The 288,358-nt window shown below is 38.3% G+C and overlaps 1 protein-coding gene across 3 annotated transcripts; it reads right to left on the bottom strand.

Moving 5' to 3' along the window:
- Positions 1-52,047: 52,047 nt before the first annotated feature.
- On the bottom strand, positions 52,048-223,544 carry LOC131040183 (protein DETOXIFICATION 44, chloroplastic). Of its 3 annotated transcripts, none has more exons than XM_057973039.2 (13): positions 222,878-223,544; positions 222,600-222,718; positions 151,909-152,037; positions 151,583-151,761; positions 150,994-151,129; positions 94,296-94,392; positions 93,823-93,923; positions 83,763-83,926; positions 53,893-53,964; positions 53,600-53,716; positions 53,394-53,489; positions 53,084-53,205; positions 52,048-52,742 (listed from the first exon to the last, which is right to left on the bottom strand). In XM_057973039.2, the coding sequence occupies exons 1-13, from the start codon at positions 223,270-223,272 to the stop codon at positions 52,673-52,675; spliced, it is 1,797 nt and encodes a 598-aa protein (XP_057829022.2). In that variant the 5' UTR covers positions 223,273-223,544; the 3' UTR covers positions 52,048-52,672. The 3 variants fall into 3 exon arrangements, with proteins under 3 accessions (XP_057829022.2, XP_057829021.2, XP_057829023.2); XM_057973038.2 differs by having other exon boundaries at positions 222,600-222,733; positions 222,878-223,541; XM_057973040.2 differs by lacking the exon at positions 52,048-52,742 and having other exon boundaries at positions 53,082-53,205; positions 53,345-53,489; positions 222,600-222,733.
- Between the last annotated feature and the right edge of the window lie 64,814 nt (positions 223,545-288,358).

Consider the following 288,358-nt stretch of genomic DNA (forward strand, 5'->3'; position numbering starts at 1 on the left):
GCTTTTTCTAGCTCTGCAATCATTTCAGTATTCTTGTCCAAGTCTACAGGAGTAGGATTGCCAGATGTTAGATCATAAGGTGTATATCCTTTCTCACTGATCTCCCAAATATCCTTGCCAAGACATCTAAGATGAGTCTCCATTCAGATTTTTCATATCCCATTATTTGTTCCATCAAGCTTAGGGATTTCTCTTTTAAAAATAGTTGTTGGTGGATTTGAAGTATTAGTTGCCATAGGATCTACCTCAAGCGATTAAGCTTCTGCAAAAGAGGACCAAAGCTCTGATACCAATTATTAGGATAACTGGTGGAAAATTGAGAGGGGGGGTGAATCAATTATCAACAGATTATATTAATCAAACCACTTTAAAACCTTTAATCAGAGCACATAAACATTGAATACCAGTATAACAAAAATAGATATTGGTAAGCAATAAAACTTAAGAATGAAATAGAGAATTAACACAATGCAACCATACCACATAACACCATGATTTGTACGTGGAAAACCCGGTAAAGGGAAAAACCATGGTGGGAAGCCTACCCACAATCAGATGATAATTCTGCAGAAAGTATGTGATACAATAAGGGGCCTGCACATGTAGGAAGGCACACTGCCTAGAGTGTACTGCTCATTACAAAGGAGTCTCACTGACTACAAAGAGGCTATAACCACCTCAAGATAATTGGACAATAATCCAAAAGAATGAGTTGCCAGAGATAGCATCTACCATGCTTGATTACAGTCTCGATTAAGCTCAATACCGAAGGCCTTTGACCTTTTACTTAAACCCAATTCGATCACCTATGATCAACCAAATCTCCTTCACATATGATATTTCATTTCATGACCACGAACATATTTTTCCACCACGATCTACAATGAGATCTTACATCAATTTATACAAACCCTAAGACCTAAACCAATTAGGTCGGCCATCTAAAGATATTACAATAAGATCATTACATACATCCATATTACAATGATATGCCATGTCGACATAAGACCAAAACAACATTAACGAATCCATAAATAATCCCAGTAACATGTAGAGAACAAGTTAACATGATATTGGTCTATAACCTAGATAGGTACCAGACCTAATCTGGGTTCACCACGCCAAAGCGATGCCTCCAATCAGTCGAGGCACGATCAAGAATCACCTTCTGCATCCTGAATTCCATCTAGAAGCCGTACCAACACCACTTATACATTCTGTCAAAGATTCTCAATAAAAGCTCTGCCGGTAAAACCTTAAACCCTTACCGATAACACTAGTTCTTCTACTGGTAACCAAAACCTGTCTATTGGTAACCAACCATAACAGCTGGTGTTGACATCAATGACAAAACATCAATGCAACACATAATCAATTCATCCATATTGCCAACAAGTATAAACATAATATTTAATTACTCAGTTAGTAACAAGAATAATAATATCCTCACAATCACAACTCCCAAGAGGGCCAATCATAATAAAGGGTAGGTACATAAATAATAATAAATAACCCAAGAATAAATAAATAAATAAAGAAGATAAATAAATAAACAATAAACAAATAAGCAAAATGGATAATGAATAAGTAAATGTATAGACAAGCATAAATGCTTCAGCTAGTAATTAAACAATAAACAAATGTACACATAGGAATAAATACTCAATCAATAATTAATAAATAAACAAATAATAATTCAATAAATCAAAAGCTCATATAATAAATATTCAATTAAACATTAAACCATAAAATAATAATAATAATATTAAATCATCAAGTAAATACAAATTCATGAATAAACATCAATAAATAATAAATTTCTAATAATAATAATTCACACATTAATATCAAATATTAATGTCTTCCATTATTCTAATTTAATACCAAATAAACTATATAAACCGAATAATTATTAATTAATAAATAATCACAAATTCACAAGGCAACCCGACATAAGGTTGAACAACATACCACATGATGCAAACTAACGACTCAAGCCAAGACACTAATTGACAAGGGTATCAACTTAAGCCTAAAGTATGAGAGGGAAACACGTGCCATCTCCGACAACTTGTCATTGGGATAGGACACACTCAAACCTATGAGACCAAGTGGAGTCGATGTTTGGTAATTGCAATCTTACATCCACCACTAAAACACAATACAACATATGTACGATACATATACATCATAAATGATCAGGCAAGTGATAGAGAATCACAATGCCATATCATTCTCGCAATGAGTGGTATGACATCGTCCCTATCATGAAGACACTAGAAGACAATCACAATCATCATAATAATTATAGAATAGGGTTAGTATAATCAAGATAACATCACAACCTCATAAGCAATATAATCCATACATGAATAGTGAGTGCATAAGCTTGATCAACATATTAGTCTAGGACATAACTTCATCCACATAAATCATAATGAATCCACTAATATCAAAGAGACTATCAGAGAACAAATCTAAAAGTGTTTATCATATTCTCTGGTAAAGGATGAGTCAAGGATGGGAACTACATCCTCCCGCCTAAAACTCGACTTACTCCTGGAAGTCGCAAGCTTAAGATGAAGATGTACATGTTAATCTAAAACTTCTTTTGAGCACAACAAATGATATATTTCCTATAGAACATTTACGAACAATATACATAATCTTCTCACTAGAGGATTCATTAATCATTAGAACATCTTATCTCAAAACATTTCCTAGCTCAAAGTAAGATAATAACAACAAAAGTTTCCTTACTATGCTTCAATTGTTCAAGTGAATGCATCACATAAGAGATAAAACAAGTTACAAAACTCTTACTAGTTACAATAAGAATGCTAAATCATTATAATATCTTCAAGTGAACTTCATTTAACCACATTTTGTAAGATCAAAACTATAATTCATTTCAGCGAGTTAGCATCTATAAGAAAAAATCACAATAACTCACACCATTTCAAGAATGGAAACACTCCTTTAACATCTAATTGCACGCAATTAAGAAGACAAATTTATATTTTACATAATACTTTACACATAGACACATCCTTATATTATTAAAGAAGCCACATGTCATACACCTATATGAGGAAATTTGAATAAACTTCCTTCAAGACCGAATAAGATCAAAATAATCTCACAATTATCCGAAATCTATATCCTATGAAAACAAGATTTACAGTATTCAAACTTTTTGATTTCTACCACACTTCCGCTACGCTACTTTGATACAAACATTCAACGCATACTTCATCCAGTCAAATTGTTCAAAGGCACTCTAATCCATTTATTATGCAAGATATATATACAAAAGCACTCATAACAATTCTCTCGCATTTAACTATTTCACATATTACAAACTTCTCGAATCCAAATGCACTTCTATCTTATATTTTATTTACTCATCTAATACTAATATTATCTAATTGTTTACTATGTCTAGTGCTCTTCTTTGTGGTGTCCTCTCTTGCACACACACTATCAGAGGTTCGAAATGAATATGATAGAGACAATACTTCACACAAAACGAGGGCCCACAATAATCAACATACTAATGATCACAAAAGACAACAACAACAACAACATAAGAGAAAGTCCAAAAGAAAGGGTCATCAAAACCAACATTAGATCACAAAAATTACTAGCAAAATTAGTCAAGAAGCAAAGTGTGACAAGTACCACCACATCAAAAATATATGAAAGAAGAATTACAAAATCCAAAAATCAAATTAACTTCAATGATGCTAGCACAAATCACAAAATAACTCTCAAGGTAAAATAGCTAACTTATCCAAATCTACATCACGAGGTGACCAATTTCAGTCACACCAAAGGGAGTAACCGCTATCAACACCCTGAATGTGTTAGAGAGTGTGTGCTAGACTTTTAAAACCATATATTTATTAGTATATCTATATTAATTTTATCATTTTAATGCAATACAGTCTTTACGAAAGTCTAAGAAAATATTCTTCATGAAAGGAGACATATGCAAGGAGGAAATAAAGTGTTTCATACACACAAGGGATATACTAATGGCATGATTAATATTGAAGATATCATATCTAAAAAATTACCACATTTACTGAGTTACAATAGAAATAGATATCAAAACCTCAACTAATCACTCGATGTTGTACTACAATATTCACCATTTCCGCTTATTGCACAATAAATAGCATACAAATGATAACAATAGTCTACATGATGTCATTGAACAATTTAATCAATCATATATTCACAAAAGTAAATTACTCATAAGAAATGGATCTCATTACTTAATCTCCAAATGAAATTTAATATCAAACTTCGATGACTCCTATCTCCTATGATCATTTCCTTAACACACCATTAACCAAATAATTTACCTATATTACATAAAACTAAAGATCATAGCCTTACTTGCAACCACTTATTTCATTTACATTTAATTTCACATAAATTCAAATACATTCATACATACATTATTCTATTCAACTCATCTCCCATCGGCCCTTAACTATATTCTTTTGTACACTAAATATTTTGAATAATTCAAAGAAAATTGTCATTAAGGAACATATTGCAACGTCATACAATCCATTATCAATCCATCCTACTAGATTTCATTGAGCAAGCACTTCCCTAAAATTTGAACAAGGTAAGGAGGTAGCATCTTTCCTTAATCTATCCATTCAATCAAGCAGTACATTTCATCAAAACCACACAACTCCTTACAAATATAAGACTTTTATCTTACCAAACCATGTAAAGACATAATGATATAATTTCAAATTTTCCTATACTATACATGCAATGCACCAATTTTACTTCATTCAACATGTATACTATAACATGGTCCTTTACCCTACTATTCCGTTAAAATTCCGTCATTATTCATTCAAGAGATATTCTATTTAACTAACTCTTATTTTAAATGAAAATCATTGATGCAATGCATAAATCTCAGTCTTCAAAGAAAATTTAATTCCATCCAAACTTTTCTTTTTAAGGTGTACAAAATCATACTCATCTATGATTATTCAAAAATTTCTATTTAGCATCAATAAACTTCTTAACCACCTTGAATCATATACTCAAATGGAGGGAGAAGAGGGAGAAAAGCATTGTCAAACAATAAATATATGCACACAAGAATTATGCAAGGACAGTTTGGATTTCCTAAATATGCTATATTTATCGTACCATATAGCTATTTACATCATTTTCTAAGTATGCAAATTCAACCTCCCACATGGTCTCCTAACATTACAAATGCAGTTGGAAATCTCAAGTCCTTATCACAAGATATGATTTACTCAAACAATCTTTTCTTAAATGCAGAATCACACAGATATATAAACACCCAATAGTTCTATTTGGTACCCATACTTCACTAGTTAACTTCCTTACATTTTACATAGGAGAATAATTGAAAGAGAAGGGCATCATTAAGCTACTATTTTCTTATAAATAGGTGCATCCCATACAAGTTCTTCAATTTCACATCTTGATCTTAACTAAATCATTCTTATATGCATAATACCAACACTTCATCTTACTATTCATAAGAAAATCAACATAACAAGCCAATTAGTTAAGAGAACACACAATTTTCTCCCATTTTATAGCATAATCATTTATATAGGGAAAACAACCTCTAATATTCAGGTAAGCATGAGAAATTACAAAGCAAGCAAGACCACATAGAATCACATAGACATCACTCACATCTAGGAGGCATGCATAAGAAATGAATACACATATTGCACACAAGTCTGATTAATAGAAAGGATTAAGGAGAAAACACAAATTATAGGCATATAAGATCTCCAAGGTTCCGATGACATTTTCCAACACAAATCTCAAAGAATCAACTCAAGTCAAAGAGAACATTATAGCACACCGCATAATACTAGGAGCAACAACCTTAACCAGAGATCCCAGTGTTTGTAACATGGGCTCTGATACCATATATAATGTCCGCCAAAATACCGAAGAGAAATAAACAAAAATCTAATAACAAAAAGAGAAAAAAAAAATTCTTTAAGGTAACTATCACTTCTATTCTATTTCTAACATTCCATTAATGCAACATTATAGCCAATATTCATCAATGCACCATTAACAATTTACATGAATGCATAAATCAACATGAACATATCCATAGGAACATATTACGCAAGTGGAATGACCATTTAATCATTAACACAATCTCTATATAAACTCATACAATGTAAATCCATTCCCTATGGTATCTCAACGTCCTTACTTGACAAAATCCTAACACATTATATATCCATCTTAGAACATCATGTTCTATTATCCATCTATCCATTTACTTTCTATACAACTATAACAAATCCTTAACACATTTGTATAACTAAGTCACTTAGCATACTCTTTAGATTATTTTAGAAACTACCAAATCAAAACTCCTAATATCCATTTTTTCATTCATCATAGAAGCATCATAGTTTGTATAACCATTCTCTTCTATAGGAGTATATTATTCTTTCAAGTTTCATTACATATCTCTAAGATAACTAACTCATTTACCTAAGTAACATAGTTTATTTCATCTAGATAACTTTCATTTCTTAAACAAGATCTATAACAACAACTACTATTCTTTCAACTTGATTTCCATAAGATTATACATATAGTCCCATCTTACAACTTCAATACAATACAAATGCATACACACTAACTCTTTCTTATCCACATAGAACTCATAATCTAACATTACATAATGAATATCCAATACTTCAATAAATGTACCATAAGAACTTCACCTAACTATTACATCATCCCTTTCTCAATTACATCAGCATCCATATGAAGATACATAACATAAAGGTACATAATCTGTTTTACAAATACAAAGCATCATGATACAATGTTTCTTTTTCCAAGTGCATAGAAATCAGCTCCAAATAATATCCACATAATGAAGATCCAAGAATCCAATCCATGCACGCTAACATCCAAGAAGAATATCCCAATGGAAAAAGGCATCAAGCCACTCGACCATGTGGAACCAATAGGAACCACCCCTCATGCTAGGAGATGACATAAGGTTGCAACTCACACTCAAGACCTAAGCTGACACCTAACAATGATAGGATACAAAATGACTACACAAGACTCCAACATAAGAGTACATCATCAAAATACATCGCATGGCTAAATCAAAGCAATCAACCTCTAGAGGCACAATCAATAAATCAAGGCATATGGATAATGGAAACATGTAGGGAAAGAGTGTCATCACATGCTATCATCACAAATGAAAGGTCCAACCCTCACCCTAATAGACATGTGGAACCATCTCAACCTTGGAGCCATTCGAGGGAGATTAGTTTACTGCTCCAACGGTCTTCCCAAGCTCATCTTGAGCGCGCACAATTCTAGGGCTATGAGGTGGGTCCACAAAACCAATTATTATCTTGTTTAGTGAATTCCTAAATACCCAAACCCACTAATCATTTATTAAGGTTATCACTTGCAACTACAAGAAAAATCTTCATGTGGTTCCATCAAGTCTAGACTCCATCCTAGAGGCCTAATGCTCAAGACCCTAGTCCACACATGCAAGAGCCCACTCTCTCTACCATGGACCAAAACCATAGGGTAGAAAATAACAAGTACATCACAATAACAACTTGAAACTCATCAAGGAAAGAATCCAAAATTCATTACAAATTTGATACAAACTGAATCAAGGATAGCTATAAACATACAAACAAATGTCGTATAACAAGAATCATGTCATAAGATCAAAGCATAATAATGCAACAATAAAGAGATCCTTAAGAGTGATACAACACATAAATAGGGAAAGAATATGAATCCAATGGTACCACATAGTCCTCAACAATGAGGCACAACATAACCTCTCGTTGGAGCTACATTTACTCATCCTCAACAACAAGGGATGCATACATCTTGTTGGAGCAACATTCCATACCTCAATAGACAAGTGCAAAAATACTTTCTAGAGCCCAAATAGGATTCAAATGCATCAAAAAGGAATAGCACAGTACCCAAAATCATTAGAAATGATAGTAGAAAGCCTCTGGAGTCCAAAACCATCAATAAAAGTCAACCAGAAAGTCAAAACCCTAACCAAAAATGTGTTGATTTTTTTTGGTGCTTTTGTCCTACTCTAACGCTATTGACTCCCAGAGTGGCGCTTTTGTACCTGGGTTGCAACTTTTGATAAACGAGAAAAAGAAGCAATCAATCTTGCCCAGATTTGGTCAGGGGCTCAATCAGGGTTTGAAACTGACCCAAAACACATCAACAATCAACATAGAAGAAGAATAGGGAATACACAAGCCCAATAAGGTCATATATCCAATAATTTGACTTCAACTAGCAAATACTTGTACAAGAAAGTGTCGCAGAGACAACCATATCAAACCAAAACACAACAAAAGATCATCGGACAATAAGAGGTCTTGAAATAGGATTCACAAGGAAAATACAAGCCTCCACAACTCAAAAACCATAGAAAATTCACAAGAAGAACATAGCCATAAAATTCACACATCAAAACACCCATTTCCTTCATTGCACAAAATCCAAATTCCATATTCAAGTGCAATCTTTTCTAATTTATTTCTTTTTAATCAAACCAATAATAAATAACTGAAATTACTACCAAAATTTTTCCAAAAACAATCTTTTAGCAGTCACGAAGAAATCAACTCTTTTCAAAGATCAAAATGCAAGAATGGAAACATATCTCCAACCTGGAAGTAGAGTGATGGTAATGCAATCGTAGAAGAGCAAAAACACAAATTAGCAAGCTTTCCAATATCCAATCCAACCAAGCAATTCTCACTCCAAACAATTCGAAAATCCAAAAGTCACAGAAAGATATCCAAAAGCACACATCACAAAAATGCTCACCAAGCCAATAAATAAGATCTCATTCAAAACTATAGAAATATCTACCAATCAAAATATTCCAATAAAATACAATCTATACCAACCCCCCTTCCAAAAATCGAGGTAGGAGTATAAAATAATATTATTTACTTACCCTCAAATCTCAACCAAGAAAATAATAGGGTAGGTATAAACATAATATTTAATTACTCAATTAGTAACAAGAGAATGTAATAATAATATAATAAACAATAATAATAAATTAAAGCCCGAATTTGGTTTATGAAAAATGGGGGGAGGAGCACAGGCGGTGGCATGAGAATAGGCGAGAGGTAAATTTGAAAACACATACCAGAGTAGATTCCAAAACAATCACAAAGGGTGGCCCAGCCTTTGCCATGATTTCGGTGGTGGTTACAGTGTCCAGAAAGGCAATTTTGGTGGTGGCTACAGTGACCAAAGGGGCAAGCACCCTCAAATATTTTGACAACATCTATCCTGGCAGAGTAATCAACTGATCAAAAGGCTTTCCAAGCAAAAGCAACCAGTTTTTTATATTTGTGAAAATATTTGGCCTGATCTTCCTCAAGAGATAGACAAAGCTAAGGGATTCTTCGATAAACTACAAGAGAGATTTGAGGCTGATCTCATTTCTAATAGCTCCCTTAGGGACTTCTCGAGTGGACACACTCCATCCTTCTTATCCTAGCCAAACACCATTCCTCTACATAAGCCTTTTTCTTCATGGACAAATACTATTCCTTTGCATAAACCTAGTTTTCTCTCCTCTCCTAATAATATTCCCCTCCATAATGGTGGGCTCTCTCGTTCTTCAGGTTCCAAGGATAGAACATCCCTCAAGCAAAAAAATTCAAGGAAATCTGAGTTGCAGTCAGGTATGGAAGTTTTTAATCGACCTACACATCAAAACCTAAAAGTCTGGAGGAGGAAACGAATATCAAATGAATCTGCTCAAGGCATGGATGCATCTTCTATTGCTTGTCCTAGCCGACATGCTCCAAACTATTTGATCACTTTACCTGATCATTTACTCCTTCCGCAGATATCACATCTCAAGGATCGTGTGCTCATCGATAAAAACTGGAAGTCTTCTCCCTCTCCCTCTGATTTATTTTCCTGGCAAAATTTTTTTGGAAAGGGATTAAAGAGATCGTTTACATTGATAACGAATCTAATTTCTTTATTGCAATCTTCGAGTCTAAAGAAGACATGGATTTGATCCATAGATTTAAAGGTTGGTTTTGTAAGGGATTTGGACTTTTCACAATCCCATGGATCCCAAACTTTAAGACACTTAGATATTTGCAAGTTTTCCCCTTTCTGGATTTTATTACCTGCATTACCTTTGGAATATAGAGATCTGGAACTAATTGAGATTTTTTCCAATCAACTGGGAATTTTTGTTAAACATGACCTCATTCCCTTCGAATTGAATCATCTCCCATCTCGAGTGTTCTTGCTGCTAGATCTTTCAAAACCACTTCCAGATAGTTTGACAGTTGCTTCCAAGTTTGGTAAATGGAAGAAAACCATTTTTATAGAGGATCCTGAAGCATTAGAATGCCACTCTTAATGTTTAGGTCACTTTAACTCCCAATGTCAAGGATTGACTTTCTCATCTATCAGGGTTTGTGTTGACCACTCCTCTGATCCCTTATTATGGTCAGTGGATAGTCCAGATAAAGAATGTGACCCCAATCTTGAGGTGCGAGTTGAGAATAGAGCTCCCTCCACATCTGCTAGCAAATGGGGAACTCATGCTGCACAAGAAGAGCATATTCTTTTTGCTAAATTTTTGAGGTACATTATCTCATTTTTAATAGCAATATTGCTCTATCTGTTTCCCCTCTCATAAATAAAGACAAATAGTATTTGAACCTCGCTTGGAATTCACCACCTCCTCATCTCCTAATTGATAATGTTAACATTTAAGTAATCAATGCTCAAGTGCAAGAGATTGAGGTTTCTATCCGGCCACCTCTAGAGAGACTCACAAAGAGGAGTTTTGATTTTCCATCTTTACCCTTCTCAAATATGGAGGATTTAATTTGGAGGCTAGTCATTTATAATCAACCTATTTGTTAGGAATAAGGTGTCTCAACCTTGGATAATTCCTATTCTTATTATTTGTTTTGTAAAATGTATTTCTTGCAAATAATGTAATTAAGTGTGAGTGTACATGTCTAGTTGGCATGTTGATGTGTCACTCCACTTGATGTGTCAGCATCTTGAATTGTGTGTAAGGAGATCATGGCTGAAATGGTTATGATGGATTCCTATGACACGTAAGAGCTATTTCTAGGAGATTTCAATGACGAGTGAAGACATGCAAGGCATGTGGCAACTGATAAAGTTGAGTACAGACTATCTTTGGAAGTTGCCCTAAAAAGGAAAGCGCATAAGCATTTTTTAGGGTTACAGACTGTGATACGAAAAGAGTGTACTGTTGGTATGATATCATACTACTAGATTTGTCTTTAAGTGTCGATTGTCTCCTGAAAGAACTTGCATTGCAAGTGTGTTGTAACCGTTGTGTTGAAGATAATACACTGTGCAGGTTTTGGAGTGCTGGGGTTTTTTACCGAAAGGTTTTCCCCAGGGTAAATCATTGTGTAGTTCTCTATTTTCTATATGCATGGTATATGGCTGCAATATCTTTGTTAAAGTAGTTAACGAATCTGAAATTGTAAGGATTTAAAAGAATTTGCATAATACTTTCCTCTAGAGATTAGTGTAGGAAGTTGTTTCCGCACCTGTGTTTCCTTACAAGTGGTATCAGAGCTTGATCAACTTTTGATCCTAGTTGTTGGGTAGGGTTTTTTGAGCTAATCTCAAGTTGAGTGGGAGTTTTTTGTGCAGAGCATTCTGAATCTTATTTGCAGATTGAGATGGCAAGTTCCTCATACAGTAGAATGGAGGTGGAGAAATTTAATGACACTAATTTTGAGTTGTGGAAACTCAAGATGGAAGACATGCTTGAAGACCGCGATCTATGGGAGGCTGCTACACTTGATGTGAGACCTACAGCGATATCTCTAGCAGATTGGGAGATCAAGGATTGGAAGGCTAGGGGTCTCATCAGACTCTGTCTAGCAGATGTCGTTCTTCTGAATGTTCTTGATGAGACTACTGCAGATTCTTTGTGGACATGGCTTGGGTCTGTGTATCAGGCCAAATCTCTGGTGAATAAGTTGTTCCTGAGAAAGAAGTTGTATTCTTTAAGAATGGAGGAAGGTGGATCCGTAACTGATCATCTCAATGCATTCAATTTATTGATTGCACAGTTGGCATCATCTGGTGCCAAGATCGAGGAGGAGGATCGATGTATGACCCTGCTTTGTTCCTTGCCGGATTCGTGGGACCATCTTGTGATGGCTCTCAGAAGTACTATAGTCAGATTTTGTATGGATGATGTGGTGTCTTTGCTGCTATCTGAGGAGATGCGAAGAAAGACTTCGGATTCATCTAAGGAAGCCCTTGCTGTTTGCGGGAGATCCAACGACAAAGGAAAGCAGAATGACAATAAGTCAAAGAAGGGCAGATCCAAATCCCGTGGGATTTCTAAGACTCCTGGAAAGTCCAAGGCAAATGTTGGAACTATGATAAATCTGGGCACTTCCGGAGGGACTGCAAAGAACCAAAGAAGAAGAAGAAAGGCTCAGATTCAGCTTCCGAAAAATCTCAAGAAGATGGAAATGCTTTTATTGCAGCTTTGGCAGCCCATGCATCTGATGATGTGTGGTCGGTAGACTCGGGTGCTTCTTTTCACATGACCTCTCATCGAAACTGGTTCTCAAAATATGAAGAGTTTGATGGTGGAAAGGTGTACTTGGGTGATGATTCTCACCTAAAGATAGTTGGACATGGAAGGGTCACTATCAGATTTCCTGATGGACGAGTAAAGGGAATCAATGGAGTTGTGCACATTTTGGGTTTGGCACGAAACCTATTATCTGTAAGTATGCTGAATGATGTGGGTGTGCAAGTTGTCTTTTCAAAAGATGGATGCAAGATGATGAGAGGTTCTATGGTGCTCGCTAAAGGTACTAGGAGAGGTACTTTATTTCAGCTTGATGCATGCATTGCTCAGTGCAATATTTCTTCTGTTTCAAAGAAGAGAGCGACTATCACTTCATCCCCACCATCTGAATGAGCAGTAAAGAAGACTGTGGCAATGGGTTCTGATGGCAGTGCAGTAAGTGTACCTAAGGGTGCAAACACTTTGGAAGGAAAGCTTCCTGCAGAAAAGACAATGTTGTGGCATATGAGATTTGGCCACATTGGTGAGAAGGGTCTTAGGACCTTGAAAACTAAAAATCTCATCGAGGGGCTAAATGATTGTAATCTCGAATTCAATTTCTATGAACACTGTGTTTATGGTAAGCAAAATCATGTTCAGTTCTACTCCAGTTCTCACAAGTCTTCTAGACTTTTGGATCTTATTCATTCTGATGTATTTGGTCCTGTAAAAGTTCCTTCTATCTCTAGTTTTGTATCTTTTGTATCTTTTATAGATGATTACAGTAGAAGGACTTGGATATATTTCCTGAAAAGTAAGACATAGGTTTTCAGTTGGTTCAAGGAATTTAAGGCTCTCGTGGAGAATCAGACTGGTAAAAGAATCAAGTGTGTGAGAACTGATAATGGTGGTGAGTTTTGTTCCATAGAGTTTGAACAGTTTTGTAAAGAACAAGGAATCGAGAGACATAAGACAACTCCTTACACCCCGCAGCAAAATGGAGTTGCAAAGAGAATGAACAGGACATTGATGGAGAAGGCTAGGAGTATGCTTAGTGGAGCTGGTTTAGAACAAAGGTTTTGGGTCGAAGCTATGGCCACTACCTGCTATCTGGTTAACAGATCTCCTACATTAGCTCTTGTTGGTAAGACACCCATGGAGGTGTGGTCTGGTAAGAAGCCTTCAATAAGACATCTTCGTGTTTTTGGTTGTGAAGCTTATGCACATATTCCAAAGGAGAAAAGATCTAAGTTGGAAATCAAAGCTGTCAAATGTATTTTTATTGGATACAGTGTTGGTGTGAAAGGATACAAGCTTTGGGATCCTGTGACTAGTAAGGTGTTGCATAGTAGAAATGTTATTTTCAGAGAGCTAACATCTTCTCCTATTGTGCTACAACCAGATGAAAAAGAAAAGGAAAAAGATGTTGTTCAGTTTCCTCCTACCCCTGAGAAGACTGAACAGAGAGACCATGTTGGGTCTAATGATGAGGAGAGCTCTAGCAGCTCTGATAGTTCAGAAGAAGAGGAAGAACAACCTCAACCTCAGCCCTTGAGGAGATCCATGAGAGAAAGAAAGCAACCAGAAAGGTTTGGTTATTCTATGTTAGATTCCAGTTGTGCTTTTGCTTTGATTACTAACATTGATGAGCCTAGATCTGTGAAAGAGGCTTTGGGCATGGAAGATGCAGGTTCCTGGATTGAGGCTATGGATGATGAGATGGCTTCATTAGAGAAAAACAAAACTTGGGACCTTGTACCTTTGCTTAAAGGGAGAAAATCTATTGGCTGTAAATGGGTGTTCAAGAAGAAATTTTGTGCAGATGGCAGTGTTGAAAGGTACAAAGCTAGATTGGTTGCAAAGGGGTATTCACAGGTAGAGGGAATAGATTATGGTGAAATATTCTCTCCTGTTGCAAAGTTGACATCCATTAGATTTTTGTTATCTCTTGCTGCATCATATGATTTAGAGATAGAACAGATGGATGTGAAGACAGCTTTCCTTCATGGTGATTTGGAGGAAGAGATTTATATGTCACAGTCTGAGCACTACATTGTTAAAGGTAAAGAATCCTTAGTTTGCAGATTAAAGAAATCTCTATATGGTTTGAAGCAATCTCCTAGGATGTGGTACCTTAAGTTTGATGCCTTTGTGTTGTCAATTGGATTTGTAAGATCGAAATCAGATCATTGTGTTTATTTCAGAGTTGAAAATGATCGCCTTCTTATTGTTGCATTATATGTTGATGATATGTTGTTGTTTGGGAAGGGTAAGGGTATGATTTCTGATTTTAAATATCAGTTGTCAGCATAGTTTGAGATGAAATATCTTGGGGTAGCAAGGTACATCTTGGGTATGGAAATCAGTAGAGACAGGTCTAACAAAAAACTTTGGTTTAGTCAGAGTAAGTATGTGAAGTCTGTGTTGGACAGGTTCAGCATGGCAGATTGTAGACCACTATGTGTTCCCGTTTCAGTGGGAACAAAGTTATCTGTAGATGATTGTCCAAAATATCCTAGTGAGGTGGAGGACATGAGTAGAGTACCTTATGCTAGTGCAGTTGGCAGTCTTATGTATGCTATGGTCTGTACTAGACCAGACATTGCCCAAGCAGTGGGAGTCCTAAGTCGGTTTATGGCTAACCCTGGACGGGTACATTGGGATGCAGTTAAGCGAGTATTAAGATATTTGAGGGGTACATTAGATTACTCCATATGTTACCATGGTAACTCTTCTGGATCTTCGCATTCAGTTTGTATTCATGGGTTTGTGGATTCAGATTGGGCAGGTGATATTAACAACAGGAGATCCACCAGTGCTTATGTGTTCACTATGTTTGGTGGTGCCATCAGTTGGATGAGTAAGCGACAACCTGTGGTTGCTTTGTCCACTACAAAAGCTGAATACATGGCTGCTACTCATGCTTTTAAGGAAGCCATTTGGCTTAGGAGATTGTGTTCTGATGTTGGTGTTGATGCAGAACAGATTACTATTTGGTGTGACAGTTAGAGCGCTATTTGCCTTGCGAAGAATCCAACTTTCCATGCCAGAACGAAGCACATTGATGTGTAGTTTCACTTTGTGAGAGATATGGTGGAAGATGGAAAGGTAAATTTGGAGAAGGTAGATACTGTGAGGAATGTTGCAGATGCATTAATGAAACCAGTGGGCACTGCGAAGTTCAGATGGTGTTCGGAGTCTATGGGCCTTTTGGCCTATAGCGGTTAGTTCCTGTTATGTTCCTATTGCTCTTACAAGGTGTTCGACAAGTGGGAGAATGTTAGGAATAAGGTGTCTCAACCTTGGATAATTCCTATTCTTATTTTTTGTTTTGTAAAATGTATTTCTTGCAAATAATGTAATTAAGTGTGAGTGTACATGTCTAGTTGGCATGTTGATGTGTCACTCCACTTGATGTGTCGGCCTCTTGAATTGTGTGTAAAGGAGATCATGGCTGAAACGGTTATGACGGATTCCTATGACACGTAAGAGCTATTTCTAGGAGATTTCAATGACAAGTGAAGACATGCAAGACATGTGGCAACTGATAAAGTTGAGTACTGTACACTCTTCCTCAATCATGGGGTTCGGGGCATCGCCCCAAAAAAAATTTTAGGGTTCCTATTTTCTTGGAGAATGGTAAAACCCTAATACGGCTATCTTTGGAAGTTTCCCTAAAAAGGAAAGTGCATAAGCATTTTTTAGGGTTACAAACTGTGATACGAAAAGAGTGTATTGTTGGTATGATATCGTACTACTGGATTTGTCTTTAAGTGTTGATTGTCTCCTGAAAGAACTTGCATTGCAAGTGTGTTGTAACCGTTGTGTCGAAGATAATACATTGTGCGGGTTTTGGAGTGCTGGGGTTTTTTACCGAAAGGTTTTCCCTAGAGTAAATCATTGTGTATTTCTCTATTTTCTGTATGCATGGTATATGGCTGTAATATCTTTGTTAAAGTAGTTAACGAATCTGAAATTGTAAGGATTTAAAAGAATTTGCACAATACTTTCCTCTAGAGATTAGTGTAGGAAGCTGTTTCCGCACCTGTGCTTCCTTGCACTATTGACATTATGTCTTTGTTCATGTTAGAAACTCACAATCAGTAGTGTAAACTTCAATGGCACCCTAATTCGGAGATACATGAACCACTAGATAACCTAGAGCAAGTTGTTGATGATTTGCTGAAATATGTAGGTTCTCAACTCTTTGATGACATTGCAAATGAATTCTTATATGAAGAAGATAAAATGGTCTCTCAACATTTTAATTCTCTCCCTCTCATTAGTCAGGATTCACAAAATCCTCCTTTTCCTCATGATCTTGAAGATGATGACAGTATTTCTGCAGTTGATCCCCATAAGCATCATGACTTATCATTTGAATTTTTGCAATCCTTATTCATTTCCCAATCTCTGGCTAGTCAGGGGCAAGTCTCAATCTCTCCAAAACTGAGAGAGAGGAAACCTAATTCAGTGAAAGTAAAAGAGGAAATAGAGGTAGGTATATAAACCACATTAGATGGGAAATTTTCAGTGACTAAGAGGCCAAGGAGGGCATGCTCCTCTCCTTGATCCCAATGAAGATCATCTCATGGAATGTCAAAGGCATAAATGCTTCTGACAAGAGATGTCGAGTTAAGAAACAACTTGATTCATCAGGAGCTAACATTATTATGCTATAAGAAACAAAAATGTCTCTAGATACATTTCAATCAGCAGTTTGTAAATGGCCAAAATGGAAAGAAGCTCATGTTCCAACTATAGGTGGTTTGGGAGGCCTTGTAGTACTATGGAATCCAAAGAGTTTGATAGAAGAAACAGTTAGTGAAGGTAATAATTGGCAAATGATGAACATACAGAGCTTTGATCTTTCATTTAAATTGATAAATATTTATGGCCCCACTCCTACTCATGAAAAAAAAGACTATGGGATATCTTAACAGCTTTTATTTAGCAGACTACAAATTAGAATTTTATTCTAGGTGGGGATTTTAATGCACTTGTTTCTGATCAGGAAAAAATAGGTGGAATTATCCCCCCAGAGAAGACCATTGATGATTTTGTAACCTTCATCTCCGATAACACATTAAAAGATATAGTCCCTAAGAAAGGGTTTTTTACTTGGAAAAACAAGAGGAGAAATTTTGCACAAATAGCGGAGAGATTGGATAGATTTCTTATCTCTCAGCAGTGGATGTTACAGAATTACAAATTTGAAATGGACATTCTACCTCTTATATGCTCAGATCATTTTTCTATTTCCTTTACTATATCCCCATCTTCACCACACTACTTGCATTGTTCATCCTTCAAGTTTGAAAGAATGTGGTTCAGACACCCGCACTTTCTCCCTATTTTGTGCCAATGATCAGTAAGTGCACCCTATCAAAGTGGCTCTAAAATATATCAGTTTTATAAGAAAATGCAGCATGTGAAAGCCCAAATCAAACTATGGAATGTGCACGTGTTTAAAAACATCTTCATTGAGAAACTAGCAGTTGCCAATGAGTTGACTGAAGTTCATGAGCACATTATTCTTCATGGCATGGACACACTTATTTATGATAGGTAAAAATAGTTACAATCAAAGTGGGAGGAGCTCAGCAAAAGAGAGGAAATCTTATGGAGTCAAAACTCTAGAGAGCTTTGGTTGAAAGAAGGAGATAGAAATACCAAGTTTTTTCATGCTTTAGCAAAAGCAAAGAGTGCAATAGCCTCCATCTTTTCAATTAATGATGTTGTCATAGGTAACTTTCTGTCAAATGCTAAGGATATTCAAGAAGAAGGTGTCAAAGTTTTCAAAACCCTCCTAGCTCCCCCACCCTCACAAACTCATCCCATTTGACCATTAATGATCATGATGTCCTTGGAGCCATCCGACATTCTATTTCTCAGCAAGACAATGAGGATCTCATGAAGCCATTCTCATTAGAACAAGTGCAAAAAGTGGTTTTCTCATTAGCTTCAAATAAAGCTCCAGGACCTGATGGATTTACTACGCTTTTCTTTCAAAAGTGTTGGGATGTTATAAATTTTGATTTGCTGGCTGCACTTGAAGAATCAAGAAGGAGTACTTCAGATTTAAAAATGTTTAATGTTACAAACATAGCAATTATCCCTAAAGTTAAGGAACCAAGAACATTTGCAGAATTCATGCCTATTTTATTATGTAATACAATCTATAAAATCCTTACTAAGGCTATCTATTTGAGACTTCAACATTTAATTCCAAAAATTATCTCTCTGGAACAAGGAGGTTCTGTCCCTGGTAGAGAAACGGTTGAAGGGACATTAGTAGCTCATGAAGTTCTTCACTCAATCCATACATCTTAGTTGTCTTCCTTTATTGTTAAGCTTGACATGATGAAAGCTTATGACAAAGTTGATTGGAGCTTTCTTTTGAAAGTACTCCAAAAATTTGGGTTCTCAGAAAGATGGTCCAAATGGGTCAATTCATGTATTTCAGGAGCATCCTTTTTTATCATCATTAATGGGGTGCCAATGGGGTTCTTTTCAGCTACCCAAGGAGTTAAACAAGGAAACACTTTATCTCCCTTCCTCTTCATTATCATGGTTGAAGCACTTAGCAAATTAATCATATCTAATAATTTAAAGGGTAATTTGCAAGGTGTTCACATCCCAAGAACTAATATTTCAGTGACTCATACACTATTTGTAGATGACTCTCTCCTATATGGTAAGTCCTCTATTTCAGAAGCCACTCACATGAAGAAAGATTTGGAAGCTTATACATCAATTTCAAGACAGAAGATAAATGCTCAAAATTCGAAGGTATATATCTTTAATACTAGAAGTGTTGTTAGAAGAAAGATTACAAAAAACCCAGGATTCAAGATAGAGGAGCTACCTTGCACATATTTAGGCATTCATTTCTTCATGGGGCCAAACAGGGATTCCTATTGTAAAAATTTTATTAAAAGGATTAAAGCTAGAGTTTCAGCTTGGAAAGTTCGGTGGCTTTCTCTCTCAGGCCGCATCCTCATAAAAACTGTCCTAACTACCATACCGAATTATTACATATATGTGCTTAAAGCTCCTAAATCATTCATCACTCAAATTGAGAAAATCATTAGAAACTTTCTTTGGAAAGGTAATCTATCACAAGAGAAGAAGATCCCCCTAGTTTCTCTTAGTAACATGGCCATTGAAAAGCAATCGGGAGGGGTAGGTCTTCATGATGTCACTAAGTGCAATAAATCTTTTGGAGGAAAATTGGTGTGGAAAATGTATTCTAAGACCAACACTAAATGGTGCCAAATAATGCAAGCCAAATACTTCGACTCAACCAACCCTATTAGAATTCTCACTATCTCTAACCCTCTGGAAGGGTCTGTTAGGTGGAATTTCATGATGTCCTCTAGGGAAGTCATAACTTCATATATCTCTTGGCAAGTGCATAATGGAGAACCAATACATTTTTGGAATGACTCTTGGAATGGATATATCCCATTATATCAGTTGCAACATTTGCAGGATGTAATTCCAATTGTCATTAGTGCTTGGGGTGATAAATTAATTGATTATGTTAGTGGTGTTGAATTACATTCAAGGAAAGTAATTTGGAAAGATTTTTCAGAGATTCTTGTTGATGACAACCACAAGAGAATAGTGCAACAAGCCTTATCCCAGAGAATAGCTTTCTTATCAAATAAGGAGGATAAAATCATTTGGGATCCATCCAAAGAAGGTAATTACTCAGTTAAGTATGGATACAAGTCTCTACAACACATGGTGAACCAACACCAGAATTAGAGAGCATATTCTTTATGTTGGAATAATATAGTTTTGCCAAAAGAAGGATGTTTTTCTTGGTTGGTTCTGCAAAAAAAATTTCTAACTAGTGAAAAACTTGATAAGTTGCAAATTGCTCAACATTTTTTGTGTGTCTTATGTGGTCAAGAAATTCAAAATGTTGATCATTTATTCCTTCAGTGTTCTTTTTCTTGTCAATGTTAGCTCTTTATTATGAATAAATTGGAACTCTCAATGCCCTTGCCAAGTTCTATCTGGGACTTGTTCCAATCATGGTCAATCCTATTCAAATCTTCCCTTTTTTCTTGCATTTGGCAAATTATCCCAGCGACAATCTTGTGGTCAATTTGGTGGGAGAGGAACAAAAGAATTTTCAGAAAAATTACTTCTTCTATTGAGAAAGTCCTCGAGGGTTTAGAAAAAACTATCTTAGAATCTATAAATACATATGTGTAGAGGTATATCAGTTGTAGCTCGGTTTTCACTTTATGGGATGCAAATATAGTTAAGAAATGGAAGTTGATTTGTATTCCCACTGCTAACTACTCTTCATCTAGCAATCCATCAAAAATTGATAGATCTCGTGTTGTCTAGCATCCTCCTTAGTGTAACTTTGTAAAAATAAATTTTGACGGTTCTTCACGAGGTAACCCAAGTGACTCAGGGGCTGGAGTGTGTATAGAGATCATCATGGTGACCTGAAAGCCTTCAAATCCTCAATCTTTCCCCTAGGAACCAATAACATGGCGGAAGCCCAAGCATTGTTTCTCGGATTGATACTTGATAAGAAGATGGATTTTTTAAAAGTTCATATTGAAGGGGATTCTACTATTATAATTAATGCTTGCAAACTTAGAAAATCCTTCAATTGGCACATTCACTATGTTTTAGCTCAAGTTTGGGACCTATTGGATTCATTCGAGGAAGTCCACTTGTTGCATATGCTTAGAGAAGGGAATAAATTAGCGGACAGGCTAGCAAACTTTGGGTGTGATGGCATAGAGGTTGACTCAACTAAAGATGACTGTGTTTCAATCTGAATCCTCCCCCGGTTAGATGACATCATCAAAGCCAAGTCAAGTACGAGAAAAGGATTTTTAAACCATTAATCATTTAAGCATTATAATATATGCCACCTGAATCTTATTTAAACTTCATAGACTGGAAATCATGCAATTTGCTCTACTTATTTACATATTCTACGGTTGTATGTGTGAGAAGGTACTGTTGGATTAATTGGCAACTAAGAGATGGAAATCTTGGCACACTCAGCACCATTGGCTCGTGCGAAGGCATGGCTTCGACCTTCACACTCTTCCGTAATCGATCTCATACACGATTTTTTTGCTTTCATCGCCTTTGTTATCCAGATATTTATTACACCCATAATCCAATATTCATGTGGTTGTTTCAACATCATAAGTCGATAGTTCTCATCATTTATTACTTGCATCCTATATAGTCTCTGCATTCGATTAAGGGTTCCAAATTAGTGCAGACTTCAGAAAAGATTCGGTTGCATGTGTGGAATGCTTCCTATCGACACAGGGGACATGTAGAGTAACATCATGTTTCTCACTTGCAGAAGAGAACACATGGAGTATATGTCGCGCAAATTCAAAGTCAACATCTCTGTGGAAGAATGGGAGGGTCCATTCACAAATCATATCTTAGATAACCAACTTGGGCAAGTTTTCTTCACTCATAGTTATTAGGTCCGAAAGAGCATCAAATGTTTAATTGGGGAAGAAATCTTGTTTCCCCAAGCAAGGAGGCTCATATTTCCTTCACATTTGGTTTCAATCTTCCTCTTGAATGATCTAGATATGTTACAATCTCTTTCATTATTGGTGATTTTTTGCCTAATAATAAACTCCTTCTTGTAGTCCAAAGTACGACCTTTGGGAGGGTCAAGCACATGTTAGTGGCCTCTTCCCATGTCAATTTCTCCTTAGTCGGCTTGAGTTCCTTTCAATTTATGACAATATTAAAAACACTCTGGAGTTGCATAATTTTACATACATTCAGAGGGCTTTGGACAGACACCACAGAGTTATTGGGCATGAGATGACAAGCATGATTAAGCAGAAGGTGAATGCACTTCTTATCTTACTTAGTGCTCCTCATTTAGATGTCGACGTCCCTCCTCATCAACCTTCAACCACTCAAGTCATTCAATCTTCTCTACCAGATCTCAATTCTTTGTCAGTGATGGTAACAACATAGGGAGATGTTGAATTTGCCTCCACTTCTTAAGAGCCTGTTGTTCGTGTAAGCACTTTGTCCTTCGAGCAGCTAGTTGAGCATGAGATGATTCCAGAAGCAATGGTGGAATAAGATCATCTCTATTCCCTTTTTTTGGATCTCTATGAGTAAATTGATGTTCATTTTGCTACAACTTTTCAAATCTTTGTATGGATTTCAGTGGCCAATTTTGGCAATGTAGTAATTATCGGTCAATAAGTAGCAAGATTAGGTGATAGTAATGTTTTAGATTCCTATGTTGTAATTTGTATTTCTTTCTCGAGCTATAACCAGAGGTTTTCTTGCTGGTTTTTTCCTCCTGGTATGCTCTTTGAACCAGTTTTTGTAACCTTTTAAATATATTAATATATATCAGTGGTTTACCACTTTTGCCAAAAATAAATAAAAAAATAAATTAAAGCCCAATAAAATAAATCAAAGGTATTATAGATAAATGTTCCAATTAAATATAAACCACAAATAATATAAATAAATAAATGAACAATTAAATAATAATATCCTCACAATCACAACTCCCAAGAGGGTCAATCATAATAAGGGGTAGGTACATAAATAATAAAAAATAAATAAATAAATAATCAAAACAATAAATAACCCAACAATAAATAAATAAATAAATAAACAATAAATAAGATAAATAAATGATAAAGAAGATAAATAAATAAACAATAAAGAAGATAAATAAACAATAAACAAATAAGCAAAATAGATAATGAATAAGTAAATGTACGGACAAGCATAAATGCTTCAACCAAGAATTAACCAATAAATAAATGTACAAATAGGCATAAATACTCAACCAATAATTAATAAATAAATAAATAAACAAATAATAATTCAATAAATAAAAAGCTCATATAATAAATATTCAATTAAACATTAGACCATAAAATAATAATATAAAATCATCAAGTAAATACAAAATCATGAAATAAACATCAATAAATAATAAATCTCTAGTAATAATAATTGACACATTAATATCAAATATTAATGCCATCCATTAATTTAATTTAATACCAAATAAACTATATAAATCGATTATTAATTAATAAATAATCACAAATTCACAAGGCAACCCGACATAAGGTTGAACAACATACCACATGACGCGGACCAAGGACTCAAGCCAAGACACTAATTGACAACGATATCAACTTAAGCCTAAAGTATGAGAGGGAAAAACATGCCATCTCCAACAACTTGCCATTGGGATAAGACACGCTCAGACCTGTGAGACCAGGTGGAGTCGATGTCTGGTACCTTCAATCCTACATCCACCACTAAAACACAATACAATGTATGTATGATACATATACATCATAAATGATCAGGCAAGTGATAGAGAATCGCAATGCCATATCATGCTCACAATGAGTGGTATGGCATTTTCCCTATCACAAAGACGCTAGAAGACAAACACAATCATCAACTCAATCATCATCATAATTATGGAATAGGATTAGCATAATCAAGATAACTTCACAACCTCATAAGCAATATAATCCATACATGAATAGTGAGTGCATAAGCCTGATCAACATATTAGTCTAGGACAACTTCATTTACATAAATCATAATGAATCCATTAATATCAAAGAGACTATCAGAGCACAAATCTAAAAGTGTTTATCACATTCTCTTATAAAGGATGAGTCAGGGAGGGGCACTACATGATATTTCTTATGTAGGATCCTTCAGAGTCGAGGAGTGTTGCGAAGAGGATCAATTTTGATGATCCATGAGTAGTTTAGGATGTGATAGGGGAGAGGGACCATTAGTTGTATGGGGTCCAATAGTCGTTATAGCAATTGTGCATATAATATCCAGTCTTTCCACATATTTATACTATATAATGTAAATAAATAATCCACATGTAAATGAAAAAATTGCCAAATGTTGATCAAAATGGACCATTACTTGAACATAAGAGAACCCATAAATGTTATATAAAAAAGGCATAAATACATTAATTAACAAGTGAAATAGATCATTTTTTGTTTCAAGTAAAATATCATAGCTTTCCACTATAAGTGTGTCATTTATAAAATAAGATACTCACTTAAACAAGTATTGTTATCATAGTGTAAAAATATTATTCTTATGTGTACAACTATTGGGGTAGCAACGTATATGCATTGGAGTATTTCATATTAGTAATTTGTCTTATCACAAATATAAAAGGTGAACACAATAAATACCTTGTTTTTCTCCATGAAATGTGAGGGGTTGTCCAAAGATTTAAGTGTTCAACAATTGGTCCCTTTTTGTTCATATAAGTTTTATTTTATATCATAATATGTTGTTTTTGTGTTCAACTATTGGTCCTTTGGTGTTGGATATAAAAGTTAGAGATAACACGCATTTATGATTACTAATAGGTATTTGGTCTATTTAAGTTTCATATAAGTTATATTTTACATAAAAATACGATATTATATTAATTACAAATAATATTTTTTTATTCAACAACAAGGGATTTTTAGATTAAGTTTTGGTTGAATCTTTAAAAAGTCATTTTTTGACACTTCGCACTAGACGTGTAATTTTAATGACTTGCATGATGAATCATGCCTTCAAATCTTAGTTGTAGATAGCTAAGTATCCATATTACATTTCTAAAAATAACGGAGGTCTTATGATATTCCATGTGACGGCTACATGTTGACGAAGTTAGCCCTAACGACTATTGGTCCCTCTCCCCTAGAACATTTTGGGATACTTACATGTCTAGTTGGCATGTATATTTTGTATATGGATATGCATTTTGTTTGAGTTGGTGATATAACTTGTTCCTCATATGCATAGCTTCATTCTTATAAACTTTAATCTTCAATCCAATAATTAGTAATGGTTAAATAATGAACAATAAAATGTTATTTGTATAATCTTGAGACTCGATATCATTTATTCCATCTAAATCTTAAGTGTTAAATTTGGTTGTCTTTGACAGCTTCACCAAATTTAATGACCATATTGGTATTGTTATTAATCATAACATGGATACTTAGTAATGACAAATGAAAAGTAGAAAAGCATCTTCTATAGCAGAATGCAATTTTTTCATAATCCGTTGATTTTATTCAGAAACAATCCCTCATCATTAAAACTACCTCAGCAAGGAGATACTGTGAAGAGGTCCATTTCCACACATTGCCCATTAAATTTAAGACCTGAACATATGAAATCTAAACATAAACTTGTTTTTAATTGTAACTCAGCTACTAAAATATACAAATGTTACCTTCCTTTCTTTTATTATCACGTGCAAAATATCTCCAGCCCCCACTGAACGTAGGCAAATTGTGCTTCATAATGCATTGTACCATCGGTTCCAACATGTCCAGTTAGGCATTCTTACCCTAGGCATGCTCCTATTCCCCCCCCCCCACTTTTTCGAACACTCAGGGCCATACCCTGTCGGCATCGTCCCTTGAGTTCCTTAAGTATGAAAAATTATCAAAATTTTACAGGTTGTATCTCAGAATCCGTGCAACCTATGAATGATACATTTGAATGTACAGGGTCACATGAGGACTGGCTACAATAGCCTGTCTCAGATTTTCAAGATTCATAGTGGTTTTTCGTAGGGCAAAAAATTTTTAATTGATGAAAAAATCATCAGATGCATTCAATGAAAAGTTGCCACAAAGCCAAATTCTCGTTCTTCTCATTGTGGGTGTGAAACGTCACTTCCAACATGTCCAATTAGGAATTATTACCACAAGAATGCTCTTGTTTTTCCCCCCCACTCGGTCGAACACTCAGGGCCATACCCTACCAGTGTCATCCCTTGAGCACTCTAAGTGCGAAAAATTGTCAAAATTTGACAAGTCGTATCTCAGAATCCATGGCACTTCTGATTTATCCATTTAAAACTATAGGGTCACACGAGGGCTCCCCACAATAGCCTAGCTTGGATTTTCAAGATTCAGAGTGGTTTCCATAGGGCAATGATTTTCAGTTGACGAAAAAATCGTCAGATGTATTCAATGAAAAGTTACCACGGAGCCAAATTCTAGTTCTACTCATCGTGGGCATGAACCGTCGGTTCCAACACATCCAATTAGGAATTATTACCCTAGGAATGCTCCTATTTCCCCCACCCTCACACTCGGTAGAACGCTCAGGAACATACCCTATCGGTGTCATCTCTTGAGTGCCCTAAGTGCGAAAAATTGTCAAACTTTGAAAGGTCGTATCTCCAAATCTGTGGCACTTGTGAATGACCTGTTTGAACCTATAGGGTGATGTGAGATCTACCTACAATATCTTGTCTCGGATTTTCAAGATTCGGAGCGGTTTTCGTAGGGCAACGATTTTTCAATTGACAAAAAAATCGTCAAATGCATTAAATCAAAAGTTGTCGCAGAGCCAAATTCTCATTTTTCTCATCGTGGGCATGAATCATCGCTTCCAACATGTTCAATTAGAAATTATTACCCTAGGAATTCTCTTACTTTTCCCCCCCACTCGGTCGAACGCTCAAGGCCATACCCTACTGACGTCGTCTCTTGAGCACCCTAAGTGCAAAAAATTGTCAAAATTTGGAAGGTCATATCTCAAAATTTGTGCCACTTGCAAATGATCTGTTTGAACCTATAGGGTGATGTGAGGGCCGCCTACAATAGCTTGTTTTTTATTTTCAAGATTCAGAGTGGCTTTTGTAGGGCGGTGATTTTTCAGTTGTCAAAACAATCGTCAGATGCATTCAATGAGAGCCAAATTCTCATTCTTCTCGTTGGGGGTACGATTCGTCAGTTTCAACACGTCCGATTAGGCATTCTTACCCTAGGCATGCTCATGTTTTTCCCTCCCACTCATTCGAACGCTCAGGGCCATACCCTACCAACGTCGTCCCTTGAGTGCCTTAAGTGCAAAAAATTGTCAAACTTTGAAAGGTCGTATCTCGAATTCTATGGCACCTGAAAAAGATATGTTTGAACCTACAGGGTGACGTGAGGGCCACCTACAATAGCCTATCTCATAATTTCAAGATTTGGAGCGGTTTTTGTAGGGCAACAATTTTTCAGCTAACAAAAAAATCGTCAAATGCATTCAATGAAAAGTTGTTATGGAGCCAAATTCTCATTCTGGTTGTCGTGGACGCGAATCATAGGTTCCAACATGTCCAGTTAGGCATTCTTACCCCAGGCATGCTCCTATTTTGCCTCCCTACTTGGTCAAATAAGTCTATATTAAATGATAATGAGGATGAAAAGGATAAATATAGACTAGCAAGCCTATATTAAGTTGTAATGAATTTAGGGTAGTAATGATCATGATCATCAATATTTGCATATATTATAGACACATAATTACCATTAGACTTACATGTGACATCCATGAACATACATAAGTGGTCCATACACATAAGATTTGTTAGTCTATGCATCTTTTTCATCATAATCAATACAACTACACCAATGTACTCATGCAAATACATTGTATATCATCAATACAACTAAACCAGTGTACTCGTGTACAAATACATTATATATTATCAATACAACTACACCAATGTGCTCATGTGCAAATAGATTGTATATATTTGTACTCATGTACAAATACATTATATATCATCAATACAACTACACCAATGTGCTCATGTGCAGATACATTGTATATATTTGTACTCATGTACAAATATATTGTATATCGTCATAACAAAGTTACATCAATGTACTCATATACAAATACAACATCCCACTTCATGTGCATATGATATCCTCACATCCTAAGAGCCAATCTTACGAAGAGAAATGTCCACATATAAATAAAGACCAACATAAGCAACGTGAACAACATCAAAAAGACCTACATTTTTAAGAATTGTTAATCTACACATAAAAAATATGATAACAAATGGAGAGGTGGGATTATATATCATGAAGATGGGTCCTTCCGAATTATATCGAGTTTACCCACAACGTTGATGCAAAACTTGTGATGTAATAGTATTGTATATCATCAAAAAGACTTGCATTTTTAAGAATTGTTAATCTAAACATAAAAAAACGCAAACATAAAGGTTTTATGATCATTATTTGAAATGAAATGTGTGATAATAAATGAAGAGGTCGGATTATACATCTTGAATATGCATCCTTACGAATTATATCGAGTGTACCCACTATGTTGATGCAAAAATCGTGATGCAATAGTATTGTTCATCAAAAAGACCCGCATTTTTAAGAATTGTTAATCTACACGTAAAAAAATTGAACATAAAGGTTCTATGATCATTATTTGAAATGAAATGCATGATAAAAAAATTAAGAGATAATAAAGACCTGCTACTCAAGTGTGCCTGAAGGGTCATCTCTTTGCTTAAGAGTATCCAGTATTACTCCATGATCAACACTACTCATTGTCCATAGTTCTTTTGTCTTTGGTCTTTCTTGATGCTTCAACAACTTGACATTTGTAGCTATATTAAGGTGCGAATACATGAGAATGGTTTTGTGTCTCTCATACTCCTCAAATGCAAGTATGTTATTCTTTCTAATCTTGTATGTTTGCAACCAAGTTCCTGCAACAACAACTGAACTTGTAGGATACATGAACCCATCGTCATCTGTCACTGGCTATGTTATCGTGTGCTTTCCATGTACACACCGTTCCAGCCAATAGTTTGATCTCTCTTCATTCCCCTGTGGTGCAACCATTGCAAAACTAAGTCATGGCTATAGAAGATCCGAAAGACGGTCATACTCAACTGAACTTTCCATGTCATCATTTGGTATGGATATTGTTTGAGATAAAGGGGTTAGATATTGTGGAACCCATGTATCCATCCACTCACTTGACTCGTAGTGATCCCAGTCACACTGAACACAACTCTGACAAAAACAAGTGAATTCTTGTGTCCAAATGGTCCATGTACTTGCATCTGAGTTGTGAAATGAATCCATCTTTGAAGAATCTTTAATTGTTTGACAATCCAATTTGTCTCCCACTGTGCCCTCCTCAACCAACCAAAAGAATATGCGCACTACTGAATCAAGTGTCCCTCCTCGTGACATTGTTGAACCACACCAATCAACAATAGAATATGCATTAGAGAATTTTGCACCTAAAATCCTCAATTGATCCTTAACTAGAGCTCTTTTCAAACATGCACCTACTCCATCATGCTCCCCCTCCCATGCCCAGCTTCAAAAAAAAATTGAATATGAGGCACACACCTGTCTACATGCATTCTAATCAACCAATAAAACATACAAGAATTCTTGAATTGACTATGCACTTATCTAACCATAGATATGTCGGTCTATTGTAATACCTTTCACCTACAAGAACTTAAAAAAAAACTCGAAACAATATTGTGCACATACTCGGAGGAGTGAAATATATCATCACTCATATAAAAATGATGCTCCCTAATTATCTTCCTGACCTCTTCTATACTATTAGGGGCGTGCCTATATGTTATGTGAACAAAAATAGCAATCTGAATTGAATTGTAATATTGAGCATGTACCTCATTTTGTGGTTGCAATGTATAGTTTTTTTCCAAAATTGACCACCAATATAACAGTGCCAATCGGGAACACATCTTGAACTGTTAATCCAACCACTGAGACCTATGGGTATGCCTTGCATACTTGTAGAAAATATTTTCCTTGAAATCTAAAATAAAATCAGCAACACTAACTTCTCTAGAGACCAACTCGCATCTAGAACCTTCACCTCCACTCTTCAAAATATATTTAATTGTCTCGTATCTTTTTTTCTCTAACACATGTGTCACCCTTAGGACCCTGTATGACTCCTAACAACACCATATGACCCCTTAGGACACCATATGACCCCTTTCAACATCCTAGTACATGACATGACCCCTTATGACACCATATGACCCCTTAAGACAATATGACATGTCCTAATGGGTCATATGGTGTCCTAAGGGGTCATATAGTGTTCTAACACATGTGTGGGCCCTTAGGACCCCATATGACCCCTAGCGACACCATATGACCCCTAACGACACCATATGACCCCTTTTAACATCCTAGTAGACGACATGACCCCTAATGACACCATATGACTCCTTAGGACAATATGACATATCTTAATGGGGCATATGGTGTCGTTAAGGGTCATATGGTGTCCTAAGGGGTCATATGGTGTTCTAACACATGTGGGGCCCTTAGGACCCCATATGACCCCTAACAACACTATATAACCCCTTAGGAAACCATATGGCCCCTCATGACACCATATGACCCCTTAGGACCATATGATGTCCATATGGTGTCTTGAGGGGTCACATTGTGTCCATATGGTGTCTTGAGGGGTCACATTGTGTTCTAACACACCGCTTAGGACCTAATATGACCACTAACGACACCTTATGACCTCTTAAGACACCATATGACCCCTTTTAACATCTTAGTACACAACATGACCCCTTATGACACCATAGGACCCCTTAGAAAAATATAATGTCATAATGGGTCATATGGTGTTGTTAGGGGTCATATGGTGTTCTAACACGTGTGGGCCCTTAGGACACTACATGACCCCTAATGACACCATATGACCCCTTAAGACACCATATAGCCCCTCGGGACATCTTATGACCCCTTAGGACCATATGATGTCCATATGGGGTCTTGAGGGGTCACATGGTGTTCTAACACATGTGTTGCCCCTTATGACCCCATATGACCCCTAATGACACCATATGTCCATTTAGAACACCATATGACCCTTTTTAACATCCTAGTACACGACATGACCCCTTATGACACCATATGACCCCTTAGGACAATATGATGTCCTAATGGATCTCATGGTGTCATTAGGGGTCATACGGTGTCCTAAGAGGTCATATGGTGTTCTAACACATGTGTGAGAGCTTAGGCCCCCGTATGACCCCTAACGACACCATATGACCCCTTTGAACACCATATAGCCTCTTAGGACACCATATGACCCCTTAAGACCATATGATGTCCATATGGTGTCTTGAGGGGTCACATGGTGTTCTAACACATGTGTCACCCCTTAGGACCCCATATGATCCCTAATGACACCATATGACTTCTTATGACACCATATGACCCCATAGAACAATATGACACTCCTAATGGGTCATATGGTGTCGTTAGGGGTCATATGGTGTTCTAACACATATGTGGGCCCTTAGGACCGTATATGACCCCTAACGACACCATATGACCCCTTAAAAAACTATGATGTCCATATGGTGTCCTGAAGGGTCACATAGTGTTGTAACATGTGATGCCCCTTAGGACCCCATATGACCCCTATCAACACCATATGACCCCTTAGGACACCATATGACCATATGACTCCTTTTAACATCCTAGTACACAACATGACCCCTTATGACACCATATGATCCCTTAGGACAATATGATGTCCTAATGGGTCATATGGTGTCGTTAGGGGTCATATGGTGTTCTAACACATGTGTGGGCCCTTAGAACCCCATATGACCCCTAACGATACCATATGACCCCTTAGGACACCGTATGACCCCTTAAGACACCATATGACCCCTTTTAACATCCTAGTACACAACATGACCACTTAGGACAATATGATGTCCTAATGGATCATATGATGTTGTTAGGGGTCATATGGTGTCCTAAGGGGTCATATGGTGTTATAACATGTGTGTGGGCCCTTAGGACCCCATATGACCCCTAACGACACCATATGACACCTTATGACACCATATGGCCCCTCAGGACACCATATGACCCCTAACGACACCATATGACCCCTTATGACACCATATGGCCCCTCACGACACCATATGACCCCTTAGGACCATATGATGCCCATGTGGTTTCCTGAGGGGTCACATGGTGCTCTAACACATGTGTCACCCCTTAGGACCCTATATGACCCCTAATGACAATATATGACCCCTTAGAACACCATATGACCCCTTTTAACATCCTAGTACATGACATGACCCCTTATGACACCATATGACCCCTTAGGACAATATGACATGTCCTAATGGGTCATATAGTGTCCTTAGGGGTCATATGGTGTCCTAAGGGGTCATATGGTCTTCTAACACATGTGTGGTCCCTTAGGATCCCATATGACCCCTAACGACACCATATGACCCCTTTTAACATCCTAGTACACGACATGACCCCTAATGACACCATATGACCCTTTAGGACAATATGAAATGTCCTAATGGGTCATATGGTGTCGTTAGGGGTCATATAGTGTCCTAAGGGGTCATGTGGTGTTCTAACACATGTGTGGGCCCTTAGGACCCCATATGACCCCTAACGATACCATATGACCTGTTAGGACACCATATGACCCCTTTTAACATCTTAGTACACAACATGACCTCTTATGATACCATATGACCCCTTTTAACATCCTAGTACATGACGTGACCCTTTATGACACCATATGACCCAATAGTACAATATGTCATATCCCTATGATTCATATGGTGTTGTTAGGGGTCATATGGTGTCCTAAGGGGTCATATGGTGTTCTAGCTCATGTGTGGGCCCTTAGAACCCCATATGACCTCTAATGACACCATATGACCCCTTTAGGACACCATATGACCCCATAAGATACCATATGACCCCTAATGACACCATATGACTGCACATGACCCCTTTTAACATCCTAGTACACCACATGACCCCTTATGACACCATATGACCCCTTAGGACAATATGACATGTCGTAATGGGTCATATGGTATCCTAAGGGGTCATATGGTGTTCTAACACATGTGTGGGTCCTTAGGACCCCATATGACTCCTTTTTATCATCCTATTACACGACATGACCCCTTAGGAAAATATGATGCCCTTATGGGTCATATGGTGTCCTAAGGGGTCACATGTTGTTCTAACATGTGTGGGCCCTTAGGATACCATATGACCCTTTACGACACCATATGACCCCTTAGGACACCATATGGTCCCTCAAGACACCATACGACCCCTTAGGACCATATGATGTCCATATGGTGTCTTAAGGGGTTATACAATGTTCTAATACATGGTTTTCCCCTTAGGACCCCATATGACCCCTAACGATACCATGTGACCCCTCGGAACACCATATGACCCCTTACAACACCATATGACCCCTAACAACAATATGATGTCCTAATGGATCATATGGTGTCCTAAGGGGTCATATGGTGTTCTAACACGTGTGTGGCCCCTTAGGACCCCATATGACCCCTAACAACACCATGTGACCCCTTAGGACACCATATGACCCCTTAGTACATCTATAATCCCACTCTCCTAAAGACTCTCTCTCTCCCCCCCTCTCTCTCTAACCCTCTCTCCCTATCCCCTTATCTCCCTAGCCCTCTCTCTCTCTCCCTATCCTAAACAAGGTATCAGATATTTCTCTCCATCTCCCCCCGTTTCTCTCTAAATCCTTTTACCCTTCTCTCCCTATCTCTCCCTCTACCTTACCCTTCTCTTCGTATCTCTCCCTCTCCCTTTCCCCCTCTCCCTATCTAGATTACTTTCCCCTTATCCCTTGCCAACCATCTCTCTCTCTCTCTCTCTCTCTCTCTCTCTCTCTCTCTCTCTCCTAAACAAGGTATCGGATATCGAATATTATCCAATATCTGACATCTTTTATCATTAATATATTAATAAAAATATTAATAATATATCTTAATATATATATTTATATATTATAGTATTAATATATACATTTATATATTATAGTATTAATATATAACATGTATATTATATTAATATATTAATACTATACAATATATAATAACATACTAAATATTATTAATTTTATTCATAATACAAATTATACAAATCGGATATCGGATATCCAATTTTAATCTGATATCTGATTTCTTTGACAAAAATTTGAAATCTTGGTATTTGGCTCAGGATTGCATTGGGATTTTGGCTAGGAAATGCCAAACCTGAAAAATCAACAGAAAAGACATGTTTTTGAGTGTTCCTTGTTTTTCCAGACTTCGCTCTTGTGGATGACGACTTTTTTTTTAGTGGAAATTGATGAAACGAAAAGGGTTTTTCAAGGACATTCTCATCTTTCCAACAATATAAGGTTTTCCTTATTTTGACTTTAATAAATAATTATTATTTATTTTCTAATTGAATTCTGACTAAAGTCTTGATTGATAGGTTGATTGAAAAACATCCATAACTTTCAAACAATGTCACATTTTTTGAATCTGAAACATGCATCACATTAGATGCTTCGCCTACTATAGGATTTTTTTAAAAAATGAATTTCATAAAGTTTAGACCAAGTTAAGGTGGTTAGACGTACGAGTTTTCAATTTCTGAAAAAGTTGTAGTAAAAAAATCATTTTAATTATTTACTTCAAAAAAATTACAAAACAATGTGTCACATCCGAATATGAGTCTACTACTTATATTAAAAATCTTATAAAAAATAATTATGATTTGATTGTAGTTAGGGTGGTCAGACATACACCTACTTCTTATCTTTTTCCTGAAATTTTAGTACTACTGCATTGAAATTTTAAATTTTCATCAAATAGATTTTTTTTTATTTTTTTTCAGAAAATAACTAGTAGCTTAGAAACTACATTCAATTTGCTATAGATTCTCTTACATATTTTTAAAATAATGTTCATAACTTATTCAAATTTTTACGTCAAGTTGCCTAACTCTGTTTTTTCTGAAATTTCATTGCCACTTAAGGGCATGTTTTGGCTCACCATGATCCTGCACATACCCTAATTATCTTTTCTCTTGTTATTATCATCTAATCTCTTATAGTTATCCTCCCTAAAAGTAAATCGAGCAGCATAATGACCAATTCTTCCATAATTGAAATATTTAAAAGGCAGCTTACCTTTATATTTCTTGGATCCTTTCTTCAGTCTTCTCACAAAGTTTTCTTCCATTTCATACATGTCATTGCTTGTTTCAAGTTCATTTTTAATCTTCTTGGTAACTTTGAATGTTGCTCCCTTCTTCTCATTGTGCTTCTCACTAAGCTCTGTAATCTCAAAGGCAGAGAATGATCCTTAAAACTGATCCAGAGTGTATTTATCCATATCATGAATTTCTTCAATGGCATGCTTAGGTTTATAGCAGCTAGGCAATGTCATCATCACTTTTCTCACAACTTCACTTTCTTCTATTTTTCCACCAATACCTCTTATTGCACTTATTCACCCAATGCAAGTAACCTTTGATTTTCTCATCTTCAAACATCCTCAATGTCTCAAATCTATACTTTAGATTCTCCATCTTGACTTGTTTGGTCTTCTCATCTCCTTCATAAATACTACTCAACTTATCCCAAATTCTCTTTGCACTTTTGCATCCATTGATCTTCATAAACTTTGAGTCACTCATAATACTAACAAGTATATTACTTGCCTTGGCATTATTATCGTGATCCTTGATCTCATTCGGAATATTAGGACCACCATTCAGAGCAGTATAGATAGACTTGATAATGTCCCATATTCCAAGTGGTAGAGAATTCAAATGATGTTCCATCAATAGCTTTCAAGCAGCATAGTTTGTGCCATCAAACCTTGGTTTCTTGAAATAGATATCCTACGACATTTCATACCTTCATCAAGTGGTTAATCTTCACTAAGAGGAATCTTTATCTAATAAGAATTGTTGAACACACCACAAGACTGAGAGGGGGGGTGAATCAATCTATATCTTAAAAATATTGGCAGCAACAATGAAGGAAGACTGAGAGGGGGGGGTGAATCAGTCTTCACCGGATTAGCAAACTTAACCACAAATACAGATCTGATAAACTGTAACAATAAGAAAGATAAGAAAATTAATAGCACAACACACAACACCAAGATTTTGACATGGAAAACCCAGTTAAGGGGAAAAACCATGGTGGGAACCTACCCACAGTAAGATGATACTCTGCAGTAGTATGTGAAATATTACAATGGGGAATGCACATGCATTCAGGCACATTGCCCAAAGATCATTTCTCAAATACAATGACCCGAAAGGCTACAACCCTCAAGGAAGTCTCGCTGACTTACAACAAAATTCAAACTACAATCCAGAAGAAATGAACTACAACAATAGCATCTCCAAATGCCTGATTACAGTTCCGGTTAAGCACACTTGTCTATTCAGCAACACCTATCTCTCCTTAATTACAACACTGAAAGATGAATCACTCGATCATACATACACCACTCTCTAATAATGCAGACACAACCTCGATGCCAAAATACATGACAATATCACCTATATATACAATTCATCAACCTTGACAACAAGGTCAGATAAACCCTCAACTCACAATTACAAAATTACATCACATGATACAAAGATTGACTATTGGACCAATATAATGATTTTCATAGCATAACATGGAACTAAATAAAATTCTCAAACACTTAACTCCATCGGAAATCATGCCAAGAACAACCGCAACACGTTACACTACAAGAAATACCGCATAACACAAAAATCATTCTCGGTTCATGAAACCCACCAATAACTTGCACAACAATCAATGCGGATCGCCAAAACAAATAGGACACGAATAGGAAATACCAACAAGCACATTAGAATCATCAGAAATAGCTGCACCAACACCACTTATCAAATCTCCATCGATCAACATCTGAAACTCAAGAACACAACCAATCAGCAACTATCACAAAGAAAGATAACTTGCGGAGCACCAAATCACGAACCATTTTAAATGAAGATACACAAGACCATCCCAAAAAATCTCCCAAAACCTCAGCTCAAGATCTAATCACACCGGAATATACCAGAGGAAATATTGAACTCTGCAAAGCACTAATACAATAACAAATCGAATCATAAGATCTTCCCAATCTGCAATCACTGAAGAAAATCACAGGAATATGTTGTCATCAATGACAACAACATATCCTAGCAGCAAAAATGACCAACAATATCCAACAATCTCCCCCTTTGGCATTGATGACAATATATGAGTGTGAAAAATAATCAATGCAAAGAACGAAGATATTTCCAGCAAACTCCCCCTAAGATCAAGACATATACAAAAGTTTTTCACATGATCTCTCTCCCCCTTTGACAACAATGCCAAAGATCTCAAAACAGACAACCAAAATCTCTCTCCCCCTTAGAATATAAAACACGAATCTCTCCCTCTAAAACACAAACTACTCCACCAGAGGAGCATCATCAACTTACCAATCTGGATAGAAATAGAAGGCTCTAAAATCCACCTGATTGATTCAATTCAATGCATCTAGTTCTCATTAGGAGAGGTAGATACCCCTAACTTGTCTCTCAAACAGACAAATGTATCTGTAGGCAAAGCCTTAGTGAAAATATTAGCTATTTGTTCTTTTGTAGATACATACTCCAGCTTCACCTTCTCTTCACTAACTTGATCTCTCAAGTAATGATATTTGATTGACACATGCTTAGACTTTGAATGTTGCACCGGATTCTTTGGCATGTTAATAGCATTGGAATTATCACAGTATATGACAGTAGGCTCATCATATCTTATATCCTTCAACATTTGCTTCATCCAAACTAATTGAGTGCAGTTACTAGCAGCAACAATGTACTCAGCTTCAACCGTAGATAAGGATACTAAATCTTGTTTCTTACTAGCACATGAAACCACTTTCTTACCCAAAAAGAATGCTCCACCGGTAGTGCTCTTCCAGTCATCAACATCACCAGCCCAATCAGCTTCAGTGTAAGCACATAGCATGAAATCATCATTCCTCTGATACGACAAACCATAATCCACGGTTCCCTTCAAGTATTTGAATATCCTCTTAACAACAGTGACATGACTCTCTTTCAGATCAACTTGATATCTAGTAGCCATGCACACATCATGCATAATGTCTGGCCTAGTCTAAGTAAGATATAACAGTCCACCAACCATAGATCTGTACAAACTCTAATTAGCTTTCAGAGATTCAGTCTTAGACAATTTACAGCTAGTCACCATAGGAGTTCCAACCAGTTTGGAGTCATCTAATCCAAACTTCTTTAGCAATTCCTTCACATACTTAGTTTGAGATATAAATATACCTTTTCCAGTTTGTGAAATTTGCAAACCTAAGAAAAATTTCATCTCACCAATCATAGACATGTCAAATTCTTTTTGCATATCATTGACAAACTTCATGCTCAAGTCATCATCACCTCCAAAGATAATATCATCAACAAAGACTTCAATGATCAAGATGTTATTATTCTCTATCTTAAAGTACATATTATTGTCAGCAACACCTTTATTGAATCCCAACTTCAACAAATATTTGTCTAATCTAGCATACCAATCTCTAAGGCCTTGCTTTAATCCATAAAGAGATTTCTTCAGTTTACATACCATGTCTCCATCATCTGATAATGAAAATCCATCAAGTTGCTCAATATAGAGTTCTTCCTCAAGATCACCATTCAAAAAGAAAGATTTGACATCCATCTGATATACCTTGAAATCTTTATAAGCAACATATGCAAGCAATAATCTAACAGCTTCAAGTCTAGCCACCGGAGCAAAAGTCTCCTCATAGTCAATTCCTTCTTTCTATGAATATCCTTTGCAAACCAAGCTAGCTTTATTTCTGACAACTTCACCGGCTTCATTCAATTTGTTCCTGAATACACATTTAGTACCAATTACATTCTTATTTTTAGGTCTAAGCGCAAGATCCCATGTGTTATCATTTTCAATCTGTTCTAATTCTTCTTCCATAGCTCTCATCCAATTTTCATCTATGCAAGCTTCAACAACATCTTTAGGTTCAACTTTAGAAATCAAACATACTTCTTCAGCAACTAACCTTCTTCTAGTCATCACACCTTTATTCTTATCACCAATAATCTGATTTTCAGAATGATTCAATCTTACATACCTCAGAATCTTCTGATTGTTTCGATTTTCAGTTTCCTGCACCTCTTCACCAACAGTAGCAACATCTGGGTTAACTGTCTCTACCAGATCAGTCTGCTTAGGTTCTTCAATCTGAACATGGGATAAAACAACATGTTTTTCATCATCATATCCACATGCTTTAATCTCTTTTCCAAGGTTCTCATCCCTCTTCACATTTGCACTTCCTACTATCTTTTTCAGCCTTTTGTTGTAGCACCGACAGGCTTTACTCTTTGTAGAGTATTCCAAGAAAATTCCTTCATCACTTCTAGCATCAAACTTTCCTATATCCTCATCTCTCTTGATATAACATTTGCTACCAAATACTCTGAAATATCTCACAGTAGGAACATGACCAAACCATATCTCATAAGGGGTCTTATCGATATCACATTTAATATGAACTTTGTTGAATGTGTAAACAACAGTGCTAATAGCTACTCTCCAATAGTTCTTTGGAACATTTCTCTCAATTAGCATAGTCCTTGCAGCATCCAAAACTGTTATGTTCTTCCTTTCAACAACTCCTTGCAGATAATTGTCTTCTAATCCCATGCTTCTCACAGAATGAATTGAACTCACTAGGACAGGATTCTCTACCTCTGTCAGATATTAGACATTCACCTTCAATCCAGACTCAGTCTCCACCTTTGCTTTGAATATCTTGAACTTGTCCAATTCTTCTGATTTCTCCTTCAAAAAGATAACCCACATCATCCTGGAATAATCATTAATCAGCAACATAAAATATCTATCACCCTGCACACTTCTAACATTTGTAGGTCCACATAGGTCAGTATGCACAAGATCTAGCAATTCATCAAATGTATATTGTTTGCTCTTGAAAGAAATCCTTGTTTGCTTACCTAACTGACATTCTTTACGTACCGGATTAGCAGGATTAACAATCTTAGGAAGATCTCTAACAGCTTGTGTAGAACTTATCTTAATCATTGAATCAAAGTTAACATGACATGTTCTCCTATGCCACAACCAACTTTCATCTATTTGAGTAATCAAACAACTTTTTTCAACAACATTAAAGTGAAAAATGTTACCTTCAATCTTAGTTCCAAATCCAATCTCTATACCGGAGGAATTTAGGATCTTACATTTTCCATTCTTGAATTGTAGATCATAACCTTTATCAACCATCTGTCCAACACTCAAAAGATTATGCTTCAAACCTTCAACATACAAGACATCATCAGTATTATGCTTACCAACAAAATAAATAGAACCTCTACAGTGGATCACATAGGCTTTGTCATCTCCAAATCCTACTATTCCACCATCATATCTTTCCATACTCACAAATATACTTCTATCACTGGTAATATGATGTGAACAACCGCTGTCAATCACCCACTCATCCTTCTCTTCAACTTTAACAGCTAAATCTTTCTCCTCAACAATACAACTAGTGGAATCAACGGGTACAGGTCCATCTTCTTTAATGGCAATAAATACAACTTCATCTCCTTCAGATTCATCATTTGTAACTCCTTCATCAGCAGTATAATAACAGTTCTTCTGATTCCTATACTTTTGGTTAGACTTGTAAGGCTTATCATATTCCTCATGCTTCTCATATCTATCATTCCTATCATGCTTATCAGACTTATCATTCTTGTCATATTTAGCCATTCTCTCTAGACATCTAGAAGAAAAATGTCCTATCTTATTACAAGAGAAACATTTCAAAGGCAATTTTCCATCATACTTACCGGCTCCTTTAGGCAATCTCTGAGAAATCAATGCTTCAAGCTCATCCAACTCTCTTTCTTCCTCTTCCATCTCTCTTCTCTCTCTTTCATATCTGGATATTTTGCACTCATCAGGATCATACTTCTACTTGTCAGATACAGATGTTGATGCTCTAAATGCAGTCTTCACCGAATTAGCAAAATTAACCAAAAATATAGATCTGATAAACTACAACAATAAGAAAGATAAGCAAATTAATATCGCAACACACTGCACCAAAATTTTGACGTGGAAAACCAGGTTAAGGGAAAAACCATAGTGGGAACCTACCCACAGTAAGATGATACTCTGCAGTAGTATGTGAAATATTACAATGTGGAATGCACATGCATTCAGGCACACTACTCAAATACAATGACCCAGAAGGCTACAACCCTCAGGGAAGTCTCATTGACTTACAACAAGATTTGGACTACAATCTGGAAGAAATGAATTGAAAGAATAACATCTCCAAATTCCTGATTACAGTTCCGGTAAAGCACAATTGTTTGCTTAGCAACACCAATCTCTCCTTAATTACAACACTAAAAGATGAATCACTTGATTGCACATACACCACTCTCTAATAATGCAGACACAACCTCAATGCCAAAATACTTGACAATATCACCTATATATACAATTCATCAACCTTGACAGCAAGGTTGGCTAAACCCTCAACTCACAATTACAAAATTACATCACACGATACAAAGATTGACTACTGGACCAATATAATGATTTACATAGCATAACATGGACCTAAATCAAATTCCCAAACACTTAACTCCACCAGAAATCACGCTAAGAACAACCGCAACACGCTACACCATAAGAAATACCGCAAAACACGAAAATCATCACCGATTCATGAAAACCACCAATAAATCGCACAATGATCAATGCGGATCACCAAAACAAATAGGAAACGAATAGGAAACACCAGCAAGCACGTTAGAATCATCAGAAACAACTGCACCAACACCACTTATCAAATCTCCATCAATCAACATCTAAAACTCAACAACACAGCCAATCAACAACTATCACGAAGAAAGATAACTTGCGGAGCGCCAAATCATGAACCATCTGAAAGAAAGATACACAAGACCATCCCAAAAAATCTCCCAAAATCTCAGCTCAAGATCTGATCACACCGGAATATATCGGAGGAAATACTGAACTCTACAAAGCACCAATACAACAAAAACAAAACTGCAAACCAGATCATAAGATCTTCCCAATCTGCAATCACCGGAGAAAATCACATGAATATGTTGACATCAATGACAACAACATATCCTAGCAGCAGTAATGACCAACAATATCCAACAAATACAACTTTTTTATAATCCTTTAAACTTTAAATCACAATTAACTTATTTCTACAATTAGTAAAAAAGAAACCATAAATCACAATGCACACAAGAACACTAGATTTACGTGGAAAACCCAATGAGGGAAAAAACACAGTGAGAACTATCCCACTATATGAAAAACAAGTTACAATATTTTATGCTCAAGACGAAGGAAGCTCATTGCACCTGATAAGACTTACAAAACTAAGGTGCACAACCTTAGGGAAAGATATAAGGGACTTGCATTACTCAAGCACATTGCTCCATGATAAGATACAAAGACTACACAAGCTACCAAAAAGGACTCAATGTCTTGCGATAGGTACCTTAGAGGAGCACCAAGATAAGGATAATATGGAAGGGGACATGGAGAATAATACCCACAAGGAGAATACTCCAAGCATACCCCACCACATGAAGTATAAAGGCAACAACTTGTTTGAAGAAATGAATGCTCCTAATACAGAGAATGATTCACCAAATCTCCATAGACCCTCTTAACAAAGATGAAAATCAAACAAAATGTGACTTTTGTTTCAAACTACCACCTAGATGAAGGCCATTAGAACTTACATTGAGAGCATGGAGAAAAAACTGAACACAACAATAAAGAACAACACGAAGATAATGCACAAAGCGGTCACAATTATTTCTATGTTGCAAGATATGGAGCTAAATAAGAAAGAGATGGCTATTACTAATATCAAGCAATATAATCAAATGTATAAGAAAAATACAGAGGGGGGAAATATATCCCCCTAGTTGTCTTGTGATCTTTATCTATGTTTTTTCTTTTGTTAGTTGTTTCTAAGGGGTGATTTACATGTTGGTAATATGATATATCTAGCATGTGTGAGCTTGTTCTACTATGCTCTGAGGCAATTTTCGCTATGGTTGAGATCTTGATTTCCTACCTTTTTAATTATTAAAAAAAAATGCTTTACAATTCAAAAAACTAGCCTTAAGTTTGTAGATTCCACTAGCTCAAGCTCTACAAATCATTCTTGGTACATCATTAACGAAAGTAGTGATAACACATGAAGTATAATTAAACCCCACAACCATTTATTGATTAGTAACAACATAAATAAAAAGAAATTCTTGGCAAGACTAGGAATATAATGCACATTCTTGAAGAAAACAATTACTCCATCAAGCATACTCATCACCCAAGTACACTCTCTAGAGAAAATCTTATCTAACTCCTTAAACAAAGACTTACTAAAAGACATATGTTTAAGAACCCGCAAGAATTTATATACTGTTGATCCTTGAAACCGACTTTCATCAATTTTCAAAGGGCAGTTTTGGAAGTTCACAAGTGTGGGACTAGATGCGACCTATGAAACAACCTTCGAGATTTTAGAAGTCAGCTCTTCATTTTAAAAAAGGGGGGTTTGGGAAAAGGGAGAAGGAAGACCAACATCCAAACCAAATGCTTTCGAAGGAATGGAAACCTTCAATGAATGCAGAGCTTTTATAGAAGACTACAAGCACTCTGCCAGGGGAACCTATTTTGTAGATCGAGCACAATATGCCACAAACCCTTAATTGTTGGGAAGAGAAAAAGATGGACAAAGTAACTCAAACATAGGTCATAACATTCAAATCCTCTCATGGGAAGCACTGTAATAGACACCCTTGGTCTGATTTTTTTTGTTTTGCTTATTAAGCGTATAAATATGATATTATGACAATGAAATATATTCAATAGTGCACACTGCTAATAGTGGATGTCTGAGATGTTAATATGATGAACTTCACAACAAACTGCATAAATATTAATCTTATTCAAACCGGCTTAATGTATCCATGAACACTTCCTACATATCTAATCATACAAATGAAACATTATAGAATAATCTGATTATACAAATTATGAATCATACCCTTCATACGTTGTCCACAACTTCTATTAATGGAGTACAAGTCTGGATAAACTAAGTGGTAGTGCTTGGAGAAATGGAGGTTCTCCTAAATGACCTTGAGAAATGTCAGGATGAACTCAAGGTAAGAATCCAGTTTGATGGCAGCAGTTTGAATCCAGTTTGTCCAGGCTATGATACATAATGGCATCCAGCCAAATCTTTGCTCCAACACTCTAAATGACCATGATATCCTCTTGGATACTCCACCAGTTCTCTACAATAGCAACCAAGATGAAAGCTAGCGATGACTGTGTGATTGAAGACTCACGTGGGTAGCCAACAATGATACAATCAGCTACCATAATGTCTTGCCCAGCTCTGTATAACACCTGTGATTTTCTTACTCCTAATTAGTCCAAACAAACCAGGTCGATAGGCACAAATGATAAACTTAATCCACAGCTCCTTAATCTCTCATGTTATGACTAGGCCACATTAGACATATGGCTAGGGAAGGTCTATATTAGCAAACTAAATATCCCAATTCCTCCACTACACTCCTACACCCAGTCTGATATGTTTTTCAAACTCTTAAACCAATAACAAGGAACCCTTGGAATGTGAATGTTACTTGATTACTAATGCCAGCTGAATCCCCAGACTGTATCCTTCAACAACGTAGAGATTGTTACTCATGAGGGATTTTGTCCTCACAAACCCTAGCAAAATGATTAGTATAAATAGAAAAGGTATCTTACATTAGTAGTACCTTCTTTTCCAAAAAATTGAAACACAAGTGAGATACTTGGATAATATCTCCAACTGACAATGGGTTTCCGTCCATTGCCTCCAAGCTTGAAGGTTTCCGTCCTCAAACCTATTGAAAGCCAAAGCTCCCAAATTCTCCAAGAGAAAAATAATAAAGCAAGCATGCCAAATGAAGTTCACTAGTTTTCTTTTATATCATTCTCAAGAGGCTCCACTCTCTTTACCAATCCATGTGGAATAAAACATTTCTTCATAAATAAGCCTCACATAAGGACATAAAAGGGCCCCCTTCTAAAACAATGTTACGTAACTAGGCCAAGGGGTACAATTCACTTAAGTTGTAAAGTGACAATATAATAGACTTAAGTAACTAAAAAAACAAAATATATTTTTTTTAACACAATTAAACTTTCACCCAATGGCCAAGAACAACATATTTCACTGCTAGGAAAATAGAGGTCGCCTTATTGCTAAAAATAGACACTTATTAAAAATAGAAACTACTAAAAACAATAAGTGTGCCCAAACACCAAACTGGCCCAATTTGGGATGCATTAAAACTTACTACAAATAGTAAGTGCTAAAAATGACCATTGCTAAAAATAGAAAGTCTCAGACAAGTTTGTCCAAAATCACTCCAGAAGGTGTCGTTCATCTCCATTAATCCATTTGAACTCACTGGTGCATCAAAAAACCCACAAAACCAACACCAACTACACTACGAGAAGACCCTGTAGAAATGGGAACATTACATTACAAGCACTCGTAAAGGCCAAACAAAATTGATATCCCTTGAAACGACAAATCCCTTTACATCTTGCGAAACAAATGCCATCCAAAACCAATTTTCATAAAACTGGAAGAGTGATTACACATGATCCATATTCATAAATGAAGGAAACATAAACTAGACATCTAGGGGAAGAGCACCGGTAGCCGTCATAGCTAACTTCGCGCACCCACAGATCCTAAACGGTACATCGGATTTTGATTTTTTTTTTAGTTGTCTTCGTATGCGACTTAACTACTTATAGCTATTGATTTGGCTTCTGGGTAGTAACGATGCACGTTGTGGAATCAGTTATGCACACAAAGGTCAAAAAGTACACATTTCAAAGTGTCGCCTAATACCCAACTAAAGATGTTCCAATAACCGTCAACTCAAAATCACTAGTACTTGTTGACAAATGTCCCAATAGTGGTGCACAAATGTTCCAATAGTGGTACACAAATGGGACAAATGTTCCAATAATTGTGCACAAATGGGTCAATTAATTACAAAAAATGATTGGCTATTGGTACAAAACAAATTTATTAATGGTGTTTTCACTATGACAGCTATTGGGGGGTCAACATGACAATAAGGTGACGGTCATTGGAACTATGTTATCTATTGGTGCTCTTCCCCTATTAGAAAAATAACCATGCCCCTCTAATTGGCAAAAAAACATCATTTATAATGACAAAGGCGATAGAGGCACAATCTATCAATTTACAAATGACACTAAGGCCATGTTGCAGATCACAATTCATGCAAAATAAAAAAAAGGGAGGGAGACTTGTAATTCTCCTTTGAAAGCTTTTACATTCATAAAAGACCATATCTGAGAGACTCGGTCCCAGAAACTTCGAAAACTTCATAATCTCTTTGATTATTATCGTTTGCGAGCTTTTTATAATTCTCCTTCAAGAGCATTCCCGCTCGGTGAGAAAATTTTTGGGGGTAAGGCCAGGGCAGCGTAGCCAGTTGCTTTTGTGCTGGTGAATTTCGGGTTGTAGATCCATCCTTAATCTTTGGCATGGGGGTATCCGTTCTTTATTCATGATTAGGAGGCTAACCGGCTCCATTATTTCTGCAATTTTCTTGACTTCAAAATATTTTTACTAACTTTTTTGATTCATGCATGCGCATTCTTTTGCTCAGCTGTTTGCATCATTCGCTCTCCATGATTGTCGTAATCCTAACGATTAGGAATCATTACCCACTGAGGTGGAGAAATGGGCTATACACGTGGAAAATTCACCAACTCTTTATGGCCTTCTGGGCGCCTTAAGTGAATCTTCCTCGCGGATGTGACATGTGGCAGGCAGGCGGGGATTCTTGAGGGAAGACCCGCAACATAGTTTGGATTCTCTACAAATGCGACATGTGGCAAGCAAACGGGAACTGGGTTGAAATGAGTCTGAGTTACGAATAGATATAATTGTCTGTCAAGCGCTTATGGGGCTTGCCCTACTCGAAAAGTGAAGGGACGCCGCTAGCTTTGCAAATGAGAATGGGAGTCAGAAGGCCGACTGCTGTAGAAGAATCTACATATACCAAACAATTTTTCTGCAAGAATAAGATGCCAATGCATATATTATAAAACATTTATCAAATTTAATGCATATATCATCAAAGTCTAAATATCAGTTTGGAATATGTTATCTTATTGTTTGGGCTTCTTAACCTTTCCGTCTTAGACAATTCCACCCAAAATGGCCATGATTTTTACTATAATTGCAATACTTTTACTCGGGCTTTTATGATGGCTCAAAAGTATTGTATTTTTTAAATTATTGTTGATGGACAAGTTTAGAACCATGCTTGCCCTTGAATTCAACTTTCTTTGCTTTGTAGATAGAGCAATATCCTCAACAACCATTTGATTAATTATCTTCTTTTCTTATCTCCTCTAAAATAAATATTTCATAGAGATCTAGAAATGATTGTAAATAAATCCCAGCATGATTCTTGCAAGACTTCATAGGACTTTGAAAAAACATTCAAAATTGTGCAAGCAATTTATTGTCAAAAATTTTATTACCACCCTCATACAATTGATTTCTAATATCTCTAATCTTATCAATATAAGAAGAGACACTCTCACCATATATCATTCAAATCAAATTCAAATTTTATTTTTAAATTACATCTTCCTAACTATTATAGCTAACTAATGCAAGCTCTTAAGTTTACCTTGTGGATGTTTTTACAAAGGGTATACCTTTAGCATGCACAAGAAGATGAGATCAAAGATTGATGGATATGACCCTTGCAAGAACACCTACAATTGTGAAGGGCTTTTTGTTTAAACTATCAACCCACTTAAAAATAACTTTGCCCTTCAACATCCTCGTGAAGAAAAACCAATTTGCAAAGCTAGATGTACAATCTTAATTATCAAAATTAAACATTTTGAATGAGGTTTCCATGGCTACCTAGGCAAAAAAAAATAGTGATGATCAAAGTTGATGAAATGATTAACTACTAAATTTGATCAAGGCCTTGAAAATTTTGACACATGCCATTTTGGGCAAAAACATTGTAGATATTTTGTTAGCTTTGAAATTATTGGTAGAAATTCTTGATATGACATCTAGCCAAAAGGTTATCGTCTCAAAGTTGCAGCTAAATTGGCTCCAAAACCGCACGTCAATAATACGAAAAGCCAGCAACATGAAAATTTTCAAAAAATACAGACTGTTGATTGTGATTAGCAAATTTAGTTGCGGCTTTGATTTTTCGATTTTTTTTCGAAAAGTCAATAACACAAGTTTTATAACCCCTTTTTGGAGCCAGTTTATCCTGGTCCCAATAGGGTTTGTTATCTTAAAATAGCAATTCAAATACAATTTTTTGCAAGTTGTTAATTTCTATAGAAAACTTCAGTCAATCACCTCCATATGCCCTCTTGGACAAAACAAAATGATGATATTTTTGGTAGCTCTAAAATGATTAGTAGAAATTCTTGATACAACTACAAGTTAAAAGGCTACGGACCCAACAAGTTTTGTTATCTAATAATAGTAATTCAAACAACATTTCTTTCAAATAATTAACTTCTATTAAAAACTTCCGTCAATCACCTCCAATATTAATCTAATAAAGACCTAACAATGCTCCCATACCAATTGAACAATCTAAAGCTTCATTTAAGTGGAATGTTCTTGTAGGACATTCTTCTAGTTTCTAGATTACAATATTTAAAGGACTCAAAATTGGAACTAGATCTTCAAACAAAAATAATCTACAATCTAAAATGAAAAGAATGACAACAAAATAATATGTTAGAACATCCCTACAATAATTTGCAATAACCATGAAACAAGCTCAAAGATCTTCTTTTATAAGCAAAAGTTGTTTTCCTTCATTCAAAAACCCTACTTCAAAAAATGTGATGAAGTTACAATTTATAGGAAACAAATGAGATGAGGAAGTCCATTCACTCATGACAATAGATAGATTCTCATAAAAAAATTCTAACATGAAAAAAAGCAAGCTGATGAAGTTATCTAATCCTAGAATGTCTAAAACAAAAAAATTGAAACACTAAGCTAACGCTAGAGTGACTTTTATAATGGAGATTGCTTAGAGAATACATGGCTTTGTTAATTATGCATGATGATCAATGTTCCACATGGGCTCATAATGCCACATGGGGAATAAATTGAGAAGATCATGGATTATCTCAATCATGGTTTAAATATTTTACTAGGAGGCAGTTTCCAAGCTAGTGTACAATGCTTCATTACTCTTGAAAATCATTGGTAAGGTTCATTTCAACTCCTCACCTTCCCCACTACAAAGGGCCATCAAATCCTTAATGATGTCATTTAAATTTTGCAATTTTATAGTGCTATCATACCTAAGAATACTCCATGCAAAAAAATTTCTTTCATTTTAGATTGACAATCACATGACAAGTTTCTCATTCATTGCCCCCAACCCTATCATAGACAAATTGTTTGTAAAAGAAGCAAATGATCTCACATCCAATGCAACCATCTTACAAGTATGTGGCAAAGACTTCAAAACGAAGGAGATCAATGTTCATAATCTCCTACAAAATCTTCACTCCAAGGAACTCAAACCACCCAACTTTGCTACAAGTGGAGAGCCTTCACATCCAAGCTGTCATTGTCAAAAAGGATTTGGAGCTTGATGATAAATAAAGTGCCACAATTTTTATGTTTTGACGTTGGAGGTGGATGATCCCCATCTCAACTCTTATGGTTAGGGTTATTTTGCTAGTTATAAAATAGTTCTAAATGTAGTTATGAATGATCTATTTTGCTACTGATATTTTGAGGTTATGAAAGCAAAGTAACTTCTCATTTGTAAAACTATTTTTGGACAGCTAACACTAAGAGCTAAGATTTTTTAAAGTTTCAATCTTGCAGAGAACATTTTGAAAATAGATAAGAACACCTTAAGCTTTTATGCCATTACGAAAAAGTTTTTCTTCATCTTGGTCTTGCAAATTCTCTACATCATTTCAATTAAGATCAATTTGATAAATGTCTGGTGGTTTAAAGCTCACGTCCATCCATAATTCTCTATGCTTTTTTAAATATTATCACATGCAAACTCAACTACTTAAGATGACCTCCATCATGATTCCTTTGAAAGTGTTTTTTATTTTTTGGCTATGCATTAGCGGAAAGGACCCAGTAGTTGTGCACCCTAACTTCGCGCTTCTCAAAATCCTATGTGGAAATTTCAAATCACTCCGATTTTTTAACAACTACTTATTTGGCAAGTCCCCTGCTTATAACTAAGGTTTCAGGGCCACATCATCAAATATGATGCCACATCAGCATGCTTTTAGTCAACGTGTCCAAAACAACCCCCCAAAAAAGTGAGACCAATAGGTGTGCAAAAGGGCCCCAATACTTGTGCAGCTGATGTGGCATCACATGATTGGTTACTTTTCACAACAAATAGTATATTTCATTCAATTATTGGTACTTATCATACAACTATTGGTGCAATGTTGTACAAAAATTGGACATTAAATCAGCAAGTATCACAAGAATTGGAACGCGCTCAACTACTGGGTCCTTTCCCCTAATTTCAGCATATAAATATTTGAAAATTACTAATCTTTCTTTCATGTATATATGTATAAAGTCCATAAATCAAGAATTGTACATTTCTCACATGTTGGTCGAGGGAACGTCCTTTGGAAATAGAGGGACTTAAGTCCTGCATACTACCTCTAATCAATTTGCCTTGTCAAGTCTGAAGTATGACTGGTTAATACATTGATCAGCTTCACCAATAAGAACATTACCTCTTCCATACATTTTCATTAAAAATATATCTCACAACAAATAATTATCAAACATCTTTTACAATTCATAAACGTAATATGAGTTTTATCACAAATGTCCTACCATTGTGTTCGCAAATATTCAGGGTTCTTGATTATCGCCAAAGAGATTATTAGATGCATCCAACCTTTTCCAAAAGAAACAGTTCTCCACAGTTCTCAACGGACCAAACTTTAAGTAAATGAATACTAACATCTCTAAGCTAAAAATTCCAGAAACATCAAACATGTTAACTGCTCAGGTTACCCAGCTTTAGACAATAAGAAACCGATTTACAACCTTGGTTTAAATTTTAACATTAAGATCATTTGTAGTTCCACATATTTAACTGTATCGGGTCAGAAGCATAAGGGTTTTCCCGGGACATTGAATGCGGTAATGGGCATACAAAATGTTCTGCGAGATAGTTGAAAAGTGTGAAAGATACGTATGCCTTGAAATGCACAGTTTTGTTTTCTCCAGTTCTTTTCCACTGGAGTATGAAGGGTCACAAGATTCATAAAGCTTCCTTACAGTCTTCAAAATGATTTAGCAATCGGATATAAAATGATATTTTGCACAGTGTAAACCGAGTACCTGTTTGCATCTTCCATAATTTTAATCATATGGATAACATGTATTTCCAGTGCTCTTTCAAGAAAATGCTCAATGGTAGTTCTTATCTTCTTATTACAAGAATGGTTACAATGGTAGAAATGCTACTAACAAATCAATCGTTGTGAAAAACTACAGAAGCAACAAATTTGTGGCTGTAACGGTGAGTAACCTAAAACATTGCTATAATAAATTTAGAAATAAAGAGACTGCTATGTGTAGATGCACCATGTAAACTAGTTAGAGAAAGACAGAGTCTCATCTGAGTTGCCAAAAAAGGATTGCGTGGCCCTCTTTTTTAAAAGTAAATCAAACCATAAGGTAATTATCCCTCAGCCATTTAAAAAAGTCAATAACTATCCAGGTGAGTGGAGATCTCAAGGAAGACCTTGGACTTTATTTTTTACCATACCACATTTAGCATTACATTATGCAATATACCATCTTTTACAAAGAAAAGAGCTCAGGAGCACCAAAAAAAAACAGAAAAAAATAATTAGACAAAAACTGGACAACCTCTTAGGTGTCAAAAGCTTGATGGGTATGACAGTAAGAATAAAATTGATCAGCACAGAAAACATTCACTCTGCAGAAGCTACCAATCGCAACTCTTTGCTTCAAAATTGAATTTCTTGTGAGCAACTTTTTAAGAAGATCCGTAGTCAATAGTGAACCTCCACATTCTCAAATTCTTGTCTCAGGAACCCCCAAGGTCCATTTTTATCCATCAACCTGAGAAAGCCCACCATGTCCCTTTATTTGTATACATTACTTAACTATGAAATAGCAGCACATTTCTAAGCTACACATATCAAAGACATAATGGAAACGACAGATTTGAAGAGACTGAGAAAAGTCTGAGTAAATTCAATTCACAAAATCTCATACAAAAGGAAGAAATGAAATTCTTTTCTAGATTAGCCAATGCAGCGTGTAGTTTTTCTTTTTCTTCTAAGAAAGTTGTACTCCTAATAAAATTTACCAGTACACAACTTAAGCAGACTATTTTCTGTATTAAAAAAAAGTTGAAAAAATAGTTATATGGTAACACTAATCATTGCAGAGCTTAATACCTCCAAATTCCAGCAACCATGCGCAAAGCCATGAAAAGAGCCAACCCAGACCAAACTCCCGCTATACCCAAATAAGATGGTGCAAACACTAGAAAAGTGGAGGATATAGTTCCAACAATCATCTGCAAAACCATTAATGCTTCAAGAAGTCACTGCTGCAGATATTAAAATTCTCCAGAGTAACGCTCAATCATTAAAAATCTTTAAAACAGAAAGCCAATGTCTAAATAGCTCAAGGAAGATTTAGGTTATTCAGTAAACCTCAAAATATCAGAATTGAGCATTCCACGTGATAGCATTTGCCACTCACCATTGAGTAGGCTGCATATGCAAAATCGGACACACCATAGTGAAGGCCATCAAATATAAATGCAAGTGCATTGATTGGCTGAGATCCTGCAACAAACTGGACAAGAAATTTTTATTTTTAGTTTAGGAGATATAAAAACACCTTAACACCATATACATTTCATGTCCAAGAAGAAAATCAAACACTGAGTTTAAACCACTGCATACCAGAATCCCATATTTTACGACATCCAAGACAGCTGCATCTTTTGTGAATAATTTAGCAAAGGATTCAAAGCCTGCAAATAGGATCACAGCTAAGGCAACGCCAGATGCCAGTCCTTTCTGCATATAACCATAATTCAAATCAGCTGATACATTCAAGTAATACCCAAATAGATTGTTATCCTATCACATTGTGATAATAACACTACCAAAATGTCCCAGCTGTTGTAAACTATTCCACTAATTTAATCCATGAAATTCATTTCCTGGGATCTAAAAAAAATAAATTACTTTACCTGCAAAACACTAAACGTAATTTTTTTGACAAGGTTGTAATCCCCCTCTGTAAATGCCCCAGCAATAAGAGCCTACACGTTACACAGAACAATAACTTGTCAAATAAAGGATCTTTATGCAGAAATTTTCTTATTGACAAGGGAAAATTTGAATACTTTTTGTAATGAACTTGGAGACAGCAGCAACTGGGGATACTATTTCCTTAAATATTGGTAATATTAACAAAAGAAAAATCTTTAAGAATTGAAATATACATCATGACAAATTTTCACCAATTTATAGGAGGCTGGTGCTTGACAAACAAATTTTTGTAGAATGAACATTTGAGAGACCTACACTACTAGACCACAAAAACCCACCACTACGTAGACTCAACACAGGATATATGCCCATCCTAATCATTTATCAAAACGCACTTCCAGAGCTGAAACAAAACCCAACTCAAACATACCAAAAACAACCAGAATGTAGGCCAGACATCAAACCCCAACAAGCTGATTATTATGGGCATTCAAAGACACATATTGCTGAGTTATATCAGACCCAATAATCATCAAAAGACATCAATTTACTGCTCTAAAATTAGAAACAAACTCTGGAACCTGCTATATTACTCTTGCTGATAGTTGAACCGAAACAATAACACCAACACATGGAGGAAATAGCTTATTTTATTGATCTTCTTACGAGCTGTTTTATATTGAATTTCGTGGGGAGATTTTGACAGAGTCCCCCCTTACAAAAGACATAAAATCAGAGTTCACAAATCCTATAACACACCAAAGACTCAAAACACAAACAACTATTAGATGACGATGGAAAAACAAGCCCACTAGCTACAACTAGCAACCCCACTGCACACAAATCTCAACCCTTGAGCTCCCAACTTACAAATCAGAGTCTTTCATATTTTATCCCACCTCCAACTTTTAATAAACATTATATAAGAGGGGTTCCTATGAAAGATGCCGACTACTGAATGTAGCAATCTGACTTAATTTTCTCATTCTGAATTCTTTGGCCACCGGTAGAAAATATTAAATTTGTATGTTTGTTTTGTGGTTTTATGCTTTTTTTGTGTTTTTGCAATGTATATATGCCTTGAAATTTAGATAATGCAATTGGAAGACAATGACAAAACATGAACTAATGACTGAAATTATTTTTCAGATAGACTGATTTTCTAATAGCAATTATCAAAAGCCAATAAATATTGGAATTCATCAAAGATATGCCAAAACTGGCCTACCAGAGGTTCAATGCCTTGCCTGGAGGGTTGCTTTATTAGGTTAAATGAGTCCAGGTGTTGCTATAGGAGCTACCAATGAGTCCTAACTGCTCCAGTGAGTTTTATTCCTCTAAATAATAATTACCAAAAACAAATCTAACATAAATAGACCAAACTGCTACTGTTTCCTTCAAGCCCCCAGGAGACTTCACTGAAAATGGACAATTTTCCACACTGATTCGCTCATATCTCTCTCCAATGACATCATAAGCTTGAAAGAATGATTCCAATCTTTATTCCTACTGCTAACAATGATATTTGCACAAAAAACCCAAAGGTAAACCCTTCAATTTATTTTTTATGAATTCCAGGCAAGTAAGGAAGGTACGGCTGGCCCTGGAATGGTACGATTGGCATTAAAAGTACAATAACTGCTGGAAAATGTTCCCCAATCTATTCTAATCTGCTCAAATGTGCTGTAGATGATCTATTCTTGCTGAAAGTATGAATTTTCCTCCAGTTATTGACCCCAAATGACCTAAAAGACTCCAATCAAGCTTGCTGCTGCAGAGCTCTTCAGGGAAGAAATTGTCAAATATCCAATGAATAATGAATAAAATGCTGCCCCCAATGTCTTTTAAACATTCCTCAAACCCTAATTCGAATTTGGGGTTAGGGTTGTACTTTTGGCATCAAAAAACATGTTAAAATGTTTCTTCTTATTAAAAAATAACTTCCCCTAAGTGGTTTGACCCATTGAGGGTCTAAGTCCTCATTAAAAGTGGCCATATTATTAAGTTATAACCTTTAAGTTATAACTTCTAGGGAAATGTGCCAAGGGGCCATTTTATAATTCATCATTAACTTTTATTAATCTCCTTTTAAATAAAGTTACTTTATAATTTTTCTAATTATAAAAAAAATAACTTTATAATGAATTATTATAAAGTCTATGTAACTTAAGCTCACCAAGGCCAAAAAGTGACTAAGTATAGACTCCTCTTGGTAAAGCCAATCATCCCCTAGCCTCTGTAATTGCTTGCAGAGATGGCTAACAGGCAAAATTATGCAACTGAATGATCACGGGAAAAATGGGGACATTACATCCTAGCTTCAATTGGTATCTAGCATGCACTTTGGCATTTTGTTCATTTTCTGGATTGAGCATTTTATACATTCTCATCCAAAGACAAAAAGCCTTGGCTGTTTTCAAAGATCTTTGAAAATGAAAACCCTCATTCTCTGGCATTGGCAATTTCACATGGGTGTTGCATGGTGTGCTGATTTGAAGTTTTGATGCATATTTTCAAGATTGGGCAATTATATTTGCAAGAAAATTGGGCGATTGGCATTTGGAGAGTCTCATTATAGGATTTTAAGAATTTATTGCAGTTGTTCATCACTATTGTGGGCTAGATCTGGAGCACCATTGTGTGGAGCAGATGATCACATCATTCACAACTCATGCTTGCTGATATATCAATCATTTCTGCAAATTAATTACTAATATTGACACTATAACTGGGGGTGCCTGCCCTAGAACTTATCTATACCTATTTTGGAGGGTTTGGAGGTGCCATACTACCTCATTTATTGCTGATACCATTCCTGTTTGAGGATGATCTGCATTTTTGAGGGTTTGGACACTCAACACATGATGATTCAGATTTTTATAATGCAACTCAAGGTCCTTCCTATCAAAACTATCAATAAGTGATTGGCTGAATTTATCATATAAATTGATCAAACTGTCTCCCTGGATAACCATCCCATGATACCATCACTCATGAGCTGTGCCTTCCAAATGACAGGTAGCAAATTTGATGCTTTTTTTCTCAAACATTGCATTAAGTGAAAAGTATCTATCTAACTTTTGAACCCAATCACAAGCTATATATTTGTTTGATCCATCGTAAGATGGAATGGTCAACTTACCTAGTCTGAGTTGTAGGTTTCTACAAGGCTGATTTGCATTTTGACTTGTGCCATTCTTTTGTTCATTTTTTATTTTTAGATTACAAAAATTAGTAACAAATGTTTCCGCATGAAATGCTAGTCCAAGAGCTCTCTATTCATCGAAGTAAGCTGCAAAGTAGTCTATCTCCTAGTTTTGTTGACCCTGTTCTTCAATTTATACTTCTCTCTACAAAAAAATAGGTTGGATAGGCCTCAACGTGGAACCAATACTTTTGCTATTTGTAACATGTAATGTCCCCTTTTTAGCAGTCATGAGGCGATTTGTTGTTAGCCCGTTTTGCCATGGTCCTAAGGGCTAACCAGGACTTTATAGGGACCGGTGAAGGATTTGGCCCAGGCAATTTCAGTTTCAGGCCAATCAGAGGTGTTTTGACAGGGTTTCTAGATACTTACTATTTATAGTAAGTCAGCTATGACTCAGTGACTAGTAAATTTTGAAGCATTTTTGTTTGTCAGCATTTTGGTGCATTTAATTCACACCAGGTTGGCTAATTCAATGAGCCATCAATATATTGGGCGATTAAATTAAAAGTTTCTAAAGTTAAATTTAAATATTTAACTTTAGTGATTATTTAATGTTGAATCTAATGTTAAAGGGGAAAAATTAGAAGTACCCTTTCTTTGTGGAGACATAAGGGGATAATAATATTTTATTATAACATTCATTTATCCCACATTTGTGGTGTGTTGGAAAGTGTGCCCAAAGGAAGTCATAAATATGAGCATTTAATGTTGAAGGAGTTATCTTGGAGATTGTGCTTTTCTTGGAGTTTGGATTTCTAGAGAAATCTGGAAGGAAAATTATTGGCTTTTGGGGACGTACACCCTCATTAGCAAAATTTCTCACGTTTGTGAAAGATCAAATCTGGGAAATCAAAACCCAAATTGATATTGAATGAGTAAGGGCATTGCTATTTTCAGAAGAGACTGCAAAGACTCAGTTGGAAGGGATGCAAATTTTGTGTTTGTGTAGTCTCAGACTCTCAGTAGTGCCAATGCCTAAAAAAATTTTGTTGATTGAGAGATTTGAAGATGGGACGTTTTTTCAAGGTACAACAACAGCATGATACCCTCAGGATAGCTCCCAGCCAGTCCAAATAACTGTCGTCTACCCAGCATTCAGTCCGCCATTTTCAGTCACAGCTGAGCGATACTTTTGGCACGAGCTGGAGGTTGAAAACTGTCAACAAGGAATGTCGTAGTGAATGCTAATGAATGCCGCCCAGTTTCCCAGCATGGTGATCTGCGATTTGACTAGAATGTGGAATGAGGGAAAAGAAGCGACTGCCTGCCACGAACTTGGGAACTAGCCAGCGACTAAGTATAATCTTTAGCGGCAATTTTAGCAGGATTAATGCTGCTATATATAAACATTTTGGAATGTTAAGTTGTTTCAAGTTAAAAACAAAACGCACCAGGCTCAGCAAAACCACAAGGAAACTCCAAAAAAATCAGTTATTGGCTTTCAAATTCAGGCAGTGTATGGTAACTGTTTGACAAAATTCCTCATAGACTGTTTGGGAGAATTTGCAGCAGAGGGGTAGCCCATTATATAGCAACAGTACCACTTCCTTCACTTATCAGGGTTTGGGAAGGTCTTGAAGTATTTAAATGTTGCATTATAGCTCCAGTTAAACAGTAGCCATAAATTTTGTTATCTATTGTCCCTAACTCATTAATAATAGCATTATATTGAATATCATCATTTTCCTCATCTATTAGAACTCTTTGACATTTATCACCCATTTCTAGTCTTCAATTTCTTCACCCTATTCTTACAATTTTCTTTGTTCCCTCTAATAAAATTGTATTTATCTGTCACTAGACTACATTAAAATCTGTTAAACTATAACCTTGCAAGATAGCAATATGATGCTCGAGTACCACCCTAATGATCTCTATGGTATTTTAAATAGTTTTCAATTTTTTTGTGATTTTTAATGCAGTAATGGAGCAATAGCAAAAACAGATTTTTGATAAGTAAAGCACTTTTAACCAGAGCTATGAACTGGAGGAGGGTTTTGAAAGGGCCCCAAAACCTTGTACAATAAGAATAAGCTAGCCACATGAGACAAAACACAAAACCAAGAGCAACTAAACTAAAGTATCAAAAGAAGAGAGCCCCCAAGGAAACAGCAAGGCCACAACAAAGGAGCAGCCTTGACATGATCACACAGGTTTAAAACCAAACCTTGCCAAAGGATTTTGAAGAGGAGTTCAGAGCTGGTCCATGGGGACCAACCTATCTTTTTCTGAAGAGGAGTCAGTTGCAACCAACTGATACTTAATCACAACATCGGGCTCTCTCATCCTTAAGGGTATATTCCTTTGCTTTCCCCACAAGGCTCACTACCAAAATATCCAAAATCTTCCTTTTATTCCTTATATTGGGTTGCTCTTTAACAACATTCTGGCTCTCTTTCCTGACCAGTGGAGGAATCATGGTGCCATTATTCTGAAAATGTTGATGCTCTTTACAGGCTTGACAAGACAGGAACAAGTGACCAGCTTTATAGCGATGCATGCAAAATTGTGCAGAGGACTTAGAGGGTTTTTTCCTCCCAAACACCATATTTGAAACTAAGTTTTCTAACATTTGGTAGCTTTTATTAGTTTCAACGCAAATACAAAATCTAGCAAATACCAAGCATTTCACAAACCGTGACATTGTCAATAGATAAAAACTTAACAAAAGAATTCACAATACCTTTAAAACCTCTTCATGCTAGAATACCAAAGGGAGCTCTAAGATTCTATCCCATATAAAGACCAAGCCAGCGTTTTCCTTGGTAGCATCAAAACTAGTAGACCACTTGTTTAGAAAAAGGCCAAACTTATCAAGGAACCAATCAAAGATGTAAAAATCTTAATCAGCAATAAACATTTTGGCCAAATTTTTTTAAAAAATCGGCAAATTTATCGAACATTTGAAAATATATAATTTCTTAAAATATTCTAAAAAACACACATATACACTATTTTTATAAATGCTATTTTAGAGTCTATGCTTTGTGACATTTATATTTGTTCAACAAAATGGAGATTATTCTAGCTTTATATAAATTTGAGTTTTTTAAATAATATAAATAATATATCCACAAAATTCTTGAAATAAATAATATTTAATTTAATTTTTCTATTTAAAATTCATTTCATTTAATTTAATTTAAATTTTAAATATTTCAATTTTTATTTATTAATAATTAAATATTCCTAAATATTAAAATTGTAATTTATTAAATGTTAATAGTAAAAAATAAAAGTAAAACAACAAAATTATATTATATTATACTAATTATCTAATATAGTTAATATCGTGCAACTGCAAATTATAGGGCATGAAAACGCTTTTTAAGCGAGACTACAAAACCCCTCTCAAATTTCATCGAACGTGAACATTTCTGCCATCCCAAACCCGACATTTCTTGCGGCGACGGCCTACAAAACATTTCCGGCAAGGTGTAAGGTTAAATCACCAACGGATTTCCCACCCCACGGCCACTATTGACTGTTTCACCGACGGATTTCGAAATCGCTTTTAAAAACACGATTTAAACGCGATTTTATCGCAATCTTCACACATAAAAAGCTCACGATTTTTTTTAAAAATCGCCTACGATTTTAATCGAGATTAAATCATTTGCCCTACTAACTCGCAAAAAACCGCGATTTTGATGGTTTTTTCACAATATTTTCATCTATGGAACCAATGACCTCCATACAGAATTCTTATGCTTTTTGCTAAATATTAGAAGGAAAAAATAAGAAGAATCCATTTGTCATAGCAACCACCTGAATTTGACCAGCCACACACCATCTTTTTAGAACCCAACTTTGAGAAGCATCAATATTTGGATGGTAGCCCAAAAACTACCCAATGAGAGCATTCCCCATACAGAAAGAAGAATAATCAACAACCTCATCAAAGACCTTCAAAGTAATCGAAGAACTAATCATAGCGGAATGAGTCTCACCCAAACAATGGTGAGAAGCATCCAAGGAAGATATGGACAGAAATCCATCCCCCCCTTGAGCTAAAAGGAATGGCCCTAGTCTGCAACTCATCCCCATTTGAGAATCCTGAAATCTGGGGCCGACCAAGAGAAAGCAAAGCCTTGGCAAGTGGAACAAGTGACTACAATAAGGAGCGAAAATCCCTCAACAAAACAACCCACACTTGCACAAGGATTCATTGCAGCCCTAACAATGTGTTCAAAAACACTGACATCAACAGATTGGTCAAAAATTAAACCAGCAAATGAGTTAGAAAACCCTAACACAACCAAAGTAGAAGCCATGAATGTTGACTAGTCAACATCAATATAAGCAAGAACAACCACTATGGGAGACACCATGCTTTCATCAACCAAAGGGAACCTTGAACCAATTAATGGGGTAAGAAGGAAAGCTTTCCATAGCCCCCAAATAGGCACATCACTTTGGGCCACCACAAAACACTCCTTGACAACCACAAGATCATGCCCCTATTCCTTCAAGTGAGATTCTAACAGAAAATCGAGGAGAAGTTTGTCCTCCTCAGCCCAATCATGCATCCAAAAGTCCATGTCTAAACCACCTTCATCTGAAATGCAATCATCATCATCATCATCTTCATTTGTTTCACCATTGCTAGAAACAAGAGCATTTGCGGATGTTGCAAGGGATTTTGCAGTCATTATGGCCATTGTTAAAAATTGGTTTCACAAGCACTACAAGCAAGAAGCCCCGCCATGACACCAAGGTAAGCAACCTCAATTCTTGACATGATAGAGGGCCTCCATAGAAGGTTTGAACCTTGCTTGATGGCACTATAGGCTAGAAGCCCCACCATCACACCATAGGGTCTCCCCTTGCAATAGAAAAAATGTTAAAAAATATAAATAAATATAATTTACATTTTTAACCCCCATTGGGGGAGTTGTCCCAACTTCAATGATCCTTGGCTACTTGCAAACCTCATAAAGTAGGTGGTATAAATTGAATATTGATGGAGCTTTGTGTGAGAATCCAAGCCCATCAGGGACTGGATGCATTCTGAGGAATTATCAAGGTCAAATTCTATTCAAATCTTCAAAACCCCTAGTCAAGGACATTGACAATGAAGCCTAATTTCAAGGTCTCATCCATGGCTTAAAACTGAGTTGACCAATGCAATTGTTGAATCTGGAAATTGAAGGAGATTCTACAATCATGATTAATGTTGTTAGGCGAAAATTTACTCCAATTTGGAGGCTACAAGCTCTGCTAAAGGAGGCTTTGGCTATTTTGGAAGGGATAACTAACAACATAGCCAATTGTGTCTATTGGGAAGCGAATACAGAAGCATACCTTTTGTGTAATCTAGTGGTTGATAGGGTAGCTGTTCAAGAGATGGAACCTTTATGGTTGAGGTGGCAAAGCATGCGCCAAGTCAACTTTCATTAGCAATCTCTTGGGTTCTTTTTTGCTAAGGAAGTACATTAGGAATGTGTGGCTACAAACAATCTAGCCCCGTCACATAATCCAACAAAGGTGTGAGAGCAATCATTTTTCTTCATCCTGTATTAAAATCAAATTTATTTCTCCTCGAGAAGGAACGTCCTTTTCATACATGATCAAGGCTAAGTTCGGCTAGGTGGCTTGGTGTGGGGAATTTTGATATGGGCTCCTGTCATTTCACACGGATAACAAAGTGATTTTAAGGCATGTAAAGCGTTCATATCTTTACAAAGGCACACCCTCCCTCTACAATTACCTCTCTGAGCTGTTTTTTAAGCAATTCCTAGCAAACAGAACATTTGGCTCATTCGACTCATGCCAAATGAGGAAGAGGATGGATTTAAAAGCTCAGGGGTGTAGTGGTGTGGCCATTAGATTTCTTTCGGAAGGCAAGTGAGATCAATAGTGGAAATCGATACTCCAATTCGTCTAATGAGTCCTCGGCATGAAATAGATCTTCTTGGCTCCAGAATAGATCAACAATTGAAAGTGGTCTTCTTGGCTCCAAACAGTTTAATGTTGGAGGCAATAAAGATGGTGTTGGGAGTCATATTCATGGTGGTAGAGGAGCATTATAGAGTCAACACTAATATATCGTCGCAATTAGTAGTGTCCCTTTTGGATCTGGGAGAGGAAGTATGTGGTTTTGTCACTGACACATGAAATGGTGCAGAAAGATTTCTTGAGGGACCTGGCAGCAATAATTGCAACGGCCAGACTAGGTGTTGGCATCCCAAGTCCTTGTGACATCCTTGATTCCTCCATTTTAGAGCAGCTGTGGTTTGGTTCCCATTTCTCTCTATCTTCAAAAACATCACTCTGTTGCAGCACCAAAACAATGCAGCAAAAAGAAAATCATGGATATCAAACCCACCTGAGATGTTGAATGGATGAATGCATTCGCTCGTTTGGTAGCGGGGGAGCAGAATGGTGACCAGCCGAATCCTCTAAATGAGTCATGATACTATTAACTTATATATCATATGTAACAGATTTTTTGTCTTCACCTAAAAATACAATAGATAGAAAGCTATATTGTAATGACCAGCTAACATAGTCTGGTTTTGTCTTGGGACAGATGGTAGTTTGCTTTTTGCTGCTAGATAAATGGTTCTGAATGTATTTCTATACAATATTAAATATAATGAGCAGCTCGGCTGTAGTTTACTGATCAAAAAAAAATAATTTACTTCTTTAAACACTTCTGAAATTAAAAAATTGTCAATAATAAGAATCCTTGTATTAACTAAATATAATCAGCAAAAACCCTTTTAATAATCATAAAATTTGAATGTTAATAACATCACAAAATGTTGAGATCCACTTACATGACGATAAACAACAATGTAATGAAGTCCATAATGATGTGATAGTGGTAGCTCCTTTAATAAATGGTACGGCAGACACTAATATTTAATTCTTCTTAACATTAATTAGATACTCTTTTATATTTCATACGACACTTCACACAAGTGATAATATGAATTATGACAACCAAAAACAAGTAATATGCTTTCATGAATATGTATGGCAGCTTTTTCATTTAATATTAACAACTGAAAATTTGGTACAGCACCCACAATGTATTCATAGCATCTCACCAAAATGTACAGAAATCCCTTTAATAGAAGTATAAACAACAATATTTGGTACAATTGTTACCAACAAGGCACAACTAGGAATAAAAGCTGGTTTGGCTAGAACAAACATAAGATTTGCCACCAATGCACCAAACAAACATAATATACTAAATCACCTTAATTGATATTAAAATAAAATCTTTCAAACTTAATGGCATAATTGATCACCAACTTAAACTAGAAAATTGCAATCTTTCAGCACAAATCTGATTCCTAAATAGTATCACCACAACTAGAAACCGAGAGGGTTTTCATCCTCCAAATTCCTGAAACAAAGGATTTTTGTCCTCAATTGTGGAGATGAACAAAATGCTCAAGCTCTTAAATATGGTTTGATAGCTGTAGCAAGGGACTCTTTCCCTTCCAAAATCTTATTTTATTAATCAACCCTTTTAATTTCAATTTTATTCCCACCTAATTATCTCTAGAGGTGTTCAAAAATACTTTTAAGGAAATATTTCATTAGGCCCACAATAATAAAATAATAAAAATACTTGAGTGTGATGTCCCCACCTGAATTTTGTCCTAAATTAGTAATTCCACAATATAGTTTATCATTTTTTTCAATATATAAGAGTAACTTCATCTAGTCATTCAATAAACTTAGGAATAGGCAAATAAATACATGGATTAATATAATAGCAAATATATTACATAAAATGATAAACATGTCTTTCTACCCATAACCAAACATAGTCTAGTTTGGTAGGAAAGGCTCGTGAGAGTGCCTGTAAACTGCTCATTCCAACTAAGCCCAAGAGCGCACAGCGTCCCAGCATGACAACTCACCTCTTGGCCCTCAAGAGGCAGGAACGTTCCACTATGACAATTCCATCCCTTGGGGTGGCCTACTTAGCTTGGGAGAACCGGTAAACTGCAATTCCCTAACTTACTTCCTCCATTCATTCCTTTGATTGATTACGAGATAAGACGTATACACATATATAAATAATCAAAGTAATTTATTTATAATCTTATCCATAATATGTAGAATTCGTTCTTATATATATATATAAGAACTTATTAATATTATTTCAAGTATATATGTTTATATATCAAGCTATTATAAATCTTGCTAACATCATTATCATATATACTCAATTACCGATTCTTGCCAAAAATGGCCGGGTCCTGAACCTGGTTCATGCTCGGTCCTGGTCCGAGCCTAGTTCAACCTGGGTCCCACCCGGGTCCTGCCCAGCCGCCTGGGCAGGACCCGGGTGGGACCCAGGTCGAACCAAGGGGGACCTGGGTGAACCCAAGCCCATGGGTTCCCAAAAACGAGGCCCACGGGTTAGAAAACAAAGAAAAACAATTAAAAAACAAATTTTTTAATCTTATTTTAACATTTTGAAACTTGAATAAGTTGAAACTTGAAACTTGAATATTATCTTTTTTGCAAATTATGAATATGATATTACATTTATGATTTACCATATATCAATATCAGAATATTTATTGGCATTGGCAATTATGGATTTATGATTTATGATTTATCTGTTATCATTTATGTATCATTGTATGGGAAAGTTACATTGTATGTTTGAACTGTGAACATATATAATTTTGATGTTTGAAGTTTGAACATATATATATATAAAAAAACTAATATATATATATGTGTGTGTGTGTGTGTGTGTGTGTGTGTGTGTGTGTGTGTGTACGGATGAACCCGTACCCGTACCCAAAAAACAAAAAAATTTGCCGAATTCGTGAGTCCGTACCCAAATCCGAACCTGAATCCGAACCGGAACCGGTAACTTAGCATATATATAATCTATTATCCTTATTTTGTACTATATAAATCTATATAAATCTTTTATGTACTATGAATGCATATTTAATTAAGTATGACTGTCATACATATTGCAGTCTATATTAATATTACTATTAAATTCTGCATAATAACATTATTAGGCTTCATATATTAAGCATACATATTAAGCACATCCCCATGCATACCACCAAGAACAAGGATGTTACTGCCTGTAACTTAATAACAGTTCTAATTTGATCTGATCCATGGTGATGTTACTTGATGCTTTGATTCCTTCCCTTTATATCTCTCAATGTGAGGGAGAGGTCACACCTCTTCATCATGTATACCCTTTGGCAAGAGACACACCATTAGCACCGTTTGAAAGACTGCAACTCTTCATTATTTCTGCCCTTTGAAAGGGACACAACCTTTCACTATCAAATCTGTACTTCTTATTTAAATCAGATCTGCACTTCTGATTCCCAAATTATCCCCCTCAAATGAAGTTCTCTTCTCCCTTTTATATCTCATATTTGAGGGAGTCCCAACTTTTCATTTTATGTCTTTTGACTATTCATTAACTTAATTAAATCTTAATTATATTTAATTATATTCTTTATATTTTAATTTAACTTTTTTAACATTTTAATTTTAGTATTTATTATTAAATTCTATTTCAAAGTGGGGACATGTTGTGACCTTTTCACACATCGCCCCATTGCTAACGGGGACCCCCTCTTTGCTAGCTTCCTGCATCGTTAGGTTAGGGTTTTGGCTGCTTAGTGGGCAATTTTGCGTTTTCCGTGCCCAAGTCTTAGAGTTTTGATCATGCCTAGTGCCATCTAGGGTTTTTGAAGTCTTAGGATCAAGTTGCAAAAGATGATATTTTTAATGATCTTAAGTTTTGCTAAGTGTTTGAGCATTTGAACGTTAACGTGTTTTTAAACATGCGCATCAATGATTTTAAAGTGCTAAGATATTCACAGACCTTTTGGAGTTGTTTCTTGCTCCTAAGGTAATATTTAAATTGGTTTCGCACTTTATTCCAACATTTTCCTGGCGTTTCGCTCATATTTTTGGAAAATTAGTCTAAGTCCAGTTAAATTTAAAGTCGCTGAGTGATTTTGAGTGGTTAAAATGTTAAAATCCTAAGGGAAATCCATATTTCAAGGGTTAAAGGGTCAAAATCCATGCTAGAGGTAATTTTCCCCTCACATTCCAGACTACCCAACCCATTCCCCCACTCAAAATCCATACTATACATGGGTTTCCCCTGAAATCCATACTGGCCACTAATTTCCCCCACTGTTTATCCACACCTGGAGCGATTTTCCCCTGGAGATGCTAAAATTTGGCTAAGTGTCAGGATTTATCCAGACACCCATCGAATTTCCCCTGGGAGTGCGGACTGGAGTGCAAGGATAATTCCATGCCTGGGTCGTTTTTCCACCAGGATTTTTGTGACAACTAAATTAGGAATTTTTGTCCGGATTTTTGTCCACACAGGGATCGATTTTCCACTGGGAACATTATGAAGAGTTTTTGAGTCCGGATTTTTGTCCAGACTGAGGTCGAATTTCCACCAGGGAGGTATTTTTTCAAGTTAAGTGATTTTTGAGTGTGGATTTTTGTCCAGACACCCATCGAATTTCCCCTGGGGGTGATTTTTGCAAAATGAGTGCATTTTTGTCTAGATTTTTGTCCAAACTCATATCGATTTTCCCCTGGAGGGTGATTTATGTGCATTTTGATGATTTTGAGCATGGATTTTTATCCAAGCATGGGTCGAATTTCCCCCATGGGGCAAATTTTGACACTTAAGCGATTTTTGAAGGGATTTTTAAATCCCAACCTATAGCGATTTTCCCCTGGAGGCTTTATTTTGGATTTAAATTGGAATATTTTAAATAAAAGCCCCATTTTGATTGCTTTTAAATAATTATTAAATGATTATTTAAAGTTTAAAAGCAAATTTAATAACTTGCAATAATTATTAAATGTTTGAATCTTCTAGAAGCAAGTTAGGGTTTCACCAAGCAAGTATTTATACAAGTGTTTTTTATCCCACATTGCTTGTGTGGTGAAAGTTGGAGGTGAAAGCAAGTATATGAGAGGAACTTCAGCATTATTTTATTATTACTTCTGCCAGGTGTCTCCATGAGAGCGATTTTTTTCAAGTTGGGAGAATTTTTTAGCAAGGCGTTTTTGTGAAGTGTGGGATTGAGGATTCATTTTCCTCCTTTTTTTTCCAGCTTGCTGATTTATTCCTCTTGGCTGCCATTAAAGACCAGTTTCAGATTTTCGATTTTGCTAAGTTTGGCGATTTTTTCCAAATTTAGCATTTTTTGGTGAAAGTTGGCGAATTTGTGTTTGGAGACCTTGGGCGATTTTTCCTCCACCATTGTTGCTTGCTGTTCAGACCTTCATTTCTGCAGATTGCTGCCATTGACAACAATTTTCAGAATTTTGAAAATTTCGATTTTTTGCTAAGGCAAATTTTTGTGTTTGGGGTTTTCAATCCCAACTTGGGCGATTTTTCCAAATTATTGCCATCCTCCATTATTGCAGATCTGAGCTATCCATTGGCATCAATTTTCAAATTTCCATTTTAGCGCTAGACTTGGGAAAATTTCAATTTTGCTTGGAGGCCACATTTTGGTGGATTTTTCATGCATGTTTGTTGGCTGTCATCATTTCCAGCCTGCTAATTCACTTCAGATCTGAGGTTTGCTTCAGATTTTGACCTCCATTAATGGCTGCCATTAATTTTCAGACTTAAGTTTTTATTGCCCAACCAATTCTAACTTAAATATTTAACATTTGGAGACATTTTGTGGAGTTTCTTATGCACTTTTTAGACCATTTTAATGCTGTTGCAGGTCTGAAACTCCATTGTTAGGCGGTTGTCCTCAGAAATTTTCATTTCCAGCCACCTAACCAATTTTGGCGAATTTGCTTGGGGCTGTTTCCTAAGCCATTTTTCATCATTTTTAGGGATTTAAACCACTTTGCAAGGTGTTGGTAAGTCTGAAGTGTTCGATTTTCAGACTTGTCCTCAGAAAACTAATTTTTTACCAGCCATACTTACATTCCGGAAAATGATTGTTTTCATCAATAAAACTGATTTTTATTGATTTTATGCACATTTTGAAGATTACAACATATTTTGAAAGTCTGAATTTTCAGGTTGTCTTCAGAATTTTGACCTCCATTGTTGACTGCGGAAGGTGTCTTCAGACATTCATTGTGTGAAAACACAACCTTTCACACCTTTCCTAAGTCATCATCAATCCGGTATACTCCTTTGCATTCTTTGCTTGCATATTTTCTAAGCGTAAGGAGGTATAAATGAATTTTTATGGAAGGCTTCCATGCCTTAGTGTTGTCACACATTGAACGTAATTGCTAAAATTTACCAAGTATATGGATTATTTTCCTGACTCCATGCTCTAAACTAGCTAAATCTCTAGCAAGTCAGGAATTTTATTACAAGTATTTATTTTTATCCTAGGACTAACTTCCAGTTTCGTACAGGTGCGATGTCGAAGTCAGGATACAAGGAAAGGAAAGAGTTGCTGAAGACGTTGGAGACTGGATTTTATCCAGAGTTCAAGATTTCATCCAGATGGAGAGAGATCACTGATACCAACATGCATTTCCTGGACTTCGACCGGATGCAGCGTCAGATGTTCGGATCCAGAGATCAGGTTCCTTCTTCAGCATATGCGAATATTATGAAGAGTGGCATTTTCCATGCCGCTGGGTTTCCACAATCCATACAGTGCAGTGAGTTGATCTTGGAGTGTGCACGATGTTACAATCCGCTCACAAGAATGATCAAGAGTCCGAAGGGTGTTGTCATCGCCTACCTTGCTGAGGATGCCATTGCTGAGGTATTCGGAATTCCACGCAGTACAGACATGAAGGATGTGACCAAGGAAGATTATGCAGACAGATACACGAAGAAGATGGGTGTATGCAAGAGTTTAATTAATAAAGAATGGATGATTGAACCTAGGAATCATCATTCCAAGGCTCCCAAGACACTTATGTGCGTAGATTTTAAGGAGGAATATAGTGATTTGATATTCCTACTCAACAGAGTGATGGGAATGTCGCAGGGAGCAATATTTCATGGATGGATGTTCTACTTCATCCAGGATTGTCTTAAAGGAACACTAGTGAATTGGTCTAAGATCATAAGCGACAATCTGGATTTTCAGTTGAGGAATGTAGAGCGGTCCAAGTCATTCGCCATGACTTCTTACCTGGTGTACCTGCTTGCATGGTTTGTTTCATACAGAGGATTAATATGCAAAGGTGAAGTCGGGAATGGGCAAGGATAGTTTAAGAGTTATGAATGCTACCCCCAGTTGAGTATGCACAGAATTGAAGACTACAAGAGAGTGAATGATGCATTCACTATGTACATCACACGGATGCTACAGGGCGGAATCCACAGAAGATTGTCCAAGGAGGCAACAGAGTTAATAGAAAAATATGGATCGTGGTATATACAGTTTCCCACTTTCACATACCTTAGGATTCATGGGTTTCAATCTGAACCCTACAGACTTCCTAGGTATCCTACTGACAGAATGATATTGTTGGAAGTGGTAAGACAGCTTCTAGAGTTCGATGTTATCCAGAGAGAGAAGCACAGGATAGGAATAACATTCCCTATTTTAGTTGGGAAGACATCAGAGGTCTGCCAATCCGCCATAGCTGCCAGCACTGCAGGTGAGGAGATTGCATTCTACAGATTTGCCACCTACAAGAAAAGAGAGAGATTCGATCCAAACAAGAAGGCCGGAAGGATCAAAGGAGAGAAGTTCACTCATAAGGTTGACATAGAGGATTATTGGGCTAACTTAATGGACGAACAAGCAGTGAAGAGAAGAATGTGGTCCAGAATGTCAGTGGATTTTATGAGGAAGTGTGGACTTTTTCTCATCCCTGATCAGGTATTAGATGATAGAGATCATACACACCCACATTATGAGAATGAAATGAAGAAGGCAATCCTATTGCCAAATTGGTCAGAGTCAGAAGAGATTGACCTAAATGTATTGATGAGAGAAGTCTTGAATTTCTCCCGCCCATGGGTGGATATGCAGATGAACAGATTAGTTGACATGGGTGTTCCCTTCACTTATGAAAGGATGAAGACGGAAGAGTCTACTTCCGAGGATGATCAGAGGACTATCAGTGATGTCAAGATTCATGCAGACGAAGAGAGTCAAGCTCCCAAGAGAAGGAAGAACATGCCTGGAGAAGTCAAGGCTAGAGGGAAGAAGATTGAGGATGTGAAGAAGAAACAGAAGACTATCATTCCTTCACCCCCTCCCAGTGCCTCATCAATCGAAGTGATTGAAGTAACAGAACAGAATAAGGAGACTCAGCAGTGTTCCAACACAGTGATACTACCAAAGAATACTCAGGAATTTCATGCCACAGCAACATCTGCACCTCCTGATGAGAATGATGACCAGCCGGGATCCCCTACTGTCCTTTTGGAAGTTAGTTTGGGAAATGATGTATATGATTGGACCAGGAATAATCCTGATGATAATGATGAAGTTATCTCGGCACTGAAGGACCTTGATCGAGAAATATGTCTTGATGATGGTATGGAGATGACCGCTATTCCTGAATGGTTGAGGAAGAGTATGGAAAAAAGTAAACAAATGATAGAAGTACAGCCTATTGAGGATATTGATGACTACCTAGCTAGGAGTGCTAAGAAGAAGGAGAACAAGAGAGCGGAGATTTTGTCGCACATAGCTAGAGATAAGACGGGAATGCGGATTGCCCAGATTGCTGTTCCTAGAGCCGGTGTGACAGTGGACACTGCTACTCCCATGGATTTCCAGATCACTTCAGTTGCCCTTGGTCGTCCATCCGCAGGGCAGGAATTTCAGGAGATTGGTGACAACCTCCAAGCAATCAATGCAAAGTTAGACACAGCGATTGCGGAGAATGAAAGGTACAAAGAAGAAAATATTAGACTCAGAGAGTATATTGCAAGGACAAGGCGTGGAGATCCCACCCTTATTTCCCCTATTGCAGTTGACCATGGAATACATTCACACTGCGAGGTAGCGAGAGGTACACACTCAGAGATGGAAAAGTGGATTGAAAGCACAAGAAAGCAGGCAGATGATTTCCTTACTCAATTTGTCCAAGCATATGATAAGACAACAACGCTTGTATTCAGGATCCAGTATTTGGAGGGAGTTTGGGAAGAATTCCGGCCTATCCAAGAGAAGACTATTCCACGCCTCCTGGCATTGAAGAAGGTTCCTAATTCCATTTTGGTCAGCGAGAACATTGTGCACAATAGAGACATATATAATTTCCATGGCTGGTATTGTGCACTAGCTTTGAAGAAATCAGCTTATGAGAACGCCCAATCAAGTTGTATGGAGATGGAAGGATTAATTCAGGACATTCAGATGAAGATCCTTGCCTCGATTGAGGAATTATTGGGTGTTGATGTTAGTAATGCTAGTGGTTTACACTTAGCCGAATTAAGAGACAAGATAAAATTTATGTATTTTTGCCAATTGGACTCTTTGTAGAAGAGTCAGATAGATGACTTGGTCTCTTTGTTGATTCATGTTCATAATTCGCAGAAGCTCATGCCTGAATGAGAGAACACTTTGAAAGCTTGCTCGGATTCATTGGATGTGATTGATTTACAGCAGGATACCTTGCCTAGCATATTTCCATGGAGGAGTTAGATTCAGTTTTGGCTAGATTCTTGGAGTACGCTAAGAGAGAGAGAGATGCAGGGAGGAATCTTCTAGAAGATTCCCTATATGATGACTAGGTATCTTTCTATTGGGCCATATGTTGGTGGCACCATTTTTGATGTAACCCTAATTAGGGCAATTCTAGGGTTTTGTTGGCATGATCTCGGCCGTTGATCTTAGATCAATTTGGGCCATCCATTTTGTAAGAGACTCTATATATGCCCCTTTGTCTCTCATTTGTAAGAGAGAGTTTTTGTAGAATTGTTGGTATATGCTACAGCTATTTGAATCCTAATCATTGTTCAATTGTTGGTGATTTTGCTCTTCAAGTGTTGTATTTGCATTCATGGTTCTCAATTCCTCCAAGTTAGATTAGAATTTAGATTAGAATTTATTTTCATGTATGTTAGATTGAATGAAAGATTTGTTGAGTATATTTGTGTGGAATCCTTAATCCATACCACTAGCCTCTTTCTACTGGTAAGTGCGCCTTGTGTGGTCAATTGGAGTTTGAGTAAGCATAACTTCAACTATTATGCGTCCGTTGACAAGCATCAACTTGGATGGTGTCTTCATTTGATAGTAATAGTTTGAAAATCATTAAGTATACCTTAGATGATTGCACTAAGCTTGTGTCAATACCTGATTGTGAGACCTTGCCTGGTTTGATTCCACTAAATCCATTCATCATTCCCTACATTCTTAGAATTAGAATAGATTTCCTGAACCCTATTCTTTTTTCCCCTTTTTTAATAATAAGTAAATCCAGAGCCCTATTGATAAATCTTAAGTTGTCAGCACACCTATTCCGCATCATTCATGATAATCCAAACATTTGCGTAAGTCCCCAAAGTGAAACACAGCAATTCACATCAACCACTGAACTTACCCACTCGTCAAGACTCGACATGTAGAAACCTTGGAATCATTTTAGTTGATCTCATTCTTAGCATCTGAGGTGATTTTGTTCAAGAGAGGGTAAATTACTTTGGTAATTTATTTTGTATTGTTATGTGTATAAAAAACACATCAACAGGACATCACATTGAGTCATCCTTTCATAACATTATAAAATAAAGTTCTTGGACAACTTAAAATATCATTATTAAATTATTTCCCTAACTTTGACCCTTAGCCTATGGGAAATAAGAAATAGGTTGTATTCTTGAATAATTTAATTCTGAAAATGAGATATGACCAAATTGTCAACACCTACAATGAAGCTTAAAAATATAAGATTCTAAAATCACTCAACTATACCTTCATCACATTAGTCCCCAAAAATACCTCTCCCAACACAATTGCTAACTTCTACCCGATCTCCCTATGTAGCATCTTTAACAAAATCCTCTCAAGTCAATAGCCACTAGGCTGAAAATGGTGCTTCCCACTCTTATCTCACAAGCACAAAGCGTCTTTGTCCTAAACAAAGCAATAACATAAGGCATCATTACTACTCATGAAATCATCCACTCAATTTCCAACACATGATTGAAAAGTACAGTAATAAAACTAGATATTAGTAAAGCATGTGACGAAGTTAATTGGAGATTTATATTGAAGATATTAGAAAATTTTGGTTTCAGTCATTGGAAGAAACTAATTTTGAATGCATTTCCACTGCATGATATTCATTACTGGTGAATTGTGGACCCAGCACTACTTTTAGCTGGGAAACCTTTCTATTAAAAACAGATGTATCCACCTTAGGGATAGTTATGAGTCTTTCCTCTAAATCACAAATGAAAAGTCCATTCACTAAATAGGATAAGAATATACTAAGAATTAAGCGGAAAGCTAACTCTCCCTCCCGTTCATCGCATCTCCAAATTAAACCACTCAATCTCAAATCAAGTAAATACTAAATGGAATTTTCCTCCCATTGGCATGTGGAAAGTGAATTTAGATTATGCCCACAAAGGAAACCTAGGACCTGTTGGTGTGTGTTTTATTACCCACCGAACACAAAATAAAATGTCCAAAGACACTCTATCCTCTCTTGAATAAAATCACCACATATGCTAAGATTGCAAAAAGATCATATGGCGATTCCAAGGTTTCTTTTGTCAGGTCTCGACATGTGGATAAGCTCAATGGGCGTTGTGATATGCTAGTAGTACACAAAGGGACTTGCGCTTGGCTCGTTCAATTCACAATAAAGGTCTAGACAATAAAGCTCTATCGTTTGGATCTTGGATCATGGACTTCAAGAAAACTGAAAAGGAGATAAGGGTTTAGAAGTTCTAATCTATTCCTAAGAATTCAAGAGACGGTATTGACTAGGTGAAATCAATAACCACGCTTTACTTTGCCGTGCTAGGAGAACTACACAAAGTGCTTGCAATCTTCAAGGGGTGTGCTTATGATTTTCACGTCATGAATAACTACCATCAAATCGAACAATATTTATCCAAACCGAAGTTAAGCATCCACAAAGTAAGCTCAGACTAACTTTACACAATGAATAAAAATCATCTGTTCATCAAAAGTATGAGTGGAAGATTCACCATAAATCAATAATTATCAGATCTTGCATTCGTCTAACATACATAGAATAAAATCTAAACTATGATGAGGGATAAGAACCATGCAAACTCCAAAATAAGAGAAGTAATCACCATCAATTCAAACAATGCATTACTTATTACCTTGGCAGTCGTAAACAACAATTTGCTTATCTCAACATGCTTTGCAACATGCTTCCATGTTTTACAAATGAGGGGTGAGCTCAATTTATAGGCTCTTCAATTACAATTCAATGGCCAGGATTGATTTCAAATCAATGGTCGAGATTACAAAATAAAACCCTAATTAGGGTTTGTCACAACTAACTACCCCTCGACCAATGAGAAAATTATACTTGGGGACACCTGTCCTTCTGCTAAATATAAACCAATAATAAAATAGAAAGTTGTTGCATTGTGGAGTGTGCCTTCTAGAAGCTTCCATGGATAAGTCAAGTTCATTGAACCTAGACATGTTGACTTGGAACAATTTGATTGGTTGGAAGATGACGAGGTGCCACCTTAGCGTGTTGGATATCCTCCTTGCTCACTTTGTTTTTCTTCCACATACTTGCCTTAGAATATCTTTCCTTGCTGATGACTCTGTCCTTTGCGCTTACTTCTTCCTAGCTTTGTTCTTGGATTCCTTTCGAGATTTTGATCTCTTTTTCTCACTTGCATTTGAATCTTTGAGGTCTGGAAGTCTCCCCTTGGAGCAAATGTCTGTACTTGAAGTTATTAAAATTTTATTTTTGATTGCTTTGAAATTCCTCCTACTTGAACTGGACTGATGTTATTCCTCTAAATTCTCCAATTTGTGTCAAGAAATTGTCTAAGTATGGAAATTTGTTTGGAATACTCTTCTTGTCACCATCTGATTCTGACTGGGAGATTGTCTTTAATTTTTCAGGAGATGAAATCCTTCAAGAAGTTGCCCTGATTGCTTCAATAAGTTTGGGATTGTAGATGAAATCCCCGAAGAAGTCAGAAATGTTTTCTATATTTTCACTAAGTCTGAGGACTTTTCTTTCTTGATGCCTTGAAATTCTTTCAAGTGCCTTCAATTTGGAGAACTCCTCAGTGCTTTCATTGCAATGGAGGAAATTGGGATTTTCTCTGTGAAGTATTTCCCATACTTAGCCAAATTTTGGCTATTCAATTTCATTTTGTAACACCTTCATGCAGACCTTTCAACACTTAGCCAAGATTTGACTCTTTTGTTGTGGAAAACTCCACACTTAGCCATTTTTATTCTTTCTTTTTTGTTTCCTCTTGGCAAATTCCAACACTTGGGTCCGACTTCAGAAAAAGCATAGATAAAACATCCATTGCCAGGGAGGACTTTAAGGAAAACATGAATTTTTAAATATCTGCTGGGCGGAGTTTGGGATTTTCGTGGATTTTCATTATTTCAGATCAGACCTTGGCAGTTTTGAGGATTTCCTGACTCTTGTAGATCAGACATGGACAATCCTCTAGACACACTTTTCCTAGTCCAAGTCGGACTTAGCACACTTTATGACATGCTTGGATAGGACTTCAAACATTCTTTTCCTTGCTTGGGTAGGACTTTGAAAATTCTTTTCCTTTCTTCAAAAAAATCCACTTGTTGTCTTCGAAAATCTTCCTTCATTGAACTTGGGAGAGAGAATTATTTCAACTTTCAAACTTGAGAAAGAATGAGAATGAAAATGACAAGTTGAAATTGATATAAGGTTGAGAAGTTCAAACTCTTTTGGTATTTTTACATTTTTGGTAGATTCATCGAACTTGGTCCTCTTCTTATCTTTCTCGAAGTGGCAACTCAATCCCTTCAGAAGACTTCAAAAGAAAGTTTCTATTTTGCATTTGGCACCACTTCACACCTTGTCCATGTGTGTTTAGGAAATTTCTTTAAGTGTTGGGCGAATTTTTGAAAAACAATTCTAAGTGTTTAGGCGAATTTCCTCTTAACCTTCCAAACTTGGTTAAACTTTTGCCTAGGTTGGACTTTACCATGTGTTAGCACATTTCATTTATGACCATGGCGGACTTCGGCATATGTTATGCCATTCTCTTGGTACCTTGGGCAGACTTTGTGTGATCTCATCCCATCTATGTTTCATGCTTGGCGGAGTTGCTACCTTGGCAAGACATTCCCACTTCAGCCTTGGCGGACTTGGACATGTCCTACGCCATGTGTTTCTCCATCATGGGCGGATTTTTCTCTTCCTTAAGCCATTTTTGCTAGGGAGGTAGGCGGACTTTAGGATGGCACAAGACATTGTCATCTTCATCATGGCAGACTTGAGAATGGCATAGGACATTGCCATCTCCCTCCATGGCGGACTTTGGCATGGCACAAGACATTGCCATCTCCCCTTTTTTGCTTTTGCCATTAACACTTGGATGATTTTCTTTGATTTTCAACCTTAGAGGTGTCAATTTTCAATTTTGAAAACAGGAAGCCCGCTGCCCTAACTTGACCTTTCCAAAAATAGAAAAAGCAAGGATCCCTAAAATATAGGAAAAAATTTCTAAAAAAAGCCATTTCGGGGATCGTGCCCAAAGTGCCAAAAACAAAACTTCCTAAGAAATAGGAAAAAGCAAAAAAAGAAAACTTTCTAAAAATAGAAAGTTGTCCAATTTGACTCAAATCGATTGCATTTTCGTCCTCCAGGCCTTCTAAGCACTTTGATGGTGTCCAAACACTATTCTAATGACTAACTCCCTGATTGACTTTGATGACCACCTAAAACTCTAACTCCTCATTGTAAAAAGACTGGTGATTAGCAGTTGCAACGCCAAGGCAAAAACCCTAAAAAGAAAAAACAGGGGGTCCCCATTTGCAATGGGGCGATGTGTGAAAAGGTCACAATAGGACCCTCTGGAGTAGGTTGTGTAATTAGGGACTTAAAAGATAATTTGCTAAAAGTTGCATTGAAAAGGTTGAGATCAAACACAGATAATGAATTTGAAGCTGAAAATTTTATTACTTACATTGAATTTTGTTAAATCATGTAACATTGATACCATCTTGATATAAGGCAACTCAATGGTAGTTTTTCTTTGCAAAGATGAAAAACTCTAATCGGCAATAAATCTTTTGGCCAAATTTTTTTTTTAAATCGGGAATCGGCAAAAAATCGAGAAAAAATCAGCAATAAATCGGCTAAATTATCGAACATTTGAAAATAAATAATTTCTTAAAATATTATAAAAAAACACACATATACACTAAATTTATAGAACACAATATAAAACAAAGGTCCTCAAAGGTTTCAATCTTTCAAGGAATCACTTCAAGAACAAAGTACCCCTTGATTTGGCCTATAAGTCTACATTTAATAGCTAAGGTCATCCTTGACACAAGGATGGATTATAAGCTGTAGAAAAGTTGAATCCATGGATTGGTTCTTTTTTCTTTCTCTAAGATTGAATTTTACTATATGATTTTCAAAGTATGTTTGCAAACATTAACAGTTAATGGCAGCATTTCTTCACCATGGTAATAGATCATAGTGATGCAAGAGGAAATGAGTGCACAAGAAATCACAACTTAAGATCTGGCTAGTAATGTCATCAACTATTGTTTATTGTGTTTTCTCTCTGCATGATATTCTGCGTATGGAGTCAGGAGTTTATTTCCGGCTGTTCTGCGTTTGGAGTTTGAATGTCGTCGGTCGTTGGAGGAGTAGTTGGCATGTTTAGGAAAAACAAAATTAATGCAGCCGTCGCTCGCGCGTTTAGGAGGAACGAAAAATGCAATTGTCAAAACTTGAAAAAACCGTATTTCACTTTTCCCGTCGGTTTGAGGGTTGCATCCAAAAAATAAGAAAAACGATTCGCTTTTTTAACACAATTTTTAACATTTAACTCACGATTTTATCGCGATTTTTAACCTGCAAAAATTGCAATTTAAAAAAAAAACCGTTCGTGATTTTTCAGCCAATTAAATCAGCAAGGCAAATGACTCAGGATTAATCGAGATTTGAACGATTTTTACCTGATTTTTTCATCTATGGTTCTTTGCATAAGGAAGAGGAATTTGACGAATTGGAGGATCAACAATAATCTAAATGATGCTTGGGTGATCTTGGATAACCTCTTCTCTTTTATTGTAAATCATAATTATCATTAAGGAAAAATGGTTATCAATTTCCTTTCAAACCAAGGCATTGATATCAATAATGCACTAATCATTAGTAGCAAAGTAAAAGTAGGCCAAACATGTGAGAGATATGGAATAATTAATAAGGAATATTTGGATTACTTAACATCACGAAACAATCATGTGAAGTATTAGTGGCAAGGCTCTTTATATCAAAAGTGATCAATGTTCCCAAGTTGGCGTGGTACCTCTCCCAATGATGCACATTCAAAAGTGTTCCTTAAACGAATATTAATCCATGTGCATTCCTTATCCCATTGACACTAGACATTGCCAAATTACACCCTCTCTACTCTTATGTCATGGAGTGATTATGCAAGTGGGTGGCAATCTTTGGCAGATGAACTTTTTAGGTGAAATGAGGTGAATTTTTTTCTTTCAAGGTGGCAACATATGGGAAGCTATACAAAACATGTTAGGGACAGATTTCATCAAGGATGTTATGCCACATAGAGTTGATACAAACATCCCATCCACTTTTATCACAAATATCTTCTTCATCACTGGTGATAGGGAGCCCATGAAGACTTTGGGCAAATACTGTATCTAAAATAAGTCCAGCAAATAAAGTCATTGACAAAGCTGCCCCCATCAACCCTGACTCTCTTGCATGAACTAGTTTGGAAATCCAAGGGCTAGCTTTTATTGAGACTGCTGGTAGAATTGGGTCAAGGCTAGTTGATCAATAAAGCCACCATCATACAGGAATTCCTCAAAGGCATAACAGGATTCTATATCCCTTCTCTTAATGTAATGGAACTTTATGCTCTAGTAAAGTCTTCACGTCTCCAAGAGCAGTTCAACCTAACCAAGGCTTCCAAGGCCATCAAATTTATGCAGAGGAGGGCAGGCCTAGTAAAAAGAGAATTTGGTTCATATGGAAGTGTCTAAATGTATTTTTTGGTTATCTTGGTCTGACATCGTAGCTCTCTGGAACAATCTGGCACTACAAATCCGTATGGTATAATCTATATAAGGTTAATTTTGTCTGCTAACCTCTATAGATTTAACAAAATCTGTAAAGAAAACTATTCTCAAGGCAAGAACACTCTGCCACTATACCCTATTAATTTATTTTTGTAATTACAAATATGGTATGAATTTTCTACCATTTTGTAAACTGATAAAAAGAATCCTCTACCCATAGTCAAGGCAGGAATCCTAATGAATTATTTTTATATTATTAATAGAACAGAAGAGAGCCCTTGCCCCTCACTTGAATTATAAAAAAAAAAAGTTGCCTACTTTTTATTGGTGAATCCAAGACCAAGTTCAACAAAATTGGTCTGCCAGGTCCATCTGGAGTCCAAATCTCATTACAATGTTCCAAACACAACTCCCTAGTTGACTTTGTAGTTGGAACCAACTTATATAATATACTTTTTTAATCGAATACAATGAAGATATCAAATGCATCTTTGGGAATATTATCATCCATGCCTTTTTGGACGAAATTTTCAGAAAACTGAAAGATAATCTTTATCTTCTCTTGTTATATTCTTTGGAGAGGCTGAACATGCACAGATTATGTCACAAATATGTCACTGTCATAAGGAGAATTCCAAGGTAATCACATAAATAGTACAGCTAACTCAGCCAATCTAGCACCCATGAAGGAACACACACATTTCAAGAAATATATTTCACAGATATAACAAGGAACCTTGAAAAACCTATCAGACAAGCAAGTAAAGATAATGACCAAAAAATTTAAATTAATATTGAAATACTATAGTGAGTAATCTAAGAAAAATATAGCAGGCTTTTCCTGGGCCCTTTGAAATGGAACAAAACTGCTAGCATATACTTTGACAACCAAGGACCATGGGAAAGTAATATGGCAAACAGTATCATTGTAATACTTTTTCTTTGGAAAAGTCAACATAAATTAATTTTTCAGGGAGATCATTCTCCTTTGCAATCATAAGATCTTAAATCTTTTAGATTCGTCTAAGCAAACCATAATATATCTAGAATTAAGGTTTTTTAAAGAAGATGAGACACTCTTTGCAAGTAAGTGCAGAAGCAGGGACACTTGCTGTCAGGTATTTCAGGAGAAGATCTCTCAAAGATGTCAGCCTCGTTTGATTTTTTCATTTTTCGTTGAAACTTGAGGTGATATATGATGCATGGTTTTTATAAAATAATTAGATAGTGCATCACACAGATGGTGGGATCAGAGTTTTGCTTCTTTATTAGTGTATCACACAGTAATTTGGATTAGCGTTTGCCTCTATACCCCTAACACAGTATTTCGGTACAAGTGTCTTAACTGGTAGTAACAAGTGGGGGAAAAGAGAGAGACTGCAAGATTGAAGCGACCGCTATAGAAAGAACAAAAGAAAATAATGAACTTGTATACAAGAGAAAAAATGCATTGACAGCAAGGATCAAGTACCACTATGGTTGGAGTTGTGACAAAAGTTTGAACAAGTTCAACAAGGGATTCGAAAAAAAATGGATGACACTAGGATACTTCAAGAACTGGTAAAGGAAGCCCAAAGGATGAAGAGGGAGATGCAAAATGGCTAACTCAAGCATAAAGATGACAGGTATAAACAGGTATCAAAGCCCATGACTTGAAATTTCAAACTTAAATGCGGCTAAGGAAGCCCATTCTGTAAGTTCCATCATTATGCTAAAAAATTTGTAAGTTTAGGTTTCAGGCCTCATAATTCTGGTTATAATTTTAGGATAAGATATCAATTTGCAGAAGTTGAGAATTTTGGAGGATTGAAGCCATGGCATTATTTGAAACAGGCAGAAAAAGAGGCTTCTGAAGCAATTATTCTGATGCCCAAGACACGATGGAGCAATTATGGTGCATTCAATGTTTACTTAGCAATTTGCAGGTACAAGTATGGTTGGGTGTTTTTGTACAACTTCCAAGCTGATAAATATAATATTCAGACTCTGTTCTGCTAAATAAGCAGAACAAATAAACCTAGATAATTATTCCCCACCTAAAAATTTGCGAAATGCTAAAATGAAAAATAAGCTAAGCATATTATAAACACTACTAAAGTATGTTGAGGCATCATATAATTTTAATTGTAATGTGGGATTGTCACAAGGGGCTTTAATGTATTTTTTTAATTATTAAAATAGGCAAGAAATTTTACTATTGTAATTTACAGATGTGACCCTTTAAGGTTTAGGTGGGAAAGTAGGCCTATTGCTATCTTGAGAATTGTGGATAAGTGGTATATTGACCTTTTTATATGTGTAGAACTTTTTATAAACAGGCTTGATGTCCTTCAGAGAAGATTGTCCTTGGTTGTTCATTTTATTGTATGAAGGTTTTAAGGAAAATCGTAGAGCTTGGGGAGCAAAGCAGCAGCCATTCTCTTAATGGGCAAGAAAAGTAATTTTGATTCACTGCAGTTTGTGATGAACAGCAAAAGAAGCTCCTCCATGAAATTTTAAGCTATCCTTTTATTTTACAAATGTTTTATCTTTTCTCTCCATTCATGTGGTCTCACTGCTGAACTTTCTTCTAAATGTTGACACAAATCCCTATGGAAGGGATCAAGTAACTTGGTGTTGTATTTAATTTTTAAATAATAATGACAAAAAGTTTGTTTGTTTTCACATCTAGTAAATGACTTTTGATTAATTAAATAACATATAAGAGACAATATGTTGATTTATTACTAAGTTGCCGATACAGGTATGTGAATAGGTATGGGGATGGGATATGGGTACGCCAATACGGCCCTTGTGTACTGTGTCTGTGTGTGTGTGTATGTGTGCATGTTTGTGTGTGTGCGTGTGTATGTGTGTGTGCACATAAAAAAATAAAAATTTAAAGAAATATACAGAATTGTAAAACTAAATACATTTGATAGTATGGCACTTCATCATTGATCAATGCCAAATGTCAAAATGGTGGTGATAAAGATAAATATCAAATGCCAATTGATAGTTCAGAATTTCAATATTATATTATTATGTCATATGCCATATATATCAGCTGCCCTTCAAAATGCCAAAATGAGAAAAGAGAGAGTGAAGAGAGCAAAATGACCTTTGTAATGGGCAAAATGATGCTTTTAGGTGCATTTTAGGGTTTTTGGATGCAAAATGGAAAAGTTAAAAATTGTCTTTTTTGTTACTTTTTGGCGTTCAGCACCTTTGGGTACCTGCAGGTACGCCTAGGTATGCACCTTGGATGTACCCAGGCATACCCCCGAGCGAACCCGTACCTGGACACACCCAATAACGGGTGTGGGTGGTGAGTCTTAAATAGAGAGATCATGATGAAAATCCCAAAGATCATAGCTACTTGTTAGACCTGTTTACCCCAAATGCATTGCAAAAGATTGTTCAAGAAGTCTCATATGCTTACGATTAGCATGACAAAATAATTCCTGCTTACCTGCCCAGCAAGTGCCAGTGCATCTGTAAGAAGAGATACTGCCAGCCAAATTTGCAAGCAAATCTGATGGCCAGCCATGAAAACAGGGCCCTGTCGAGCAGCCATCGATGTGCCCAAAGTCATGGTCACAAGTACAGATATTGTCCTTCCTAACAAAAGGCCACCTATCAAAAACCATACACATAAACAGTCATGCTATTGCCACTGAAATGATCATCCATCAAAATTTAAAAGTTGAATCACTTAGTATCAGAATTTGCAAAGACTCAACTCCATGAGATTGATTATTATTTAGGTCCAATTATGACTTTCTTAATACACTCAAGTTCCACACCAAGCTAGAATTTCACCCCAAATTTATGCTTCTTTAAAACATTCTTCTCTCCTACACTTGATATTTTCAGAAGTTTCAAAATAGACAAGAATCATTTATATTGAACATAAGTGAACCCAACATAATGAAAGAGCTTAAACAGCTAGTATGTTGTACATTTCACTTTAGTCCAAACCATTTATACAAACACATCTGAATAAGTAAGGATTTGCTTTGGACGTGGTCACGTGAGGTAAATAGTTCAAAACACAGAGTTAATTTTGGACAGCTGACAACACAAAGAGCTCGCTGTTTACATGAGGCTCAACAGAATTCCCTATAAGCATTATCTTGGTCTTGTCTTGTTCATAAAGGCTTAGAAAAACAATAGCAGTATCTGAAAAAACAGTTCACTGAAACATCTATCGAGACATCAATTTTCTAGCTCAATTTAGAAATTTTCAATCCTTCTCTACAAACTAGCAATTATGGATGTGATAATGTGTTCAAAATTTAATTGTTATGTAATATTGTTAGTATAGAATTGATTTATTAAAACTGTATAATTAGATATTTGACAGTGAGATTGTTAAGTCTTATTTGTTAATAGTTATTTTATCCTAGCAATTTTTTATGTAAAATATCTGAGTAGATAGGAAGGGTTGAGGGAATATCCAGACTAGATAAGAACCTGTCCCAAGATAGAGGACATAATTTATTGCACAAGTATCCTTTCAAGCTGTGAATAAAATAATACAAGTGTATCAAGTATTCAAATTTGTGTAGTCTATTGTTCATATTCTGACCAATTCCTAGATTAAGTATCAGATCACAAGAGTTCCAAGATTGTGTGAGAACTAATGAGAATATTTCTTTTATAATCAATCACGAGGCAGTTCCATATTGCTCTTGCCCCAGTTGATGATATTTGAGTTTGCTAAAATCATATGATTTATTTTAGCATATTGTAGTGTGAGTAGAATTTAGATTTTATACCTAAAGGTAAACTGCTTTATAGAATTTATTGATGTTGTAAATCAAATTACCAAGGAGGAGGAGCACAAATTAGGAAATTTTAAAAGCATGAAGAGCTTGGAAGCTTGGTAATAGGCCCAATGAGATCTCTATTAGTAGCAGCAGTACAAAAGGCACCTAGTGTCCATACAAAAGGTACTATTATCAGCATAAGCATATTAGCTTTATAAATCTGCACAAAAGCATGAGTGGACCATAAGAGCAACCTAAAATAATTTAAATGTGTGAGGCTATTTATTGTCTTTTTTTGCAGATCATGATTATTGTTACAAAGGAAGTGCAGCTATAGAAAAGCATATCACAAGTGTATATTCCTGTGTGATCAGAGCTTGTGCTGAGACCAAAGTTTCGTGACTCGCGGCGAGTCACGCAAGTCACGCGAGTCAGCGGGCTGGGTGACCTCCGCCGGGTTACGGCGACCCTGACCCGGGCCCGGGCGAGTCAGGGGGTGACTCGCCTGTTCCGTGACTCGCGGCGAGTCACGCGAATCAGCGGGCCAGGTGACCTCCGCCAAGTCACGGCGACCCTGACCCGGGCCCGGACGAGTCACAGGGTGTGACTCGCCTGACTCGCCGAGTCAGCGAGTCACCCCCTGACTCGCCGAGTCCGAGGGTCGTGACCCGGCCGGTGCAGCTTGCAAAAAGTGGACGCTAAAACAAAAAAAACATAACACATTTTTATTATGTTTTGTACCATTTGCCTTTGTTATAACCCTAAAAGGGATTGCCATTTAGTTTTATGAGTGGAAGAGAGGAAAAAAGAGAGGAAGAGAGGAAAAAAGAGAGCCATAGTTTTGCAACCAGCTGAGAGGAAGAGGTGAAAAACTTGCACAAATCACATTGGGGCAGCACTACAGTTGCATTGAGAGCATCAAGGAGCTCATTTCAAACACTTGTCAACAAATTTGAAAGAGGTAAGTTTTAATTTTTATTGATTATGTTGGTTTTTTTCTATATTATGGATTTTTTCATTTTTATTTTATTTTATTTTTAACTTCAGCTTTCCAAATCTATATTGCTGCTTGCATACTTCAATGATTCAATCACAATGACATAAATAGAACAATAGCATAGCAAACCCTAGACTTTTTTTTTGAAAAAATTGTATACATGTATTTATAATTTTTTCTAAAAAAAATCTAGGGTTTGCTGATTTTTCTGAATTGTTAATTTCTTTCTTTGAAATTTGAAAATTTTCAAGAAAAAACACAATGCACAAATAGGTCTTTGCTGATTTTTTTTAATTAGTTTAAAATTTTAAATTTAAAACTTTGTCAAACACAATGCTCAAATGGTGATTTGTAAAATTGTCTTATTGCAGCAGCCCTCACGTTCTGAAAACAATTTTTTTTCCTAATGGCTCATCCTAATCCTCCACCTAGGAAACATGGTCAAAAAGATGAGGCATGGAAATACACTGAAAAATTCCCTGGTAGACAGAGAAATCAAACCAAGTGTATGTTTTGTAAGGAAATTAACCATGGGGAGATAAATAGATTAAAATATCATATTGCTGGCATACGTGGTCATGATACTGAGCCTTGTGACAAGGCAACTCCCGAAGCAATCCGTTTTTGTTACGTCCTATTAGAAAACTTTGAAATACATAAGCAAATCAAAAAAAGACAAAGAGAGGAGTTATGTCATATTGGTTCCCCTCCATCCACATCCGCATCCGGCTCCACATCCACAGCTGCATCCATAGGTTGTGTTGGAGAGGGTTCTTCTATGCCTCCCTTTCATTCTAGTGCTTCTGCTAGTGCCAATACTTCTATTCCTACTCCTAGTCACACTTTTGGTCCTAGAGTGCGAAAATCCAAGATAGACAATTTTTTTGTACCACGCACTACTCCTGGCGCACAACCCTCGCTTGAGAGCATGTCTTGGAACAAGGAGGTCCATGATGCAGGAAGAAAAGCAATTTGCAAGTTTTGGTACTCCTGCAACATTCCATTTATTGCAGCCAGGTACTTTTTTATTTGATTGTTTTAAATTAAAATTTAAAATTTTATGGTTTGAATTTGAAAGTTGAAATTGAAATTGAACTTTTCTTATTTAATCTATTTCAATTTGTGACAGGTCTCCTTATTGGCAAGGCATGATTGATGCAGTAACCATTTGTGGGCCGGGGTTTAAAGCCCCTAGTGATACTGAGTTGAGTGGCCCTCTCTTGTTGGAAATGGTGGAAGATATGAAAGTTGACCTAGAGGACCACCGCCAATCTTGGAGCCAGAAGGGTTGCACCATCATGACAGATGGTTGGACTGATAGGAGGAATAGAACACTCCTAAATTTTCTTGTTTCCAGAGGAGGTGATTGATCATTTTACTTCTCTATATGCATTGTGATTGAAATTGAATAATTTACATTCTAATTTATTGATAATTAATTTGTTTTATTTTTAGGATCCACCATGTTTTTGAAGTCCATCGATGCTTCCTCACATGTCAAAAATGCGGCATACTTATGTGAGGCTATTGAGGAAGTTATAGATGAGGTGGGGGAAGAAAATGTGGTGCAAGTGGTGACGGATAATGCAGCAAGTTATGTTGCTGCAAGTAAACTTTAAAAGTTTTCTTTTAAGTTTTAACTTTTGGCTTTTAAACTTTTAAGTTTTTAACGTTTAAATATTAATGGTAAAATTTCACATCTAATTCTTTAACTAATTTAAAATTGTTGCAGGAAAACTTTTGATGGAGAGGCACCCAAAAATCTTTTGGTCTCCATGTGCGGCCCATTGCCTTGACCTCATGCTGGAGGATATAGGTAAGCTTGGATGGGTGAAAGAATGCGTTGAAAGGGCCAAGAATATATTCAAATTTATTTACAATCATGCATTGGTCCTTAGCATTATGAGGCAATACACGGGGGAAAGGGAGTTGGCTCGTCCTGGTATAACAAGATTTGCCTCAAATTTCCTCACATTGAAATCCTTGTTAAAATCAAAGGCATCTTTGAGGCGCATGTTTGTTGGTGAGGAGTGGACTTCCTCATCCTATGCTACGACCACTGCAGGGATGGATGTAGTAGATTGCATTTTTGATGAGCCAGGTTTTTGGATCCCTTGTGCAGAGATCGTGCAGGTAATCTTATAAATTTATAATATTATATGCATATTTTTGTTTTGTTTGCATTGTGCAACTTTGCAATTTTTCTTATTTTCATGCACACTTGTGAGTTAACTATTTTTGTTTAACATTATTTGCAGGTCACTGAGCCCCTAGTAGTTCTCCTACGAGTTGTTGATGGGGAGAAGCCCGCTGTGGGCTACATATATGAGGGCATGGATAGGGCCAAGGAGGCCATTAGATCCATATATGCTGGAGTTGAGGATAAGTATAGGCCCATTTGGGACATAATTGATAGAAGATGGCATAACCAACTTCATAGGCCCATCCATGTAGCAGCTTATTACCTCAATCCATCATTTCGTTTCCGTGCTAATTTCAAAGCGGATGAGGAGGTTCTTAGCAGGCTATATTCAGTAGTACAACGGATGGTCACTGATACCACAACTACACTTCTTGAGATGGATGCATTTAATAATGCATCAGGGGCAATCTTTGCCAGCCAATTGTGCAAAGAGGGTCGGACAAAATTGCAGCCAGGTAGAAAATTCTAGAGTTTATGACATGCATTTTAATTTTTCATTTTATAATCTACCTTTAAAGTTGGAAATGAGATTAATGTTTTTTTCTTTTCCTTATCTCAGATAGATGGTGGCAAATGTTTGGGCCTTCAACCCCAAACCTTCAAAAAATTGCCATCCGCATATTGAGCCAGCCGTGCAGCACTTCTGGATGTGAGCGCAACTGGAGCATGTTGGAGCACATCCACTCGAAGAGGCGAAATAGATTGTCTGTGGAGAGGTTGAATGATCTAGTCTTTGTTCATTACAACCTCCGTCTCAGGACCAGACAGATTTTGGACGATGACTCCTCTCCGATCACTCTAGAAGAAGTCGACCCCGAGTCCGATTGGCTCACTGAGTCCACCGATCCAATCTTCACTGATGAGGACCTTGAGTGGGTTGACCAGGTAGACAAAGAGGCTGAGGCTGTGGCTATGGCAGAGGAGGAGGATAGAGAACAATCAGGCACAGCACCTATGGCTACTCAGACTGGCACATCACAGGCAGAGACTATGGCTACTCAGTCATCCAGGACCTACCTTAGACGCCTTTGTAGGAGGCAGATAGACGAGGCTGAGCCTGAGCCTGAGCCATAGACTTGTTTTTTTTTACACTTTACAGTTAGATATATGTTTGGGAACATTTGAAGTCATGGATTTTATATTATACATTGGACAACATTTATAACTCTATATATCTATGTTTTCTAATTCCTTCAGCTACAATTTACATTTCTACGCATGTGATGGATGTATGTTTATGTATGTGATCAAATTAGCTTCTATTTGATAATGTTATAGTGTCTTTAAGCTTAATTCAATAATGGGTGTATGAAACAAGTTTTAAATCGTTAAAAATCTCTAAATTTCAAGGGTTTTCTTATTTTGCCGAGTCATTGCCAAGTCCGAGCCGAGTCACGAGTCGAGTCAGCCTTGCCGAGTCAGAGCCGAGTCCGAGTCTAGGAACTTTGGCTGAGACTTTGGGATATTGTTTTGGATGATCTTGTGTAGCTTCATTTCAGATGGTTCATGATTTGGTGCTCCACAAGTTATCTTTCTTCATGACGGTTGCTGATTGGTTGTGTTCTTGAGCTTCTAGATGTTGACTGGTGAAGATTTGATACATGGGAGAAGGTGAAGCTGGAGTATGTATCTACAAAGGAACAAATAGCTGATATTTTCACTAAGACTTTGCCTGGAGATACATTTGTCTATCGAAGAGACAAGTTAGGGGCATTCACCCCTCCTGATGAGAACTGGATGCATTGAGTTGCATCGATCCGGTGGATTTCAGAGCTTTATCTTTTATCCGGATTGATGATTTGGTGCTGCTCCTCTGCTGGAGTAGTTTGTGTTTTGGAAAGCGATTTGTGTTTCATATTCAAAGGGGGAGAATGAGTTTGGTTATCTGATTTGAGCTCTTTGGCATTGCTGTCAAAGGGGGAGAATGAGTTTGGTTATCTGATTTGAGCTCTTTGGCATTGTTGTCAAAGGGGGAGAAGATCATGTGAAAAACTGCTTTATCTATCTTGATCTTTGGGGGAGTTTGTTGGTGTTATCTTCTTTCTTTGCATTGATTGTTTTTCACATTTATATGTTGCCATCAATGCCAAAGGGGGAGATTGTTGGATATGGTTGGTCATTGTTGCTCCTAGGATATGTTGTTGCCATTGATGTCAACATATTCCTGTGATTTATTCTGGCGTGATTGGGAAGATTTTTTGATCCGGTTTTGTGGTTTGGTTTTGTTGATCACTGTTTTGCAGATGTTGATATTTCCTCCGATATATTCCGGTGTGATCAGATCTTGTGCTGAGACTTTGGGATATTGTTTTGGATGATCTTGTGTAGCTTCATTTCAGATGGTTCGTGATTTGGTGCTCCAGAAGTTATCTTTCTTCATGACAGTTGCTGATTGGTTGTGTTCTTGAGCTTCTAGACGTTGACCGATGAAGATTTGATAAGTGGTGTTGGTGCAGCTATTCCGGATGATTCTAACGTGCTTGCTGGTGTTTCCTAGTCGTGTCCTATTTGTTTTGGTGATTCGCATTGATCGTTGTGCGAGTTTCTGGTGGTTTCTATCAACCAATATTGATTTGCGTGTTATGCGGTATTTTTGGTGGTGTAGCATGTTGCGGTTGATCTTGGCGTGATTTCCGGTGGATGTGATTGTTTGGGAATTTGATTTAGGACCTTGCTATGCTATATAAACCATTATATTGGTCCGGTGGTCGATCTTTGTATCGTGTGATGTAATTTTGTAATTGAGGGTTGAGGGTTTAGTTGACCTTGTTATCAAGGTTGATGAATTGTATATGTAGGTGAATTATTCATGTAATTTGGGTGTCGGTATTGTGTCTGCATTATCAGAGAGAGGTGTATGTGCAAATAAGTGATTTATCTTTTGGTGTTGAGTTTGAGGTGAGATTTGTGTTGCAGAGCAGACATCTGTGCTTAACTGGAACTGTAATCAGGCATTTGAAGATGCCATTCTTTCAGTTCATTTCTTCCAAATTGTAGTCCGAATCTTATTGTAAGTCAGTGAGACTTCCCTGAGGGTTGTAGCCTTCCGGGCAAACATCTTTTGAGCAGTAAGCTCTAGGCAGTGTGCCTAAATGCATGTGCATTCCCCATTGTAACATTTTTCACATACTACTGCAGAGTATCATCTTACTGTGGGTAGGTTCCCATCGTGGTTTTTCCTTTAACCGGGTTTTCCACGTCAAAATCTTGGTGTTGTGTGTTGTGTGTTGTGTTGTTAATTTGATTATATGTCTATTGCTGTAATTTGGTAGACCTATTATTGTGCTTAAAGTTTTATATTCTAGTGAAGACTGATTCACCCCCCGCTCAGTCTTCCTCCTTGGCTGCTACACAAAGAGATATTTAAAACCCTCAAGAAAAGTTTGCAGCAGCTCACAAAATAGCCCAGCATATAAATGGGTTTCTATTTTTTAATATATAGTTTGCAAAATTTATAAAATGTTAAATATTTGCCTTATAAGTGCCTCCTAGGGATTTAAATCAATATCTTCTGAATGGGTGGATCCTCTTGCATTAAAATTTGTCTGATTGTCCACATCTATGAGGTAGGTAGTGGTGGTGAAATTTTGGTCTAAAGATTTATAGTTTTCCACATTTATATGTTTTATTGTTCCCATAGTGTAATTTTAGGTATTAAACTTTTCTTGGAGAAAGAAAATCAATTGCACAACTTTCTGACTGAGAGGTGGTTTATGTAATGGCCACCCATGTGTTAACTCTTGCCTTGTCCTGATGTTTCTTGATATCAGATTAAAGGTTGTATTCAGTTGATTATTATATGATGTAATTGCAGGATGAATATGTGCCTTGCAAGATTACATGTCCTCATTGGTCATTATGCGTTGCTTCAGCTGTTCCCCATTGTGAGCTGTGATGCTTTGCCTTGAGTGTGCAAGAAATATACAAGTGTTTGACCAATGGAAGAATATGAAGGAGAACAACATGTATTCACTTATGAAGTAAGGAAACTCTTTCTTTTGTATTTTTAAACTTTCACCTACAACCATGCGAATACCAGCATATTGTCACTTTTTTTTTTCAAAAAAACTTGGATTCTATTTTGAGAAGCACATGCCCATGCAGACATCTGCCAACTTGGTGCGCCTTTTACTTGGCGCATGCCTAGATATTGGAGACCCAATTTAATATCCCTCTTTTCACTGTGGTACCCCTAATGAAGCACTATGTGCCCTTGGTCTGTGTGGCCATTGTTTTCATTTTCAAGGTTTCCAAGTTGTGGTCCTCCCTTGGAGAGGCATTGTCCAGGGGTCTAACCGTCTAAGTGACCACTACATATTTTTTTAACTTCTGGCATTGCTTCATGTTGACACACACTTGAGACTTAAGTGGCTGCTTTGACATCTTTTTAAACTTTCTAAACACCCCCTTGTAGAAACATGTGCCTAGGATTGAGTGTTCATTTTTGTATTTTTTGAAAATTTTCAGAAGTCTATATGTGGGTGCACACCAATGGTCTAGGGATCATTTCTGAACAGTTTGAAGTTTTGACATATCTTTGTGTTGAATCACACCATTTTAGTTTAGGAGGCCACCTTTTTTAATTTTTCACTTATTTTGGGCCCCTCTTTAAATAGGCATGCTCCAGGCATTTAAGAAGCTAATTTCAACTTGAACATTTTGGTAGGCTAGTTTTTGGCACACTCCAATATAAAGGGTTGCCAACTTATCATGGCTTAGACCATTTTTTGCCTTTCCTATCACATCCAAACTCCAATTTCCATCTCACCTTATGTGTTGGAAATTATCTTCTATTGGTTATGTAGGGATAAACATTAGAGCTTAGAAACACAATATTCATGAAAATGGGAGGCAAGGATTTGGCAATGAATCACTAGACAAGGAATGGCTTACATTTGACTTGAAAAATAACAATACAAAGAATTTCATATAGGTACAACACATGGTATACATGATAGAACATCTTTCGCTCACATGCATAACTTATTATGCATGCCATGATGTGTACATCTGAGGGGCTCACAACTGAGGTATTACATCAACTGCACTTTTCTTCGGTGGATTGTTTGAGTCAGAAATTGTACGTGTCACATGTTCTTTTTCTAACACATAAAATTTATACAAGCATCAACTTAAACTAGGGTGATTATAACCTAAGTTGTTACACTTCTCAGTAATTCTTAGTTTATCACATCACTTGTTATTATCAACATCTTTGTGTGAAGTTAGTTTGCATTTGGCTTTTTGATAAACATATGACAATTAGCACACACATTAAGTAGGCAAATCAATGTACAGTATTAGTTTGCACCATTTGTATCATGTTTACATTTTCCAACACCAAAGTAGAAAGCAATTTTGGCATTCCATATGTTTTGGAATAAAATCTCATGAAAAAAAAATCAATATGACAGAAAACATATGATCAGGAAGATGGTTCTTCTAAACATTGGTATGGCACTAATCATTACGTATTAGGATAGCCAAGATAACCTTACCCAATCTAATGTCTAAATCAACCAGATCTCTATGAAGCCCACCAAATCAAAAGAATGCTTACCAGATTTCAAGTATCGATCAAACCGAAGTTCCTCCAGCTTGGGAGGTAGAAGTATAACTTGCTTATTCAAGTTCCATAAAAGCACAAACGCAAAAAAATACCTGAAATATTATTAACATTTAAGTTCACGGAATTGTATACCTGAAATATAATAACACTGCATTTCATAAAATCACTAGATATTATGTTGGACAATGCAAGCAAAAGCTTGCAGAAGGGAAAAATGATACCTCGGTGGAAAGCCAATCACTACTTATTAGTTAACTAGTGTGGGAACAAGAATTACTAATGGCAATAAATTTATATTACAACATTGCCAATAAGATACTTTCATGACCTTGATATCAATTTGATCCAATAAATATGACTTTCTCAAAACTTTCTCTTCAAGGACAACTCACATGCTAGAGGAAACAAGCTATAACAAAATACATAGAGACTGTCACATTTGATGATCACAAGTGTTCGCTTACTGTGAGATAACAGTGGCAAGAGCAGCTCCAGTAACACCAAACCTAAGAGTGAAAATGAAAAGAGGAAACAGCAATGCATTCAATATGCTGCTGGCCCCTGCAAAAGTTTTAAAACCACAGCTCAGGAACAAGCTTATGTGCATACACAATTCATTAATTCCAGAATTTATAATATGTAGCCATTATGACAAAGTTGAAACAGTAGTCTGATGAAAGCCAAGATGAATTATAAATCAATGAGTGAGTTTCAAAGTGTACAGAAATCAAGATACCATTTTGATTTATATATAGGATACATGAACAAAATACAGATTAAATGCAAATGCAAGGGGTGCTGATAAGACTATTACACAAGGAACAGATACGAATTTAAATTAGATGGTTTAAATACATAACATAGTAAAAGGAATGAACAGACTTGCCAAATAGCCATCTTGTCTCTGTATCCCACACAAAATGTCAGATATAAGCACCTCACTCTCAATGGCATCCAATTGTTTTCTGTAATGTCCCCTACGGGAACCTTACTCAATTTGCCCTAATTAGGGTTTGGAATGATGTTCAGAACTGAGATTGTTGTATTAGTTCCTTAATCTTGAGCTGGCAATCAGATTAGTAAGACAAAATAAACATAATATTCAACAATTTACACATAGTTTCATGCTCGTGATATTCAATTAATGCCTTTGGAACTCAATTCAATCAATCCATTGCCATTGTGAAGTACCGTGGGAGATCATACAGGCGCCTTTGAGCCAATCCAACAGGTTCAAGGGCATAGAAGTACAACCCTCTTACTTCCTCCTGCTTAACTCTTTGGAGTTCAGGGGTACAGAAGCACATCCATCATTTGACCTCCTGCTTACCCAGATGGACCTTTGGCTACTTGCCCTCCTTATATTGTAATGTCCTGTTTTATGATAATTAAGAATTATGGGACAAATACTTGAATTCCTTACAATTACAATATCTGATTTTGCTATGAACTTATGTAATTGATAATATAAAGACAAATATATGTAAAATGACACTTATCAATGCCACTTGCTGTCTCTGATTTATACAATTAGGAGTACGCTTAAGTGAGCACTAAGTGCAATGATCTCTTAGGATCTCTGCTATGTCAGGTATGGCAATATGAATATGCAATGGGATAAAATATGGTATTGCTTATAGAAATATGTAGTTGCTGTCTCTGAGATAAACTCTTGATATATGCAATGTATGATAGGTAATATCACTTATAGCAATATAGTTGCTGTGTCTGATCCTGATATAATAACTTGCATATGGTTGATGCTGTTTCTGTTATAGGCTTTCTTCCCTTACAATCACTGGTGCTGTCCCTGATTTGTAGTTATGTGCTTGCAACCAATTTATGGGCCTTCGGCCTTGCTCACTATGAGCTCTTCCAAACTGGAATAAGAAATAATATATAAACACAATCAACATGTTGGGAATGATTTCGATTTTCTTATATGATGTGATGAGGTGGTGTTAAGAGACACGTCCTCTGTCTCTTTTAATCGCTCACCCTTGTTCTCTCTAGTCCCGCCTTTTCAATCGGTTATGTGCATAAATAATCATGGTTAAGCATAATCACATCCTTTCATTAGTTAAGGGATATCAATTTATTTTCTGTCTTAATGGTTAAGTTTGATACTTATCCTTAATCCTTCCAAATTGCATATCACTCTATGCTTGGTCAAACATTGTTATTCAAACCGCACCTTCCATAATCGTGTGTATCTTTTTATCGCTTATACCTTAATTGCCATCATATGTAAGGTTCACTCAACACAAAATATGCTGAGAAATTGCTGATCAATTTTTGTCAGTTTCTTCCTTCTACAATCATCGCTTGATTGATATTCCTCATAGACTGGTGTCCCGAAAGCTTTTCTTTAACTCCCACAAACTGCAAGTGTTTACGGCAAATCAAGAAAACATTGTACCCTGCAATAATCATCTTAGAAACTCCGGTCGTATTTGAATACAAATACTCATTGCTGACGATAGAGATATGGGTTATTTATAGTCGAACTTCATGGAATCATTACTTATACAACCCTTCTCTTTGCTGATTGACCATCAATAGTCTTGTCGATTAAAATATGATTGTTATCCATGGATAGTGGTAGTGTGGAGAAGACATTATCATCTTGTGGATACAGTCCTTCAAATCAAATGTACACTATTTGCTGAGTTCTTTGAATTATCCTCTGATCATCTTTTAATACTGAATCTGTTCAGCAGAGAGAATGAAGCTACTGTATCTCCCCTCCACAATATGAATGAATGAATGAAGGAATTTTAATGATGTCCACAAGTCCCAACAGTCTAAGGGACCAAGAACCAAAATTAGCCCATTTTCAAGGTCTTTTCCATGTTGTTTCTTCTATTATGAATCTTGAGTAAGAAACTCGTTGTTTTGTGAAGCCTTGTCTCTTCAAAAAGTTCATTCAAACTGTCCACCTTTAACTCCTCCTCAAACTAACTGCAAATATCCTCATATGCTGCACATTCCTTGATGAAATGCCATTCTGTTTCCACCTCCCTCTTGCTGTGGAAAATGCACGTCCTCTCTTCCCACTCTTCTTTGGGCACCTTCCACCTGCTAGTTTCACATCTCAAATGATGAGATCCAGTCCTCAACTGAGAAAATAAAATTTTGGCCTTTTCGTTGATCGTAGATCTCAAATAAACTTTTTCATCATGTTCCCAAGTATGGTTAAATTCTTTAATATAGTATGTTTTTTTTTTCTGCCTAACTGTTTTGTCCACATGGCATTCCTAAATTTTTCTAATGCCCACTTTTTAATCTCCTCTTTAGTGCTAGGACATTCATGCAGATTTATGTCCCACTTGTTTTGTTTCTTCCATGTCTTCTTCCTACGGCTTAGCTCCTCTTCAACAATCATTTTGGGCCAGTGGTGCTTATCCATATTTTCAATCTTTTTTAAGTAGCATAACAACCGAATTACTGTTGAGGCCTCAATTGGGAACATACCAGCTTCTGCTAAAAGAATCTCATAAGGTATCGTTGATTTGACTTTGAGACTACTAGTGATTAGATGTTTTTGAATTCTTTCTATTTGTCGCCATTTGTGGTTTGACATGCTATTCCCCCAAACTTCACACCCGTAAAGGATAACTAGCACTACTAACAAACCTAAAAGAGTTTTTTTAGTCTTCCAATCCCACAACTCAACTTTCCTACATCTGTTATGAAGAAGGTATAAGGCTCTCCATTATCCTTGGATCCTCTTTGATCTGCATGTCTCCCAGCTAAGCCTATTGTGAAAATAAATTCCTAGGTATTTGTATTCCACCACTACCTCCAAGGGGCTACCCTCGAAAATAAAATTAACTTGTTGCTTCTTCCTTTTCAAAGAAAAAATCATGACTTTGGTTTTGCTAGTATTCACTTGCATCCCAACCTCCTGACAAAAGAGCTCAAGAGCCTTCAAATGTTCTCCAAACCTTGTGCCAATTTTGCAATAAGAATAAGGTCATTAGCATATAAGAGCAACTTCACCACATATCCTGCCAACTGGGTACCTTCTCCATTGGTACTGTTTAACCACTCTTCAAGTTTATCAATATATAAACCGAACAATGTGGGAGATAAAGGACACCCCTATTTGACCCCAATGTCACTACCGAAGCATTCAGACATACCCTCTTTAGTTCTGATTTTGGCTTTAATCTGCTCATAAAGTTTGTGGACAGCAGCTCTAAACTCCTCTAGTACCCCGAGTTCTTCCATTTTGTGCCAAAGCTTATCCCTAGGGATAGTGTCGAAAGCTTTTTTGAAATCAACAAAGCAGCAAAAGGCCTCTCCCCCTTGACTGTCCCAAACGTTTTCAATGAAATGCCTTAAAGTGATGCAGTGGTCAACGATGGAATGTTTAGGCCGGAAACCAGCCTAACCTCTTGCCCTTTTTCCCTCTTTTTCTGCCCATTTGCTGATTCTACGCTCTATCATGCTCCCAAAAAACTTCCCAAAGAGAGGGTTGACCATAATAGTACGGTAGTTAGAAGGGTTATTAATGTCTCCACTTTTGAGAAGAGGAAAGCAGCAAAAGGCCTCTCCCCCTTGACTGTCCCAAACTTTTTCAATGAAGTGCCTTAAAGTTATGCAGTGGTCAACGGTGGAGTGTTTAGGTCGGAAACCAGCCTAACCTCTTGCCCTTTTCCCTCTTTTTCTGCCCATTTGCTGATTCTATGCTCTATCATGCTCCCAAAAAGCTTCCCAAAGAGAGGGTTGACCATAATAGTATGGTAGTTAGAGGGGTTATTAATGCCTCCACTTTTGTGAAGAGGAATGACGACACTAGTTCTCCATTCAACCGGAATGATGTTTTGAGTAACTCCATTAAATATCTTCTTGATATGTGGAGCTACGAGATCCACTCCCCATTTTAAAAATTACGCCTGATTGATCGGGGTTGAACATAATAGAACGTCTGATTGATTAGGATTCTAAAGGAGTTATTCATTACATCTTATTACGTAAATATACAGATTTAGAAATGTATAATCAGACTTAATACAGAAGAGATGACCTTATTAAGATCATATGAAGACAATTTTACACATAATTGTATACTTAATCATAATGTAGATTGTACCACCAAAATTAATATTAATACTTAGATTCCTCATAAAATGATTTGTATATCTCTGTCTAAAGGGTACGTGATTGTTTCCTTGCTGAAAATGTAGATACTTCGATGTCCTTCTTGCCTTGCTTGGAATTGTCCTTTAATACTTCTTCATTGGTGGAGGAGAGTGGTGTCTTTTCCGCATGGTGCCTGTTAGTAATGTAATGACCCTTGGTTTCAACGCATCCTTTCACCATAACTAATCCATCCTTAACTAATGCTAACCAATGCTATCTCATCGAACTAAATATGATTATCAATCACACATTTAGGCACTCACGCCATATTATCGATCAGACACTACTGTCAAATGTCGTCTTCTACATTCCTGTCCCTGAAAATAGATGATGCAATGTTCAATGAAACTCTCATTTCCTAATTAGGTTGTTACGAGGGACTGACAAATAATGTGATCTCTGTAGGAGGCATTACATTTTCCTATGTTATAGATGCCAGACAAATGACTATGGAGGAAGCCAGAGATTGTATAATCCAAATTGGGCATGTGTTCACAAGAGAAGGAGTGAGGTTAAATAAAATGAATGAAGAGTTAAGGAATGGCCTAACAAGAGCTCTCAATAGAAAAGGGAATGTGGAGTTTAAAGTTCTAGTGCTGCCAAAGAAAAACAGGAATCTGTTGCATGAAATCAGTATTTTAAACAAGCCTCTTAAAATGCTTCCTTATTCTCCCAGGACTCTGATGTTGGGTACCTGTTGATGTGTTTTTTAGGCACTTCAAACATAGAATAAAGTATTTTACCCTCTCTTGAACAAAATCACCTTAGATGCTAAATATCTGATCAACTAAGACAATTCCAAGGTTTCTACGGTCAGTTCTTGACATGTGGGTAACTCAATGGTTTGATGTGAATTGTTGTTTTCACTTGGGGACTTACAAAATTGTTCTTAAGCTCTCAAACTTATCATGAATGGAGTAGGCTTCCCAATGATTTCAAATGACTTAGGATTTTACAATTTGAGCTCTCAATCTATTCTAACAAAGATTTTAAATAAAATGCAAAAGGATGAGGGGTTTAGAATCTCTATTCTAATCCTCGAATGCAAGAGATAGTGAATGATTCAATGAAATTCAACTAGGCTAGGTATTGCCATCAAAGAACAACTCTACGCAAGCTTAGTGCAATCATCGAAGTTAGTTTTATAGATGTTAAAATTCATACTAAGCAACATCAACACCATTGATTGGATGCATATCAACAAGCAAGGCACAAATTGAATTTAAGTTCGATTTTAAATTCCAGTTGACCACATAAGGCAAACTCACAATCAGCAAGAAGCTAGTGGTATAGATAAATGCAAAGTTGAACTACTCGCCAAGGCCTGGAAAAAAAACTTGGGAAAAACTCGAGAAAAACTCGGCAGCTTAAAAACACGCTTAAATTTAATTAAAAATGCATTTTTTTTGCAAAATTTAATAAGATGCATCCAATGAGTCAATAAATGAGAACACAAAAGAAACAAGCTGATTCTAGATATATTTAAACGCAAAGTATCTACAAAATCGCATCCTCGTGAGGAATGCTAATGGTTGGAAGCCTGGAAGCAAAATAGTAAATAGTTTTTGTAAAACCAAAAGTAAATACATCATTACAATTAGTAAATTACAACTTCCTCTTCTCAGCTCTAGCAAAAACTGGGAGAGAGGTAAAACTAGAGGGTTTAGTCCTAGAAGTCTGCAGTGGGCATGACTCGTGTGAGGCGCATGATTGTGCCTCCTCGCTCGGTATGGCTGGCTCATCCTCCATCCTGGCTGAAGCTATGTCTCCACCTGCTTCTGGCACTGGCAATGACTCCTCATCCTCATCCTCTTCCTGCTCAATGTCATCCAGCGTGAAACCAAATCCACCCACCTCCTCCTCCATAGCCTGCCTCTCGAAATCAATGATGTCATCCTCGGAAAACAATGGAGGTTGCTCCTATGATATCCAATTACTATAAGGATCTATATCATCCAAGTCAACTGGACCACCTTCTACTTCCTCTACCTTCCTTACGTGCAATCGAAGATTATATTGCACGAAGACAAGGTCATTGAGGCATTTCTGCGCTAACTTGCTCCTCTTCTTCGTGTGGATTGCTTCAAACAAGCTCCAATTGGGCTCACAATTGGATGAACTACAAGGCTGACATAAGACTCTAAGGGTAAATTTTTTGAGATGTGGAGTGTTTCCACCCCAATTTTGGCACCAAGCATCTGCAAAATAAAAAAAATTGAAAAATTAGAAAGCAAAGAGAAAAGAGAACATAATTTATCAATTTGTCAATCACTTTAGATCCCAAAATCCAAATGGAAAATGTTATACCTGGGGTTTGGGTGATTCTTCCTCTCCTAGCCAGCTCTGAAGAGAATAGCTTACCCCTTGCTTCCTCATAATTTTGGATTTCGCTCACAATGAGGTCTCTCTCCTCAACATCGGGTACCATCCTCTCAATGCATGTACTAAGTCCCTCCATAACCTCTCCATTAGGATCTGAGTAAGAACCCCCGAACCTAAAACAAGGGTTGAGGAAGTACCCTGCTGCATGAATGGGTTGGTGGAGCTGATTGTTCCACCTCCTACCAATAATTTCCCAAATGGGATCGAATTTGAGCCTATCCCCCTTGTAGAAAATTTTGATAGACTCATTGGCCCTATCCATAGACTCATTGGCCCTATCCATGGCCTCATAAATATACCCCATTGGGGTTTTATCCCCATCCACCAAGCGGAGAACTCTAACCAGGGGCTCTAACACCTACAATTGAAAAATACAAATTACAAAAAGATTAATTAATGAAGTTACAAATTAGTAATGAGAGACTTGAATCAAGAATAATTAAAAATTAAAGTTTTGAAGTTACCTTCACAATCTCTGCAGCCCTTTGTGCAAATTGGTTGTCGAAGACTATGCATGCGACAGCCTCTCCTTCAGGCTTCTTTGAATATGGTGAGTTTAGCCATGCTCCACTCACAAACATTTGTTTCAAAGAAGTAAATGCAGCAAGAAGGCTTTGCAACGTCAAGAAAATCGTTGCAAACCTTGTGACACCAACTCTCACCAAATCTTTCCCTTCGGTGTGCTCTCTCATCAAATTTAGAACCTGTTGATGTGTTTTTTACGCACATGCGAACACAGAATAAAATACCTAAAGGTACCTTATCCTCTCTTGAATAAAGTCTCCGAATGCTGAAGATGTCGCGAAAAGGATCAATCGGGATGACTTCAAGGTTCTTTGCTGTAGGATCTCTACGTGTGGATAAGCTCTCTGTGGTATGATGTGATTTGCTGGAATCACAAGGGGACTTACACTCAATGACCTGAATGTCTGATTTGCTGGAATCACAAGTCCTACTAACTAACTGGAAGACAAACAAATGGCAAAAGATGCAAGGTTCAGGAAGTCTACTCTACTACCTAGAATGCGAGAAGATGGATGAATGACTAGGTGGATTCCTACTGGGCCGGGTCTCACCTTCAGGCTTGAACAATTCAACACCAACTCAGTGCGATCTTCTAAGGGATGCTTCCAACATGTTTAAATCGTACACCATCTGACAATGATCACCATTCAAGAAAATGCATGAAACAATAGACGTGTAACGACTTATGATTAAGCTCATTTCATTCCAGTTGACCACACAAGGCGTCCTTACAATCAGTAAGAGGCTAGTGGTATGGATTAAACGGATTCCACACAGGTGCATTCAACAATTTCCTTCATTCGATCTAATCATCTACCATCTAGAATTGAAGATTCAACAAGAAACCATGCATATTGCAAGAAACGACACACTTCACCATTACTTCAATGAAAATGGAGTTTGTTTACAATCAAACTCCAATCAATGGCAACAATTTCTTGCCTTGTCCTCCTATTCTACTCTAATTGCTACTCTATCAACTGACTATCCACTATTAGCTAACTATTCCTCCTCTAACTACTCTCTATTAGCCTTTACAAAATGAAGAGTCGGGGCTTATATAGTGCCCACAATACAATTCGATGGCTAAGATCAATTTGAGATCAATGGCCAAGATTCTACAATGAAAACCCTAATTAGGGTTTGTTACAACCATTACATAACATTTAATGCTTGACCAATGATAAAATTGTATTAATTGGACACATGTCTTCTCTGGAATATTCGACCAATGGATAGTTGGGGCAGGTACATCGAAGTTTGTGCCACCTCCCATGAGTTAGGTACATTGAAACTGGACACGCTGAGGTGGACCTATCCGACTGGAGGAGTGATGACTAGGATGCCACCTCGTCTGACACTTGGTTGATGCCAATTTGATGTCGCTGAGAAGCTAGCTTTAATTAACTCTTCTAAAACTATCTGCTTCTTCAACGAACCCTTGCTCTAACTTCTTTTGTCTTTGATGTGCAGGATGATTGATGTACCTCGCCTTGGAACACTGGATTGGAAGAAGTTATTCCTGATGATGCTTGACCGAGGAAGGTCGTCCTTGTCAATGCTAGACTGGAGGAGGTCGCTCTTGTCTTGGCTTGATCTTCTTTGATGATACTGAGCTGGAGGAGATCATCCTTGTCCTAGACTGGATCTTCTTTGATGAGAGCCTGCCGACTTGTAGATACTCCAGCCTTAGGAGTCGCCATCTTCACACCTACACAACATTTCACAATTAGTATTATATCTTGAAGTGTAGAAATTAGACTTAAAAGGAAGATTTAAGATTTTAATTAGGAAACTTCATGATAAATCTAGAGTTATCATTTCCTAATTAACCATGCAATACTTAGACTTTTCTAGAAAATGTCTAAAAATCAAACCTTAAACAAGGGTGTCAAGATGATTTTGCCATACCTCCTCTTGAGTATTAAACTCTAAGAAATGATGTAAAAAACTAGGTTTCGCTAGGCAAAGTGTAGATCAAAAGCCTTCTCTAGGATGAATTGTGCCTCCTCTAGCTTGAAAAGAATAAACTCCACTTCCTTCTAGCTTTCAATACTTGAAAGAAATTCGCTCCAAGCAAGCCAAATTTCGCTCCTCCAATTAGTTCTCCAATTTCGCACTTAAGGAAATGATTGAATGATTTGAAATGTGAAACAAACTCCTCCAATATATAGAGCGCTCACCCCTTTGCTTCCTCTAGGCCGACTTGGCAAAAAGGAGGTAAAAAATAAGTAAAATCTCAAAAAAGGGGGCCGACTTGGCTAATAAAAACAAAATATGGCCTTGAGTGCTTTATTAAAAATTAATTTTAAATGCCTCCAAAATAAATTTCAATTTTCTAAGGCTTAAAATCAATTTATTAAATGTCAAAATGCTTTAATTTAATGCTAATTTAATTTTAATTTTCCAAATGCCTCAAAATTAGCAATTCTGGCGATCAAATCCAATTTGGAGAATATTAATTTTCAAAACAAGGCTTGATTAAACTCCATGATGATTTCGCCCTGGACACTCTCTGAGGGTTAGGAGCGAAGCCTTGAATACTTCACATCTTGACTTGAAAATCTCCTGGAGGGTCAATTGATATCCAGTTAATGTGTTGCACTTCAAATTTGACATTTTGCGTGAGGAAAAATAGGTGGAAATGTCAATTTTGCCCTGGACCCTCAGCAAGGGTTAGGAGCGATTTTTCATTTTCTACTCAAGATTAGCATTTTTCAACGTCCAAAACCTCTTCAAGACATTTCAACTAGGCCTTCTCACTGACTTGCAAACTTAGCATTATCAAATTATGGAGAAAAGGTGTGATTTTGAGGTTTTTCGCCCTAGACCCTCTCTAAGGGTCAGGAGCGATTTTTGCAAACTGGGCTTGATTCTCTATCATTTTTCATTGAAACTTCATTCGTCATTAAGCAACATCCTTCCTTGATCCACTCCATCCAAATTTGCTTCGTTGTCGTAAGGAAAAATGAGGATTTCCAACATTTTCGCTCTGGACCCTCTCTGAGGGTCAGGAGCGATTTTTCATTTTGTGATCAAAATCATCAATTTTCAAAGGCAAAGCATCCTTCATCATGCACTTGGAGGTCTCTTCACCTTAGCCTAACCTTGCCTTAGCACCCTTTTGAAGAAAACATGCAGTTTTTGTGATTTTCGCCCTGGGCCCTCAGCAAGGGTCAGGAGCGACTTTTTGGTTTTAGGCATATTTCTCCATCCTTTGGACTCCAAATTGCTTCTAAGGCATAAAACATCATCTCCTCTTCCTATCCACACAAGGTTTTGTCTCAATTCCTCAAACAAAGGAGAGAATCCTGGAAAATCGCTATGGGCCCTCTCTGAGGGTCACGAGCGATTTTTGTAATTGCCTTCAAAATACTAACTCTCAACAATCTCTTTTCACTTCAAGGCAATTTAAACATCATTTCGAGCTTATGTCTAGACTTGTCTTTTCTCAAACTTGGATGAAAAGTTCCAATATTAGGTTTTTCGCCCTGGGCCCTCTCTGAAGGTCAGGAGAGATTTTTTTGATTTTGGGTTGATTTCCTCTTTTGTTGATCATCCAAATTATATTCAACGGGTAGAACATGCTTTCCCTCATCCCTTCCAATCATAAAAATCATTTTGATCTTGCAAGAATAGTGCACTTTTGAAAATCTCGCTCTGGACCCTCTCTGAGGGTCAGGAGCGATTTTTGCTACCTGGACCAAAATGCTTCACTTTTCATCTCGAAATTTCTTTGCCAAGGAAGATGTCACCTTGCTTCATTCTATGAATAAGTTCTCATGTCCAAGAAAGATCAAAAAATGTGCACATAAAGAAAATCGCTCTGGACCCTCTCTGAGGGTCAGGAGCGACTTTACCTTTCCTGGGCAAAACTCCTTCATCTCATCCTCTTTAATCGAGTCTGGATACTTTATCATGCTCACTTCATCCTCCACCATGCCTTTGACATCTCAAATCGACCAAATAAGGCTAGCAATGACCCCTATAAGATTTTTCGCTCTGGGCCCTCTCTGAGGGTCAGGAGCAATTTTTCTGTTTTCAACAAGGTCCTTCATCATTTCAAGTCAAAACTTCTTTCAGGAGGCAAAAGGAAGTTGCTCTTGTTTCACTCGTGTCCAAAACTTGACTTTTTTCCATGCAAGATGAGAGATATTCAAAATTTCGCCTTGGGCCCTCAGCAAGGGTCAGGAGCGATTTTGCTTTTATTGCCCAAAATTCATCAATTTGCAAGCGTCCAAACCTTTGAATGATGTTCAACCTTCCTTCCAGGAGACCCTGCACATAAAAAATTTAGCCAAAATTAGTGACAAATAGGCTCAAATAAAATTTTCACTCTGGACCCTCAGCAAGGGTCAAGAGCGAATTTCACAATCTAGGCTAAACTGCTCAATCTTCAAGTTTCAAATCACTTCACAAGGCAAGGTAAGATCGTTTTCAAGGCCAGGAAAAAGGTTTCAAGTTCAATCAAGGTGGCAAATGAAGTTTATAATGAATTTCGCTCTGGACCCTCAGCAAGGGTCAGGAGCGAGATTCGCTTTGGACCTCCTGAGAGGGTCAGGAGCGAAATTCGCTTTGGACCCTCAGGAAGGGTCAGGAGCGAAATTTGACTTTTGAACTCTCCGTTAGGATAATTTTATGGAATATAACATTTAAGTATAAGAACAGGATGTTTGAGAGTGGTTTCAGACCTCCAGGAGCTATATTGCAAAATCTAGTTTTTGGAGGATTTTCAGTTTTCAGACTTAGTCAAATTTCAGGATCAGGACATTCCAAACTTAGCCAAATTTCAGGATCAGGACATCAGGATCAGGACATCACTCCAACAGGACCTTCTATCCAGGTGATCCCCTTGGCGACACTCAAAATGCAAAGGCTAACAGACAAAACCCTAAAAGACCTAGAAAACAAACCCTAAAAAGCAAAAAGCAGGGGTCCCCATTTGCAATGGGGCGATGTGTGAATACGTCACAACAGAAACCAAGGGTGATTGTAAATATATTTGGTGATCCTCCTTGCATCTTCCACAACTGGAGTCACCCACTCAAGTTTCCCTATGTCCTCCAAAAGAAGGTCAAGGACATGTGTTGCACAATGTGTCCAAAAAAGAGTGGGGTGCCTCTCTTGGAGGATTCTACCTGCAAAAGAAGTTATTCTTAAGAAAGATGCAACCAAGAAAAACAAAGCCACAACAAATGAAAATATTGCTAAAGGTGATAATTCAAAAGGATTCTATCTGTTGCTACATTATCTGTGATGATTAGCACCACATTCTCTACTCCCGCCTCCATGACAACGTGCTCCAACATTCCAACCAATGTTTCTACATTTTTCACCTTGCTGGAGGTATCAACCGATTTCAAGAACACTACATCTTCCTTGCAAGCAGCCAAAAAATTAATCATGGTGCGGTTCTTGCCATCTGTCCACCCATCAGAAAGAATGGTGCAGCCATATTTTGCCCATTCAATTTTTCTAGCAACTGCATTTGTGAGCAACCTATAAGAACAAAGTGAAATTAGTTTTTAACTTCTTAGTACACAATTTTGATTTAATAAACAAAAAATCTAAAAAACAATTAAAAATGAAATCAAGTGGACTATTTAGTAATTTACTAACCTCCCACTCAAATCCTTGCGAGAAGGGGCGTTGTACCTGTTGTGACCATTTCACACATCGCCCCATTAGAATGGGGACCCCCTCTTCTCGCTTTTTGTTTTGCCTGTTCTTCTCTCTGCTTTTAGGGTTTTGAGTGAGTGAGTGGTCTGTCTGGGCTAGGGCTAAGCCTTAGGGGTTTCTTTTGGATATTTTTCAAGCTGAGTCCAGTCAAATTTTGAAAGTTATTAAGCATCCTTCCGAGGATTGATTATTGAAGTAAGGTGAGTCTGTCAGGAAGGTCAGATAAGTCTCAGGTTAGGTCTAGTCAGGGTTTTTTGGGGTAAAATTCAAATTTTGTCTAAGTGTTAGCATTTTGAAGATGAAATTGTGTATTCTTGCCTAAGTAAATTTTGATGAAATTTCGGAGGCAAGATGATTCCTGAAACAGAGAAAGTGCTCCTGTCCTTCACTGGAGGCCCAGGGCAAATTTCATTCTAAATGCAATTTCTTATTTTGCGAGAGCTTGCTAACTAATTCCTGGCCTTGAAGATGACCTAACTTTGCCTTGTGAAATGTTTGGAGACTTAAATTTTGAATATTTTAGCCAGAAAGGACAAAAGTGCTCCCGTCCCTCTCCAAGGGACCAGGGCGAAAATGTTATTTAATGCATATTTGTCACTAACTTTTCTATTTTGTTTCATGCAGGGTCTCCCTGAGTGATAATTGGACGTGACTTGATACTTTTGAAGATTTTGAAGGCACAAAAATGGTGAATTTTGAAGGTTAAAGGAAAAAGTGCTCCTGTCCCTCACCAAGGGACTAGGGCGAAATTTTGGATTCCCTCATCTTGCAGTGAAAATAGGCCAAGTGTTGGATATGAATGGAAAACAAGTGATTTTCTCCACCCACCTGAAGAGGTTTTAGCTTGGAAAGGTGAAGGATTTTATTTGAATCATCAAAAGTGCTCCTATCCCTCACCAAGGGACCAGGGCGAAATGACTTATTTAAGTCATTCCTGGCCTTGTTTGGTTAAATTGAGACATCAAAGGCATGATGGAGGACGAAATGAACATGATAAAGCATCCAAACTTGATTGAAAACAATGAAATGATGAAGTTTTTGCCTAGAAGGTCAAAAGTGCTCCTGTCCCTCACTGAAGGACTAGAGCGCTTTTCTCTATATGCACAATTTTAGACCTTTTTTTGGACATTAACTCTTATTCGTAGCGTGAAGTAAGATGAAATCTTCCCTAGCAAAGGAATTTCGAGGTGAAAGGTGAGGCAATTTGATCATGGTGACAAAAAGTGCTCCTGTCCCTCACTGAAGGACCAGAGCTTGAATTTCAAATTTGCACTATCTTTGCAAGATCAAGACAATTTTATGATTTGAAGAGACCAAGGAAAACATGATCTATCCATTGAATATAATTTAAGTGGTCCACAAAGGAGTAAATCAACCCAAATGACAAAAAGTGCTCCTGTCCCTCACTGAAGGACCATGGCACTTTTTCAAGTTTCTCCTCTTTGTTTGATATTTTAAGGCAAAACTTGACTTGGATGGGAAGGACGAATGATGTTTTATGCCTTAGACGCAATTGAGAGGTTTAAAGAACAAAGAAGTACGCCAAGATGTAAAAAGTGCTCCTGTCCCTATCCAAGGGTCCAGAGCGATTTTCTAAAAAGTGTAAATCTCTTGCAAAGACAAGGCAAGTTTGTGATTGAAATGAATGGAAGAGGACATGATTAGCCCATTGAAGATAATTTGGGAAGCTAGCAAAGGACGGATAAGCTTGAAGTTGAAAAAGTGCTCCTGTCCCTCACTAAAGGACCAACGCACTTAACATGTTATCTAGCCTTTCTCGCCAATTTTGGACAAATTGAGGCCAAGGTGCAAGTTTGAAAAAGTGTTTAAAATGCCTTGAAGTGGAATTGAGATGCAAGAGTTGCAAATTTTGACGACAATTGGCAAAAGTGCTCCTGTCCCTCACCAAGGGACCAAGGCGCAATTTCCAAATATGACCATTTACCTTGCATTCTGAAATGATATTTTTATTACCAAGGCTCAAGATGGAGTGAAATGTGATATTCTATGCCTGGAGGATAATTTGAAGTTGATATGATCAAGAATTCATGCAATGGACTCAAAAGTGCTCCTGTCCCTCACTGAAGGACCAGGGCGCTTTTTATGAAACGACAATTTCCCTCCGAGATTATGCTAAGGCAAAGTTGTGTGAGATGGGAAGGATCTTCTAAAGCATGGTGAACAAAGGTTTGACTTCAAAAAATTGAGAATCCTAGCCTAAAAATGAAAAAGTGCTCCTGTCCCTCTCCAAGGGACCAAAGCGATTTTCCAAAAGGTGCTCCTGTCCCTCTCCAAGGGACCAAAGCGATTTTCCAAAAGGTGCTCCTGTCCCTCTCCAAGGGACCAGAGCGAAGTTATTGGCATTCTTTATTTTTGCCATATCCCAACGTTGACATCCTTCAAATCGCATGAAATGCCAAAATCGCCAATTTCAAAATATTTAAAAAAAAAAAAAGAATTAATTAAATTGGCATTTAATAAAGGCGCATAGCATTTAATAAATTAATTTTGAGCCTCAAAAAATCGATTTTTTATTATTAAGGCATTTAAAATTAATTTTTATTAAATTAAAATTGAAAATGGGGCGCTTGAGGTATCATTTTTTTATCTATTTTATTAAGTCAGCCTCTTGTTTTTTGCAAATTTATTTATTTTTTGGCCTATTTTGCCAAGTCGGCCTATGGGGAGGTGAAGTGGTGAGCGCCCTATATAATAAGGGTGTTTTGAGCAATTTTAATCATCATTCATTCATTACTTCAAGTGCGATTTGAGGAGCAAGGAAGGAGGTGCGAAATCTGGTCTAGTTGGAGCGAATTATCCTAAGTGTTAGAGGCTTAAGGTGGTGGAGTTGATGCTTGTGAAGACTAAAGGAGGCGCATTTTGCTAAAGGAAGGACTTCGATCTACATTTCGCCCAGCGAATTCTCCTTATTTTTGCATCATTTTTTAGAATTAATTCTCAAGGAGAGCTATGGCGAGATCATCCTGGGTCCATTATTGAAGATTTGAATTTTGCGCTTTGTTTTGAAAATCCTAAGTTTGATGTAGTTAATTAGGAAATGATAACTCAAGATTTATCATGAAGTTTCCTAATTAGTATCTTTTATCTTCCTCGCTTCAAAATATATTACTCATTATGAAATGTTGTGTAGGTGTCAAGATGGCGACCCCAAAGGCAGGAGCATCCACTAGTCGTCCAGCTCTCATGAAGGAAGATCAAAGGAATGAAGAATTGGAGACCAAGATCGTGTCAAAGTGGAGCAACATTGGAGATACCAACTTGGGAAACTTCAGTGTGAAGAAGTTTCGGGAGATCCCTTACATTGGAAAGCCATCACCTGTCGCAAAGAGAATAATTGAAAGTGGCATCATCAAGGCGGCCGGTTTCCCTCCAGCAGTCCAGTGCCATGAACTGATGATCGAATGTGCTCGCCATTATGACCCACAATCAAGATCAATCGTGTCCAAGGAAGGGAACACTTTGGCTTACCTTTCGGAGGAGGCTATAAGTGAAGCTCTCCATCTTCCAGAGCATAAAGATATGATTTACAAAAGCCTAGAAGGAGCCAGGTCGATGTATGAAGATGATCCAGACTCTTGCTTGAGCATCATCAATAAGAGTTGGTTACTCAAAAGTCGTCCTCGCTTGAGCAAGATTCCCAATACACCACATAGGATCGACTTCCAGGAGGAGTACAGAGATTTGATAACTTTGCTCAATCGAGTTACAGGGGCTCCTCAGGCCTTCTATTTTGAGAAGTGGATGTTCTACTTCATCCAAGTGATAGTTCAAGGAAAAGGAACGATTCATTGGGCTAGAATTATTAGCCATTGCTTGGACGTGCAGTTGAGAAGACTAAAGCCTACCAAGTCATTTCACATGAGCTCATACGTCATATATGCCTTGATCAGGAGTTTTGAATATGCAGGACTACCTCACAGAGGAGTGATCGGAAGAGGACCCGGAGAAGTCAAAGTTTGTGATTCTTATGTTCATTTGCATCATCCACCAGGAAGTGACTACAAGTTAGTCAATGATACCTTCACGATGAACATCACTAGGATATTGCAAGGCGGGATTCACAATCGACTATCTCTAGATGCACAAGAGCTTGTAAAGAGGTATGGTGCTTGGTTCATCCAATTTCCAAAGTTTACATATATCAGAGTCCATGGATGTCCTTCACCCCCCTACATGTTGCCGAGGTATCCGACGGACAAGATAGTGCTACTCGAGGTGACTAGGCAGTTGGCAGACTATGCGAAGGCATTCAGACACAGGCATGGAAATGGTGCCCCCGTGCCCATCATATTGGGGAATTCAGTTGAGGTATGTCCTAATGCTCTAGCCTTAGATGATGCAGAGAGGGAGTTGGCCTCATATTCATTCACGTTCTTTGCCTTGAGGGAGAATTTTGATCCTTATGGGTATATAGAGAAGACATATGGTAGAAAGTACAAGCACGAATTTCAGGTAGAAGACTTTTGGATGAATCTCTCAAGTGATTTAGAAGTGAAAAGAAAGATGCATTCCAGATTGCCTTTAGATTTCATCAGAAAATGTAAAGTTTACAGAGTGGCCGATCAAGCTCAGGACAGTGGCAGACATCTCCAGTCATCCTATGATAGAGAAGACAAAGCAGTGAAGATAGATTGGAACGAGCCTGAGATTACAGACTTGAGAGCTTTGATGGCTCCAGTTTTGTCATGTACTCGCAGATGGGTAGATGTACAACATCAAAAGTTAAGAGAACAGAACGTACCAATGACTTATACTTTGGAGGAAAGACCAAAAGAAGGAGGAGCAAGTGCAAGTGAAGACAATTCTCATCCTAGAGGCGCGAAGAGGAAAGAAAGACCTGAGAAAAGGGAACCCTCCAAGAAGAAGCAAGAGGCTAATCGAGATCGCTCATCAGGTACATCATCTCGACATGAGAAAAGGACAAGTCAAGTTGAAGGACAAGAGATGACGGTGCCTGAGGTGGATGAGTCTATGGAGTCAATAGTACAGAATGATAGACCTAAAAAAGGGAAGGCACCTCGGCATTCATCAAGTCGATCTCCCCAAGTCAATGAGCTACATGAAGACAAGAATGATGATGAAGTGACATCTCCTCTCTGGGAAGACGAACCATTGCCTAAAGAAATACAAGTCAGAGAGACAAGATCCGCCATTCCAGATTGGTTGAAGGAGAGATTGACAAGGGTGATTGTGATTGAGGATGAAGATAATGTAATTGACTTAGAGAGCCTTGTAGGAAATTCTCAGGAAGTAACGGAGAAGAAGAAGGCCACCAAGATGTCCAAGATGATCAGAGATGAGACAGGATCCAGGAAGTTGCAGATAGCTACACCAACAGTGGACAAGTATGAAGGTGAAATCCTTGCAGAAGAGTATGATGTAGAAACATTTGAACTTGGTCCACTCACTACTGAGCAGGCACTGGATGAGGCAACCGATTCATTTGAAGTACTTAAAGACAAGCTTAGGGAAGAAATGGAAAAGAATAGAAAGCTTGAGAGAGAGGTCGATGCTTGGAGAGGCTACTTTAGCCATCTCAATCAGCCCTTGGGACGTCAGGATCCAGCAATATCTCCTGTGCAAGCACTTCCCCTTGAATCAGTTGGCGAGGCAGAGAGAGTCAAGAGCTTGGTTCAGCTTATGAGCTCTTGGATTGACAAATCCCACACAGTTGCCGTTGAATTTGCAACAAGAATGATGCAGACAATCCACCGGGCTATCCAGGTCCTTGACATCATCCACAACCTAATGATAACGGTAGCCGCTTTCTCCCACACTAGAGATGTTATCATTCCTGTTCTGCAAGTAATCAGGCAAACACCAAGGAAGATCCTAGCACAAGAAAAGATAATGGATGAAGGAGCTCATAATTTACTCCAGTGGTCAACTCTACTTCAGATGAAGGAGGTTCTTTTTGAGGACATCAGCACCAAATGCAATCAAGTTGAAGGCGTCATCCATCCAATTCAGGACAAGGTGTTTGAGGTGTTATGTACCATTCTTGGCAGGAGGATCGAAGTTGAAACAGATGTGGACCTTCAAGAGTTGGAAGAAAGGGTCAAGGTCATCTTTTGCAAAAATGAGAATGTCATCACGGATGAGCAACGGGATCTAATGTTCGCTACTATGCTCCTGATTGAGAAGATCAAAGAACTCGAACATGGATGGGATGCGGCTCTTCTCAAGGCCTTTGATCAGGTTATCCACTTGGAGGAACGAATGAGGAATCTTCTCGAGATTCCTATTGCTGAGATTGAAGGAATCGTGTCCAGATTCATTGCATATGCTAAGAAAGAGCATTGGAAAGGGAATAAAGTTCTAGAAGAGAGGTTGTTGTAGATGATGTGGCACCTTAATTATCATTGGTCTATGTTTACTAGATTTTTGTGCCAATTAAATATTTGGCTATGCATTTAATATTGTTCAACTAAAAAGGGAACTTTTTGTAATAAACCCTAATTAGGGTTTAGGTGTTAGAATCTCAGCCGTTGATCTTCTTTTGATCTGGGCCGTTCATTGTAATTGAGGATGCTATATATACCCTCACTCATTTTCATTTTGTCATTATGTATTAGAGGAGATATTAGATAGTCAGATAATTAGAAGATTAGAGCTTTTGGAGAGAAGAAAGTTATTTTGTAGCAAGATTGAGCATTGAAGAAAGGATTTCAAACAATTGTTGTCTATTTTGGCTTTGAGATCAATAAAATATTGAAGTTATGGTGTTTTATTGCAATTCTTGTGGCTATCTTCATGGTTGTTTACTTTCTTGAATCATTCTCCGTCGAAGTAGCATTTTAAGTTTGAAGGACTAAGCGTTGGGCTTGATCTTTGGTGAGATTCACGTTCCAAACCACTAGCTTCTTACTGATTGTAAGAACGCCTTGTGTGGCCAACTGGAGATATTTGGATTGCTTGAACCTTCAATCATTATTGAACTATTGATATGTGCCTTCATGGTAGTGTCTATGATTCTTGATGATTTGAAAAATCACTAATCACCTTAGAAGATCGCATCAATTCCAGTCGAGTTGTAATTCCTTGGCAATACTGAAATTGGTAGAATCTTACCAAGTCTAGCCTACATTGAGTCATTCGTAGCATTAGATTAGAATTCATCTCTTGCAAACCCTATCTTTTGATCTTTTTTGAGAACTTGTTAGTTTTTAGGAAATTTTGTTCCTGCAAATCGGAAACGTAAGGCCCCTTGATGAAACAGCATTCACAACGACCACTGGTGCTTATCCACACGTAGAGACCCTACATCGAAGAACCTTGGAGTCATCCTGATTGATCCTTTTTCGCGACATCTTCAGCAATCAGAGGCTTTATTCAAGAGAGGATAAGGTACCCTTGGGTATTTTATTTTGTGTTTGATAGTGTACAAAATACACATCAACAGTACCCCTTTCTTGCAACTGTCATTGCGGTCACCAAATTCAGCCAAAAAGGAATCTCTGCCACATTGAATGAAATGTTGTTGAAGTACCAAAAATTAGCACATGCAATGTCGGTTTTCTCATGTGCCTCCCTATTCCATCTAGTGGCCTTTGGTGCAGGAGCACCTACCTATGAAGGCATGAGCCAGAAGCAATGTAGTAAGACCCTATGGGTCCTTTTTGTAATTCAATGTCCTAGTAGTGTGACAAGTTTGTCCATGTTTGGGTCAAATTGTTAGCTAGGGTCTGGTAGAGCAAATTGAGTCAATAAGGGTCACAATGGTCTAAATTGAGGGATCAAGTGACCATAAGTCTATTTGAGTCATTTTTGATGTTTTAGAATCAAATGTAATCATTTTGGGGGACTATGACAGTCTAGAGTCTAAGTTGGTCGAATTATGCAAGAGTTGTCATATTGTCAATTTGTTGTCATGACAATTTTGCACTTTTTGTAAGTTGTGATTCTCCAACGGTCAATTCCGTTTGAAAAACAGTTGGAGGTTGCGGTCGTTTGGGAAACACCTTTAAAGGCCCCAAACACCAAAGAATGTATGTTGGTTGTGTTGGTTGATTTGGAAAGAAATTGAAGCATCAAGAACTGTTGGAAACTCGGAAAAACCGTCTAATTTTTGTTGATTGCATACTGAAGGTGGATTTGTAGGAATGTTCATGGCATAGATCCTGTAACTAGATTGTTTTACCTTTGTTTTTCTTTCAGTGCGAAGTCTTGAAGTGATCACTGCCCCATTCTACAAGCAAATCTCTACTGGGTAGCCTAAACCCTTAAACCCCTAGGGTTTGATTGCAATAATGGGTTTTGGCCTATCAATCCATAAGTGAACACTTTGTCGTTACTAGAGATGATAGGCCACTGTATTATATGTCAGTACCAAAATCCATTAAGAGGATACAACAGGGCGAAGAGGATGGACAACTAACCCCAGGTCTGATATCACTATGTGATAGACCGGTTTGATGAGTGCAGTGCGTGAGAATTGAGTGGTAGAGCACTAGAAAAGGGTTTGAATGTGGTAGAAGAGTATTTTGGAGGTTTGCATTATATTTCATGGTCAATGGTGGTCACCCATTAGGAGGACCTATTCAGTTTGTGAAAGGCGTTCAGAAAAAAAAGTTTGAAAGCCCTATTAGGTCTGTTAGTGCAACACCGGTTGGAATATCTGCAAGTTGATCCGGCACTAGAAACTGAGATATTGTTTAGAACTCCCAAAAGGGTATCCGAAAACATAATTTGTTTGTCTAGATCCTCAAGGTGTCAAAAGTTATCACCCGATTCCCTCAAAAGGAGGCCTAATAGCAACCGGTTCAGGTTTGTGGGCGAATGAGTCAAGATTGATGTTCCGATAGATCTAAGCCATGAAATCTGGTTTCATTTGTGTTCAAGTGTTGTGAGAACACCCCTCCAAGGATTGTTGTATTGAATTGGTCAAGTGGGCCATTCAAACCCTAAATCCTAGTAGTAGCCCACTCATGTATGCAAAGGTGTGTGTAGTCACAAAAACTTGAGAAGTGTTAGTTGTCTGTAAGTGGACATAGTGGAGCCTTGGGGTTGTCCAAGGTGTTGTTTGGTGTCTCTGAACCATTGCTTGACTTAGTGTTGTGTAAGGATCTTTAAAAACAGGGATTACCAGTTGAGTCTGTGAGCCTTAGAGGTTGGTTGGTTCAAGGTTAACCTCCTTCTGGTCTGTTGCCTCCTCATCAACCTCTAATGATGGTTGTGCTCCAGATGTGTTCCTGGACACAAAATAATCACCTATGGACCTTGATCGTGATGCAACAGTGCCACTGCCAGTGCCAAGTACTCTACTAGAGGAAGCAGAAGCGATGGATGAGGTGGTGGTGGGTTTGCGGATACGTGGGCCATGCCGAGAGCCCACTATGCCCTCAAGTGCTTCTTGTTCTTCTTCAATGTGAATAGAAGCACCTTGAGATTCAGCTATGGCTGATCTCATGGCTAGCTTTGCCCTCTCCCTTTGCAATTTCTTCTCTTCCTCAGCTGCAGGTAGGGCATTCGTTTCTCTTTTTATTTTAGGAGTGGTCCTTATGCATTCTCTAGCATCATGCATGTCTATGCCTGCAAGGTGGTATTTGAGGCGGTTGATGCCTCCATGAAGTGTTTTTTCACACTTTATGCAAATAACTGTCCTAGGTTCCAGTCCCTCATATGCATACCTCCAAGCCCTATCTCTAACACCTTTAGAACGGGTGCCTATATATCCAAATGGGCATGGTTCTAGTGGCCAATCAGAACTTGCCATAATTAATGCTTAGTTAACCTACACATACAAAGTGAAAAAAAAGTTAACATTTTAGTTAACCAATTTAGCAAACTATCTAAATTAGTTGAAAAAAATTTAGACATCATTCAAAGTTTAAAAAGAAAAAGAAACTATTAGGGTTTGATTTTTTTTGGAAAACTATATATTCTTCAAAAAAAATAGTGAAAAAATCAACAAAACTTGTCAAAACTAGTGTTAAATCTTGTTCAAATAACTTAAAAAGATTTTAGACTACTTAGGAATGATTTTTAACTCATCTAGATTCAACAAAAAATAAACAAAATGTTTTAAAAAAGCATAGGGAAAAAATTAAAAAACCAAATTGGGAATTTGATTTTTCTTGAAAAACCACCTCAAATTTACTTGGAATTCGCAAGAATCGCTCAAAATCACCTTCCAAGAGTGTTGGAGTCACTCTTCCCCCTTCTCAGCCAAAAACCCAAGCTAAAAATATGAAATGAAATGCATTTTTGATGTTTTTTTTCTGTTATGCTGGAGCGGCCGAGTTTTTGTCTCGAACTCGGCGAGTTTTTGTCAAAAACTCGGCGAGTTTTTACAACTCGCCGAGTACCCTGCGAGTAGTCCAACTATGGATAAACGAATTTCATTCAAATGCATTCAACAATTTCTTTCATCCAACTAAAAATACTTGAAAACAAATTCTAATCTAAATTTGAGGCATGAGAACCACGGAATGCTTCAAAATATCATAAAATCACCAAACTTCAATGACTAAATTCAAACTTGCAGCATATAGACGATAATTCTCAAAAATCCCTCCCTTACAAATGAGAGGCAAATGGGTTTATATAGTCTCCAATTGCAATGAATGGCCAAGATTCATTTAGAATCAAGGGTCGAGATCATGCCAACATTGCCCTAAATAGGGTTTACATCAAAAAGTGGAATCAAAACATGGGGTCCAATGGGGTGATGCTGTAATGTCCCCTTCTCAGCAGTGATCAGTTCAGTTGGCCGTTAGCCTATCTCAGAGACCCGTAGGCTAGTCAAGAGAAGTAATTAGGGTTCCTATTTTCTAGGAGGATGTTTTGGCAATTTTGGTGGCTTGCATGTTAGAGTTTTATAGTTTTGACTCTAGATTCCTTCTGGGTTTTCAGAAAGCTCTGCAATGATGGTACAAGCGTAGCAATTAGTGGAGTTTGGTAAACTTACTATTTTTAGTAAGTGGGGGCAAGGATAGCTTATTTTTCTAGGTTTTTCTAGGTTTTCTGAGAGTCTCGCGATGGTGTGACATGCAAACGAATCTAAAGACTTTTCCGGACTTACTATTTTTAGTAAATTGCGACGACTACTCAAAATGTGGTTAAAATCACTTTGGAGACACTTACTATTTTTAGCAGTATGCTATTTATAGTAAGTAATATTTTTGGTAGTGCTATTTTTGGTAGGTTTAGCAGTATGCTATTTATAGTAAGTAATATTTTTGGTAGTGCTATTTTTGGTAGGTTTCGGTGATGTAGTTCAGAGGCTATTTCTGGCAGTGCAGTTTTCAATACTTTTAGCCTTTAGCTCACTATGGCAGTTGTTCAGTACATGGGAAAAAGTAGTTTTAATATATTTTAATGTCCCCTTGGCCTAGGCATGTGACTTATGTATTTCTGGTTATGACTTAAGGGGGCGATTTGAGGTGATAAATATTGTTTTTAAGTCAGAAGGTTGGGCATCCATTTTAGAAATATTTCATTAAAGATTATAATCTTTAAAATGTATAAACAATTGTTGATTTTGGCATCCCCTTTCGAGGAATATGTGACTTTAATTAAGTCAAAAATTATATTATCTTGGGCGTCCAAAATGGCATTTCATTTCATATCATTTTGGGGGCAGTTGAATTTGAATTTGACGAGATATTCCTCTATAAATACAGGGCTCTACTCTTCATTTGGGCATCTATGAATATTTTGTCACGAAGTGCTGCCGAATTTTTGCCAGACTTGTGAATCGAAGTTGAGAGCTTCCTAGCTTGTATCAGTTTCGTGCTTGAGAGATAACACCTAGCTGATTGGAGAGACTATTTCTCATCCAGAGGAATAGATTGAGCTCTATTGAGATGGATTTTAGTGAGACTTCTTCAGTTTTCTGATATTTTGGTGTGTTTGTGTGAGCGTCCAGGTTGCTGGTTATTGTGGAGCTAAAAGAGAAATTCAATCATAAGTTTTCGAGAGGGTTTTTGTTGCTTCTGGGTATTCTCTCTATGTTTTCCTTTGGCCTAGTGTAATGTCCCTGCTAATTTTCTGATATGAAATCCTAATACTTTTCACTTCGACATTTCATCAAACACTTACTTGACTGTCATAGTCTAATCTGCTGATCTAAGTTTCAGATTGATATTAGGGACATCTAATGCTAATTCTTCATGCAAGAACATTCACAAATGGAAGTATAATAATATAGAAGTGCTTGGACAGCAACCCAAATGTATCTTGAGACAAATGAAGCTTATAAACAATCATATCTAATTACTGACATTTTGTCAAATAGTTGACATACAACCTCAGTATCCAATTGTATAAGGTGCAGCCCTATATGCTTTGATCCTTATTCATATAATAGCTCAATGAAACAATACAAACTCAAAACACATGGTCTGATAATGATTACTAATTCTCAGATTTTCTGAGGACAAGAGGCACTCACATAACTCGTGCAAACAATCTGAAATTACAGTGAAATAAGGATGCCTCAGGAACCTGATAAATTCGCCCAAGTGAAGCGATGAAGAAGCAAACTACATCCAAGATCAAAGTTCCTCCAACATGCAATATCGAACCATGCCTAGTGCCGTCCCTACTGCTGCCAGTAGTAGGTCTGAGAACCCAGTATAATCTGAAGTATAGCAGTCTAAATACTCCTCCAAAATGATGGGACCTTCCTCCAAATGAAGCGCCTTGCTTGACAAAGGGTCACCAAGCTTTCACATGCACTAAATGCTCAGATCGGAGGTCATGACCCACGAACCTGCCTCAGGTTGGTTTCTTGATATTAATCAAAAGAGATACCCAATCGCCTTCCAAACTGTCCAAAGGGTATCACCTCTTCCTTCTATGAATTTTGGCATCATTACAAGTTAATATCGATGCACATAGGAGAAGATATGAACAAAATCGTGGGAGCCTAGTTCTGCAACCTGTTTGATAACAGCACCCAATATCTTTGATTTGCCTCCAACCAATGATGATAGATATCGCCTAGATGCCCAAATGGAATAGCTGTCAAAGAATGGTTCAAGAATGCACCCTCCAATGCAAGGCGATCTCAGCAATCTGCAAGTCTGAAATACTATTATAATCTGGTATTAAAACTCCTTATGCTCAATGTGAAAGGTTGAATGCTCTCCACTCTCCTCGCAACCCTTCAGAGGGTCTTTCACCTCCTCAGTTATGCTGACCAATAGGGAGGTATCGTTCCCCAAGATCTTTTGCGGACAACTTGTGTCTCCACACTCAACAAGAGATAACATAAACAACCGATGCCCAACATGTGTTTCCCCTCTTCTATTTATTCATTACATAATACGTCACAATCACCTTCTAGAAGATAAGGTTAGGTACACTTTATATTATTTAAATAAACATGATATTTTAATGTACCTTTAATTTATTTATTAAATAAAATTAACACGTCTCCTGATACGTGTTATCTCCTTATAATATCAAAATATCAAATAATAAAGAGATGTGAAGTCACCAATCACCGCCATGTCGACCCCCTAAACAACTCCTTGGCCTACGAGGGTCAAAAATAGGCCAACCTCAACACAAGTGCACGTGCTAAGGAGAAGGAGACATTACATCTAGGCGATCCTTTTTGCAAATTTTCAGATCTTTTAGTGCAGATTTTAATTTTATAGTGAAGTTCTTTGGTACAGGGCACCTAACACTCCAAGTATGAAAGCTTTGTTTTCTTTTAAGTTTGTGTGTTATCTTTGTGATGTAATAATGGACCAACCATTGAGGACTCAGTAGAGCCATGGTTGAGTTGTCCAAGTTTTGGTTTGAAACAATTGTATTCAGGATGCTGACAGCCTGAGAAGTGAGATGCTTAGGTTATTCACAGGTAAAATACTCCAGATGAATGCATTCATGTATTAGGGGTCAATTGAGTTGTGTTGAGGTCTTCCAGGGTGTTTGAGGACCTTCAGGAGTCTTAAAATGCATTAGAATGCAAAATTGCATTCTGGAGCAAAAAGTTGTTAAAAGTTGCTGAGCAACATTTTGCAATTTCTTGCAAAAGTTGCATTTTTGGTTTTAAGCGTGAAACAAGAGCATATAAGCCAAAAATTCACTTCATTGTAAAGGTTGGAGGATTGGAAATGCAAGAGAAAGTTTTTGGTTTGTGAAGCAACCTTGTTTCCACCGGTTTTTGATAGTTTCACTCTTATTTTCATTGTTTGTACGGTCCAGTATGGACTAGATGGTGTAAGTACATTGCAATTCTGAGTATTCATTGTATTTGTCTTCTTTAAGGTTGATTTGCACGTTTCATTGTCCTAAGTTGTAGAGATTACTTCCATTCTTTGCAACTAGGAGCAAAACCCTTGCAAGTAGGGTTTAAGAGCAAGAAAATGGCTCTAACCTAGGCATTCTTTGATGGCACCAATTGAAATCGCTAAGAATGCTAGGTTAGGGTATGTAAATAGCTTTAGAATAGGGTGTGTGGTGTTGCAGGTCCAGGAGGAGGAGAAACAATGAAGCCCTAGGCTCACCGCTGGGAGTAGGTGAGTTAGGACAAAAAGAAAGGTGTGATTTATGAGCACATGAGGATTGGTGCAGGACCAAGTGACACGTGAATGGAAAGCCCTCTGAGTGCCCTTGAAGGTTCCCAAATTGTTTGGAGCAAGAGATTTGACTGGTGAAGAGTTTTAGACCCATCTTGCCAAGTCACTGGTGAGGCCTAAACCCTTCAAAATAGTGCAGCATTGGAAACCCCACTTGTACGGATAACCCAGATGCACTTTTCCAATATTGTCTGTAACTTCCAAAAGGGTACTCAAATCCATGATTTATTTCTAGGCTTGTTTGGGACTTTTGCAAATTAAGACCCTAAACCCGCCTAGGGAGGGCTTATGCAATTAGGCCTATTTAGGTGCTGGTAGAGACCTAGAAAGGTTAGGAAGCCAAGGCGATGGATTTGGTGAGCCTTAAACCTCAAAATGCATTAAAGACACCTGGTAGAAGCATTGGGAAACCATAGGAAATGATTGTGTGTTAAGAGATCCTTGCAAGAGTGGTTGGAGCCCAGGAGAGGAGTGTGTGAGTAACTGAGGTGGCAACCTCAAGTGGTGGAGTTGATTGTACAAAAACCATTGGCTATACCTAGGAGGCAAGTCAAGAAGGTTCAAACCTTGGAGGTCTCATTATCATAACCCCTGCCAAGCGCCATAGGAAGGACTTGAGTAGTTGAAGGGTTGAGTAGGACAAGTCACTCAAGAAGGTGTAGCAAACAAAGCTCCAAGACTCTTTGCATCATTCGCCCTCTCTCCTTGGCCGTATCATGCCTATGTCTGCATTGGGAAGTGTGCAATATATGTTAGGTGATATTTTTTGCTTGTTAGAGGTTTGGGTTTTGGCGTCTCCTCTCTAGCCTTCTTCAAAATTTGATTTCAACCCTATCCGTCGAGTTTGGAGTTATGCGCATTTTAGTGAGTTCTTATGTTGTTGGTCTGTATTTTCCATTTGTTGGTTAAGTATATCAGATTTAGTGTTTGGAGTTTGGGGGGTTGTTTCTTTGGTGGAGAGTCTCTTGAAATCTTGAGAATAACAGTGGACATCATTTGCAGCTGTTGGATAGCAATATCTCTTGATTTAATTCATGTTACTTATTGTAATGCTGATTAGTAGTACTAACAGCAACTTCATTATGAATTGTTCCTTAATGCCCACTGAATAAGTGGAAGAGGTTGGCTTCACCGCCTATCTCTATTTTATATTGTACTCTTGTCCTCCCATTGAATAAGTGGTTAAGTGATAGTTTTGTTATTCCTAGTCCTCCCGCTGAAAAGTGGTTGAGTGATTGTCATTTGCTTAATTCAGTCCTCCCGCTGAACAAGTGGTTGAGTGATTACTTTACTTTCAGAATTTCCTTTCAATGCAAGTTTTTGATTATGCTAACCTTAATAAGTGAACATTGTTGTGTTGAAAATCTGAAAAAAATTAAGGAGGATATTACAGATGCCTAGTCATCAAGTAGGGAATCTTCTAGAAGATTTTGACTTGCATTCCTCTCTCTAGTTACATACTCAACGAATCTAGCTAAGACTGAGTTGAGTTCCTCCATCGTAACACTGGGTAGACCTTCCTGCTGCAAATCGATCACATCCAGGGCAACTGAGCAAGCATCGAAAATGCTTTCCCAATCCGACATAAGCTTCTGCAAGTTGTTGATGTGAATCATGAGAGAACCAAGTCATCTAGCTGATTCTTCCTTATAGATTCCAATTGTTTGAAGTAAATAAACTTCATCTTCTCCTTCAACTCTTCCAAATTCAAACTGTTGGAGGCGTGGACATCTTGCCCCAATAATTCTTCAATAGATGTAAGGATCTTGGATTGTATCTCTTGGATTGTTCCTTCCATCTCCATGCACTCTTGTTTTGCATGATCATACACTAACTTCCTCATGGCCAAAGAACAATACCAACCATGGAAATCATACACATTGCCTTCCCGAACAACTCCCAACTGGATCAATGTGGACATAGGAATTGGCTTCAATACCTTGAGGCGAGGAATAGTCTTTTCTTGCACTGGTTGGAAATCTTCCCAAACTCCTTCCAAGTACTACATCCTGAATATGAGCATCGTTGTCTTATCAAATGCTTGGACAAACTGAGCTAGGAAATCATCCACTTGCCTCGAAACATCTTATATCCATTTTCCAACCTCTTGGTATGTATTCCTCATTGCCTCATGATCAAAGGGGGATCCATGAGCAATAGCAATGAGTGAGACAAAGCTAGGATCCTCGCACCTTAGGGAATTCATCCCTTCAATATACTCCTTGAGTCTCATGTTCCCACTCTCAAGCATCTCTTTCTTCTCAATAGTCTTGCCTAACCGTGCCTCAATTGCCTTGACGATATCATCTAGCTCGTGAAATTCTTGCTTCTTTGTAGTAGGTCCAAGGTCAATTGTGGTAACTTGATAATCCATAGGAGTGATCACATCTCTAGTCTTATCACCTGTTGGGACAGCCACTTGTGCAATGCGCACTCCTGTATCATCTCTAGTAATCCTAGAGAACATCTTCACCTTCTTCTTTTCCTTTTCCTTGCCAACCTTGGCTAGGAAGTCGTCAATATCTTTTGTGGGTTGCACCTCTATCACTTTCTTCTTCTCCATGTTGCTCAACAACCAATCGAGAATTGTAGAAAATTCCATCCCATCTTCAAGGTGTAGATCCTGATCAAGTCCTCTCAAGGCTGAAATAACATCGTCCTCTGTTTCTTTCTCCTTGGTTAAATCCACCACGTCATTGCCCAAATTGACCTCAAGCTAAATTGTGGGAGATCCTGGCTACTCTTCATTATCTTCATGTGGTGTCGATTGTGTTGTAGCAGTTAAATCTTGATCATTCTCCAATAGGATTTTCGTGCTAGAACCCTGTTCAAACTCATCGTCCTTCTTTGTCATATCATTCTCCTTCACGGATGAGGAACTCATGGTAGATTGAGGAGTGTTATACTTATGCTTCTTGTGCCTTGACTCTTGGCTAACAATCTCCTTGCCTTTTGTTTGTGATCCCCCAGGTGTACCTTTCCTTCTTTTCAGAGCCTAAGTCTCCTCATCATTGTGCGTTCTAACATTGCTTATTGTCCTTTCATCATCATTGAGGGAGGACTCCTCATTTCTCATCTTCTCATAGGTGAGGGTAACCTTTAGTTTTCTCAACTCATTAATGTAATTATCTACCCACTCCCTGGAGTAATCATTCACATCTCTCACCAAAATATTCAAATCTACCAACTCAAGTTGCGACCAACTAGGCAACGTGATAGGCTTGTCTTTCTCCTTTGCATATTGCAGATGATTGTGATCCCCATCATCTGGCACCTGAACTGGAATAGAGAAGAAGTTACACTTCTTCATGAAGTCCACTGACATCCGAGACCACATCTTTCTTCTAACTGCAAACTCATCCATGAGATTAGCCCAATAGTCCTCGATGTCAATCCTGTGCATAAACTTCCCTCCCTTAGTCGTTACAATTCTCTGAAATGGATCAAATCGATCCCTGCTTGTATAGATTCCAAGATGAAAGAATTCCAATTCTTCATTAACTGTCTCTGTTGCTGCTGCGGTGGGGCATACCTCCATCATCTTCCCAAGTGTGATAGGAAAAGTAATCCCTTTCTTGTGCTTTGCCTTCTGGATGAAACCATACTCTAGGAGCTGCCTCACTACCTCAAGTAACACCATTTTTCCTGTGAGATACCTAGGAAGCTTCTATGGTTCTGTCGTGAATCCCTGAATCCTTAGGTATGTGAAGGTAGGAAACTGGATATAGCAAGATCCACACTTCTCAATGAGCATCGTTGCCTCCTTAAACAATCGTTTATGTACTTCGCCTTGCAGCAACCTCGTGATGTACATGGTGAAAGCATCGTTCACCCTTCTATAGTGTTCAATCTCATGCAGGTGGAATTGTGGATAGCACTCATATACTTTGTATTGTCCTGGCCTGTTCCCAACTTCGCCCTTACATATAAATCCTTTGTATACAATATGTCTTGCAAGCATGTAGACTAGGTAGGAAGTCATATAGAATGTCTTCGTTTTTTTCTGAATCTCTCAATTGGATGTCTACGTTGTCACTTATAATCTTCATCCAGTTCATCATCACCGTTCCTCCTACTATCTCTTCAATAAAAAAATACATCCATGTCTCAAATAGTGCCCTTTGAGGTCCTCTCATGACTCGGTTGAGTAGAAATATCAAATCAATGTACCCCTCCTTGAAGCCCGAACATAGTGTTGGAAGTGTCAAAATTTGGCTTTTAGGTATGCCCATTTTGTATTTTGAATCCTAGGGTTTAGGGCTTTCGGAGGGTTTTATTTTGCTAAGTTTACTCTTTGTTCTCCCCGGGCCCTCTTATGTTTCGCAGTTGACCGTTGTCTACCGGTTTCCTCGCCTTAAGTCATGATCGGAAGGGGTTCTCTATCGTAGGTTTACCGGCCCCGTGTGTTAGGTTTCTTTGCTCGGCCGGTTACCTAGAGTATTGGTCGCCCAAGGCTCACATAATCTCTCCGCTGACTAGGTCTTAGTCATAAATCTCCCTAGGCAGGCCCCATAGCACAATCACTTTACCCTTCATGAGTTCCCACGTGCTTAAAAGTTTCACTTGAGTCTCGGCTCCAATGTTCCAGCAGTGCAAGATAAACAGATTAAGTAAAATGAATGGGCTATGCTTATCCCGCGAGTATATTCACAGTAGGTCCTGCTTGCACGGGATAAGGCGAAGACATTGCACAAAAGGAAATGTTATCCCGCAGCATATTTGAAACAAGGATTTGGCAACGCGGGATAAAAAATGGTTCAAAGCGAAGAGAAAAGGTTTTATCCCACGCTACCTTCAGGATGCCAAAAGGGCGACGCGGGACAAGAAAAGAGGAAGTAAATGGCGAGAGCAAAAATTATCCTGCAAAGGCTCTTGCCAGTCAGAAGAGGGTCGCGGGATAAGAGAGCAAGCGAAAGAAGGAAGATTTCTCTATCCCGCGCATTGCCGCGGGGATAAGAAAAGGATCGCGAGATAAGAAAGTGTTGAGACGATAAGTTTATCCCGCGTGGATGAATGCAAAGGGAAGAACATTCTCAAGTGGCAAAAGGACAAAGGATTACAAGCAACGTGGGATAAGGGGAAGGATCTACAGGTGTGGCAAAAGCTTATCCCGCGAAGAAGAGCAAGGTTAGTGGCTATGATGCGAGATAAGGGAAAATAAAGCCGATAGAGGCAAAATGAGAAGGGCTTATCCTGCGATAGTAAAGGGGGTGTTCCCAAGTGACGCAGGATAAGAAAACAAAGCATAAACAAGGAAAGCTTATCCCGCAGAGATAGCGAAGGCTATGAGGAGTTGTGTGGGATAACCAAGCACGGAGATTTGAAGGCTTGTGTTATCCCACGTGGTTAGAGTGGCAGAGTAGCATGAAGTTTTCTTAGCCCAAGAGGAATTAAAGGTGGCTGAAAGAGCCATAGGAGGATGCCATGTCATCAGTCAAGGGAGGTCAAAGGGTTATCTCAGCCATTCCTCGCCTAATCAATGGTGGAAATTCAAATTTCAAAGCCAACGACCAACTTCGCTCAACACGAATGAATTAATGGCAGCACCATAAAGAGGGAATTTAGTGGCATTATTCTTCACCTTGCAGCCAAGCAAAATCAGAGCACTTGCAAAGCGAAGAAGAAGAGCAATTTGCAGCGAAACAATGCGTCCTCAAGTGTTTCCAATTGAGTGAAAACCAGTAAGTGAATTTCCAGCCCATTTTTCTGCATTTCAGAAGTTGTTTTAGTTGTGAGTGCGGGGTGTTTTCTGTGAATGCCCTAGGCTCTGTAGGTTTTATATCTGCATTCAATTTCAAAGCACTCTTTATTTTAGAATCCAAAATGGCTTCCCCAGCTAAGGAATCTGCCATCCCCACTGCTGAAAATATCCCCGAGACAGGAGCTAGCTTTGCAACACTAGAAATAACTCATGATGTCCCCATTGACGTAATTGCACCCATGCCAGCGCTAGAAGGTGCCCTTGTAGTAGAACCAAACCCCAAACCTGTCCCACAAACATCCATGGAGGCCGAAGCTAGCTCCCCTCCAAAAGAAAAGGCCACTGAAGCCAAGAAGAGAAGGGCATCCCGGAAAGCTACTGTTGTAACTTCAGATAGTGAGTCTTTCGATGAGCCTGTCGCTGCTCCTAAAACCAAAAAGCCAACCCAGAAGAGGAGGGTTGTTCAAAAGACCTCTGCAGAGGCATCTTCCGCTGATGTGCCTCCTACTGCAGAAAGCATTCCTACTATAGTTTGCCCTCCAGCCACCAAGGATCCAATTGCTTAAGAGCCAAACCCTCAGGAAGAAGTCCCTCACAAGCAACCCAAAGAAACTATTCCTGTGAAGAAACCTACTCCTAAGACTGCTAAAAGGCCTAGACGAGCCTGTGCTAAGGGAGAATCATCTGCTCAAACAGAGCCATCCACAAAGCCTACCACCCCTCTTGCTCTAGCCATGACTGCGGAAGAATTGCAACAAGAGGTAGAGAGGAAGTTAGAGGAGTTCGCACAAAGGCCAACAAGGCAAACTAGAAGCATGCACCAAGATCTTCTTGAACTATTTGAGGGCTCAATAATGCAAGACAATCTCAGGATTGCGTTCAATGACAAAGAGGCAGGGTGCAGGGATGCCCACACAAAGGAGAGGGGGTGGGACATCTTTTATTATTTCTATGGGAACATAAATAAGCATGTTCCAGTGTCTAATCCCTGGGGATTGAACTTGGGGAAGATAGCGGTGCCCAATATGTTTGTAGAACCAATGCTGATCAGAGGATTGGGCAAAAGCATATCACCCACCAAGTCTAACAGTGAGGACTACAGAAGGCTATGTCTTGGTTGACATTTCTCACAAAGCAATTGTAGAGTGCTTTCGTTTAGATGGGTTTTCCCTAAGGGGTATTAACAGGGATAGCTTGCAAAGAGACTATCAATACAAAAGGGACAGATACAGAAAGGATCTCATTCCCCCTTTCATGAGAAGGCTCTTCAAATATTCACAAAATTATGTTTTACCATCAGAGAAGGAGCCCTTCAGACTGGAGTGTTTTGAGCCCTATTTCAATGAGACATACTATGCTTTAGGCTGGCTACTTGGGGTGGACTATGGGTTAACTCAAATGCCCATTGATTTTATGATGCTAGCTATAAATATCCAGCACCCCTCCATTAATGAATTGTATGATTTTGCTACCATAATACAGGACAAAATCCATAAGGGATTGAAAAGGGCAGCGAGGAAGGATGAGAAGTTGGATTTCAGGCACTACTCATTGTTGTGTCATTTAATTCTTTTCCAGAACAGGGCCTATTGAGATACTAAATCAAAAATAAGGGTCAATGACCCACATACCGATTATGAATGGCCGGTGCAAAGATGGACCCAGGTCTGGGATAAAGGGTCCAGGTATGGAGATTATTGCATTTTCTTTGATCATTTTGTTATGAAGGTTTTGTCAAGGCTAGGGGTTGTATTGCCTAGGTTGTCCCGTGTTGACGCGTCTAAAGTCGCGGAACTATGACTTCATCCGGCCAACACAAAATAGAAATGCTAAGAATCATATCCTCTCTTGAGATAAGGAAATCCCTAATGCTGTGTTAATTTGATCAATGGGGATGACCTCAATGTTTCGATTGTCAGGTCTTGACTGCAGGATAGCTTAGTAGTTGATGTGTTTTGCTGGAAACACAAAGGGGACTTACGGTTAGACGGAATTGGTTTCGTACAGGTTCCCTAAAGTTTTACAGTCCTATATCATCTGATTTGCTTCTAATTGATGTCATTTCAGCTTGACTGGAGGGTTTCTTTAATGAAAAAAGAAAAAAAGGAGGGATAAGGATAAAGAGCGAATAAGAACAGCTAACTAATTTTAACTAAGACAGCATATTTCAACACAGACGGAAGTCTTAAAATAACTAGAAATTACTTTGCCAGCTAATTAGCACAACTAGGTAATAACCAGTGCAATCATCTAAGGATTTTGAATTTTCAAGTTATTTAGGTACGAATGATAGACTCTTACACCCATTCATCCAAATCTAATAACCGAACTTAGCACAAAAGGGGCTCAGACTAACCATGCAGAGGAAACAATAATCAACTATTTCCTAATGGTATGAACCAAGATTTTCCATCAAATACATGTATAAATAACTGTTTGAAATTAAATACAATTGCAGAAATATGAAATAAATGGAGAAGAGGACCATGCACTCACAGTAAACAAACACAGCTTTAACATCCATTAAATCTTGTATATATTTCACCAGAGTTTTTGCAACAATCTTTGTTTTCTGCGTATTTTTCTCTCCCTTTTTGCTTGTTTCGGCCTTAAAAGGCTTTTCGCGAGATTATGAAAACGCCCTATCATGCAACTTTCGGGCTGAGGAAGGCTTTTGCCAAATTTCGTGTTTTACTTGCTTTGCCCAATTTCGGGCCTAAAGGCTAAAATGTAAACTCTAAATTTCGATGTTTGCCCATTTTCGGGCTAGGAAGTCTATTTGCAAACTTATAAAGTCTAACGCCTTTCACATTGCTTGCGTTTTTACTTAGTTCGGTGATTTTCGGGACGAAATGGAGGTTTGAAAAGTTCTTTAAAGCTCCGTGATTTAACTTTGCCTGCCCATTTTTGGGCTGAGGGCAACTTTTGCAAACTTTACAATTTTCAACGCCCCTCTTCTAACTTGCGAAATTCGGCCAAGAGAGGCCTTTTGCAAAGTTACGCTTTTCACTTGTTATTTCGGGTTGAAAGTCGTTTTTTTTTTTTAAAGTTGAGTTATAACGCCTTTTCACATTGGCATTCCCAGTTCTTTTGCCGATTTTCGGGCCAAAAGACGTTTCTGAAAAGTTTTTTGAAGTTTAACTTTAACGCCTTTTCACATTGTTTGCGATTTTCGGCCAAAATGGGCCTTTTGAAAAGTTTTCAAACTTAAACGTTTTCATGATGCATTTGCACTTTCGGAGGTAAAGGCGACTTTGCGAGGTTTTGAAGTTCAACGCCTTTTGTGACTTTCACGATTCCCTCATTTGCCTATTTTCGGGGCTACATGGAGTTTTGAAAAGTTTATTTTAAAAGTGAAACGCCCTTTCTATTTGCAATTTCGGGCTAGAAAGCCCTTTTGAAAAGTTTTTAAATTAAGCGCTTTACTCCATTTTCACCTAACTTGCCCATTTCGGGCTGGGAAGATAAAATGAAAAGTTTGACGTTAAAAGCCAACTTCAGCCCTAAAAGCGATTTTGCAAACCCAAGGACAACTGACACTCTTGCCTTTTAAGCCGATTTTCAGGCTTATGCTAAAACTTAGTCTCCCTTGGATTGATTTTAAGCATTCAGATTGCGACTCTCTGCAAATTGACCCCCTGGCCTTGCGACATAAAACTTACAGACGCCCCATCTCCTGATGGTTACACAGCTCACTGCTGACACTCAAACTGGCATATCAGCCCATCAAAATCCTACACCGGGCAAGACGAAGACTGGAAAAGAAACGAGGGGGACCCTATCGGCGACAGGGAGTGTGAGCAATGCACAACACCCCGGAGCATCATTAAGATCATGAGAATAAGGAGTTGCAAGGCTGAAGGGGTAATTTATCCAGAAGGGGCTTTCACCCATAACTTTGGAGGATTTTTCTTCTATGGCAACTGTACAATCATTAGAGTGTATGGGTGTGATCAAGCACCTCATGTTTTGCCAGTTTTTGTTTCTCCCAGGCTGGCATTTATTGAATTCATTTGGCAAATAATGTGGATGGAGAGGGAGCAGATCAAAACAGATAAGAAAGGGAAGCTTCTCCCTAGAGTAACAGTTTTTGGAGAATTCACTATGGGTTGTGATGTCTTGGAAAAGGTGCAAGACATTTTGGTAAAAAATTACAGGTTAAAAGTTGCTCAGGCTAGACATTTTGACCCTGAGGGATGTATTAATGACATTAGGGTAAATAAGCTCAAGGAAAAGGGTTTCTTCCATTGCTATGATCAAAAGGAAGATTTAATTAGAAATGCTTACCCAACTAAGGTTGTCCAAAGAAAGAAGAAATGGGAGCTTCTGAAGAAACTAGAGAGGGAGAGGAAGGAAGAAGACCCCAATTTTGAGGGATTTTTTACAAATTTTCAAAATGATTTTGCAAGAATGTCTTTTATGGTCCGAATGTTTGATGAGATCATAAAGACTGAGATGGACAAAAAAGAGGCGAAGGAAAAGGGGATGAAATTTGAAGAGAGGCCAATTGATACTTCCCTGAAAGTTTTCAAGATGAAGGGAAGCACAGTTGTGATTGAGGATTTGCCTCCAAGAACCTCTTAGCCCGGTACACAAAAGGAAGGACAACCTACTGCTGAGAAGGTCAAGAAGATTGAGAGAGGAAAAGCAAAAATCTTTGATTTTGCTTATGTCCCAAAAGATTTTGATGCTAGTGTGCCACCACTCTCTCCCCCGCGAGATACATTTCATGAAGATGAGGCAGTTGAGGTCCTAAATGAGAGGGACAGGGCTATTATTCCAAGCACAATCCCTGAGGAAGAGGCCAATGATGAGAGAATAATTGCCTCTAAGCAATTTATGGCGGATGACAATTTTGCCAATACTCCTGAATTTAGATCTTTCTGGCTTAGAGAGAAATTGAAAGACTTGTCTGATGATGAAACAAGAAATTTTGATAGAGACAACTTCAAATGCACCCCTGAGGAAGGCAGGGAGATGGTGGCAAAAAGTGACATGCTCTTGGTGCCTGGATGGATCATGAGGCAAAAGGACCCTGCATTTGCTAAAGAGTTTGGAGAACATGGATCGGGGGTCAACATAAGTCTCAAGGCATTTGCTATATGGGCTAGAGTCCCAAGCATACAGAAACCAATGGTCCTACAAGGGGGACAACAAAAGATAGGGGATGCAATAATGACACTGGAAGACTTCACTGCCTTAGAGGCTATTGCTATAACATCTCATGCAGCCAAATTTGCCCAATTAGTTGTAGAGGACCAGGAAGAAAAACATGCAAGGCTTAAAGACATGCATGTGGCTCTCAATGCAAGCCATAACCAGTTGTTCATTGAAAACATTGCATTTAAGGACAAAATTAATAAAATGACTGCAGAATCTTCAAGAGGCATAAGGCCTGAGGAATTGGAAAGAATGAATAAAGAATTGCAGGATGCTAAGGATGAAGCTGAGAAGAAATATTTTGAGATTAGAAAATCTTCAATTTTGCAGATTTCTGATAAAGTTATTGAAAAAGTGAATGAGGTGCATACCTCTTATTCCTTGACGTCACAGCTCCTTAGCCAGCTAGATGAGATTCTTTCATTCCTTCAACCTATCAGGATTACTTGGCTGCCTAAGAGTCAAACTCTAAAGGAAGTTCTTTTGGCGGTCAAGAATGTGACCTCTGCAACCCAAATTGTGGGGACGACATGGAAAAATTATAATCTATTGATTAAGGAGTTGCCTTACATTGAAGAAGAGAAGAAAGCATTGATAGGCATGATTGACTCCTTCCAAGGATTACCAAAGTGGGATATCCCCACTATTTTGACAGGAGAAGGACAGATCAAAGGCCTGGACGAATGGAAGCAGGGTTTCCAAGATGCCATCAATGCAGTTTTGAATTCATTGGCTACAGATCTTGCTCAAAATGATACATATCACAATATCATTGATAAAATCATGGAAGTTGATTTGATGTATCATAGGTTCACCTTAGAAGCCGCAACTGTGCCAGCCCATAGAACAAAAGAAGCAATGAGTAAGCTGCAAGGTTTAAGGGCTTTTGTTTGGCCAGTTGATGAAATTGACGAATTATATAAAAAATATTGTTCTCTAGAAGAGGACCAACCTGAAGAGGAGGACTAGTCTAAGTCTTTCCATTTTTGTTTCTCCTAAAAGTTTTGCACAAGTTGTCCATTTTAGGAGATTGATAAGAACACTCAGTCATCAAGAACCGGTCTCCAAGACACCTGCCACCAAGCGCCAAGCTACACTTTTTGATCCTGACAAGAGCAGATGTAAAGTACCAGTGTAAGGACACTTTTTGCAGATCCGCATCCCCAGCTCCTAGGATAATGCCTTCTCAGCCACCTGCATTTAATGCATCAAAGAAGATTGCATGCAAAAGGACAAGGACAAAAGCCTTAGGGCAAATTGTAGTGCAATAGGATTTTGACAAGTGTCTTCTCTAGCCTGAAGCTTGTTTTTGCTCCCTTGTGTTATTAAAGGGAACTCAGGGCCAAGAAGAAGGATTCCGAAACTTTTGATTTGTATGTACTAAAAAGCTTAAGAGTAATACATAGACAGTTAGTCTTTTGCAGGTTTAATGTACTAAGCAGTTTATCATGAATGTATCAATCTTATTTCAAAGATCAATAAAGAGAACATTCATTGCTTGCTCCTATTTCTTGTGTTATATTGTATGAGTTGAATTGTTGATGACATTTTTAGCTTGTCTTCTCCAATGGAGAATGTGTGTCTACTTGATGGGTTTCATTTCAAGAATATGAATTAAATTTTGTCTTAAGCGCTACAATATTTGTGTAAGAAAGTGTGAGGAGGCCATGGATGCGTTTTCAGTTTAAACATATTAAGCAAGTCTTATATGTTTAACATTGAGTATTAATGCTGATAACATGATGCTATTTATCATTAAGCTTGTTATTTGACTTTGTATTCCCTTAGAATAGGCACTAGTCATATCATCCTTAGTTTCAGGATCAATCAATTCAAATCATCTTTCATTTCTGTTTAGAGTTAGTCTTAGTGTATAATAGTTTAGAGCCAATTTTCAATGCATGTGAGAGTGATATAAGCTAAGGTTCAAGCCAGAATTTGTAGTTTATCCTTCTTTCCTTGGTATATTTTCATTGAAAGCATCTGCTGCATAGTGCAATGTTTGCTTGTAAAAAGCTAAATGTTGTTATATAATTGCAATAGGGATACCTACCTAGGTCCTGCGGAACCTAAAGAGTAGAATATTGCAGCCTTTGTGTTGAATCTTGTTCATTGGCCAAATCCAATCCTATAATTGTTTATGAGTTATTGGTTATTCCTCTAGAATTTAGGATCTGTTGATTTGGGAACCAACACATAGGAGTCTCTCGGGTAACCTAGAGTGGTGACACCTTGTCTCAAGAACCCATTCATTATTGATTACTGTCAAACATGACTCTAATCTTCTTTCAAATTTAGCTTGGGCCTCTTCTGTGGTTCTCTCTTACATATCTTGATATTTAGGGATTCCAAAAGCCTCCCCAATAGACTCCTCAGCTAGGTATACAAGCACCAACCCCTTAAGAGATTTGATTGTCCCGGTTTGTGGATCATAATGCTTCGCACACTCAACTATGAGTTCGTTGCACTGAATTGATGGTGGAAACCTAGCCGTGTGGTAAATTCCACTCTTCATGATATTAGCCGCCAAGGATGATGGAAGGTGATTCTTTGTTCCAAACATTCTCCATCTCATCCTCTTCATATCCCAGTACTCCATGTTGGTATCTCCAATCTTCTTCCATTGGGATGTTATCTGCGACTCCGGATAGTAACCTTCTTGTACAACCTTCAGCTGAGTCTTCTTCGTTGATATCCCCGCTTTAGACATGGCACCTGTACGAAGCTGGAAGTCAATAACATGATAAAATAATATTAACAATTCATTTTCAGAATTACCCTAAGTTCTGATTTTTCAAAATTTTCAAATTTGTGAGCTCAAAACTCAGAAATTTAAACAATATATACTGTGAATTCTGAAAAATGTGTGAATTCCAATCAAGATAAGGCATATCGCCTCTCATAAACCTGAATTTCAGACTCAAAAACAAGTCTGATTGCAATGTATAAGTCTCAAGACACCCTTGCAAACTTAGAAAATGAAGGATTTTGATGTCAAAAACGTTATTCTAGGTCTGATTTTCTGAGTTTGGAGGTCTGAGACACCTCTGCAACTGCAACTTCAATGGATAGGAACACCCTCAATCATGGCCAACCTCCACACATAATGCGATTTTGCCCCAATCAGCTGCAAATCGACATGTTTTGGGCATACACAATGGCTGAAACAATCGCCTTAGTCTGCAAGTAAGAGCTGGTAACAATATTGTGCAAGTGAATGGTGGCTGGAAATAAAGTGTTTCAGACTTTAACCAGCCATGGCACCTCTCCTCTCAACTCTAGCAGCTCCAATGTAGAGGCAACGGATGCCTCAAATAAAATTGCACCCTCTACCTATCAATGGCCATCTCAAATCAGCCCTTCCAGCTCTCCACCTGTCAAATCAGTCACAAAATAATATAATGTAAGGCGCTTGACTGTATGTTTTATTCATGTTTTACATTGTCAAGTCACCACACAGCCAATGTTGGCATAAAAATTTACTCTTACCACCATATAGGAAAATCGATATGCATTAGGATTTCAACACATAGCAATATTTTCACCTTGCTTGATCATTAAATGCACATGTTGGGAAAATCGATGTCAATTGGGACACAATTACCTTAGAAATTTTCACTTAAATTCACCTTCAGCCACTTGGGGAAAATCAAAACCCATTGGGACACATAGTTTTCATTTAAATCTATCCCATTTTGCAAATTAAAACCTTGAGGGGAAAATTGACCCTCATCTGGACACCATAATTCAATCACTTAGCTCATTTTACCTCACAAATCCACTCCATGGGAAAATCAATAGTCATTTGGACACACAAATTTGATCATTTTCATGAAAAATACCCCCTGGTGGAAATTCGCCCTTCATTGGGACTAAACTTCCCATCAAAATCTCATTAAAATCCATCAAAAAATCCTCCAAGGGAAAATCAAACCCCATCAAGACACATAAATCTTGTCATTTTCCTTTATTTTGTCCCCAGTGGAGAATCAACGTCCATCAGGACACATAAATTTGTCCTTCACTTCATTTCATTTCACTCATTTTCCCTCTGGTAGAAAATCAAACCTCATCAAGACACTCAAATTTCGCTCAAACTTGGTCATTTTACCCCTTAGTGGAAAAACGTGGGTCATTGGGACACACATACTTCATACATTTTGCTCTTGTAGGCCTGGTGGAAAAAAGACCTCCATCAAGACAACCTTAGTGGAGATTCTTGATCCATTGGGACCATCCCCAAAAACTCTTGCAAATTCAGTCCATGAGGGGAAAAACGCACCTCATCGGGACTAAGACCATTTTCATCATTAAAATAACTCTTTTTGCTCAAAAATGGAGTGGAAAATCATGCTCCATAGGGACAAAGTCTATTTTCACATTTATTGCTCAATGGAAAAATGCCTCCCATCAGGACAACTCATTTTTATGCCTTAATTTCATGGGGGAAAAACGGCTTCCATTGGGAATGTGATGATTTTCACACTGTAAAAGCCCAAACTTATCAAATTTCATCATTTCATGTAGTGGAAATTCTATTTCCATTGGGAATTTTAACATTTTAGCTAGATTTGAGGGGTGGAAAACAGGAGTCCATCAGGACTTTGTGCATTTTTGACATATTCTACCTCCTAGGAGTGGAAAACCGACTCCTATAGGGACTTTTGACGCACTAGCACAAAATTCACACTACTTTGCAACATTTTGAACACATTACACTCACATTCTAAAGCAAGTCACAACCTCAATACTTAGAAAAACTCAAGATCACCTTGACATTTTAAAACCTTCTAAACACTTTGATCCTATTGACTTCAAAATTCAAAAATTTCACATTGCTCGCACATTGAAGACCTTGAGCATGATCATATCAAAAAATGAGACTCGGACATGAAAGCTCAAAATTGCCAATTTGTCAAAAACCCTAAACTAATGCAAGCGGAAAGCAAGAAAGAGGAGGTCCCCGTTCGCAATGGGGCGATGTGTGAAAAGGTCACAACAGTACCCCACCTGACCCTTTACAAAAAGCCTATTAATAGTTGAAGGAGATGGATCAGGCCTACAAAAGACTTCTCATATCCATGCTCACTCTTTTTAGTCGTTGTGTAAATGAAGTGAATAAAATTCTCATATCACTAATGACTTAATATCAAGAAGGGATGTTGTGAAAGTCTTGGTCCCTTGGCTTGGGAAGGAAATGAAGCACAATGATCTAACAAGGATTAAATAAATCCACCCTTCTACAGATATCTAAGAACTCAATGCAAATTGAAAAGCTTATGGTACAATTAGGGAAATTCGTGTATATTCTGGTGTAGAAAAGGCTTCCCAAGATACAAATGCTGAGGAAGAGGCTCTTGCAAAAGAGGCTCTATCACAAATCCCAAAATATAGGATTGAGTATACCTCCAATCAAAGACAGGTCTAGAGAGAAATTTTGATACAGGTAGAGTCAACAAAAGATCTTGATAAAATGTGACATGAATTCCCAAAAGCAAAACATTGAGACTTTTCCTCATGCCTCATTAGTAAATGAAGATTTGATTGGAATTGTTGGACGAAAGATCAATGTGGAAAGGGTAATGAAAGATTGTAATGTCCCCTTTAGATTTTTTTGGCAATTATATAATTTTATTTTTTTTGTTATGGTTAAAACTTAAGAGAAAACTGAAATAAATACTAAAATAACTAAAAGGTGACTACACCCTCGGCTAGACAATTATCTGATTCAGCGCCCTTTGTATTTTTTGTTTATGGAAATGACGAAAGAACAAACTGAAAGTAAATACTGAACAATATCTGCAAAAACGAAAATAATCAGAGTTTGAGAATAGGGAATTTGTAAACAATTTCAGTGATTGAGTTTAGACTTGGCCAACAATTTTCCACAACTGCAATGTCCCTTTTTAGATATTTTGGGCAATTTGTAAACAATTTCAGTGATTGAGTTTAGACTTAGCCAACAATTTTCCACAACTGCAATGTCCCTTTTTAGATATTTTTGGCAATTACCTAATTTGATTTTATGGTTAAGAGAAAACAGAAATAAACGCTGAAATAACTGAAAGGTAATGAAACCCTAAGATAGACAGTTATATGAACTAGGAAGCTTTGGATTTTTATTTTTATTTTATTTTTTACTCTAGAGTTATCTGTAATATCAAAAATATTATCCCTTGTAATTAATATGACAAATGGCGCTTTTCCTCCATGTCATAGAAGGTCAGGATCCACCATCATGTCCTCTTGTCCACTCAAACCATCCATGTCAGCTCTGGTCGAAGCATTACAAACTCTGCCAGCCTGTCAACTTCGGGGACACAGGCACGGCACGGAGACGTTCGCGCGACGCACTGGCGTCCCGCGAATCTGACAGTCCGCAGGTGGCCATTTGAATGTTACGCCTCTGCATGCGCCCACCGACGTCTGAATTCCTTCTTGGGCCTTTATCTTTCACTTTGAAGGCATTTTGGAAGGATCCTTTGGCAAGTTTGGCAATCTTCTTGCAGATTAAGCTCTTCGAAACCATTTTGGACAGCATTCCATCAACACCACCATTGTTGCAGCATCTCAAGCACACTACACCATCATTTCCAACAACTGTTCGTGAAAGGGGAGTTTCCTTAATCTCTTTCTTTCATTTTGAATACCTTTTTATCAATCTTGTGTTGCATCCTTTCAATTATTTTATCATATTATTATTCCCGTGGCTTCTTGGGTTGTCCGTGGAGGTAGAAACACCAAAACGGGGGTCTGACTTAGGCAAGCTCCAAAACACAACCCCAACATTTTCCCTTCTTGCTTGTATGTAGGTTCACGGGGGTGAGAGAATCATCATTTAGCAGGAGGCTTCAATCGTGGACCGATTGTGAGTGTTTTCATCCTTCTCCCTTCCTTTTGTTTTATTTCAGTCATTTCACATCTCGCAACTTTTAGCTCAGTCCATTCGTTTTCTGTGTTTCATCATATTGCCACGTATTCGGAACTTTCCGTACGCGCTCTGTACTTTGTCCATACAGGACAACAACACGCTGCATTGGTGTCCCAGCTCCGCGCACTTGTCCTCAGGACAAAGGCTTGACAGAGCCGCCTGTGAATCCCGGATCGTGGGCAATTGTCTTGGTTTGTTATTTTATCCCTTGGCTCATCTCAGCGCCAGTTCGCAGAGGTAATCGGAAGGACAATTTGTCCTCAAGGATGCATCATCCTTGACGTGGCAAATTCCCTCCATTACATTTTGGTGAACCCAACGTGAACCAGGACTGTCTTTACTTTCTGTTTCATCTAGTTACATTAATCTTTCCAAATTTTCAAAAGTTAAAAAACATAATTTAAAATTTAAAAAAAAAACACACAAAACAAAACAACAAGAACAAGCATTTGCATCCGATAAAAATTTCTACATTTTCCTTTTGGCATTTGCATCTTACTTAAACCGACTTTATCATTCCAACTTTTCCGTGTCCCTGTGCTATGGTCATGGACGTCGGGTTGCTCGTCTATGAGCTTTACGACTCAGACTGCAACAAGAGCTATGGTTAGGAGGTCTTCCAGGAGGATCTTTCCCCCTGATCGTTACAGTCCTCCTCTACCCGACACGATGAACAAAGATCCTCTCCCTGATCCTAACGAGTTTCTTACTTCCCATACTTTTAGGATCCCTTTCATGGGTGGCTCTTTGGCTGCTAGTTCTCAGAACAATCCCCCAACGAACTTTCTACCACCTTCTCCTCCTATTGTTGACCATGATTCTGTTGTCACTATCGACTTTGACCAAATTCAGTCTTTAGAGGAGAACCTGAGAGACTTCGAAGGGTTTCTTAACCGCGAGAATGTTCTCCCAGAGCGAGGAATGTAGTTAATACCCTGAGGGATATGCTCATCTCGGATAAGAGAGGCCTAGAGATGCTAAGAGCGTTGTCCATGATCGTGAAGAGTCATGTACCCCTAGTAGACGCCTCTCCTCGGGATGGTCAGTCAGATGTTTGTGGTTCCCAGCTGAGTGTCAACATACCTGATTTGTCAGTGCATACTGCATATGGTTGACCCTGGGCCCACTATTCACGATATCAATGCCTCTACTACTCTGCTGGGTTATACGGTCATGTCTAGTGGCTCAACCTTTGCTTCCGCCATGACTCAGATATATACAGTTAGCACTAGCACTACATCTGTCGGTGGCACTGGTCCTTCTGGAGGTTCCGATGGAGGTGGCGGCGGATCTGGTCCACCTCCACCTCCTCCGCCTTCTAATCCTGTCCTTAATACAATCTTGCAAAACATGGGACAATTGCAGTTACAGTTGACGAACTTAGCCTCTGCTTCTGGCCAATCATCTGTCCCTGCGTATTACAGGAAGAGTCCCCTTGACATTACCATCCTGAATACTATCCTTCCGACTGTCGCTAAGTCCCTGAAGTTTGATAGGTTCAATGGCGATGGAGATCCAAATGTGCATATAGATTCCTTCATGACTATGTGTAGTGACTACCATAGTCTGGACTTTGTTTTGCTCAAGCTATTCTCGCGTTCCCTCAAAGGGACAGCATTAGAATGGTATAGTTCTCTGCCTGACCATTCTATCTGTACCTTCGATCAACTTATGGATCTCTTTCTTAAGTGGTTTCAAGCGAACATTGGTAGCAGGGTCACTATCGCTGAACTTGTTCATTGTAAACAAAAGCCCAATGAAAAGATCACCGATTTCATTTCAAGATATCAAGCTATCTCCACCAAGATCCCCTTTGCCCTACCAGATAGTGATTTGTAGAGGATGTTTATCGGCAATCTGCTGTCGACATTGAGGGAGAAACTATTTCTTAACCGATATCAGAACTTCGCTAACATGTGCTCTGCTCTCACCGATTACCAGCACACTGTGTCGCAGTTTGGAGATACTTCTTCGAACCCTCGCGGTGGGTCCTTTGCAGGCACGTCCACAGATGGGTCCTGGAAGAATAAGGTTGTCACTAATGTTGCGATTATTCCTCTAATGGCTGCTGCGCAAGCCACGCAACAAAATAGAGTCTTCACTAAGTTGAATGACTCCTACTTGAGCATAATGCAGCGGTTGTTGAGACAACCTTATTACCCTTCCGGAAATCAAACTGTTGTCTGATAGTCGGCCTTATCTGCATTGGTACGATGGTTCAAAGTTTTGTCATTATCATCGTGTGCTTGGTCATGACACTGACCGATGTTATCATCTTCGACATGTTGTCCAAGACCACATCGACAATGGTGCAATCAAGGTGAATGCACGAAAGCACAAATCAAACAAATCTGTTAACAAAACCAACAGAGACTTGCAGATCTTCACTGATCCCTTCCCTCCACACTCGGCGAATTTCATTTCTGCATCTGAGCCTTCTTCGGATGATGGTCTATATGTGAACATGGTCACCATCACCCCCATTAGCACACCTCCGGCCCAGAAGGGGAAGGTATCTAATTTGTCATTGTCATTTACCCCTCTGGATGCCCCGTATTGCAGAGAGCCTGCTCCCCTTTAGGTCCCTGCCAAGCTGAATAGTCAAACTGTCATAGGTGTGATATTTGACCCATCTAGCAGAGTCGATGTTATCACAGAGGAGACTCTCTTTGTGAATGGTTGGCATAGAGTGGTGTATGATGAATGTCGCACAACTTTGAGGACGCATGATGGGTTCTCTATCTTACCCTTGGGTAGTATCACCTTGACGGTCCTCGTAGGGCCTAAGGCGGTGTCCTCTGTGCTTGTCATCATTCCTAAATCAGACCTCTTCTGAGTTAAGCTCGGCATTCCTTGGTTGATTGCTATGGAAGCAGTCCCCTCGATTGTGCACAAATGTCTCAAGTTTCCCCATGAGGGCACGGTGCATGTCATCCAAGACACTGGATATTGACCCTTGATCACCCGTGGGGAATTTTTGTTGGACCACTTTTGGCTTGCTCCGGTGGGGCCCATACTTCCCCGCGGTGATTTAATGTAGCGCACTTATTATCAGTATAAAACGGGGGAGTCGGACCCTACATCTGTGCAACCTAGTGTTTCATTGCCACCTCCTACATCGACCCCTCATCCATCAATTCCAGTCTTGGAGCGGGTAGTGCCTCATGTCTCCTCATCATCGAGGGCCGAGGCTAAGCCCTCACCCTCAAATAGACCTCTGCGTCCGCCTAGGAGCGCACAACCTCCAGCGGTGTCTACTGATCCTGCGACTACGCCTAGCACAGCCAAGGGAAAGGCACCCACGCTGTTGAAGTCTGCGGCCCGCCCTCCCTTTGAACTCCCGATCATGGCTTACATCCCTCGACCATCTCGCTACAATAAAGGGAAGCACTCTTCTCGTGTTCCATCGTCTCCACTTGCACCTTTCTCACAGCTTGTGCCAGCATCCTCTGTTCCTCCGACCGCTTCTCGAGCGAAACGAGGTAGGGCGCCCGTTGTTGTGAATGTGGTGCCTCTCCAGGATGCACCTCCTGTTTCATCGGTTGGGCCTTCTCCCATCCTTGACACATTTCCGGAGGCCTCTCCTATGCAGAATGATGCTCCTGAGTCCTCTCCGGCTTCAGTTGGTGGTCCTCACTTCCATCGGAATTAGCGTGCGCGTGAGCGTAAACGCTTTCGACGAGCCCGAGCTCGAGAGCACGACGCTGCCTTACAATCCGCTAGTGTGGCTCCGACCCCCAACGCTGTTGTTTCGGAGCCTATTCCCTCAGTTGCTCCTGTCTCTGCACCTATTTCGGTCTCGCTCCCTACTGCTTCAGGGGTTTTCGATCAACCTCCCTCTAAACGGGTGCAAGTTTTCATTGCTCCATCTTTGGAGCCGCCTCTTATCACTTCTTTACCGGACATGCCTCCCTTGTCTCGACCCCTTAACATGTCACATACACAGGTGGTGCTTAGTGCAGCTTTGTCTGCCCCGCCTGCTTCGCCACCGCTCCAGTATCCAAGTTTTCCTGAGGTCCTTCAGCCTGCTACAGTTGATAGGAGGCCTGACACACCTATCTCGTGTAAACGCAAGTTTGAGTAGGGCCCTGTTCAGGAGTTCCGACGGAGCAAGTCTTCGCAGGTATGTTCTTCATCCCTTCCTTTGCCTATCTTAGTGCCTATTGGTTTGCCTGTTTCTATTTGTATGATCAAGAACGCCCCGCCTTCTCCTAAGTTTGTCACTGCCCCTCTTCCAGAGGCCAACAGTCCCATTCTTGTTTCATCCTCTCCAAGCGAGTCACCTGCTTCCTCCACGGAAGCTTGCATGTTCGACTCCTTGGGGGATATCCCGGCCTTGTCTGAGATCTTCACGCAATCGTTGACCCTCGCCTCCTCCGAGCCTGTAGACGAAGACGTTTCTGCTACTTCGTCTCTTGCTCTTGTTGTTGGTGAGGCACCCGGTGCGGCCCTTGCGATAGTCCCTCTCCGAGCTCGTCCCCCTTCTCCCTATGACCTAGATTGGGAGGACGGGGCTCTTCTTGAGGACGATGATCTCCTCCAGTATGATCCCCTCCTCAGGGCTGATCGTTAGGACTTTTATTTTTCATCTACATCTGTTTGCATGTATGCGTGACTGTGTTCCCCCGTGCTTGCTTTATCTGTTTGTTGCCTTCCGCAGGACCCAAGTTACTCCATAGGTACTTGGCTATGGGAGGTTGCCTGTTTTTATCCGTTGTGCTCTCCTGAAGGACCCATGTTACTCCGTAGGTGCTTGGATACAGGGGATTTTCTGTCGTACACATTCCTCTATTTGTCTACCTCCTATTTGTCGTATCTTTCTTTTCGACATTCGAGGATGATGCAAAGCATTGGGGGCATCCTTTCCTTTCTTCCATGTTGACCCGAATTTTTATTTTCTCTGTCTTCATGTGCTCTTCTTCAGATCCAAGAAATTTGGCACTATGACGATACACCCATCTCGCAGTGATACTATATATCCTTTCGACACTGCTATGGCTTTTGATGCCAAACTATCGGATCCCCTTGTCCTCTTGCATTGCATCTTTTGATATTGTGGATATCTCTGTGCCACTTGCTCTTGATGGCATACCACATAAACATCTTGCCATGTTGACATCCCACAACTACTATTCTCCTTAGAATGACATGCCTTCCATGCCTATCATTCTAAGGGTGGGCCATCATATCTGTACTTATCTTTTTAGTATTAACAGTTTCGTACTTGAGACATAGTACCTAGCTGAGTGGTGTATTCTTGTGACATTTTCAGTGCGTATTTTCAGTATTTTGGAGTGTGGTGTGTTTTCTGGAGTTGCTGGTTTGTTGTGGCTGAAGCGAGTTTTCGATCATACCTCCCTGCCTGAGCGACTGGTCATTCTGGGTACTGGCTCAAACCTTTTCTATGCGATTGGCGATATATGTTGTAAGTTTGCAGCCCCTTATTTGGAGTTTTAGATTTTATTTTGCAAATCAAAATTTCTAGCTTAGGCGTGGTTCCTGGGAAGTTCTTTGGGATGCGTGCAAGGTGTTTTCAGGGTGTTTAGTAGCTCTTTTTGGTCTGTTCTTAGTCGTTGCTTGTCTAGTGTTAGTTTGGGAGTGATTTGGGGTGAATTGAAGGAGATTTGAGTGAGATATGAGCAATTTAATGAGTTTATGTGTTGCTGGTTATGCATTTCCAGCCTGCTGACTTTTATATCAGATTCCAAGAAGTAGGTGTTGAATTATTTTGATGATAGTTATCTCATGTGTTCATCATTATACTCCTCTATCTTTCCTCTCTATTGTAAGGTTAAGTAGTAGTACTACTAACCGTTTCTAGATTGTATTCTTCATATCCCGCTGAAAAGTGGAAGAGGCTGGCTTGCTGCCTATATCTGATATTTTGTAACTCAGTCCTCCCACTGCATAAGCGGTTGAGTGATATTGGTTGTAATGATCCTCTCGCTGCATAAGCAGTCGAGTTGAGTTTGTTCAGTGTATTCAGTCCTCCCGCTGAAATATTGCGGTAGAGTGATTTGTGCTTGAAATATTGTTCTCTTGGCTGGTTTACCACCAAGTTCCTTGCTTTCCCGTTGAATAAGCGGAAGGGGCTGGCTTGCCGCCCGTTATTGTATTCAGAAATTCAGCAGATTATCTCTAACGATCCCCTGCTACTGTATGCTCTCACCCTCCCAGTCTGGGCTCTCGGTGATCAAAAAGTGTAGGGTTCCTTCCAGTTGTTTGGATTTCATTATTCTAACCTAATAGGTGATTGGTGTGATTGTGATATTGCTTTAAAAATAAAATAAAAATAGTGGTAATATTACACCTCTCCATAGGTTCTGCTTTGAAATTAAACCAATGCCCATCTGAACTATCATCGCTAGAGTGTGATAAGAGATCATCATCATTGGCTGATTTGGAGACTTCAACATATTATTTACCTTCAATGTGCTCTTCTTTTGATAGTGTATTAGTGATTTCAACTATCTCAACATTTGCATTTGATCCACTGGTGTCATCAAGGAAACTAATAGTCTTAGATGTCCCTTTGGATTGGTCTAAATTTGTACCCAAAGCGGCTATACTGTAGTGTCCCTCATGCACAATCTCATCAACAATAATAGCATGCATGTCTAAGAGGTCATCCCGGGGCTCTATCATACATTCCTCATGTGATAAGACATATTCTTCAAGTTCTTTTCCTGCTATGAACTATTTTCCTTCCTCATGCTCGTCAATTGCCAAGAGAGGTTTCAGCTTCTTCATAAACTGTTTGAAAACACTATTAACCAAATCATATGCAGCTGAAGAAGTAACCTTTTCTTGCTTTAAAACAGCCAATAACATATAGATAAGACAGGCCCGGAGATAGCATCATTTTCGTTAGTAATCAAGGCCGCAATGGTTCTCAAGCAAGTAGAAATAGTTTCTTAATGATCCTCACTGATAGAAGCTATAAAATGATGAAAAATTTGAAGAATACGATCATCACAATCTAAATCAATCAAGAGAACACATGATCTGACCTTAGCCATCAATTCTAAATTCTTAACCCTCTTACCAAAAGAAGGGCCTTTGATATCATCTAACGCATAATAGCTGCCATCTTCCTTATTATTTTATCATTATAGGGGTACTTCAAGACCTTATATTCTCATAATTTCATTGAGACAAGTGGTGACTGCAAATCTCACATCTTCATGTGGATGCCTCATAATCTAGGGCTGGACTAATGCAACCAATGGTCCATCTGTTGCCCATTTCAACACCTCAAAATCTGATTGGTCCAATTTTGCCAAACACAATTCCATTCCTTCCAATGTGGTAAGAAGAACATTCTTTGATTGCTACCAAGACTCAAGCTGTTTTCCCAATGCATAAAGCATAATACTCACACCATTACTTTCAGTGAAAGCTCAAACTTAATAAGTCTGGATGATTTTCTGAAATTTTCTGTTAAAGGACTCTTTTCCCTGTTAGCCATCTTCAATCACTAAAAACAACAATGAATAAACTCACAGGCTGGCAGGTCCTTCTACTCTGATACCACTGTAAGATCCCCTATTGATATGCTATACATTTTTTTTCTTTTTTCCACATAATGACTGACAATGCATTATGAGAACCAATTTATGCACATATTCAATATTTTGTCCCGATTGCTATGCTTCTACCAAACATTTTAATTCTCATAGCAGAATTTGTTAATCAAAAATAACATCAAATGTTTCACATAACAGTCTGCCATAGATTAAAATCAAATTGCAAAGATAGCCATTGCAAAAAATTTGACCTTCCTTAAGCACCAAGAAACAACTTAGACATCTACTACTAACTATTCAATACTCACCAGAAATGGGTCTTCAAATGCCCTACTATTTAAATTCTGCTCTTTCTCCTCATATCTAAAGAAGCTCATGTCAAACTTAAAATAAAAGAATTGACCAATAAAATCAACTTCTTGTTGTGGCTTTCTAAGCGCCTAGCATTGGAGTTACTAAGCACCAAGGAAGGACTGAAATATTTCCCACGATCTGCCCCAACAAGCACACTTCCAGAATATGAAAGAGAGAAGCTAGAGAATACTCCAAATCACTCCACCTTACTTGTCAATATTTCCACGATCTGCCCCAACAAGCACACTTCCAGCATATGAAAGAGAGAAGCTAGAGAATACTCCAAAATATACCTTCACATACGGACCTAAATGGGCTTGCAAGGAAAAACACTCCTACTCGAACTCGAAAACACTTTAATGGAGATCCTCATAAAACGCAGAACTTGGAATGGCTAAGAACCCAAAAGCAAATCGGGTTTTGGGGAGCTCGATGCAAGTAAGAGTCATCTCAATTTTCATTTGCTTAAGATACAACAAATACTTGCCATCGGGTCCTAAACCCCCGATTGCAAGTGCACAAACTAAAAAAAAAGAAAGATAGCTTACTTGTAATTGGGCTTTTGACCCCCGATTACAAGTAAATTATTTTACATTATAAAAACAATGAACCCACTTACTTGTAATCGGGTCCTAGAGACCCAATTGCAAGTAAGTGGATTTTCTTGCAATGCCATCCAAAAGCTCCTATTACTTGCAAAGATCATCTCAAAACCCGAAATTGCACAAAAAGGAGGAAAAAAGTCATCCACAATTGACAAAAAATTGGACAAGGATAGCAAAAACACACACTAGCAATTAGAGACAAACAAATACGAGTTTTAAACCTCGTAAAACATGCCTTAGAGAAGAGAACTACAAATTTTGAGCATATGAAAGAGAGAAGCTAGAGAATACTCAAAAAATTTGAGCATAAGGGTTGTCAAATTTTTGAAAATTCAAAAATTAAGACAACATCTTGCAACCCCTTAAACCTTCAAACTCAAAAATTTGTCTTGAAACAAGAATTCACAAACTTCGCACTTTCAATTGGACCTGTGAAAAAATATTCCACACAACCTATAACTCTGAATGAGCCACACCACATTAACCAGGGAGAATCTCTCACCACCATGGCCAATCTTCCGAGAGGGTTTTCAAACTCAAGGCTAAGATGAACCAAATTCAATCCCACAGAACCACAAGGGTTTCATTAGAGAAAAATGAAATAATTTGCATGATGCAAATGAGCTCCCTGAATCGCTTTATATACTTTTGTTGCCAAACTTTCCAAAAGGTACATTAAAGTTCGCTTTTTAATTAAAAACTCCTTTTTGCTCCAAAAGACCTTGTTTATAAAATAATAAAAATATTTGATAGGCAAGGTCCCATTATTATGCGTCCATGATTTAAAACTTTTTATTTTCTTTCCAATAAGTAATTATACTAAGTGTTGAAATGTGGCGACTGATCAGCAAAGTACTGTACACTCAGCACGTATCCTCGCCGGGGTCTGGGGCCGGGCCCCAGGCAGGGGTTCGGGGGCAGCAGCCCCCGAGAAAAAAAAAATTCACCGTTTTTGTTGATGAAAACCGACATTGTAATAAAACCCTAAAAAAGGCCGACTTTGTTTGTTGCCCTAAAAACGCATGTTATAAGCGGCTGGGATGCTTAAGGCATGGGAAGGTTGATGTACTGTTTTTGCTGGATAATAAGAAAGATTGGACAGCTGTGTATGGTGGACGTAACCCATTCTGGGTGAACCACGTTAAATCTCTGTGTTATCTGTGTCCTGTTTTATTTCTTTATCTTTTGTATTTAAATCTGCATATAATTGTTAGTTCATATTTGCTTCGGATCTGCTTGAAACCCTAACACTAAGGTGCCCATTAAATTATTTTAATTAAATTAAGCAACCTTAGTAAAATAATTAATTAAAGCCAATAATACACTCGAGTTGTGGAAACTACCGAAAAGCATCAGGAATCAAAAACTGACTGCACTGGAATGATCCTGATGATGAATAATGAAAATCAAGCCTGGCCAGGTAACTTACTATAAATAGACGCTCTCCAAGAATCTTGAAGAACCCACCAAAAGTTGAAATTCACTACAGAAAGTGGCATAGTAATCCTCTAGATACTGAGCTCATTGCGAACATTAAAAATCCTCTCAAACAAGGATAACGGTCACCCAAAAACCGAAGCCAGCTACAGTACTGATGCGACTGAAAATGGGGACATTATAGTGTTGGATGCATAGATAGTGTCAGTTTCGCTAGTAACACCCAACACTTTTAGTATAAAAAAGCTAGTGATTGCTTTCATCCCTTCAATAGTTCAGTTCCTCCATTTCCACCATCATTACTTCATTTATTTTTTTCTCTTACTATTATTTAATTATCTAATGTGCTGTTTAGAATCTATGACTAAAGGGTAGTGTAGGACCTAGGTAGCCAAAACACTTTTCAAAAATAAAAGACTTTCATCTCATGATTTCTATAACAATCGGAAAAAGAAAAAGAAAAGAAAAAGCTTTCCTACCACCAAAATTGGATGATTTCATTGTTACAGTAGAATAAATTTTCTATTTTTTTCTTGCTAGAAAAAGTTGTTATAGCTTACAGTTATCATTTATCATTGGTCAATTGTTGTACTGTATTCTCGATTCTGTATTTATTATTAAATTTTGTACATTTTGTGTAAATTGTGGTATATACCCCCAGCACCCCCAAAATTTTGGCAAATTTTGCCATCCCCAGAACCGGTCCCAGCATCCCCCCATCCCAGAAACTCAGAGAAACCCTGTTTAAGATATGACTATAACAATGGGTACACCATATTATTAGGTCAATCTGAACAAGGGATTAGAGATTGCCACTCAAGCAGGATTTAATGTAGAAATAGAAGAACAAATATGTAAATAGAAGTAAAATCAGCAGACTCCATACTGGATATGTCCCTTACTGCATTATAAGACTCATATTTTTTAATTCTTCCAAACTTCCAAATTAAACATGCTAAGTCAGAAAAAAGCTCCTTCTTCTTAAAGGAACTGTACATGTCCAGTACAGCACAGTATCAAAAACATTAATGAAAACTGAAAAACAAGCCTTTGCATTTTATGTGCATGATCGTAAGCATGATTAAATAATATTACAGTCTTCTTGGAACAGCCTAAAAATTTACAGTATATTTGAGATGAAGAATCCCATTCCACTTGCCTGAGGCATATAAAGGAGTCTTTGTGTCCTTGAAACCACGGAATACACCTTGCACTGCAAGTGAAACTACTACAGCTGGTGCACCAAGGGCTCTCAAAGCAAGGTATTGCCGTGACGGAAGGTGCATTGGTGAATCCTATGGCAATACACAACATGTAACAGCAGTATCATCAAAACGCAATAAGAGATGTCCATTATCCAGCAAAGCAGATTTAAGTTTTCTTTAAATTTAAAATCATTATGAAAAAGGCAAGTTTCAATGACATTTAAGTATCATAGCTGCATAAATTCCATTAACTGGTATCACAAACAAAGACCAAAGTAAAAGTAATTAAGATTAAATCTTAATAACTAATACGTATCATTCAAAAATCCAAGATGCTCAAAAATGAAATAATCAACTAATGCACATGGAAAAGGCACTTAACAGCAAAAAAGTTCACTGTTCATCCATAAACTAGATAGCCTTCATAATATATAACTTTGGCAGGAATCACAAAACAATAACTGATAATTAAAGAGCTGCTATACATCAATTGTTTATATAGAAAAGAATGATATATCCAAGCTAGCAAACATTAAAACTTACAGCAGGTATACCCATGCTATTCAAAAACCACCCTGCTCCAAAAGCTAAGGCAGCAGCTTCAACAATACCAAGAGCAGCTGCTAGAACTAATGCAGTTGAAACTGCAGGTAACTGCTTCTTATCTATTCTATCACCAACTAGCCTTTGAAGGTCACTGTTCTCTTCATGACTATTATCTCCTGTAAAATTTATCAGGCTGCAGATTAAGATGACAGATCAATCAAATGTAGTCACTATCCAGTAACTCTTTCTTACAAAAGAATAAAGAACGCCTAAACTTGCATATTATTGTTCAAGATAAACCTTTCCATCAACACGAGACTTACTTTGGATACTTCTTGAAGCATCTTCAGCTACAAATGATGTTGTGACATTCACAAGTGGAACATTAAATAATTTTGAAACGAGATTGAAGATTGAAATTGAAACTCCAATAGCAGCTAGCTCCACCGGACCTGCAAGATAGAAGTTTAAAATTCATGAAATAAGATGCATCTGCAGTGGATTTACTAACTCAAAACAAACATTAGCACATAGTAAATTGATAAGTAATCCAAATTTTGATTTGATAATCACTCAGTTTCAGTCAGTTAAGTGGATCAGCCATCATGTGAGTGAATTTCAGGATAGAGTCAGATTACAACAGAAGAAAAGTGCGTGGGAGTCCCACCAAATGAAAAGACATGTCTTTTTGTGACTTGTCCGGCCAGCTCTTCTGACAAAATCATAGCTAATGGGACCAGGTCAGGCAAACAGATACAGCTGCTGGCAAAATGATCTCATGTGCAACAATATAGCAAAGCCAAAGCTGAATTGATTCTCCGTTCATCTGTTTGTATGGAAGACTTTCCAAATGCCCTTGTCACCTCTTGTGCTCATCCCTTGTAGCAAAAATTCACCCATTGGGGTATGTGCTAGTTCATGAATGTAAGGAGATAAAGAGATACAAGTTCATTCAAGGACCTGTTAATGTGTTTCTTAGGCACAATCGACACAGAATAAAATACCAAAGTATTTTACCCTCTCTTGAACAAAATCACCTCAGATGCTAAATATCTGATCAACTAAGACGATTTCAAGGTTTCTACGGTCAGTTCTTGACATGTGGGTAACTCAATGGCTTGATGTGATTTGTTGTTTTCACTTGGAGACTTACGTAATTGTTCTTATGACTTCAAACTTATCATGGATGGAAATGGATTTGCCAATGATTTCAAATAACTTATGATTTTGCAATTGCACTCTCAATCTATTCTAACAAAGATTTTAAATAAAATGCAAAAGGATGAGGGTTTAGAAATTCTATTCTATCCTAGAATGCAAGAGGTAATGAATGATTCAATGAAATTCAATTAGGCAAGGTTTCACCATCAAAGAACAATTCAACACAAGCTTAGTACAATCACCTAAGGTAAAGTTATAGATGTTCATATTATTACCATCAAGGCAATGCATACCAATGGGCAGGCAATAATTGAAGTTAAGTTCTATTCAAATTCCAGTTGACCACACAAGGCAAACTTACAATCAGCAAGAAGCTGGTGGTATGGATTAAACGAATTTCATTCAAATGCATTCAACACTTCTTTCATCCACTCTAAAATACTTGAAAAAACAAATTCTAATCTAAGTTCTAATCTAACTTTGGAGGCAATGAGAACCACAAATGCATACAAAATCTAAGCAAAACCACCAAACTTCAATGATTGTATTCAAACTTACAACATATAGACGACAATTCTCAAAAATCTCCCTCTTACAAATGAGAGGCAAATGGGTTTATATAGAGTCTCAAATGAAATGAATGGCCAAGATTCATTTAGAATCAAGGGCCAAGATTATGCCAACACTACCTTAAAACAACCCTAATTAGGGTTTACATCAAAAAGTAGAATCAAAAAGGAGGTCCAGTGAGATGACGCCTAGTCATCAAGTAGGGAACCTTCTAGAAGATTCCGGCCTGCATCCCTCTCTCTAGCTGCATACTCAACGAATCTAGCTAAGACTGAGTTGAGTTAATCCATCGTAACACTGGGTAAACCTTCCTGAGGAAAATCAATCACATCCAAGGCATCTGAGCAAGCATCAAAAATGCTCTCCCAATCCAACATAAGCTTTTGCAAGTTGTTGATGTGATTCACGAGGGAAACCAAGTCATCTAGCTGATTCTTCTTCAAAGATTCCAACTGATTGAAGTAAATAAACTTCATCTTTTCCTTCAATTCTTCCAAGTTCAAACTGCTGGAAGCATGGACATCTAGTCCCAAAATTTCTTCAATAGATGTAAGGATCCTGAATTGTATCTCTTGAACCGATCCTTCCATCTTTGTCAACTCTTGCTTTGCATGATCATATTGTTAGGTCCCGGAGACAATTGAGAGAGGGGGGGTGAATCAGTTGTCAAATAAATTCAAACCAAAAACTAATTAACCAACTTGATACTTAATACCGGTAAACCAGTTAAGCATGCCGGTAGACAGTGTTAACGGTAAATTATTATACCGGTAAGGATTAATGCATGAAACATAAACATAAAGTCATCCACAACACATAACACCAATATTTGTACGTGGAAACCCTTTAAGGGGAAAAACCACAATGGGAAACCTTACCCACAATCAGATGATACTACTGCAGATAGTAAGTGTACATAAATGGGGTCTGCACATGCAAAAAGGCCAATAGCCTAGAGCTCACTACTCAAACACAAAATGGGAGTCACACTGACTACAGTTGGATGGTTAAATCCAATAAGAATGTATTGCACAAAATAGCATCTTCTTATGCTGGATTCAGTACCGATGTAATGCTGATATGCTTCTACAAAAACCTAGCTTCACGTTCAAATGATGTCTTCGTGTATACCTCTGCTTAATCTTGCATATACCTTCACTCAATTCTTTTTCGCATTCCACACTTGATCTTACAAATAAGATCTTACATTTATACCATACCCTAAGACCAATTTTAGTAGGTCGGCTCTACAAGATACTACAATAAAACATTTTACATACAATATAATATCCGATGCAATAACCAATTAAATATGTCGGCTTAATGCATTTACATCAATAATAAATCCTCTCCATATCGTGCCATGCTGATCTGGAAAAGATAAACCTGCCGGTGTAACCTTAGATAACCCTGGACCTATTTGCCGGTAAAAGCAAATATGCAAATATGAATATACCAATGATCAATTCTTCAAAACAAAGTGTCCACACGATGTCTTCGACATTACCAAGTGTCTTCCATATCATTCCAGGTACCGGTGAACATTATATCCTGCCGGTAAACCATATACCAATAACAGTGCAATAGTTACTTGCTTGCCGGTGAATGTTGTTGGATCTCCAAAGTGCTTGTTTTCAGTAGGTGTTGACATCAATGACAAAACCATACCAAAATACCAACAATCTCCCCCTTTGGCATTGATGGCAACACAAGATGGAAAAACCATCAAAGTGCCAAAACAGAAATGCCAAATACCAAAAACCAACAATCTCCCTTAGACAACAATTTCTCCCCCTGGGAGCAACATGTCTTTATCCGAAGATTTATTTCCAATACAAGTCTCTCCTAAAAAGATAATGTGTTTTTCCATAGATATCTCTCCCCCTTTGACATCAAATGCCAAAGTTACAAAAATCAAGTTCATACAAAATACCAACTACTCCCCCTGAGAAGTAGCTTCCTCATCAAAAGACCGGAGTAAAAGATTTGTCTTTTAATTCTGCCGGTTGATGACAATCATCAACTGTTTAAGTCTCTACCGGTGTTGGTATGACTCCAAGCTGATCTCTGAGATATTCAAAAGTCTCCTTAGGCAAAGGTTTTGTGAAAATATCTGCAAGTTGTTCTTTAGTATTCACATAAACCAATTTTATCTCCTTTTCTTCAACTTTTTCCCTTAGAAAATTAAGTTTGATAGAAACATGTTTTGTTTTAGAATGTAATACCGGATTCTTGGATATATCAATTGCTGCAGTATTATCACAATATATAGTAATGGGTTCCTTGCATTTTACCTTTATGTCTTTCAATATTTGTTTAAGCCATAGTACCTGTGTACAGTTAGTTGCTGCTCCAACATATTTTGATTCTGCTGTTGATAAAGATGTACAACTCTGTTTCATACTCAACCAAGAAACTAATCTTTTTCCAAAAAAGAATGCTCCTCCAGTGGTGTTTTTTCTATCATCCACATCTTCTGCCCAATTTGCATCTATGTATGCACATAGATCAAAATTTTCATCTCTAGGATACCATAATCCAAGATTTGATGTGCCTTGTAAGTATCGGAAAATTCTTTTTACAGTTGATTCATGATTTTCCTTAGGATTACTTTGAAATCTAGAAACAATACATACTGCATTCATAATATCAGGCCTGGTTTGTGTCAAATACAGTAAACCTCTTATCATAGATTTGTATCTAGTTGGATTAACAGGTGTAGATTCATCCCTTTGAGATAATTTGTCATTTGTAGTCATAGGTGTGCTTACCGGTTTAGAGTTCTCCATCCCAAATTTCCTTAGTAATTCTTTCAAGTACTTGGATTGACTCAAAAATATACCTTTATCAATCTGTGAAATCTGCAATCCTAAAAAGAATTTTATTTCTCCAATCATAGACATTTCAAATTCTTATTGCATTTTAATAAAAAATTCCTTACATAATCCATCTTCTCCTCCAAAGATTATATCATCAACAAATACTTCAATAATCAAGATGTCATCATTAGTTAATTTGTAATATAAATTGCTATCTGCATTTTCTTTAGTAAATCCAATCTTTAAAAGATACTTATCCAACCTTGCATACCAAGCTCTTGGGGCTTGTTTTAATCCATACAGAGCTTTTCTTAACCTGCAAACCATATCATTGTCATTTGTTAAAGAAAATCCATCAGGTTGTTCAATATATACTTCTTCTTCAAGATCTCCATTCAAAAATGCACATTTAATATCCATTTGATAAACTTTGTAGTCCTTGTGAGCTGCAAAAGCCAAGAATAATCTGACTGCCTCAATTCTGGCTACCGGTGCAAAGGTTTCATTGTAATCAACTCCTTTCTGATAATATCCCTTACACACTAGTCTTGCTTTATTTCTAACAACCTTACCATCTTCATTAAGTTTGTTTCTAAATAACCATTTGGTTCCAATTACATTTTTATCTTTAGGCCGGGGAACTAATGTCCAAGTATTATTTTTCTCAATTTGTCCTAATTCTTCTTCCATAGCTTTAATATAAAATTTATCTTCACATGCCTCATTGATAGATGATGGTTCAATTTGAGAAATAAGACATACCTCTTCATTTGCCAATCTTCCTCTTGTCATAACTCCTTTAAATTTGTTTCCAATTATCTAATCTTCAGAATGATTCAATCTTACATACCGGGGTGTCTTACTTTGCTGTTGTTCTTCAATTACTGTGGAATCCTCTAATGATACCGGAGTAACTGGATCTTCATTCTGTACCGGTGGATTCAGTGTAGGTTCATTTGTCACAAACTCTGTTGCCGGTTCAGAGTCTATATACCTTGAAGTTCCTCTGAATTGTTCATCAATCTTTACATTTGTACTCTCAACAATTTTCTGCAATCTCTTATTAAAACATCTATATGCCTTGCTCTTAGATGAATAACCAAGAAATATTCCTTCATCACTTCTAGGATCAAATTTGCCAATATACTCATCTCTTCTAATATAACATTTACTTCCAAAAATTCTGAAATACTTAAGAGTAGGAGTATTACCAAACCATAGTTCATGAGGGGTCTTACCGGTTTCACCATTGATGTGAACTTTGTTGAATGTATAGACAGCAGTGCTAACTGCCTCTCTCCAACACACGTGGTAGATTTGCTTCAGATAACATACTTCTTGCTGCATCCAAGATAGTTTTGTTTTTCCTTTCAACAACTCCATTCTACTATGGTGTCTGAGGTGCTGATAACTGTCTTTTGATTCCATTCACTTCACAGAATGTATTAAAGTCCTCAGATGTGAATTCTCCTCCTTGATTTGATCTTAAACATTTGATTTTCTTACCGGTTTCATTTTCAACCATTGCTTTGAATAGTTTGAACTTTCCAAGTGCTTCTGATTTCTCTCTGAGAAAAGTAACCCAACACATTCTAGAATAATCATCAATAATTAGCATGAAATATCTATCACCTTGTAAGCTTTTTGTTCTAGCTAGACCACATAAATCAGTGTGAATTAAATCAAGAGCATTATTGGATTTTTCTGGAATACTTTTGAAACTAGCTCTAACTTGTTTTCCAAATTGACATTCCTTACAAATTGTATTCTGAGGTTTCACAATTTTAGGTAGATCTCTTACTGCCTTAGAAGTACTGATTTTTACCATGCAATCAAAGTTTACATGACATAGTCTCTTATGCCATAACCAACTTTCATCTATATGTGCAATTAAGCATGCCTTTTCACTGTTATTCAAATGAAAGATATTACCTCTAGTCTGATTAACGGTTGCAATTTCCAAACCAGTTCTATTCATGATTTTACATTTTCCATTTTTTAATTGTAACTGAAATCCCTTCTCAACTAATTGACCAACACTTAAAAGATTATGCTTTAATCCTTCAACATAGTAGACATTGTCAGTGTTATGCTTACCATCAAGAGATATTGAACCCTTACCTTTGATTGAACAGGCTTTGTCATCTCCAGATCTTACTAAACCTCCATTGTATTCTTGAAAGTTCAAGAATTTGCCTTTGTCTCCTATCATATGATGTGAGCATCCTAAGTCGATGATCCATTCATCCTTTGCTTCAACTTTAGCTACTAGGGCTTGTTCTACCGGTCGAGCAATAGGTGTCGGTTGATCCTCTGTTATAGCAACAAAAACCCATCCATTGTCTGCTGGATCCTCATCAGAATCATCAGTCACACCTTCATCAGCAATGTAACAAGATTTGTCTTTGTTCTTCTTAAATTTGTATCTCTGATATTCAGGATTAGGCTTGTATGTTCTTCTTGCTTCTTCTCTTAGTCTAGCATCTCTATCAGGGCATCTCGAAGCCATATGACCAATCTTATTGCAGTTAAAACATTTAAAGGGTGCTTTACCTTCATACTTACTTCCAACTGGACCTTTTGGCATTTTCCTTGCAAATAGTGCTTCAAGTTCTTCAAGTTCTTCATTCTCCTTCCTGGTTTCTTCAAGTTCTCTTGCATAAAAAGCTCTCCAGTCTGATTTGTCAAATGATGGAGCAGATGATGTTGATGCTTTAAAGGCCAAATCAGTTTTTATAGTAGCAACAAGACCAAATTCCTCAATTTCAAAGGCTGAAAGTTTTCCAATCAATGTATCCCTAGTTGCTGATGTATTAGGCATTGTTCTCAACTCATTTATAGCAATAACCTTCATTTTATATGCCGGTGGTAATCCTCTTAAGATTTTTGAAACAATTTCATTTTCACTCAAAGTTCCTCCACAACATTTAATACCCAAAACAATTTCATTTACTCTTTCCATAAAAGCAGAAATCCTTTCATCTTCTTCCATTTTCAGATGTTCATACCTGACTCGGAAGCTTTCAAGTTTTGCAATCTTAACTGTGGAATCTTCATTTAGTGTTTCCAAATGATCCCAAATAGCTTTAGCAATAGACCTATCTGATAATCCCATGATTTGTTGATATGATAATACGCTCAAAAGTGCTTCTCTTGCTTTGCAATCATTCTCTTCATCTTTAGCTAAGGTAGTTGGAGTAGTCTGACCAGCTACAGCAGCAGTATAACCATTCTTTGTAACTTCCCAGATGTCTTTACCGATGCAATTCAGATGTGTCTCCATCCTGATCTTCCATATCCCATAGTTGGTTCCATCAAGTTTAGGACTGTCCTTCTTGAAATAATTTGTAGACATTGGATCTCCTCAAGTTGTTAAACTTCTGCAAAAGAGGACTAAGCTCTGATACCAATTGTTAGGTCCCGGAAACAACTGAGAGGGGGGGGGGTGAATCAGTTGTCAAATAAATTCAAACCAAAAACTAATTAAACAACTTGATACTTAATACCGGTAAACCAGTTAAGCATGCCGGCAGACAGTGTTAACAGTAAATTATTATACCGATAAGGATTAATGCATGAAACATAAACATAAAGTCATCCACAACACATAACACCAATATTTGTACGTGGAAACCCTGTAAGGGGAAAAACCATGGTGGGAAACCTTACCCACAATTAGATGATACTACTGCAGATAGTAAGTGTACATAAATGGGGTCTGCACATGCATAAAGGCCAACAGCCTAGAGCTCACTGCTCAAACACAAAATGGGAGTCACACTGACTACAGTTGGATGGTTAAATCCAATAAGAATGTACTGCACAAAATAGCATCTTCTTATGCTGGATTCAGTACCGGTGTAATGCTGATATGCTTCTACAAAAACCTAGCTTCACCTTCAAATGATGTCTTTGTGTATACCTCTGCTTAATCTCACATATACCTTCACTCAATTCTTTTTCGCATTCCACACTTGATCTTACAAATAAGATCTTACATTTATACCATACCCTAAGACCAATTTTAGTAGGTCGGCTCTACAAGATATTACAATAAAACATTTTACATACAATATAATATCCGATGCAATAACCGATTAAATATGTCGGCTTAATGCATTTACATCAATAATAAACCATCTCCATATCGTGCCATGCTGATTTGGAAAAGATAAACCTGTCGGTGTAACCTTAGATAACCCTGCACCTATTTGCCGGTAAAAGCAAATATGCAAATATGAATATACCAATGATCAATTCTTCAAAACAAAGTGTCCACACGATGTCTTCGACATTACCAAGTGTCTTCCATATCATTCCAGGTACCGGTGAACATTATATCCTGCCGGTGAACCATATATTAGTAACTGTGCAATAGTTACTTGCTTGCCGATGAATGTTGCTGGATCTCCAAAGTGCTTGTTTTCAGTAGGTGTTGACATCAATGACAAAACCATACCAAAATACCAACACATATGCTATCTTTCGCATGGCCAAAGAACAATAACAACCATGGAAATTATAAGCATTGCCCGTCTGCGCAACTCTCTTCTAGATCAATGTAGACATAGGAATACACTTCAACACCTTGAGGCGAGGAATAGTCTTCTCCTGCATTGGTTGGAAATCTTCCCAAACTCCTTCCAAGTATTGCATCTTGAATATAAGCATCGTTGTCTTATCAAATGCTTGGACAAACTGAATTAGGAAATCATCTGCTTGCTTTGAAACATCTTCAATCCATTTTCCAACCCCATGATATGTATTCCTCATCACCTCGTGATTGAAAGGGGATCCACGATCAATAGCAATAGGTGAGACAAAAGCAGGATCCTCACGCCTTTGGGAATTCATCCCTTTAATGTACTCCTTGAGTCTCCTGTTCTCACTCTCAAGCATCTCCTTCTTTTCAATAGTCATATCCAATCATGCTTCAATTGCCTTGACTGTATCATCAAGTTCCTAGAACTCTTGCCTCTTTGTAGTTGGTCCAAGGTCAATTGTGGCAACCTAATAATCCATAGGAGTGACCACATCTCTAGTCTTATCACTCATCGGGACAGCCACTTGTACAATGCGTCCTCTTGTATCATCTCTAGTAATCCTAGAGAACATCTTAACTTTCTTATGCTCCTTTTCCTTGCCAACCCTACCTAAGAAGTCATCAATATCTTTTGTGGGTTGCGCCTCTATCATTTTCTTCTTCTCCATGCTCTACAGCAACCAATCGAGAATAGTAGAAATTTCCATCCCATCTTTGAGGTTCAATTCCTGATCAAGTCCTCTCAAGGTTGAAATAACATCATCATTTGTATCCTTATCCTTAGCCAAATCTACCACATTGTTGCCCAAATCGACCTCGAGTTGGATTGTGGGAGATCCTGACTATTCTTGATCGTCATCATGTGGTGTCGATTGTGCTATTGTAGACACCTAAAAATAATGCCTGGCTTGCCTTCTCTGTTCAGTTGTTCTTCGAGCACCTGAAATCTTAAACTTCACCTTATGTGCCATGAGATTTAATATTTAAAACATCAAACAAAGATAAAATTTTCAGATTTGCAGAATTGAATGGTGAATTAGACAGAACAGAGAACAAGAAATCGGGAAAACACAAGTAACAGAATGCAAAACTAAAAACAACGAATGCATAAAATTGTTTAAACGAATGCATAATGAGGTCTGCACGAATGTGTGACCCTATCTGCACTAATGCGTAAAACTGTCTATACGATTGCGTGATTTTGTCTGAACAAATGCGTGATGGTTAGGCCCGCTTGTGAAATCCGTACAAAACCTGCAAAAAGTCTGAAAATTCGTACGATCCTACAAAAACGCAAATAATTAAATTTAATTTCTAAATAATTAAATAGTTTCTTTAATTATTTAATTAACTAATTCAAATTCCAATTCCAAATCCCCAAATTCTAATTTCATTTAATTTCATTAATTCTTCTAATTCAAATTCAAATTCATATTCTTCTAATTTCGTTACATGTGCATTTCAATTTCATGATTTCAAAAATCAAATTGAATTCCAAAATCAAGATTACATGAATTCAAAAATCAAGTTGAATTTAAATAAAATCAAAATTCAATTAACATTCAAAAATCAAATTGAGATTTTAAGTCAAAGTTCTAAATATATTCAAAGATCAAATTCAATTATGAGAATTCATTATCATGCAAAGATTAAATTGAAAATCTAAATCAAGTTCAAAAGCATGCAAAACAAAATTGAATTACAATAAAATATCCTACAGCACATGCTAAATTAATCAATTCAATTAATTGATTAATTAAATCATTCTTTCAAATTCTCTCCAATCATTTATTTCTATCTTCCACTTTGCTTTTTCCCAAAAAGCTTTCAATCAGTCATCTCTAGTACCTCATAGATACCCTTCATGTACCTTGCATTATGAGACAGAAATTCCTCGGTGATAAGATCTCAGGATCTTCAGGGTAAGAGAGACTGGCATGCTCGAAGTGTATGTCGTGGAGTGGAGCTAGTGCTGCCAGACTCTCTAGCTGTTCATCTTGTTTCGGTATTTCATAAGGGCCTCTTTGAATGGTTTCCAATATCCAACCTAAGATTGTCTTTTGTGTTCTTGTATGTATCGTTGTGTTAAACTAGTATTGAGTTAGTATTTGGGCTATTTTAGGCCCTACCTCGCGTAGCTCTGAATTTTCAAAGATTGTCAGAACACAATTCATCCAGCTATACTTATCTTCAGATAGTGTTCTCAGAATTGAAAAAAGACTTGTCCCACAAACAGAGTCTATCTTGAAACATCAAACAGTCCAACACAGTCTAGAATTTTCACAACAAAGACACCTTACATACTTGTGACCACAAGTTTTCCTAGAGTCCCTAGGTTTTACATCAGGCCTCATTATAGTCCCCATTTACGTCCTTACTTGGCATTAGTCTATGCATAAGTCCCCTTTATGTCCTTACTTTGCATAAATCCTCATTATCGTCCTCATTATAGTCCTCATTTACATCCTTACTTTGCACAAGTCCTTACATAGTCCTCATTATCGTCCTCATTTACGTCCTTACTTTGCACAAGTCCTTACATAGTCCTCATTATCATCCTCATTATAGTCCTCATTTAGGTCCTTACTTTGCATAAGTCCTCATCAACGTCCTTACTTTGCATAAGTCCCCATTTAGGTCCTTACTTTGCTTAAGTCCTCATTATCATCCTCATTATAGTCCCCATTTACATCCTTAACTTGCATAAATCCTTGCATAGTCCTCATTATCGTCCTCATTTACATCCTTATTTTGCATAAATCCTTGCATAGTCCTCTTTATAGTCCTTATTATAGTCCTCATATAGTCTTACATCAGTCCTTATATAGTGTTCACCTACGTCCTTATAGAGTCCTCATTTACATCCCAATTGCGTCCTTACCTTGCATAAGTCCTTGCATAGTCTTGCATAGTCCTTATAAAGTCCTCATTTGTATCCCATTAGTGTCCTCATAATCTTTGCATATAATCCTCATACAGTCGTCGTAATCCTCGCATAAGTCCCCATGTATGTCATCATAATCATTGCATTATAATTCTCATATAGTCTTGCATAGTCCTTATAAAGTCCTCATTTGTATCCCATTAGCATCCTCATAATCTTTGCTGAAAGATCCCGAATGCTGATTGGAACAATCTGATATGTTTTTCTAAGTCTGATTTCTTTGCCTCAGCGATTAGAATCTTTGGTTTTTGATGTAGTTTTGAGATTTTATGCTTCTAGATGTTTTTACTTGAATTTTTGACAATAAAGAATGTAGAATAATTGCAATACAAGAAAGAATGACAAACTGAATAGAGTTGCAAAACTCAGAATTGTTCATCAGCTAATTACATTTGCAAATGAATGACTGATTTTAACAAATGAAGCCAGGGTTGGCCTACCAATGGTCCAAGCTTATCCGGTTGAGCCTCCTTATTGAGCTAGAATGAAAGAATGACTGATGTAGAAGTCTTCTCAAAGCAAAAATAGCTCCAATTGGCTTAGTTACACTAATAACGAATTACCAAAACAAATTGGAGGAAGAACTTGAACTACAAAATGATTTCTTGACCGATGCCAGGCTAAAACCCTTAAATTCAAGGTGCTTTCCCCACCAAAATATACGTATTGCTCTCACAGCTGATTAAATAGCTAAAGTACCTAATGGACTGCTGTTATTAACCCTCAACAATGGATTCTGAACCAAAACCCTGACCCAAAACCCCTGAAATTATTTTCTATGGATCCATAGGCAAGAAATAATGGTACGGCTGGCCCTGGAAGGCATGATCTGCAAATTTGGAGGCAAAACCTTCTGGAAAATGTCTGATAACTGCTCAGATCTGTTGGATCAGACCTAACAAAGCTGCAAATGATGGATCCCTGCTGAAAACTGACCCCAATATCCAATTGTTGGTCAAATGGTGCTACCGTGGTGATGCCAGAAGTATGGGATTTCGTCCACACAAGCAAATTCTGGAGGGATTTCATCCTCCAATGGCTGCCAAAGCTGGTATGTGTTGTTGCAGACCTCAAAAATCAAATACAAGTTAAAATAATGAATTCAAAATGTGCAAAATGAGCTCCCAAACACCTTTTATTTTCAGCCCATACCCTAATTTCGAATTAGGGTTTCATTTGCCCTTTTTATTAATAAAATAACTTTATTTTATTTGCAAGACAATCCATTTAGAAGTTCGATTGGCTAAAGGGGTCAATTATTCATTGAATGGGGCCAAAATCACTTAAACCAACTCCCCCAAGTTGCCACGCCTAGGAAAGGTGTTATGGTTTTTATTTAATAATATAATAAGATAAGTGATTAATATAATCACCTTTTTATTATTTAATCAACTTAAGAAATATTTTAATATTTCCTATTTTATTCATCAAGTGCTCAAATAAACTCAGAACTGTAAACTAATTGAAGCCACCTGCCTGTGGATAATGCCTGAGCCACATAAGCCAACTAGTAGTTTTCCCCTAAAATCTAGGGATGCTCCTAAAAAGTAGGAAACTGGACCTATCAACCTGAAACTGAATCCCAATGGTCCTCCTCTGTTGTGTGCACCTTTGGAAGGTCTGTCAGTGAACTGGGAGTTCCTCCTAAAAAATAGGAGATGCACTCAAAGTCTCCAAAATGTTCCCAGAGGTCTCTGGATGCCCCCAAGACCACTCTCAGTCAATCCCAAAAAAATAGGGATCCCTTCTAAATTTTAGGAAACTGTTGTCAACTACTCCAAACTGCCTGAAAGGCTAATGCACGACTCTCTAAGCCCCTAACTTGGTTCCCTCCACGCTTTGTTGGCCTACGGGAACCAAATAATAGACCAACCCTGCTAGAAATGTTGTCACTAAGGGCAGGCAAAAATTGGGGACATGACATTTGCATATAATCCTCATACAGTCATTATAATCTTCATATATAGACATTGCACAGTTGTCATAATCCTTGCATAAGTCCTTGCATAGTCGTCATATTCTTTGCATAAGTCCTTGCACAATCGTCATAATCCCAGTTTTAGTCCTTGCATAGTCTTCATCCTCATAAGACACAGGGTCAAATCATTATCTCCATTTTGCATTATCTTCAAAATTAGGTTGTTCCCTAATGCAAGTCCAAAGTTGCATTCTCATTCTTTAGGATTTCATCTTGTCATTCCTTGATCAAATTTGTCAAAAACATAGGTTACATTGTCATTCTTTAGGATTTCATCTTGTCATTCCTTAATCCAATTTGTCAAAAAAATTCAAAAACATAGGTTGCATTTGTCCATTTTCAAAATTCTCAAAATCCAAAAAAAATAGGGTTGCACTTTCATCCTTTAGTTGCATTGCATTTCATCCCTAAACTTCAAAAATCCAAAAAGAAAATGGCATATAGTGCAATGGTTGAAACAAGCTCTCAAACTTCTAGGAGACAACATTACCCTTATCAAACTTCCAACTTTCGTGGGACCATGTCATTGCAACCAAACAATCAATCATCTCAATCCAACATATACATGTCCCAAAACATGCATCAAACTTATCAAGAACAAACAAGTGTGATACCTATTTCTCCATCACTTGAAGAGAAACTAGCTCGAGAAATAGAGAACTTTAAACAAAAGGTTAAAAAAAGTGAAGAGAGTAGATCCCAGGTGTCTAAACAATTTCAAAAATTCGGAGATCCCAATACTTGAACTTAGAGCCAGTTGATGTGCGAGCTCTTATTATGCAATCAGACATACCATCTATTCTCACACAAATAAACGTGAGAAACCAATATCAACATCAAACACATCCAACAATGCAAGTCCAACAACGAATACAACAAACAACACAACTCTCAGCACCACAAATTGTGCAAAAAAGTCAACCACTACCAAGGTCACACACAATTACACAATCAATTCTGCCTTCAGTCACATCACATGTCTGTGAATATCCTCATATATCTTCAAATACACCACCAAGGGTGTCCCAAACGAATGCAAGTGTATTTACAAACACGTCACCCTTTGGACATCAATCGAACATGGTCAATGTGTCACCTATCATGCAACAAGGTAATCTGCCCATGTCTAGCAATGGCTCTTCCCATCAAGACTATGCACCTCAAGTAGCCTCCATATCTTCCACCATTTCCTCATACCCTGAAGTCACACAAGAGCAGTCCGCACCATCTCTACCCAATAACGCAACCTCCCAAGGACTATTGACAATAAGTTTCCAGGCTAATACAATTCATGATGCTAGTCCCTTCAATGCTTCAGAAATTCAAGACCCAATAACATCATATACTCCTATTATAGAGAGTCCCATTCAAAATCCTTTCTCATCAGGCCAAAGTGTTGAAATCTTCCAAGAGTCTCCCATACATATCCAAGCTCCTACCTATTGTGACGTTTTCACACATCGCCCCATTGCAAATGGGGACCCCTGTTTTTTGCTTTTTAGGGTTTGTTTTTTTAGGTCTTTTAGGGTTTTGTCAGTTGGCTTTTGCATTTTTGAGTGCTATCGGGGAGATCAATAGGATAGCAGGTCCTGCTGGAGTGAAGTCCTGATCCTGAAAATTTGGCTAAGTCTGAAAGTCCTGATCCTGAAATTTGGCTAAGTCTGGAATGTCCTGATCCTGAAATTTGACTAAGTCTGGAAACTGAAAAACCTCAAAAAACTAGATTTTGCAATATAACTCTTGGAGGTCTGAAACCACTCTCAAACATCCTGAAAGTATATATACTTAAATGTTATATTCCATAAAAATTATCCTAATAGAGAGTTCAAAAGTCAAATTTCGCTCCTGTCCTTCACTGAGGATCCAGAGCGAATTTCGCTCCTGTCCCTCTCCAAGGGACCAAGGCAAAGCGCTCCTGTCCCTCACCAAGGGTCCAGGGCGAAAAGGCTTATTTGAGTCATTCCTGACCTTGTTTGGTCAAATTGGAACATCAAAGGCATGGTGGAGGACGAAATAAACGTGATAGAGCATCCAGATTTGATTAAAAACAATGAAATGATGAAGCTTTTGTCTAAAAAAGATAAATTCGCCCTTGTCCCTCCCTGAAGGACCAGAGCGATTTTCTTTATACACACAATTTTAGACCTTTTTTGGATATTAACTTTTATTCATAGCATGAAGTAAGGTGAAATCTTCCCTAGCAAAGGAATTTCGAGATGAAAAGTGAAAAGATTTGGCCTAGAGGGCAAAATTCGCTCCTGTCCCTCGCTGAAGGACCAAAGCTTGAATTTCAAAATTTGCATTATCCTTGCAAGATTAAAGTGATTTTACGATTTGAAGAGGTCAAGGGAGGCGTGTTTTGTCCGTTGAATATAACTTGAGTGGACCACAAAGGAGGGAATCAACCCAAAAGACAATAATCGCTCCTGTCCATCTCCAAGGGACCAGGGCGAAAATCTTGGGAGAGCCTATTTTGCCTTGAGGAAACGAGTTAAGCATGCATAGAATGAACAATGGGGATCATTGCTTACCCCACAACATGAATTGGCAATTTAAAAGATAAAGATCAAGGACAAAAGTAGAAAATCGCTCCTGTCCCTCACCAAGGGACCAGGGCGAAAATGTTGTAAGGCACGCTCCTTCTAAAGATCAAGTGAATTAAACTCAAAGTTCCAAATAAAAATGCCATTTTGGACGCCAAGGATGAGGTTTTGAACATGAAAGCAAGGAATGCAAGGCTTAAAATGCAAGAGCGCTCCTGTCCCTCTCCAAGGGACCAGAGCGAGGTTATTTACATTCGTTATTTTTTACCATGCTTGGGCGTTAATATCCCCCAAATCACATTAGATGCCAAGTTCGCTAAAAACTTCGAAATATTTGAAAAAATTAAATTAAATTGGCATTTAATAAATTGATTTTAGGCCTTAAAAAAAATCGAACTTTTATTGTGAAGGCATTTAAAATTAATTTTTATTAAATTAAAATTGAAAATGGGGCGCTTGAGGTATCATGTTTTATTATTTTATTAGGTCGGCCTCTTGTTTTTGCAAATTTATTTATTTTTTTGGCCTATTTTGCCAAGTCGGCCTATGGAGAGATGTAGAAGGTGAGCGCTCTATATATTGGAGGTGTTGTTTCACAATTCAAATCATTCAATCATCCTTTCAAGTGTGAAATTGGATAGCAATTTGAGGAGCGAAATCCAGAGGAGTGGAGCGAATTTCTACTAAGTGTGGAGAAGCTAGTGGAGGGCAAAATTCATCTTGAAAGCTATTGGAGAGGCAAATTTCTAGCTAGATTGGAGGATAATTTCCAGATTTTTTGAAGGCATTTGAAGGCGAATTTCCAGATTTTTGAAGAGGCTAGTGGAGTTTATTCTTTTTCAAACTAGAGGAGGCATACTTCATCCAAGGAAGGACTATAAATCTTGCCCAACAAAATCCGGTCCTCTTCCTTCATTTTTCAAGGTTTTGTACTTAAATACTCAAAGGGAAGGTATGAAGAATCATTTTTTGAAGTTCTTATTCAAGACTTATTATGATCCCATTGCAATTTTGTAAAGTCTAAGTCTTGAAGATCCAAATTCCATTCATTATTAATTTGAAAATGTGTAGTTCTTTATTTATCATGACTTTTTTCAAATTAATATCTTAAGTTTTACCGTTGAAAGGTCTTAAATTTCATGCTTTGAGGTTTGATGCTCAAAAGACTAACTTTAATATTTTGTGTAGGCATCAAATGGAGATCCCGGAGTTGTAAAATCAAGCCAGATCAAGGACGGTCTCCTCCAAGGACGATCAAGCAAGGACAAGGGCGACCTCCTCCAGTCTAGCATCAACAAGGACAACCTTCTTCGATCCAGCATCATCAAGATAAGGGCGACCTCTTCCAATCCAGCATTCCAAGGCGAGGTACATCAATCATCCTGCACATCAAGGACACAAGAAGTTAGAACAAGGGTTCGTTGAAGAAGCAGATAGTTCCAGATGAATTAATTAAAGCTAGCTTCTCAACAACATCAAGTTGAATATCTACCAAGTTACAAGTGTCAAACGAGGTGGCATCCTAGTCATCACTTCTCTAGTCAATGTGGTCCACCTCAGCATGTCCAGATTCAATATACCTAACTCATGGAAGGTGGCACAAACTCCGATGTACCTACCCCAGCTATCCATTGGTGGAATTTTCTAGAGAGGACATGTGTCCAAGCAATACAATTTTATCATTGGTCAAGCATTAAATGTTATGTAATGGTTGTAACAAACCCTAATTAGGGTTTTCATTGTTGAATCTTGGCCATTGATCTCAAATTGATCTAAGCCATCGAATTGTATTGAGGGCACTATATAAGCCCTAGCATTTCATTTTGTAAAGGCAGTTAGAATAGTAAGTTGGAAGCAGTTAGAAGACAAATAGAGAGTAGTTAGAAGGTGATTAGCTAGTTGATAGAATAGCAATTAGAATAGAGTAGAGAGAGAATGCAAAGATTGTTGCCAAGATGTTGTTGTAAAAGACTTGTAACTTCATTGAAGAAATGGTGAAATTTATGGGTCGATTCGACAATTTGCATGGTCTTTATACTTCTCATATTTGATTTCATGTTATTAAATGAGTGGAAGAAATGTGCTTGATTGATGGTGGAATTCGTATATCCATACTACTAGCAGTTTGTTGATTGCAGACTTGCCTTGTGTAGTCAACTGGAATCATTCAGCTTAAGCTTAACTTCAATTGTCGCTTCTTCATTGATATGCATCAACCTGATGGTGTCTATGCCTGCAGTGATGATTTGAACATCATAAAGCTTTCCTTCGAAGATCGCACTAACCTTGTGGAGATGGTCTTGGGATGTCAAAACAAGACTTAGTTAGAATTTCATCTAAGATCATTCATTGCTCCTACATTCTTAGTATTAGGATTAGATCCTTTCCTCACCCTCCTCTTTTTTCCTTTTTTCAAATCAAAGCTAGTAAGAGCCTGTGTTCTAGCAATAGTCAAAGCAGATCAGACGTTCAATCATCAAATGTAAGTCCCCTTGTGATTCCAACAAATCACATCATACCACAGAGAGCTTATCCACACGTAGAGATCCTACAATGAAGAACCTTGGAGTCATCCTGATTGATCCTTTTTCGCGATATCTTCAACAATCAGAGGCTTTACTCAAGAGAGGATAAGGTACCTTTAGGTATTTTATTCTGTGTTTGATAGTGTACAAAATACACGTCAACACTACCCCGTGTCAAGAGGATAATCCAAAATCAGAATAAATGACTCCTAAAATAAATCAAGATCAAGAACAAACTCTTTCATCTAATCCAATTTTCGATCAAGATCGTACCTGTCAAGAGTCTTATGATGATCCCCTAATCTTTTTGTATTCCATCCAAGAAAATCACCTTCCATCTCCACAGCAAAGTGTCTTTCCCAGTCCCATTCAACATCCACTTCCTAAGCAAGATCATAATATCCCTTCCATCTCCTCCAATGATCCAATTCAAAATCAAGAGCAAAGCACAAACTCCAATGATCCTATTACAAGTCAAGATCAGAGATTCCCTTCACCTCCATGTCATAAACCTCCTAATCTTACACAAGATCCCATCACCCCTATCAAAGCTATTCATGCACCACTTGCCTATCAAATGGGTTCCTCCACTTCTATTCAAGCAGGTCTACTTCATGATCCTCTTCCAGATCAAAATTCAAGTGTCTCTTCTTCTAAATTTCAACATAAACATATCTATTCATCCTGCAAATCCATTTTGGGTCCTTTTATTCCAAAATCAAATCCTTCCTCCCTTCTATCCATATCAAGACCCTACGTCCCTCCATCCACTATTCATATGATCCCTAGCTCACAATCCAATTGCCCTGTCATAAATCAATATCAGCAAGGGCACACATCTTTGAGCACCTTCCAACCATCTACCTACACCAACTCATCCAGACTACCTATGTATCATTCTTATTCATCCATGAATCCCATTCCCTTTAGAAGAAATTTGGTTGCCAAGAATAAATTCCACAAGTCCAAAAATCCACATACATCCAAAGATCAACATGTCTCGTCTAAAAAACATGTCAGATCAAAGAAAAATATAATCCAAAAGAATAAAGCAATATCCAAAAGGCTACAAAGGCCCATTATGAGAAAAGAAAAATTGAAAACTATGTGGATTTCTAAGTCACTTATAGAAGCAATGTGTTCCAAAGAACCAGAAGGAAAAGAAAAATCAAAATCAATGTGGATTCCCATAAAAGCATTGCATCCTAAAGAAAAAACAAAAGTGGCATATAAACTTCTTCTTCCAAAAGCTTCCTTCAATCGTCCATCTACACATCTTCCACTTCCCAAATCTATTCTTCCATCACCCCCTTCATCCATTTTGGGTCCTTATGTCCCGAATTCCACATCCACTCCTCCATCAAAATCTCAAAATCCAAAATCCACTTGTCCTCCATCACTCCACCACCTCTTAAGGTGTGTGCCAGCATTGATCTTGAAGACATTTCCATCCATTCTCGCTCAAATCTTCCAACATCCTATCTATCATCCAACATCTATTTTTCATCCTTCCCATTCAATCCTTTGCATAAATCCTTCATCTGTGAAATAGGCGTTAGTGTTATTTTGTCACATGCTCGCCCACGCTCAGTCTTGTGTTCAGACTATTTCCTAGATATCTATTCATGAAACGCTTCAGAATCCAAGGTTGTTCCTCTTTAACACTATCTTTTGGTTGGGATGCATACTCGATCCGGAAAGAGAATCGCTTGTTGTATCTTGATACCAACATATTCAAATTACTATATCTCACACACTTAATCAATCACTCTATATCATTGTGATCTCTTAGGTGAAGACATGGCTAGTGAAAAATCTAAAATCTTACTTCAGTGCCACTGTAATTCTCGAACCTATGTGAACTTCATTGCTTACAAGCCAATGCACAAAAGAATCAATAAGAGAAAAAGCAATATCAAAGGATCAAAAGAAAAAAATGAGCAAAATGCAATGAAATGCAATATCAAAATGCTTGGCTATAGGAACATGCAAGTAACTCCATCGAGGCTATGGACGCCTGGCTAGAATTGGAGCAATATTTGTGAGATTACAGCGATAACCTCGTCGGAGCTATGAACGCTTGCTGGCAACAAGGCTCTATCCAGGATGCTTTTGAAGTCAAGATAACTCACGTAGCTAGTCATGTTGGATTCTAACGATTACAATAATCATATGAGCCGGAATAAACCCACTTGCACACACATGGGTAATCAAATACTAAGTACCTTGATCCAGTTTGGGATTCTTTTTCCCTTTTGAGTATGCTTCCTAGTCGCTAGATATGTTCGGTTGAATTTTCTGAAGGTTCTAAGTGTGGCTTGGGTCTCTATCTTTGAAATGTTCAGGAACACTTATTCAGGTGGCACTCGATGTTGTGACGATTTTACACATCGCCCTTTTTGCAAATGGAGACCTCTACACTTGGGGGCAAGTTTCATCCACTCTATCATTTATGTCACATCTCCCATTATCCTTCCTCCAATGTCCATTACCCTATCTACATCCATCTTGTTTTTCCATCTTTGATCTTGATAAAGCTAAAGATCTTCATAAGCATCATCCATCACTATATATGATCTTGCTTCACCTTATCCATACCTTCTAGTCCATATCCCTTATCATATATATTCCTTGCTTCCATCATCCATCACTATCTATGATCTTGCTTCACCTTATCCATACCTTCTAGTCCATATCCCTTATCATATCTAATCCTTGCTTCCATCACCCATCACTATCTACAATCTTGCTTCTTCTATCCATATCCTATCTCTATCTGTATCCCCTTTCTATCCCTTGATCTTGATCAAAACTAAGGACAAAAAGAAAAATGCAAAAACATGGTTTCAAAAAAGCTTTTGACGTGTTCCTTCATGTAGATCATATGCCATTCAATGCACCATTCCATCACCTTACATTGTCAAATCCCTTAGCTTGGAAGAATTTTATCCATCGCACGATAGTCCTTAGAAACCAACTCATCTTTGATTCCATAATAAGTTACCTACATCTTTCTCCTATCCATCTTCACCTCAACAGTTCATTCATCCACTCATAATATTCCTTGCCTTGCTAAACATTGGTGGCATAAATGAAAAAAAAAATCATATAATGCCTTGAAAAAATCCAAAAAAATCGTATAATGCCCTAAAAAAATCCAAAAGAATCATATAATGTCCTAAAAAAATCCAAAACAAAATCATAAAATGTCCTGAAAATTAAAAAGAAAAACATAAAATGTCCTGAAAAAAAAAACCCTAAAAATCGAAAAATTGAAAATTGAAAATCAAAGAAAGAAAGCATAGACCATCCATCAAAACAGATCAAAACATTGAGCTTAACAAATCATGTATCAACAAACAAACTCCCAAGCTAGTCTAAAATTTAATTGATCAATTGCCTATCAGTTTAAGCATCCTTATCAAACAACGTGCCTTTACGGATACATCGTTCCTAATAGGTACCTATCAAATATCATAACCTAACAGATACATCTTTCCAACAATGGACATCCTATCAAACAAACATCCAATCAAGAAACACTTATCCTTGGCAAGAAGATCAATGGTTGTTGACTCATTTGGTCAAGTTAGTCTTATCTTTTATTTGAGTTATCTTTATCAATTGATGACAGATCATGTTTCATCTTTCAAAATCCAAAAACATTGAGAAAACACAAAAATCTAAAATCTACCAAAAACATTCAAATACGATCCTAAAAAAATCAAAAAAACATTCAAATCTGATCCTAAAAAAATCATACCAAAAACATTCATAAAAAAGTCCTGAAAAAATCAAACAAAAATATTCAAATACGATCCTGAAAAAAAAAATCCAAAAACATCAAAAAAAAACTCATGGAAAATAACTAAAAACAAAAAAAACTTGCAATAAAATGTCTCGCAAGAATCAAACACCCTAGCAGATATCCAACAAATGTTTCACACGAAGTTAACAAAGGATACAACTATCTAAGCAATAATCTAAATCAACTGATCAAACTGTCTTATCAATCGTATCAATATCCATATCAAGTGATCATTATCTTGTCTTAAACAGAGATGGATACACTCGAAATGAGACAGGTCAGTCTTAAACAAGGTCCGCACTTTCTGAGATCAGACATTATCAACCATCACATCAAGCAATCAAAATGAAGACACAGATCAGTATGGCTGCTAAATTTTGTCCTAGTTAGTCTTTATCTTTTATCATTTGGCAACAGATCATGTTTCTATGCTAGTCAAGGATGTCCACAAGTGACTAGAGGAGTCGTGATGAGCATGATCCTTTTCTTTATTTGTTGTTTGTGGTGTGGACCAATGAAGTTCTGGGGCAATAGTTCCAGTGGGTGCCTGTGATCGGTACGTTCATTTGGCAAGTATCCCATGAAGGATAACTATGCTTGTGACTACCCTACATACCTCAACCCCTGGCATTATTCCCAGAATGGAGGGTTCACTCCTTGTCTGCAACGTGTTTGTTTCTGCAATAAGATATCTTTACATCTTGGTTCCTTATACTCTGATGTGCAAAGCTCCATTGTTACATAATAAGGTTCAATGATGAATATATATTGCGCTATGAATAAGGCACAGAAGTTCGTGTATCCATCATCAATCTTTTCATTTTCTCATCTCATCTTTCTCTAATTCTGTCTCAAGATTATTTTTCCATCAATTGTCTCTGGCTTTAATCAAAACTAACCATTCTTTCATCTTTCATCTTTCATCTAAACATTCTTCTTCTTTCAAGAGATCATTCATACCTTTAATGCATAAACAATCTCTCGAGGGGGCATCCTACCTCCATCTCTAGATATACTAAGGCATATTTACACCCTAAGTGTCACCGGGGCATACTGTGGCAGGAAATTTTTTTGTTCTTTTTGAAACAACGTCGTTCTGACATTGTCTCAAAGAGGGGCAAATGTAGACACCTCATCTAATTGATTAAATAATTATTTAATTAAATTAATTAATCTTATTCATCTAAATTTATATTTCTTCGTAACATTATTATTTATCCTATTTCAATTTCTATCATAACCGATTAATCATTTAACCCTTTTCTAATATTAATTAAAAATTATTTATTTAATTAATTGTGATTTTAATTCTTTAATTGAATAATCTTTATTATTTAATTAAATCCAATTTCTAAATAATTAAATAGTTTTTTTTAATTAATTTAATTCAAATTTCAATTCCAAATCCCCAAATTCTAATTTCGTTTAATTTCATTAATTCTTCTAATTCAAATTCAAATTCATATTCTTCTAATTTCATTTAATTTCGTTACATGTGCATTTCAATTTCATGATTTCAAAAATCAAATTGAATTCCAAAATCAAGATTTCATGAATTCAAAGACCAAGTTGAATTTAAATAAAATCCAAATTCAATTAACATTTAAAAATCAAATTGAGTTTTTAAGTCAAGTTCTAAATATATTCAAAGATCAAATTTAATTATGAGAATTCATTATCATGCAAAGATTAAATTGAAAATCTAAATCAAGTTCAAAATCATGCAAATCAAAATTGAATTACAATAAAATATCCTAAAACACATGCTAAATTAATCAATTCAATTAATTGATTAATTAAATCATTCCTTCAAATTCTCTCCAATCATTTATTTCTATCTTCCACTTTGCTTTTTTCCCAAAAAGCTTTCAATCAGTCATCTCTAGTTAACAATTCCATCTATTTTAATTGATCAATTCAATTAGTTGATTAATTGCATCATTCTTTAATTATCCTCCAATCATTCTTTTTCATCTCTCAATCAGCTTTTCTCTCAATCAGTTAACTCAATTAACAATTCAAACTATTATGTTCCACCTCCAAATTAGCAATTCAACTATCAATCAGCGTGTGAGCTCACCTGAGGTCCACCTCTTAATCATTCAGTTCCACCTCTCATTCAATCTCACCTAAAATTCTATAAATTCAAGATCAGTTCTCCATTTTCAACAATCACGAACTTAGAATCTTTGTGTCACTTGCAGGTTACCAGCGCGATATCTGAGAGCCACCATACCATAAAGAAGAGAAGAACAATGGAAGCTATGATGTAGAATAGGGAGTTTTATATTGTTTAAATTATTTCAATTATGCATCTATTTCATTGGTTTATGTTTGGATTGTTTGAATAGTTGAGGAATTCGTAATTTTCTTTATTTCCTATTTAACAATGATGATTTTAAGCATATACAGTTGTAATATGTAAATCCTGGTTATTCTCCGATAAGATTTCCGTGTCGGAATCTTGTCTGGACTCATCGTCCTTCTCTGTCATATCATTCTCCTTCACGAATGAGGAACTCATGGTAGATTGAGGAGTGTTACACGTATTTCTTTTGTCTTGAATGTTGGCTAACAATCTCCTTGCCTCTAGCTTGTGATTCTCCAAGCATACCTTTCCTTCTCTTGGGAGCCCGACTCTCCTCATCATTATGTGTTCTTACATTACTGATTGTCCTTTCATCATAATTGAGAGAGGACTCCTCACTTCTCATCTTATCATAGGTAAAGGTGACCTTTAGTTTTCGCAACTCATTGACATACTTGTCCACCCATTCCCTAGAGTAATCATTTACTTCCCTCATCAAAACATTCAAATCTACCAATTCAAGTTGCGTCTAACTAGGCAACATGATAGGCTTGTCTTTCAAATTTACGTATTGCGGATGGATGTGTTCCCCATCATCTTGCACCTGATCTGAAATGGAGAAGAGATTACACCTCCTCATGAAGTCCACTGACATACAAGACCACATCTTTCTTCTAACTACAAATTCATCCATGTGATTGGCCCAATAGCCTTCGATGTCAATTTTGTGTATGAACTTCCCTCCTTTAATCTTTACAATTCTCTGAAATGGATCAAATCGATCCCTGCCCTTATAGGTTCCAAGACGATATAACTCTAACTGCTCACTGACTAAATCCGCTACGATTGCATTGTGGCATACTTCCATCGTCTTTCCAAGTGCAATATGAAAGGTCATCCCTACTCTATGCTTATCCTTTAGGAGGAAATCATACTCCAAAAGTTGTCTCACTACCTCAAGTAAAACCATCTTGTTTGTTGGATACCTAGGAAGCTTGTATGGTTCTGATACAAAGCCCTTTAGGTATGTGAAGGTAGGAAACTGGATATACCATGATCCGTACTTCTCAATAAGTGTAGTTGCCCTCTTGGACAACTATTTGTGTATCCCACCTTGCAGCAATCTTGTGATATACATGGTGAAATCATCATTCACCCTTCTGTAATGCTTAATTTCATGCAGATGGAGTTGCGGATAGCACTCATAAACTCCGTATTGTCCAGGCCCATTCCCGACTTCACCCTTGCGTATCAATCCTTTGTACACAACAAATCTAGCATGTATACAAGATAGGAAGTCATGTTGAATGTCCTTGTCTTTTCCAATCCCCTCAACTGGATATCAAAGTTATCACTTATTATCTTCACCCAGTTGATCACCATCCCTATTGCTATCTTCTCAATAAAATGGTACATCCATGTTTTAAATAGTGCCCCTTGAAATGCTCCCATCACTCGGTTGAGTAGAAATATTAGATCATTGTACTCCTCTTTGAAGTCCGAACTTAAGAGCCTCTTGGGTAACCTGGTTTGGTGACGCCTTGTCTCAAGGACCCACTCATTGTTGATAACTGTCGTACATGCTTCTGCTCTTCTATCAAATTTGGCTTGGGATTCTTCCTTAATTATTTCTGGCATGTCTGTACATCTAGGGATTGCAAACACTTCCCCAATGGACTCCTCGGCTAAGTATGCAAGAACTGCCCCCTTAGGTGATTTGATCATTCTGGTTAACGGGTCATAATGCCGTGCGCACTCGACTATGAGTTCATTGCACTAAATGGATGGTGGAAAGCCAACCGCATGGTAGAGTCCACTCTTCATGATATTAGCCGACAAGGTGGAAGGAAGATGATTCTTTGTTCCAAACATTCTCCGCCTCATCCGATTCATGTCCAGGTACTCCATGTTTGTGTCCATGACCCTTTTCCATCAAGATGATATCTGCAACTCAAGATAGTAGCCCCCTTGGACAATCTTCAATTAATTTTTCCTTGCCGATATCCCCGCCTTAGACATGGCACCTATATGAAACTAGAAGTTAATATCATGGTAAAAAAAATATCTCTAATAACTTATTTTCAAAATTTCCTAAGTTTTGATTTTAATGATTTTGTCACATTTATAGGCTCAAAATCAGAAACGTCAATGATAAGGAATACAAATTCTGAAAATAAAGTATTTGATGCCCCAAAATGTACTTCTAGGTCTGAAAACACTTGCCTATGCTCAAGAAATGACTGATAATGAATGTTAAAATGATGTATCAGATCTGATTTTCTGAATATGATGTCTGAATACACCCTCTTTGCCTCTGAAAACACAACTCCAATGGCTAAGAACACTCAAAACATGGCACAGCTCCCTCACATAAAATCGCTTTGCCCAAACCTGACTGGAAATGGCCACGTCCTTGCACAAATGATGGCTGGGAATGAAGTTTGGACCAGCAAATATGGACTGAGAATGAACCAACACTGCATCTATGATGCTGGAAATGTTGCTTCAGATTTGAAGCAGCAATATCACCCCCTCTATGGTGTCACAAACACATCCAACTACAGCATGAAACACAGATTTAACAAAATCGCCCCTTGACCAGCAATGGCGCTACATGAGAATGTCACAAATCTACCCCAAAAGGTGGCGCAATCAGCCACACATCAAAATCGCAGCCTCCACAATGACGGCGCCACACAAACAAAGTCACCTCAATCAGCAATGGCGCCACAAAAAATGCTTGGAAATCCTCTCAACAATGGCACAACTCCACACTTGGGCAAATTCGAACCTTCAGCCAGCAATGGTGCTCCTCCAATCAGCCTTCAAACTGTCACATCAATAGCATTATAGTAATATTTAAGCGCTGGTTGGGTCCTTTTATTCTTGTCTTTACCTTGCAAGTTCACCACACAAGCAATGTGGGATAAAACTTCACTTCAATCAGCCTAAAGGAAAATCGATTTGCATAGGGATTCCAAACTTAGCATTAAATTCATTTCACTCAATCATTAAATGTTTGTTGCAAGGCAAAATTAAATATCATTTGGGCACACTTTATCATTTAAAACTTCATTTGAATTCAATTCCAGCCACCTGGGGGAAAATCGAACCCCATCTGGACACATTAGTCCATTAAATGGTCATTTAAAACCTTGAGGGGGAAAATCGAGCCTCATCTGGACAGACAATTCCCATCATTTCGCTCACTTTGTTCACAAATTTCATTCCAAGGGAAAATCGATGCCTATCTGGACAATTAAAATTCATCACTTCATGTAAAAGCATCTCCCAATGGAAAAACGTCCATCTAGACACAGAAATTGTTGTTGGGAAATATGTATATCTTATGTTTTGGTAGTAATGTTATTTGTTAGTAGTTAGTTAGCCGACGGGTAGGTAGTTGGAGTCGCGACAGTTGTGTCGCACCTCTTCGGCTGTTATATATTGTACTACCTGCGGGTATTGAGTGGTGTGATGTTTACAACAAATAATACTATGAACATTGTATATGCTCTGAGTTATTAATGGAAAGCTTATTCTCGTATTCATGCTATTATTGCATTGTTTATTTCTGCATTACTTTTGTATTCCTTCTGTTTACCCAGTGAGGCAAACATTTGGCGTCGTTGCCTAGACATACTCGGGAAAGGAAGCAACGGATGGTGCACGGACACGATGGGCCTACCCGTTGGTGAGATAAACCCAGAGGCCGACGACACACAAACAGAGCTCTACCACGGAGAAGACACTGCAACGAGGGAATTCTCAATCCTCCTTCAGGTGGCCATCGAGACCTACGTCCGAAGGGAGGCCACGGAGGCTGAAATCCCAACAAGTGTCGTGTGGACAACACTGGAAGTTAGCCCGACAGTAAATCGGTTGATGAACCACCTCCCCCGGTTGCTTGCACAGGCATCACTGGCACGAGGCCAAGAAGGAATTGAACCCTGAATCCCATAGGGATAAAGGAACATTCTATATTCAAATAAAGGTGTCATAATATTGACACAAGTTGTATATGATGAAATAAATTAATAAACGAGTTCTGGTTTTATGTGTTGTTATTTATGGAAATATACGGGAATTAATGTCCAACCTATTAAACAAAGATAGAAATAAGAAAGCAGAAACGGAGGAGTGGGAGGCCGCACAGAGGGCCTTGATTCTGGAACAACGAGTAAAACGTAGACGGAGGCTGAGGCAACTTGCCGAAGGACGACTTGCCGAGGGGTTGCCCGAAGGGAACCAAGGAGGTGTCACGGAGGGTGCAGAGGCCGAGGGAAATTTCTACGCGTCGCTAGAACACCGTAGGGTGAGAAGCCACGAAGAGTTTTTGGAGGAAACAAGGTTACGGAGGAATCTAGTCGAAGAGACCCGGGATCAGTTCAGAAACTTATCCCTTACGTCACGAAGTGAGGATCACCAAAGTGAACCAGTAGTGGGCGCGGGTGAGAACGAAGGGGAGGACAACCGTACGGCTGTAGGTGCGACACACGGCAGGCAAAACACCGTACCCTCAGTCACCCACGCAGGACACACCGGCGCCGGAGGGAGTAGCGCAGGGGCACAGACATAGCCACGGCCACCTCCGGGGAGAGGACCCCCATCGATGGCGGGAAAATAGAAGTTGCCCAAATTCAACGGAGATGGCAAAGATGACCCCGTACGGCACTGCCGTACGTGTGAGACAATATGGTCAGCCAACGGGGTGGTTGACAAAGCTGATTGGGTGGTGCAGTTCCCTGCCACCCTGAGAGGGGTAGCCATTGATTGGTACTCTGATGTGGATAAAGTAAAGGTGGGAATATGGGATGAACTACATAAAGCTTTCGAGACGGAGTTTCGACTCCTTCGAGATGATAATAAGATCGTGGCGGAGATATTAAGCACAAAACAGGGAAAGCACGAGACAATGCGAACATACAGCCAACAATTAAAAGAGTTACTAGGGAAGATGGAGAACCAGCCGGCTAACGGACTAAAGAAGAGATGGTCCGTGGCAAGGTTGCGGTCATCCCTGCGAAGGAAGATGAAAATTGTACCGCCCACATCCTACAATGATGCATACAACCGCGCGATGGATCTGGAAAGTGAAAGCAAAACATCGCGGAAGAAAAAAGACAAGTCCTCTGTAGAAGAGGAGTCCTCGGGAGAAAGCAACAGTGATGAATCATCAAGTAAGAAGGTGCAAGCTCTTCAAAAGGATATGCACCGTATGTTGAAGGAATTTAAGAACATGAAAGGAAGCACAAGTAAAAATGAAGACGTGTGGTGCACTGATTGTAAGGAAGAAGGTCACACAAAAGGCACCTGCCCGAAGAAGGCATTCTACGAAATTTGCCAAATGTTGGGACACGCCGTCAAAGAGTGTCCCTACAACATGAAAACAAAAGGGAACCAAGTATTCTTCGTGCAAGAGCAACCCTCACTGTCCGCAGCAGCGGGCTCCACCCAGCCGCAAGCCGACGCCACTACATCATCCGGTGGTTATAGAGGTAACCAAAGAGGAGGGAGAGGCAACAACAACAACAATCGGAGCAGAATGCAATATGACGTTAAGGGGCGGCAAATAATTCAATGTCGAGCATGCAACCAATGGGGGCACTTCGCTCGGGAGTGCCAGAATACTGAAACCCCCCAGAGCCTGTGTAGATGGTGCGGCCCCGGTGACCATGATGACACAAAATGTCCTAAGTCGGGGGTGAATCTGCTCAATATTGAGAAGATGGGCGAAGACAAAGAAGTATTGGCGATCACTCGCACGCAGGCGAAGAAGACGTACCCCGACCCCCGCACAGAAAAGGAGAGACTGCGGGAGGCGAAGGCCGACATTGAACGGGAGATGGTGGCAGAAGGACGAAAGGACACGGAGATGAGGAGTCCCTCAACCCGCGTGAAAGCGAAAAAGAATATTATTGGGCAAGTCTTGCACATGGAGCTACCGATAAAGGTAAAAGACCTTCTAGACTCCATGCCACATTTGACGACTGCCATCCTTAGCAATGTGCTAAGCACCGCACACGTACCTTCAAGTGCACCACAGGTGGAGGTTCCCGTCAACCCTTCGTCCGACCCGATGTTACTAGCCTTGAACAGTGGTAGACACCCAGCCGTGGTAGAAATGGGCATCCTTGGGACCATTCTGAAGGACACCATTGTGGACGGAGGTGCTGGGGTGAATGTACTACCAGAAGAGACATGGAAGAGGCTAAGGAAACCCACCCTGTGGCCATCCACATTTAATCTGGTAGGAGCCGACCAACGCGGCATCAAGCCACTCGACATAGTGATGGCCCAGCAAGTGACAATTGGTACGTAGCCCTTCCTGTTAGATTTTGTAGTTATTCCCTTGAAAAAGAAAGGCTATGACGCCATCCTGGGGAGAGTGTGGTTGATCACCGCGAGGGTGAACCATAACTGGAAGAAAAATACACTCTCCATGGAGAAGGGAGGGCGGAAATATATCATTGACCTACGGACCCAAGATGTCGGTGAAGAGCTCGCCTCTTCCGACTCGGACTCAGAGGACTCTAATAAATGGGAAGGGGGGTCCCGACGAAAGCAAGGGCAAGAACGCGATGGAGCCGAAAAGTGAAGGGGTGCTCGAATTGGAGGGATGTTCTGAAGATGAGGTGTGCTCACTCAACGAGCTCTTCCATTGGCAAATGGAGGACTATGAACTTTTTCACTGGAGCCCGCCGATCCGAAGGTCTTCCCTCCGAAATACAGAGAACATAAGGAGGGGGAAGCCCGAGTGGACGAGGCACCCGCACATCAATTCGGGAAAGACAAGCCAATTCAATTTGAAGAGTCCAAGCTGAAGGCAACAAACCTGGGAAAGGAGGAGGACCCACGGAATATATTAGTCGGGGATGACTGGGATCCCGTGCTGAAGACAGCGGCCTTCAAAATATTTCTGGAGTTTAAAGACGTCTTCACATGGACGTATAAAGACTTGAAGGGGGTACCTCCCGAACTGTGCATGCACCGCATTCCGTTGGTACCCGGAGCCCGGCCTGTACGAAAGAGACCGTACCGGATGAACCGCAACTATGCAGCACGGGTGAACGACGAGATAGAAAAAATGCTGGAGGCCGGTATCATTTTTAAAGTACAGACAAGTGAATGGGTGTCGCCCATAGTCATTTCATTAAAGAAGGAGGCTAACCAAATAAGGATTTGTGTGGACTTCCGATGTCTCAATGCAGTTACGATTAAAGACCCTTTCCCAATCCCGTTTACGGACAGCATACTGGAGGAGGTGGCCGGCCATGAGATGTACTCGTTTATGGATGGATTCTCCGGATATAACCAAATCTCAATCGCCGAGGAAGATAAACTGAAGACCACCTTCGTGATCGAAGATGGTGTCTATGTAATATGCATACAACCGGATGCCATTCGGCCTATGCAATGCACCTGCAACATTCCAGCGAATTATACTACACATATTCGACAAGATGTCGGTAGGGAATTTTAAAGCCCTTCTCGACAACTGGTCCATCTATAGCGGGCAAGATACGCATTTGGTAGCCCTCAGAGAGTGCCTGGAGAAATGCTGAAGGGCAAGGTTGGCCCTAAATCCAAAAAAATGTCGATTTATGGTACCACAAGGCAAATTGCTTGGGCACATTGTATGCAAAGCAGGTTTGAAGACGGACCCAGACAAAATACGGGTGATCATGGAGATGGAGCCTCCTACGGATGTCACCGGGGTAAAGTCCTTCCTAGGCCATATCGGCTACTATAGAAGGTTCATAAAAAACTTTGCACAAATATCCCACCCCTTGGACAAGCTTACTCGCAAGGGTGAGCCGTACACCTGGGGGACCCCGGAGAGTGAAGCATTTGAGGAATTGAAGACGAGGCTGGTAGTTGCCCCCATCCTCGCGTACCCCAACTGGGACAGGGAGTTCCATGTCCATGTGGACGCTTCAAACTTTGCGATCGGTGCCACACTGGCCCAAGTGGGAGATCACGGGTTGGATCATCCCGTCTATTTTGCCAGTAGACTATTATCCAAGGCGGAGAAAAATTACAGCACAACAGAACAGGAGGCATTGGGGATGATCTATGCGGTGCAAAAATTCAGACACTATCTGTTGGCCACACCATTCACATTCTACGTAGACCATCAAGCCCTCATGTACTTGGTCAACAAGCCGATAATTCAGGGAAGGATTAGTCGATGGCTACTCTTGCTGCAAGAGTTTACATTCACCATTATCGTGCGGCCTGGGAAAAGCCATGTGATAGCGGACCAATTATCATGCATTAAGTCAGGAGAACCAGCGGAAGGGGTGAACGATGATTTTCCAAATGCCCACTTATTCCAAATTGCTGCATTGCCATCATGGTACACGGCCATCGGGGAGTATCTTTCTACTTCAGTCTTTCCGCTAGGCATGCTACCAGGAGAACGAAGGAAACTGGTTTTACGAAGTCGAACATTCCAACTGATCAATGGACTGTTATATAAGATGGGACCGGATCAAATACTCAGAAGATGTGTGATGGAGGAGGAGGTGCCAAGAGTTCTCCGAGAGGCGCACGAAGGACTGGCGGGGGGACACATGGGACCGGACACTACTGCACGGAAGGTGCTACTCGCGGGCTTGTGGTGGCCCACGCTGTATAATGATGCCCGAGAATGGGTTGTTGGTTGCGACACGTGCCAAAGGGTTGGGAAACCATTGAAGCGAGACTTTATGTCGCTCAACCCCTTGCACGCGCAGGAATTATTTGAACGATGGGGGTTGGACTTTGTCGGACCACTCAAAGTCAGTCGTGCTAGGTAGTGCAAATACATCGTGGTAGCCACGGAATATTTGACTAAGTGGGTGGAAGCACGAGCCCTACCCGATAACTCGGCGGTGAGTACAGCCAGATTTATTTATGAGCAAATCATTACTCGTTATGGTATCCCCATGCAGCTAACGAGTGACCGAGGGGGCCATTTTGTCAACCATGTTATTAAGTTGCTCACGACAGAATTTAAGATCTTCCATTCTCTGTCGAGCCCTTACTACCCTCGAGCCAACGGGCAGGCGGAGGCCAAAAACAAGATCCTTTGTAGGAGTCATTTATAAGTCGTGCGGGGTCGAAGGGGAAGATTGGGAAGAAAAGTTACCCTCCATGTTGTGGGCTTACCGCACGACATACAAAGTGACTACGGGACAAACACCCTTCCAACTTATGTATGGGCAGGAAGCAGTGGTGCCCGCCGAATTCATGGTACCAAGTCTTCGTATTGCCATAGAAAATAGACTCGGCGATATGGAGAGCCTGAGGGAGCGACTTTATGCTCTAAATAAACTTGATGAGAAGCGGATGATGGCTTAGTGGGCAACCGAGACAACGCAGCTGAGGAGGAAGTTGTGGCACGATAAGCACCTAAAGCGAATGAAGTTCACCCCAGGACAACTCGTGTTGAAATATAATGGGCAAAACGAAATTAAACCTGGAAAATTTAAAGTGAGGTGGCTAGGACCTTACAAAGTTCGCAAAGTCGCAGCAAATGTATCGATTCGGCTGTGGACATTGGACGACCACGAAGTGACCGAAGCCGTGAACGGGTCCAAATTGAAGGTTTACCACAAACAGAGGGAACCTGGACCCTCCAATCAGGGTGTTTGACAGTATTGCGTTAAGAAGAGAAAAAAAAAAAAGTGGACCACCACATGGTGGTTCGGTGGCAACATCGGCGGTGGCGACACCGACAGTGGAACCACCGTGCAGTGGCAACACCGTGTGGTGGGACCACCGGCGGTGGAACCACCACAAACATAAAACACGCAACAGCCCCCGCCCAAAACGCAAACATAAAACACACGCACATGCAGTAGCCCCTGCCCAAACGCAAAGACATAAACACGCACGCACTCCGCCCAACAACGCAGCACCCATGCAAGCACAAGGAAGGCATACGCAGCCATACACAGCCATCCAGGAGGTAGTTAAGGTGGTTACGCAACAGTATGGCTATAACCAGCAGGAGAAATTAAATGGAGTCGACTGGGAAACGGAGTTGGAAGAAGCAGTTGCAGGCTTCCTCCAGTAGCAGCCAGATGGATAGAAATACCAGGGTCTTGTTGTCAAGCGTGCGTGTTGCAGGCAGCACAATGGATGCCAGCGCAAGTCAGAAGAAAAAGGGGAAAGCACCACAACCTACGACAAGTGGGAAAAATACATTAACGCCTCAGAATATCACCTTCGAGGGCCTGAATGGGTCGGAATGCCGGAAATGGTGGCAGGACACTCCTGACGATGATTTGGTGAAGCAGAACCTTCGTAAGGCAGAAGTGGAGTGGGCTATTCGAATGCCCGTGTTTCCTATCCGCGAGTATGAGGGTGCCCTACGGTTCATGGTGGACACCTTTGACAAACACACACGCACGAGTACTTTTGAGTATCTCGGGAGGGATGTCACCATATCCTTCAAAGCGGAGGACTTTACCAGAGTATTCGGCATCCCAGGCAGACAGGGCAGGAAAATCGAGTTGAAGGCTAAGAAGATGAAGCATGAGGAGAAAGAATATTGGATTAAATTAGTATCCAGAAACTTGATGATAGCAGAGTTGGATAGCGTGGCTGATGCCACGAAAGGACGAGGAATCCATAAGACCTTTGTTGCAAAGGGCCACTGGTGGTGCATAATGGATGTCATTAAGAGCAGGTTGACGGGATCTGGTAGGGCGTCAGACATCGCCCTCCCTCAGATTATGCTCATGAACGGGCTTATGAACGGCATTGTGTACGATTGGACTGCGTTGCTAGCAGAGCGAATGTATGAGTTCTTGACAATGCAGCATCGCACGTTCTATATGCCCCACTATGCCATAGGACTGTTCTTGGAGGCCACGCGGGAAGCAGTGTCGAAGGCAGAGTTGGAGGTACGGCCGCAGGGACCGTTGGCAGCAAGTGAGCCTTCTATCATGTATTGGAGACACCTTGACATTGGGCACTCTTCCGCGAAGCGGAAACGGATGGTAGATGCGGCCTTAGGGGAACCTGATAGTGGGAGGGAGACTTCCAGTAGTACAGAGGATTCAGAAGCGGAGGATGAGGAGGATGATAGCAGCAGGGCGACGGAGGAGAGGGTCCTTTTTGCCCCACCCTTGCTACCGATGGGCACACCTATGATGTCATCTGGAGTGGGAGGCACCTTTATTCCGGCATTTGGGCAGAGCCGCACGCCAGTTGCACTTAGCCCCATCCCGCAGTAGGTAGCATCACCTCCGTAGGATCGAGCACCACCTTCGAGACCGGCCCCAGCCACGGAGGCACTTACCGAAGACATGGCAGAGTCGCGTACGGAGGAGTCGCCTCATCGAGTAGTGGTAGATGAGGAGCAGGGACTGAGGGACGTGGTTGATACGGAGCCTCAGGTGCGGTTGGATGTTGTTGGAACTGAGGCAGTGGTGACCGTTTCTGCCTCCTTGTTGGAGGAGCCCATGGCTATGGCGACACACACTCTAGTCATAGAGATGCAGAGAGTCTCGGGGATCCCCAGTACAGACCCGTCGGTAGTGGCTATGGAGAGCTGGCTAACTCAGCGATTTCAGATGACAGTGGTACCACCTATGGGAGCTGCTGTATTCTAACCTTGTCGAGAGACTCGAGCTGAGGTAGTAGACTTGGACAATTCCTCTGGTGAGACACATGTACCAGCAATTGGGAACGAGGCAGGAGAGGTCGTCTCTGCCATCCAGGAGCAGGGGGATGCTACACCTCTAGTGGCGGAGGAGGTACCTTCATACCAGCAGGATGCGGCATTATCGGTTCCGACAAAGACTTCTGAGTTACCCCTTGGCGCTCTTACACAGATGCTACTTCCATCACGGTCACAACCTCCGGAGCAAGAGGGGGAGGACATTGAGGCCTATTTAGTTGACATGGTGACGAGGGGTAGGCGAGTGGTGGCCATGGCCTAGACACGAGCATTGCAACAGGTTGTGGTGGAGTTAGAGAGGGTCCTACAGTTTATGCGGGTGGGCTGCCCCGCAGCCTTTGCTGCATGTTTTGAGTCTCCGGGATGGCCGACTACTCAAACGGATGAGATGCTACAGGCTTGGATTGTGCGTGAGCCCATTGTGGAGAGTCGGGTGATGGCAGTCGTCCAAGAGATTGAGCAGGTCTACCGAGACGCCTACTATGCATTAAGGCGTACACAGCATGGAGGTGGAGACTCGCCTTTCGGTAGAGCAGAGTGTGAGGAGCCTCATGCAGCAGGAGTTAGATGCAGTCACTACCGAGAGGAGCCTGTTGCAGGATCGATTGGTCTGTATGACAGAGACAGCGAATACGAAAGAGGAGTTGCTGGAAGCCGCGCACATGGTGAAGACGGCTTTGGAGAAAGTGTTGGTGGCGGAGCGTGATGTGACTGCACGTACTCAGCAGGTCTATGAGCTCCCCAGCCTTCTACTTTAGGGACGCTTCCCCAGCCCCCTCCTTAGTTTTGTCTTGATGTATATTTTGTATGGGTTGCATTGTCTCCATTTTTGTTGTTAGTCGTCGGAGACGACTTCTTTTTTGGGGGGGATGATGTTGTCGGGAAATATGTATATCTTATGTTTTGGTAGTAATGTTATTTGTTAGTAGTTAGTTAGCCGACAGGTAGGTAGTTGGAGTCGCGACGGTTGTGTCGCACCTCTTCGGCTGTTATATATTGTACTACCTGCAGGTATTGAGTGGTGTGATGTTTACGACAGATAATACTATGAACATTGTATACGCTCTGAGTTATTAATGGAAAGCTTATTCTCGTACTCATGTTGTTATTGCATTGTTTATTTCTGCATTACTTCTGTATTCCTTCTGTTTACCCAGTGAGGCAAACAGAAATCTTACTAAAACTTGTCAATTTCATCAACATACCTTACAGGGGAAATTTGAACTCCATTTGGATACATTATTGTACTTAACTTGGTCATTTGTCCCCTAGTGGAAAAACATGGGTCATCGGGACTCGCTTTCCTTGTTCATTCTTGCTCTTAAAGGCCTGGTAGAAAAACGACCTCCATCGAAACAACCACAGTGGAGAATCTAGATGCATTGGGATTTTCCCAAAAAAAAACTCGGTGAAAATTCACCTCCCATCGGGACAGAGTTCATTATGCCTTGAAAACTCAGTGGAAATTCACCTCCCATCAGGACAGAGTTCATTATGCCTTGAAAACTTAGTGGAAATTAACCTCCCATCGGGACAGAGTTCATTATGCCTTGAAAACTCAGTGGAAAAACGCCTCCCATCTGGACAACTTAGTTTAATGCCTTAGTTTCATGGGGGAGAAATGTCTTCCATCGGGACTGTGACAATTTTCACATTACAAAGTCCCAAACTTATCAAATTTTATCATTTTGCTTAATGGAAATTCTATTTCCATCGGGACTTTTAACATTTTAACTGGATTTGAGTGAGGGAAAGCAGGGATCCATCGGGATTTTGTGCACTTGACTTAATTTACCTCCTAGGAGTGTGTTGTGCATTCTGTGCACACCCTATCTAAGACGAGGAACCCCCAATTTCGCCCTTTGTCTGCCCGTTAGAGAGAGGAAGTTCGTTCAAAACCCCTTACAAAGCCGAATAACTCATATGCAAATGGAGGCGTTTAAAGTAGAATCGACCAAACCCATCCAGAATTTCAAGTGGAGTCACAGGCAAAAATAAAGGTTTGCATTTTCACTAAAAATCCTGAATTTCCCAAAATCGCATTTTTGATCCAAAAATCCGAAAATCACAAAAATAAAGGGGCATATTAGAAGGAAAGTTCGGCGATTGGTGCAAAAAATCCCAAAATTCGCAGAAGCAAAGTCGCGCAATTTCTTCTAAAAACCCGAAGTTCCCACAAAGCTTGAGCCATAAGAGGTCTGCCATTCACCTAGAAATCGTTCATTTTAACTTGAAAGGCCAAGTTTCAGATGACAAGGGAGGGAGGCGTTCGAACTAAATCGCTCCCCCCCCCCCCAAAGTTGCGCGATTTGCCCTAAAGGCTGAATTTTGGCTAAAAACAAGTGTTTTAAATGTTAAAAATTTGCAAGAATAAAGTCGCACATTCCATTCAAAAATCCTAAATTCTCATTTTGCAAGGGGTGTCTATAATAGTTAAAATTTGGCGTTTGAGAGGAAAGAACAAGGTCAAAATAAAGTTGGCACATTTTTGTAAAAATGTCGAGTTTCTTTAAAGGTGGAAGATGGAATTAATTAACAAGTTAAAGTTCGGCGTTTTGTCTTGCTTTGCAAGAGGGTAAATGAAAATCGCCCATTTTCTTCTAAGTCGTGAATTTCATCAGGCTAGGGGGGCGTTAAAATAAAATAAAGTTTGGCATGCATTTCATGAAAAGAAGCCAAGTTTTCTTCAACAAGGGACATTTAAAAGTTAAATTTAATATTTGTTAAAACCATTAATTCAAGTCAAAATCGATTGTTTGCAGATTGACGGCGTTGGAAAAAGAGCTAGGACGGCAACCTAAAACGCAAATTGGAGGCATGATTGTGATCAAAGCCTGGAAGCGAAGATGCAGGAGCACAAGATCAAAACGACAATCAAGAAGACACGCGCCACCATTGAACCAGTAGGATTGAAAAAACACACAAAGTGCTACAAAATGTGCAAACTCAAAAATACACAGCTGGAATTAGTTCCAAAAAATCAATTTGTAAACTGAAAGGTTTTAATGTAAATAACTACCTATGGGTCCCGTTCAATGCACTTAAAACAGAGGGGTACACAGGTCAGTTATGCCTCAACTACCTAATTGACCAAATTGATGACAAATAGTGGTTTAGGTAGCTGGAAAAGTAATTGGGAGGACAACTGAAGATAACTAGGCATGGGTTAAAGCTACCAAGTGTCTAGAAGGCAGATCAAGGCCCTTGGATGCAATCAATCCTAGCCTTTGATTCAAATTGTAAAATCTATAAAAGGCAAAGGCCTTTCTCTTGTAAAGGGTTAGATGGTAAAGGGTTAGATTTTTAGACTCTTAGAGGTTAGAGGATAGTTAGATTTTTTAGAAGTTAGATGCAATTTTCAGATTAGGAATAGAATAGGACTGTTGTAGGTTATTGTTGTAATGGCAACTAAAATCAATATATGAACATTGAATCTGGTGTTTGTTATTTTGGTTTTATTCTGTTTGCATGGTTTCCTTTCAGCTGGTTAATTAGAGTTCAATGGTTTTAATGGCAAAATGTCGGGGGTATGTGATGCATTTCAGGTTCATACCATTGGGGACCTGTTGATTGTAGGTCACCGTGTATGGTTAGTCTGAACCCAAAACTGTGCTTAGTTCAACTGTAGGTATTTGTTTTAGGCTGCGCCAAAATTGAGTGCCTAAATGAGTATCTCCGGTCTAAAAATCCTTCATCCCTTTGGAGCTTGCACTGTTCTTGTCAAGTTGTGAGGATGTCTTTGGCGAAACAAGGATTGGTTTATGGAAACCTGTCTACCCGCTGCATTAGTTGTTATCATCACTATCCTTAGGTCTCCTAAACCCTTCCCTTTTGATCTTTATTTTCGCAGGTTGAGAATCATAGCATTGTAGGATGTAGACCAGCTTGTTGTAAACGTAAGCCCCCTTGTGTTACCAGCAAAACACATCAAACCGTTGAGCTATCCTGCAGTCATGACCTGACAAAGTGAACCTTGAGGTTGTCCCCTTTGATCATCTAAAACAGCATTAGGGATTCCTTACGCAAGAGAGGATAGGATACTCAGCAAATTCTATTCTGCGTTGATCTTAGAGAGCTGGAAATCCGACTTTAGCCACGTCAGCAGAGTAGAGAAACGACTCCTATATGGACCTTTGACGCTCTAGCACAAAATTAACATCAATTTGCAACCTCTAAAACACATTTTACGCTCAAATTTAAAACTTGTTGCAACCTTGACATTTAGACAAAATTTAGGATCACACTAACACCTTGACATTTTAAAACATTTGATCTTATTGACTTCAAAAAATTCAAAATTTAAACCCTAATTGCGCATTGGAAACCTCTAGGCATGACCATTTCAAAAAAGAAGGCTCGGGCATTAAAGCAATCAAAATTGTCGCCTAACTGCCAAAACCCTAAACTAACAAAATGCTGAAAACAGGCAAGAGGGGTCCCCATTTGCAATGGGGCAATGTATGAAAAGGTCACAACAGGACCATATGCTAGATGTTTGGTAATTAAATCTTTTGGTCCATTGCCATGGTTCTAAAGAAGGTTTGACCATTCTTAATCATTGGAGTTCACTACATGTGTTGTTGCAAGTGAGAGGATGCACTGCACTATTTTTGGTGTCCTTAGTAGCCCTCATAAAGGAAGCAAGCTTGTTCAATTGATTCATTGTGGATTCTTGCTGGCGCTTTTCCCCTCATTGGGTTTTGTTGTGACCATTTCACACATCGCCCCATCACAAATGGGGAGCCCCCCTTTTGCTTTCAGTTTTAGAGTTTCTTAGGTTAGATTGCTAGGAGCGATCCTTTTAGATGAATAAGTTTGAGTTCATCTCACACCCAGCATTTGAAGAGTTAATGATTCATATCTTTTGCTTGCTTTAATGGAATTGTAATGCAAATTTGGATAAGGCAAGTTGGTTTTCGAGGTCAACATTCTAAGGAGAAGGAAGTTGAAGGTCAATTACCATGAGAAGCTTGGAGCAAATGGATCAAGGCAGCAAAAGTTACTAATTTGGAGGACTTCCTTTGACACCCCAAAAGCATGACCTAAGACTTCCTTTGACCCCTTGAATCAGCGACTTAAGTATTTCAATCACTTCCTTTGACCCCTCCAAAGAGTGACTTAAGCAAATTTTTTTGCTTCCTTTTGAGCCTTCAAATCAGCGAATTAAGGGTCTTGATTTCCAAAGCCGCCTCTAATCAACAAGCTAACACTTCCTTTGACACCTGAAATGTGCGACTTAAGGATTGGGTTACTTCCAATGACACCCCAAAAGTGCAACTTCAGGAAATACGATTTTGCAAAGAGGAAGCATTTGATATGAGCGCCAGCTTGAATGGGCCCCACGATTGAGGAGGAACGTTTTTATTTGAAATTTGAATTGAAGATCCAAGTCTCGGCCTTGAGTTTTATTTTGCAAATCATTAAATGTGATTCAAGTCGGCCTTGTGAAGATTTACAATCCCCCTTTCAGCAACTATAAAGTTAGGTTGATCATTGCATTTGATCAACATAAGAATCGATTTGTGAATGATCCCAATCAGCAGCAAATTTGTCATCAAAGGCAGCAATTCCACTTTCAATCAGATATTGCCAAAATTGCCATTGCTAGGACGGCAAATTCATTCATTATTGACTGCGATTTTCATCAAGGCAAAGGCGAAGCCTTCTAAGATGGCAAATTCATTCATCATCAAACAGCAAATTGACTTCTTTGATTAGCGAATGTGTCATTGAAGGCAGTGACATTGTATCCATCAGGCATCAGTAAATTGATTAACAGCAAGTTTAGAATGCAGATCAGCGATCCTACATCCGCAATTTGACCAACTTCAAGCATTAGATATCAACAACACCTTGATAGAGGGCAATTTTGTCAAAAAGAACAATCAAATTGAAGTAACCAGTCTGTTTTGGAAGCAATTTGCAGGTCTGAAATAAGTTTATTTGATCATTATTCTACAAAATGAGACCTTGTTTAGTGCTGGTACAGCTTCTTGCTTATTATTTTCATGTGATTTTGATCATGGGATGCTTTGGTCATTGCATTTTGATCATCTAAGCACATTTCAAAGCTTAATTCATTAGCTTAGATGGCAATTTTCAGATTTTTTAGACAAGTCTAGGGTTTTAGTAGTTCATTAAGGTTGTAAAACGATTTTATATACTCCTACGGAGGAATTACTAACCTAGATGCATTTTTAGACGTTATAAGAATTAAAGTCATATCACCATCCTAACTTGGACAACTCTCACAGGTAGAGCATGGCAGGAGCATGACAAACTCTCATGAAGGACTCAAAGGGAGAGGCAATGGAATCCAAGATTGCATCATTTTGGGGCAATGTAGGAGACACCAACCTTGGCCAAATCAACATGAAGAAGTTTCAAGGACCTTTGTACACCACCAAGCCTTCTGGATATTCAAAGATGATGATCGAGAGCAGGATTGTGAAAGTAACAAGCTTCCCTCCACTTGTGCAATGCAATGAGTTGATCATTGAGTGTGCCAAGCACTATGATGCGAAAAAAAGGATAATAGTGGCACCCAATGGTAGAGAACTTGCCTACCTTTCCGAGAAAGCTATCAGTGAAGCTTTCCGTATACCTGAATTCAGTGGCATGATCTACAAGAGCAAGGAAGCAACACAGGTATTCTATGATGATGATCCCGACAAGTGCCTTGGCATAATTAACAAATCTGGTTATTGAAGTGCGGACATGGCAAATCTAAGCTACCCACCAAGCTCCACAGGATTGATTTCAAGGAGGAATTCCGTGACTTGATCACTATGCTCAACCGAGTTGTAGAAGCCCCTCAGGCATCTGAGTTCAAGAATTGAAAGTTCTACTTCATGGAGATCATATCAACTGGAAAAGAGAGAATCAACTGGGCAAGGATTATAAGCAATACCATTGATATACAGCTCAAGAGACTTGTGCGAACCAAGACATTTTACATGAGTTCATACAGCATATATTCACTTGCCAGAGCTCATGAAAATGCAAGATTAATCTATAGAGGTCTAATCGATACAAGAGCTGGAGAATTGAGAGCATGCGAATCATACACACAGTTGCATTACCCTAGCCAAACACACTACAGGAGACTGAATGATGCTTTCACTATGCACATAACAAGAACTTTGCAAGATGGTATTAATCAAAGACTATCCCCACAGGCAAAAGAGCTAATAGAAAAGTTCGGTGTTTGTTTATTCAGTTTCCCACGTTCACCTACATAAGGATACAAAGATGCTCTTGTCTGCCCTACATGCTATCGGGATATCCTACTGACAAGCTAGTATTGCTTGAGTTGGTGAGGCAGTTGATGGCATACAACAAAGTACTAAAAAATAGACACAAGTCAAGAATTCCATTTTTCATTTCAGTTGGACAGTCATTGGAAGTGTGTCCATCCTTGCAAGCAATGGAGAAGGTGAAAGAGGAATTGAAGTCTCTCCTTATTCCATACTTCTCCAGAGACAGTTTTGATCCCTACAGCAGCATCAAGAGATCTAGTGGAAGAAGACACAGACACAAATTACAACTGGAAGACCATTTCATGAATGCTCAAGATGATCTAGACATAAGAAGAAGAATGTGTTCAAGGCTACCTATTTACATTGTCAGAGCATGCAAGGTCTTTGATATTCCCGATCAGGCACAAGCCACTGGAAATGCCCCCTGCTGATATATGAGCAAGAGAAGGACAAAGAGGTGAAGGTCAATTGGATTGATGTGGAGATCACTGACTTGAAGGATTTAATGAAGCTAGTCTTAACATATACAAGACAATGGGTAGACGCCCAAATCCATAAATTGAAGAGTCAAGGCACCCAGCGAACATTCGAATTGATGGGAGAGGTAGTCTTCCGATAATGATACAGAGAGTGAAAGTCAGAGTGGAAGTGCCACCTAGTCGGCTCATCCCAAAGGATCCAAGAGGAAAGAAACCAACAAAGAGGAGCCTCCAAAGAACAAACATAAGTCAAGTTCAAGTCGCCCTTCTACCAGTGCCTCTGTCGTGCACGAGATGAAAATGAATCAAGCAGCTGACCAGGAACATCGCCCATCTAGAGAGAGCATTGATCATGGAGTGATTGAGTCCATGGAATCTACAACTAAGAACAACAAGCGTGAAAGGACAAACAAGGGTATGCAATCATTGGGTCAAGACAAGTCAGTCTCAATAGTTAGGAAAGAAATGTAATAGGAATTCAACTGGCCACTACCTCCAAATGATATAAAAATGAACTTTAATAAGGTGTCTAAAGGCAACCCACGAGAAACAGGGGCAGGTTTTAATTTCTACAACTGAGACAGCCTCGTGATCATGGCAGGTTCTAAGCATTTGGGGAAGAGAACCAATAATGAAGCAGAACTAGAAACTATCTTAGCAGGTTTAAAAGTACAATATTTACAAGATATCTGAAAAATTGAGATAGATGAAGACTCAAAGATGGTGGTCCAAGCAGTGCAAAAGAAACATTGCCATAACTGGCAACTAAGAGGGATCCTAGAAGAGATATCGAGTTGTTTAGAAAATTTGACTAGATGTCAATTAGGCATTGCTATAGAGAACAAAATAAGGTAGTTGACTGACTAGCTAATCAAGGAGTGCTTCAAAATGATTTTATATCAATAGAAAGCAATAATGTAAATGATTGGGAGAATTTACAATATATGTTGAATCTCAATAAGCCCTGTAAGACTATGAGGACTGGAGATCAGCATGTTTTGTTTTAATTAAAAGGTGGCTTGGAAATATAATGGAATAGAGTTGATATGACTCCTTAAACATGTTACGGAAACCATTTAATGTATTCCCTATACCTGGTCTAACAGTCAGTACTTGTGGACAGCAGGATGCATGTTAAATGGGCAGTGGTGCAATGCACTTTAATTGGCATTTATGGTGTCTATAGCTTGCCTCTAGTAGTGTGTTTGAGGATAGGTGTTTTAATCACCTGTGATGTGGTGGTTGGGCAAGGCTAAACTAGAGATTCGCTCAGGTATGAGCATCTTACAAATTATAGGCTTATGATAGTATTTAACTGCTCCTGTTCCACAGTTGCTTAAGGTGATGAAGGTTGTGCTCAGTCCAAATGTAACTAATGATAATGGCACTGTAAAGTCTAGGGGTTCCATAATGGCAGATTTTCAACAGAAGTTCAAAAAGCCCATGGAAAACCAGCATATTAGAGCTTGTTTGGAGGAAATATTTATAAATGCAAAAGAAGATGATAATCAGTTGGCAGACGAGATAATGCCATCTCAACATAGGTGTGTGTCAAGGGTATTGATGCATGAGGTGGTCAATATGCAGCTTCTATGGTAGGTTGTTGCTTCTAAATTTAATTATTGGATAGGTGTTTCCAGTTGTATCTTTGCTGATGAATCTCTAGTATGCAATGTTTTGTTATTATAGTCTGTATCTTCTTACATGAAAGAAGAGGAACCCACAAAAGAACCCTGATATTATATCTAAGAAAATTATGGATCTTCAATCTTCAACAATGAAGGTGATGCAGGTGACAAGTAGGAAGACTAATTGTGAAAAGGGTTTGGGTGCAAAACACCAGAAAGGTGTACAGAAAAAATGAAGAGAATGAAAACAACGACGAAGATATTGAAGAGATTCTGGTGGCAAGTTTGAAGATGGGTGGAATCTACCATTTGACGAAGAGGAAGAAGAAAAATTGATCATCATTTGGCTAGAGGCCAAGCAGCACTCTATCCTTGCAGCCCAAAAGGTTGTGTCTACTAGTGTTTCGATTCAAGGGATGAGAAACGGAAATAGTTTCTCACCGGCTGGGAAGAATTCTGGTGCCCTTGGTTCCTCTGGTTCATGAGAGGGTTTGCATCAAGGATTCCCCTTTCCCCCAAATAGGTCAATTCATTGACTTTTATCCGATGACTATTTCTACGAAATGTTTGTTGTTTGTCAAATTCTATGTGTTTACAAATGTGGATAAGATGATTCCTTCCTCAATCACCTTGTCCTCCAAATTCGGTGATTGGGTGCAACATATTGTTTATGAGGACTTCACAATAATGTGCCAAAACTGCCATATGGCTGGCCACTCCACCTCAACGTGCCTAGTCAACAGGAAGTCACAAAACACCTAGAAGAAAAAAAATCTCAAAGGGCATGGTCATCCACAAAGTGAGGTGGAGCCACTAACGGATGTTGTTGTCACAACAAACCATTCTTCAATTTGTGCCCCTATGCCAACATCCCAAGACTCTGTTGAACAGACTTGTGAGGAAGCTTGTAGGGAACAAACCCCAATCAACAAGGATCCAATCAAAGACCTTTCGCTCGAAAAACCTTGCAACCACAATGGTAGTGCAGGTGGAAGCAATGGTAAATTCCAGTGCTCCCTTGAGCATTTTGGTTTTAAGCCACCTTAAGTTTGTTGTTAGCTAGTTTTTTACTAGTTTCTAGTCGTCTTGTTTTTTTTGGAATGTTTCATGTGTTGATGTGTTTTCAGCAGTGAGCTTTTCGTTCCTTGATGCTGTATCTTTGCTCTTTGTTGGACATCATTGCTAGATCTTTCCTATTCTATGTATAAGGTTTGGAAAACTCTTTCAAAACCCTCTCATTTACCCTTAATCAAAAAGCAGTCAGCTTCAATCCATCGAAGTAAGTTTCCCAAAGCTCACAACTAATCCCTAATGGAATAGAAAAAGCAAAAACAATATCTCTTGCCTCGAAAATGCATTGCATGCACTGCATTTCCACTATTATGCAAATAAATAACAGGTTGATATGAACCTCCAAATTTTGATTATATAACAGAACATTCCAAAATCTTATTCATTGTTCAGCCAAGAGTAAGACAGACTAAAGAGCAAGGCAGAAGCTTACAGGCTCTATACCTTCTTTCTTTGTGTAAGAAGATTAAATTAATTCTGAATGTCCATAAACCTCGAATTCAATGCAGCTTTTAATAATAAATGGGTTCAATGAATTGCTCTTTAGATCAGCTTACTCTTATGAATGCAAAACTACATTCTTGTTGATGTGTTTTTATGCACAATCGAACACAGAATAAAATACTAAAGTATTTTACCCTCTCTTGAACAAAATCACCTCAGATGCTAAATATCTAATCAACTAAGACAATTCCAAGGTTTCTACGGTCAGTTTTGACATGTGGATAACCAATCGCTGATGTGATTTTTTGTTTCACTTGGGGACTTACGTAATTGTTGTTGACGGGAATAATCATTATGTTATGTTATGTTTATGTTGTCGTCGGTAATAATGAGTTACGGCGGTCAGTTAGTTAGCCGACGAGTAGGTAGTTGGAGTCGCGACAGTTGTGTCGCACCCCTTCGGGTATTATATATTGTGTACCTTTTCTTCGAAAGGATCATGTTAGTCGTGTCAGATGTAATGTTATAAGCACTTATTGTACATGGACTGTGGAATTAATACGGAGGCTGGTTATTTAATATATTTCCATTATGTTCTGTGCATTTACTTGCTGCATTTAACAGTTTACCCGAGAGGGCAAACATTTGGCGCCGCTGCCTAGACGAACTCGGGAACGGAAGACACGGATGGCGCACAGACACAATGGGCCTACCCGTTGGTGAAGTAAACCCGGAGGCCGACGACGCGCGGACAGAACTTTATACAAGAGAAGACACGGCAACGCGAGAATTTTCAATTTTGCTCCAGGTAGCCATTCAGACATACGTTCGACGAGAAGCGGCGGAGGTAGAAATCCCACCAAGTGCCGTGTGGACAGCACTGGAGGTTAGCCCGGCAGTAAACCGATTGATGAACCACCTCCCCCGGTGGCTTGCAGAGGCATCGCTGGCACAACAGACCCGCCTGGAGGAGATTGCCCAGGAAGAGCGATGACAACAAATCCTGCAACGCTACGAAGAGAACAGCTGACGGGAAACGGAACGAGATGGCGCCAGGCCAGGAGGAAATTGAACCTTTGACTTATGCCCAATAGACTAAATAAGGACAAAAATAAAAAGATACAGAGTGACGAATGGGAAGTGGCACAAACCGCGTTGAATCTCAGACAACAGATAGAACGAAGGCGTAGGCTAAGGCAGCTTGCCGAGGGACAACCGGCCAAGGGGTTGCCCGAAGGGAACCCAGGAGGTGTCACGGAGGTTGCGGAGGCAGAGATAGACGAAGAGAACTACACTGTCTACACTGTTGTAGGGCTGCCAGAAGGAGTCACGGAGGGTGCCGAAGGAGAACTCTACAGTTCGCCAGAATACCACCGTAGGGTAAGAAGCCACGAAGAGTTGGTGGAACAAACAAGGCGAAGTCTAAACCTGATCGACGCTACCAAAGACTTGCTAAAGAATTTGTCCATTTCAGAGGACAACCGGAGGGAGACAATGGAAGGTGACAGTACGACCGAAGGTGCCGAGGGAGCACAAGGGTACCGTACGGGAGGCAATTTGTTTGGTTTGGTGTCAGCAACTTTTCCGGAGGACCCACGAGTGGAGGTTCAGTTGCAGGAGGCGGAGGATCGCCAGGTACAAGCACACAAGGAATTAGAGGAGCGAGACCCAGCGGTGGGATGGCGAGTAAACAAAAATTGCCAAAGTTCACAGGGGAGGGTAGGGAAGACCCCTTACGGCACTGCCGTACATGTGAAACCATTTGGTCTGCCAATGGAGTAACAGACCAGGATGACTGGGTACAGCAATTTCCAGCCACGTTACGTGGAGTCGCCATAGATTGGTACTCCGATGTAGATAAGCAAAAAGTGGCCACATGGGCTACCCTATAGAAGGAATTCACGGAGGAGTTTCGGTTGCTCCGTGATGACAACGAAATTGTCACAGAGATATACAGTACCAAGCAAGGTACTAAGGAGACAGTACGGGCATACAGTCGGAGGCTGAAAGAACTCTTGGGTAAAATGGAGAGTCAGCCGGCTGAGGGCTTAAAAAAACGATGGTTTGTGGAAGGATTGAAATCCTTCCTACGGAAAAAAATGAAGATTGTACCCCCGACGTCATATGACGACGCCTATAACAAGGCGATGGATCTAGAAAGCGAATACAAAACATCAAGGAAGAAGAAAAGTAATAGATATTCATCTGACGATGATGAAGATTCTGACGGAGAGAGCAGTAGCAGTAGCGAATCGGGTAAAAAGGTACACGCGCTCCAGAAGGACATGGAACGAATGCTGAGAGAATTCAAGGCCATGAAAGGGAGTACAAGTAAGACGGAAGAAACTGAAGTGTGGTGTACAGACTGCAGGAGTGCCGGACACACAAAGGGGACTTGCCCGAAGAAGGCATTCTGTGAGATTTGCCAAATGATGGGACACTCCACCAAGGAGTGCCCATACAATATGAAAACCCGAAGCACGAACCAGGTGTTGTTCACGGAGCAGGCCACAACATCCGCACCAGCAAGTACGGGCCAGTAGACTAACACAACGGCATCATCTAGAGGATACCCGGATAACAGACGCGGCGGCGGAAGGAATAGCAACAATAACAATAACGGAAGCCGTATCCAGTATGACGCCAAGGGCCGGCCAATTATCCAATGTAGGGCCTGTAATCAGTGGGGGCACTTCGCCCGTGATTGCACGAAGGAAGCCACCCCTCAGCACCTCTGCCGTTGGTGTGGGCCAGGCGACCATGAGGACGCAAATTGCCCACAGGCAGGGGTTAATCTCCTCAACATTGAGAAGGCTGAGAAGACTGGTGAGAAAGAAGTACTGGCGATCACCCGCGCCCAGACGAAAAAAGCCACTTATCCCGACCCTCGTACGGAGAAGGAAAGATTACGGGAAGCAAAGGCCAATATTGAACGTGAGACGACGACCGAACAACGGGACAACGAGGGGGCGAGTACATCATTCCGTACGGAAGCGGAAAATAATATCATTGGGCAAATCTTGCAGATGGAGGTGCCGATAAAGGTAAAAGACCTTCTAGACTCTATGCCACAATTGAGGACTGCCATCCTCACCAATGTGCAAAGCACCGCATCGTCGAGTGCACCACAGGTAGGGGTTCCCGCCACCGCTTCGAAGAGTACACCACAGGTGGAGGTTTCCGTCAGCCCTTCGACTGACCCGATGTTACTAGCCTTGAGCAGTGGTAGACACCCAGCTGTGGTAGAAATGGGTATCCGTGGGACCATTCTGAAGGACACCATTGTGGACGGGGGATCTGGGGTGAATGTACTACCAGAAGAAACATGGAAGCGGCTGGGGAAGCCCACCCTATGGCCACCCACATTCAACTTGGTGGGAGCGGACCAACACGGCATTAAGCCACTCGGCCTGTTGATGGCCCAGCAAGTGACAATTGGTACACAACCATTCTTGTTAGATTTCGTGGTTATTCCCTCGAAGAAGAAAGGCTATGACGCCATCCTGGGGAGAGCGTGGTTGATCAACGCGAGGGTAAACCACAACTGGAAGAAAAATACACTTTCCATGGAGAAGGGAGGGCGGAAATATACCATTGACCTACACACCCAAGATGTTGGCGAAGAGCTCGCCTCTTCCGACTCAGACTTAGAGGACTTTAATAAAGGGGAAGGGGGTCCCGATGAAAGCAAGGGCAAGAACGCGATGGAGCCGAACAGTGAAGGGGTGCTCGAATTGGAGGGATGTTCTGAAGATGAGGTATGCTCACTTAACGAGCTCTTCCACTGGCAAATGGAGGATTATGAAATGTTCCAAAGCTACAGGCTCGAAGTAGAGGAACCAGAGCAACCAACAGAGGTGTACCTGCCGGAATACAAAGAATATTGGAAGGGAGACGCCCCAAACCCTGGCGACGTAGAGAATCCAAAGAGTGTTGGCAACAATTGGAACCCTGTGTGGAAGACTACAGTCTTCAAAATCTTTATTATTCTTCTTCTTCTTATGTACGGGAAGGAGGTCGTGGTCCCTGTAGAATTTGTGGTTCCAGGTCTTCGGATGGCCATGGAAAATAGACTTGCCACCAACGGGTACAAATTGAAACCCTACCACGCGAAGCGCGCAGGGGACCCGAGAGGCCGGACGGACACCCAAGAGCCCAAAGGGAGACCTGAGCGGATGGAAGGGGACCTGAGAGGCGAGGCAGGCGACTCAAGAGGCACAGGACCACAACAGGAGACCCTTGGGCAAGGAAAACTGAGAAGGATGAAGGGCGATCTCAGAGAAAGGGGACCCCAGCAGAAGACTCTCTAGCAAAAAAAAAAAAAATTAAAAAAAAAAAATCGTATGGACGTACGGGTCAGCTGACCATACGGAAAAAAAAGGAGAAGAAAGCCACGGTGGAACCACCGTACGGTAGCACCACCGTGCGGTGGCAACACTGACGGTGGGGCCACCGACGATGGAACCACCGTGCGATGGCAACACCGACGGTGGGGCCACCGCACGGTGGTTCCAACATCGACGGTGGGGCCACCTGCGGTGGAACCATCGTGCGGTGGCAACACCGGCGGTGGGACCACCGTGCGGTGGAACCATCGTACGGTAGCACGTCCACCACCGTGCGGTGGAAACCACTGCTGTCGCGGAGCATGAAGACATAAACACAGCCCCCGCACAAACAAACACAGTCGTACGGTGGAGGGTGTTGACCGCACGATCGGAGGTGCCAATGTTGTTGTTGACCATACAGGAAGGTTGTATGGTCGGGATGCCATCGGGGAAATTACAGTGCCATAAGCCGTAGAGGGAGACGGATTTGGAGGTTGCGAACAAACAGAGTTCGAGGGAAGGCATTGCAGGTCCGCGCAATTGTATGACACCAGGGAGTTATTCAGTTCAGTTTTTAGCCTTGGGGAGTGTGATGGAGGATTTGAGGTGTCTCCTAGCATTTGTGCCAGCGGATTGTGGCCACCTCCAGGCATAACTGGTACGCTTTGAGGAACTCAGAGTATGTCTCGGCTGGACGTGAGGTTGCCTTGGTGGATGCACAGAGGGCTCGGGAGGAGCTGACCACCAGGTTGGAGGCAATAGTCGCATGAGACTTAGTTCAGCGTACCCAGGAGTTGGATGCCGGGAGAGCAGCACGGGTGGCTATCGAGGACAAATTGGCTAGGGAGACAGTATCATTTGAGTAGCAGTTGGTGGAAGCTGAAACTGAAAAAACGTGTTTTGCAGACAAGTTTGGGTTAGGCACAGGAGGACTGTGATGGCAAAGGAAGCAATATTGGTGAAATCCGCACTTGCGCATCGGATGGTAGCAGAAAAGGGTTTTCAGGCGAGGACGCAGGCAGTGTATAAGATCCGGGCCCGACTGGCATCAGTAGTTCCTGCGTTCATCTCTATTTTGTATTAAGTCGTCGGAGTCGACTTCTTTTCTTGGGGGGGATGATGTTGACGGGAATAATCATTATGTTATGTTATGTTTATGTTGTCGTCGGTAATAATGAGTTACGGCGGTCAGTTAGTTAGCCGACGGGTAGGTAGTTGGAGTCGCGACAGTTGTGTCGCACCCCTTCGGGTATTATATATTGTGTACATTTTCTTCGAAAGGATCATGTTAGTCGTGTCAGATGTAATGTTATAAGCACTTATTGTACATGGACTGTGGAATTAATACGGAGGCTGGTTATTTAATATATTTCCATTATGTTCTGTGCATTTACTTTCTGCATTTAACCGTTTACCCGAGAGGGCAAACAATTGTTCTTGATGATGTCAAACTTATCATGAATCAAAATGGATTTGCCAATGATTTCAAATAACTTATGATTTTGCAATTGAGCTCTTGATCTATTCTAACAAAGATTTCAAATAAAATGCAAGAGGATGAGAGTTTAGAAGTTCTATTCTAATCCTATCTGACGTAGAATGCAAGAGGTAATGAATGATTCAATGAAATTCAACTAGGTCAAGTCTCACCATCAAAGAACAATTCAACACAAGCTTAGTGCAATCATCAAAGGTAAATTTATAGATGTTCAAATTATTACCATCAACATCAATACCATCAAGGCAATGCATACCAATGGACGAGCTATAATTGAAGTTGAGTCCAATTCAAATTCTAATTGACCACACAAGGTAAACTTACAATCAGCAAGAAGCTACTGGTATGGATTAAACGAATTTCATTCAAATACATTCAACGCTTCTTTCATCCAATCTAAAATACTTGAAACAAATTCTAATCTAAATTTGGAGGCAATGAGAACCACAAATGCATACAAAATCTAAATAAAATCACCAAACTTCAATGATTATATTCAAACTTGCAGCATGTAGACAACAATTCTCAAAAATCTCTCTTACAAATGAGAGGCAAATGGGTTTATATAGAGTCTAAAATAGAAATGAACAGCCAAGATTCCATCTAGAATCAAGGGCCAAGATCATGCCAACACTGCCCTAATATTGCCCTAATTAAGGTTTACATCAAAAAGTGGAATCAAAAAAGGAGATCCAATGGGATGACGCCTAGTCATCAAGTAGCGAATCTTCTAGAAGATTTTGGCTTGCATCCCTCTTTCTAGCTACATACTCAACGAATCTAGCTAAGATTGAGTTGAGTTCTTCCATCATAACACAAGGTAGACCTTCCTACTACAAATCGATCACATCCAAGCCATCTAAGCAAGCATCAAAAATGCTCTCCCCATTCCGGCATAAGCTTCTGCAAGTTGTTGATGTGATTCACAAGAGAAACCAAGTCATCTAGTTGATTCTTCCTCACAGATGAGGAACTCACGATAGATTGAGGAGTGTTAGACTTATGTTTCTTTTGCCTTGACTCCTGGCTAACAATCTCCTTGCCTTTAGCTTGCGATTCTCTAGGCATACCTTTCCTTCTCTTGGGAGCATGACTCTCATCATTGTGCGTTCTAACATTGTCGATCATCCTTTCATCATTGTTGAGAGAGGATTCCTCATTTCTCATCTTATCATAGGTAAAGGTGACCTTTAGTTTTCTCAACTCATTGACGTACTTGTCCACCCATTCCCTGGAGTAATCATTTACTTCTCATCAACATTCAAATCTACTAACTCAGGTTGTGTCCAACTAGGCAACGTGATAGGCTTGTCTTTCTCATTTACATATTGTAGATGGATGGGATCCCCATCATATTGCACCTGATCTGGAATGGAGAAGAGGTTACACTTCCTCATGAAGTCCATTGACATACGAGACCACATCTTCCTTCTAATTGTGAGTTATCCATGAGATTAGCCCAATAGTCTTCAAAGTCAATCTTGTGTATAAGCTTCCCTCCTTTAATCGTTACAATTCTCTGAAATGGATCGAATCGATCCCTGCCTTTATAGATGCCAAGATGATAGAACTCCAATTCCTCATCAACGGAATTTGTTGCGGCTGCAATGTGGCATACCTCCATCATCTTTCCAAGTGTGATAGGAAAAGTTATCCCTGTTTTGTGCTTTGCCTTCTGGAGGAAATCATACTCCAAAAGTTGTCTCGCTACCTCATGTAGAACCATCCTGTCTGTCGAATACCTAGGAAGCTTGTATGGTTCCGAGGTGAAGCCCTGAATCCTCAAGTATGTGAAGGTAGGAAACTAGATATACTAGGATTTGTACTTCTCTACAAGTATTGTTGCCCCTTTGGACAACCGTTTATGTATCCCACCTTGCAGCAATCTCGTGATGTACATGGTGAAAGCATCATTCACCCTTTTGTAATGTTCAATCTCGAGAAGGAGGAGTTGCAGATAATACTCGTAAACTCTATATTGTCCCGGAACAATCCCGACTTCACCCTTCTATATTAATCCTTTGTACACAACATATCTAGCAAGTACATAGACAAGGTAGGAAGTCATGTTTGTTAGAGTTATCCTGTATTAGCTAATAATTATTTATTTAATTATTAGTCTATTAAACTCTACGCTTAAGCTAAACTTAGGCATTTAATAAATATTGTAGGTATTTAATAATTATTAATTACTCTTTATCCCTTTAGGGTTATTTAGGGTTGGACACCTTTAGGGTTGCTATTATCCTTTTATAAGGATTGTATTGTACTTTTTCATAAAATTGATTCCCTTTCTGAATGATAATTTTCTTCTTCAGAGCATTTATGCTTTTTTGCTTTATGTGCCTCCATTCTTCTCTTGAGAAAGGTATTTGCATGCAGGTGTTCTTGGGATCTCTGAGGTTGTATTTCCTCAACTTCTTCATAGTATCAAAGCCTACATCTACTGCTGCTTGTTCCTGATTTTTCAGAAGATTTTTTGGAGGAGGGTTTCAAGTTTTTTTCAAAATTTTTTATTGGATCTGGGGTAGCTGTTTTGTTTCTGATTATTTTGTGTTCAAACGGACCTCACCGTTGAGCTCAGAACACCCCAAAACCCCCATTTCCATATAAAATTTGTCAAATTTTGACAAATTTGGGTTCTAAAATTTTTCTTTGGTTTTGCCTTTTTTTGGCACGAAATTCGTCAAAAAAAATCATTAAAAAAAAAAAATTTAGAGCAGTTTGGGCCAAAAAAGACCTCACCATTGGCTTCTGAAAGGCTCCAGACATTTTGATATATAATTCTACCTATTTCGGTGACAAGTGCATCTAGGCCATGATTTTTTCATTGGCACACTTTACGATGCACAAAAATCCGTACGGCTGTACCTACAAATGCGTCAGAAAATTTTCATCAAAAAAAAAAATATATATATTTTTTTATTATTTTTACCCTTTTTATGTCCAAAAAGAGGGGTTTTTTTTTCTTTTGGTCATACAGAGTTGTTTTTTCGAAAACGAATAGGCGTCGAAAAGCTGGTTCCGAGCCGAACCTCGTGATGTTGGAATTTTTTTCCAATTTTGCTGTTTGACTTTGTTTTTTTCCAGTCAAAGTGGGGTCTCTTTTTTGCACTCCGGGAGACGTAGAATGAGTATCCGAACTCCGTTTTTTGAAAAATTTATATTTTTGGAAAGCATGTGCTGTGTACTTTCCAACCTGTTGATGTGTTTTTTATGCACATGCAAACACAGAATAAAATACCTAAAGGTACTTTATCCTCTCTTGAATAAAGTCTCCGAATGCTGAAGATGTCGCGAAAAGGATCAATCGGGATGACTTCAAGGTTCTTTGCTGTAGGATCTCTACGTGTGGATAAGCTCTCTGTGGTATGATGTGATTTGTTGGAATCACAAGGGGACTTACACTTCAATGACCTGAACGTCTGATTTGCTGGAATCACAAGTCCTACTAACTAACTGGAAGACAAACAAATGGCAAAAGATGCAAGGTTCAGGAAGTCTACTCTACTACCTAGAATGCGAGAAGATGGATGAATGACTAGGTGGATTCATACTGGGCTGGGTCTCACCATCAGGGTGAACAATTCAACACCAACTCAGTGCGATCTTCTAAGGGATGCTTCCAATATGTTTAAATCGTACACCATCTGACAATGATCACCATTCAAGAAAATGCATGAACAATGGACGTATAACGACTTAAGATTAAGCTCATTTTATTCCAGTTGACCACGCAAGGCGCACTTACCATCAGCAAAGGGCTAGTGGTTTGGATTAAACGGATTCCACACAGGTGCATTCAACAACTTCCTTCATTCGATCTAATCATCTACCATCTAGAATTGAAGATTCAACAAGAAACCATGCATATTGCAAGAAACGACACACTTCACCATTACTTCAATGAAAATGGAGTTTGTTTACAATCAATGGCAACAATTTCTTGCCTTGTCCTCCTATTCCACTCTAATTGCTACTCTATCAACTGACTATTCACCTTCTAACTACTCTCTATCTATCTTCTATTATTAGCCTTTCACAAATGAAGAGTCGGGGCTTATATAGTGCCCACAATACAATTCAATGGCTAAGATCAATTTGAGATCAATGGCCAAGATTCAATAATGAAAACCCTAATTAGGGTTTGTTACACCCATTACATAACATTTAATGCTTGACCAATGATAAAATTACATCTTTAGGACACATGTCTTCTCTGGAAAAATCGACCAATGGATAGCTGGGGTAGGTACATCGAAATTTGTGCCACCTCCCATGAGTTAGGTACATTGAACCTGGACACGCTGAGGTGGACCTATCCGACTGGAGGAGTGATGACTAGGATGTCACCTCGTCTGACACCTTGTTGATGCCAATTTGATGTTGCTGAGAAGCTAGCTTTAATTAACTCTTCTGAGACTATCTGCTTCTTCAACGAACCCTTGCTCTAATTTCTTTTGTCTTTGATGTGCAGGATGATGATGTACCTCGCCTTGGAATGCTGGATTGGAAGAGGTTAGTCATGATGATGCTTGACCGAAGAAGGCCGTCCTTATCCTTGCTTGATCTTCTTTGATGAGAACCTGTCGACTTGTAGATCCTCCGGACTTTGGAGTCGCCATCTTGATACCTACACAACATTTCAAAATTAGTAATATATCTTGAAGTCTCGAAATTAAACTTAAAAGGAAGATTTAAGATTTTAATTAGGAAACTTCATGATAAATCTTGAGTTATCATTTCCTAATTAACCATGTAATACTTAGATTTTTCCAAAACAAATGTCCAAAAATCAAACCTTAAACAAGGGTGTCAAGATGATTTTGCCATACCTCCTCTTGAGTATTAAACTCTAAGAAATGATGTAAAAATAGATGAATTTCGCTAGGCAAAGTTTAAATCATAGCCTCCTCTTGGATGAATCACGCCTCCATTAACCTCCAACACTTAGCAAACTTCGCCTCCAATCTTCTGGATTTCGCTCCTCAAATTGCTCCTCAATTAGTAGAATTTCGCCTCCAACATGCTATATTTCGCTCCTCCAATTCGCACTTCAACTTTGCACTTGAAAAAGGATGAATGAATGATTAAAACTTGAACAAAGCATCTCCTATTATATAGAGCGCTCACCCCTTTGCTTCCTCTAGGCCAACTTGGCAAAAAAGGAGGTAAAAAATAAGTAAAATCTCAAAAAAGGGGACCGACTTGGCTAATAAAAACAAAATAAGGCCTTGAGCACTTTATTAAAAATTAATTTTAAATGCCTCCAAAATAAATTTCGATTTTCTAAGGCTTAAAATCAATTTATTAAATGCCAAAATGCTTTAATTTAATGCTAATTTAATTTTAATTTTCCAAATGCCTCAAAATTAGCAATTCTGGCGATCAAATGCAATTTGGAGAATATTAATTTTCAAAACAAGGCTTGATTAAACTCCATGATGATTTCACCCTAGACCCTCTCTGAGGGTCAGGAGCGATTTTCTAATTTTAGCCTTGAATACTTCACATCTTGACTTGAAAATCTCCTGGAGGGTAAATTGATATCCAGTTAATGTGTTGCACTTCAAATTTGACATTTTGAATGAGGAAAAATAGGTGGAAATGTCAATTTCGCCCTGGACCCTCAGCAAGGGTCAGGAGCGATTTTTCACTTTCTAGCTGGAATCCACCTTAACTTGATTGTTGACCCTTCAATGTCACTCCCAAAATCCATTTCCTTGCACTATAGAGTTAATTCATCAACAATTTTGGAGGAAAAAATGTCCTTAAAGGCAAATTTCGCCCTGGACCCTCAGCAAGGGTCAGGAGCGATTTTCTATTTTTTGCTCAAGATTAGCATTTTTCAATGCCCAAAACCTCTTCAAGACATTTCAACTAGGCCTTCTCACTGACTTGCAAACTTAGCTTTATCAAATTTTGGAGAAAAGGTGTGATTTTGAGGTTTTTCGCCCTGGACCCTCAGCAAGGGTCGGGAGCGATTTTTCATTTTTTGACTAAAAGATCTTCATTTCCTCATCAAAACACCTCTCCATCAAGCTAGATCGTGTTAATGCCTTCAAAATAAGCAATAAAATCCTCTTTCAAGTTTTTCGCCCTGGACCCTCTCTGAGGGTCAGGAGCGATTTTTGCATTCTGGGCTTAATTCTCCATCATTTTTCATTAAAACTTTATTCACCACTAGGCAATGTCCTTGCTTCAACTACTCCATCCAAATTTGCTTCATTGTTGTAAGGTAAAATGAGGATTTTCAATATTTTCGCTCTGGGCCCTCTCTGAGGGTCAGGAGCAATTTTTTCATTTTGTGACCAAAATCATCAATTTTCAAAGGCAAAGCATCCTTCATCATGCACTTGGAGGTCTCTTCGCCCTAGCCTAACCTTGCCCTGGCACAATTTTGAAGAAAACATGCAGTTTTTGTGATTCTCGCCCTGGGCCTTCAAAGAGGGTCAGGAGCGACTTTTTGGTTTTAGGCATATTTCTTCATCTTTTGGACTCCAAATTGCCTCTAAGGCATAAAACATCACATCCTCTTCCTATCCACACAAGATTTTGTCTCAATTCCACAAACAAAGGAGAGAATCATGAAAATTCGCTCTGGACCCTTGGCAAGGGTCACGAGCGATTTTTGCAATTGCCTTCAAAATCCTGACTCTCAACAATCTCTTTTCACTTCAAGGCAATTTAAACATTATTTCAAACCCATGCCTAGCCTTGTCTTTTCACAAACTTGGATGAAAAGATCCTATATTAGGTTTTTCGCCCTGGGCCCTCTCTGAGGGTCAGGAGCGATTTGCCTCTTTTGTTGATCATCCAAATTATATTCAACGGGTAAAACATGCTTTCCTTCATCCATTCCAATTATAAAAATCACTTTGACCTTGTAAGAAAAATGCACATTTGAAAATTTCGCTCTAGACCCTCTCTGAGGGTCAGGAGCGATTTTTGCTACCTGGACCAAAATTCATCCTTTTTTTATGTCTTCAACCTTCAAAAAGCATCAAGTCACGTCCAATCATCCTTCCGGGAGACCCTGCACAAAAAAAATTAGAAAAGTCAGTGACAAATATGACTTAAACAACATTTTCGCCCTGGACCTTCAGCAAGGGTCAGGAGCGATTTTACCCTTTTAGACCAAACTGCTTCAAATTTAAGTCGCAAACCACTTCACAAGGCAAAGTCAGGTCATTTTCAAGGCCAGGAACAAGGTTTCAAATTCAAGCGAGTTGGCATATGATGTCTACAATGAATTTCGCTCTGGACCCTCAGCAAGGGTCAAGAGCGAAATTTCTAATCTTGGATAAAATCCATCATCTCAAAGTTTTCAAACATTTCCAATTTTCCCTTCAAAATGCCTTGCAAGTCAACATTTGGTAAAACAAGGCAAGAAATGAGTCCTAGATTGATTTTCGCCTTGGACCCTCAGCAAGGGTCAAGAGCGAGATTCGCCTTGGACCTCCTGAGAGGGTCAAGAGCGAAATTCGCGTTGGACCTTCAGGAAGGGTCAGGAGCGAAATTTGACTTTTTGAACTCTCCGTCAAGATAATTTTATGGAATATAACATTTAAGTATAAGTGTTATACTTTAAGTTATATTCCATATATACTTTCAGGATGTTTGAGAGTGGTTTCAGACCTCCAGGAGTTATATTGCAAAATCTAGTTTTTGGAGGTTTTTCAATTTCCAGACTTAGTCAAATTTCAGGATCAGGACATTCCGGACTTAGCCAAATTTCAGGATTAGGACTTTCCAAAAAAGCAAAAAGCAGGGGTCCCCATTTGCAATGGGGCGATGTGTGAAATGGTCACAACACAACCATATGGGTTTAATTTCCAGATTCTACTCCAAGAATATTTACTTCAGTTTTTTCTTTTTCAGCACTCTGTGGATACCTTGGTTGTTTCAGGTCTTGGGATCTCTTCTCTGAGTAGGATGTCTCTATTTTGGTTCTCCTTTCTATTTTCAGTCTTATTATCATTGTAGCATTTCATTTATGCAAACGCACTGAGATAAAGTGCCATCATGCATTGTTTACTTGGGATCATGCACATCTTGTGCCTTATTGTACATGCACTACTTATAAAGTGCCATGAGGGGGTTGATGTTTGCCTTGTTTGCCATCTTCCTTTGTCAAGTGAGTGTTCCTTCCACGACATTCGCCTCATGATGTGTGTCAAGTGAGTGTTCCTTCCACAACACTATGTACTTTCTCAGCACCTTTGATGTTCCTGGTTCTTCGTCGTGCAGTTCTTGTTGGCCGTTATTTTCAGTGTACCTGTTCCCTTCCCTCTTCAGCATTATGGGGAGGTTTGTCCTGTTGGTTCTAATGCTTCCTTGGTTCAATTGATCAGCTCTTCAGGCTTTGGTGTTTTCATGCCATCTGTATCTTCGATTTCAGTTGTTTGCCTTGTTTTCCATCTGATTCGAGTAGTGTCATTTGAGGGCACTCGTGCAGATTACAGTCTTCTCTACCTGGTCATGTTCTATTTCAGTGGAGGTTTTTCAGATCAGCAGTTACTCTTTGATAGTGTTTGCAGGTTCTTCATGCTTCAGTGGTGTTCTTTTTCCATCTCTTTTTGGAGTAGAGTTTTTTTCCCATGTGGTTTTCTCTATTTCTCCGTTTCATAGAGATTTGGTTGTGATTGGGTACCTCATTAGGCCTTGTTGTCGGGACCCAAATTTGCCTTCATCATGTAGTTGCATTTTTTGCTTCATGCATTTAGGTTTTTAGCTACTCCCTAAGTTCATCTTAAGGGGGGGTGTTAGAGTTATCTTGTATTAGCTAATAATTATTTATTTAATTATTAGTCTATTAAACTCTACGCTTAAGCTAAACTTAGGCATTTAATAAATATTGTAGGTATTTAATAATTATTCTAATTATTAAATACTCTTTATCCCTTTAGGGTTTATTTAGGGTTGCACACCTTTAGGGTTGCTATTATCCTTTTATAAGGATTGTATTGTACTTTTTCATAAAATTGATTCCCTTTCTGAATGATAATTTTCTTCTTCAGAGCATTTATGTTTTTTTGCTTTATGTGCCTCCATTCTTCTCTTGTGACAGGTATTTGCATGCAGGTGTTCTTGGGATCTCTGAGGTTGTATTTCCTCAACTTCTTCAATGTTGAATGTCTTTGTTTTCTCCAAACCTCTCAACTGGATGTCAAGGTTATCATAAATTATCTTCGCCCAATTGATCATCGTTCCCCCGGCTATCTCTTCAATAAAATAGTACATCCATGTTTCAAATAATGCCCCTTGAGGTGCTCCCTTGACTCGATTGAGTAGAAATATTAGATCACTATACTACTCTTTGAAGTCTGAACTTAAGAGCCTCTTGGGTAGCCTGGAGTGGTGACACCTTGTCTCAAGAACCCACTCGTTGTTGATAACTATCATACATGATTCTGCTTTTCTATCAAATTTAGCTTGGGCCTCTTCCTTGGTCCTTTCTTGCATGTCTGTACATCTAGGGATTGCAAATACCTCCCCAATAGATTGCTCAGCTAGGTACGCAAGCACTGTCCCCTTTAGGTGACTTGATCATTCTGGTTTGTGGATCATAATGCTTCGGACACTCAACTACAAGCTCATAGCACTGAATGGATGGTGGAAAACGGGCTGCTTGGTAGACTCCACTCTTCATGATATTAGCTAAAAAGGTGAATGGAAGATGATTCTTTGTTCCAAACATTCTCCGCCTCATCCGCTTCATGTCCAGGTAATCCATGTTCGTGTCTCCAACCTTCTTCCATCGGGATGATATCTACGACTCCAGATAGAAGCCCTCCTATACGATCTTCAATTGGTTCTTCCTTGCTGATATCCCCGCTTTAGACATGGCACCTATATGAAGCTGGAAGTTAATATCATGGTAAAAATAACTCTAATAACTTATTTTCAGAATTTCCTAAGTTCTGATTTTTTAAGATTGTCACTTTTCTGAGTTCAAAATCAGAAATTTCAACAATGAATAACATAATTTATGAAAATTAGATGAATTTCGATCAAATGAGGCATATCGCCTCCCTTAGAACCTGATTTTCAGACCTAATACAAGTCTGATCACAATTGGTAAGTCTGAGGACACCCTGCAAACACTCTGAAAATGGAGTATTTGATGTCCAAAATATATTTCCAGGTCTGAACACACTTGTCAATGCTCAGAAAATGACTGATTTTGAATGCTAAAATGTTATGTCAAGTCTGATTTTCTGAGTACAATGTTTGAGTATGCCCCTCTAATGGTTGGAAGATCTACGTCTTGGTGTCTTCAACACGTCTCGAGTCTGAATTCTCTCTTTAAAGTCTAGAAATACTTCTGAAAACACAATTCCAATGGCTGGGATCAATCAAAAAACATGGTGCAACTCCCTCACATGAGACGATTTGGCTCCAAACTTGACTGAAAATGCATTCGCCTTCCAGAATTAATGGTTGGAAGTGACCACTGGACCAGCAAACAAGACTGAGAACAAATCAATGTGGCACAAATGGAGCTGGTAGTGTTGTCTCAGACCCAAGATCAGCAATGGCTTCCCTTCAAATAATGTCACAACTCCAACAATGGCACCCATAAATGATATCGCCAGCTCCCCAATGATGGCACCACACACAAGGTTAGACAAAAATCGCCCTCAATCAGCAATGGCGCTGTTGGGACTCATTAAATTTGACTCAAGTTTAGAGGCCCAATTCAAATTTTTGCTCTGCATGTCAGAAAAGTACCTAAATGAGTCAGTTTGAATGGCCTAGTTTGCGAGAGGGCAAAATGGAGCCGGTTGATTTTTAGAGGGCAAGGCTCGGGATTCATGTCCTCCACCTTTCATTTGACCTATTTAGTGATGTGCAACTTTCAAAATTCAGTTTGGATAAGTTTATGAGGTACCCATTTTGAGGGGTGAGCTGAAAGTGCATTTTAGGCACAAATGCAGATTTTATTGAGTAGCCTACTTTGAGCGATTATATCTTTTGCCTTGTTGATCGTCATGAAGAAATTAAAAGTGGATTGGATTCTATGCATAAATGTGAGTTAGCCTGCAAAATTTCAAGTCTTAACGAATCCATTTGCTCAGTTTACCAAGTCAAATCCATTTGCAGTTTCTATGTTTTGGCAAGTCCCTGTTTCGACAGCTAGTCGGAGCCCTGTTTCGCACAAGTGTAAAAGTTGCCTCAGTAAGTGTCATGCCATAATGTTTGTTCCGGGCTAATGTTGGTATGAATGATGAGCTACGTTTCAAATTTCAAGCCTCTACCAATGCGTTTAGTCGGTTCTCAAAAGGGTTCGTTTAGCCATCATTTTCAGTCTTCTGCACTTTCAGTGTTATATCAGTTAATGTAGCCATTTTTGCGAGCGCGCCATTTGCATCCTATCAGTCTTGTGATCGAACTGAGATTTCCAAGTTTTAGTATGTACTTAAAGGTACCTGTGTTTCAAATTTGAGGGTCTACAGAGGTCATTTGATATTTTTGAGAAAGGCATCATGTGTTGCCAGAACATTGACTTCATCAAGTCCGCAGTGTCGACAAAGCCAGTTGGCCATTTTCGCCAATTAATATCTCTTCGCTCGGGACTCGTCTTGGGAAACCGTTTGGTAGATTTCATGCTTGCATATCAGAGTACACGCCTGTCAGATGGCGAGATCCAGAAAGGTGTTTTGACAGGTTTGAAAATTGTGTCTTCGCGATTAAATGCGAAAATGTGGCGTAATTGCTTGAATGTTGCAAATTTCAGTTTTATGATCCGAAAACGATGCCGATCGTTTCCAGAGGTATGGGTAAGGTTCCTGAAGCATTTCAGAGGTCAGTTGCATGAAAACGAAAAAAAATTTTAGTCGGACCCACTTTGGGGCCCGACCTAGCTCATGCTCGCGCATTATTTTTATTGGCGACTTGGTTCTGCTAAGAGGTTTTATTGCATGGGCCATTGTGAAATTGAGATTTGGTTTTCTTAATGCTTGTTACTAAGATGTCTAAGAGAGTAGCAGGTGTAAAGCGTGGTAGTCATCAAAACCTCCAATAGCAAATTCAATTGGCAAACATAAAGCCCGGATAACTTTGTTTCCATTGCTGTGGTGTGAAAAGGCATTAAACTTCAGAAAGAAAATGCCAGTGCCTCCTCCAGTGTGGTTTATGGGAACCATTGAAGCTTCAAACATAATGAAATTGGCAGTTCATGTGGTATGTGGAGAGGCATTGAAATAGCTTTTAAACAATGCAAATGGCAATTTCTGCAATCTCTCCTCCCTCACGTGGGTGATGAAAATCAATGAAATCAAACCAAACAAATGCAATGAAGAATATTTCCCCTCAACATGGTGTGTGCAGCAACTTTTAATAAAACCATCAAGCAAATGCTATTGGCAGGCAGCATCTTCCCACGTCTAAGATGGAGTGCAGGTTGAAAAGGCATTAGAAATTACAAGTGTTTATCTGCAGATGTGTAACCAAACTTCACAACCTATGCCAATTCCTTGCTGCTGGAGAGAGCGTTGAAAACTGCAGAAACCTTCAAGCAGCTACAAGGGGTTGCGTGGAGGGCAATGTTCTGAAAAAGATTTAGCATTTTTGCAAGTGTTCTCCTGTGCAACACATGAAGTGTAAACTAATTAATCTCCCCTTGCGCAGATTTATGGGTAGAGGAAGGCATTTAAAATCCATGGCAGATGCAATGACAAATGCAATTTGACTCAGGTAAAATGTAAAGATTGGCAATTGGATGCTAGTCAATCCCTTCCTCCATGTGACTTTGCCAGTAAACTCTCTGCTTTGAATGAGGGCATTGAAGACTTTTAGCAAATTCTTTCAGCAAATGCACCATGAAGCAAAGCAATGTGCCTCTGCGTGAAGAGTATGGAGAGTTAAAGTAAAATGTAAACGGCAGCCTCCTCCCTGCGTGGTGTTTGGAGTGTCATGTGAGTTGAAAGGGGGCTGAGGAATGTCTCAAACAAGTGCAGTTCATAGTAGGTAAAAGGCGCCATTAAAACTCTGCAGGAACCTTCAAATGCACATTCCTAGGAAAAGACATTTATCCCACATTGGCTGGGCGAGCATGTTTTTTGATATTTATATGTAAATCTCCACCAATACATAATGTCAAAGCCTCTGGGCTTTTGACAGACGGTGTCGTTGGGCGCCCAAGGTGGGCCCACGCGCGGGCGCGGATCCCGAGGCGACGGAGGAGGTGACTGAGCAGCGACCCGGTGGACCCCACGCAGGCACGCTTCTCGAGGCAAACAGGCGAATTTTGCAGAGAAGAGTCGGCTTAACCAGTGAGCAGGTTCGAGATGATCTGACGAAGCGCATTGATTCATAGGCCGAAGGTGCTCGCCAGTTAAACCCTACGAAACAGCGAAAAGAGGTAAAGACCCTACAGGTTCGAGATGATCGGACGGCTCGCGCGACTTCGGGAAGGAAAGTTGCTCGCCGGTTAAGGTCCGCGAAACAGCAAAAAGCATCTCCGAAAATGAGAAGGTTAAAGGTCGAGCAAGTTCCAAGTAGATCGACGGTGCGCGCAGTTTCGTGAGGCGAAGATGCACGAAACATACCGTTTGCGAACTGGCGAAAGCCAGGTGGCGATGATGTGGCAGGTCCAGTTGGTCGTCCAGCAGGTGGGCCCCGGTGAGGTGGCGATGACGTGGCGCAGAGGTGGCGCTGAGGTGGCCGACAAGCAAGCGGACACGTGGCAGAGTGACAAGGTGTCATCCCAGGTGGCGCCCAGTGGACCCCATCGACCAATCAGATCCCGCCACGTGGCAAAGCATCGGGACCAAATGGGAGCAAAAATCAAATTTAAAATCAGTTAAAGATATAGTTTCAACTATATTGAATATCTCAAAAATTTAAATGATGTGCACACATGAGGAATTAATTCGCTCAGGGCTCCATTTTTGGTCAAAATGGCAAGTATTATATGTTTCTGGAAAGCTCTCAGAATGGGGAATCCAATTATGCAATCAATTTTGACAAAGATCAGATATTTTGGGAGCAGTTTCGACGGGAGTGAAATTCAGTTATAGAGAAGACACTTGGCAATTTCAGTTGCAGATTTGATTTTCTTCCCTCCTCTTTTTATTCTCAATTCTTCTCATTTGTAAGGGTTCCAAAAATTTGGAGAATGGCTCCAATTTTCATGGCTTCCAATTTTGAGTATTCTTGAAGATTGTACAGAGCAGGGCTTTCCTTTCAGTAATGGAGTTCAATTCTTTGCTATAGGTGTTCTTAGTTGCAGGTTCTTGTGTATGTAAGGCATGCACAAATTCACACAGAATTTGTCTCTGGATTTGTATTTTCATTATATTCAAATCAGATCCTCAAGGAGGCTGAGATTTGTTATCTCAAGGAGGTAGTTGTGATTGTTTGCAGGAATTCTTCAAGGAAGAATTTAAATTCTGTAATAAATCATGAATAATGGAATATAGTTTCTGGATTTGATATTTTCTGTGAATGAGTTGAGTAATACATTTATGCAAGGCATTAAATGCAGGAATACTTAAGAATGAAGAAGGATCTGCAGTATAAGTTTTCATTTATAGTTTAATGTATGACTCTGTTGCCCTTGGATAAGGCACTGATCTTGCAATTAAGGGGGTTCTCAAACCAATTTAAAAAAATCAGAATATCCTTAGTTTATGTTATGTTTTGAAATGTTTCATCTACCTCATGCTCAAGCATAGTTGAGTTTTATGTGTAGATTTAGCCCATCTGCAATAAACTACTTGTTTTGGAGCCCTGGTGAGATCTATCTGTTTACGTTGATGCTGTCATAGGTGTGTAATAAGTTTAATTCTAAGCATCAAAGGTATACCCGCCTAGGTTTTGCAGAGCCTGAAGAGTAGAAGGATTCATATCCTTATCATGTTGTCCAAGCCCTGGGGTTCTTCATAAATTGAATTGGCTACTTCATAGATCAATTGCAGGTGTTCTTGGGTTATCACTTTTGGTGAACAACAAGCGCCACACAAAAGATCAACAAATCCTTTCCAGTAATGGCGATACACCACACTTAGGCAAAGTCAAACTCCAACCAGCAATGGCGCACCTCCAATTAGCTTTCAAACTATCACATCAATGGCATTATAATAATATTTAAATGCTGGACTGGGTCCTTTTATTCTTGTTTTTGCCTTGTAAATCCACCACATAAGCAATGTGAGATAGAACTTCTCTTCTCATCAGCCTGGTGGAAAAACGATTTGCATGGGGATTCCACACTTAGCATTAAAAAATTTTGGCTTGATCATTAAATGCTTGTGGTAAGGCAAAATTAATAACATTTGGGGCACACTTCACTATTTAAACTTCATTTGAATTCAATTCCAGCCACGTGGGGGAAAATAAACCCTCATCTGGACAACTAATTTTTATTACTTCATTCATTTTGATCACAAATGCAACTCCAAGGGAAAATCGATGGCCATCTAGACAATTAAAATTCATCATTTCATGCAAAAAGACCCCCCAGTGGAAAAGCATCCTTCATCTGGACAACAAAAATCTCATTAAACTTGCCAAACTTCATCAAAATGGTCTCCAGAGGAAATTCGAACTTCATCTGGACAAATTAAAATCAATCAAAATTCATATTTTCACCCTAGTGGAAAAACGCACCTCATCAGGACAACACAAATTTGTCCAAACTTCAATCTGTCCTACTCATTTCCCTCTCTAGTGGAAATTTGAGCATCATCTGGACAAGTAATTGCAATTAACTTGGTTATTTACCTCCTAGTGGAAAAACGTGGGTCATTAGAACACACTTTCCTTGTACATTTTCGCTCACAATGGCCTAGTGGAAAAATGACCTCCATCGGGACAACCACAGTGGAGAATCTAGATGCATTGGGATTTTCCCAAAAAACATTTGAAACTCGTGGAAAAACGCCTCACATCAGGACAGATCACTTTTATGCCTTAATTTCAAGGGGGAAAAACGTTTTCCATCGAGACTATGATGATTTTCACCTTGTAAAAGCCCAAACTTGTCAAATTTTATCTTTTTGCTCAGTGGAAGTTCTATTTCCATCGGGACTTTTAACATTTTAACTGGATTTGAGGGGTGGAAAACTGGGATCCATCGGGACTTTGTGCACACTTGACATATTTAACCTCCTGGGAGTAGGAAAATGACTCCTATAGGGACTTTTGATGCTCTAGCGCAAAATTCACACTGATTTGCAACACTTAAAACACATTTACACTCAAATTTAAAGCAGCTTGCAACCTCAAAACACTTAGACAGAATTTAGGATCACCTTGACATTTTAACATTTTCTAAAACTTGATCCTATTGACTTCAAAATTCAAAATTTAAACATTACTAGTACATTGAAGACCTCTGGGCATGATCATATCAAAAATGAGACTCGGGAATTGAAAACTCAAAATTTGCCGCCTAGCTGCCAAAAACCCTAAACTAACAAAATGCGGAAAGCAGGAAGAGGGGGTCCCCATTTGCAATGGGGCAATGTGTGAAAAGGTCACAACAATTCCCAACTGTAAATTTTAATATAAGAGTATAAACCACAACTAAATCTTCTGCATATTCCTCTATGATCAATAAAAAGTAAACAACATATATGAAAACTCGTGGATATCAATCAGCAATCAGTAGAAGAGCAATGCAACAGTGAGAAGAGGCCATTTCAAAAGCCACAGATATGCCCCTACAGCACAGTTTTCTTCTGCCAACCAAATCATCCACTTTAGGAAGTTAAAGCAAACAAACTGGAGTTGCTAGTGTAACTCTAATCTCTGCAACAGGCACATTGAATGCAGTTGCACTTGTTATAATTAATCTTTCTGTAGACTCTTGGTTATTACGTTCAAGAGCTTTACAATAGATTTCCTTATTTTATTTTTATAAATATTCTTACTCTGACTTTTTTTTTTCTTTTATGTCTATATTTTTCTTAAACTTAAAAAGGATTTGTTCCTATTCCTTATTTATCTTTCACCTCAAAATTTCTTAGAACATAACTCCTTTCTTAGGTGTCACTTTATTCTTCGGGAGCAACGTTCATGTCTCCTTTCCTTTGCATATATTTATGTTCACCTCTTATCATGAAGAATAAGATACATATGCACACAAATGCAAGATGGTAAACACAGAGGAGATAGTAAATATAGAGGCTTGGAAATACATGCATAACTCATGTTTTCACCACCATAAAATAGAGATTATTTCTTTAATATTCGTACTTAATTATCTTGTTATTTGGAAATTCTCGTATTTTTGTTAGTGGAGAAACTGTAAACATTGTAAGATTTCAAATTGTCGTCTTCATTATATTGTCTGAACTTTATTATGGTGTAATCTTTCATTATTTTATTTTGTGCTGCTTATGGTTCAATGTATAATAGTTAATTTTGGCATAACATCCAAAATTTTAAAATTCAAACATAAGGAGCCTAGAAATATGTACCGTACCTAACCTGCCAACGTAGGCTGTCTCCATCAACTGTGCCATTGGTTCTATTGCCTGTGTCAAGATTGCCGGCACAACAAGAACAATCAGCTCTCGTCCGAAATCATTTTCCTGTATTTGGCTGCTGGAGGAATCGCTAATATGGGGGAAATATGTGAGCTTATTGCGGAATAAAACCTACACAAAGACATGGAAAGAATCTACTTTTCCCCGCAAGAATTATACTTTACACTGCTGAATACAAAAGTTTATTGCTATAAACATCGCACCATGTTAGTACCTAAAGGCGTTGACAGGGCTACATAGTGGGTTGTCCGTTTGCTTGGTGTATCTCTTGCTATAAAATGTTGATGGACTGAAGTCAGGCTCTGAAAATGAATCCCACGAGGCTGTACATATCAAAGGTGAGTAACTTTTCCTCTGTACTTTCAAGGTATCGCAGCAATTAACATAATTTCTCTTCTTCGTGTAAAAACTGGTGCTCTGAGTTGATTGAGAATAAAGGACAGGAACAAGAGCTTTGTGCTTCAACATATTCTGGCGTGGCTGATGAATTGACCGCGTGGGTAAACATTCGCGCGATGTTGTATGCGGGCAGATAAAATTTGGCCTCATTTTCCTTTCACCCTCTTGCTTATTCAGATCGAAGACAAAAAATCGTTGAATTTGTAACATCTCGTAGCCAAGGGACGTGTATCTTTTCCCAGAGAGGAAAAAACACAAAATCAAATCAAACGTTGAAACCAATGAAGTTCACAAAGTTTTCCACTCGAAATACAACTCTCAGCTTCCCTTCGAAGAAAAACATTTAAAATAAATACAAACATCTTAGCAATAAAATTTGAAAACAGAATAGATAGCAGGCACCGCGAAGAGGCGGTGACCCTAACTAAGAGTCGAGTAGTAGTGCATATAGTCCCTTACAAAATTATAAGCTCATGTTACCCAACTTTTTTTTCCTCTGTTTCTATTGTTTTCACGGCTGCATCATTTGTAATTAATTGCTGTTCAAAAATCGCTGCAGACAATTTATTGTAAAGTTTTATATTGTTTCTTTATTAAAATGAGTTTTTTTTTAACTTTTGTTAGTTTGTATTGGCATTGAGATTTTTGTGGGGTTTTAAACAATTAAGGAAAAATAAAATCAACTAATGAAGAGGGAAAATTAAAAGAGATTTATATAATGTTTACATTAGGCGTGTAGGTATGAGGGCAGGTACACGTTTCTTAATGGTTGCAGTTGGCATTCATATATAAAATTGTCAGGCAATTTAATGTTTAAGGTATTTGGTAGTGTACATGCCTTGCTTCTAAATTCTTACTTGCATTTGCTTCGGGTTGTCAAGTATACTTATGTATTTCAACTGCTCTTTGTTATGTCTGGGGTCCTATGATGTTGCAAGAGACTCGATGAATCAAAGACAATAAGGCATTTTAGTGGAGGGAAAGGTATTACTCTTGCAATTCCCAGTAGAAATATAATTTTCAAATGCTTGTTCGTATGTTGAAACCCTAATACTCTACCTCTTGTTTAAATTTTATTTGTGTCGTTCTTAGCTCTTTACAACCTTACAGTTCTAGGCATTTCCAACTAGAACATTTGATAAAGATATTTTTTTGTGTACTTTGGTGAATGCCCATCGATGTTCCAAGTCCCCCATTTTGTTGCAGATACGAAGAATGCTAGAAAAGGTCGTTGAAATTGGCTTAGCATTTGCATTTGCCCAAAACCAGCTAGGTTTTGCACATCAATCAGTCAGATTATAGTTCAAGCAAGACTCATCTAATTGTAATCAGCATTATCATAATAAAGTATGAATTTGTTGGATTTTGCACACAAACTAGGGTTCCACCAAAACTTTTTGGCTTCTGACTTGAGAACTAATTTAATATACACTTAAATTAGCACAAGAAATATATTTCTATTCAGAGTATTAACATGCTAATATTCCAGAGCTCGTTCCCTCTAAACTCTCGTAACTACTCCTCATATGTCAAATAATTGTGAATTTTCCCATTTGACTTTTATTTTTCCCAATTCAAAATGTGAAGAGACTTCAATTTGTCTATGACATCAAAATGTGAGTGATTCATTTCTAAAACCCATTTTATGTATGTACAAACAAATTATTTTTGTAGCTTAGCTTGCTTGTGATGGGTCTGAGGATATTTATATATACTTAAGAATGTTATCTTTCTATAACAGATAGCTACGGTTTGAGGCAAATTTTATCTACCATAAATTAGAATAATTTTAACAGATAAGCAATGTTGCACTTGCTTATCTTTCATTCAAGTCCACTGCTCTTGTTACCAACATGGCCTAGATTTGGATGATATTTTTGGTAAACATTTGTTATTTATTATGGGACCAGAGTGACTCTAGGCTCTTGTTTTGGTGCTGAAGAAATTCTTTTATCACCTTAACACCTTGCAAATTAGATCAGAATCTAGATAAAATAAATGATATATGTATAAATATTTTCTCCATATTCACATTTGCTATAAATTTTAGTAACTATTATAAGGTACTAACCATTCTATAAATATCCAATGGTGAGATGGTAGAGACATTTTAGAGTATGAACTTGCATGTACATCCTTATCATGCCATAACAAATACAAATAAATCACTCAGATTTATGGACAAAAGACAAACCTTAAAATTGGTGTTCTCTGTGATAAGTAGCTAGAAATAAGAATAGACAATATCTGTTTCTTGATTCTAAGTGGCATTTGTAGCAACAAAATTTTACTTAAAATGATTGTTCATTTCAAAGATAAGGTTATATGTCATACAGAATAGTATTTCAATATTAGAGACATCAATGACATTTATAGGAAGCTTAATTGTCAAAAAGGCAAATGACATAAAAACATTGACTTTGTATCTACTAAAAGATATTTAGTATACATAAATTAGACACCACCACGATACAAGAAATAGACCCCTAGAATGATAGCTAGTTTCTTAATGGCTTTGATAGCTCTCACACTCCAGTGTTACTTGTTTTTGTTTCAACTAATATTAGATCAAGCTGAAAATCACCTCGCAACCTTCACATGAATGTGTTAGCAAAGGCAAGGAAACAATTTGCTTCCATTTGTATGTTGAAACCCTAGCCTTCCTACTTTTCTCTTAGTTGAAGCCTAATATGCTTATTAATGCATACTTTGTTCATAAGGCATGCATTAAAGAAGAAAAGAATGTCTCTTTGTCTCTCAAAGCATTGTGTAGGATTTGATAGTTTTCTTCACTTTCCAACTCCATAAACATGGACAAAGAAGTGCTTATCAACTTGATGTCAAAAGAGGCATCCTAGTCAGACAATTATATAAAAAATAATTTGGAACAATCACCTAAGCAAAAAGTTGATCAGCCAGGGCATAGATCCTCGTAGATAAGGTTTTATGTGCAAATGAGTTTGAACTTGCAATACCAAGTTATCATGATTTTGTTTAGTGAAGGAATTTTATTACAATTACATTCAAACTGAGGCAGACGTGTTTTGATCCTTATCAAGGCTCTGAACTACTCTGCTCTCACATAAGTATTTGTAGATTAATACGATGCATATGCAACAGTATGTATCTTCTAATTGTGCTTGAGTGTTTTAAAATAGTTTAGGACAATAATTTTTTATTTCTTATAATGGTATAATTCCTTTAAGGGGGAAACATGTAAGGAGTACTTATCTTTCTTTTATATATTTGACTAGTTAAACATTTCTCTTATGATTATATTATGTTACATTTGTGTTACTTTGACTTAAATGACAAAAGATGTGGTCTCTACCTCTAGCTTGACTATTCCTTAAACTAAATTGAATTCAACCCTATTTCTCACTGCATCACATGTGCAAAGACCACAACTTTCATTTACCAACATTTCTTACAATGCACAATTGAAACTACAGATGGGATTGTTGACTACAACTTGCACACCAAAATCTTATAAGAAAACTTTTCCAAGCTTGCAAAAATACCATTTGAAAATAATAAGAAAGACATGTCCACAGTCATCTCTCATGTGAAAATTTGAAATACAAGGAACATTCACACTTGCAATGAACAATTCCATCATTTCTATTGCAAAAGAAGATGGCAATGTAATATTCTAAAAACCACTCTTTTGCATTTTACAATCAATAATGACTTTGAATTAATTGTTCTATGTGAATTGGAGTGTATAAAAAACAAGTTACCATTTGTGAGAAGATTTTTCTTGGCTACATGCTTTTCATTTAGTTAATGCAAACTTTCCCAAACACATTTATAAATCTTGCATCATCATAGCCATAATTTGAAATAAAACATGCTTTTGAAAAGAAGTGTCTGATCAATTTTCTATTGTTTGCATTAAATATTTCAGAGCTATTATATATGATGTATTTGTGGACCTATACTAGCATTGTGAGGATTTAATTTTTCTATTTGGAAGTGTAAGCCTTTAACTGCTAAAAAGAGTAGTTTTGCATAAAACATTGTCAAAATCTGTATGAATCAAACAACAAGTTTACTAAATGTAAATATTCAAAACTTTGATGCAGTCACTCAAAAATTTGCACTTTGTGGTTTGAATATTTTGCTACTTACTTAAATTGATGCATTAATTATATTTGGACTAATAATTGCATAATAGAAAGAAGAAACATGGCATTGATGTTGAAGGCTGAACTTTCTAGATATATATTTGTATTATTAGGTATATCAACCCAAGTTTTTGGTGATTTTTTCTGTCTTTGAATGTCTTTCAAATACTCTTGCAATTTGTTTCTCTCTCTCTTTGCAACACTATCTTGTTGTAGAGTATATGAAGAGTTAAGATACCTTTAGAGTATTTTTGTAAGCCTTTTCATCATTATTCTCCTATTGTGTTTGTTTGAAATAAGTTGATAATTTTTACACCTTTCCTATCATTCAAGTGCATATGATATTTTTTTACAAAATTCTTGAAAGATGTTTAGATTTCAACTTCAATGTTTGATGGCCTAAGGACTACTTCTCTTGCTATGTTTAATTGTCGTTAGAGTTGTTCTATTTAGTTACATTGCTTAGCTAAGGTTATTTGTATGAGTATCTACTATTCTAGAGGTTAGTTAGAATGTCAAAAACAATATCCTTGTTCTCATTGCTAAGAAGCACTTTTGTACCCTTTTCACCCCTTAAACATTTGTTAGTTGAAATTTGAGTCTCCTTGTAATGTTACAAAAGCATGTCCTTCACCATTTATAACAAGCTCATGTGGAGGTGACATAGTCACACCATGAAACTTAGCATCACAACCCTTTTTTCTGCCTATACCCATGCCTCCTACTTACTATGATAAATATAATAGCATTGCACCTTGCATTGTTCTTGGTATCTAGATATTGTAGCTTTGACATCTTGATATAACAGTATTGTCGGTACATATCCTTCCATATCCTCCTTCAAAACGATAACTCTGTTCAATGCACATCTCCAAATGGTATCTTATAGCATTGGACTTCACATATTACTTTCTACAATTCCTCCAATTTAGTTGCACATATACTCTTTTTTTGGCATTTCTCTTTTTGATAGTGGAGATCCTCACCTTGCATAGTTCTTTCTATTTTTATAATGTATTCTGTATACACATAAAAATGGCCATGAGCGATTAAATAAATAGTATATATTTATTTAATAATTATTCTTCTATTAAAATAGTTAATTTGAAAAGATTAATTTATTTAATTCATTTCGTGTCTTTCTATTAATTCATTCATCTATCCTGTTCCTCTAAAATAATTAAATATCTAATATTTAATTATTCCTCTAATTAATTAAATATCTAATATTTAATTATCTCTTTCAATCAATTAAATATCTAATATTTAATAGTTATTCTCCTATCCTATAGTCTCAAATATTAAATAATTTCTTAAATTATTTAATCTTTCTTTTCCAACTCACCTTCCATCTCCACTTCATCTTCCCCTTTGCCAACTCATCAATTATGTGGCTAAGGAAATTAATATTTCTTAAATATTAATTCATCATTTATCTTCAACCTCCAAATTCAATGAATATTGTGTACGTACACATATTTCATAACCATCTTCTATATTCTCTCCAACACCCCCTACATCTTAGGAATGACTTGAGTCCACTTGTCCTCTCATGCCTAAATTTCCTCCAACCATCCCTAGATTCCCTCAGTCAGCAACCCAGTCAAGGTGAGATGAGTGACACTTGTCTTCTCCTTCCCCCTTTCTCTCAACCTTCACCTTTGCTCACAACCATCCAAATCTATAGATCTGATCATGACCATTGATCTAAGCCACATCATCTCATCCTCTCAAGGTCTATAAAATCAAGAGCTTCAGTTGAGAGAGAGTTATACTTCAAGTGCATTTTCAAGCAAATCATTTGTAAAACTTATGCATCCGTGAGTTTTAATCTTGAAGCAATTATCATTTTAACATAATCATTTTAGTATAATCATGTAGTATTGCATATCATAGCATTTGTGAACTATCAGTTATCAGTCCATTCTTCATATGCCATCTTGGAAGCTATCAGTGCATTGTCTGAGAGCACACCATCTGTAACCAGGAATAGTGGAGTTAGGACACAATGAGACATAAATCATGAAGGTAATATTAGTATTTTTATTTCCTATGTATTTCATGTAGTTTTATTGGTTGAGTTTGGATTTCCTGTAGCATTTCCATTGGTATTTTGTGAAACTAACTTGTTGCAGGTAGCATTCTGGGGATGAAATTCAAGTTGACACATATTCAATTTAATTCTCCAATTCCATACTCTTTGTATTTCTCTTCTTAGCAACATGTATCCTTCAAATTGTTTCTTAAAATTACTGGTGCAACACTTTGCATAGCTATGACCATTTTATAGTTTGTCCAGTTTAGACTTCCACTTCCATATCTTTTCAGTATTTCTCTTATTCTCTGTAGAGATCCTCCAATATATTATATGCCTAAGTTGTCAATCTTGGTACACACACACACACACACAAACTATAATACTCAATAGTAAATATAACTATATAAATGACATGCAAGTTTGAATTTTGATAGTTTACTACGATATAAATACATTGTGAAGAAAATGTAAAAAATTCATATAATTTCCACAACAAACATACTTTTGATCTTTGAATCAACACTTTCAGCATAGATTAGATTTATCCATTATGGTCTCTTGTCTCTCTTCTAGCTAATTATCCTCCCTCAACTAAATTATGAGGAAGGAAAAAATTAAAATGATGTAAAAACATATTACACTTCCTTTTTAGTTCAAAATGAAACATATTGACATTAATCGATTGTGTCTTACTGAAGGTGTGTAAGCTAATGATGATATAAAATTGGACAATGTATATACCTTGGCAACTATTACCTCCTTTGTGATTCCTATTTGCAACACCTTGGCACCCATAGGTTAATCTTGAATTTATTGTTATGTCAATTGAGTTCCCATTATGTCATAATCTGCAGGCTATAAATTTTCTTTGAACACAAGTAATTTTCCACATAGATCATATTTCTTTGCTAAAGAATTATCACTTGCAGATTTCTCCTAGTCTCCAATTTTTAATGTCTTTGTTTTGCTAATTTAGCATGATTTTGAATGTGAAAGCTTAGAACAATCAAGAGCTCAATGCAACTATTGAACAACTTAAAATTTTATCTTCATACTTATAATATTTAAAGCAATATGTTGTCTTCTATAAATGACTCATAATTGTCTTTGATTAAAAAAATATTTGATATAATATAGTTTTTGTTGACACCTAAATTTGATTAATCTAATAAATTAAATTTAGCTATCCTTAATGCTTTTAAATTAAATAATTACACATTATTTAATTAATTAGTGTTCCCTCCTTATAGCTAATTAATTTTATTAATGTTGGAATCAATTAACACTAAGAGGGGGGGTGAATTAGTGTTTTGGTATTTATGAATTTGTTAATTTGATTCTTAATCAACTTGATGCACAAATAAGAGAATGAACTATAGAAATGCAAATCAATCAAGCACATAACCATAACACCAATATTTTTACATGGAAACCTGAAAAGGAAAAAACCACGGTGGGATTTGAACCCACAATATTATTCCATTATGGCCAGTAGCAAAACAATATTACAAAATTTGGAATGCACTTGCATTCAGGCACACTGCCTAGAGATCACTGCTTTACAAGCTAATAGAGAATGATTACAGTGAACAATGAACTGGAAAAAAACATCTAACTATGCCAAATATCAGTTCTGGTTAGGCACAAAGTGATCCATTGCACTATTCTGATAAACTGCTATGTTCTGCTATGCTCTGCTTATCAAATCAACACAACTCAAGGATGCTCACGTGAAACTATGCTTAATCGCTCCAAAATCATCACACACACCATCACCATACATAATTGCATTAACCAAGTCGATCTTATATATCCGCACTAACAAATTTGATCTCCTACAAGTCAGCTTCACAAAATATCAAAATATGAAATGTGTAGCTTCAAGTTGGCTCAATTCTTCACAAAACCATATTCCGGATCCAAGACAAGTGATCACACTCTTCCCATTAGTCGGTCCAATCACCTCGAACTTGCCAATAACCACCAGAATCAACTCAAGTAATCTGGTCCACATGTTGCACCACCAAGAATGAAGATAACCATGTTTTACTGCTCAACCAGATACCGGACCTTCTAATATGCCAAAGAATCATCACCGAAGGATAATATTGTATGATAATCTACTTATTATATGCAATCAACTTAACTCAAATCACTTGAACCAAAAGCACACCACCAGAAATAAGAAATGCCCACAAATTTGTACATTGAGCTTCACCAGGCAGACTTGATACCATAAAAATTACTTAAGACATCTAGTTAACCAAAACTCCATACCAGATAACATTAGAAAGATGAGTTGCCATTAATGAAAACTCTTAAGAATCCACATGCATCAAATATCACCAATCTTCACCAGAACAACATCAAATGCCAACAATCTCCCCCTTTGGCATTGATGGCAACACTGTAAAAAATGATAAGTGTTCTAAAGCTCCAAAACCTGCAAGCAATCCAAAAATCTTAGATCTGTACACTCAGTTGACTCCAAGACTCCCCCTAAGAATAAGCATCATTTTTCACTCCTCTATCCAATTCTCTCCCCCTTTGACATCAATGGAAAAAGGTAGGAACCCATCAAAACTTATGTACAAAAGAATTTAATAATTTACATGAATTTGAAAATATCTGCATATGTAGCCTTCAAGGATTGCAGGTACCCATTCCATCCTCTTATAAAATAATATAATACATTAATCAAAGCACTCAACATATATGCATGCACTTCAACTCCTTTGAGATCAGACGACACTAGTTTACCTAGTGCACCGACTGCATCCTACTGAGCTCCGAGCAAGGTGTCCATCCGGGGAGTAATCGGACTTCTCAATTCTCCCACTCTACTCAACATTTTCTCCTTTTATTTATTCAATCCCTTTATTTTGTCAATAAAATCCAATATTTAGGCTTCAAGGGAACTAGGAAAAACTGAATGAGGTGCAAATGAATGACCTATACTAGAAAGCTTCCCTTCAAAATCTCTTATTTACTTATAAATGTCCGCAGTAAACTTAGGCAAAAATAGACATGATTTAAATATTTTTCCGCCTTCACTTAATGCATCCTCTGCACTCTTCACCGCAGTCTTCAAAACTTTTATGTCATCTTCAATTGTCTTCAAATATGTTTGAAGCCTCATCTCATTTAATTTATTGAAAAAATTTATATCTGTCGCTTTTTCTAATGGTACAAAATCAAATTAAACTCTATTCATCATATCCTTAAGCTTACTAGATGGTGAATCATTTGAAATCTGCTTAAGGTTAGGCAAGACTTTTTCCAAAAATGCAGTAGCCAAAGATACCACTTCCTTCTCTTTCAAAACAAACTTGAGTAAGTCCTCACTAGCCTTGATATGCACAAGAGTGGCCAACTTTAATGCTTAGAGAGGGGATAAGGTGCTTAGATCAACCAGACCATGAGAAAGATCATCATCGACTGCAATTTGCTTCCCCTTATCAGGCACAATAGCTTTGATCATGGTTGTTAGAACTTTATCTGTTTTCCCTTCAACCTTTTCCTTCACCGGATCCTCAATCTTATCCTTTTCACCCTCTTGGCCATCATCTTGGGTCTTTCCCACTTCCCCTAACTCCTTTGCTATCATTTATGCAATAATCTCTATCTCAAGAGGATCCTGAATAGCATCACTGGAGTTATCCACTGCTTGATTATCAACGACATCAACAGGAGGCTGTTCAACCAAATCAACAGATGATTGATCTTGCATTTCACCAAAAACATCTGCAGATACATCTAGGATAGATGGAGTATCTTTAGGCTCAGAAGTCATTGCTTGCTCTTCTGGAACAGATTTTTCTTGAGAAGAGTGTTGGATTTACATCTACTCTCTATTCAATCAAAAACTGTCTCAAAATTATTTCAGTTTCTTTTACCACCTCATCTTTCTTTCCTATCATGATCTTGTTTACCCTCCTCTTGCTCCGGAACCTATCCTTAGCAAGTTTCAGTAACCGAGTGACTTCATCTCTAGAAATAACAGAAGATATATTTACAAGAACATATTCCTTTATTCTCTCATCCTCAAGCGAAGTTGTATGTCTCCATGCATCCAAAATGTCATACAGGCTCTTGGGAATCATAGATGATAATTCTATTAACACCTTACTAAATTTATCCATATATTCTACAATTGCTTCTTCTACTGCTCGCTGGTCTTTATCCTCAAAATTCTCATAATATACAGAAACATTTTTCAAATTACCATCTTTCAAAATTTCATCAGTCAACTGTGGCAAGGTCAATGGAGGCACAATCTCATATGGACTTTCTATCTTACCAGATTTGAGAGCTTCATCTATTTCGTATTTCTTCTTGCTGGCTCTAACCTTTTTGGATGGCTCTGCTAGAGATTTAGCTTTCTTAGCAGGAGGAGTATCCCCAGATGTAGGCTTTCAGACTACCCTTGCATAAGTAGCAGTCTTCTTAACTTGCCTCACCTCTTCATCCAATTTGGTTTCCTCTTCAGATGCAGTATACTACCTTGTAGACTTTTCTTTCTTCCTTTTCTTTTCTCCACCGGTAGATACTGCTAGTTTGGGCTTAGGTGGAGGTACCAGTTTTTGTACATCAGAGGTAGGTGCAAATTTACTAGGCTTGGGTTGCGACTGCTTCAAAATGTTCTTCTCTCTTACCTCCTGCACTGCTTCTCAGGTAATACCCATCTGCTCCGCAAGTTCTTCTACCTCCTTTCTTACTTTTCTCTCCCTACCGGCATTAGTGAACTTTTTATGCGAGTCGAGGTCTTTTTCCTTAAATGTTCCAAATCTTTCTTCCTTTGGGTCTACCGGCTTGCTCAATAAATGTTGAGCATATGTTCCAAGCATAATAGAATCAACTTATTACCCCATGGGCATGATCCAAACTGTCCTTGGCTCAACAACTTCCATATGACATTGATCTTTATCAACCATAAAATAAATTGTTTTCTCATACTTCTCTATTATCTCCTTAGGAATTATTTCTCGGGATTTCATAGAGGCTTGGAAGGTCTTAAAATATCCCCATAAAGTAGATATTCTCATTATAGCATCACCTATGCACCACAAGCCTTCCTTAATTTGCATGGCCATCGGTTTATCATAAGCCTATTAGACTTTTCCTTTTATTTTGGGGATCTCATCCAAGAAGTAAAATTCCAAACAAATAAGAAGGGAGCCAAACTTGAAAGTATGTTTCTTGTCTTGTTTAATCTTCTTCAAGTTACTTATTAATTCATCTAGGAGAACTGTGCATAGATCATACCTTTTATCTTCCTTGAGCATTTGGTATGCTGAAAAATATTGCAGTACCTGAGATCGAATTTTGCTTGCTTGCTTGATAAACTTTGTAACCTACCACCATCAAGGCAAATCTGACATCATGCTCCAAGATATCACTAATAGTCATTGCCCTGTTGTCAAATTTGGAATTGGTAGAGGCTATCATAGTGTTACTTTATACTTTTCTCAGTCCAGGCACTTCACCAGTTGCACTTAAGCATGTGACTACTTGAATGGCCTTCTTGGTAATCTTATGTGGTCTATCCAACCGGATGAATTCATCATGAACCCTATTGAGAATATACTGGACCCATTTCGCTTCATCAAATATGGGAAAATGAACAAATTGCACAAAACCCTTATCGTGAAGAATGTTATGTTCCGACTTTAGGTTTCCAAGGTTTTCCACCAAATGCTTGTTGTAGAGTGTAAGCATGTCCGCATTTCTGAGTTCTTCAATGTCATAATGAATGTTTTCCCTTATATCCTCGTTGTGAAGAACCTCATACGACATTGAGGAAAATGCTCCTTCTGGATCATCTTCGACCGATTTGAAAGTGTAATGCCCCGCCAGGAACCCTAAAGGATAGCAACACAACACGGCAACTAAAAGGCGCAGTAATTTTTTTTTTTTTAAAGATTAAGGGAAATAATCATAACTTTGCTCAATAATTAACATAAGCGGAAGACTAACATTACATCCTAAAGGGTTACCAACGAAGATTACTTCAAAATAAAAACCACATCACAATATTAATCCAATCTTCCATTTAAATTAAGGAAAGCTAATAACGATAAAATAATTCATATTCATAAATTGATCTCCAAAGGATAGGCTTACAGAATTACAACATACATACTTCCAAGGATTCATTTATACAAATAGGAAAGATAACTGAAACAATATACATCCCATGACTTAAATTACAATATTCCATAAAATTACATGGCTTCCATAGAACAATAAATTACAAAGGTTACAAGTTGATGATACAATGACCACACGGCCTCAAAGTACAAATCAAGAATATAAGTGCTACAAGAAGCAAGATGCACCGGCGAAGCCAATCCTCGCGTGAAGGTAGGAACAAGGTATCCGATGGGAAGTGGCACTACCACCCGACCATGTGATCCCCAAAATGGAACCACCCCACCGTGCTAGGAGATAGCAGATGACCCTCAAGCAAGCAAGAAAAGTACAACAGTACACATGACTCCGCAGTACACAAGTGACTCGACTCACAAAACACTAGCGACCCTAGAGAGAGAGTGTCATCACATGGCTTAACATGGTTACCCTAGGAAGGTCTCCATAGGTCCCGGCCCCCATCATGGGTTATCCTGGTAACCTCTCCCGAACCCTCGGCTCCATCTAAGCATCATGCGGACCCTACCATCCTTTCGTGAAGACAAGGTGGTAGGTTTGCCATTCCAGGCCTTCCCAAACACCTTGAGCCTATACAAGCACTCAACCGTGTACGGGGTGCATTATCTTAATTAAATTAATAACTACCCACCCCCTAAACAATTATTAGGTTATCACTTAATAGCTGACTTTCGAGGGGTTATCCTGCCATCCACTTTGGGTGCGGCCCCCGCCCGAAAGCCACTCTCTCTACTAGGTCACTAACTGGATACGACTATCTATGAGAACTCTATGGTGGACTAACAACCATCAATTATCCAGACATAACACAGGTGGAGGACTCACAGTCACAAACCCAGAGTTAACCATAAGGGACATAACACATAAAAGCCCACTTCCTCAAGGTTTGAACATCGACACCTGACCAAGGGTAAACATCGACAACATAATGATAGTTTTAAACATAATGCGACGACATTAAAACAACTGGACTGCAATTCTAAAAACACCACAAGCAATCTTTCTTGAGTAGTCAACATTTAATCAAATTAGACAAAGGTATACAAGCCGTTATAAAATAATTCCAAAACAACATCTATTTGACGAATACAATCATCATACGATTATTTTATAATACTTGCATAACAAACACTAACATTAAATTTAATCCGACTTTCCTTAATTCCAACATTACTACTAACCCCTAAATCATTTTATTTATTTTCACGACACCAAGCAATTAATCCTCATTACTAAAATCGAAGAATTATTAAATAATCTCAACATCATTACAACTACAATTAACATATTTTATTATTTAATATTAAATAATAACATATTGTTATTATTGTTAAAATAACAATATATTATTGCTTAATACTAAACACAAAATAACGCTTATTGAATTTATTAAAAACCACTACCATAATATTATTATTTAATATTAAATGATAACATATTATTATTTTTATTAAAATAACAATATCTTATCACGTAATATTAAACATAATATAACACTAACCATTTTATTTACCACTAACATAACAATTAACATTTTCGTTTCCTTTTTTTTTAAAACCAAAAAAAAACATTAAAAAAAACAATTTTAAACACCCTGTGGGGCCCCCACGCACCCACTGCAGCAAGCGCTGCCTTTCCCAAACTGGGAAATGCAGCGAGCTGCATTCCCAGCTTGGGGAAAGCAGCGCTGTTGCATTTCCCACGCTGGGTATTGCAGCGAGCAGGGAGGGGAGGGAAGGAAAGGGGGGTGCGTGGCTGGGTTGAGCCCAGCTCCCCGCCACCGCCCCCAATACAGTTAATTTCGAATTTAAACAATTTTTTTTTTGGTTAATCAACAGTTCAAAGACTCATTTTTAATTAAAAACGCCAGAGGTTAAAGGAAACAAAACTAAAGACACAGACAGAGGCAAATATCTCTGTTAAACAAAAATTAAAAATTAATTTTCCAGCCACAACATTCAACCAAACAAAAACAAATAAAAACCAATTTTTCCAGTCCTTAATATTGCTAATTTTTACCAGCAATAACCAAATCCTCTGAGACAAGACAGGGGGAATAAACTTTCATCCAAAACAACCCAGTTGGCTCTAAAAATTTAATTAAATGAGAATACTCTTAATCCCCAAACCCCAATTGAATCTATTTGCTCCCAATCAAGCATGAACAAAGAAATTTAACTCATAACCATCATTTTTAAAACTGGAAATTTCTAGGGAGAGGTATTATGAATGCTTGGCAAAATTTTGCCAGCATAACACTACCAAAACCCATCAAAATTCCTAATTACAAACAGCATGATAAACCAAGAAATTTCTTGCATAGCAAAGATGAAACAATATAAATTCAGTTAAGGAAACTACATGGAGAGAAATTAAGTTTGAATTGATAACAAAATGGTAGAATTCTCCTTCCACAACCCATGACAAACAAATACCCAACACCCACAATTCACAATTCAAGATTTTAAACAATTAACAGCAAATGGGAAGAAAGCAATGATTTTTTTGTTGCAATAAGCAAGGATTCAACCAACCTTTATGATTTCCAAGCAAGAATGGTATGCTTCAGCAAGAATCCTAGCTGGTTCACACCCAAATCCACCCTTCAAGCAAATTTTCCAAAATTTCTTTCTCCTCCTCCAAAATAAGCATAACCCCCAAAATCTCCTCCAAAATGGTTTAGTAAGAAAAATCTCTTAACCTAATTTTCTAGGTTGCCCAAAATTTCTATTAAAAAAAAAAAAACATTAAAATTCCCCATTGACTTTCTTTTCTTTTTTCTATTTTTCCTTTTTCATATTTCTCAAAACAAATAAATGAAAAATTCCCTCTTTTTGAAAATTACATTTTCATAAGTAGCAATTAAATCAATTTTTTTTTACTAAATAGGAAAGCAATGAGTTAACTTAATTTGCATATATTTAAAAGCAATTAACTAATCTATTCTATTTCTTTCGTTGGATCTAAACACGATTACTTTGCCAATATAAGCAACTAAAAATTAAAATCTAATAAACTAATCAATTACGCTTGATTCAAGGCATAAGGCATAATAAGGAATGAATCGCTCAAGTCAACAATAATGACAACTTAAACTTAAATAATTAACCGAACCACCAAGGCACGCAAATCGAGGAAAAGTAAAAAGACTCGAAATTCAGACAAAAGGGATGAATGACCGACTGACGGCACTCACAATAACAGACTGAGGTAAGGACTAGGGTCAAAAGCTATCTCCTCCACTCCCATCGGACATATAAGGCACGCTCAGACCTGTGAAGCCAGGTGGAGACGATACCCCGTACCTACCCGGTACTTGTACCTGCAATATCCTGCATCACCGAAGCACACATACATGCATATAGATATAGAATACACGGCATGCACACCGATGAAGGAGAATCGCGACGTTCCCTATCTCATCGAAACGAGTGAAGGAAAATCGTCCCCTTGCATCCAATACAATAGCAAACACGCAACATATATATGACACATCACCTAGATAAAGTAAAATGTCAGTACGAGCAATAATCCATGAAACACTAGAAATCACCAATACTGAAATACTGAAAGTAACTCATGCATCCAATATCTAGATAAACATGATATAATATCAATTACGTCTGCAAAATGACGAGCAATAAAGTGCCAACTGAATAGTAAACTGAAACACAAAATCAGTCTAATAAGTCCGATCAAAACGGGGTACTACAGAAAGCATGTCTCTTGAAAACGAGCCTTGCCCTCTCAGAAATATCAACCACTAGAGGAGTAGAAATATTGGACGCGAATGCCATCGAATTTAGGGTTTAAAACAGATAGCTTGTGAAAAATGGATAAATACCTTTAATTCTCAACTGAGTGCAGGAAATCACTAGATGATCACTCCAAACTTGATTTTGCTGGCAAATCTCTTTCACTCGGATGCTCTGCTCTTTTCTCTCAATCTCAATGTGAAGAATAATCTTTCAGAATAGCTTTTTAACCTAATTTCCAGTTGTAATAAATGCCCAACCTCAAAGATTCTGGTTACACTATTTTTCATCAATTCTTTCACCGGATTGCCAAACTGCTACAGAATCTTCCGAATATCAACTGCATGCTCGATTTGAATCTTCTGCAACCTTCTAGAATTGGTTACAAATCTCCACAAGGGGGTTTTAAGGATTTGCATGAAAAACTCCCCCTAAGGCCAAAACGCCCTAGTTATCAGATGAGGTTCCATCACCAAATTCAGGTGTGGAGCTATTCTACACATTATGATCTTCTTTCTTTACCCATATTTTCTTATGCTAATCTTTGATTTCATCAACCTTTGCTTTGCCTTTCTCATCAGATTTGTTCTTATTCACCGATGCATTCTTGCTTCTACAATGCCTTGCAATATGACCTTGTTTGTTACATGCATGATATGCAACTTCCTCTACATAGGCCTAAAGTTCATCTGATTTGGTCTCATCCTGCATTGGTTAGATATATATCCAAATATTCCACATGCAAAACATCTCTTATTCTAAAAAATTGATCATCATTCTGTACATATTTGACTTATGTCCAAAATTGTTGCATATGAAACACTGACCGGTAAAGGTAGGACCATTGTTCACATTATTCATCATCCCATTATTCATCCTATTTCTGCATTGGTTTGTCATATGACCAAATTTATTGCAAGTAAAACATCTACCATTGAATTTATAGGCATTAGGTTGTCTTACCAGAGGTTTCTTACTCTGCTGATTATTTGATTTTGCAATGCTCTGTCCAGAACCAAAGGATTATCCTTTCTCAAATCTAAGTCCTCTTGTATCTTTCCCATGTCTCTGACTATCTAGCATCTCCTCCAATCGGACTGAACTAACTTTGAACCTCTCTTTGTATTCATTAGCAGTAGTCAACTCATCTCTCTGAATTATGATTTGTCTCTCAAGTTCTTGTCCATCATTCTTTGTCTGCACCAGTTCAAGCTTCAACTAACCATTCTCATATGTTAATCTGCAACATTCATCAAATCTGTCCTTCAAGGATTGAGTCAAGATTTCTTCAATCTTCTTTCGGTCTTCAATCTCCTTAGTTAGCTTCATGACAATAGATTGCATCTCATTCTTCAAAACTACATTCTCCTTGGCCAACTTCTCACATTCATCAATCTTGTCTTGTAGAATTAATTGTCAACACTTTGCTCTTCTTTTTCCTTCAGCTTGTCCATCAGCTCCTTTCTTTTTTCCTAGGAAGTGTTTACTTGATCTTTCTGGGTTTTAATGAAGTCTTCAGTTGCACTCAGATTTCTTTTCAAGCTACTCTTTTCCTTCATTGTTGCATCAAGATCTTCAAGTGCCACAACAAGTTGTCTCTACAAACTAGAGTCCATTGATTCAATCTTCCAGATCTTCCTCAAGTTGTTAGGCTTCTTCTGAGGCATAAGACTCTGATACCAATTGTTGGAATCAATGAACACTGAGAGGGGGGGTGAATCAGAGTTATGGTATTTATGAATTTGTTAATTTGATTCTTAATCAACCAGATGCACAAATAAGAAATTGAAATGCATAAACACAAAGCCATCAAGCACATAACTATAACACCAATACTTTTAGGTGGAAACCCAAAAATGGAAAAACCATAGCGGGATTTGAACCCACAATATTATTTCACTATGGCCAGTAGCAAAACAATATTGCAAAAGTTGGAATCTTGCATTCACGCACACTGCCTAGAGCTCACTGTTCAGTTACAAAAACATGGCTACAAACCCAGAGGAAGTCTCACTGCCTTACAGGCTAATTGAGAATGATTACAGTGAACGATGATCTAGAAAACAACATCTAACTATGCCAAATATCAGTTTTGGTTATGCACAAAGTGATCCGCTGCACTGTTCTGATAAACTGCTATGTTCCACTCTGCTCTGTTTACCAGATCAACACAACTCAAGGATGCGCATGTGAAACTATGCTTAATCACTCCAAAATCATCACACACACCATCACCATACATAAATGCATTAACCGGTTGATCTTATATATCTGCACTAGCAAATTTGATCTCCTACAAGTCGGCTTCACAAAATATCAAAATATGAAACGTGTAGCTTCAAGTTGGCTCAAGTCTTCACAAAACCATATTCTGGATCTAAGACACACGATCACATGCTTCCCATAAGTCGGTCCATTTAGACTTCAGTGTCACATTTCTCTATTTAGACTTCATCCAATTGCAATTTGAGTACCAATATCCCAATCAATCTCTCTTTAGTTTGGTTTTCTCCTTCATCTCATCTATCATTTCATCAATTTTATTGAATCAATCAATTAATCCATTCCTTGCATTTAGTGTTGCATTTTCATCATCACATATTTTCATTTTGCGGTTCATGCCCATTACCAAGTCTCGATCTAGACAAGCAATGGAACAACAACCTTCTCAATTCGGAGTAGGATTTTCTGACTTAAAACTGAATCCTAATTTGGTTGTCAACCCCATTATGTCAGAAAATATTCCTATCAGTTATGATCTGCTCAATCCAATTGTCTCCAATGAAACTATGGTCAACCAACCTGATGAGATAGATGTCTAAGTTAATCCCATTGACTATTTCCTCTCAAATCCAGATAATGCTCAGATGGTGGATGAAATCATTTAAAGTCACAAGAATCTCATCTTTACAAATATGGTTGCCCAATGTATGAATGTTGTATCGCTTGATACACCTATGATTGCTAGTCCATAGGAACATCCTTAATAGCAAGTACCTCCATAACAACCCTCATCATCGTCATTTTAGATTCAACAAGTCCAAACTTCAATTTTGCCACCACAATAAAGTACCCAATTTGCATCAATGGGATTATGACCTATGGGCACACTAGGAAGGCATTATCAACCTTTTTATGCCAAATCGTCAGGATTTGTACCACTTCCATCTTCAGGGGGAGTTATCTACTATGAAACAATCATTGCACCATCTATGCTGCTTATCACTTTGATCCCCATGATGGCTCAAATGCCCATGACTTCCAATGTAGTGCATGTTACCCCTTTTGTCAATCCAGTCACGTGACCATTAAACTTACCTCCTACACAAATATCATCTTGGACTATAAGAATACCTAGCTATCCACCACCACCTATTACATAGGTTATGACCAGGGGCATGAGTGATGTAGTGCCAACATCATCCATGCCTCTGCCTATGTAGTCCATGCCATAAGTTGTCAGTGCACCTCAATATCAACTGCAAGTGACTTCACAACCTGTCATTTCACAACCGCAATTTAGTTACTTGCAAGTGCCACCTTCATCCTACGTTGTTACGAACACTCATCAACTATCAGGTGGCACTAATCAAAATCCCCTGTTGTATAATGTGAAATGAACCGTACCTCATCCTAATTATATGGGGCACAATTATGTGCAGGGTGGTACTCATCAAATCCAACAACTTCAAAATATGCAGTATTAGTAGCAACACATTTCTCCACAATGGAATGTTGCTACTTACTCACGACCACCCCAATATCAACAACCATCACTTGTCCAACAACATGTTCTTGTCTATTAGAATATGACAAGCTATCAATACCCGCCACAAAAAATAAACCGCATTCATTCTCATCAAGTGGCATAGAAAACACCACATTATCAGTCTATTGTGTCATCTCCTAATCCGTTTCTAGTTAATACAAAGTGGGAGGAAATGAAGACAACTCTTAAGACTTTACAAGATAGCAACTTCGAGTGAGTTTTCAAATTGTATGAGCTTTGCACTTATCCATTTGATAAGTCAATAACAACAATTTCATTCCCCAAGCACTTTGGAATGCCAAAGTTTAACAAATACAAGAGGAGGGGCGATCGGCGTCATCACATCAAGGAATTTTGTATGTCCTAACAAGAGGTAGTGTATTGTGATAACTAACTCTTACATATATTTTCCAAAAGTCTTAGTGAACCATCTCTAGAATGGTTTTCCAAGTTGTCATTTCGCATGATCACTACATTCACAGACTTATCAGAGAGGTTTGTGGCTCATTACCATTACAATGTGCAAAATGACATTTCCATGCTTGACCTTTGTTAGACCAAACATAAAAGAGGTGAAAGTCTCTTAGACTATATCCAAAGATGGAGAGCCTTCATCAACCATCTTTCATGCATAGTGCCCGATACTCAATTAGTCCTGGTATTCATCAGTAATCTCCACCCAGAGCTTTCATATCACATACAATTAAACTACACAAGCACGTTCTGGGACATCATGTCCAAAGGACCAATGGTAGAAAAGGCTTTGATTGATGAAGGAATCATCAAACTATACGAAGATTATTTCCACAAGCCAAATCATATAATGAGAAACAAACTTATTGGAACAAGAACAAGAATACTATGGGAGAAGGGGTCATCGACTCTAAGACAGTTCAAATGAACATGGCTGCAAAGCCACCATGCCTACAAACATACACTAATCATCGACATAAATCATAAGCTAACCCTCTTCGACAATACATGTCAATCCACCACCTCAGGCTTATCATAATCCTCAAATGCATACTCCAAATGTGCAGGCTAATTAGGAAAATGCAATCACTATTTCTCAAGCTTGTCCTTGCTAGATGGGTCATAACAACCCGGGACATCAATTTACAACCATGGGGGAATCACTAGATGTGATTTTCAAATGCATGGAACTGCATAATATGGTTGTATATCGACAAACACAACCATTTCATGAGTCCATACCTAAGCCTAATTGGTGCAAGGAAAATGAGTATTGTGCTTATCATTGCAATAAGGGTCATTCCATGAACAAGTGCATGAAACTTAAACACCTAGTCTAAGACCTCATTGATCAGGTGAAAATCAATGTTGACCCCATCATGATAAAATCACCCAACACTAATCTAGGCATGTATAAAGATTCTCTTCCCAAGCATTAGGGAGAAGCTAGTAAATCTAAATTTGGTCAGTTGCGTACTACTAACAATATTAGCTACAACGTGTTGTTTGATTATGGTAGTACGATAGGCTACATTACTCATACAAAGGATCATGTAAACTTAATTTGTGTCAAAGGGGTTGATATTGAATGTGCAACAACTACTCAAAGAGCTCGCATGATATTTCTTGGGGCTGCAGCCCCTACTCCTATTCAAGCGTCAATGTCCACACAATACAACATTCTTGAGCACCTAGGGAAAACCCCCACACAAATCTCTATGCTCAATTTTCTTAAAGCTTCACCTACTCATCAAGAGATTCACACTCTTACACTACAAGAAACTCATGTTCCTAGTAATATAGACCCTACACAATTTCAAGCTATGGTAGCACACTTGTCTTCCACATACCACCTCAGCTTCACTCAATCTGATGTTACGGTTCCAAATCCTAATCATATCCTCTCGCTCAATATTGAGGCTATGTTGGCATTTTTGATGATGTTGTTGTGATTGTCATTGATGGACACACACTTGCTTTGAGATCACTTTTTGTATGTATGAGTTATGCTCAACCGGTATTTGTCCCAACCGGTATTATGTATTATAGTCTTTAGACTATCGGTGTTTTGCAGAAAGTGTTTACTGATCCCAAGCGGTATGAAGACCTCAAGCAGTTCGAGGATCTCAAGCGGAACAAAGGAACTAAAGCGACAATTGTCATTTTCCCAATCTTCATTTTTTGTCAACCGGTAATCGGTTTAATATTTGAATCAATATTACTCTGTGATGAGTTTCCAACCGGTAATCAGTAAAGTTGTATGAACCGGTAATACTTTGTGATAAGTTACCAACCGGTATTTTTGTGATGAGTTACCATCCACTGACACTTTGACGGTGATTTTGTGCCATGTTACCAAATGTGTCTAGATGCAATGAACCTAGGAACTTGCAATATAATCCTATTGGACCGACATGAAATCAGATTCCTTTATAAGGACATCATGTCTAGGGTTTTAAGGAGTGGTTAGGGTTTTGTGTGGTTGATGAAGTTTTTGTATGTGCGATCTTAAAAGAGAAGATCAAGTCTGTGTGAAGAAATAGAGTGTGAAGATATTGAAGACTGAAGTAATGCTGAAAAACATTAACAATGAGCTATCAAGGATCTAACCAAGCATACTGTGCTAGTATTTAGATCACTCACTTGTTGATTACTCACATCTTCGACAAGTCTGTAACCCTTAACTAGGTAGGCCTGGCAAAGCCTTTGTAAATCCTCTAACAGGGTGGTTCAAACTGTGGATCTAAAATCCTCTCACAAGGTAGTCTTTAATCGGACTTATCTCCTAACAAAGATTGAGATTCCTAACAGGATCTGTTTTGGTAAAGAACATTGTATGACCTTAACCGGTCTGGTTACTATTCTGTAGATAGTTACTTGTGATTTTCATCTCACCATGGTTTTTCCCATTTGGGTTTCCATGTCAAAATCTATTGTGTTATGGTGATTGTGCTTTTGTGGGTGAATGCCTTATTTGTTGTTTGGTTTGCATTTGTGTTAACCGGTTTGTTAGTAAAACTATTATACTGGTTTACTGCTAAACTGTTTAAGTTTAGTATTTTTTGGTATACTAATTCATCCCCCCTCTTAGTATTCATCAATTGGTATCAGAGCCAACCTTTCTATAAGTTTAACTACTTGGAAAGAGATATGGAGGAATACACTGTGAGGGAACTTACTCATCTTCTCACTCAGACTGAGAAAGCCTATGATGAACTCAAAGTCAAATATAAGGCCTCTCTAGCAAAAAGAAGAGAGCATGCTGAGAAACTGATGGAACTAACTGAAAACAATTCCTCTGATGAAGCGGACATGGAAGCCCTAGTTGAAGAAGTTGAAAAACAGAATGAGTCTAATGCCAACCTAAGAAGGGAACTTGAAGGATTGACTATCAGGATGTGTCAAGAGCTTGAGAACCAGAGAAAAGCTGGAGATCTGGTAAAGGACAAAGATCATGAGATCTCCAAGCTGAAGCAAGAAATCAGTGCACTTACCACTCATCTCCAAGAGAGTAAAGTGGAAAAAGAGGAAATGCAAGGTGAGATAAACATGGCTATTTCTAATAATGCAACTTTGAAGGAATCCAATGCTACTATTTCCAAAGAACTCAGTGAGTCAAAGGAAATACTTGCCAAATTCAATAGGAGCACTGTTAAGCTAGAGCAAAAGCTTGAATCAACTAAACCGGTAAAGAATACTAATGGACTTGGTTTCTCTGGGTATGAGGAAGGTGAGACCTCTGGAACAAAAGATGTAGCATCAAAGAAGCAACCAACATCAAAGGATAAAGCTAAGAAAAAGTTCAAACCTATCTGCTTTAATTGTCAAAAGGAAGGACATACTGCTAATGTATGTAGAAATAAGGCTTACAATAACTTTCCTTACTTTCTAAGAATAAGCCTAGATCCAATAGATTTAATGGACATTTTTATGCATGCAACAAGTTTGGGCATAGAGCATTTGAATACAGGTCTATCATGCACAACACCGGAAGGTATCCTCAAAGGAATCAAGGAGTTTTTCTTGAACCCTCTGGGAACCAGAATCCAAACCGGTTTAATACCTATAATCATTAGTCAGGTAGTGGTGGCTATCAAGTGGCAACCGAATGGTGAGAAACCTGTTTGATTTGTCATGGTAATGGTCACAGTGCTGCAACATGCAGAAGGAAGAATGTAAACATGAATAATGAACCTTGGAGAGCACCTGGAATGATTTGCTATCATTGCAACAAATTGGGTTACACAGCAAGATTCTGTAGAACGAGAAAGAATATATCGGATGATATACCGGTCACTCCGGAAGGAAAGATTGATGTTGAAATTGTTCAAGTGGATATGAAGAAAACCTGGAAAAAGAAGCCAGAAGAAGTGACTCAAGAAGAACCGGTTTCTGCACCTAGTGTGGAAATCTCTAAACCGGCAAACTAAGCTACAGAAAAGCTTAGGGGGAAACAAATCGGTGAAATGTTTCGAACCCCCGATTTACACCGGTAAAAGACCTTAATCGATAGGTGATACCTGTCAATTGGCAGAAGACTGGAAATGGTAAAAGGCAAATTAGGGTTTACGTCGTAATGGTGGAGCATTTATTATGGTAGGTGAAGAATTCATTTAAAAGGGATTTTCAAGTCATTTTCACTTATCAATTTGCAAGCGAAGAAGTTTTCAGGTGCAGAGTGACAAAAGGCGATTTGTCTTGCGATTCAGAGAGATTTCAAAACTTTGAAGAAGAATAAGAAGATAATATCAATCGGTCAAGTGTAGAACTCAAAGCGGTAATCCAACAACCGAAGTAGTGTGTGGCAAAGTGGAATTTGCAAGCCCTAAATCGCGACTTGTGAAGGTATTTTTCGAGTTTCTCTACTTATCATGGCTTCTACATTGCACTCTAGTTCTAGTGCACCCGTTGATTCGGTAGGTTTCATCCAATGGAGGGCAAAATATAATGCCCTATCCCAAATACCTGCTAGTGTTATAGTTGAGGAAGGTATTTCAGATTATATTGACTGTAAAATTGAAGACCTAGGATCTCTAGTGATCCATTCTTAGTTAAGCTTATTTTGCGGGAAGGACAAGAAGATTAAACTGGAATACAACATCTTGGAAAAGAAGAAGCTTCACAATGTGGTCTACTTCCTTGAAGAATTTACAGATGATCATATCCACATCATTCTAAGCAGGGTGCATGGTGACAAAATGTATTTAGAGCGGACACATGACATCACACCGGAAGTGATTCATGTCGTCACCAGTTTTTGTAATGTTGGAGATGTGCCAACCCTAAGGAAAGTCATTAAGATGGAAATGACCAAGCTCACCAGTTCTATGAGCGACCAACGGGGAATGCTCGTCAATACTATCAAGGACGATCTGGTCAAATATGCCTGCATGGTGATAGGTTACCAGACATTCCATGCTAGCAGAATTAACTTTGTCTCTACAACAACGGTAAATGCCGCCTATAGGATGATCATGGAAGATGCCTTGTTTGATTTATGCACCTATATGCAAAGGCAACTTCTGGTGAATCTGAAGTCAATCAAATAGGACAATTGCTTGAAATTTAAATTTGGACAACTATTGGTCAGATTGTTCTTCTACTTCCGAGGCTACTTCCCAGGAGTCGGTGATATTTAGTGGTCTGTTGACCAACCAGTTACCAAGCAAATTAGAGAAAGTCTTCAAGTGGTTGGAACCGGTTATCCTGAAGTCCTGAACACATACTTTGATGAGTTCAGATGCAAAATGAGCCAAAGGGTGAGAATATCTAGTGATATTGTCAAGAAGTATGAAGAGGACATCTGCTTCACCATCAGAGTAGATGAGTGTATAATGGAGGTGGTTGAGCCTAGAAAAGAAATGGTGGAACCTATGGGATATGAGGTAATGTATGATATGCTAGACGGGTATGCTTCTACCCTACTTGCCTCACCGCTTGATCCTAAGAAGAAGAGAACCGACACCTATCTGGAAAGGGTTACACTAGTTGAAGAGCCTTCAGTAAAGAAGGGAAAGGCAATGCCATCTGTATCAACACTGATTACTTCAGCAAGTCCTAAAGTGACCAAGCGGTCACCGGCAAAGAAGAAACCAGAAGTTGCACCCGCCAAGGTATTTGAGAGGAAGCGAAAGACAAAAGGCAACACACCGGACTCAGAGGACACAAAATTTGAAGAACAGCCTAAGAAGACTAGGCAAACGAGAAAGAAGACAAAGACAACTAGCAATGAACCGACATCATCAGCACCGGTAAATATTGATATTTCCTCTTACAAACCTTTGACACATTGTCAAAGAACTATCAAGAATATTAGGAGAAAAGTGTCGAGTGATTTAGTAGATTATTTTGATGATTTCAATGACAATGAGAAAGAGGAAGTAGAACAGGAAGTCATTCAATATTTTTGTATTAATGACCGGTCACCATCAGAAATTAAATTTGTGACACCGGATTCTTTATACAATTCTTTAGATAACAAATGACGCATTGCCATAGAAAAGGAACAGGAAATAAGAGAGGAAATATTTGCTTAATATTTTCCTGATGTGTCTAATTCAGAACTTTATGAAGTTATGGAAAAATATAAAGGCCTCTTCTTCATGAGAAGAAGGAGACTCGTGTTGCTAGAAGGGAAATTCCCCAAAGTGGTAAAAGATACCCACTCTCATGCCAAAGCCACTCTGAGGTTGCACCAAGTGTCCGAAGCCAACAAGAAGGCTGAACAAGAACTAGAAATTGAAAAACTGGATGAGGTGTATGAAGGAGAACCGGTCACTTAACAAATGGACCCTATTGACGTTGATGCTTTGGATGGTGAAAATGTCACCCCAGATACAACAAAGGACAAGGCTGGCAAAGAGAAAGTGGACAAGGAGAAACAGGACAAAGAAAAGGCTGACAGAGAGCAAATGGAGAGTGAGAAAAAGAAACAAGAGGAGGAAAAGAGAAAACAGGAAGAGAAGAGGAAACAAACAGAAGAGGAGAAAAAGAGCAAAGAGGAAGAGGAGAAGAGAAAAGAAGAAGAAAAGAAACAAGAAGAGGAGAAGATAAAAGAAGAGGAGAAGAGGATGCAGGAGGAGGAGAAGAAGAAACAGGAAGAGGAGAAGAAGAAGAAGGAAGAAGAAAAGAAAAAGGAAGAGGAGAAGAGAAGAGAAGAGGAGAAGAGGAAGCAGGAAGAGGAGAAGAAGAAACAGGAAGAGAAGAAGAAGAAGGAAGAGGAGAAGAAAGAAGAAGAGAAGCGGAAAGAAGAAGAAAGGAAGAAGGAAGAAGAGAAAAGAAATAAAGAAGCAGAGGAGCAAAAGAAGGCAGAAGAAGAAAAGCAAAAAGGCAAGGACAAGGAGGAAGTGGAAAAGAGCGTACAAGTGGAGACCCCGAAGGCAACCGGTAGTCAAGCCAAACCGGCTAATATTACCAGTCCCATTGACCTCCGATCTGCAAATGAGACGGAGCTACTGCAAAGCATTAAGCTTGCCCAAGAGTGACTGGAAGCACTAAGGAGGAAGAAGGAGCAAGATATTATTCAGACTGCGGTGGAAACTCTTACCAATTTGATTCCCGGTACCAACCTCCCAAGTACTGATTCCTCTCTGGCCCAACTGAAACTCTTGTGCACAGTTGTAGAGGACCAGGTGCAATGCCTGGAAGATGTTGTTGAAGCCAATGCTCAAAAGAAGCATCAAAAGGCACTGCACACTGCTTTAGTGAAGAAGTTAAATGAGCTCCGGTCTGAACTTCAGAAGGCACAAAAGGACATAAGAGATGCTATGGATGAGGGGAAATTGCTACTCAATAAGATAAGCCAACCCCATCTATTATGTGATGATGTGCTTTCTCAGAAAGACAAACTGCAATTTGATTTGCAAGCATATATAAGAACCTTCAAGACGCCCTATGATTCCTTCACCACATTTGGGAAAACCGTTCACCGGTTTCAACTCTAGACTGCAAGAATAGAGTTAGAGATCAATAATTGGACACAAGATTTGTAGGAACTTCAACTAGTTCTACTACCAACACTGCAAATACTTCAGAAATGCTATCTCAAATTGGATGCCTTAACGGTCACTCAAGAGATGATTACCTTGGATGCCATGGAGGAACAGGTTTTCCAGATGCAAATGGAAAGTGAGGTTGCTACCTCATTGCTTGAGTCATGGTCTTTATCCATGAAGACATTTATGCAGGACTTTAAATCAGTTTTTGACAAGTTTCACTCTTTATTGTCATAAACACTTATTATTTTAATGATAATGGAAACAGGGGTTATTCAACTGCACTTTGTCATTGTTGGCAAAGGGGGAGTAGTATTATGTATTTAAAATTTTGATGCATGTTATTTATACTTTCATGTTTATCTTTGTAAGGGAGTTTTATCTCTGTAAGGGAGCAGTATACATTGTATTTTCTGCAAAAGGGATAGTGTATATGCTTAGGGGGAGTAATTTTGATTATGGCATATTTTTGTTGTAAAACACTTAGATGTCAAAAAAAAATTCCTAAGTGTTGCCATCAATGCCAAAGGGGGAGATTGTTGGCATTTTTGATGATGTTGTTGTGATTGTCATTGATGGACACACACTTGCTTTGAGATCACTTTTTGTATGTATGAGTTATGATCAACCGATATTTGTCCCAACCGGTATTATGTATTATAGTCTTTAGACTATCAGTGTTTTGCAGAAAGTGTTTACCGATCCCAAGCGGTATGAAGACCTCAAGCGGTACAAGGATCTCAAGCGGAACGAAGGAACTAAAGTGGCAATTATCATTTTCCCAGTCTTCATTTTTTGTCAACCGGTAATCGGTTTAATATTTGAATCGGTATTACTCTATGATGAGTTTCCAACCGGTAATCGGTAAAGTTGTATGAACCAGTAATACTTTGTGATGAGTTACCAACCGGTATTTTTGTGATGAGTTACCATTCATCGACACTTTGATGGTGATTTTGTGTCATGTTACTAAATGTGTCTAGATGTAATGAACCTAGGAACTTGAAATGTAATCCTATTGGACCAACATGAAATCAAATTCCTTTATAAGGACATCATGTCTAGGGTTTTAAGGAGTGGTTAGGGTTTTGTGGGGTTGATGATTTTTTTGTATGTGCAATCTTAAAAGAGAAGATCAAGTCTGTGTGAAGAAATAGAGTGTGAAGATATTGAAGACTGAAGTAATGCTGAAATGCATTAATAATGAGCTATCAAGGATCTAACCAAGCATACTGTGCTAGTATTTAGATCACTCACTTGTTGATTACTCACATCTTTGACAAGTCTGTAACCCTTAACCGGGTAGGCCTGGCAAAGCCTTTGTAAATCTTCTAACATGGTGGTTCACAACTGTGGATTTGAAATCCTCTCACAAGGTATTCTTTAATCCGACTTATCTCCTAATAGAGATTGAGATTCCTAACAGGATCTGTTCTGGTAAAGAACATTATATGACCTTAACCGATCCTACCTTAACCGGTCTAGTTACTATTCTGCAGATAGTTACTTGTGAGTTTCATCTCACCATGGTTTTTCCCATTTGGGTTTCCACGTCAAAATCTATTGTGTTATGGTGATTGTGCTTCTGTGGGTGAATGCCTTATTTGCTATTTGGTTTGAATTTGTGTTAACCGGTTTGTTAGTAAAACTATTATACCAGGTTTACTGCTAAACTATTTAAGTGTTTAAGTTCAGTATTTTTTGGTATACTAATTCACCCCCCCTCTTAGTATTCATCAGGGTATTGTCAAATGATACAAGGTAAAGAGATTTCTAATCGATAATGGTTTTTACCTAAACCCCTATACATTGTAATTTGTTACATAGGTGGGGTACACTATCCCAGATATATAATCAACACATCACCATCAATGCATATGATAATGTCGAGAGAAGCTCAATGGGGATGATCAATCTTCCTATTCAAGTGGGCATAGTAACATAGATCATGTTGTGCCATGTCATTGATCTTGACCTACCATTCAATATCCTCCTTGGTCGCCCATGGATCCATTTCATGTAGGCCATCCCATCCACTTTCCAAGCCAATGCCTCAAATTTTCATATCAAGGTTGCAAAATCACTCTTCACGGTGATGTCCAACCATTCAAGTATTATCATGCTCTTGAGGCTTCCTCACCATATTCACACCATTGCATAAGTATCAACATTGGAGCCCCTAATGCCACCTCGTTATCCTCATATGTTGACCTTGATTCCATACTCACCACGGATAAAGAGAAAACTTTAATCTCATGTGCTTTCTCCCAACTCAAGATCAATGATGCTAGTTGTGGTGAGTATGCTCTACAAGGAACCTTCACAGTGGGTGCTTTACCCCTAGATCCTCATGCTCAAAATGAACCTACCAAAGAATAGAAGAAGAATCACATTCCAATCTCATGGTGAACTTAATCATGAGGTTATATAAGGAGACATCAACTAGTGGCTTTCTAGAGATGTCTCTGTGGATAATGAGAGCCGCCTTAATTACTTCAAAGAGAAATGGGATTGGGACAAGAAGAACATATAATCAGAAGATCTATTGATCTAGCTCCTAATGTTTGCCATCAAGGGCTTGGTTTTGGATGTCCCTTCCATGAAGCCTCAACTTTGGTAGGCACTTTTGGAAACAATGAAAACATTTTGGACAATATCGAAGACATGTGTGAGGAGGTTGTCAAACAAGTGTATGATGATATAGATAGCTCCTCAACCTTTGGCACATCCCCCCTCTTGGACACATTCATTCTCCTAATTGACCTCTCACTTTGCCATCTCGAACTCATTGATTGAGGCCAAACTATTTCACACCTTGACACATTCCAAAATGACGCAACACTCCTTCAATTTTTGGGGGCAACTGAGTGTGCACAATACTGTCATCTAGATTAGAATACAATATACAAGTTGGATCCTCAAGGCTACTTTAGGGAAGAGGGGATCCTTAACTGCAAAAGTGAAAAGGAATTAAAATATCAAGAGTCTATTGGTGAAAACCTTTCTAAGGCACATATAGACCATAAAATAGTAAAAAAAGAGGGTGTATCTTCTGGTGAAAACCTCTCTGAGGCACCAGAAGATGAGGACTCCCCTCTTCCTCTCATTAACATGTAGGTTCTTGATAAATCACTATTTCTCATAGACAAGACAAGAGAAATCAACTTGCGTAGCACAGACAATTTGCATAGAACTCATGTGGCTGCCTTGCTATCTAATGAAGAGTTTAAGGTTTTCTCATAGATCCTTCACAATTGACCTATCAAATTCATATGGGCTTATGCGAACATGCTCGAACTCAACCCTGCACTTATAGTACATTATTTGGTTGTTGATCTAAACACTAAACCTGTTAAACAAAAGCTCCAAAAGATGCATCCTTGGATTGCAGTATTGGTCAGAGCAGAATTGGAAAAATTGCTTGAAGTCAAGTTCATCCAACCAATTGACTATTTAGAATGGATCTTCAACTTGGTACATGTTTCCAAACTCAGTGGGGATATTAGAGTCTGTACAGATTTTAGAGATCTCAATAAATCCTATCCTAAAGATGACTTTCCACTTCCTAACATCGACATGCTCATCAATTTAATGGTAGGACATGAAATGTTTTCCTTCATGGATGACTTTTCAGGGTATAATCAGATAAAAATTATAGAACAGGATCAACACAAAACACTGTTTACCACTTTGTGGGGAGCTTTCTATTACTGGGTCATGTCATTTGGTCTCAAGAATGTAGGCACTACCTATCAATGTGCCATGACAGTAATCTTCCACGACCTCATACATAAGATACTAGAAGATTATGTAGATGACATGTTAGGAAAATCAAAGACATTAGCAGAACATACAACTATTCTTGAGAAAATCTTCAAATTCCTAGCTAAGTACAAGTTACACCTAAATCCTAAAAAGTGTGTCTTCAAAGGTACATCAGGTAAGCTCCTAGGATTAATAGTTTCTAGGTGTGGCATAGAGGTTGACCCTAGGAAGGTCAAAGAAATCTTAGAAATGTATTCTCCTAAAACAATAAGGAATTTACACAAGCTCCAAGGAAAGTTACAAACTATCAGGTGCTTCATTTCTCAACTTGCTAATAAATACTAGTTGTTTACTCATCTTCTTCGAAAGGGTACATTGCTTCAGTGGGATGCTCAGTGTTAGCAAGAATTTGATAAGATAAAAGTATATCAAGCCCATCCCCCAATCTTAATACCACCAATTCCAGGGAGACCTTACTTGTTTATATCTTAGTTAGCCTAGTTGTAGTGGGGGAACTCCTTGCCCAACATGATGATCAAGGGAAAGATTGTGTCATTTACTATGTCAGCCAGACCTTAGTGGGATATAAGGTCAATTACTCACCTATGAAAAAAGTGTGTTTAGTTGTTGTCTTTTACTTGTAAAAGCTTTGATACTGCATGCTAAGCCACACTGTCAAGCCCATCTACAAGATTGATCCCCTAAAGTACCTATTATCAAAGATAACCCTTACTAGTCGTAGGCTAAGTGAGTCATGTTGCTCAACGAGTTTGATATTGAATATGTGGACATAAAAGCCATCAAAGGATATGTTATTGTAGATCAATTGGCAGAAACCCCCCTGGTTGAGGCTTATCCATTGGTCAAAAAATGTTTGGATGAATATGTCAGCACAATGACAACACAACCCCCCTAGAAGATTTATTTTGATAGTTCTCATACGAAAAAAGGATAGGGGGTGGGTTTCCTATTTGTCACTCCTCATGGGGATCTCATTTCCAATTCATTCAAGTTGCCTTTCCCATGTACCAATAATATTATTGAATATGAAGGTCTTGTCACTGGCCTAAAGACAACTATTCAATGGAACATCATAGATATTCTCATTTATGGAGATTCACAACTAGTTATCAGGCAGGTAAATCATGAGTACCAAACTAAGGATGAAAAAATCCTACCATATAAAAGAATAGTCGACAATCTCAAGAAAAACTTCTAGACTGTCATATTTGATCAGATCCCCAAGGCACAAAACAAGGTAGTTGATGCAATGACCACTATTAGTTCTCTTCTCACAATAGAGTCAGATAGCCTTAAATATGAATTCTTAATTCTTGGTTGACTAGCTTCTCCAACTAGTATTTGATATATCGTACACGCATATGGTGTGAGACATAATTTGTTCCCAATTGCCTTAATACCACAACATTTATGCATACCTTAAAGATGGTACCCTTCCAACCAACATATTCCAAAACGCTCGCCAAAACCTTATTCATTATTGTGCTCAATTTACACTTATATGAGATAATTTATATCATTAAGGCTACCATGATCTCCTTGCTAGATGTTTAAATTCAAATGAAGCTAATCTTATGATGAAATAAGTGCATGTCGGATCTTGTGGCACTCATACGAGCGGATATGTTCTTGCCAAATAGCTCTCATGAGTGGGATACTACTGGACCACCATAGAACATGACTATTGTGAATCTGTTAAGAAGTGTGTGCCATATCAATGATACTGAGACTTGATTCATGTTCCTCTAGTGTCCTAAAATTACACCCCTTTGCAATTTTGATTGCATTGGGTCCTTACCTTAGCATTTGTGCCCCTTGGCCTACTTGGGACCTGATTATGCTCATAAACCTTTCACATTGCATCATTTTTGACATTTCCTATGCATTTGGCACTTCATCCTTTCCCCAAAATAGGGCAGGATTAGGACGTGGCACCTTGGTCCTCAATAGGACCATGGTGCCATGCCATGTTCCCCCTTATTTTTGGCCCCTTTAAACCCTTTTTCACATTTCAAATTTGTGTGGGAATTCCCTCTGTATCGGCTCATGTCATAAGATTAATCAATTTTCTCCACGGGCAAGTATCTAAAGAGGATTTCCCCTCTCATTTGAAGATCTATCCATCAAGCATCCATCAATTACAACAAGCATACATTACACACATGAGATCAAACAATCAAGCAATCAAGAGGAATTGAGAATTTTCAGTCTTCCTTCAAGCCTTGGAGCAACAATAAATTCAAGATTCAAGCATTGAAGTGGATATCTACAACCTATTTCATGAAACCCTAATTCCATGTGGAGGCAAGCAAAACTTCACAAGGAGGTATCATCATTCAATTTTCAGTCATAATTCAGCATCTCACTCAAAAGGAGAACCTTTCCTTACAGTCATTTCAATTACATTTATTTTAATTCCATGGTTAATTCAAAAACCAAGGTTTGACCTAAGGTAAGCCCCTATTCCCAACCTATTTCCCTTTCTTTTTGTGTGCAAGAAACGGGTACAAAGTTGTACTCTTCAGAATAAGCTTCATTCACAAAGATGAATCAACCCTTTTCAATGCGCGAAAAGTTTGAAGGACTGTGGTGCTGTGTCCTGGTCCTGACTTTTTAGGAGCTTTTTTGAGGGTCATATCTAACTCAACTTATACTTCCCAATTCCAGGTGCCCAGCTCGATCACACATTTGTAGCTCACTATTTTCTTAGTTTTACCTTTATTTTTTCAGTAGTTTACCCTAATTCAGTATTTCAACTTAGAAAAGAGAGGAAAAACCACACAACAATTAATCAACCCACTCAGTACTTAGTCCTTATCTGATTTGTGACAGAATCTAGTGGATTCCCTTCCCTCTTTTGATAAAGGGCTTTCAAGCAAAATTGATTTGGTGATTTCTCCCTTCTATGTTGCAAATTGCCAAATCTAATTTTCCCCTTTACATTTTGGTGAATCTTACATTTCCTATTCTTACTTCTGATTTTTGTTTTCAGATTTGAGTGTATGTGATTTGAAATTCAAATTTTCATTTACAAGTTTGATTTCCTTGCAAATTTGAAAATTTAGAGGTTAACTTAATTAAAACCCTAATTTTCATTTTCAAAATTGAGCTTGTGAATTGCATAATTTGGGTTAATTGTTTCAGATCAAAGTGTTATTCTATTTCAAAATTTAAAATTTCACTTACAAGTCAAATTTCACATTTAAATTTTAAAATTAAGTGGTTAAATTTTCAAAACTCTAATTTTAAAAAAAATTAAATTTGAGCTTGTGGGTTGTTTAAATTTTGAATTTATCATTTTAGAGTGGTTTCAAATTCAAATTTGCAATCTTGGATCAAATTTCAAATTTCAAATTTAAATTTTAAAGTTAAGTGGTTAACTAAAAAAGCCCTAATTTTTAAATTTAAATTAATCTTGTGCATTCCCAATTTTGGATTCATCATTTCAATTTCAACCTTGGATCTTTTTTTTTTTAAATTTAAAATTAAGAAGTTCTTTTTACAAGGCCCTAATTTTAAATTTCTTGTGGACAGTTACAAATTTAAAATTAAGAGGTTATTTTTAGTCCTAATTTTAAAATTTGAATTTCTATCTCTTAGTGGGTAATTTTAATTTTAAATTAAGAGGTTATTTTAGCAAACCCCTAATTTTAAATTTCAATTTCCTAGGGGATTGCATAATTCTTCACAATTATTTTCTATCTTTTCAATCAATTTGCTTATTTGATTGAGAAATCATTTTTTTCTAAAATTTTGCATTATTCAATTACTTTGCAAATTTTTTCAAATTTTGAATTTCCAATTTCCCTCCTTTAGTGCATGAGTTTTATTACTATTAGTCCAATCTATAATATCCTCGTGAGAAGAAGTTATAGAATTAAGGCTTCCCAAGGTTTAATTACCGAGGAAATGAAGCCTAATTTGGATAACTTATTCCATGAGGATGTTGGTGGTTCTAGCAATCCTACAAATGTCCCTATTTATCCTCATTCCTTAGATAATTCTCATGATGTGGATGAATCACTAACTAGGGTTTTTGTTGACCAATTGGAGAAGATTGACAATCAATTTGAAAATCTTCAACAATGGATGAGTCAACAATACCTGGAAAGTGAATCTCTCTCATTGATTGAAGGATTGAAAAGAATGGTTCAAAGTGATAAACTTGGTGTTGATATCTTGCGCCATGTTGTTGATTCTAATAATATGCCTATGAAGAGTTGTGCTGAAGTCCTTGGTTACACACAACCTCCTAGTCAAGTTAATCACTCCATTCCCTTGACTACCCCTATGGCTAGTGTTCCTGCATTTACATCCAACATCATGTCTACCTCCACCCAAAATATCATACCTACAAGTGTTAGTCAAGGGTGCAATTATTCTAACCATAATTCTTTCATCCCTCCTCAAGTGAGTCTTCCATTTGTCACCCAATCTTCTCCCATACCTACCTATCATAGCATTCCACCTCCTTATTTGCAACCCCTACCTTCCTATAACAATGTCCCTTCTTATTCTCAACCCCCTCCATCCTTCAACAATGTTACTCCTCCTTCATTCAATAATATTACTCCTACTTCTCAATCCAACATGTCCAATTCCAATCCTTCTATCGAAGCTACCATCAATAGTGTATCCCAAATAGTGTCTTCCTTACAACAATAAATAACTTCTATGAATCAATCTAAGTATAATTTGCCCACATTTGATGTAGCGAGTCCATTATCCAATGACATTGTCTGAGCCATCCCTCCTAGACATGTGGAAGTCCCTCAATTGGAGCTTTATTATTGAATAGGTGATCCCTTGAATCGTCTTAAAACATTCCAAATTTTGTGTAGTGACTTTGCTCATGACTTTGCTCATGACCAAATATTGTTGGCTAAATTTTTTACTAGGACATTAAATGATAAATCTTTGCAATGGTATTGTTCTTTACCTCCTTATTGTATTACTTATTTTCAATAATTAGCTAATGCTTTTATTCAACAATTTCACAATAATATTGGTCCTTAAATCACTTTGACTGATTTGATGCATTGTAAGCAAGGTGTTAAAGGAAAAGTGACTGATTTTATTGGTAGATATAAGCCTTTGTATTCTCAAATTTAGTTTCCTAATGCTGGTTCCCACTTTTTGGTGCATCCTGATTTTTGCCGAAATCATAATTTTTTTAGAAAATATAATGATTTAAGCTTTAAGAGGCTCCATTTGAAGTAATTACTTAAAGAGAGTTAGATCAAAGGCTCTTAGATAAAAAATTCTTGGATAGAACCTCACTACTTCTAAATCATACTTGCTATAGAGTCTCCTTTGCATCTATCAAATGCTGATAAAAAACCAATTTTACATTAGGTTTTGGGGGGTCAAATGAATTCATTTAGACGTTTTGTTTTTTTAAGTATCTAGTCCTTGTTATAAGCTTTCCAAATAGTATAATTTTTAATATATTTAATTTCATTAATATATTTTTATTTTATTTCTTATGAATGTAGGTTTTTCACCGAACATGAACTTCTTTGTTCAATGCATTGGGAAAAATAGTAAACTAAATAAATTTTTTTTTGAAAAATATCTATCCACTAGGTATTGATGTCTTATTTCTAACTGTAGACACTCAAAATTGTCCACTCTAATTAAATAAATATTTTATTTAATTATCTAAGCCTAATTCTTCTATTAATTAAATAAATCCTTATTTATTTAATTAATTCATTTATCCTCTTCTAGCCTTATTTCTCATTTAAATAAATACATTTATTTATTTAAATTATCCTCTTCCTAAATTAAATAAATATCTTATTTATTTAATTGATCCCACTTCTTCTATTAATTAAATAAATCTTTATTTATTTAATTAATTCATTATCTTCTTCTACACATGACACATGTCATTCATCTCTTAATTCCTACACTACCTACCCCTTTCATTATTTTATTATTTCTTCTACCTACCCTCTAATCTTAGCCGACCTCCTTTTACACCTCTCAATCTTATCCCTCCATTTCATATTATGTCTTCTATATAAGGAGATGCTTCCTTCATTATCAACCCTAATCAAGCATTCTAATGACCTAATGATCATTTTGACTACACTACGATCCTACTTGCAACCACATTCCGTTCTTTGTTGAGCTCTTGTGCATATAAAATCTGAGAGCAAATATATCAAGCAAGATCAATGGAGATAGGAAGAATGGAGATCAAAACCCTATTGGACATGTGATGGTATAATCCTTGTGATTTCATGTGATTTGCATTGTCTTAGGTAATCTTCATATGTTATGGTGGATCTTTGTTGATTGTTAGGCTAGGGTTTTGTGGTTGAACTCATTTAGTCTTTCAATATTGTTATTATTGTTATCCATTTTCACCATATACATTTTGGCACGCCCGGTGGGACTCTTGTCCCTTTGCATTTAACCTCCTTGTTGTAGATCTTGTGTTTTTGAAGTTGCAGATCGGACATTTTCGACAGCATTTTTGGTATTTTCGCGTCTACGCACTTTCGGATCGCATCTTTGATTTTCTGGTGCGTTTGCAGGATCTGGAATCGCGTCTGTGTTTTCGACAAATTTTATTTTGCAGGTTTCATAAAGGAGCGTCTGTGTTTTAGAAACGCGTCTGTGTTATTTCTACCCGCATCTGTGTCGGAAAGGAGCGTCTGTGATTTTTAGGCGCGTCTGTGCATCACAGAACCGCGTCTGTGTTATCCAGACGCATCTGTGTTGAGGGTAACAACGTCTGTGTATTTACTGTTTCGGAATTTTGAAGTTTTCATTGATTCAATTTTTGGATTTTGTACTTAGGGTTTCAAATCTGGTTTATTTTTGGACTAACACTTTCAGATCTAGCTAACTAAATTGGTGCAGCTTGTCTTGGAAGCAAAACATTTTGTTGAAGGCCCCTATGTCACAGAGTCTTTTGGGTTTTTAAAATGTACCTAACTTGTGTGTTTGCAGGAAGGGGTGATTATGTCAAACAACCCAAACTACTAACAACTTTTGTTGCAGGTCCTTGGCTAGGGTTTTGAATTTTTATTGTGTGCCTTGTTTTCATAGACTAGCAAACACTTCCATTGGTGCACTAAAATTGAATCATTGTCTTTTGTGTCTTGAGCAATAGGCTCTTTTTGTTTAATCTTTAGAGGGCCTGTCTTCCCGTGTGGTCATTAGGACTACTAGTGAGAAGAGAACGACCCAAGTGGTAGCGAGGAAAACCCACCTCATCCGAACCACTATAATCAAATGTATTCATGGTGAAAACTATGAATAACATGTGCTGATTAGTTCATACTGACACTATGTCTCCCCATAAACCCGTTTGATCAAATTTATTTGATCATTTGTAGGGCGTAACCCCTACCGGCTGGGAGCCTTCTGTATTTACAAAGCTGAAAGTGCCGCATGTATGGCCACACGAGCGGATGCCCTTACTAGCACCATTTTGTTTTAGAGGCCCAAATCCTTCTAGTTGTTGGGGCAGGAGGTTGGACCTCTGGTAGCGGCCCACACACATACGGTTCTTAGTAGAGATACAAAGTTCGCCATGGAGAGTTTTCATGGGGACTGATGCTTGGCTGACCCGAGAAGTGAGTGCCGAGGGTGGAGCCAGTGAGGTCAAGCATCTAAGTATCCGCTCTGAATAGCGTAGCCTCGGGGGTAAAAACCCATGTGGGATCAACAACTATTGTCTTGGATAGCCATAAGAATTGTGATTGACTTATGTTAAACATTCAAACATTCAAGACAAAACAGCAAAACATTGTGTCTTTTGTGTCTTCAAGTGTATGCAAAACATTTTTACATCAAACAACACACTTTTCTTGGACTCATTTTGGAGTCTAAACACTTGCAAACATTGAGTCCTCATCAGCATTGTGTCCTCTTGTCACGAAAAACAGTCAAACAGTCAGATTTGGTCACAACAAAACGACTTCACAGATTGGAAAAAATTGCACAAATTTTACAGAAACGCGTCTGTGTCTGTTTTAACAGCGTCTGAGTCATATAAGCGCGTCTGTGTTTATAACAGCGTCTGTGTTAAACAGAGTAGCGTCTGTGTCAGGAAACAGCGTCTGTGCAGTATACAGTCGCGTCTGTGTCCAGAATTGCAAAAATCTTTACAGTCCAGCAAACATAAATAAGAAAATCTCAGAAGCACGTCTGGGTTAAACAGAGTAGCGTCTGCGTAGGAAACCGCGTCTGTGAAGTATACAGCCGCGTCTGTGTTCAAAATTGCAAGAAAATTTCACAGTCCAGCAAACAAAAGAAATCAGTTTTGGAATACTTGAGCTTCCTAGGTTGTTTCTTCAGGTTTCATCTAGCATTCAACCTGTCCTTGGGTCTCACATAGTCCATCATTGCTTCACATCTCATTTTACATTCATACTTGTCTAAACTTGAGTCAAAAGGTCACTTGCTTGTCCTCATCATACTTTGTCAACACACTACATACAACAACACTTTGCTAAGTGGTCCCTCATCAAGGTTTCTTACCTTTGGGTCTCATTTGGTCTTACTTAGAGTCAAGGTCAACTTACCTCATCAAGAGAAACTATCCTCTCTTTGGAAGTCACACCTACTCTACTACATACATACTTGGCCTTACACTTTGGACATTGCAAGTACACCTCAGATTCATTTACATTTCATCCAACTCTTGGTCTTCCATACTCTTTCCATTTTTCATCTAGTCTCTCACATCTTGGTCAATACCTAGTTCATGGTTGAAACCCGTCTTCAAAAATCTAGGAGAGAAACTCAAGAGGCTCAAGAGTCCGCAAACATGAGTTCTTATGAGTATGACAACGATTTATTTTTCAATCCTGAGCACACTACATTACCTGACATGGAGGCTTATAGAAACATTCCAAATGTTGAGAACATGGACACTCTAAACAACAATGCTACACACAATGACAATGTGGACAACTTTTCAGTACATTCAGCAGATGTGGAAGAATCCATTATGAATCCCCATTTCAATCGATTGGTTGAGGAAATAATGAGGAGGGATAGACAATACTTCTTACAAATGATGGCACAAAGTGGAGCCAAGATACCTCATGATTTTGACATGTCTCAAATAATGGAACATAGACCTTTGCAACAACCTCACCCCACTATGGATCAAAGGAGACCTAATAGTGGAGGAAATAAAGGACCACATATGGTACCTGAATCACCATCAACTTTGCTTCAAAAACCAGAGGTCCCACATACACATGGTCAAACATATGATACTTACCTTCGTAGACCATTATGGAAGTCTTATGCAGACAGATATGCTCAATCACATATCAATGCTAAGGATCAACCACCAAAGCAATGGGATATTTCAAGGCATGCTCAAAATTTGGACACAAGGAAACCTCATGTCAAATTTGGGGGCAATACAATAGAACATGACATGCCTGTAGAGTATGGTATACATGCACAAAATAGATATGGTGTTCCTCAACATGAATCTATACCAAGTGGTCCATATATGCAACATCATTACAGACCTCCTCCATATGAACATGTGTATGATCAATATCATCCATATATGCAACATGCACCTCCTCCAATGGGTACCTCAAACATAGGATATGGTCCAAGAAGTCGATCTCCACCTAAGAGCAATTTGGAGCAACAAATCAGGGACTTACAAAAGAAAATGGAGGACATAAATACACCGAAGCCAACATACACAATGAGAGACATATGTCCTTATCCATTTGACAAGAGCATTCCAATGCCTCCTTTTCCTACACACTTTGTGACGCCTAAATTTGATAAGTATAGAGGAAAAGGGGATCCTAAGGCACACATAAGACAATTTTTCACAGCTTGCATTGAGGTAGCAGCAGAAGAGACATATTTGATGAGATTATTCCCACAAAGCTTAGGCGATCAAGCTATGGAATGGTTCTCCCAACTTCCACCTGGTATTAAGTCATGGGGTGACCTAGCAGAAGCATTTATTCAACATTTCTCCTACAATATAGAGACAGACATATCAGTCACTACTTTGTGCAACACCAAGCAAAAAGAGGGAGAATCTTTTGCATCATTTTTACAAAGATGGAGAAATCTAGCCAGCAGATGCTCTTGTGAAATTCCACAAAAACAAATGGTAGAGATGTTCACACAAAATGTTAATAAAGACATTGGCTATGATCTAAGGAAAGCTTGTTTGTCCACCTTCAAGGACGTCATTGAAAAAGGCTTAGCAACAGAGAAGGTCCTAATTGAGCAAGGAGTCATTAAGATATTCAAGGAAAACAAAGATGACTTTAAAGGAAAAGACAAGCCAAGATTTTGGAATAAAAACAAGAACACAGTCAATGATGGTGTTGTTGATGCCAACACAGTGCGACCCAAATTCATCTTTTTAGGATCAAGTTCTACAAACAATTAGGTGAATACCCAAACAACTTCCAGGTCACGAAGGAAATACACTCCTTTGGGAGAACCACTTGAGTCAGTCTTCAAAAAGCTGGTGGCAAACAAGGTAATCACAATTCCAGATTTCCCGCCATATGAACCAAAGGTCAAACCAAATTGGTGGAATGATGATGAGTATTGTGAATTTCATAAAAGCAAGGGTCATAAAACAGGAAATTGTCATCGACTGAAGAATATTGTGCAAGATCTCATTGATCGAGGTGACATTGAGATTGAGGGACACTCATCCAATCAAGAACATGAGATGTTTAAGGAACCATTCCCAAAGCACGACAAGGGAAAAGCTAAAGTCACAGATGATCAAGCCAACTATACTAGAGCACCTTACAACTATGATTCAACTATCAATCATATCTCGATGGACAATCATATCTCTACTATTACCATCAAGAACAAAAACCCTGAGAATACTCCTCAGTGACCCAAGATTGTCCTAAGAGGTGTTGGATCTTCTTCCGAGCCTACCTCTGAGTGTCATGTTACAACTCGTCGAGGTAAAATTAATTTGCCAGGTGCTTCAACTAAAAACACCGCTTCTTCATCTACCAAACCTGAGTATGACCTTGTAGAACAGTTAGGGAAGACACCCGCGCTCATCTCCATCCTTGAGCTCTTACGCATATCCCCCGCTCATAAAGCTATTCTTGACAAAATCTTGAGAGACATCGCTGTTCCTACTGATCTGAACGTGGACCAGTTTCAAGCAATGGTGGGATACCTTTCCATTCCACATTCCCTCACATTCACAGAAGCCGATGACGCCTCCGTAAGTCAGCCACATAATGCACCATTACATATTGAAGCCTTCATACACAAACATCGAATAAAGCGAGTCCTGATAGATGGAGGAGCTGGTCTAAACATTTGTACATTGAGCACCATTAAACAATTGGGATATTCCGATAAAGCTGTGAATTCAACACATCAAATCACCATCAAGGCATATGATGATGAAGAGCGCTCATCCAAGGGCACAGTCACCTTACCTCTAAGAATTGGGCCAGTTACAAAGGATGTGGTTTGTCAAGTTCTAGATCTAGACCTCACTTATAATATATTGCTAGGACGTCCTTGGATTCATGAAATGAGAGCAGTCCCATCGACATATCACCAATGCATTAAGTTTCCTCACAATGGAGTCAAAGTAACAGTTAACGGCGATCCTAATCCGTTCATATATTGCAATAACTTGAGATCACATAGTCAGACCATCATTCCCAGTAATCATGAAGCTGTTCCTTCTTCGGCATACATTGATCCTGAGTCATTGAAACCTTCGACATCAAAATAGGGTGAACTTAAAGGCAGATTTCAGGACAAAGGCATGGGAGAATACACTTTAAATCAGACCATGTATTTACGACAAGTCATGAGCTCTCCAAAAGAATATGGAAGGCCACATCCTAACAAGCAAATATCCATCATGGTATTCAAATGGGATCCTACTACCTTTCAAAGATGGGGTGAACTGGAAGAGGAAGGTTTATACAAAATGCTCTACAAAGACATTGAAGATGACACACAAAATCAGATCAACATACCCTGTGAGAAATATGGCAAAGGCTTCAAGATTCTACAAAAATTCGGGTATGATGGAAAAAGCCCTCTTGGGTTACGAAAAGAAGGCGTTATGGAGCCCTTACAACCTGAATTGACTGTAAAAAGGGAACGCTCGAAGGGACTTGGTTTTCTGACTTCCAAGATCCACACTAAAAGGACAGAAGAGGCATCACGAATCAAAATTGCCAAAATTCAACAAGAGGATTGCTATTCCACAGACTCCAACGAATGGGAATGGGGTTCAGACAAATCCTCCAGTGACTATGAGCTCACCGAGACATTCAGAGAGCCAGATGAACCCACAGAAGAGGAGGAGTTTTATAACAAATTCAGAGTTGGTCAAGAAACAACCCATGAGGAGTCTATACAGTCCTTGTCTCAAGGTTCTAGGTTGAAATCACATAGGATGAGAACACCTGTTCCGGAATGCGCTACTAGTGATGATAATTTGGATTCGTTCGCGATCGGGACTAATGAGGAGAGTGCCATCGATGACCTCGATAATTACCTTGACATACCAGAATATAACCACATCTTCACTCTTAGCCCCGCTAACTTCGAAGACATTAACGGCCTTCCCCTTGTTCATCACCAACTCATTGACTGGGATAATGAAGGACTTGCACAGTTGGATACTTTCCAAAACGATGAAGCTTTTATTGATTATCTAGGCATACAAAACGATCTTCCCCCTGGAGACCATAAAGCGGGATACACTATAGAACTTAATAGCGTGGCATATTTTGGTGAGGGTGTCGGACCTTCCAATCGCAAAAATGTGAAAATAAGAACAAATCAAGGGTCTTATGGCGAAAACCACATTGTGGCGCTATCTGAACCCGAAAAAGTAAAAAGAAAGGATGTATCTGAGGGTGAAAACCTCTCTGAGGCGCCCGAAGATGGAAGGCTCGACATTCTCCCAACATCATATGAGGAAAAATCATCCATGTTGGTAGAGGAGACTATCAAAACAAACATCAGTACAGAGGAGGTTCCACACAACATATTCCTAGCTCAATCACTGACAGAGTCTGAAAGGTCAAAATTCATAAGTTTCTTCAAAGAGCGACAAATCAACTTCGCTTGGTCATACGCTGATATGCCTGGATTGGATCCAGATTTGGTAATGCATCATCTGACAGTCAAACCGGGGGCAAAACCAGTAAGACAGAAATTGAGAAAAATGCATCCACAAGTGGCATTACTAGTCAAAGCAGAGCTTGAGAAATTACTCGATGTCGGATTCATACGTCCAATTGATTATCCTGAATGGATCTCTAACTTGGTACCTGTCAGTAAACCAGATCGCAGCATCAGAATTTGCACAGATTTCAGAGACATCAATAAAGCCTGTCCAAAGGATGACTTCCCATTACCAAACATTGACTTGATTGTTGATCTCACAGTAGGTCATGAAATGCTATCATTAATGGATGGATTCTCTGGCTATAATCAGATAAGAATTGCACCCGAGGATCATCATAAAACAACATTTACTTGTTCGTGGGGAACTTTCTGCTGGAATGTCATGCCTTTCGGGTTAAAGAATGCAGGTGCTACATATCAAAGAGCAATGACCACTATCTTCCATGATCTCATGCATGTAACTGTGGAAGGTTATGTTGACGATCTCTTGGTCAAATCAATAGACAGAAATACACATTTGGACATACTTTCAGTTGCCTTTGATCGGTTGGAAAAATACAAAGTAAGATTAAACCCCAAGAAATGTGTCTTTGGAGTAACCTCAGGGAAGCTCCTAGGATTCATTGTGTCCAAAAGAGGAATTGAAGCTGATCCAGCAAAGGTCAAGGCTATCTTGGACATGCCGCCACCAAGAAATATCAGTCAACTTCGATCCTTACAAGGCAGAATCCAGTCCATCAGAAGATTCATAGCACAATTGGCAGATAAGTGTAATCCTTTTCAGCACCTGCTACATAAAAACATCAAATTCAAATGGGATGATAACTGTCAACAGGCTTTCCAGACGCTTAAAGATTATCTTCTAAATCCGCTAGTTCTGATGCCACCAGTTCCAGATCAACCACTGTTACTATACATATCAGCTACTCCAACAGCACTGGGGGCACTTTTAGCACAACAAATCGTTGAAGGCAAGGAAAAAGTAGTATACTATATCAGTCGCACATTGGTGGGATACGAGCTAAACTACACACCAATTGAGCACGCATGTCTGGCCGTGGTCTTTGCTTCACAGAAATTACGACATTACATGCTTACTCATAAGACAAAGTTAGTTGCAAGGATAGATCCGTTGAAATACCTTCTCAATAAGGCAACACTTACTGGGCGACTGGCCAAATGGGTAATGATCCTTAGTGAATTCGACATCGAATATGTGGACAGAAAAGCAATAAAAGGACAAGCCATCGCGGATCAATTAGCAGATGCCCCCATGATTGATGATGTTCCTCTAAATTCAGAATTTCCAGATGAATCCATTTTAACAATATCACATACAAGGCCATGGCAACTATATTTTGACGGCTCATACACACAACATGGGGCAGGAGCTGGTATTCTCTTTATAACTCCTCAAGGCGATTCTATACCAAAATCATATCGCTTATCATTTCCTTGCACTAACAATATAGTAGAATATGAAGCATTAACAACTGGATTACGAATTGCAGTTCAGTGGAAGATTCCGGAACTTCATGTTTTTGGGGATTCTCAACTTGTCATCCATCAAGCAACTGATGATTACCAAACAAAAGATGAAAAATTACTGCCTTACAAGCAAATGGTGGACGATTTGAAACAACACTTCACAAAGATAGATTTTGAGCAGATACCAAGAGAGCAGAATCGAGCCGCAGATGCCATGGCTACAATTGCTTCATTGATTGATTTACCTCCAAACGAGACCCGCTATGAGTTCTTGGTGGATAACCTTTTGGTCCCTTCATATGAGATAATCCTTACTGAGATGATATGTGTTGTTGGTCCCGAATCCCAGTTATATGGTCCCATTTTCACATACCTACGAGACAATACTTTACCTCCTGATCTATCAAATAACCAACGTCGCACTTTCATTCGCCAATCCTCTCGATATGTCATTTTAGCTGATATCCTATACCGGCGAGGTCTAGATGGCACTCTTCTTAGATGTTTAGAAAGTGACGAAGCTCAGATTGCGTTACGGGAAGTGCATGAAGGGATATGTGGTCCACATGCTAGTGGTCCTACCTTGGCCAAGAAACTCATTAGGACTGGATATTACTGGCCCAACATGGAAAAAGACTCATATCAGTTTGTCAAGAAATGTAAGCAATGTCAAATTCATGGAGACCTCATACATGCGCCAGCACAAGAACTACAACCACTTGCGTCTCCTTGGCCCTTTTGTCAGTGGGGACTTGATCTCATAGGCAAGATTCACCCTCCTTCTTCTGATGGACATAAATTCATTATCACAGCCACAGAGTATTTTACAAAATGGATTGAAGTCGTGCCTCTCACACAAGTTACTGGAAAACAAATTGCTACATTCATCCTTAACTATATCATTTGCCGATATGGTATTCCTGTTTCCATTATTACTGATAACGGGCGTCCCTTCAAAAATCAGGATGTTCGTGAGCTCTGTGACCACTTCCATATTTCCCATAGTTTCTCCACACTGTACTACCCCCAAGGTAATGGCCAAGCTGAGGCGTCTAATAAAACAATCCTTAAAATCCTCAAAAAGACAGTCGATGACGTTGGCCGTAATTGGCATATCCAACTTAATCCTGCACTTTGGGCCTACCGCACAAGCGTCCGTACACCTACAGGAGCTACACCCTATTCACTAGTCTATGGTTCGGAAGCCATCTTGCCTATTGAGGTCGAGTTACCCTCTTTACAGGTCTCTTTGCAAAACATCATCACTGATGAAGATTACAGGGTCTCTCGCTTACAGGAACTAGAACTGCTAGATGAACGGAGACAAACTGCTTTTAATCATCTCAAGGCTTACCAACAACGAATGAGTCGCAGCTACAATCACAAGGTCAAACCTCGCACATTTGAGGTAGGTGACTTGGTTCTCAGAGAAAGCCCCAAGAATCAGCAAGACAAAGAGAAAAGGGGCAAGTTTGAACCAAACTGGCTTGGTCCTTACATTATTACAGCCGCATATGGATCTGGTGCATATCAGCTCTCAACTACAGAAGGTGAACCTTTGGAGGATCCTATCAACAACATGCACCTTCGCAGGTTCTACACATAGCTCGTCGAAATATCCTAATTCAAAAATACAAAAAAAATTATAAAACAAAAAAAAATCGTTACTTGGCGAAAACCTGGCAAACAGGCGCCTTGTGACACAAAAAACATTGAAAAATCAAAAAAAGTAAAGAGAAATAATTTCGTCCAATGGTGAAAACCACTTCGGTGGCGCCCTGGGCAAGTACCATGGTGAAAACTGGGTCACCAACGCCATGTGTAGAGACATTGCTCCTCCCTCCTTCAAGATTCTCTTTCATCACTTCACTTTGCACACACTCACAACCTATTCATCCATAATAAACTTACCCATTCTCATCATGGCTTGTTATTGATCTACCCAAGATTGGTTAGCCGTTCATAATAAACCTCCCTTTTCACCTCCCTTTCCATCCATAATAAATCAGATCCTATCTGTGGCTAAGGCAAATCCTACGTCTAGTGATGGGTGTGGAACTGAGAACATTACATGTTCGAGGAGTACAGTTTCTTCCAGCTTTCTTCAGTCTATTCGCGCACAATCCGCAATAAAGCAACATCTGCATCACAGATCCGCAATAAAGTTTCATCTTCTCCGCAATAAAGTATCAGTTTCATGGATTCAGTCAATTTCAGATGAGACACAGCAGCAACAATGGGCTTCAACAAATCAAATATTTCAATAGACTCAGACAACATATGGTTCAGTGCTATCTATCCTTTCTGTGAAAGTAAACATTGTGACCACAATCAAATAAGACTTATACAAGTGACAAGAGACACTAAACTTGAGGACTACAGTGGATGTTGGTGTCGAGTCTTGGTTTTCTTTTGATTTCATCTTTTTTGGTGACATGTCTTTTAGCTTTTCCAGGATGTCTTTGACTAGAGATTCTATCTCCAGGATGTCTTTGACTAGAAAGGCGAGGATGGGGTATCGTCACCTATTTGTATTTGCTGTCTGTGGATTGTCTCTTAGTAATGCTATGACTTGTCCAAGGATATGAGGACACTGTGAGTCTAGTGTGAACTGGGGCATTCCTTGTTTGTGACTGTCTTATCTCCATGCAAACAGGTACAATGACTTTCTGGGTCAAACATATGCCTCGATTGTCATAACCTATTTTGCCATAATAAAGCTCAATGATGATAATGCACAAGAAGCTCTTTCACTTTCATATCTTCTGTCTTCCATTCCCCTTTCTCGATTGACTTCCATCATCCTTCTCGAGTCCGCATAGCCTACTATCACATGACTGAGTATAATGACACACCAAAAACATTTGCATTTCATGTAGCTGCACATGCATTACCACATATAAGCATTTCATACATACACATAGATATCACAACTGCATCACATCCTGCACACAACACCCATTAGCACAATTTACATTTGCATTATCATATTCATCTGCATTACATACATTCACATTTGCATCATGCATACACATATAAAACAAAAAAAATAAAATAAAATATTGCATTGCATCATATACATATTTGCATCCATATCATAAGCATCACATAAGAACATCTCATCACATAGGTACACATGCATATAGCTACCGCAAAAATGAATAATCTCATATATATAATCAAAAGGGTCATGATACAATGATGTCAAAAAATCATATGGCTACAAAATCACCCGCAGGTGTCTACAATACAAAAATGGTACAATACTGATACATAGGGAGTCCTCTAAGGCTATGATGAACTCCCTCCCTTGGAGCTGCCTGGCCTCGACAGAATCTGAGCCCTCGAAGGACCCGCCCCAGGATCATCCCTCTTGTCCCCTCTATCTGGTGGTGGTGGAGGACCCATAACCCCACCACTCGATGCCTGTCTCCTCCGGCTCCCTCCCGTAGCTGTCGCCGTACGCGATGGTCTATGGAAGCTCCTCGCCCGCTGATCTGCTGGCACTGCACCATAATAAAGGTCCCTCCAGTAGGCAATCTCCTCTCCTGCCTGCAGGACATATGCATAGCCTGCCCCTGTGTCCTCCGTCGCCTGCCTCCCTGCCCTCAGCACTGTCTCAGCCTCTGTGTAGCGCTGAATCGCCTGATCTCTCTCCCGCTCAGTATCCCTGAGCCTCATCCTGAGTCGGTCTCTCTCCCTCTCCAGATCCTGTATCTCATCTGCCTGGCCCTGGCAGATCTCCCTGAGCTCAATCAGCTCATCCTCCTCTGGATCCCCACCCTCTGCCTCTGCCTGTGGCTCTACCTCAGCGGGTACCTATCTCCATCCCTGATCCTGTGCTACTGGCATCTGTCCCTGTCTCTGTCCCTGTACTCTAGGACCCTGTGCTGCCGATACCTGTAGGGGCAATCCACTGCGACCCCTCACCACCTGAGCCTGTCCCTCCTGTCCACCCTCTCTCCGAGGTGCAACTCTCTTCTCCCCAACTACCCCCCTTTGCCTCCGTCGGCCTCTGCCCCCATCACCCCCAGCATCATCATCATCATCTCCTCCTCCATCTCCATCTAGTAGCTCTCCTGGATCTGTCAATCAGGGGAATGGATGCGCTGCCCAATATGCTGCATACTCTGCATCCATCCCGACGTCCTCGATCTCTGGCCACATATCCCAGGGTACGGGCACCATCTCTGCCAGCTGTGTCAGGGCCTGATCATATGACAATAAAAGCCCAAACTGCGCCTGATCCCTAACTGTACGGGCATACATACCCGAGCCTCGTGGCATCCTCTGGATCCTGCCATACTGCCTGCATACCCTGTCCACCAGCTGTCTCTCTAATATATAAGGTGTCCGCCCAATCAGGTACCTGCTCTGGAAGGTGTAGGGCAGCTCCACTACGTCATCCTCCCACTCCTCGCATCCTAGATACGGTCTCCAGATGACTACATCAATGCCATCTATCACTCGCCGCCAATGCTCTAACCTGCCAATCCGCGGCTGCGAGGTGATCATGTCATATAAATGAACAAAGCTGCGTCCATGACCTCTACCTCTGAAGTGTATCGGTCGGGTAATCGGCAGATGCTCGTAAGCCCAAACCTGCAGTAGGGTCACCCCGCAGCCCAATCCAACTGACCCATGGTATACAAACTGGTGAATCTCATAATATAAGTGGGCCAACACACATGGTCCCCAAGCATATCTGGTGTGCTACGTCACCAGTGTCTCTAGTGCTCCGCCCCAGCCCACTGCCAATCCCCGTGTCGCCCTATCTGGACACAAGAACCCACTAATAGCTCCTCCGATCACAGCTAGCAATGCTAACCCTGTGGCTGTCATGGTGTCCCATGCCACATGTCCTGCCCTCATCTCTAGGCCGGGATCCTGAAACACCCGTCTTAATGCTTCCCTGTCTCCGTCTCGATCGTACGGAATGAGCTCGCCATCAATCGGTATATGCAGAATCCTATAGACATCCTCAAGGGTGACTGTCATCTCACCCATCGGCAAATGGAAAGTGCATGTCTCAGAATGCCATCTCTCGGTAAGTGCAGTCAACAGTCCCATGTTTGCCTGAAACTCAGGCACATATAGCACATGTCTCAAGCCCATCTCCTTGATGGCAGCTCGCTCCTCAGCTGTCAGCTCAGGTCGCAATCTCTGAGTCGTCGAGAATCTCTCCCGTGACTCCAACATAGGCAAGTACTCCTGCAGTCAAGCAAATCAATCATGTCAGTCATGGTGGCATTCACTGTTCATCACAAAATGCGACTTTTTATCTAGATGCATATGGTTATCTATCCTAGTGACACTCACTGTTCATCACAAAGTGTTGCTTCTATCCTAGTAGTACTCCCTGTTCATCACAAAGTACTACGTGTGTGACACTCACTGTTCATCACAAAGTGTTACTCACATTTGCACTCCCTGTTCATCACAAAGTGCTGCTCATACTTTGGGTACTCCCTGTTCATCACAAAGTACTCTATCTTGGTGCTCACTGTTCATCACAAAGTGCCTTGATCTATTCTAGTCTTCCTAGAGGACCTGCTTGAGTGTATCCTCTCAACAGCTTATCCAATCGACAGCGTATGTTCATCACAGAACTGTCGATTTGACCTAGAAGACACAACCTTGCATTTTCGGACATAAACGTGCTTTTAACTCACAAACGCGCCTATAGACTTCACAAGCGCGCCTAAACAACACAGACGCGCCTGTATGACATAAACGTGCCTATATTTTTCATAAACCGACTTTGAAACACAAACGCCTCTGCATGACATAAACGCGCCCGCATTTGACATAGACGCGGTTCCAGACACAGACGTGCCTGGCACCGACACAGATGCGCCTGTCGGACACAGACGCGCCTGGCACCGACGCAGACGCGGTTACACGATTTTAGACTTTTTTGTACCCTATTCCTAAGCGCATTGATTTCTCTAACTAGCATGCATTAATGACAACAATAAATGCATCAAAGTACAAGGAGGTTTGGTGGTACTCACCGGCTCTCCTGCCTCTGCTGGCCTCTGAAATCATCGAACGCGGTCAAATCTGTGCACGAAAGCCATCGCTGTTGACTGCTGCTACTCTTTTCTTGCTCTGCACTTTGATCTTGTGAGGGTGTAGATGACAATGAGGATGTCTTTTGCCCGTGGTCTATCTTATAGCCTACCCTAGCCTTAGCCTTCATTTTCCGAGTCAGTCTTCCTCATCCCGTGACTTTGTCACTTTATTCGGTAGTCCATTCTAGCCTTTCTTTCTTATCGAGAGATTGTCTGCAATCTTTTCAGACATTTTCATCCAATCTCTCGAGGGGGCATATCATTCCCATCCTGGGGCAACTGTGTATCATTTTATCTTATCTTCTTTGAAACAACGCGACAAGCCACATTGTCTCAAAGAGGGGCAAAATGTAGACACTCAAAATTGTCCACTCTAATTAAATAAATATTTTATTTAATTATCTAAGCCTAATTCTTCTATTAATTAAATAAATCCTTATTTATTTAATTAATTCATTTATCCTCTTCTAGCCTTATTTCTCATTTAAATAAATACATTTATTTATTTAAATTATCCTCTTCCTAAATTAAATAAATATCTTATTTATTTAATTGATCCCACTTCTTCTATTAATTAAATAAATCTTTATTTATTTAATTAATTCATTATCTTCTTCTACACATGACACATGTCATTCATCTCTTAATTCCTACACTACCTACCCCTTTCATTATTTTATTATTTCTTCTACCTACCCTCTAATCTTAGTCGACCTCCTTTTACACCTCTCAATCTTATCCCTCCATTTCATATTATGTCTTCTATATAAGGAGATGCTTCCTTCATTATCAACCCTAATCAAGCATTCTAATGACCTAATGATCATTTTGACTACACTACGATCCTACTTGCAACCACATTCTGTTCTTTGTTGAGCTCTTGTGCATATAAAATCTGAGAGCAAATATATCAAGCAAGATCAATGGAGATAGGAAGAATGGAGATCAAAACCCTATTGGACATGTGATGGTATAATCCTTGTGATTTCATGTGATTTGCATTGTCTTAGGTAATCTTCATATGTTATGGTGGATCTTTGTTGATTGTTAGGCTAGGGTTTTGTGGTTGAACTCATTTAGTCTTTCAATATTGTTATTATTGTTATCCATTTTCACCATATACACTAACCAAAAAAAATAAAATTGAATTTTGATATATATAGAACAAGTTATGTGTTCAAACATACACCTATATCTAAATTATAATTAGTCAGACTTCAAAACTTAATAAAATGAAAAATAGTCAACATATGATTATCAAACCATCTGCATGCCCTGAATATTGATGTTACAAACCAAAATTCAAAAGAATTGAGTTTTTATCATTTATAGAAAAAAAATTACGCGTTTCAGGATGCAAATCACTCTTAAAAAATGTCGATTGTTGTAAAAAACTACTTTTTGACGGAGATGGAAATATCAATAAAATTTTATTCAAAAATATTGAAAAATATATATTTAGAATCTACAAACAAGATGTTACAAATCACTAGTTTACATCATCTTCAAATTCTTAACTGTTTAAAAGTTACAGGTTTCGAAAAGTGAAGGTTTTTTTCAAAATGTTCATCTAAGTGTCAAAGTTTGTCAAAAAGTGTGAACCAGTATTGTGAGTTCACTCTCTTATGCCTAATCAAGACATTCAAATAATTTTTATTTCTAATTTGGAAAAAGACATTAGGGATAAACTTCTCTTTTCTGAGTTTACTTCCTTTACTTAGTTGTGCGTAGTACTTCACAATTATCAGCTTATCGTGAGTCAACTGGAACAATCCTCTTCAATGACTCTGAGTGATAAAAGTGAAAGTTCTCAACAACCTTTTGAGAAGTTCAAACCAAATAAAGGATTCATCAAATTCAATGACAATAACAACAACACTCACGTAGCATCCACAACAAGTGTGCCTCCTTTGTCCAAATACTTTAGAAAAAAAAATCACTCCTTTTAATGAATCTTTGCATAGTATTATGTCTTAATTGTTACAAAGGAATGTGTTGAAAATTCCCCCTATTAAACCAATTCATACAACTAAGCCTTTAGCACTTTTCCAAAGTCTTTTGCCAACACCATTATCAACTTGGTCATGACACTAAAAAGTGTTATTCCTTAAGGAGTAAGATTTAAGACTTGATTGATAGCAATACCATATCTATGGCTAGTGTGAATGATAATGGAAACAAACCAGTAGCTCCTCCTATGAGATTTTGCCAAGATCAAGAGCTCAATGCAAATTACAAAAGAGAGATAAAATATAGAACAAGAATAAACTGTATTCTCATCAATAGATGAAATCAATTGTTGTTACATACAATGTAAATGAGCTTGGATATATAGGCAAGGCTATATGGATATGTGAGCACACAAACATGACATGTGGCTCAATAAGAAACAATGGTAGGTAGGAAATGGGTGTGGTAGGTAGGAGAAACAATAAAATATTCTACATGAGGTGGATCACCCACCAAAGGTAGAATTATCACTCCACAATAAGTGGATATGATAAAGTAGTAACAATATCAACAGTATAAAAGGTGGAAATTCACCTACACACACTATCCCAATGTGGCACAAACACTCAAGTGTCTCATACCCAAACTACTATGAAATGGATTTCCTAAGTAAACTTAAGTAAGGTGTAATAATATCCAAGATGAATCATTATTTACACCAACACCCACCCTTAAGTGCAAATTAGGGGAATGCACTTAAGTCTACAATGCAACTAAGCAATGCAAGATGGGTCTCGGCTATGAGGCCATGTTAGGTACCCATGTACAAATGCAAATGCATACAAACCAATGCAATGAAATCTCTCACAAAGCGGGGAAAGAGAGAAAAATCCAATGGGAAAAAACCCTCCCCCAAAAGTGAGATGAAAACTATACAAGAGAAATCTCATAGAAGTATGCAAGGAACAAAACCCCATGTGAGGAAATAGTCCGCCCCATATGAGAGAAGAAGAGAAGCTAGTAAGCCCCCCCTCAATGTAGAATCTGCACCAATGATAGAAGCTCGATGATGTATGAAGAAACTCCTCCACAAACGTCGAACAATATTTCTCCCCTTAGGAAGAAACAAAACCAAAGGTGTATCCATGAAGTCTTCCCAATCATGAAGGGAAGATGTAGGAAAAAAACTCATGATCAATGAAGTCTTTGAAAACTGCTCAAGTGTTCCCATTTAGATGATGAAAGATACCCCTTCCAAAGGTGGTGAACTGCTCCACACTGCTGAAAAAGGTACTCTGAGATCTCGTGGAAAAGAATGTACAACAATATCCCAAGGCTCACATGTCTCCTCAAGGAATAAAGAGACCTCCTCTAACTATTGTACATAAGAATCCACAATCAAGTCAACCTCAAAAGAATGATCATCTAGAGAATGAACAAGAGGGTCAGAGTGTTCCCTTGCAACAATCGAAGAAGGATCATCTTCATCAAAGAGAAGATGAATATCATCAACGATGTCTCCCATATCTGCAATGTAGGACTCCACAAACAAACCTGCAATGTCTGTCAAGTACTCATCCGATGAAACTAAAGCTGGAAGACAAGAAATATCCTGTTGCAGTGAATCACAAGAAGGAAAAAATAATCACACTATCTACATCATCAGGTGCAATAGGTGATGTGATATCAATAGGAGGAGATGAAATACAAGGCTCAAGAATGGGGTCACATGTGAGAATCCCCAAGTTCAAGTACCCAAAGTTCTCCTCAAAATCTGAATCATGACAAGAAGTGTGATCATCATGTGTAGAATCATCATATGTGAAATCATCCTCATCAACAAAATTTGAAAATGAGTATAACCGAGATGCATGATCAACCACCCCAGTCCCAATGATAGCTCTAGTCTCCGAGTCTCTAATGAAAACTGACTCAGGTGTGAACTCCACAATTCTCTTAGTTGCGCCATGTGTGATCTGATAGATGGAAAGGAGATTGTTTGTCAAATGGGAACATAACACATCATTGAAGGTATTATCCCCAATGGCAATAGATCCTTTCCCAATCACATCCATGTATGTATGATTTCCCATCAAAATTTGTGGCATTGTGCAAGGCTCAAATGAAGAGAACATAGACTGCGAAGATCCCATATGATGAGAAGCCCCTGAATCTAGAAGCCATCTCCTTGAATCATGACTTATAGTAGCACAAAGAGCTTTTCCTTTTCTTGTCCCAAAAGAGTGAGTCTTCCCACTTGTAGAAGCGATGAATGCTTGCCATTTTCCTTTTGATTGTGTGGAAGTGGAAGTTGATGAATCATCCTTCGTGTAGGCATTAGGCAAATCAATTTTTATTATTTTTGAGTATGTGTGTGAGCTCATCAATCTTCTTAGAATGGCAATGACGCTCCTCATGACCAAAATTTTTACAATAGGCACAAGTAGGTCTCTCCCTCTTTGGTGAATTGTCCCTCTTGGAAGAGGATGAATCTCCTTGTTGTGGAGAAGGTGATTCTTTGTCCTTAGGCTTTGATTGCCATTTCTTCTTGTTTGAGTTGTCCTTTCCTTGATTTCCTTTGTTCCCTTGATTTGCCACTAATGCTTGAGACTTAGAAGTCTTAAGAATGCCCATGCTTATCAACTTAGTTTGTTCCATCATCAACATTTCTGCAAAAGCATCAAATGTAGGTATTGTGTATCTTGAACCCATTGTCATCCTATGGGTTTGGAAACTAGAAACAAATGCTGCATATTCTTTTGGAAGCTTGCCCATCAAATTGAAGATCAATTGAGTATCCTTCTTATCAATGCCACAATCCTTGAGTTGTGCCCTCAACTCTTTTTCCTTAGTGACATAATCTTGTATAGTATCAAAGTTCTTGGGATACATGGTGAGATCACTATCAATCTGATATCCTCTAATCTCATCAACTTGACCATACAAGTCTTGAAACTTTTGCAAAACATCGTTAATTAGAGTACATTTCTTAATATGAAAAATGAGATCCTTTGATACACACTTCCTTAAGGTACCAATTACCATGAATTTTTTAGTGAGCCAATCCAAGTGACCAACATGATCAGGCTTAGTATCAGCGGGAGCAACAATAGTTCCATCAATATAATGAGTTAGTCATTTTTCATAAGTTTACTCCATGCATCAATTTTCCAAGTAGCATAATTATGAGGAGTTAAGAGAGGAAACTTAGGAGAACCCATAGCGACAAAATAGAAAAAACACAAGAGCACAAAAGCACAAGAGACACCCTCCAAATCAATCAACTAAAGTACCCCCCAAAATGATGATTTTGGCAATTTATATGTAGTGCGTGTACAATAGGCCACTTGCAAACAATGGCAAGGTGGACTTCTGATTTTGTTTCACAATTGCCCCAATAGGATGAGAACTATAATGCAAAAGATCAGGAAGATAGATCTATGCAATACAAGTCGCAAATTGGCCAAAAAAGACCATATGTTGAAAGTAAAATTTCTACCCAAACTCGCTACAAACTGATAGCATATTATGAGTGTGGACAAAAAATTATGGACTTAAAAAAAAAACGGCACTTGAAAAGGAGTTCGTATGAGCCCAAACAGAGTCCCGGAAGTTGCAGAAATGAGGATTGGATAAGTATAGTCACCAAAAACTGAGATTTATGAAAAATATGTCCATCAAAATCAAAAAATTATGCCACCACGAGAAAGTACACAAAAAATTAGCCCATTTAAAAAAAATTGCACCCAAAAAGGAGCAAAAATGAGCAAGATATAGCCATTTGAAGTTGAACTGCAAAATCAAAAAGCTCAACGGAGGGGGCCTGCCAAATTTTCAAAAAAATGATGATGTCATAAAAAATGAGGTTAAATTTGACGGCCATATGAACATCGCCAAAACTTCACCTCCCCTACTGATTGTGCGTCCATATGGTACGAACTTGACTCGTGTCACAATGTGGTTGGCCAAAAAGATGATGTGGCAGGTGAGTCAGTAGATGATGTGGCTTGGATGACTGGACAACCGTGCTGCTGATGTGGTCGATCTATTGGGCAGTACGGTCACTGATGTGTAGTCAATGTGTGGAACCAACGAGTAATGTCCCACCACGTGGGTTGCCAAAGGTCTCGGGCTGGTTGTCGGGAACGCAGAGTCAACGTTGGAGAAGTGTGAAAGATGTCGGCTAGGGACGACAAGCCGGAGCAATGGCTAGCCGATGAAAACTAGATTCTCCAAGGTCGGCCAGGAAGGCTGTGGGAGTTGGGAATAGATGTCGGTGGTGTAGAAGCTACCGACGAGCGATGAAGGAGCCGTCGAGGAAAATGGAGGAGCCACCAATATTGAAGTTTCCAGTAGAAAGATGCACGGGGAGAGTCCTCGGTGAGCAGGAGGACGTCGTCGAAGGAGTGGAAGAATTGGGCAGTGACAACAATGTGACCTATTGTGAAAACATAATGGCTGGCGGAGGTACAACAACAACAGGTGGGAAAAGGACGACACCGGTGGGGGTTGTGACCAGGTACGACACAGGCCCTGCAAATTAGGTGCTACCAAAAAATTGCGATGGACCCCCCACAAACAAAGTATATATTTTTTATTTTCTTTGAAAAAAAATTTACAACTAAAATTAAAACTTTTCATAAAAACTGTGAATTTTTTAATAAATATTAAATCAAAAAATATAATTCGTAGAAAATATATTATTTTTTTTTTAATTTTTTGAAAATCCGTACCGTACTAGCCAAATTGGCAAAAAATTTCCTCCAAGCCCCAAATTTGATTTTCACTAAAGCAGGCTGAATTTATACTCAAAATTCATGGAGACGGCCACCTGGACGCAATGGCGATGTTGGATCTGGTCTAGGATACCTCCAAAAGATGTTGTTCCTCAGATCTGCCTCTTGACGTCGCAATAATGCCTCTCAAAGATGAATCAATGAAGCTCTAATGGCTCTTAGACCATGTAAGATTTTTGCCAAGATCAAGAGCTCAATGAAAAGTACAAAAGAGAGACAAAATATAGGATGTCATGCCCAAAATTTAGGGCAAAAACAGAGCGATTTTTTTTTTAAAAACAACTAGTTAATTCACACCGTTTGCTATCACGACATGTGTTAACATGTTGGCCATAACAAAGATCGAACTAACTCTGACATTAACTAAGTATCGAGACTTAATTAAAATTCATTTGCGGAAAACTTAAATGTTTTAATCTATTTCCTCAACAAATATAGTCATTAGTTTAATTTATTAAACTCATTTAAAGTGGGAGGCGTAGATAAAAAGTTGATCTCCAATAAAGTCATATTGCCAAAATTTCTCTTTAAATCATTAATTAATTTAATGGATTTAAGTGTCAACTTAATTTCTAAATGACATTAACCGATGAGGAAAATTATCCTTCCAAAACCCAAATTAGTTTTCGAGAAATTAATTTCCTCCTTTATTTAATCAAGGCTTCACTATAGTTAATTTAGTAAAAATAATTAATTGGGATTAAAAATTCCCACGTCTATCTAAAATGTAAACCCTAACCAATTTAAATATAAATTTCTTTTCCACAACTTTTAAATTAAACTCATGAAAACTCTAATTTATAATTCATTATAAAATTACTTTCTTGACTCTCTTTTTTTTAAAAGAACTTAAACTTAATTTTTTTTTTGTTCTTCCCCTCTACCCTAGCTCTAACCGAGCTAGGCTTTTCTCTTTTTTTTAATAATTTATATATATATTTTTTGTTTTGTTCAAACCCCGCGTTGCAGGGCCGAACTGAGAGAGAGAGAGAACGGCGAAGGGCGAACTCAAGAAAAGGTGGGGGTTACTGGCGGCGGCTCGGCCATGGCCGCCCACTGTGCACTGCACAGTGTTCGGCCTTGCCGCCCACTGTGCAGCGCACAGTGCGCGGCCCCGCCGTTCACTGTGCATTGCATAGTGTGCGGCGCCGCCGTCCACTGTGCTTTGCACAGTGCGCGGCTCCACCGTTCAGTGTGCAATGCACAGTGCTTCGGTTTTTTTTGTGTTAAATTTTTTTTTTAATTTTTTTTTTTTTTTTATATAATATAAATATATATATATATATATAAATATACACATTTATATATATTTCTCAATGCTAATTTTACATGCAATTTTTTTTTAAAAAGAAACAAAAATAACAAAGTAATCTCATAATGCTATATATATATATATATATATTTGGTAAATAAACTTAGGCTCTCTTTTTCATTTGTTTTGCAGGGTATTTATATGGCATGTTTTATATAAAAATATATATAAATATACCCATGATTTCTACATGCATATAGTTATATTTAAATATTTATTTATGACTAATAGTTTTAATTCTTTTTCTTAAACTAACATCGTAATCATGAAAGGTTTTGATATACCATTGTAGAAAAGGAAATATGGATTATGTCTGTTTTAATGGATAAATATATATTTCCAGAACTATATCGAAATCTACATATTGTAATCTATGGGTATGCAGGAAACAAAATTCTAAGATTTATTTATTTAAAAAAAAAAAAAACTTAAGAAATACTATTTTAGGAAAGCATTATACTTTTCTGAAAACAAATACATTTATTGATTTCTTAACTAATAAAACAACTAATTTTATTTACATGTTAACAGCAAGTACAATTCATGATTTTCTGCAATTATAATGGAGATAGATTTTTAGCTAAAAAGAAGAACTCAGATTTAAATAAACTGATTTTTATATTGCAAAAAAAATAACTATTGCATGCAAATAAAAAAAAACAATTCTTTTTTTTTTTGAAAATAGAAGCATATCTAGCTTTTTACAACTCTAACGACATTCTGCAAATTTACAGGATGTTTCTTTATTTAACTACCACAACGAATCTCATGTCTATTTTCAAAATTACAACTTGCCTCTCATTTCTATGAATGAGGATGTATTTTTCTCCTATCAATTTCAAAACTAATAACTGCAAATAAATTTGAAATTCTTTCAATAATATTCTTCTGCAACCTTTCACTTTTCCTAGTCTTTTCTCCTGGCATTCCTGCATAATAGAAACACAAATATGACCACGGAGTGCTCACCTCCCAGCCTAGGCTAACTGGTAGCCACCTCTGAGCTTGGAGAACCAAGCCCTAGACGGGTAACAAACATGCAAATACATAGAAGACAAGAATACACACACAGAGATTCGGACACACTCCCAACTTGGCTTCACAGCACCACACTTTGGTGATGTCCTTTTTAAGGGTGGTAGTGGACCAATACCCTGAGGAGAACTGCAAGTATAGAAAACAAGTAGCCACCTCATGGCACAATAAATATATCAAAAATCTCAACCCCTTATTCCTTATGCCCCCAAAGGCATTCTAGCCTTATAACCCTCCTTATGACCCCCATTGCACAAACAGGCCATGCATCAAGGGTCACACAAAGATCCCTTGTGATCGCTCTCAAATGAGAGTCTCTCACTCGAGGGTTGTCACTGCTACCACCCACAAGATCCTCCTCTCTCCCAAGAGTAAGAGGTCTTGAGAAAACTCCCAAAGCACAACAAAACATAATGCAAAATTTTCAAATGAAATTCTAAAACAAGCCATTCAAGAAGCTCAGATTGCTTCACCAATCATACATTCAAACACATACAAGATAACAGACATTTTAAAGAAAAATCAAACCAACCTTAATCTGCCCAATGGTAGTATAATATTTGAGGAAGAGCTGCCCAATCCACGGATCTTCTTCTTCTACCCTTAGTTAAATTTTCTATTCCAAAACTATTCTTTTCTTTTCAAAATTTCTCTTGTCTCCAAAAATGGAGAGTGGGTGATTACCCTCAAATTCTCAAAATCTTCCTTAAGAAGCTCATTCTCTGAGTTCTCACAAGTTTCTAAAAGCCAAAAAGGAAAGTAAAGCAAAATGCAAAAAGACTCTCTTTCCAATAGGAAAAAATCTCAATTAGATTTAAACTTCTAATTTTCAATTTTCGCACAACTCAAAAAAGCCAATTTTTAAAGCGTCAAAAAGGTCACTTAAAAGTAGAAACTTGCCTAAAATTACCCCTAACCCCTATTAAACTGCCCCTAGGTGTTCATTTAACCCATTTTAAACCCCTCTGAAGTTTATTTTCGGGTCAAACATATGTTGACCACTCCAGAGATTTTATTCCCAAAGTATTTATGACAACACATTATATTATTTAAGAAAAACTATAGTTAAACACTTTCCCACCAAGAGACAAAAATAAAACATTTAAATTTAAATCCACACATGTGTCAAGTGACACAAATAAAACACTTTTACAAAATAAAACATGAAATTGTCTCTTGTGGTTTTTACACATTAAATTTAAATAACACTTAACACTCATGCAGCATATACTGTTACGAATAAAATACAACACAAACGGGGTGTTGTCTCTCCAAATAGACAACCCCTAGCTTACGAACATACATAAGTCTAGGTTTGGTTCTCCGTAATTTTCCATGGTCACATGGTAAATTTCCTGCGCATCTCAATTTACACATTAGTACTTTCAAATATCCACATATAATATAATTCAAAGGAATAACAATACACATCATCACTTGCATACAATTTTCATCTGCACAGATTAAATACATCTTTTATCAAGCAATTTCACATAAGCAATTTCATCCCAATTCACATAAACTAAACCATACATCATAGTTCTATTATCATAGTAAGATCCTGCAAATTTAATAACGACATCTATCATTGCAATATCATCCTATCTAACAATCATGTAGTGTTCTATCTCGTAAAGCATAAAAGTAAATCATCAAAACATAGCAATGTTATCCAAATCCTGAAATCATATAAGTTCTAAGTCTCAATATGCATCAAAATAAAATATCCATAATAGTCTAAATATAAAATCCACTCAATGTTAGACTGAGTCGAGGTGAGGCCTCACATAGGACAAGAATAAACTGTATTCTCATCAATAAATGAAATCAATTGTTGTTACATACAATGCAAATGAGCTTGCATATATAGGCAAGGCTATATGGATATGTGAGCACACAAACATGACATGTGGCTCAATAAGAAACAATGGTAGGTAGGAAATGGGTGTGGTAGGTAGGAGAAACAATAAAATATTTCACATGAGGTGGTTCACCCACCGAAGGTGGAATTATCACTCCACAATAAGTGGATATGATAAAGTAGTAACAAGATCAACACCATAAAAGGTGAAAATTCACCTATACACACTATCCCAATGTGGCACAAACACCCAAGTGTCTCATACCCAAACTACTATGAAATGCATTTCCTAAGTAAACTTAAGTAAGGTGTAATAATATCCAAGATGAATAATTATTTACACAAACACCCCCCCTTAAGTGCAACTTAGGGGAATGCAGTTAAGTCTACAATGCAACTGAGCAATGCAAAATGGGTCTCGGCTACGAGGCCATGTTAGGTACCCATGTACAAATGAAAACCAATGCAATAAATCTCTCACAAAGCGGGGAAAGAGAGAAAAACCCAATGGGAAAAAACCCTCCCCCAAAAGAGAGATGAAAGATATACAATAGAAATCTCATAGAAGTATGTGAGGAAAAAAACCCCATGTGAGGAAAAAGTCCCCCCCATATGAGAGAAGAAGAGAAGCTAGGAAGCCCTCCCTCAATGTAGAATCTGCACCAATGATAGAAGCTCAATGATGTATGAATAAACTACTTGAGGAATGTCGAACAACATTCCTCCCCTTAGGAAGAAACAAAACCAAAGGTGTATCCATGAAGTCTCCCCAATCATGAAGGGAAGATGTAGGAAAAAGACTCATGATGAATGAAGTCTCTGAAAACTTCTCAAGTGTCCCTATTTCGATGATGAAAGATACCCGCTCCAAAGGTGGTGAACTACTCCACACTTCTAAAAAGGTACTCTGAGATCTAGTGTAGAAGAATGTAGAACAATATCCAAAGACTCACATGTCTCCTCAAGGAATAAAGAGACCTCCTCCAACTGTTGTACATAAGAATCCACAATCAAGTCAACCTTAAAAGAATGATCATGTAGAGAATGAACAAGAGGGTTAGAGTGTCCCCTCGCAACAATCAAAGAAGGATCAACTTCATCAAAGAGAAGATGAATATCATAAATGATGTATCCCAAATCTGCAATGTAGGACTCCACAAACAAACCTGCAATGTTTGTCAAGTACCCATCCCATGAAACTAAAGCTGGAAGACAAGGAATATCCTGCTGCACAGAATCACAAGAAGGCAAAACAGTCGCACTATCTTCATAATTAGGTGCAATAGGTGATGTGATATCAATAGGAGGAGATGAAATACAAGGCTCAAGAATGGGATCACATATGAGAATCCCCAAGTTCAAGTACCCAAAGTTCTCCTCAAAACCTGAATCATCACAAGAAGTGTGATCATCATGTGTAGAATCATCAAATGTGAAATCATCCTCATCAACAAAATCTGAAAAGGAATATAATTGAGATGCATGATCAACCACCCCAGTCGCAATGATAGCTCTAGTCTTCAAGTCTCTAATGAAAACTGACTCAGGTGTGAACTCCACAATTCTCTTAGTTGCGCCATGTGTGATTTGATAGATGGAAATGAGATTGTTTGTCAAATGGGGTGCACACAACACATCATTGAAGGAGTTATCTCGAATGGAAATAGATCCTTTCCCAATCACATCCATGTATGTATGATTGCCCATCAAAATTTGCAGCATGGTGCAAGGCTCAAATGAAGAGAACATAGACTGCGAAGATACCATATGATGAGAAGCCCTTGAATCTAGAAGCCATTTCCTTGTATCATGACTTATAGTAGCATAAAGAGATTTTCCTTTTCTTGTCCCAAAAGAGTGAGTCTTCCCACTTGTAGAAGCCATGAATGCTTTCCCTTTTCCTTTTGATTGTGTGGAAGAGGAAGTTGATGAATCATCCTTCTTGTAGGCATTAGGAAAATCAATGTTATGCTTTTTGCGGATGTGTGTAATCTCATCAATCCTCTTAGAAT

The sequence above is a fragment of the Cryptomeria japonica genome, chromosome 11, assembly GCF_030272615.1.
Source record: "Cryptomeria japonica chromosome 11, Sugi_1.0, whole genome shotgun sequence".
NCBI classification, from domain to species: domain Eukaryota; kingdom Viridiplantae; phylum Streptophyta; class Pinopsida; order Cupressales; family Cupressaceae; genus Cryptomeria; species Cryptomeria japonica.

Bases quoted from the DNA above. Each gene is read 5' to 3' on its own strand.
- LOC131040183 (XM_057973038.2), bottom strand. From the start codon at position 223,272: ATGTTACAAATTCAACGATTTTTTGTCTTCGATCTGAATAAGCAAGAG. The intron at 151,762-151,908 runs GTAAGTCTCGTG...TAAATTTTACAG, and splicing joins TGCTTCAAGAAGTATCCAAA to GAGATAATAGTCATGAAGAG. The intron at 53,490-53,599 runs GTATGCAGTGGT...TTTCTTGTCCAG, and splicing joins TCGTAAAATATGGGATTCTG to TTTGTTGCAGGATCTCAGCC.